This window comes from Cnephaeus nilssonii (assembly GCF_951640355.1).
Source record: "Cnephaeus nilssonii genome assembly, chromosome: 2".
NCBI classification, from domain to species: Eukaryota; Metazoa; Chordata; class Mammalia; order Chiroptera; family Vespertilionidae; genus Cnephaeus; species Cnephaeus nilssonii.
The window spans coordinates 40,551,204-40,839,561 of NC_137073.1; the positions used below are offsets into that span (position 1 = coordinate 40,551,204).

At 42.2% G+C, this 288,358-nt stretch overlaps 1 protein-coding gene across 5 annotated transcripts; it reads left to right on the plus strand.

The window, feature by feature from the left end:
• Positions 1-97,469: 97,469 nt before the first annotated feature.
• Positions 97,470-210,894, plus strand: ZNF608 (zinc finger protein 608; the record flags this gene model as incomplete). Of its 5 annotated transcripts, none has more annotated exons than XM_079785795.1 (10): positions 97,470-97,762; positions 101,137-102,232; positions 147,805-148,060; positions 198,969-199,056; positions 199,569-202,020; positions 203,623-204,040; positions 204,605-204,777; positions 206,334-206,487; positions 208,576-208,657; positions 209,223-210,894. In XM_079785795.1, the coding sequence occupies exons 2-10, from the start codon at positions 101,324-101,326 to the stop codon at positions 209,227-209,229; spliced, it is 4,539 nt and encodes a 1,512-aa protein (XP_079641921.1). In that variant the 5' UTR covers positions 97,470-97,762; positions 101,137-101,323. The 5 variants fall into 5 exon arrangements, with proteins under 5 accessions (XP_079641921.1, XP_079641923.1, XP_079641924.1 ...); XM_079785794.1 differs by lacking the exon at positions 97,470-97,762 and adding an exon at positions 98,675-100,111; XM_079785797.1 differs by lacking the exon at positions 101,137-102,232 and having other exon boundaries at positions 97,471-97,762.
• Positions 210,895-288,358: the final 77,464 nt, after the last annotated feature.

Genomic DNA, 288,358 nt, shown 5'->3' on the forward strand with positions numbered 1-288,358 from the left:
AAGGTGCCATGCAGGGCCTGATCTTTTGACCAGACTGAAGTGGGTCACTGTATGTGTGTGAAAAAGGCCTCTGTGTAGCATTGCCCCGTGTTCACACTGCCGCCAAGTAAACAGTGGTGAGGACAGGGCCCTGAGTCTTTTATTTCTATAGCAACACCCTCTGTAGGAAGAGCAAGTGCAGACTACAGCTTTCTGATGATCTCATGATACAGAAATTATTTTCAGTAAGAAGCATTCAGGCAAAGTACATAGTTTTTGTTGTCCTTCTTCCTGGATTTTTCTTTTTTGTAGTGAAATATACATGACATAAATTTACCATTTTAACCATTTTTGAGTGTACAATTCAGTGACATTAGTGCATTTATAATGTTATGCAACCATCACCACTACCTATCTCCAGAACTTCTCATCATTGTAAACAGAAACTCCATATCCATTAAACAACTCCCCATTCCCTTCTTCCCCCACATGCTGTGGTCTGAATGTTTGTCCCCTCAAAATTTATATATTGAGCCCTGACTGGTGTGGCTCAGTGGTTGAGCATTGTCCCATGCACCAAGAGGTCACCGGTTTGATTCCCGATCAGTGCAAATGCTGGGTTGCTGACTCAATCCTCAGTAGTGGGTGTGTAGAAGGCAGCCGATCGATGTTTCTCTCTTGTCAATGTTTCTATCTCTCCCTTTCTCTCTCTTTAAAATCAATAAAAACATATGTATTTTTTAAAAAGTGATTTGTTTAAAAAATTTATATGTTGAAATCCTAATGCCCTGTGTGATGGTATTAGGAGGTAGGGCATCAGGAAAGTACTTAGGTCATCAGGGTGGAGCCCTGGTGAATGGGATTAGTGCCCTTCATAAAAGAGACCTCACAGAGCTCCCAATCCCTTTCTGCCATGGGTGGTTTCAATGAGAAGTCTGTGGCCCAGAAGAGAGGAGAGCCCTCACCCTACCATGTTTGCACCCTGATCTTGGACTTATAGACTCCAGAACTGTGAGAAATAAGTTTCCGTTTTTCATAAAACACCCAGTGTGTGGTGTGTGTGTTTTTGTTTGTTTGTTTGTTGTTGTTGTTTTTGTAGCAGTCTGAACAGATTAAGATACCCCAACTCCTAGTAACCTCTATTCTGCTTTCTGTCTATTTGTCTATTTGCCTTTCTATATACCTAATATAAGTGGAATCATACAATATTTGTCCTTTTGTGTCCAGCTTATTTCACTAGCATAATGTTTTTAAGGTTTATCCATTTATTAATTATTTTGGTTATTTTCACCTTTTATAGATAATGCTACTATGAACATTGTGTACAGGTATTTTTGTGAGCGTGTTTTCAGTTCTCTTGGGCATCTTTCTAGGAGTAGAATTGCTGGGTCATAGGGTGTCCTACCGTGCATTTAGTTGTCCTTTTGCTCCCTTTTCCTTTTTGTGATGTTTTAAGACCAAGCTTTGCTGCTATCACTCTCTGTTCTCCTTTTCTTTCCTTTGTGTGTTACTGCTTTCAGCACACCTTTCCATTTTTCTCTGGTCCTCACTTTTTCCAATTATTTGAGTTTGTTTTTTAAAAGAATCATCCTTAAATTGCTTTACTGTATCCCCTTTATCCTCCCTTCCCCCTCTCTTCCAGTCTCTGATAATGCTTGAGTGAAGCCTGCTGAATTCACCTAGAGCAAAGTCAGGCTCATGTGAACTACAATTCCAGGAAGTAGTTCTACAGAGTAAGGACTTCAGAAACCAAAATAGAAAGACAAAGGTACCTAGACATAAGATTGTAACAGTGTATATTTAAATGACCATTGTGGTCATAGTTTTATTCATAGTATTTGTCAAATCAGACCAAAAAACTTGATGTTGACCTGCAGCTCTTTCCATCCATCCATCCAAACTGCAAATAAGATGTGACTCTCAGATAATTGCTGCAGTGGTGCCGTGGGCTATGTCACCCTCCGCAGCACTAGCCCTTTGCCTCGGGCACCATATGGACAGTGACAGGCGAATCACCCTGATGAGATGAAGAACCTTAAGTAGACTGAGGGAGGACTTTGACTTGTCCCAGCCCCACTGCTTCCCAGTAGAACATGCCTCTGTCTTATTCTCATAAACTCAAGGCTAAAGCTGAGAAGCACCAATTTTGCTCAGGGAGACGATTCAGTATTTTCCAAGTTTTTGACAGCTGACCAATTAAAAACCACATGGCACTGTTAACAAGCTCTAAATAAGCCAGGATATAGAGCAATAGAAGGCACCAAACCTCCTACTACTGCATTCCACCATTCTAGGTGTGAGTTCCATAATTACAATGATGAAGATGATGCTGATGACCGCAGGGATGCCGGGCAGGATTCAAATCATTAACTGTAAGGCAGCAAATTCCATTTCTTACAAATATTTCCAGTGAGCCTTCCCATTTACTCCATTTTGGTATATTTTTTACTTCAAAATTCTGAAATTTTATTCAATTCCCATTAACGATTTGAATCCTGCCCAATAGCTCTAAAATCTGCATCATAATTTTAACCAACATCAGTATCATTGAATGAATGTTTCTCACACACATACTGAGCATAGTCATATATTAGACTAGAGGCCCGGTGCATGAAATTCGTGCATGGGTGAAGGGGGCGGGGATGTCCCTCAGCCCAGCCTGTACCCTCTCCAATCTTGGACCCCTACCGGGATCGGGCCTAAATGGGCAGTTGGACATCCCTCTCACAATCCAGGACTGCTGGCTCCCAACTGCTCACCTGCCTGCCTTCCTGATTGCCCCTAACCACTTCTGCCTGCCAGCCTGATCACCCCCTAACCACTCCCCTGCCAGCCTGATTGATGCCTAACTTCTCCCCTGCCAGCCTGTTTGCCCCTAACTGCCCTCCCCTGAGGCCTGGTCACCCCTAACTGCCATCCCCTATAGGCCTGGTCCCCCCCCCAACTGCTCTCCCCTGCAGGCCTGGGTCCCCCCCAACTGCTCTTCCCTACAGGCCTGGTCACCCAAAACTTCCCTCCTCTGCTGGTCTGGTCACCCCTAACTGCCTTCTCCTGCAGGCTTGATCACCTCCAACTGCCCTCCCTTGCAGGCCTGGTCCCTCCCAAATGCCCTCCCCTGCTGGCCATCTTGTGTCCACATGGGGGCAGCCATCTTTGACCACATGGGAGCAGCCATCTTGTGTGTTGGAGTGGTGGTCAATTTGCATATTACTCTTTTATTAGATAGGATAGAGGCTTGGTGCACGGGTGGGGGCCAGCTGGTTTGCCCTGAAGGGTGTCCCGGATTAGGGTGGGGGTTCCCTTGGGGTGTGGGGTGGCCTGGCGAGGGGCCTATGGTGGTTTGCAGGCCGGCCATGGCCCCTGCCCCGACCCAAGCAGAGGCCCTTGGATCTGGGATTTATTTATCTTCTATAATTGAAACTTTGTAGCCTTGAGCGAGGCCAAGGCAGGCCAGGGCTGTGGAAGCTTGGCTTCCTCCATCGCCGAGGCAACTCAAGCCTCCTGCTCTCTCCAGCTCCATGGCTGCTGCCATTTTTGTTGGGATTTATTTGTCTTCTATAATTGAAATTTTTTAGCCTTGAGTGTGTGGAAAGCTTGGCTTCCTCCATTGCCAGGGAAACCCAAGCTTCCTGCTCACTCCATGGCCGCAGCCATCTTGGTTGGGTTGATTTGCATGCTCACTCACTGATTGGCTGGTGGGTGTGGCTTGTGGGTGTAGTAGAGTGATGGTTAATTTGCATGTTACTCTTTTTATTAGATAGGATGAAGTAATGGGGCAGATTTCACATGTAGCTTTAAAAGCATAGTTTCATCCATTGTTATTTAAAGCACATTGTTAGGCCATTCCTAACTAAGATATTTGTGAACAATCCCTTTGTTCAGCCTTTCGGTCTGTCAGTAGGGATGCAGGGATATGTTTCCAAAGGGAAAGCCACACAAACTCAGACCAAAAACTTCATTCAGGTTACCATTTTGTAAACACCCTTAGAAACTTTTCAGGACCAAGAATGACAGAGGCCTGAGCCCAAAATTGATTGGCATTGACCTTTACTTACAACTCTGATAAATATTCAGTGTGTCAGGCAACAGGACCTTTGCAAATATAGTGAATATGAACTATAAGGGTTTTTATTTTCATTTTTTGTGCTCTTTATTAGCCAATATACCAAACCCCTTTCCAAATAGAGCTGGAGCCAACATCTATGAGGAGTTTTGATCAGTGAGTGCCTCCTTTTCTCTGTGATCAGACTTCAGGGAGGACGGTCTGAAGCGAGTGTGGGAACTGCTGGACTTTAGAACGGAGTTGCTATAAAAAGTGCACATTAAAGAAGTTTCAGATAGCACAGCATGATGCAAATTGCTACCATATGCATCACTTACCAGAACCACACCAATCTCAGTGGAGGTGGCAGGAGTGACATCACCAGCACTGTGATTTGAACCACCCTCAGGAAAACATAGCTGATGGACCAGCGATGGTGGTTAGCACCACGCAGAGACCCAGCCATGCGCACCATATGAGACCAATCAACAAGCAGTTGCAGGGGTTCTCAGTTTCATTTCTCAAATTTTATAGCTAGCCACATAAAAAAAATATAATTATAAGAGAAACTTGGGACATTTTGAGGCAGTGATGAGAAGTGGCACTCTTCTTAACAAAAAGTGACATTTTGTTCTTAGCAGGTAGGAAATCACCAGAAATGAAATCTTTCATAGTATCTGTATTAATAACTAATGGTTCTGGTCACCAATTCTGATATGTGGGTTTCCCCCCCACACCAAGAAATCCTCATACACCAGCTGGGTGTCCTACAATTCAACTCAATTCTAACACTATATACCTGGAGATAGCATCAGTTTCCACAGGTTAAGGGCTCAGTCCTATAAGACTACCCACCCCCACAAGTTCAGATTGTCAGTTGTGCTTCTAACCAACAGGCTGTAGATGGGAGGTTCCAGTGACCCCTTCTCAGGTTCGATTAATTGCTGGAGTAGTTCAGAGAATAATTTTTTAAATTCATTTTTTATTGTTGACAGTATTACAGATGTCCCTCATTCCCACCCCATTTACCCACCTCCACCAGCCCCTACCCCACCCCAGGCTCTCACTTTTATTGCTCTACAAAGTACATGAAGAGTTATGCTTTAAGAAATATATTTTCATTAAGTTTTATGATTATCATTTGTTCTTCAATTTCTTGATAAGGTCAAATTTAAAACATTTGCTTTTACAAAATTCAGTTAGAGAATGTTGGTCAGCAAAGAAGTAAAGTTGATTTAGCATGAATCAGCAAAGTGTACCGTCTCAACACCTTTCACAATGTGCTATTGCCAGGCACCTGTTAAGCTTAAATGTCATTGTTTAAAATAAAAGTCAACATAAACGTGTCACAGGTGAATTATAATCCTTTTACTTAACATATTATTCTCTGGGTGCACTGTTAATTGGGCCAGTATTATTGAGTATATCAGTTAAAATGGGGAAACGTCTCCCCTACCCCCAAAAAGTACATGCTTATCTCAAACATTTTAATATTCATTTGCCATTTTTCCAATACGGGGCTGATATCAGGGACCTCAACACTGGCTTTCTTACTTAAATCACAGCCAAAATGCATCACTGATTTTTCTGTAGGAGAAACTTAAACATGTTTATGAAGCAATCAGAATGCGAACTACTTCTAGCTTTCTAGAATCTCCCTTCCCACACTATTAGCAATTGTCTCCACCGTAACTAATCAACTGTATTTCCTATATAACAAGTATGTTCACAAGTATTCCTAAAACTTTCAACTTAGTTTTCATTGATATACAAGTTTCTTTTCAACCTCAGATTTTATTGGTTCACATAAATGTTAATTAAATTTTATAATTATAATACCAAGTACGACTTGCATAAACAGGTCTGGGAACAAATGTCACCAGCTTCAGGAGGCACACAACTGGTGGGAGCAGAAGGGCACAGGCCATCCTGTAACTAGCATCAGCCTGAAATTAACTGTGTTTTCTGCGCTGGCTCTCCTGACATTTAGCATCCAAGACCCAGTACATGCTGCGCTCTCATCCAGAGGACACTGATCCAGCTAACATTCTCTGATGTTTCAGTCAATTCACCACATATGTCCTGGATCCACATGTGCAGAGATTCAGCAAGAGAAATTAAATATAAATAAAAGAGGTGGGGGAAGACATTAACCTTAAAAAAAAAAAAAAAAAAAACCTCAAATATTATACAAATCATCCCACCATAGTTATTAGCTGACACTCATTGACTGTCTACTTTGTGGTAGGCGTTATGCAAAATACTTTGCACACATTATCTCACTTAGACACAAATATCATCAACCTTGTTGTATAGATAAGTTAACTGAGGCTGGAGAGCCACTTCGCAAGTGGCAAAGCCATCATTGGACACTGAGTGAAAGTTGCTGTCACTTGGCTTCATTGATCTTTATTAATCACAACCATCAGAAGCCTCAGCTCAGTCTTCTGTTGTTGGACTCCAAAAACTTTTCTCCTTATTTTTTAGTAGTAGCATGGAGAGGTTTTTGGAAGTTACCACGAAAATGAGTAAGACCTAAACATCATGAAATTTTTCAAGAATTCACTGAGTGTCTAGCATTGTGCTAGAACCCCAAACACTGAATCAGTCTCAGGCCCCACAATTTCTGGGGTTTGACCAACCAGCTGGGCTATGGCATGGCCGGTGGGCATTCTGCCCAGAAGTCACAGGAAATGCGCCTCTTCCCCACCTAATAGTGGCACCCAAATTTGATTACTTGCATTATGCTTATGTTAATAGGACTTCTTTTCTCAATTTTAGAAAACAGGATAAAATAATGAAGAAAGAATAGAAAAAGCAAAATATGAAGTGGTGATTGTGACCTACTCCTAAGACCCAGGTTATTGAATTCCCAGATTTCTTTTTTTTTTAAATATATATATTTTATTGATTTTTTTACAAAGAGGAAGAGAGAGGGATAGAGAGTTAGAAACATCGATGAGAGAGAAACATCAATCAGCTGCCTCTTGCACACCCCCTACTGGGGATGTGCCCGCAACCAAGGTACATGCCCTTGATCGGAATCGAACCTGGGACCCTTGAGTCCGCAGGCCAACGCTCTATCCACTGAGCCAAACCGGTTTCAGCCCAGATTTCTTTAACAGTGAAAGATGTCATCTGTTTCACTTACAGTTTTTCGTAGATACATAATATTCCTTGTAAATAATGCCAACAATACAGAAAAGTGTCAGCGATCAAATAAAAGCATTAAAAGTCCCCAAACTACTAACAACCAACATTCACATTAATTTATATATGATATTCTGCATGCATAAATAACATTTTGAAAATGTACTGACTTCTTTCTCTGTAAATAATTATCTACTCGGATTTTTCACCTTTGCAAAGGAGTGAGATGCATCAGGTCTGCCTTAGGCAGCATCTGCAGATGGTCTTTCAGGACTCTCTTCCACAAATCCAATTGCAAAATAAATTACTGTGATGCAGGTACAATGATGTCCTGTTGCAAAGATCTTAGCATTGAGACATAGCCGGGTTTATATTTGTCTCTTGTGTGTGTGTGTGTGTGTGTGTGTGTGTGTGGTCCCTAAATAAAATGGTCTGTCTCTTTTTTACCTTCTCCATAGAATAGATATGTGGTTAATTACATTGAATTCTATTGATTTATTGCAGTGAACTGAATTGAGTTGAATTAAAGAGAGACATATGGGAATTGCTGAGCAGTTGTTAAAACATCTCTCTACTCTTGTGGCAATGTGGTGCCTTCAGTATCATGGACATAACAATAAAATAAAAAGAGTTACAGTCTTTTAAGATAGCAAAATCTTCTAAAGTCCCATCCCAGTGAACAATGTACTGTTCCATCCAAAATGGCCAAAAGTAAATAAATGACACCACCATGACTCTCTCAGTAGTTGAACAAATCAGAGGAAAAGACATTTTTCTTTATTTTCTTGATAGATGTATGTATTATCTTTATACTCAAAATTATCCCTTCTTCATACCTTAGTCTATTCTTGAAATTCTATCCCTTCTAGGAACAGAACTATAGCTAATGGACTTACAGTTGTGAGTATGTGAAACACAGAGTGTATTCTTGTATTATTATTTATTAATTATTGTATTATTTTCCATACGAACAACTGTAAACCTACTTTTACCTCTACCCTGTATGTTAAACACCAAAATCTACTCTTAGGAGAAGTCAGGAAATCTAGAATTAAATATCCAACTGGTAAGCCTATTTTGACTTCTCCTGATAGGCCGTTTCGGTCACTGGATAGGGAGATGCTCTGGAGCAGTGGTCGGCAAACTCATTAGTCAACAGAGCCAAATATCAACAGTACAATGATTGAAATTTCTTTTGAGAGCCGAAAACTGACTTCTGCGCATGGGCCATGAAGTTTCAATCGCACTGTATGTGCGTGCCCATACGTGGTATTTTGTGGAAGAGCCACACTCAAGGAGCCAAAGAGCCGCATGTGGCTCATGAGCCGCAGTTTGCCGACCACTGCTCTGGAGTTCTGGCTCTTTGGTGGAGAAGAAGGAGTATGTCATCACTCCCTCTGAAGTAGAAGGATCTCCTGTGCCTCCTAATTGCCACTAATAATCCCTAAGTTGGTGTAGTTTATCTAACCAGGAGATTTAAGAACTTTTTTTACTCCTTTTCATTGATATGGCTTTTTTTTTTTTTTTCTTCTTCTTAATAAGAAACCAGAACTCTTTAACACATGTCCCGATCAAGCTCCTGGAATGTGTCCCACAGAGGGATCTACTTTGATAAGCACTCTGACCATCTTCAGAAATAAGCAAGTCTCCAACATGGCAGGGAAGGAGAGGTGTATCCCATCTGAAAAGCAATTTCAATCAATGGAGTGGGGCCTGGGAGCAAAAGAGATAAATAGAGCTCTTTCACCTCTGGACTCAAGATAAATAAAAACAGTGGAAAGAACTTAGAGCCCTATGCCTGGAACTGGCCACCATCTGGCCTCCATAAACCCCTTGGAAGTGGGGAAAGCATTCCAGGTGCTGAATGGGACAAGGGTTACCACCCATATATTGAAATTAGTGCACTTACAAATAGCCATCACCTCAGTTACAGTGATTTGCAAATTAGAGGCCCGGTGCATGAAATTCGTGCATAGGGGTGTGTGTCCCTCAGCCCAGCCTACACCCTCTCCAATCTGGGACCCCTCAAGGGATGTCCGACTGCCCAGTTAGGCCCGATCCCAGTAGAATCAGGCCTAAATAGGCAGTCGGACATCCCTTTCACAATCCAAGACTCCTGGCTCCCTACTGCTCACCTGCCTGCCTTCCTGATTGATCCTAATCACTTCTGCCTGCCAGCCTGATCACCCCCTAACCACTCCCCTGCCAGCCTGATTGATGCCTAACTGCTCCCCTGCCAGCCTGTTTGCCCCTAACTGCCCTCCCCTGCAGGCCTGGTCACCCCTAACTGCCCTCCCCTGCAGGCCTGATCAGCCCTAACTGTCCTCCCCTGCAGGCCTAGTCCCCCCAACTGCTCTCCCCTGCAGGCCTGGGTCCCCCCAACTGCCCTTCCCTGCAGGCCCAGTTGCCCCCAACTTCCCTCCTCTGCCGACCTGGTCACCCCTAACTACCCTCCCCTGCAGGCTTGATCACCCCCAACTTCCCTCCCTTGCAGGCCTGGTCCCTCCCAAATGCCGTCCCCTGCTGGCCATCTTGTGGCGGCCATCTTGTGTCCACATGGGGGCAGGCATCTTTGACCACATGGGGGCAGCCATCTTGTGTGTTGGAGTGATGGTTAATTTGCATATTACTATTTTATTAGATAGGATGACAGTAGCAACAACTATTGCTTCCCAGCAGTCATTCTCCCCTTACGTCGCATCAGAGTCCTGGCTTTGAGTGCATCCATAAACCCAAACACAGGATGCTATTTTTTCAGCCTCCCTTATAGTTAGATGTGACCGTGTGAGGAAGTTCAGGACGATGATACAAAACCAAAATGCTATAAAGTGTTGACAGATGTTTTTCTTACAAGGCAGGGAGTGGGCCTTTTTTCTCTTTCCTGCAGTCCTGCCATACAGAACAGAAAAATGGAGACCCTCCTAGGGAAGGTGGGACAGAGAACTGGAAGGAGCCATGCCAGTCCTGGACTCCCTACTCCAGAATTACTTACTTAAAAGAGAATTAAACTTTTATATTGTTTAAGCCACTTATTTGCAGCTGAGGCTAACCCTGCCTAATACAGATTGGAAATAAATACATATTTATATAATGCCCAACATGTATGGGTAGAGCAGAGGAAGCAGCCAACGGGGTATACAAGGGCTCATGGAAATGACTTCAACATACGTGCCCTCGCCAGCAAAAAGGTAAGGGGTAGCAATGGGACAAGGGGTGCCAAGCCCAAAGTCGAGGAAGACAATAATCACTGTACTTGCCTCCCCACTGGGCCTGAACACAGCCTCATCAACCTTCGTAATTCAGTGAAGAGTCAGGCCACCACTACGAATTCTTTGGACTGGACGTAAGCCAAAAGAAGCATATACGAAGGCTTTATGGCTTTTTCTTGACTTTTTATTTCATGCCATTCTGGTAAACAGGAAAAGTTCCAAGCCTTCGCCCTTGAGATAATGAGCCATCCCTGAAGACTTAGTAACCGGCTATGCCCATGACCTTTGAGAATAACCGGAACAACTCCCATCAGCTGTCCAGGTGCTGCCCACAGTACTCATTAGGGGTTTGCTCTTTGTGAAGGCAGCACTTCTCACTGGTTTTTTTCTGCTTCAAGGAACAGCACAGATGACCGTCACAATGTGAAGCGCCTGTGGGCATGCCCAGAGTGAGGAGAAATTCCCAGCCTGCTGACTGTAACGCCACCACTTTCAGTCCCACTCAAGAAATAGGAATGAGAATGACATTATTGCAAAACATATAATGATGTGACAAGTTTAAATGTGCTTTAATTTCTAAAGGGAGCAAATCGTATCAAAGTTTTTATAAATAACTAGTCTTAGTTAAAGATCATTTGTAACAATTCTCGAGCTTTAACACGCTGCGACACCTCCGAGAAAGTCACTCGTTTATGTAACTCTTCCCCTGCTGTCATCGCAACTGAAGACTCCAGACTCTCCCCGATGATTCCCAAGCCAAAGAGAGGCTTCCAATAAAGAAAATCATTCACCAGGTAAATAGCCGAGCAGCCTTCCCCATGCAAATGAGTTCTGAATAAAAATCTCTTTAATGATAATAATGAGGATGGTGATCAGAGCCAATTATTTCAAGCTTCATCATTTGTATATTAACTAAACATCCTCATAATTAAGCACATTAGCCCAGGGAAATGCCGTTCATTAAAGGCTCTCGTGTATTTTGCTTTTGAATTTTCTGCTCTCCAATAGTCCTGTGAATAGGAAGTAAACTTGTCTATAAGTAACAGGCAGCTGAAAGGAGAGAACGTACCCAAATTTGGGGTGTGATTACCATTATTATTATTTTAATGGAACCAGCGGCCTGGAGGGAAACTGTCCAGAGCAGACATCGTGGTTCCAGGAAGCTAATAGGGATCCAGGCTTTTTTCTATTTCTGCTCAGCATGTCCTCAGGGTAACTCATCTCATTAGGGTTCGGAGATGGCTGCCCCACTCCAACTTCATACCCCATATCAAGCAGGAAGGGGAAGGCAAGGGACAGCTACCACCCGACTCAGTTTCCCTTCTAAAGAGCTTGTCATGAAGCTCTACCTCGAAGCTCCCACTTACATATGGGTGACTCAGACTGTCAAGGGGTCACCGTTTGCTACAAAGTGGGGTGGGGTGAGGTGGGGAGTGGTGAGAATGATGAGCAGGAGGTGGCGGAGTGGGGGAAGAGGGCAAGGAGAAAGGTTTTTAACAGGACAAAATTTATCTTGAAACCAAGTCAGGTTTCTCCTAGGAAGGAAGGTGAGGGAAATTGAAATTGAGTAAGCAATGAGTATTGTCTGTTATCCTGGCACTCAGAAAGGTAAAGGAAGATCATCCTCAAACACACACATACACACACACCACCACCACCACCACCACCACCACCACCACCACCACCACCACCAAAAAAAAAAAAAAAACAAAAAAATCCAATTCCTAGCTGGTTTGGCTCAGTGGATAGAGCATCAGCCTGCAGACTGAAGGGTCCCAGGTTAGATTCAGGTCAAGAGCACGTGCCTGGTTGCAGGCTTGATCCCCGGTAGGGGGCATGCAGGAGGCAGCCAATCCATGATTCTCTCTCATCATTGATGTTTCTATCTCTCTCCTTCCCTTCCTTTCTGAAACCAATGAAAGTATATTTAAAAAACAAACAAACAAACAAAAACCCAACTCTGTGTTTGAGTCCATCAATAGAAGTCATCAAACCCTACTTGGAAGACAACCTGTAACACTGGGAATCTATGTCTGTGGAGAAGTGCCCACAGACCCACAGAAGATGAACCTAAAGAGTCAAGCTGCGGTGAGCCATCTAACAAATGTGAGGAATGTTGTATTTCTTTTAGTAAAAGATGAAAGAAGACTAAAATGTAATTCTTATTATATTAAACCTGTCCTTGTTTGGGGTTTGTGCCTAAAGCATCCTTGTTTTTATTTAAACTTCTGTTTTATCCTCTATCTGAATTAAAAACAAAAGAATCCGAGAAGATATCATAATCATGTTTTCCTTAGACTTGTTCTCACCTACAATGTGTTCTGATCGCTTGGGCCCTTCTTTACAAATCTAACCGTGCAGGTTTTTATTTGTCAGTAATAGAAACCCAGCTTGACATCTGACAGTCAGGCGTGGTGCTTTCGGCTTTGCCTGTCAATAACAACGGGGACTGTTCTGGAATTAGCGCTTCGCTGTCAGTTTTGCTAATGATGTTTGAGGCAAAGAGGAACACAATCCACTCTTCTGGGAATATGATATATTGACTCTGCAGAGCTGACAATACTCAAATGTTGGTTTAATGCCAAATTCACCTTTCAGATATGTCGTAAGTTCTAAACATCGAAAAAAAGAATTAATAGAGCTTAACCCTATAGTAGCACATTGTGAAAAGCTAAATTTAAAGGCTGGCTTAAGAAGAGATTATTTTAAAAATTACTATTAGCCCTAGCCAGTTTGGCTCAGTGGATAGAGCATCAGACTGTGGACCAAAGGGTCCCAGGTTCAATTCCAGTCAAGGGCATGTACCTTGGTTGCAGGCTCCTCCCCAGCCGGGCCCTGGTCGGGGCTCGTGCAGGAGGCAATCCATTCATGTCTTTATCTCAGATCAATGTTTTTCTCTGTTTTTCCCTCTCTCTCCCACTCTCTCTAAAAGATCAATGGAAAAATATCCTCGGGTGAGGATTAAAAATAATAATAAATTACTATTAGTCATCAGAAAATCTCTATTCCAGGTGACATACAGAAATAATAAATACTTGTTTTCATATATTTTCCCATCCAAAATAAAAATAATAACTCATTAATATTTATAATGACTCCTAAAGCAAGTCTAGATGAAGATTATACAATTTTTTAAAATAAGTTGACATAATGGTTGAAAATATTCAATAACAGTTATAACTGTTCATTTTTGGGAGAAAGATGAGTCCTCTCCTCATGGTCTTTGGGTCTCATGCTATACTTTGCCTGATTCAAGCAGCATATCATAATGAATTGTTTTCTTACCCTGAGAACATAGATCTGAGAATTAGAATTTAGCCTTCAACTTTTTGTTAGAATTTATAAGTGCTGGTTTTCCAGTGGAAAAACTCAAAATATACTGTTATTCTTTGAATCTTTGTTCACAGCATGCTGAAAAGGCTTATCCCCAATGCACAAATGCAATCTGAGCCCACACATCCAGCTCTGGGAGAGGACAGCAGTACCTTATGCTCTTAAACCTCTGTGCTGTCTGTCCACTGAAACAAATGCACGCTTCATTTTTCCCCTTTACCAAAGAGGTTTAATAAATCCACAATGCAAATGACTTAAGCGAATCAAGAACATATTCAAATTTTATTTATAGGACAGTTGGATATGTTTTTAAAAAATCACTCATGAAAACATGTTTAAAAGGCATATAATCAATAAAAATAAATAAAAGGCATAGCAAGCACAGTTGTTTTTCTCTTTACTAATGTTTATTTACTCTTTTTAAAAATTACAGTTTACATTCAATATTTCTTTGTATTAATTTCAGGTATACAGCACTTTTTTAAAGAATAAAACAATTGCAAAACCATAAGGGTCTTATCAACCTTTTCACATAGATCAAAAAGAACTACATTTTCCCATGTATATTTTAAATTATTTTAATTGTGGTGAAATACAAATAACATAAAGTTTACCATCTTAACCATTACTAAGTGTACAGTTCAGTGGCATTAAGTACATTCACATTGTTTTGCAACCATCACCACCCTCCATCTCCAGAAATTCTTCATTTTCCCCAATTGAAACTCTATACCAAATAATTAATAACTCCCCACTCTCCCATCCTCTCCAATCCCAGTAAACATCATACTACTTTAGGTTGATTTTGTGTCCATTGATGTAAGTGGGGTGTTAAAGTCCCTGGCTATTGTCGTATTACTATCAATCTGTTATGTCTGTTAATATTTGCTTTATGTATTTTGATGCTTCTACTTCTGTTATGTGGATGTGGATGTTTACATATGTTATATCCTCTTGTTGAGTTGATCCTTTCATCATTATTTAATGCCCTTCTTTGTCTGTTGCTAAAATCTTTGTTTTAAATCTACTATGTCTGATATAAGTATTGCTACCCCTGCTTTTTTTTATTTCCATTTGCATGAAATACCTTTCCATCCCTTCACTTTCAGTCTTGGTCTGAAGTGAGTCTCTTGTAGGCAGCAAATAGATGAGTCTTGTTCTTTTATCCATTCTGGCACCCTATGTTTTTTGATTGGAGCATTTAGGTCATTTACATTTAAAGTAACTATGTAGTTATTGACATTTTATTTATTGTTTTTTGGTTGTTTTTGTAGTTTTTCTCTGTTCCTTTCCTCTTCTCTTGCTCTCTTGTTCATTGGTGATATTCTTTAGTGATTTATTTGGAGTCCTTTCTTTTTATTTTTTGTATATTTATTATGAGTTTTTTGTTATTATTACCATGAGATTTGTGTATGACAAGCTTTGTTTATAGTAGTCTATTTTAATTGGATGATCACTTAAGTTTGAATGCATTCTAAAAGAACTACATTTTTTATTATTACACCCCCCACGTTTATGATTTTCACATTATATTTTACACCTTGGATGTGGGTGTATCCCTAAATTTATTATTCTAGTTACACATGATCTTGCTACTTTTGTCCTTTAACTTTCATACTAACTTATAATTGGTTGATCCCTACCATTACTAAATGTGTGACCCTACCACTGAGTTTTTTCTTTCCTATATTTTCTATTTTTAGATTTGGCCTTTTCTTTTCCACTTAATCATTTCTTGTAGTGCCAGTTTAGTGGTAATGAACTTATTTAGCCTTTGCTTACCTGGAGAACTCTGAATAATAATCTTGCTGAGCAGAGTATTCTTGGTTGTAGAGTTGTTTTTTCTTTTATTTTATTACTTCAAATATATCATTCCATTCTCTCTGGCCTGCAAAGTTTCTGTTGAGAAGTAAGCTTAAAGTCTTATGGTGGAATCCCTTGGATGTTTTAAGATTCTCTCTTTATCTTCAACTTTTAGCATTTTAATTAGAATGTGTCTTGGTGTGGGCTTCCTTGGGTTTACCTTGTTTTGGACTCTATGTGTTTGCTTCCTGGACTTGGATATCAGTTTCCTTCATCAGATTAGGGAATTTTTCAGCCATTATTTCTTCAAATATGTTTTCTGTCCCTTTCTCTCTTTCAGCTCCTTCTGAAAACCTTATGATGTGAATATTGGTTTGCTTGATAATGTCCCAGAGGTCCCTTAAAGTACCCTCATTTTTTTTTAAATTCTTTTTTTTTCTTTCTGCTGTTCCAATTTGGTGATTTCCACTACCTTGTCTTTCAGATTACCGATTCATTCTTCTGCCTCATTTAACTTGCTATTGATTTTCTGTAGTGTATTTTTCATTTCAGTTATTGTATTCTTCAGTTATGATTGGTCTTTTTTTATACTTTTCTGACTTTTCATTAAAGTTGTCACTGAGTTTATCTATTCTTCTTCCAAGTATATTGAGCATTCTTATAACCATTGTTTTTATCTGATAGATTGCTTGTCTCATTTCATGTTGTTCCTTTTATCTGGGGTTTTGATCTGTTCCTTCACTTGGAACATATTCTATCTCCTCATTTTGGCTATCTCTCTGTGTTTGTTTGTATGTATTAGGTAAATATGGTATGTCTCCTGGTCTTAAAAGAGTGGCCTTATGTAGAAGATGTCTTCTGGGGCTCAGTGGTGTCATCCCCCCTGGTCACCAAAGCCAGGTGTACCAGGGGTGTTCCCTGTGTGGGTTGTGTGTGCCCTCCTGTTGTAGTTGGGCTATGACCACTGCAGGCACATAGGTGGGTGGGGTTGACCTTCCGGCTAACTGGTTGTGGAGACCAGCTATAACTACTGCAGGACAATCTGGTATGCAGGGGCTGGTCCCATGGAGTGGGTGGGAGTCATGGGACTCTGGTCCGAGCTGTGGGTGGCTGTACCACTTGTGCTGGTCTTGGGGATACGTGGTGGAGGTATAATTGAGCTAAGGCTGGCAGCTGCTTGTACAGGCTTGGGGACATTTGGTGGGAACTGTGATGCTAGCCAAGGTTGACCAATGCTTGTGCTGTGCTTGGGGCTATTTGTGAAAGGCTCTGATGTGAGTCTAAGCCAGTGCCATGAGTGGCAGGTCTGGAGCCATTTGGGATAGGCTCCAGTCATTGTAAGCAGGTTGGTGGGGCAGAATCTTAGGAAGCCAGGGTGGGACAAATGGTGTTATCCAGATTAAGGGAGAGTGACAGATTTTATGACCAGCCTGGATGAAGAAGAGTACAATGAAAGAAACAATGGCACCAGCCAGTGTTTTCACCCGCCGAGAGCATTCCCACTAATCTCTTCCTTCCAGCAATCACTCTAAAGTTAGCCAATTTCATTTTACCTCAAATGACCCAGTTGCTTCTAGAGCTGTTGCCTCAGTGTTCCAGCTTGGAGTGAGTGAGTTTGTGTGTGAGCCCTTTAAAAACATCCTCTCAGTATTCCATAGCCCTTTGTCGCTTTCTCTCCAGGTATAAACCCTGTGCGTTTTCAAAGCCCAGTGTAGGGGGACTCCTCTTCCTTGCACAGGTCCCCCAGGCTGAGAAGCCCAGTGTGGGGCTGGGATTCCTCACGCCTCAAGGGTCACCACTGCAGCTGAGATCCCTCCCTTTGGTGAATCCCCACATCGTGGATTGGGACCTGATCAGACTACATCGCTTCCCCTCCTACCCGTCTCAATGTGGCTTTTTATTTTTATCCTTAGTTACAAGAATTCTGTTCAGCGCGTCTTCAGGTTGTTCTCAGCAATGGTTGTTCTATCTTTAGTTGCAATTTTGGTGTGTTCTTGGGAGGGGGGTGAGTTCAGGATCTACCTACTCTTCATCCTGACCCTGTCTTTAGATTCTACTTTCTGTCTTTATGAATTTGACTACTCTATGAATCTTCTAGAAGTGGAACCATATAGTGTTTGTTCTTTTGTAACTGACTATTTCATTGTATGTAGAGACCACTTTTTAAAATCCATTATCTATCTGGGGACATTTGAGTTGCTTCCAACTTTGGCTATTATAAATAACGCTGCTATGAACTTGGATATCTCTTTGAGTTCTTGCTTCCAATTCTTTTGTTTCCCATGTGTTTTTAAGGACAAAAGCTGAATACAAGTGTTTGTTTCATATGTGTGGAAAAACATTTCAGAAATATTCAGAACAAATTTTCAATCTTCTGCAGAAGAAAAGCAGAAGACAGAAAGTCATCTCGGTGACTTCCCAGCTTTGTGGCTTCATGAGAGTCATCTGTGCTCTATTTTCCTCATATGTGCAATAAAAACCTCTAATTATGGGACTGTTAGGTTTCCATTCCAACCCTGAAACTCCATGGCTTAATGGCTGTAATCTACTCAAGATTTTATGCACCAAGCTTATATGAGATGTAGTGATACTCCAGCGCCTGGTCCACAGCCTGAGAAATTTTTATGTTGAAATTTACTTTTTAAGTTCTGAAATTCTCTCTCACACTTGTAGTGAAGGGAAAACTGACAAGACACTCATCTGAAAAGCAACTTGGATTTTTCAAAAGAAATGGTTAATGGAAAAATGAGTGCACCAAGGATAATGCCCTCAGGTTACATTCTTTCTGAAATGAGAACCGTATTCACTTATAATATCGCTGTGCTATGAGAATTGGCAGTGTGTCATCGTGTTTTTTTCAAAATTTTCCACTGCTGTGCCCTTCCTAAAAGAATCTCAACAAGTGTGTGATCCAAATGAGGTTTTTTTCCAATTACATTTTACTCAGTGTTGTGTGTGTGTGCGTGCATGTGTGTGCATGTACACACACAAGAGAGAAAAAATGGTTTCCTCTAAACTGCTGTGAACATCTTCAACTCTTGGACAGTTTGGTCCATGTCTGGAGAGCCCAACTACCCAGTTTGGATGACTCCTTGTTTCAAATAAGCTACATAATTGCAAACTTTCCACTTCATTTTCTGTTGAGTAAACACCGAGTTTCTGTGAAGGCTGTGGTTTTGTAATACTACCAAGCCTACTCTGTCATCCTGCCACAGAGGCCACCGGTCCCCAGCCCCTGGGTCTGGCAGAGATCAGGGCAGCAGAATAGGTTGACAGTGGTAAAACATTCGCACACTGCTTTTCTCAGGAATTCTGGGAGGTGACAAATTGCTCTGTTGTAAGCCTTTCCCTTCTGTGATTGGTTAGCACTCTCACTAAGGAGTCATATAGGAAGCATCCAATTGGAGCAGAAAGTTAATTTGTACAGTGGATACTTTATTTCTGATTTTCATGCATAATGCTACCTCACCTTCCTCTTCCATTCCTAGAAACTACATGTAATTTGCCTGCATTTGCAGCCTTTGAGCCGTGGACTCATCATGTCATCTTAACCTCTGGCTGCTTCAGTTTCTTCATCTGTAAAATGGGCCTTATAAGAACACTACCTCTTAAGGGGTTTGTGAGAATTAAATAAATTAGAAGCTAAGATCGGTAGCTGGCTCGTGGTGAGTTCTGGGCACAGGTCAATGAGCATTATTACCCTGACCCTTGGCCCCTATTTCCACAGTTTGTTCCACTGCCTCGATTTTACATGGAACCTACATGTGTGTTCTGATTCTCTTCTGTGGCTTCAGGCCCTTGCGGCTTGCCTAATACTTTGGGGCACTTATGCCAGAATCTGATCCATTTCCAAACCTTACTTATCACGCTCTCCCAGGCCTCTACCCTGCTTCCGGGACCAGCTGTCCCGTGAAGTTCCAGCGTTAACAATAGTCGAGGTTGGTCTTGATGAAAAGCTCTTTTTATAGCCTGACCTGAGGGGAGACGGGCAGTGGCACATTAGCCTTAGACACTGTCTGCTGCATAACCTTCTGATCTGGTGAAAAAACGAGAGTGCTGAAGCTCTTGACAAACCCTTGCACCTCTCTCCCCCCAGGTCCTGCTCCATAATGAGTGTGGGGTTGAAGCCATGTCTCTTCTCCTGAATCATACAGGATGTCAGTAGCAGAGCCAGAAATCGGGGCCAGCTCCTGGCTTTCCCATGGTTATAGTCTACCCACTCAACTAGAATGCCAAAAAAAAAAAAAAGACACCACATACATTTCAACAACCTGTCTCTTCTGTCAAATTGCGTTATTCTCCAATTGTGTAAGCCTTATGTAAACAATATCGCTTCACACAAGGGGTTCCATAAGTACATTTTCTGCGTGTTTCCCACACAGCAGGTTTTCAATACATGGGTGCATAAGAAGTGCCAAGATTTCAGACTTAAGGAAACACTTAAAGGGCAGCTGTCCAGCCGATTACAGTCACTTTTGCCCCGAGGCCCAGGAGCGCAAGCTCTGCAGCGGGCTGTCTAGGTGGTACTCATTACGCGCGGAGAGCCGCAGGTTTCCTATTCTGCTGATTCACCGAGACCGGCCGCTGACAGATTTGTCTGACATTTGCGGCACATTATTCTATACTTTCTTGCTGCATTTTTCTTCTTTCTTTCTCTCCTCTTTTTGTCACTTTTCTGTTCCCTCACTCTTTCACCTCTCAGAATAACCATCATCTCTCCTCTTTCCATCCTTCCCTTCACTCGCTTAACCTGTAATATTCCGAGTATGCCCAGGTTTGTTTGATGTTATTATGTCCAGGGAAGAGTCTCTTTTGAAGCTCCCTTAAAAACCCAATTTCGTTACGTAAAAATGGTGCAAAAGATGGACGTTCCTCCCTCTAGTTACTAGCTACAAGTCATTAAATAAGCCTTTGCTATAATAAAATGAAAGCGTATAATTGATTGTTAAATAATTTAGAACAGGATCACCAAGGTATATTGCCACAATTTAACACGACTACCATAAGACAAAGATGCTAAACCCCTGACAAAGAGCAGCTTTGGAAGTCAGAAGCAGGAATGATAATTTATATACATTATGCTGATGAAGACAAAAAATGTTAAAAAAATTGACTTGCCTGACTCCAATCCCTTCTCTACCCAACCTATCTAAGCCACAGTTGCCAGCGTAATCTTCCAGAGACATCATTTTATAAGCATCACCTTCCCTTCGGAAATCTGTGGCTTTCCATGATAGAGCACCGGTTCTCAGTGAGCATCACAGCCACCTGGAGGGCGTGTTAAATACAAGGTCCAGATCTGGAAGGATGGGGGTGGGGCCCGGCAATGGGTATTTAACAAGCCATGGGGGGAGGGGGCTTGAGAATTTGATGAGAATGAGAATTTACATGTCTAACCAGTTCTGAGGTGAGGCCGAAGCTGCTGATCTAGAGACCAAGCTTTGAGAACCATTGGCATTAAGTCTCAGGTGTCAGAATGACTGCCAACACCTTTTCTTATAATAATGTGGCCTTTATTTACCTCTTCAGATGGAAGTCCATGTGTCCCCATCACAGGAGCCTGCTATTTTAGTAAACTCTTCCAGTCATCATTCCCAACATTGAGGTTCCATCTGCACGGAAATGGTTTCTTTTAAAGTCTATGCCTATCTTTGCTATAAGAAACATCCCACCACTTCTATGACATCTCTGTGTCCCACAGGATTGAAGGATTTCTTTCATTTCTGATTATAGTGGCATTTGTTTTTTGTTTTGTTTTTCTGCTGCGTATTTGCCCACGGTAGAGACTACCTTGTATTATTAATTATCTGTCTATAAATGTGACCAAATAAATTGGTTTGATGTGTGATACAGCCAGTAAGTTTGAATATCTCAGGCTAGGTTTATATAACAAAACCAAAATTAACTGCTTTTTAATTTTTACTCTTTTTTTTTAAATAACCACAATAATGGTCAATCACTAATCACTCTACAGTTTGCTTCAGCAGTCCTCCTGGTAGAAGCAAACAGGGCATGTGTTGATCCCACAAAGCTCTCTGCTGTGTGCTAAGCAAGGACCTTTTACTGATTCATCAGTATAGAGCTATAATTGTTTTCTAGTGCTTTTTCTGGGTAACATGACTAAATAATAAAGCTGATTCCATAAGCCATACACCAATCTGTCACCTTATGCTTTGGATGGGTAAGTTAGTTCAGCTTCTCATAACAGTTTTGCTGCGTCTGTAAGTCCACAGGCGGACTTGCTATGAAGAGAATATAGCTTGATCTGAAGGCTCATCTCTTGCATGATGAAATGGGCCCCTTCCATGTTTTGGTGAGGAGCTCTAAGTTCATGTGGTCATCTACTTCTGTAAATGTTCCAAATTTAAAATATTTTAAAAACTTTTTTTAAAGAGGGCCCCAAATTGTGTAAGCATCAAATCCGATATAACTTGAGACTGGCCCTGGAGACAGTCCATGTTGATAGGTCTAAAATAAGTAAGGCAACCAAATCAGAAGCAAAATTAAGGCTCCCCAAAATATATGCTCACTCCTTCCCTGAGTGCTCTACTTTGCTCTGAATCCATAAATATAATTCTAGAACTATTTAATCAAATGAAGACACATGTTTTGCTATTTGAAAATTGGCAGCATCTTATTATCGGTGAGAATGAACAATTTTAATTTGTATTCTCATTGATTTTATGTGATCGTATTACAAATGACATTACTTGAAATATAGGCAATTATAGTTTTAGCAGTAGTTGTCTTTGTATATCAATGTGGGTCCTATGGAAGTAAAAATCATATTTTTTTATGACCAGTTTGAAGAACAAAAAAGCTTAAGCCAATCAACAGAGCATTGCACGTTTGCATAATAAGGACATGTAAAGAAGTGCTGTTTTACTACCACGGATAACGCATTCCTCAACTCTTTGCTGCCACAAAGCACATAGGTAGAAGGTTTAGAAAGATCTGAATGGCACAAATTTAGAAAAGTTTAAAATGATACTTTAAGTTTATGGTCAGAGAAGATTTACAGATACTGGAATATGTCTGGTACTTACACAAATTTGTTTCAAAAACAAAAAATACTGTTTTCTTTCAAAGCAATTCATTGTGAGCAATTTGTCATCACAAACAGCTTCTGGCACTTGACCAATTCTTTTCAGAGACTTGCTTTAAAACAAATGGCCATTAAAATCTGACAATGTCACAAAAGAAAATTTTTGCTATGATTCATTCTTAATGTAAAATTTACTTAAATTACTGTATTCATTGAGATTACTAAACTTCATTTTATAAACAAAATCATTTTCTTAAGCAGTAAATGATAATCTAGATTTCTCTTCACTTTCATCAGATACATTTTTAGTTTTCCATGTATAAGATCTTAATTGTTTTTCTTCAAACAGTGAATACTTTCTAAGAACAAAGATTTAAATTTTTAACCTTCACTTCTTGAAGAAATTATGGAAATGAAGTGACATTTACATTACTGGTTACATTGTAAACTGGCTTACATTTTTTAAAGCCAAGAAACACAAAATATTAAAGTCTGGAATCATAAAAAGTGTTCCGTAAACTTTACTGTAATTTACATTAAATGGACACTATTAAATAGTCACTAAATGCAGGATCAGTGGCACAGAGGAATTGCCCCATAAACGCTGTTTGCATGAATGACAGATGTATAAGTTACTAAGGATGAAATTAAGAAATTTTGAGGTGTTTACCACATATCCTCCTATATAATAAAAGCCTAATATGCTGTGTCCAACCATTTGATTGACCATTTGACCAGCCGCTATGATGCGTACTGACCACCAGGGGCAGTCGCTCTGACCAGTAGGTTAGCTTGCTGCTGGGGTCATATATATATACAACTGAAAAGTTTCTAAGATCTTAATAATTGGAAGATGCCCATTCACAATGCACTTAAATGAAAAATTTCTGAGTCATCACTGGAGACTGAATCTGTATAACAAAACTTACTAAATAACCCTTATCTACCATACATTTCCTAGTCACCTTCCCACAACTTTCTGCCCCTAAGAACACCTGCCCGCACACACACCTCTTCTCCTTTGTCTAGTCGCTTCTGTAAAATTTGTTGCATTTTGTTAAAATGGTATATAGGCCCCAGGTCTAACCCCTTCTTTGAGTTTTTACTTCTTTTCTATGAAGCCCCCATACACATAAAATGTTAATAAAAATGTTTATGCCTTTTCTCCTGTTAATTTATCTGTCAGTTAAATTCACAGGCCCCCTTCAAAGAATCTAAGGGGGTAGAAGAAAAGTTTTTCCTCCCCTACACTGCCTTGGGAATGAGCTTGTGTTTGGAAATGCCTGGGAACACGTTTAGGGATTGTTTGTTTAATGCTTTAAGCCTGTGCCAATTAGGAGAACAAAAAAAATGCTTCTGAGCCACTGTACCATGATTTACTATTTACTATGAAATGTCCTCCCACATTGGATTAAAGTGGGGAGGGACTCCAGCTGAATGGAGGAACTTAGCTTTCAAGCACACTGAGAACCAAGAACCAGCAAAAATGGTAGTTGTTGAACAGAACTCACCTCTGAATTTAGAACAAGGCTGCTGTCTTTCTACTATTTTAGACTTCCTGCTAGCTAAGAGCATGTCTTTGTCTTGAAGTATTGATTATAGCCAGAAATAAGTCAGAGACTTCTGAGCCTGCCTGGGTTACAAGAAATTAAATGTTACACTCTCAACAGCTCTGCCTGTGCTGAGGTCTGTGCCCAGTTAATACAAATTTACAAACGGAAGTGAGAAAGCACTTTCCCAGCATGGCCACAGTCACGGAAAACATTAAGCCAAAGCAGCGGCTGGGTCCCAAAACTAGCAGCAATAGCATCATCTGGCCACACCCAGATCTACTGAATCAGAAATTCAGGGGCATGGGTTCCAGCAATAAAAAATTTAACAAGCCCAGCCGGTGTGGCTTCATGGTTGAGCATCGACCTGTGAACCAGGAGGTCACAGCTCCATTCTCAGTCAGGGCACATGCCCAGGTTTTGGGCTCGATCCCCAGTAGGGGGCATGTGGGAGGCAGCCAATCAATGATTCTCTCTCATCATTGGTGTTTCCATCTCTTTCTCCCTCTCCCTCCCTTTCTGAAATCAATAAAAATATATTTTTTTAAAAATTTAATAAGCCCTCCAGGTGATTCTAATGCAAACTAATCATTGCTATAAAGAAGCACTCTTTCCTTGTATACTGAGCACTTCCTGTGGACCAGGCACATTTCTAAACCTATTAACTCATTTAATCTTCACATCAACCCTGTATAGTAGATATCATTTTTACCCCATCTTACAGATGTTAAACGTGAGGCTACACCATTTAACAAAACTGAAACCAGTCAAGTGCATGGCACTGTGCTGTATTGGGTACTTGGGCACACTAGGGACCTCAAAAACACGTATGACTCTATCCTAATGGCATCCCAGTCTAGAGTAGCCACTAAGAACAAGCGAGATGTACGAAGCAGGTTACAGAAGGAGATATTTGAACCATAAAAATGGCTCTCTCCCAGGAGCAGCAAGTTGGCGTGGCTGCCGGTTGGAGGCTTCAGCTCCTCCTCACGTGGGCCTACTCAGGCTGCTTGCGTGTCCTCACACCCTGATGAACCGTCCAAGGCAAGAAAGTGGAAGCTGAAATGCCCTTCATAGGATTGCTAGATTTAGCAAGGGAAAATGCAGGAGACCCAGTTAAATTTGAGTTTCAGATAAGCAGTACATAATTTCTTAGTGTTGGTATGGCACCTGCGACATTTGGGATGTAGTCATACTAAAAAGTTTTTGTTGGTTGCCTGGAATTCAGCACTAACCGGGCATGCTGTGTTTTACCTGTCAACCCAACTTTTACAACTGAGGTTCAGGAGTCACACACCATGTCTAGTTCTGTGGTTTTTGGCGACCCAGAGCAGCTCTAATTCAATGTGAGAGGAGCCTGCTCAAGGATGCGAATACCAGGAAGTGCGGGTCCTGGGGGCTATTTGGAGGCTGGCTAAGACACCAGAGCTGTGACCTTTCACCAACGGTTTTCTCCAAGGATCCATTCCATTTTCTTACATTTTCCCCAAAAGGAAATGTGATCTTTCAGCACCTATTACAATGTTATAGTATCAAAGCACAAAACCAGAATAATGAGGGTAATTTCCCCTGAAGGAAGGGGAAGGTGAACAATGTAAGTCTTTTTGAAGCCACTTCCTTAACAAGTGAGATCGATGTTTGCATATGTGTCTGACTTTCATATCTATTCAAAATTACAGCTGTACCAACATATGCAAAAGGCTTTCAAACAACAGTGCTGCTTTTCTTATATTCCATTTATGGTTTTTAATGACAACTGTGGGTATTTTAATCACCCTCTATGCAGATCTTTTCATTCCCCCACAACAAAACATTATGTTGCTTTCCTTTTCAATATCTTTAAATCATTATGAACCTTCATTTTCTAGTCTAATAATATTGTTAAATGAAGGCTTACACATTTTCATAATATCAGTAACCTACTCAATGCGCAGTTGTTTTATCAGGTATTTGAACTTCAGAAAGTGCTTGAGCAGAAGTGGAAATATGAACTAGCATTTCTTGATGTTTGGGAACTTTTCATACCTTTAAGCCATGTAGGTATTATATCTTGGTTTCCTTTTTCCCACTGAATTTTATCCCACTAATATACACACTGAACACATCATTTCACTGAAGGTTTTCAGAGACCACGATTTAAATACCAACCTCATTCTGCCTTGCCTCAGGCATTAAAGAAGAGCAGGCCCTGAGTTGGTCTGCAGAGGTAGAAAGTAGTAACCCAGTTTTCACAGCAGGGTTGGCCAGGATCTGAAAACCAGGATGTTGAGTCCTGGGAAACAATACAGCAGCATCAAAAGGCACGATTTAGTTTGACAATGGGGTTAGGGCAACTTGTATTTTAATGGATTAAAAATCAAAGGCTGCCTCTTTCATCAAATCATTCTAAAACCTTACATTAGAATTTCCATTTACACCTCAATTCCAACAAAAGAGTTCTCTGCCTATTTTATTCTGCATTTTATCATGGATTTTATTATGAACTAGAGGCCCGGTGCATGAATTCATGCACGGGTGGGGTCTGACTGGCCCGGCCCCAATTGGGGCTGATCTGGGCCAGGCCAGCTGGGGGGAGGGGACATGGGAGGTTGGCCAGCCCCGCCACCACCTGGTCGAACTCCCTGTCGAACTCCCAGTTGAGGGGACAATTTGCATATTAGGCTTTTATTATATAGGATAGTAATAAAAGCTCTCATTCATTGAGCATATTACATATGTGAAGTATTGTCCTAAATGCCTACATGATATGGGCACTGGCCTACATAGGGTACCCATATAACACTAATCTTCACATCAGCCCCCAAAGCTTGCCTTTCTGTTCCCCATTTCACATATGGTGAAACTGAGGTTCAAAGATACAAAGAAACTAGCCCAAGGTTTCAAAACCATTAAGTGCCATAGTTATAGCATGGCCAAATTTTTTAATTCCTTTTGATGAGAAGGGCTTCCCAGCACATGGGATTTTCCCTTTTTTTAAAAAAAATGTATTGGGGTGACACTGGTTAATAAAATTATATAGGTTTCAGGTACACAATGCTACGATGCATCATCTGAATATTGTATTGTGAGTTAACCACCCCAAGTCAAGTCGCTAAAACCAGTACAGTCCTGGGAAAACCAGGAGGTTCGTCCCCCGACACAGTTGGGTTCAGACTCCAGATCCTTTTGAATTCAAAGCATGTGTTCTTCCCATTACTCAACATTTCTTTGTTGAGTTGTGTACTGTCTATTTACACCCATTACAGCAGCGCTTAGCTTAGCCTAGCCAGTGCTTAGCACATTACAGCACTAAGTAAATACTGATTGATTGAGCAAAAGGATGGGTAGATAATTTCTGTAAGTATGGTTGTATAATGATGATGCCTGTGGTATGGTTAGGAAAGGTTAAAGTCATGGAATATATAATTAACTTTAAGTAGAAAGCTATTAAATGTGCTGGTAGATGCTTAACAACTCCTGTGAACAGGATAGGATGGGTGTTTGGGGGAAGGAGTGGGTAGGCAGCCATGAGCTGTAGTGTTTGCTGATTTCCCAAAATGGCTGATCGCAAGCTACCAGTGCAATGTCACTGAACATGGAATTAGAAAGAAATGTAGTACATTGTTATATTTCCATCACGCAGAAACGATCAATGTAAATAACCTCAAAAGGATAATAGGAAATAATTAGGAAGTGGTAAGTTTTGATGTCTTACATTTGTTTGAATATAATTTATTTAATAGTAAATTCACATAATGTGGTTTATAAGAATAACTGCGTTTAACAACCAGCTCACCAAAATCCTGGAAACTGAACAATCAGTTCTTAGCAACAATTAGCTACACTGGTTGGAATGCTCCTAGCTGTGGAGCAGCCCTGCAGCTTTCTCCCCCTGGCCAACCCCGTCACCAGGCCTGGCCTAAAACTAGAGAGAACACTCCGAGCAAGTATCTCCCTGATACAGAAAAAGAGCAGGGCATACTGTCCAGAGACAAAGTACCCAACGTATCGAGGTGAGACTCTGGAGGAATTTAGAAACGTGGTGGACGATTAACATTTATGAAGGTATTTCTAAGGTTGGCTGAATGTCACAGAAGAAAGCAGTATTCCCACATAATTGTGTGCCTTTATTTTAATTGATTGATGAAAACAGATTTCAGCCAATTTCCTGGAGAATTGTAGGGATACAGCTTAACCTATGTGTACTGATGTATATAGTGCAAGGATCTAGTTATAATATTGTTACATTTACATACTGAAATATAACTAGCTGGAGAAATGTTAGTTTGTGATATTCTGTTAGTTCTATACAACTGTTTCTTCAAATGAATTTCACAAAATAAAATAAATTCATAATTAGGAGTAATTAAGAAAGAGACACTATTAATACTTCTCTAGTTTCAAGGAGATTTACATATATACCACTGTCTCAAACAATGATTTCAGGTATAGTAAGATTTTTTTTTTATTGTTGATGAGCTCTGAACTTTATTTTGAAGAATAATTAACTCTAAAATTATGTCTGTGCAAGTAAAACAATATGGATCCCAATAGCAATAATCTAGCACTATCTCAGTGGAAGGAACAATGACTGAACAAATACGCTTTTCCGGGCAGATCAACTCGACTCCTCATTTTTTCCAGGATAGACTCAAGGCACAAGTGTTCCTGTGTTTGGTGTAAGTTATGTCCCAATTCTCTGCCGCCAAGATTAGCTTCTAGGCATCTCTGTGACTCCTCTCAGGATAAAACAGGATCTAAAATGTCTGTCCAGAAGGTTCCATTGAGATCATGTCCTGGAATTGACCATGTATTCATGTCCAGTGCCACCAATATCTACAAAGACCTTTAGGACCCTACAGAGCAGCTAGGCTTAGAGGGTGCCTTTGGCTCAAGAACCACATAGAGCTAACAAACAGGGCCACCTCATGTATTCCATCAGTAGGTACAAATGAGCCCCAGCCATGTGCCTGATACTCTGCTAGACATTTGGTCTCTGCCCTGAGTAAGCCAGATGAACCCCTTCCACATTGCATCCCAGGGAGCCAATCAGACCCTGCCTGGACTTAACATTGTTCACAGGACTCAGACGTAAGCAAGCTTTGAGCAATCTCTCCTTATAAGGTTACATAGTCACAGGAATTCACCAACAAGACTCACCCACAAGATGGCAACTTTTTTATGTCAAGTTAATTGAGGTAAATCTTATATATTTAAAAAGTCACCTTTTTAAAGAGTACATTTGATGAATTTTGGCAAACGCATACAGTTACATGATTACCACTATCACACTATTTCCAGCTGACGCCATGCTACTGAAACATACCACCTTGAATGAAAATAGTGTTAATCCTGGAACTATCTTATGAATAGCATAAATATGATCAGCATTTAATATTTTACAGGTAGAAGCATTAAATTTGTTCACTGTAAATCTCTAAATATACTTTAATGTTTTTAAGCCTGTTTTGGGCATTCTTCATTTTTAAAATTTTACCAGGCTATAAAAATGTGCTATGCTCCTGGTCTCTCTCCTATGCTGAGAGGAGTTGGCCTACTTATGTGGTAGGTTTAGTGGACAGCTTAAAAAACTGTGAAAAATAAAATATATGCATACAATGATTCTTTTAAAGAAAGTTGAATTGGATTTCTCTTGCACGATCCTCATTGTACCCTGCTTCTCTCATCATCCCCCCCCCCCCCCGCCCCACCAACTCTAACAGTAGCAAGAAGTTTCATCTCATAAGTAATATTTGAAAGCTAGTGGCTCTGTGCATTGTAAATGTACGAGTGACTGGGAATGGCCTGTCTATTTCTCCTCACCTCTGCCTGATTCATCCCATCCCAACTTCCCCCTCCTTGAGAATAAGTGAGGCCATATTATTGCATATTATTGAGGTTTTTCAGGCCTGTTCCATGTCTCCATGATAGCAATGCTCCACCTCAAAAAAAAAAAAAAATTGGTCACAGCATAGGGGGAAAGAATCAATCACTTCAGCAAATAATCAGGCAAAAATTAAGCAAAAATATTTGATAAAGAATTGCAGGCATGGATAGTAGTGGAAAGATAGAACCTTTTGATGAATCTTCCCCCAATTCTGTTCTTGGTGATGTTCTGTGTGCTGCATACTTTGTCTTGCCAAGTGTAGATCTTCTCTTCTGTGAAATGTGAAGAATGCCTCTCTCTCTCGTGGGGTTGTTGGGAGAATGATCTGCTTACCAAGCAGAGCCCCTAGTCCCTTCTTCCCTTCCTCCTTCAAAATTAGTAACTAAACCCTCCTGAAATATTCAAGGCTATTTATAGGCTCAAATTCCACATTTAAATGAAATACATTCAGTAAGAAGGCAGTCAATAATGCTGACCCTTAGCAAAAGTAGGAGACCATTTTGAAAGTACAGATTCCCTCTGGGTGGATTTTGTGTTTCATAGCTTCTTACTTCAAGGAAACAAGAGCCTTGTGAGGAAATCTGTCCCCCGTGAGCACTGGGAACAGATTGTCTTCAATCTAAAGCAAACAAGAAATTGCTTAAGTAAAGGTAGTGACTGTATGAGTCATAAACCACTTTCTCAGATAACAGCCATTAAGTAAGTCTGTGTACAGATTTGACAATTTTTATTTCACTGCCTTTTGACATCCCTTCTGAAAGGTTTAAGAGAACAAGACCTGACTATAGCTTTCAAAAATTCATCACTGAATATTTGTTAACCTTGCTCCCTGTGATAGCTGAAGAACTAAGATAATGCCCTTCAAATGGAGATAAATTACAATCTTTCAAAAGATTATCACGGTCTTAATCGAGTTTGCTCCAGCAGCTGAACAGCCTGTGACCTTGTTAGTTATACAACAAACATATCTGTTTCTTTATGTTTCTATAGGTAGTAGGGTAGGACTGTTCATCTAAATGTCTTTAAAGAATGATGGATTTACTTCAGTTAATGTTTTGTAGATAAAACAAAAGATCCAGCTTATTTAAAAAAAGCCCCTGGGCTCCGGCAGAGGGAAGGTGGAGCCGACCAGAGTCATGTGAGGAGCGACTGGGGTTGGTGACTCTGGGGAGAGAGCTGAAGAGGCGCTGCCAGGGCCCTGGGCTGAGTCATTCCCCCACATGCAGATGCCATCTTTCCTGGGTGCAGCACTACACTCCATAAGACATCAGCCTGAGGAATGCACTAGCCCCACCTTTTGCACTCCCTCTCAACCTTCCCTGTTGAGCTCCAGCCCTGCTGATGAGTTAGCTGCCTGGGCCAGGGTACAAAGGTCTGGGCAGACTCAGGGGATGTCAGTGACTGAGTTGTGTGGCTTTGGGACAGGGGCCATTCCCCCCACTTTCCTGTGAACCTGACTGGAGATCCACTAGCCCCACCCTCCAGTCTCCCAGAGGCCCATCCTCAGATTCCTGGAGGCTCAGACAGACTGAGTTGTGTGACTCTGGGGTAGGGGCCACTCCCCCTACTTCCCCCAAGCCTGACCAGTACCTCCCTGTCATGGGAGATCCACTAGCCCAACTTCCCAACTCTCAGTGACCCTGCCCTGCTGAGATTGGGCTCCTGGCAGAATGTGGGACACACTGAGTTGTGTGGCTCTAGGATGGGAGCCATTTCTCCCTCGGACACACAATGGGTGCAGAGCCTTCCCTTTACACAGCCAACTCTTGGTCTGTTTGGACCTGATAAACTCAGCTGGCCTGGCCCTGATGACTCCCTGAGAGCCCTATCCCACCAGAAAGGTGTGCGAGCATGCAGTGGGTGGCAGCTAGGCCCGGGGTACTCTAGGACATTTGCTGAGTGGCTTCAGGCTCAGCACTGGCACTGAGTTTGAACCTGTGTCAGTCTGGTGAACATCACTCACCCCTACCTGGTGACTCAATGAGAACCTACCTCAGGCAACTCAAGTACCAACAGGTGGCTGAGCCTGACAGGCAGCCAGCAGGCAGAGGGGGGTCTCCGGATGCCTTGGGCCTTTTGCTGACCTGCCCCTGGGCCCAGTGCTGGTAACAGCTGGCCTTGGTATGCAGCTTGGTCCTTCCTGTGCACACCCAGGCTAGCAAAGACAGCCACAAACTGTGGATCGCTTTATAGCTCCAAACAGGTTGCCCAGGGCCAGTCACAGGCAGCGTCTGACATTGGCCTGCACCAGAGTCCCTCCCAAGAGGCTCCAGAACCAACACAGCCAGTGGCCAGCTCCAGACACCAGAGCAGGATCCAATTAGCTTCACAAGAGGCACATTCAAAGGGAGATCTGGGCAGGCACCAGGCCCCACTGAGGCAAATTCCACTTCGTGCGGTCAGCACCTGCCCAGAAGCTCCTTTCAGAGAAAGACAAGTACCATATGATTTCCCTCATATGTGGAACCTAATGAACAAAATAAACTAAGAAACAAAATAGAAAAAAGACTCATAGACCCAGAGAATAGAATAGCTATGAGAGGGGATGGGGGTTGGAGAACTAGGTGAAAAAGGTGAAGGGATTAAGAAAGAAAAAAAAAGTCATAGACACAGACAGCACTCTGGTTATTACCAGAGGGAAAAGAGGGTGGGGGGACATAGGAGAAGGAAAAGGGGGGATTAATGTAAGGTGACTTGATTTGGGGTGGTGAATACACAATATAGATGATATATTATAGAATTGAACACCTGAAACCTTTAATAATTTTATTAATCAATGTCGCCCCAACAAATGCAATTTTAAAAAATGAGTTTCAAGCTAGTTCAGCTATGGTTCAGATTTTTAAAAAATGACTCATGGTAACAACTTTCAGAATTACGGAAAGTTGAGAGACGATTACAAAGACTCTGATACCTGTCACTCAGGTTCCCCAAATTTACCATTTTACAGACGTATAGTGTGATTTCAAGGAAGAGGAAGGTGATTCCAGGCTCAGACACAGGCATCGTCTTATGTAATTCTGTGACAGCGTGCTATAATGCATCTGTAAAAGAAGAGGGATTTCACAATTAACATATTCAGGAGAATGTTAGAGAGTCCATGTTCACAATTTTCTTGAAAGAAATCATTTGCCACTTTTTATCTATAAACGTAGCTACTGCAGGTACATGAACGATTCCAGCATATGGCCCAGTGCATGATAACTACAATTACCACATCTTGGGAAATGGAAGTGCTGTTATCCCGCATGTAATGCTGCCATAGCATGGAAATCAGCACGCCGGGTGTTCAGGACGTCAGCACATCAGCACTTATGCTTCAGCGCCAACTTTCCATGGGAGGGAGGGGGAGCTCGAATGGTATTAATTATTAAATGGTAACATTTAATCCTGGATCCTTATTATCTGTGCCAAGAGAAAACATCTGTGGGCGCTTTGAACAGGCAGAATGGGAGCTTCCATACAGATTCTGTTAGGTTGTGATGAAGCCTCCCAGGGCGCAAGGTAATTTGGGAAGTGAAGCATTTCTTCTCCCACTTACACCCTTCCTCTCTGCAAATGGACGACTCTATGGTCCCAAGGAGGACTTTATGACTTGCCCCACATGACAGAGAAGAAAAGGAGCGGCGCTTCCTTTGAACTTCTGCCTCGTCAGGGCTATTGAAGCGAGTTCAATGCCAATCATCACACAAGAGATCGCTCAGCATTGCTGCCTGCGCCGCTCCAACGGTGGCCGCCATCCCTGTGACAATATCCACTCACCGTGTTCCCGGACACCCCTGGCCTCTCTGGTGTAGTGTTCTTTCGTAAGTGTTCCTGACATTTTGTTTATCTTCCTTCTAAACATTCTGCCAAGATTATGACTGAAAACAAGAGGCAAAAAAAAACCCTCCACATTTCACTTGTTAACGCTGTTGCAAGGGGAACCCTTCAGCTCCGTTCTCCAAACACCAAGACCCTTTCAGGACACGCAAAATCTCTAGCGAATCGTGTGGGCAAAATCAGGGCTGGAGTACCAGTGTGAAAGGGACAAGATACGTTCTCATACATGATGCAACTCAGATGAAGTCAGACTTTTAATCGATGTTCTATTCTCGCCATTGTTTAAATGGCAGTCTTTAGGAAAACACATCGTTCTCTCAGCCTCACAAGTGCACACAGACACAAAGCCCTCATACTCCTCGTGGGGAATACACATGGATGAAAGACAACCCTTCTTGATGTGTGTGGAGGTATTTCTGAGAAAGTGCTTTTAGGATGTCATCAATACAATCTGAGATTTCCTCAGGTAAAACCTAAGGAAGGTAGTTAACCTAATTTGATCCGTTCCAAACATTTGACAAGAAAGCCTTTCCTTTTCCTGATTGCCGCAGCCTAGCCACATGCTCACTTTGTTTGATTTCTGGGACTTGCCTAGCGATGGACGGCCAACATGGAGTGCGTCACCATTCTGTGCTGAAAACAATGCAGCTCATCAACAAAAGGAAGTTTATAAGGAAGTCAAAGAAAAACAGTTCACAAAAGAGCCTGAAGACTGCTTTGGAATTTAAGACTTAACTCGGCATTGTAAATCTAATTTCCACGTTATCAGATTTCTTGTCCTTGCTTTTCATTAATTAGATTGGTTGGGTGCCCTGCCTCGCCCCTTCCCCATTTCTGACATTTCCTTGATCCCTTCACCACCTAATTTGAACCATGCTTTTTCTTCCCCAGACTTGGGTGATACTTAGAAAAAAAGATAGAAAACTTCCAGCAGAATGGCCAAAAGTTTCTGTAGAATCTGTGTATAATATGTATAAATCATTGACCAACACTTAGGCCAGTTTTGCAGACGTATCTTAACTAAAGAATAGCCACAAAAAGTCATTCCACATCTTTATAGATATCCTTCTTAAACACTTAAGAACATCCAAGAATGTAGAGTTCATTGGTTCACTTAAAATCTCCTAGTCTCGTATTTATTTTCTAAGTCTGTAAACGCCTGGGAGCCTCTCCCTTCATTGTTCCAGCATTAAGCTCTCTATCATCACAGTATCTTGTCATCGTCATCTTTGTCATTCCATCTTCTTACCCTCCAGGCCATTAATGTTGTCCCATGTGACACGCTCTCAATACATGAACCCATTTCCTAAACGAACTCCTTAAGACAAAGTTCTTCTGCTCTAGTTGCTCCATCAAAAATGTTCACGTGGCTTTTCTCATTTCTACACTACCACACCTATCAAGAGAGGAACCTCAAATGAAGCCACATTAATTGTAATAGTTTCCCTGACTTCACTTTCTCCCTGCTATTATGAATCCTAGATCCCATGCCAAGCCTACCACTCAACTCTGCAACATTCTTAGATTGTCTCTGAAGTTCTTATAAACAAGAGTTGGTATCAAATAAATATAGTTGGTAATTAGATTTTTAGCCCACATAGCTGTGTGATCTTAGGTATACTATTTCCTGAGCTGCTAGAGTGGGTGTGTCTCAAAAATGTATGTCTACCCAGAACCTTAGAATGTGATCTTATTTGGAAATAGGGCCTTTGCAGATACAGTTCAAGTAAGGATCAAAAGGAGATTCCACATCCAATGTGTGTGCTTATAGGGACAGGAAAGGACACACAGGAGTGAAGACAGAGGCAGAGATTGAAGTTATGCTGCCACAAACCAAGGAATCATAGAAACCACCATGAGCTGAAAGAGGCAAAAAAAGATTCTCCCCTAGAGCTTTTGAGAAAGCAGGGCCCTTGCTGACACCTTGATTTCAGAACTCTGGTACAAGACCAAGTTCAAAAGTCACTACTTATCACCCATTAGTGATGTTAGGGAATAATTACTCAGATTCTCTGAACTTTAGTTATCTTAATTATTTTTAAAAAGTAAAAAAAAAGAAGGGAGATAATAATTTCCACCTATAAACACAAAAATTTCTGGAATCTAAGAAACTCATGAAAAGTCAGAATCTGTGGCTTCATTCCTCCTTTTCCCTTAGACTACTGGAGGTGGTAGAATGGAGGGAGAAACAAGATAATCAGGATATGGTTACTGCAATAAGAAGGCTGACCACTTGCACATGGCAACAGCAGAAGAAGAAGGAAGAGGAGGAGGAGGAAGAGGAGGAGGGGGGGAGGAGGAGGGGGGAGGAGGGGGGGGGAGGGGGGGGAGGAGGAGGAGGAGAAGAAGGAGGAGGAGGAGAAGAAGAAGGAGGAGGAGGGGGAGGAGGAGGAGGAGGAGAAGGAGAAGGAGGAGGAGGAGGGGGAGGAGGAGGAGGGGGGAAGAGGAGGAGGAGGAGGAGGAGGAGATTTTATTATTGTTGTTGTTGTTATGCTGGTATTATCTTTGAGTTGATGTACAATTCTCTAAGTACAGTTTTCAGAAGTGTTGATATTGACAGCACTAAGCCATACCAATCTCTCTGTCAATAGAATTGGTCAAAAATCACATCATCGGTTCTCTTAATTCAGCCACTCCAGATCTACCTCCCACCCTACCTCCATTCTTTCTTTCCTTCTTGCCAACCGTTCTTCCCATCTCCTCTCTCTACATGGTATAGCGCTGCGCTGATGTCATGATTGCGGGTGAGTCTGAAAAGGGAGCAGCCCCAGTCTGCTCAGAGTGACCCATTGTCCTCTAGGCTTGACTGTCAGGAGTATGATAAATCTCATCCCTGGTCTCTGTGGCAGGTTCACTAAGAGCTGGGACAGCTTGCTTGAGAGAAAATATGCAGCGTAGAAATAGGGTAGTGGGTATTTGTGAACAATTCAATGACTCGCAGTGATCCACAGGACCAGGCTGGTGGCTGTAGCCCAGGGTATCATTTCATATGTGGTGACCATAAGACCACCAAAGTATGGCAGAGGAGTCAAGCCAGGGAAATATGCGTCAGGAGCGCAGCCTTGTTCTCAGCCATTTATTGGGTGACCTTGAGTTTGCTGGCATCTCCGGCTTCCGGTGGCCTGAGGAGAAGCATAGGAAATACCCAGAGATGGAAGCCCAAACATCCTGACACCAGGGACTGTCCCGGGGATGCTGATCACTTGCTCAGCAAAGAGTCTGAGGGGATTGCAATGTCCTAAAACCACCCCCGGGGGCTAGAGAAAAGGTTAAAAAGCTTTACAGTGTAGGAAACATATGGCTTTGGAGTCATCCAGTCCTTGGTGTGAGTCTGGTTCTGACATGCACTTGAGTGGCCTTGAGAAAATTACTTCTTTAAGCTTCAGTTGCCTCAAATGTAAAGCAGAGATAAAAATAACCTACCTTGCAGGCTTGCTGTGTGATTTGACTGAAGTTATATAGGAAAGCACCCTGGGACATAAGGTTAGAAACATTTTGATTTTGTCCTTCTTGATTCCCCTTTTATTCCTGAGTTCCTATAAAATCCCTTTCCTAAGATAAAGATGAAAGAACTTTTACATCCCATATGAAACAATCTATTTCTTGTTCATTTAGCATTAAGATCCAAATGGTCCTTTTTATCTTAGTAAAAACTAGAAGGGGACATTAGTAGTATCTTATTCAGATATCCCTGCGTTTTTTAAAACTGGTTGCCATCAGAGTGTAAGCTCCCTCTCCATTTGTCGCTGGGTAAAGTATCCCCTTACCATAAATAAGAACTAAGCTACAGCCTGGCCACCGTGGCTCGGTGGTTGAGCATCAACCTATGAACCACGAGGTCATGGTTCAATTCCAGGTCAGGGCATATGCCCGGGTTGCAGGCTCAATCCCCAGTGTGGGGCATGCAGGAAGCAGCCAGTCAATGATTCTCTCTCATCATTGATGTTTCTATCTCTCTCTCCCTCTCCCATCCTCTCTGAAATCAATAAAAAATATATTTAAAAGAAAGAAAAAAGAACTAAGCTACACATAGAATACATACACTTTGATGATTCTAAATCCTTATTTGTGATGGGCCAAGAGTAAATAGAGAATAAATGATAAATATAGCAAATTAACAGTCACTACGTTATCTGGCGGTGATAATGCTGAAAAGGAGATAAAGAAAAACAAGGTAAAAGGCCAAGAAGTTAATGAAAGATACACAAAAGCAGGGAATGAATCATGGCCTGGAGTGAGAGATTGAAGCTTAAAGAAAATGAATCACTTGGAAGATTTCAGCTTCCAGTCACAGAAAACTCAGCTCAGAATTACTCAGACAGCAGATGTATTGGTTCATCTATCAGGGCGTCTGGATACAGTGAGGGCTTCAGCACTGTTGGACCCTGTGGTTCAACATACCAACATGGGTCGAGGTTCTTGTAGTCTTTGACTCTGCCGCCTGACGTCAGCTCAGCCCGAGGGCTCATTCGGGTTATTCACAGGCTGGCCCCGTAGCCAGCAGAGCTGGGGGGGGTGTTCTTGTTCACAAGCAGGGGGAGAAAGGAACAGCTTCTCGTAGTTCAGAAGCCGCCCACAATCTGTCTTCTTCACTTTATATTGACTGGACTTGAGGCACACACCCACTCCTGGAGAGAGAAGGACGTATCCCTCCGCCAATCAGGGCCTCCCCTGGATTGCGTGGGGGGTGGGTCAGCTTCCTTAGGGGAATTTGGACTGTGTCAATACCTGAGCAAAACTGGAATTTATCAGGAAGAAGAAAGTCTGAATGGGTCCAGGTGAAGTCACCAACCTTGTAATTCTGGAAGATTAGAGAGGTAAACTTTATAAATTTCCAAGGACCAATGTTTTTTCCTATGTGGAGGGAATCACTGGCAAGATCAGATTTAGACTTTTTTTTTAAGTCCCAGGCAGTAAGTTTGCTTTGTTGTGTTTTGTGTTGACTGTGCTGCGTCTTAAACAGGTAGTACGAAACCTTCTCTCCCTAACAAGTGCATGCAATGACGATTTCCAATTCAGAAGTCCTACTCAGTCAGTTCCCAAGCCCGGGTGTCATAGAGTGCACCCATCACAGTTGTCACCTCATCAAGATCAGTAGATCTTAACCTGACCCAACTGTTGGATCACCTGGGAGCTTATTTAAAATACACCTGCCATGACTCCCTCGAGTGTTTCCCATGCACCAAAGGTTCAATTCCAGGTCAGGGCACATGCCCAGGTTGGAGATTCAATCCCCAATTGGAGTGTATGCAGGAGGAAACCAATCGATGTTTCTCTCTCAATCATTGTTTCCCTCTCTCTCTCTCCCTCCCTCTTTTTCCCTCTCTCTCTAAAATAAATAAAAACATATTTTAAAAATAATAATAAAAGTACACTTGCCAGAGACCCTGATTCAGTAGGTAAGAGATGAGAATTGGACATCTCTATATTTTTAATCCTGGATGAGTGGGAGTTGGAGACTGGAAAAACTGAAGGTGGGGTGGGAGAGTGCATTATATCACTGTGTACTTTTTGTATGGCTTGATTTTTTAAGGTGTATATTATTCTCTTCCTTTCCCTTTTCTTCTTTTTTTCTTAAACCCCCAATGTTTCTGGGGTGCAGCCAGGGCTGAGAACTATTCCTCTATATGCTCAAAGAGCAAGCTTTGGATTAATATACCCTAGAGGTCAAAAGTGTTCAGAGTCATAGAGGGAGCATGCTGCCTCATTAATGAAAATTCCGCGGCCAACGAGGGCATCAGTGCTAATGCCTGACTCAGATCCTGGGCTCATTTCTTCTCAGTTTTCTGCATAGATCACACAGTCTCAAATACACCCTATTTCATGAAATGAAGAAATGTGGGTGACCTGCAAGCTTTGTTTACCGACAGAAAAGTTGAATCCCAAAGCTGCTGGGTTGCCTTTGAGAGAGTGAGCGGAGGGGAGGGATGGTTTGTGAGCAGAATCAGCCCGTGCTGTGCTGCTCTCAGTCCACAGATGGACACACATCTCAATGGCAGAGACCAGAGTAAGACGATGCTGTTCCTTTCAAGGTCTCATTGTGGGTGTTCTTACCAAAGTCTCTTCTAAACCACTGCAGACACTGCTCGATGCTCCTCTTTGAAGTACAGCCCTGAGAAGCAGGAATCACTAATAGGATGTGTTAAAAGCCCTTCTCGCTGGCAATTTAAATGGAGCAGAAGGTGGCTGGAGAGATGTGTTTAGAAACCATTAGAATGGTAGATACTGTTTTCCGAAAGGGACACCCTTTGTTCACTCTTTCATAGCTAGTTATGTTCTGATGGAAATCAACCACAAAGAAAATTCACTGTAGCCTAACTTTCATAAGAATAGACCAGACCGCTTGTGGACACAGCAATTACTGTCTCCTTGTGCTTCACACAGGATATTTTTGAACCTGCATGTAAATCTCTAGATATACCATATGTGGGGAATCGCTCCTCCTATAAGGCCAAAGTCTTAGCTTGACCTAAAGAACTGACTAGAACCCTTTTAGGTAAGAAGTGCCCCTTTGTCTATACGTCTATACTGCACTTTCTTCCACCAGGGCTCCCTCCCCATAGAACCCCTGTGTAGAAATTCCTCAGCAGCCTAACTGGAGAGGAAAGAGCTGTCTGTTTGCAAGATGTGAATGCCAAGTAGTTCTGGGGTCGAAGAGCTCAGGAGATGTTACACCTATGAAATCTGTGTGATGTAATGAGGGACTCGGGCTGAGGAAACATTGATCCTTCACCACATTGCCTACAGCTCCCTTGATGTGGCCTAGCCTTAGCCTGGGCCTAGGCCTGGTGGTTCATCCTAGATGGAGAAAAGATCAGACTAATTCCAGAAACTGATAAAAGAAGGTAGAAGAAGGGAGACTAACATTTCCCTAAGGCCACTTTCCCCATGAATCATTGATAGGATAAAACCAATCCCCTTTCCCCCCTTCCCCAATTTTTTCTGTTCCCATCATCTAGCTGGGCCTTCAGTTTCTAAATATACCAAACTATGATTATTCTTAAGAGCAAACCAACTTCTACAGAATAGATATCTTTACTAACTGAAATTTGATATTTAGTATTCTACACTACCTTAAAAATTAAGGAATGTTTGTTGTTCAAAGAAGGGGACGGAGAACCAACAAGTTGAGCTCCTATTGTGATTCAGACACTTGTTGGGTTTTTATGTTATCTCATTTAATCCTTATAACCATCCTGCAAACTAATTACATCAGATTATTTACTATTGATCCCCAGATGGTGACTACTGTGTGTCATCTCTGCTCTAGGGACCCTTGCAGGCTCTGGGGGCATTGTGATCCCACCAGGAGAGCTCGGTCTGGTGGGAAAGAAACATATGAATGACTAATTATAACACCAAAAGAGGAGGGGGTGCCATAATAGATATACACACAGAAGGCTAGGGGGACGTGCATTTTAAAATTTAAATCTCATTAATGTGGGTACCAATCAAAATGATAGTCTTGCCCGAAGACAAATTCTGTGATAGTTACAAAGGATTCCAATATTTTGATACAATCTTACTAAAAACAGGTGGATAATTAACTAGGAATAAAAGCTGTTCTTTATCGTTTTTTGTTTTTTTGGTTTTTTTTTAGGGTACATTAGGAAGGTGTCTGAATCTCTATTTTTTCTAACAAAGTAACTTAAAATATTCTGAAGAGAATTCATTGATTCATTCATACCCCCACATTGTTGACATGGCTTACAAAAATACATACAATACAAAGGGTAAATGAAAATACTCAGCAGCAAAATGACTCTATCTATGTCGGTTTCCTCTTACTATCTATTTCCTGTTCCCCACAAATAGCTGTTTCCTGTTTCCTGGTGTCAATTCTGTTTGAAGTCACTTGGCCGTCCTGGCAGGCTGGTGTTTCCTCTGGAACTGACTCAGAGCCCTGCGCAGGCCCAGTGCCTGCCTGGTCTCCACACGGGGTCTATGTTGCCTCTTCCTCAAGCACAATTAAGTCTCCTAACTACTCAGGCAGGAACTTTTGTCCCAAACAAATCTGTTTATCAGAGAGCAATTGGATTGCATGTATAGAAGCCTCAACAAACAGGATGTTCCCTTTCAAGTGTTATGGCCTCTTGGCACACATGAGAATAACTCAAGGAAGCACATGATTCTTTCGGACTCCATGGCTTGTCATCAACCACATGATGATGGGAACAAGCGAGGCATCTGCTCATTGACACTTCCTGGTTGAAGTACAATTAGTGCCTTTTATGAATTTGTGCAGCTTTTGGAGTATTAATTTCAGGATGGAAAATCATTAATATTCTTAATTTAAAGAGGAAACCTTTGGACAAGAGTCTGCAGCTATAAATCAATAATAAAGATTTTCTCTGAATTATGATGTTTTCACCTGCCACTGAAATTGGATTTTTTTTTTCTCTTTTCATTTCTGAGCTTTTGAATTTGACTTAACATACTGACTCTGTCAGGTTCCTGTGGTGAATTGATAATGAAATTAGGAGAGGCAGAGTCCATTGACTTAGAGGACCTATGCCATCAGTTAAGTCTCCTCTCTGTTTCTGCAGCTGGTCTGACACCCACTCAATCACCTTGGTTTTGGCACTGGCCTCTGACACTGACACTGGAAGCTGAGCTCAGCATGGAGATGAGGCGGTAAATAGATGTTGTCAAAACACACACACACACACACACACACACACACACACACACACACGTACACACACACACACAAGAAAAGACAGGTGAAAATCAATACTTCCATTAACATTTAGAAGCAGACTTTTCAAAGAACATTTATATGTTTGGCTGGCAGTAATGTACTAAGGATCACAAGTATGTGATTATCACCATGGTGTTATTTTAACTTTCTCTGCATTTGGCCAAGAAATTTCAACAATAAATTTTAAAACTAAAAACAAGCAAAAAACAAACAAACAAATAAACAAAAAAAAAAACACCAACAACTCCCCAACCATGAAAAAAACAACAACCTCTGCCTAGCAAAAAAAATACTGAAATGAAGGTTACATTTTTCAAGAAAGTAGATATGATAAACTTCTAGTACTATACACCAAAATATTAGTCATGTGCAATGAAATATCTGTTCTCTTAAGTCTGTTGTAATAGGCATTGATTTGTATGTATGTCTTCTTTATAATGGCATTACTTTTGCAATGTTTATGACAGAGATGACTGTATTGCAATGAATTGTAATTTTCTGGTTTTGTTTTGTTACCCTCTCATTCTCAGATCTAGGTGTAATTCCTGGCTCCTGTGTTCCCTGGCTCTGTGACTTAGAGAAGCCACTAACCCTCTATAATGCTCAGTTTCCACATGCGTTAAAATGTTTGTGGAAACATTGGGGAGGGGGCATATGATACCTGTGTGTAAATGCCTAGCACAGTGCCTGGCACACAGTAGCGTCTCAATAAATATTATTCCCCCACCTCCTCCCCATTCTGTGCTTCTTCATTTTCTGTTTCTCCCATGTTAGTTTCCTTACTGCCTCTGCTTTACCATCTGCTCTGTACATTCAGAGGAACCCCTCTGGGAAAGGGCGACAGTATTCAATGACTTTGGATAAGGGATCGACCCGGTGGCCTCTCTCCAGTGAAGGGGCTAGACACCTCTCCCACTCCCCTGGCATTCTTTGCCAGCTCCTGTGCACCAGAGCCAAAGCTCGGTAGGACCTCCTGTCATCATTAGGCAGGTGGGGTTGGGGGCCCCTCTCACCTCTGGGTACCACCCAGCAGATAAAGCTTGGACTTGGAAGATGCAGTTACTCTACACTTGAAAGGGCAGGTTTAGAACAAAGGAGTGCCGAGAACCTTGGGGGAAAATGAGAGCTTCTTAGAATCTAAATGCGCAAAAGATAGGAATGTTAATCAGTGTCGGACATGCATCCCAAACTATGGAAGAGTAAACTTCAAAAGTTCAAAGAAAATGTATTTTTTGGTCTCATGGCCAGAAGGTTTTTTAAGGGTGTAGAAAGGTCCAGAAGGAGTAGAAAAAGGAAATTCTGGCTGTACAATAAAAATCAGTCAAATATGAAAGAAAAACTAAAGAAATCAATGTGGTTGCTCAGAGAACTTTCTGAGCTCAGAGTTTAAAAAGAAAGCATGTTGGAAAGATCAAAGAGTTTGTAGTCAAGAACAAAAGCAATGCAATGTCACCAACCTAGAAGAACAGTGTCATAAAAAATCAGGTAAAAAATATGCTTGATTTTGCTGGGGCCAGGGGGGGGGGGGCGGGGGGGGGAAGGGGGCGGAGGGGGAGAATAACAAAAAAAATGACTTTTTACCAATGCCTAAGGAGCAAGAAGAACAAGGAACTATTAGATGTGTTGCTAAGAGATTATGATGTAACGTTCACAAGACAAAGAGAAACTAGAATTACTCAGCTCCTCGATTGCTTTGTCTTCTCCCCCAGAAGAATGACCTTCAGATGAAAATGTAAAGATGGCTGGCAGGTGGGCCTGAGGACTAAAAACGCAATGTCCATTTTCAACAGTGCTACTATTAAGCAGTCAATCCCTCACAAAGCACAAAGAAATTCACAAAACTCTTGATTCCCTCTCTAGAGATGTATATTTCAATTGCGAGGTGTCCACAGGAGGAGGTACATCAATGGCTCCACTACTTTTTTTTGTTAAGTGAGTCTTTTTATTCTTGTATTTTTCATTTTTATAATTGAAGGTCCCTACTGGTCCTGCTTCCATGAGTGGCCACGACCAGGTGGGAAAGGTAGTGGTGGGAAGGGTCCTCTCCACCACACTCCCTGTACACACAGCACTGAACAGACAAGCACAGAGCCACTTTTGTGGTTAGAAGTTGGCAGCATGGAAAAGGGGAGAAACAGGTGGCAAGTTGGGGATGAAAATAAAAAAATACAGCTCCCCCCAAAAAACTGGGGTGCTTGGTAGGGGGAACTTGGTCTGCTTCAACCCAAGAGAAATGAGAAGATCAAAAGCAGTTTGGAAATGCAGCAGTGTGAGGGGTCCCAGCAGGGATCGGCCAGAGTGGGGCCACCCCACAGTGGTCCACACAGGGATAGTGAAGGCCTGAGGTGGGACAGTACAGAGGGGACAGAGAAAGGAGGTAAAGTGGAGAAAGGCTGAGAGGAGAGAATTAACCGAACAACCCATTGCCAAGGCCCTAGAAGATTCAGATGTGCTGTTTGAGGTGAGCATAGAGGAGAAGAGGGTCTCTCAGGTCTCTCAGTACGAAGCAGACAGGATGGGGGAGTGGAGAATGTGAGTGGAGACCTGGCCCTGGAGACAGAAAGTTGAGGATGTTTAAGACACAGTGGGAATCCAAGTTTGCCGGAATCACAGGTTACGTTCAGGAAAGGAGCTGGATAGAGTGACCATGGATGAAGGGATCAGGTCTAGTTCCCAAGGGTTTATTACCTATCAGAAGGTCTGGAATGAGGGCTCCACACATGATGAGGAGCTGGAAGAAACAAGGAGGAGCTGACACCTGCCTGAGTGGGCAGATGAATTGGATGGATGGCATCTAGACTTTCAAATTGCACAATTTTGTGTATAAGAATTCGGTATTCCAAGAGGACTTCTTTTCAACTAATAGATGTGTTCCTGGTGGCAAATTATTTATTTCTTGTCCTGTGGAGTTTTCCTTGCCAGAAGAAAATATCTATTTTTTTCTACTTATAAGACCATAGTTCTCAAGCTAGTACATAGATGAGCTTTTCAATTTGTGTTAAATCAAATCACAGGGAAAACTTTGTATTCAGTCTATAAGGTGGAAACAAAGAACATAAAAATTTTACTGGGTCTTCATTCCAAAATGTGGCATGAGGGACTTTTAATTTACTATTAAACTGCCACAACCAGTTTTTAAACACTTTTTGGTCATTGGTAAACTGATTGTTCTTTAACTGAATCAGCCATGAACAATAAGGACCAGTTAGGAAATACAGATTTCTTTTTCCTTTCAAGGGTTTTCCTCAAAATTCTCAGTGACAGCACTGATAACCTGAATTATCTAGGCTCTCACAATGCAGAAAAGAACCAAAGGAGATTGAGGAGAAAACATTGGCTCATTTTCCCGAGAATTCAGCCAGGCTGATTTGTTCAGTGGTTGAAGAGTAACAGCAACTAGATTAACCACCAGAATGGTCAGTGCAATTAATGCAATTAAAGTAATTAGTCCTGGCAGCTGTAAGGTCAAATAGAGGTAGCTTTGTAACAGCAATCTGCCACTGCAAAATTACTGACATTTCCAACTAAATTATATTCTCTAAATTGTTGCCTTAATGCTAAATAAATAAAGTTATGCTAATGTAGGGACTGATTACAGATTGAAATTAGCACAATTGCTTGTTATACAGTCTGCTAGGGTTAACATTTTTTAAAAACATAATTAATGGCCTTTGCTTACTGTCTCTGGTTATAGATCCTGCAGCTCATTTGCATTCTTTTGCAATATGCTGACGGAGCTAAATGTCTAAGGCAGAAGGACCTCATCTGCAGGCGGAAAAATGCACTTTTCACGTCACCGGGCTAAAGCTTGTTATGGTTTCAGGCCAGTGTTAATAACATAGATGACCAGAAAGAGAACGGATAAGAATGAGGCTCGAATCCATTTTTCTTTTCAGTCTCGTCATCCAAGCCTTTTCTGGAGTCAATGTGAAATGTAATTGCTCTTTTGACCTCTATCTTCTCTCTCCCCAGGTCTGAGGAAGAGCTACACTGGTTGATTATTGCAGGACTGAAAGGCACTCTGACCTTGTCAACCACACGCCTTGCAGCTTTCAATGTTGCCCATTATACTGAAGGCAGGCAACTCCTGGAGAGAGGCGGAATCTACAGGAGAGCTGCTCCCCGGGCAACCTGCCAGAAAAGGCTTCATCAGCAGCAGTTCAGACGTGGCCAAACAGCTCAGGCAGCAAAGGAAACAGCTTAAGGGGGGAAGCAGAGTATATAAAAATATTGTTAGCACACAGCCTAAAGAGCTCTCAGGCATCTGCGCGATAGAGCGCCTTTGCTAATACCACCCCTTGTCATCTGCCTGAACTGAAGATCCACCTGCGAGGGTTTGCCGAGGAAGGAAGCAGCAACCAAAGTAAGTGCAGCTCCTAATTTCCTAAAATGGGCTGTCGCTCGCTCAGAAGGGTTTATGATATCACTCTTAGGTAAATAGGAATCTAAAGTGGTTTTCTAGCAAAAAGTAGGTCGGGATATTTAGTTACAACAATTGTTCTATATTATAAATTATTCACTGCAAACCTGGTTGGATCATTTTTAGAATTTATGGTTAACGGAAGGATTAGGGTACAGCTCACAATGAAATCCACCTTTCTCTTTTAAGCTCTCCAGTTAAAAGGAGGCTTTCTTTAAAATCGGGTGTGGGTTCTTTCATATCTGTTAGTTCTACGCCAAGTTTATTCAGCCAAATTTTATTGAGCATTTATTATGTGCCTAAGCATTGTGGGAAAATAAGTGACGTGTGGAGTGTGCCTGTGAATCAATGAGCCTGGTTGACCACACAGATACAGACATGGTGCCGTTTGCTTTGTCATTCCATGTCATTCACTGAGGGCCTGCGAGGCATGGTGTTTGGTCCTTTAGATTCCAGTTTTCACTTACGTTTTACAGTAATTTTCAGGTTTTTATTGTCATCCCCACTTTAGGAAGAATAGATTTACTCTAGTAGTAAAGGCTTTGGAATCGAATTAGCCAGACTTGGGTTCAAATTCAATTCTGTCATTACAATCATCCTCACTTATTTATGGAGGGTACATTCCAAGACCAGTGAATGCCTGAAACCAGGGATAGTACCGCACCTCGTAGGTACAGTCATGTGTCTCTGAATAACGGGACATGTTCTGATAAATGTGTTGTTCGGTGATTTTGTTGGCGAGTGCACTTACACAAACCTAGATGGCATAGCCTACTACACACCTAGCCCATCTGATATAGCTTTTCGCTCCCAGGCTACAAGCATGTTACGTTACTGAATGCTGTGGTCATCTGTAACACAATGGTAAGTACTTGTGTATCTAAACACATGTAAACATAGAAACATACAGTAAAAATACAGTACAAAAGGTAAAAAATGGCACACCTGTTTAAGGGCACTTACCATGAATGAAACTTGCAAGACTGGGAGTTGCTTTGAGTGAGTCAGTGAGTAAGTGGTGAGCGAATGAAGGCCCAGGACATTACTGTGTGATACTGTAGACGTTATCAATGCTGTCCCACAAGTCCTCCCCCTGCTTCCTTATGACAGGGTCAGAAATAGAACAGCGAAGCTGTCAGGGTTGCTCCATGAACGGGGATGTGGGCTGTTGAAAATATCGAGAGAAACTGACAGGGTAAGGTGTAGGTCACAATAATAGTGACTGTCAGGAGGGAGTGAAAGGTGGCCTGAGGATCAGTCAGAATAAGAAACAAGATGGAGAGATAAAGGAACCTAGGGGATTGTCCCGGTAATGTGGTTTTGGCTGTTGCAGGTTGGAGCAGTGGTCAGATTAACATGGAGAGGTTGTAGATCTAAGGATTCCATATTTTGACTTTGGAAATTTGTTTTTGTCCATTGATCCTGTTTGGCACCAAGGGCTCTCTCTGGCATTGAATTGATGGAAGAAATAAAACTTATCAATGTTTAACATCATTACAACCTGAAATTTTCCCAAAGTGCAGAAACAGGCAGGCTCCACACCACCACAGAAAGCTTTTACTGAAGTGGCAGAGGCACTTCATAGTAAGGTAGCTCCTGTGGCCCAGTGTCCTTGTACAGGATCTTAGGTTCTCAACCAAGAATGTATAGCCATGTACTCAGAAGACCCTCAGGCCAGATCTGGGAGGGCTGTAGCACCCTCTGATTATGTAGCCCTGGGGACCCGGGCTCCTCTGTGTGAAACAGGTTGGGGGCTGACTGGGATGTCATTTGTGCGCTCACAGGCCGCTCAGGAATAGTGAAATGGGTATGCGAATAGAACAAAACTTCTTTTCTCCAGAGGGAAGTCAGTGGAGCCCCAACCAGACAGTGAACATTTGCATGTCTATCAGTTACCTATAACACACAAAGTTGTAAAATACCTCAACAACAATGAAAGGCTAGACACTGATAACAGGAAGGGTGTGCTGTATGCAGACAAAGCCTAGTTTCCCACTGAAGCACAATGTTTTTTCTACAGTGAAATAGCTTCAGATGGAGGATGGCATTTCCTTGTGATTTCTGATCCTGAGCAGGATAACTGCGGAGGATCTCAGTGAGGTCTTGATGGGAACAGGTATCATCTGGGAAACTTTAAAAACAGAATTACCACCTCCAGCCTGCACGGAGGATTCTAGTAAATGCTCTGAACAAGCAGAGGGCCTCTTCAGTTACTTTTCTTTCTTTCTTTCTTTCTTTCTTTCTTTCTTTCTTTCTTTCTTTCTTTCACACATATTTTTATTGATTTCAGAGAGGAAGGGAGAGGGAGAGAGAGATAGAAACATCAATGATGAGAGAGAATCATTGATCGGCTGCCTCCTGCATACCCCACAGTGGGGATCAAGCCCGAAACCTGGGTATGTGCCCTTGGCCGGAATCGAACCTGGGACCTCTCAGTCCACAGGCTGATGCTTTATCCACTGAACCAAACCGGTCAGGGTGTGACTTTCTTAATGTGGTTTTAAGGGTCATGAAACTATTAAAGAGTTTAATTCACCAAGGACACAGGACCGATGTGCACATTGAAGGCACTCGAAAGTCAAAAGGAAAAAAGTGGGAATTAAATAAATAAAAGTAGGAAAGAAATAAAATGGGAATTAAAGAAATATAAGAGAGATAAGAATCAGATAAGGAAGAATGGAAATACAGACTAAGAGAGGAATCAGCTGGGACAGAGGAGTGCCAAAAATTCCTCCTTGTTAAAAATACCATCTCTATCTCGTGCCTTTATAAAGAATATGAATAAAAAGAAACGTTATTTCGAAAGCTCTGCTGCTTTGTAGATTTCCCACCTGCACTGGAAATCTAATATGGTCAGATGTTTTATTAACGTAGGGAGCTCATATTCTAATTCCATTATAATATATGAAATGCTCTCAAACACACTGTTTCTACAATTTACATGTTAAGGTTTTGTCCTCTCTTCTACACTTATAACTAGTGGCCCGGTGCACGAAATTTGTGCACATTAAAAGGGGATTAATTAGAGGAAATAATTTAATATTACTATTTGCCCTTTCTCTATAATAGAAGTGTCAGAGATGAAAGAAAATTAGTAAAATGTATATGAAAACCTTCCTCCTGTCAGAGTCTGGGGCACACCATGGGACCCAGAGTCAAGTCCCCACCCACCCACATGCACCTCAAAATTGTGTGAGACCTAGACCCAGCCGCCCCCCATCATTGGGCTAGATCCAGACCCAGCCAGTCCCACCCTTGTCAAGCCCCACGGGGCAGGGGATGTAGACTCAGGTCCCTTGGCCCAGTGCCAGGATGGGGGCATGCCTTGAGGTTCCCGTCAAACCCTGCCAGGTGGGGGACACGGCCTGAGATCCCCTGTCAAGCCCTGCTGGGTGGTGGGCATGGCCTGAGGTCCTCCGTCAAGCCCCGCCAGGCGGGGGGTGCAGCCTCAGGTCCCCCGTCAAGCCCCGCTGGGTGGGGGGCGTGGCTTGAGTTCGCCCAACCCAGCACTGGGGGTGCACCTTGAGGTCCCCTGTCAAGCCCCGCCAGGCAGGGGGGTGCAGCCTCAGGTCCCCTGGCCCGGTGCTGGGGTGGGGGGTGCAGTCTGAGGTCCCCCGGCCTGGTGCCGGGGTGGGGGGCGAGGCCTGAAATCCCCTGACAAGCCCCACCTGATGGGGGGGGGCGTGGCCTGAGGTCCCCCAGCCTGGCGCTGGGGCGGGGGGGGAGCAGCCTGAGGTCCCCTAGCCCAGCACCAGGACGGGAAGTGCACCTTGAGGTCCCCCATCAAGCCCCGCCAGGTAGGGGGCATGGCCTCAGGTCCCCTGGCCTGGCGCTGGGGCACAGGGCGTGGCCTGAGGTTCCCTGGCCCGGTGCCAAAGCTGAAGGTTCGGCCTGAGGTCCCCTGTCAAGCCCCACCCAGGCAGGGGGTGCGGTCTGAGGTCCCCTGGCCTGGCACTGGGGCGGGGGGAGCCGCCTGAGGTCCCCTAGCCCAGCACCAGGAGAGGAAACGCACCTTGAGGTCCCCTGTCAAGCCCTGATGGGTAGGGGGCGCAGCCTGAGGTCCCCTGTCAAGCCCTGCTGGGTGGGGGACACGGCCTGAGGTCCCTTGTCAAGCCCCACGGGGGCAGGGGAGGGCGTAGCCTCAGGTCCCTGCTGATTGCTCGTTAAGGCTCCTTATGGGAACTTGGCTTCAGCTGTGGGTGCAGCCATCTTTGTGATGGAGTGATGGTCAATTAGCATATTCCCTCTTTATTAGATAGGATGATCAGTTGAGAGTTTAAATCGAAGTCCTTTCTATTGTAATTATTTTAAAAAACACAATATTGTAAATGTGCTAGACTGAAAGAAATAATAGATTTTTATAGTTCTTAGAGGGAAATGTGTGAAAATGCCTATCCAGGCTTAGCTTAGCAAATAAAATGAAATGTGCAAAAGAAATAAAAACTGAGATGTGAGAACATTGCCGTGGTTCTAGGACAATTGTCTCAGTAGGGTGATACCTGTGATGGAGGAAAGATGGCATAGAGCCAGGGCGAGCTAGACCTTCTATTTAGTAAAGCTTTATAACTTCCCGAAATACTAATCTGGAATCACTCTTGAAATAAAATGTGAAGAAACTAGGTAACTCTCACAGGCCAACTCAAAACGGGAGGCACTCTGGTCTTGACTGACTCCTTCAGGACCGATGGGCACCAGGAAAGGAAGGAAGGCCCCTTGGTTTTCCCAAGTGACATAGCGCAGCTGGTCACCAAACCCCCGGTTGGCAGTGCAGTCACTGTGTTTGGACAAGTCAGAAAGGGTTAAACCAGCTAACACCATGAAACAAGTGAAAGAATGTTATCTGAGCCTCTCTGCAGTCAAAATCACAAATAAATTGTTTGAACCAACAGAATAGTTCTTTTCATTGTTTTAACCTAAAGGATGAAGGAAAAATAAATCAATGTCAGATTTAAAAAAAAAAAAAAAGCTTTAGTAGCTCAGATCAACACAATATATAAAAATGAAAATAATAATTTGCTTGTGGGGAGAAGAGAAAGCCAATAAACTCATAGTAGCTTCTTTCTAATAGTGCACATTTTATTTAAAAAACAAACAAACAAACAACTTTAGAGTTATTATTCCTCTTCTGATCTTTCCGAAAGCTAAGAGGTGGACCAAAATCTACCCAAATTGCACTGCTTTCTATGTGACAGGTTTTAAATAGTATCATGCACATACCTTCTAACTTTTGAAAAGCCCATTCAATGTTTTATATAAAGGCTAGTTATCAGAAATGGGCAGAGAGCACACTGCTATATATAGCAACCTAATTACTGTCGTGCAAATTATCTCCTCTGTGTAGTGTTAGAACAATGAGACAAAAGGTTTATCTTGACAATGTTTGAATTGATTCAGAATAGCCATAATTTCTCCATCCACAGGCAGGGGGAGGAGGGAAGAGCTCCTTTAATTTCAGTATCAGCAAGTCCTTCCTGTTCATTTGCATTTGGGGAGTTTTTCCACAGCGTATTCACTGGCTCGTGAGATAATGTGTCCCTGCGCGATCAGATAAGAGCGGGATAGAATTGCTAATGATGAAAGGAGGCAGCACCAGGGCAAGAAAGCAAAGCAGCCCTTCCTCTTCTCACCTGATCTGGGTGGATCTGAATTTCAAACATCTCAGTTGTTTGTTTGTTTTTCTCATGGTGATGCGGGTGGGGGGGGGGGGGGCGGGGAAGGGGGGTGCGTATTTTTCAAAGCTAGGTTAGGTTATTGCAAATTGAGTTCTACAGATTGTTTAAGTGCCATTCAAAAAGGAAAGTGATGTCATCATGCTGACTGGCTGTTCTGTTCTGGCTATTTGTACTTGTCCCTTAATACATTGAGGACAATTTAATTCAGCCATCACTCAATACTCATCAGCTGTTTTCCAGGTACTATGGAAATAATCAACACAAAGGTCATGTCCTTTAAAAAAAAAAGTGAAATAGAAAGTTAGAAAATTGTTATTCAAAGGAATGTTGAAATTAATGATTAGAGTAACGGGTATTTCTGGTACCAGAGCTATCAGAAGAACACAGATAAAAATATAGGCCATATTTAAGAAGTAAAGATGAGCCTTGGCTGGCTTGTTCAATGTTTAGAGCATTAGCTGGATCACTGAAGGGTCACTGGTTCGATTCCCAGTCAAGGGCAAATGCCTGGGTTGTAGGTTTGATCCCCAGTGCCAGTCAGGGTGTGTGTGGGAGGCAGCCAATGTATGTCTCTCACATGGGTGTTTCTCTCTCTCTCTCTCCCTTCCTCCCTCCCTTCCTTCCTCTCTTCCACTGTCTCTAAAAAATAAATAAATAAATAAATAAATGGAAAATATATCCTCGGGTGAGGATTAACAAACAAACAAAGTAGAGGCAACATTTTATCCTGTGCTGTCTTCAGGTTGTTAAAAAATAAAATTCAACTGAGTAAATTTTAAAGATTAGATTCTTTTATTCAGTGATTCATGAATTGGGCAGTATTCCATCTAGCGAATATAAAGAAGCTCTGCTGAGCTGTGGAAAGAGGAAAGGTTTTTAAAGGTAAAAAGGAGGCAGAAAAAAAGGAAATTATTAGAAAAGAATGCATTGTCTATGGGGCAGATTACCCAAGTGCTGACCAGGTGACTCCTGAGTGACTGACTAAAGGTTACATTCCTCGGAAGCTGAAACTGCGTTTCAGTTAAGTAGTAAAACTTAGTTTGCTGACTTGGGGCCTAGCACAAGTGACTCCATTTTGGGCCTGTTGTCTCTTTTTGAACAAGGTAAACGTAGAGATTCACCCAGAGTGCTCAGTGGACAGCAATTCAAGGCTCCCTAGGACAAGGCAGGAAGCCAACACTGGGCACCAGAGCTGAGAAGCAGAGCTGAGCGTTGTCATGAGTTCAGGGGCTGCTGGCCTACAAACTAGACCATGAACCTGGCCCTCGTTTTTCTTTACTGTTACTTTACCAAAGTCTCCAGACAGGAAAACTGTGTCCTTGTAGGAAAAAATATGGGAAAGCAACAGCATCATGATCAGCATTTCATTGACATAGGTAATATGGACACAAAGACAAACATTCTTATATAATAAAAGGGTATTACAATAATGCACAAGGAAAGATTGTTTTGCTTTGACTTACCTGGGAAAGTTTTTAAAGGTAGCTTGGAAACATGAAGCACTGGATTGGCTAACCTGACATAGGAAGATTCGGCAACTTTTCATCTATTGCCTGCTGACCTTTGGGTCAAGTACTTCCCTGGGATGGAGAGCGCTAGTGTGAGCAGCATGCCAAATTTGAAGCCACTAGGCACCAGTACTCAAGTTGGCTACTAAGACAACACCTTTATACCAGCTCATGGTGATGGAGTCTTGTTTGGTATTGAAATCCACCAGGATGAATAATGACATCCTGTGCCTTGTCACCCCTGGAGAGCAAAAGGAACTAAGAAATAGAGTCTTACATAAAAAAAAAAAAAAAAAAAGTGGAACATTGAGGTTCACTAAACAACTGTTACAAATGAAATGTAGCTCCAATCAGGGAATTTTTCAAGGGCTATTTGTCCAAGGTGAGAATATAATAACAATAATCCTAAAATGTAAAACTACAATGATGAAGGAATCTCCTGCAACCCTCCACCTCCCCATTCTAAATGTATTCACTTCCTCAAAACATCAGACCTTAAGACTAACCCACCAAGAAAAAGCAGTATTGTACCACTATTTTTCAGGCACTGCACTACCCATTTTTCAACCACAATCCGCTGTCCCACTGAGCCCAAGCCTGAACTAGGGCAATGGCTGAGGAGGTAGAGAGAAGTGAGTGGAGGAAAGACTGACAAAGATGGATTGTGTATATGGCCAGGAGGTCGGGGTGATGTAAAATAATGTTTCCAAGGTAATTCCTAAACTTCTGAATGGAATGATGATGCTTTTATTGAGATAGGAACGCTGGAGGAAGACTAGGTTTGGAAGAGAAAGACCATGATAGGGAAGAATCAGAAAAGAGAAGCATCCTGAAAACAGAGGAATGGAAAGAACTGATGGAGGCCGGACCCAGAGAAGAGTGTAAGGCTGAGGGTTAACCTTAGAAAGAGAAGGATGGACACTCTTCCTCTAAAGTAGAAAACATATTGTTCCAGGCTAGGAAACTCCTTCCTTAGTAACAGGGAACCAACGTTTACCGATGGTTTTGCATGTACCTAGCATGATGCTTCAGTGCTTTCTCATGTTAGGATGCTGTAAAAGAGAACAGGCTATCATATGATGGCCTTTATTTTCTTTGTGTCTACAGGACGAGGATGCTGGCTAAGATTATAAAAATAGAGATCAGATTAAAAGAAGAATACATTTGGGGGTATGCAGTGAGGAAGGTGAAATGAAAATGACTAGGGATTTTAAAAAATGAGGGATGCCAAACAGTATTGAGTATTGAGAGCTGGATATGCATAGGTGAATGTCTTCAATTTTTTTTTAGACAAACTAAATGCCATGTCAACATAATCCAGGCTCTATAGCAATCAGAATGGAAAATTGTCTTAATTCTTAAAATGCTTGCTTATATTCTTTAAAAGCTAGGCTGAAAAAGAACTGAGAAAATGGAAGATACATATTTCTGAGCCACTGCTGGAAAGTATGGAGGATTCTTCAAGCCATGCCCTTCCCAGGTCAATAGGCTGAACACCAGTCTGTGTTATATTGGTTCAGACACCCTGCAGCATTCCCAGGGGGTTAATCGCACGAATTAGTAGCAGGATCCCTGCATAACTCCACGCGCTCTCTTCACAGGTGTTATGCGAATCTCTGAGCGGTACCGTACAAAGGAATACTAGTAAAAGCCAATCTGCTCCGATGGACCGAAAATGTTACATACTTCGGCAAAAGCAGTTTAATAATCCCTCTTTTAATGCCCAGTGGGACAAGTAAGCTTATTCAATTTAACAAGCATTTACCATCCCCCCCCCCCCTCGGAGTGAAGCACGGTGCTGGGCACGGGGGGGGGGGGGGGGGAGGGGGGTACTGTGACGATGACGATGATGACGATAGAGGCTCAGCTTCCTGGAGGGCTTCCTGTGCACCAAGCGGTGTTCTAAACTCCCTACATGCATCCACCTCAGGAAGTCCTTCTAACCACCGACTGAGGCAGGTCTAATCCCATAGTACAGAAGCAGAGACTGAGGCATGCTGGTCACTCTCTCTACTCCCCTGAGGCTCAAGGCAGTGAGGGTCAAGCCTGCAGGGAAAGAAAGCTTCTTGCCTCTCCCACTCTCACCGTAAAGGTGTGAGCCAGGAAGTAGAGTAGAGCTCAGAAGTTACCAGGGAAATAAAGTAGTCTTTTATAGAAAGCCTGGATGTTGAGAAAATAAACCAATCCTTTATTTTCATATCGGACCCTATTAAAACATATAATACTGGATTATCTTGATGGTTGTAAAAATGTATTTAGAAGGGTTACAAACAGCCTTGTAAAAAAAAGTTGCCTTTTGATTGTTGATTGTTTTGGTTAATGGGTAACTGCTGGGGCAGCCATATACACAAGACAATCTATTTTTTTAAAAAACCTCAAGATGTCTTACAGAAGTGTGAGTGCTTCTAATGAGAACATGGAGTGAATGTGTAAAAAAGTGTTACGAAAACATTCTATTGTGATAATTCGTATTTTATTCGAGTCTCTTCTAATTAAAAACAATGAAATTATGTCTACTGAGAAATATCCAGAAACATTGTATATTTATATCCCAAGACAGTTTTAGGAGCTTCTCTAATACCAAACTTTTTAAGAATCATTTCTGTATTGGAGCCATTCTTTCACTAAAACATCTACCTATCATTCCATTTAATTGCTAATATTGGATTTCTTTTAAGCCCACCAAAAAAAAAAAAAAAAAAAATGTCAGCTACCACTTGCAGCCTCAAGAGTATATACAAATCTGTTATACCATCCTTGGAGGAAAGCTTGTAAATGTTTTAAGTGTTTATGCTGAGTTTATTAACATTATTTAAATAGTGATATAACCAGTGCTGATTTGCCACTACTACCTTGGAAATATTTAAACACTTTTATAACTTGGCTCCGCATTCCAGTTTTATCTCTAAAATTCATGCTTTTAGGCTCAATTTATGCCTGTCAACAAGTAATGATCATAGATGTGAGCTGGCTCATAATCCAGAGGTACTAGGTTACAATGTGTTACCATGGAAACTGTGTTTTATTGCATTTTCTCTTCTTGATTTAAGGCATTTGACAATCATAGCAACTGTTTGCCAGTCTTCCCACATCATAAAAAATTCAAAAACACAAACAAGCAATGGCGGGGGTGGGGGTAGAAAAGAACAGTGTGTGTGTGTATGTGGGGGGACCCTCTACTGTTCTCGGACCTCAGTAGAAACATAAAAAAGAAAAGACAGCCTTATAGTTAACATGGACCTTCTGTGAATAGTTTATCTCTCAGAAAGTCCAGGCGTGTTGGAAAATTCAATCAGTGGTTAGTCATGGAATGGACCTGTCTGCCTGTGTTCATTTTGTTTATTGCATCATATATCTTTTATGATCCCTGGGACTTTAGCCTGAAACAGCATTTTCTTTAACAAGAGCCATGTTTCCTTTAACGCTGTTTATTGCATCGGAAACATTACTCTTTGAAATCAGGGTACGTTTTCTATCGAGCAAAGGTCTGCAACCAAATCTTGCATGAATGTGTTTATTCAGGACCTAGAGCTAAAAAAAAAAAAAAAAAAGGCAGTGCGTCTAGTTCGTGTAGCATTAAGCACTTTGCCAGTGTTCAGCTGAGGTCATTGCCGCATTCCTCGCAGTCTTAAGGCGAGTCCAGATTAATCACGTGCACTAAACCTTGGAAGGGAGCACGTGAAAGGGATCTCACGCTCGACATTTCTTACAGGACAGAGAAGGGAGTGTAGCAAAGGGGCTCACTGGGCGGCAGCTTGTCTTTTTACTGCCTGCGGTCCATACAACCACTGTGAATTTGTAGGCTTCCTTTTTCCTATTTCTGGGAGTTTATAGGTCAAATTTAAGGTCTTTCTGAGCATTCACCAGGAAGACTCATTCAGGAAACTTTTTTAGTATGTGCTAACCACCAGGCACTGGCTGGGATCTGTCCATACAAAGATGAATGAGGCCCAGTCCTTCCCCTCCCGCCTCCCCCAAGAAGCGCATGGTCCACCCAGGAAGGCCGGGTCCAGATGTGCACAGTGTGCATAGAGGCGGGGATGATGAATTGTGAAGGGAAGTCAGAAAAGACTGTACTGAAGTAACTTTACAGGGGAGAGAGGGGAAACAGTCAGCCAGAGGGAACAAGCAAGGTCTAGTGAGTGTCCTCAGACTAATCAGTGATTTGAGGGGGCCCCTCGGGGAGAGCTGAAGGGAGCAGCAGAAGATGAGGTTGTACAGTAAGTTGGGGCCAGATTGCAAGTTTCTGAACATATTCTTTTTGTTTGTTTGTTTTTTGTTCATCTTTACCTGAGGATAATTTTTTTCCATTGGTTTTTTAGAGAGTGGAAGGGAGTGAAAGGGGGAGAAAGAGAGGGTGAGAGAGACACATTAATTGGTTGCCTCTGGCACATGCTCTGTCCAGGCCAGGATGGAACCTGCAACCCAGGTACATGCCCTTGACCGGGAATTGAACCTATGACCTTCTGTGCTCAGGCTGAGACTCTAACCACTGAGCAACACCTGCCAGGGCTGTACTTTATTCTAAATGCAATGAGAAGTCTGTGAAAAATTCCAAGTAGGAAAATTTGAGTGCTGAGATTGCATTAGAAACCGACTGAAATTTGGGTTGAGGGCAGGTAAGAACTAAAATCACTGTCTTCAAAGAGGAGGAGAAAGTCATCCAAAAAAGTGATAACAGATGAAACTTTACCATAGAATAGAGCGAGAGAATATTTCATGGAACCGGATGTAACAGGAATAGTCAACTGAGTTCCTGAAAAAAGCCAAAGGGTAGATCGTGGAGAAAAGGACCCTAAAATGATTCTGAGGGATCTAGCTGGGTTGAATATGCAGGTAATAATGCCATTCATCAGAGCATCCGAGGTCATGGGAACATTAAAATGTGATTTCTATTAGGACGTTGGACAAATATATGGCACAATAGGACTGGATAAAGTGATTTGAAGGTGATTAACTTATACTTGGTTGTTAAGTCATAGTGGAAGATGAGAATGTCTAAGAGCAGAAGGTAGAACAAGAAGGAAAGATGGTCTATGGAAGAGTTTCTGAGAAAGAAATTACTTCTCATTTGTATGATAGTTTTTACAATTGAGAAACAATAGTAGAGGCTTGAGGAATTTTATGCTTTTCTCCACCTAAATGAAAAGTAAACGTGACACATAAAATAATACTTTCTAAAAGAGAGAGTTTTAAGAAAAATTATTAGATTAAAAATATTTTACCACTGGTTGCTTATATGTACATAATTTCATCTGTATTTAAGATGCTAGTGAGTTTAGATTTAGAGAGTAATGTTTCATATAAGAGGCTAACATTATTTTGAACCATTGCAGCTTTAAATGTTCATAATATGCATATTTAAATATGTTCTTATATTGTATGTGACAGATTTACATACATCCCATGTCACCATCATATACTTCCACTAGATTTATTTATTTTAAAAATACATTTTATATTCCCATAAAAAAGAGAAATTAAATCATAAAAACAAAGTTGGTGTTTATAATCTAACTTGTACTCCTACAAAACAAACAAACACACACAAAAATCAGAGTTCATGGCTGTTTTTCAGTGTTGAGTACAGAGAAAAGGCTCAGTTAAGAGCTTAGTCTTTGCTCATGAAACCTTGCATTTCACAGACTAAATTTTCCTAATAACCTACTTATAACAAATGCAAGATACAAAACTGTTACTTTCTAGTAAAGCAGAAGGTTGAAATTGTATCATCTCTGTTTGACCTCACCTGCATTAATATTGAAAATGTAAGAACTGGTTATCATCCAGGAGCAAACCCACTCTCTATGAGTGGATCTGAAATGATGACACAGTCCTTGCATTCAGGGAATTAATTCTCTTGGTGATAAATCTCAGGGTGCTTTTGTGACTGGTGCTCTGTACTACTCCAGAGGGAACATTCACACCCAGGCTACAATGTAGCCCTGGAGCAAACCCAACCAGCCAGTTGGGATCCCCATCTCCCTGCTCAGTGATTAGCTCAGAGATTGGCATGCGACCCAAGCAAAGCGGATTAGAGGTGAGGACAGTGTTCCTTGCAACTTCTAGGATGTTTGCTGGAACTTCTCTCTTCCTGAGAGTAACCAAAAGGAGCCCATCTTCCTTCTGGATTATGGGGTGTGAGGCTGAGGTCAGAAGTTGCCTCAGGGGGTTGACACTGGGAGCTTTATGCCTGGCATTGTTTAGTTCCAACATGTGGAGCATGTGAGGAGGTGGACAGAGCAGGGGCAGGGGGGCCCGGGTCCTTAGGGACACCATAGGAGCAGTGGTGCGAGCCTCTCACAAGGTCAGGACTTAACTCACTGGCATAAGCCCATCAATTCCCTTTTTTGTTGTTGTTAGTTTGTTTACGTCAGATTGAATGGGATTTGTGAGGAACATTTATTTATGTATGTTTTTATTAGAGTATAGTTGACATACAATATTACATTAGTTTCAAGTGTACAACTTAGTTACTCAACACTTACACAGTTTATGATGTGATCACTACCACAAGTCTGGTAGCAACCAGCTATCACCATACACATGTTTTACTGTTATGATATTGTTGATTATTGAGTGGGATTTCTTGTCACAATTGCAAGAATCCTGATACCGTAACCAACACTAACATGTCCCCTAGATGTATCTTTGATGCCCAGTCAGGAATCTACTGGTCATGCTCTTTAGATGTGTGTTCCAGCTGAGGGTCAGGGAGAGAACAGAAAAGCGCAGCCTCTCTGAGCACTTGACCTCTAAGTGCAGAGGGGAGCCAGCTGCTTCCCAATCCATCAGTTCTCATTCAACCTGAGTGGAGATGGTGACAAAGAGAATGGATATTAAAAGGAAGTGTTTGGCATTCAAATCGAACCTCCCAAGGGACTCAACACTATCCTCTTAGATTTGGAGGTCTTTTTGTTTTTTATATCCTCAGTGACACATAGAAAGGTGCTTAGCATTTATGCAATGCTTGATAAAGTTTTGCTTTAAATGTGTTTTTATTGTGGTCAAACACACATAGCCTAAATTTACCACTTTAGCCATTCTAAGTGTCCTGTTTAGTGGCATTAAGTATATTCACAATATTGTGACCATCACCACTGTCCATGTCCAGAGCTTTTTCACCATCCCAAACAGAAGCTCTGTACCTATTTAATAATAACCCTCCTCTTCTCCCTGCAGCCCCGGTAACCTCTATTCTACTTCCTGGCTCTACAATTTGCCTCTTCTAGGTACTTCATATAAGTGGCATCACACAATATTTGTCCTTTTGTGTCTTATTTCATTTAGCATAATATTTTCAAGGTTTACACATGTGATAGCATAAAGGTTTGTTTTTAAATGTATTCTTCTCCTTTATACCCCTAAGAGTGTATACTTTCTGCTATTCAAAAAATAACATAAATATTGGGTCAATTTTTTAAAAAATTTAGAACATACTCAGGAACTGACACTTATTTAGGACCCATGAGGTAGTACTCACACGTCTAACTGTTATGTTGCTTTCAAAGCACCAGGGTTGCAACATCCCATGGCATTGTACGTAGGATATGATGCCAATTTTCTCTGACACAAAGCCCATGCTTTTCCCATTTTTTTGCTTTTTTTTTCCACATTGAAATGTTCCAGATACTCCAAATCAAAGGTTAACCATAAGCCTATTCCTACTTTTCGAATAGCTTTAAATTTTCCAGAACAATAGATGTATCCTTCTAATTATGGTTTATCTGTGCTGATGTAAAAACTAACTCACTGTAGTTGGGGTTCACTTACATCTTTGGCTTGGGGCTCCCCTCCAGAAACCTGCTGAGTGACAGATAGTCTTACCTGGGGACTCAGCTTTCTGTGTCCATGCCAGAGGTCACCACACACCCAACACACACATACACAGATTGCTATTTGTCTGAGTGCCTCCGTGCTTTGAACACACTTCATGCTCAATAGATTTGCCCTGTACACGTGGCATCCTTGGTTTCTCAGACATGAGTGCTGATGGACGGCCATGACCATACTTCAGCAGCCTACAGAACCAGTGCCCATTTCAGGGAGAGGTGGAGTTTGCCCCTGCCTCTTCTGCCCTCTATAATCCCTTCACATTCCCTTTTCTTATCCCTTTACAAACAATTAAATGCCAAATGACTTGTGATTTTTCCGGCTGCTTATCATTATGGCAGAGCTCACCGTTCCTTCTGCCCCTCTGTGCTACCATCCGGCCACCCCGGAGGAATCTTGCCCAGCAGCCGGAGAGCAGAAGGACCAGGGCCACGTCCCAGCTCAAATCCTATGTGATTGTCTGGAGGCTTCTAAAGAGCGAAGGAAAAACTCATCTGGCAAAGATATTTTGTTTTCTAGAGGCAGAAAAAAGTGGGTCAGAGGTTTACTGTATAAGACATTGCTCAATTTAACAAGCAAACCACATTGCCACATATCCAGTTATGAGAACCATTTCCCTAAGTCTGGATCATCACTAAATGTGCAATCATGCATTGCATTCTTCACGCACATATAATTTAACCTTGTCGGGGGCTCCTGTGGGACACTTCAGGGAAGCAGTGTCTGTACTGGCCAGCAATCAGGCAGTGCTGCTAGCAGCCCTGGCTTGGAATCCCACGCCAACACTTGACTTCTTGAGAGACTGTGAGCAACTCTCTGAACCTCCCTCCAGCATGTATGTATTTATCACCGTGTAACAAAGCAGCCCCGAATTTAGTGGAATTGAAACAATAACAGTCTTTTGGGTATGGTTCAAAAGTTTGCACTGGGCTCTGCTGGGCAGTTTTCTGGTCTTTCCCGAGTTAACCATGCAAAGAAGGTCGTGCAGTGGCTCGAATGGGGCGGCCTGGCCTAAGGTAGTATCACTCACATGTCTGTCTGGGGCACCTTTGTTCTCCTCCCTGTTACCATCCCAGCAGGCTGGCTTGAGCTTGTTCACACAATGGTCTGGAGTTGCAACCACTGCCAAGGAAAGCAAACCCGTGTGCAAGGACTTTTGAAACCTCTGTGCACATTGTGATGTCCCATTGGTCAAAGCAAGTCTTATGGCCAAGCCCGGGTTCAAAGGCTGGAGAAATACATTCTCCCTCTGGCTGGAAGGAAAGGCAAAGTCACTGGGCAAAAAAAAGCACTGGTATGGGAATAGGAGGCATTATTGCAGCCATCTGGAAAAGAAACTCCCTTCTTCCTCAATGAAGGGGAGACAGTAAGATGTGGACATATCATTATTGTGAAAACTAAACTTATTCCCTCCTCTTTGCTAGCTGGGGCAGTAGGGCATAGAAATGGGAAGAGTGTGGGATAAGATGGATTCAGATCTTATTTGGAGGGTTGGAATGCTTGATTGAGACATTGGTTGGTGTTTATCTTAGTCAGCAATAGGAACTTACTGACACATCGTGTACCAGTTGAACGACATGATTGGAATTTGTTTAGGCCATGATCACTATCTAGAGTTATCTGCTACATTTTTTTATTTTCTTGTTCATGAGTTTGTCATGTTACAGAAATCAGTCCAATATAGAAACCAAAATGAGTTAGGGTAAATGTAAATTGTAAAGTCAGGGAGATAAGCAGGAGCCAGGTCATGGAAGACCTTGTAGGCCACGTGCAGAAATTTGGGTTTTTATTCTAATTGTGATAGGAAGGCATTGAAGAGTTTTAAGCAGAGAAGTGATGAGAGTTTTAAGCAGAGAAGTGATGTGCATTTTTTCAAAAGATCATTGACAAGTGAAGAATCTGTTAGAGGGGGGCCAGTACAGAAACAAACCGATGATGTAGCAGGGGACTGCAGAAGTCTAGATACAAGATGATGATGGCCTGGGTGAGAGTATTGGCAGAGGAGATGGAGATTCAAGATCTATTTGGATGTGGAACTGTCAGGACCTGTTGTTGGGTTGGGTAGGCATCAAGGATGACACCTAAGGATTTGGCCTTGACAATGTTGGTGCCATTTCCAGAGATGAGGATTAGCTATTACTGTTGTAACAAATTACCACAAATTTAGCAGCTTAAAACTACACAAAGTTACTATCTTATAGTTCTATAGGTCAGAAGTGCAATATGAATCACACCGGGCTAGATAAAATCCCATGTCAGCAGCACTGGGTCCAGTTGTAGAAGCTCTAGGGGAAAGTCTGTCTTCTTGCTATTTACAGCTTCTAAAGACTATCCACATTTTTTGGCTTATCTCATAGCATTTCTTTTGCATCTTATCTCTCTGAGCTTCCTCCTATCATCACATCTCCCACTGTCCATAGTCGGGAAAGTTTCTCTGCTTTTAAGAAATGAATTGGGCCCACCCAGAGAATCTAGGATAATCTTCCCATTTCAAGGTCCTTAATCTTAATCACATCTGCAAAGTCCCTTTTGCCACAAAAGGTAACACTCACAGGTTCCAGGAATTAGTAAGTGGACATCTTTGGGAGGGTCATAATTCTATCTACTACAGGGATAATTGGGAGAGGAGTAGGTTTAAAATGATAGAGATTTAACTTTGAGATGACTGAGAGACATTTGATGTGTGTGTTGGATCTTCACTTGCATATATATCTAAAACCATGGCACTAGGTAAGATCATCTAGAGAGAGAATGAGATAAAGAAGAAAGTCTACAGCTAAGCCCTTAAGCACTCCAGCATTTAGACTTGAGTAAAGTAGGGGGAGCCAGCAAAAGAGAATAAGAGGCAATCAGTGAATTAGGAGGCCAAGCATAAAAGAACATGGTTCCTAAGAAACTATTAGAAGAAGAAAATAATTTTTAAAAACCATTCTTTTTTTCCCCCCCCAGTTTTCATTTTTTTATTTTTTAAAATCTGTAAGTCAGGAGTCATGAAAGATGTCAGGGAAATAGGCAAAAGAGCCATGTGGTCAGCGCTGTAAGTTTAGAGACCAAGGGGCCTAAACTTTCACATGTGAAACTGTGTTGAGGCCATAAAAAACCATTCTTAATGTAGCATAGAGACAGAATAGAGTAGGTCAGACAAATGACTTTAGGGTTTGGCAACAATAAAATCATTGGTGAATCTGCTAAAAAATGTTCCTGTGGTGTCAGGTAAACACAAGGTGAGAAAATGGAGATTGTGAGATTAGATAATGTTCTGAGGAAGTTTGTCTATGAAGAGGAATAGGGAACTGGAGCACCAATTTTGGAGGTGTTTATGAAATCAGGGGAGTGTTGTTGTTTTAAATGAAATGGGATATATTAGGTTGGTAGTTCTCAAAATGTGGTCTTCAGACCAGCAGGCTCAGCATCAGATGGGAACTTGTTAGAAATGCAAAGTATATTGTCCTAACTGGTTTGGCTCAGTGGATAGAGCGTCGCCTTCGGACTCAAGGGTCCCAAGTTTGATTCCGGTCAGGGCATGTACCTTGGTTGCGGGCACATCCCCAGGAGGGGGTGTGCAGGAGGCAGCTGATTGATGTTTCTCTCTCATTGATGTTTCTGACTCTCTTTCCCTCTCCCTTCCTCTCTGTAATAAATCAATAAAATATATATTTTTTTAAAAAGAAAAAGAAATGCAAAGTATTGACTCCTACCTCAGACCTGTTGAATAAGTAATTCTGGGGGTGAGATGCAGCAATCTGTGTTTTAATGACCCCTTTTGGTGATTTTGACACAAAATCAGGTTTAGAACCAATAGTGCAGTGGTAATGGCTACAATCTAAAGGAGAAGGAAGACATATTACAGAAGAGAGGAAATGCAAGAAAATTTGAGATGATAGGAGTCCTAATAGAGGGGTGGAACATAGACTGAATTAGGGCTATTTTCTCCTGAAAACACCCTCTTTTTAGACGTAAGCCTCTTTTTAGAGGTAAGATAAAAAAGGTGGATCCAGGTGTAGGTACAGCTGCAGATCAGTCAACAAGAAGATGAAAATAAGCCATGACCAACTATTTTCAAAATGGGATTGGTTAAATAGGTAGGTATAAAATCGAATGCTATAAACATTGGACATCTTAACTTCAGCAAGACATATGATAAATTGCCAATTATATGCTGAGAAAGGGTAGAAATATGAAAACTGGAGAATAGGGGAGTTGAGTGTGTCTGTGGCTGGTTAAACCTAGAGGGAAATTTCTAGTGATACAGTAGTGGCAAGTCTCCATATTAGTGCTGCCCAACATTCTACTATCTGCTTTGCTGAAGACAGAGGAAGTGTAATTGCCAAATATGAGTTTGGTACGAAACTGAGAAGGCCAGCAAATGTTATTGATGGCATAATGTGAATTCAGAAAAATCTTGGCAAATTAGAATGATGAGCCAGAAATGAAGGTCAAACTGAACAAGGACAACACTTATTTATGGTATTTAAAAATTATTTTTGGTGACAATTTTGTGATAAGATCTGGATTAATAGTAGTTGGTAGGAGAAAAACCCTGGGAATTTTTGTTACCTACAAGTTCCATATGAACCAAGAAATTCAATCTTGCATTAATAAAAGTGCAGTAACCAAATCAAGAGATACCTTTATCCTCTAATTGTGATTGACTGTACCAAGGGGATGGTGTAGTGCTGGAGGACACCGAGGGTGAGAGGACATGGTGCATCTAGATATGGGTGCGTGAACTGAAAATTCTGTAAGTCATATTACAAGAGGAAGTTGGAAGTGACTGAATTCCATTTCATCACGCAGCAAGAATTTCTTGAGCCAGACAAAGCTGTATGTGCTGAGGACAGATTAGAAAACTGGACAGAGTCCTTATTCTGCCTCATAGTCCTTATTGTCTAGCAGGTAGATGAAAACAGATCATGAACAAGAAAATAAAAAAACATAGCAGATAACTCTAGATAGTGATCATGGCCTAAACAAATTCCAATCATGTCGTTCAACTGGTACACGATGTGTCAGTAAGTTCCTATTGCTGACTAAGATAAACACCAACCAATGTCTCAATCAAGCATTCCAACCCTCCAAATAAGATCTGAATCCATCTTATCCCACACTCTTCCCATTTCTATGCCCTACTGCCCCAGCTAACAAAGAGGAGGGAATAAGTTTAGTTTTCACAATAATGATATGTCCACATCTTACTGTCTCCCCTTCATTGAGGAAGAAGGGAGTTTCTTTTCCAGATGGCTGCAATAATGCCTCCTATTCCCATACCAGTGCTTTTTTTTGCCCAGTGACTTTGCCTTTCCTTCCAGCCAGAGGGAGAATGTATTTCTCCAGCCTTTGAACCCGGGCTTGGCCATAAGACTTGCTTTGACCAATGGGACATCACGATGTGCACAGAGGTTTCAAAAGTCCTTGCACACGGGTTTGCTTTCCTTGGCAGTGGTTGCAACTCCAGACCATTGTGTGAACAAGCTCAAGCCAGCCTGCTGGGATGGTAACAGGGAGGAGAACAAAGGTGCCCCAGACAGACATGTGAGCGATACTACCTTAGGCCAGGCCGCCCCATTCGAGCCACTGCACGACCTTCTTTGCATGGTTAACTCGGGAAAGACCAGAAAACTGCCCAGCAGAGCCCAGTGCAAACTTTTGAACCATACCCAAAAGATTGTTATTGTTTCAATTCCACTAAATTCGGGGCTGCTTTGTTACACGGTGATAAATACATAAATGCTGGAGGGAGGTTCAGAGAGTTGCTCACAGTCTCACAAGAAGTCAAGTGTTGGCGTGGGATTCCAAGCCAGGGCTGCTAGCAGCACTGCCTGTTTGCTGGCCAGTACAGACTCTGCTTCCCTGAAGTGTCCCACAGGAGCCCCGACAAGGTTAATCTTCTTCCCATGTATGACTTTTTATTTTTCAAGTCTGAGCTTAAATATCATTTTGTAAGGAAGGCCTTCATTAATCCCTTCTGCTGAAGTACCCCCACCACTGACTTAGTCATCCTTTGTCAGATAACCCTGTCTGTAATTATTGACTGTGTTTGCTCTGTTTGTTTTCTTCATCCTCTCCCACCCCCCCAACTAGAAGGCAAGCCCCATGACCCTTGCCTAGCTGATTCAGCATTATATCCCTGGCACTACCTCACTGCCTGACACACTGTCAATAGTAAACAGATACTCCTCAAAGTCATAAATGAATGAGCTGAGTGAACTGAGTGAATGATGCGATCACAGTTTTCTTCATTGAGGTGAAATGCACAAAACATAAAATTAACAATTGTAAAGTGAATAATTCAATAGCTTTTAGTATATTCACAATGTTGTTTACCACCATCTAATTCCACAATAGTTTCATCACTGCAAAATAAAACTCTTTACCCATTAAACAGTTACATTCCATTCTCTACTCCCCCCAGCCATCCCCCTCCCCCACCACAGCCCGTGACAACCACCAGCCACCAACAACCAATTTGCTTTCTATGTCTATGGATTTACTTATTTCCTATATTTCATGTAAATGAAGTCATATAATACTAGGCAACCTTTTGTATCTGGCTTCTTTGCTTAGTATCATATTTTTGAGGTTCATCCACATCATCAGGCCTTAATATGTATCATTATTTTGTTCCTTATTATAGCTGAGTAATATTCCACTGAGTGTGAGTGTGGGGGGGTAGCAATTTGTTTATCCATTCATCTGTTGATAGACATTTAGGTTGTTATCACCTTTTGGCTATTGTGAATAGTGCTATTATCAATAATTGAACACATTTGTTTTTAACATGTCACAATCCCATTTTTGCATTTGGGGTTTAAGCAGTGATTTCTAGAGCATAAGCCTTATTTCATTCTTACTTGTTTCTGATTTTCTACATATCTCTCTTACCCCAGGATTTCTTAGAGTCATTGAGAGTAGCTTTATGATCAAAGCTGCTTAATTATCATAGAATTCATAATCAAATTGTTTACTCTATAGATTCATACAGCAGGCTCCAAACTTAATAGGGCTGGTAGGTGGGAAGAGATTAAGGAGAAGAGTGGTAGGTGTAATTAAAATTATGATTTTTTAAAAAAACATGCACATTACAAGATAATCAATGTACTCATCCAGTGATAAACTCGGTTTCCCTCCGAAGTGTTAGTAGCTGCCAGTGCTTTCTGAATTAAGCACTTGGAACCCCTTGGTGGGTATGTTCAATGCCATCTCCAGTGTTAGGAAATTTTAATCTGCAATTAGATATATATTAAGCCATTAAAATATCATTGCATTTTAATGATTTGAATCTATGAAAATATGTAAATTAGTAATGGCTTATTAAACTTTACAGTTTCGGGTTATTGTACAAAAAAGATCTGTACATATAAAATGTTAGGGGGGGAAGCCTTTTGTGTATTTTATGACATGATTCTTCAGTGAGGGTGACAACAATGAAAATGTTCATGCAATTAATTTTTAAAAATAAATGTTAGCTATTATGAATAGAAACGATTTCCCTGAAAGCTGAGTGCAAATAGTTGTTTAGGTCTCAGCACTTTATCTCGATCCCTGGCACTCTATTTTGTGCTTTGGAAAGCTCTACTCATTCAAAACATAAATTTGGAAGAGGCTTCCTCCCTGGAACCCTCTGAAAGCTGTAGTTATGGTGGTTACTTAAATATTATTTCCATAGCTACGCTGGCTTCTAGCCACGGCTGAAATGCATATCAACAAGCCTGGTGTGAAAATGGGAAGGGCGGGGAGAGAAGAGGAGGCAGAGAACACTAATTTTCCTTCTTCCGAGTAGGAGGTATAATGTCTTTATAAAGTAATAATTAAAAGAAAAACAATTACAGGAACCTTATCTGGACCATGCAGCTGTACTTCCTCCCTTTGCATTAGCAGTGTTTCGAAGGTTATGACAAACCATGAAAATGGCATCTTTAGAGGAATTTTATTCCTTTTCCTATGATTTGATTGAAACAGACAGCTACATTTTGTGTATGTATAATTAGGCAGGAAAATAGGCTTTGAAGGCAGGTTTCCATTTAGTATGTGAGTCACACGCACAACAGCCTTTCATTCAACAGCCAAAGACTGATCTTTTTAATGCCTCAACTCGCTCAACATGTTTTCTGAATGCTACATCTTGCACTGAGGGGGGAAAAGGGAAAGGGAAAAAAAAAAATCAGCTTTTGCCCGTATTTCTTTCTTTTTTTCATCTTCTTTCCAAAGGAAAAACAATCTGAAAAGCCAATCTAGGAAGTCTTTGGTGATTTAACCTTACGACAAACTGATTTTTATCGTCCTTTTTCCAGATAGTGCTGGGGCACCAGCGACCGCTGCACCAGCCCTTGGCGTATCTAATCCCTCTCATAAAAGGCCATTGTGGCAGTAAAACTGAGACCAATGGCTTTTTCATTCTCCACCTCTCAGCTCTCCAAAGTAATGGCACTGGGTCTCCTCCTCATGTTTTTTTCTTTTCAGATGCATAGTTTCCCCCTTTAACAAGGTTTCTTAAAAAGGGAGGGGGGACCAGGGGGGAGAAGAAACACAATCCCATTTTCTCAGTGCTTGCTGTGCCCATATGTGGCACTAAGTGCTTTTCTTTTTTCTGAACTTAAATTAGGAAGAGCAGTTGAGATGCAGCCTGTTTTATGAAAGAGATTTTCCTCTGAGATTTTGAGCACAATGAGAACAACCCTGGGTGTACTTTTTATTCTCGTAATAGAAATCAGGCCCATCAACGGTGCATCATCAGGCCTTATCTGATGAAAAAGCAGTCGCCTATTAATCTCTATCCTTTCATCTCACTGTATACCATTTGCTATCTCCCGCCCCATTCTGGCAAACCCAGAGATGGAGAGAAATAATATGCAGCTACTTGGCTGATGTATGCAAGTGATAGTTTGTGTTTGTAGAATGCCTTTCATCTGAAGACCTCAAAGGGCTTCGCGAACATTATCAAGTCGCCAGGGCCCAGCTCCCAACATAAAGGGCACAGGACGGCCATAGTCATGTAAATCTCAGTCTCTAGAGTGACTAGTACCCTGTAGCCACCAGAGATGAACCAGGATCTCATTTTTTATGTGAAATTCGATGCCCGTGCAGGAATTCCCATTTCCAGTTCAGGCCCCATCACAAGATAAACCACTCGGTATTCAATTTACCTCCTGAGATGTCCCCCTGGGGAGCCTGCTCCCCGACACGAAGGGCTTTACATGACAGGCAGGTGTATATATGTCTCCAATTGGCCTAATCTAATCAAGCGGGACATGATTTATATGTGCAAAATGTTGCCATGCTAAATAATTCAAAATGAAACGCCTTTCCGAGTTGTGCTACAAATAGATGTCAACCTGCATTTGATGTTGCCCGTATCCCATAGAGAGTTCAGACAGACTGAAGGAAAATACATTCCTTCTTCTGGATCTGAGGAGAAGCGCTGGGGACAGCTCTCCTAACCCAAACTGAATTGGGCCCTAACGGAATGAAATCTTTCAAGGTGGACTGTCCTTGCTGTTTCTGTTGTTGGGAGTAGGAGGAGTAGCTTCCATTGAGGACTGTGGCAATGATCAGGATTTCTATATAAATCTAAATAAAGAGACTTCACTTGTTGTAAGAGATGTGTGTCCATGGGCAAGGCCCCCCCCCCCCCAAAAAAAAATCTGCTTCACCTCCTAACAATCCCTTCATTTTGCTGACTTTAATAGTCCTCTTCACATTTCTCCCTCATTTCTACCTTACACTCTCCCTCATTCCAATCTCTTTCCCCCAACCTGTGGAGTTTCAAAGATTTTTTTCCCCTCACGAAAACAATATCTTGAGCAAGTTTTTCATTGCAGTGCATCTCAAATAAGAGCATGACAGCTTGGATGCATCATGTCCATGCTAACCTTATAGACACAACAGGGCATCGGTTTGTAAAAATAAGACGTCCACATCTCCATAGCACTATGCTTCTGAACGTCAGTGATGGTTTGCATTGACAATGTCCTCCCTTATCTATGGGTTTGCTTTCCACAGTTTCAGTGACACTTGGTCTGAAAATACTGCATGGAAAATTCCAGAAATAAACAATTCATGTTTTACATATTGCATGCTGTTCTGAGTAGCATGATGAAATCTCACATGTCCCATGCTGTCCCCGCCCGTGATGTGAATCATCCCTTTCTCCAGGTACCATGCTGTGCTCACTCCCCGCCCACTAGGCACTCGGTAGGCATCTTGTTCAGACTGACCGTGGCGGGATCACAGTGCTGTGTTCAAGCTGCGGCACAGTGCCCGTGCATTCGCCTTGCTTCATCTCATCACCTAGGCGCCGTATCATCTCACATTAGCACAAGAAGAAGAGTGAATACAGCACAAAATGAGATTTTGAAAGAGAGACACTACACCACATAACTTTTATTAAGGTATATTGTTATAATTGTCCTATTTTATCATGAGTTATTTGTTTATCTCTTACTGTCCCTAATTTATAAATTAAACTTTATCATATGTATATATGTATAGGGGGGGGAAACATGGTATATATGGGGTTCAGAACTATTTGCAATTTCAGGATTCCACTGGGGGTCTCAGAACATATCCCTCATGAATAAGTGGGGACTACTGTATGTGATAAAGCATAACAGGCATTATTTCCCAATTGGAACCTCTTGGCTTATGAAAATGAAATGGCAACATTATGAAAATGATTTCAGCCAATATTGGGAGTTTCTTGATAACTTCAGAATGCCAATTTACTAGTATGTCATCAACTTAGCCTAATTTTATCAATGGATATGATAAAACAAAGGAAATTTATGTCCTATGCCTTTATTTATAAGCTAACCAGAACACAGCCATCAGTTATTCCATGGATCTTTAACAGCTGACTAGGATCCCAGCGTGTGCTACCATGAAAGAGGCTGTGGCCAGTGGCCAAGGGAGTGAAATATGCCTCCTCCCATGCATCCCTTGGTCACACAGAACCAAGACAGGATTTCTCTGGGCTGGCTCTCTTTCAAAGGGCAGTGCTATTATTATTCCCTTTAGTGTAAGCCTATTTTGGGTGCTTATTTTAAACAAAATTCAGAGGAATATTCTACATTTAGGAAAGGAGATTTTTATTGATTTTTAATGAAGGAGTGGGGGCAGTCAGTGTTAAATTCCTCCTGTTCCCATCATGTTCCCTCACATCATCCTCTCCTATTTTCTTCAAAGCATTTCTTATTATCTGAGATTATCACATTTACTTACCTGTTTACTTACTTATTTTTCAACTTCACTAGAATATAAACTCCATGACAGCAGGGACTTCGGTGCATATAACAGATATACCTTGGGTTCCTATAACAGCTTGGTATAGAATGATAAAGTGTCCTCCCTTATCCATGGGTTTGCTTTCCATAGTTTCCAATGGTATGCAATGGATGTTTGTTGAAGGAATTAATGAATGAATATTGGTAATATGGTGAATGTCCAGAAATAGCTTCTTCTAAACATATATATCGACATTTGATAGATTTTTTATTCTATCTATAATAATAAAAGCGTAAAATGCAAATTGACCAAACGGCTGAACAGCGGAATGACTGTTGGGATGACCTTCCGGACGAAGCCGGGACTGCGAGGGCCGAGCCCCTTGCACAAATTTCATGCATTGGACCTCTAGTAATTCTATATTTAAGTAATATAGAAATGACCTGATTATTTTGATTATTGTTTCTTGTAAGTATCAATCCATTAGAATCATACCTGGAGAAAGGGATGATTCACATCACAGGCAGGGACATTGTAAGCTAATGTCCATTGATTCTCTGCATCCACTTTATCATTCTATACTAAAGATGAAAAAGATCACATGCATGTAAATGACACTGAATCAGTGCAAGATGCTAATGTGAAGTTAGAATTCTGAAACAAAGTTTAGTGTAGGTTCCAGGTAGTTTACAGTGGTAAAATTTATTGATTTGTGTGTATGAGTGTGTGTGTGTGTGTGTGTGTGTGTGTGTGTGTAAGTCACACACTGCACCCCTACCAACTAGTCTGTGAATCAAGGATTGGAGTTGTATTTATTCTTACTGTCCCTCTCTTCTTTGGAGGTCATGGATCACAATGGTTGAGCATGTGGTCTTTGGACTTATGCAGGCCAAGCTCCAACTCTCCCATGATGCTTCCATTACCTCCTCCCCAAAATGGGATAATAGTTCCAATTTTAATTGTGTGTGTATATATATGTGTGAGAGAAAAAATTTGAAGGGTTATGTAAACCACCTAGCATCATCCCTGGCACATAGTACTCAATAGAAGTTAGCTGTAACATAGTGGTAGCAGTAGTAGTGGCAGTGGTAGAATTATCTTATTGCTTATTCCCAAGCATAATTTGGTTAGTCAGTCTTTTAAAAAAATATATTTTTTATTGATTTCAGAGAGGAAGGGAGAGGGAGAGAGAGAGAGAAACATCAATGATGAGAGAGAATCATTGATTGGCTGCCTCCTGCACACCCACAACCCAGGCATGTGCCCTGACTGGGAAACAAACCATGACCTCCTGGTTCATAGGTCGATGCTCAATGACTGACCTATGCCTGCCCAGCTGGTTAGCCAATCTTAACAGCGATTTTCAACCTTTTTCATCTCATGGCACACATAAACTAATTACTAAAATTCTGCAGCACACCAAAAATATATATATTTTGCCGATCTGACAAAAAAAAAAAGTAGGTATAATCTGACTCATTCACACTGGACAGTTATTGTTGTGTTGGCTGTTGTTAATTTTTTATTTGACAATCTAAGGAAAAAGAGGTCAGCGCCCCTGACTAGTTAGATATTGCATGTTTTAAACATTCTTGTGGCACACCGGTTGAAAGTTGCTGTTCTAGAATCTACCTTTATGTCTTCATTATCTGTGTCTCAAGGTCTTGCTTCAGATAGCCTGTTCTTTCCTTTAGAATTTGTCTGGCTCACTTTTGCTCTTTTAATAGAATCAATTATTCAATAAATGTACCTTTACTCACGGATGTCCATGAGGTTCATTTAGTCTTATAGCATTGTCATTATCACCAGTATTGTCCATTTTACCCATCTCTGGAGTGCCAGGTTCTTTTTTTTTATTTTAAATCTTTATTATTGAAAATATTACATATGATCCCCTTTTTCCCCCCATTAACCCCTTCTAGTCCACCCTGTCCCCTGCCCCAGGCCTTCACCACCCTATTCTCTGTGTCCATGGGTTATGCATACATGTATACAAGTTCTTTGGTTGATCACTTCCCACCCATCTACCCTTCCCCGCTTTCCCTCTGAGATTCCACAGTCTGTTTTATGCTTCTGTCTCTGGATCTATTTTTTTCATCAGTTTATTTTGTTCATTAGATGGAATCCCAGGCTCTTAATCCAGCCACCACCTTAAGCCAATCTCTCACTTTAGGCTTAGAGTGGTTTTAAGAACAGCTTTGAGTAATCTTGCCGCTGTCTCAGATGTGTGGTCTTGGACAAAACACATGCAAGCTGAGTTCCCATGTTTTCAGCTGCAAAATTAAGGGAGTTGGATTATAATAGTATCTGAGTTCCTTTTCATCTAAAAATATTTGATTCTAATTATATCATACTAGAGGCCCATTGCAAGAAGATTCCTGCAAGAATAGGGCTTCCTCGGGCCTATTCTGCAAGAATAGGGCTTTCTGCAGCTGGAGCAAAGCAGAGAAGGGAGCGAAGCCCGCCAAGGCGGGCTTCCCTCCCGTCTCCGCCACTGCCTCGCCTCCCTCCCTTCTCCACTGCCTTGCTCCCTTCTCCGCAGCTTCGCTCCCTTCTGCAGCGCTTGGCTTCCTTCTATGCTGTCTTCAGTCTCTGCTCTGCGCCTGTGTATGCAAATTAACTGCCATCTTTGTTGGGTTAATTTGCATACTCGCTCTGATTGGCTGGTGGGCGTAGCGGAGGGATGGTCAATTTGCATGTTTCTCTTTTATTAGTGTAGATTTTCTTTACTCCCATACCTGTGCAGGTTAAATTTTCAAAGAATTTTTACTGTAACAAAATGTTCAACCTCACTTTATTTTATCAAATGTTAAAATAACTGGTCTAGATTCCATATTTGCTATTATGTCTTTATCTCAACATCTCTCTATAGCTATCAGTTTTCAATATATCAGTTTCTTAGGCACATATGTATAGAACTCTTTTGACTCTATCAATTCATACTGGAAATACAATTTTAGTGTATAATACTAGCAATTTTATTATACCTACTTGTTAAATCCATGACAGTTAAGATGGGATATCATCCAACTACAGGTGTGTTTGATAGTTTCACTAGTCAAGTTACAAAATGAAAATGCATTGCATTTACAGATGGTTTTATGTTTTAAAAGTACACATTCACTCCGATGACCCTCACAAGAAACTAATGAGGTAAGTAGAGCAAGCCTTATTGTCCCAGTTTATAACAAAGAAAAATTAGGGCACAGCAGAACACTTAAGTGGCTTGCCCTAGGCGCCACAGTTGATTAGTGACATCTAGGACAAGAACTCAGGATTCTAACTCAGGTTCTTTCCATGGTGTCTGCCCCCGTTCTCAGCCAGCTTGCTCATTCCACTAGGTGCAAGTGCAGACCTCCAAATCCTACACAGGTGTAAGAGACCTCTTTTACCCAGCAGCCACATTGCTTTCCTTGGGCAAAATTAGATAAGGAATTATTATATAAAAATAGAAAAGCATATATATATATATATATATATATATATATATATATATATATACACACACACACACATACTGTGTGTATATACATATATATATATATAGTCCCTCCAAAATGTATATATACACTTTGAATAATTATAAAGGCAGTGTTTATTAAAATACATTTCATTTTCAAAATTGAGCTACCAGCTATTAACGTGTATATATATTTTGGGGAGCACCCTGTAGTCACAGCTTAAACGCTATAAAAGAAACATGAGAGTACAAAATACCATTTTCCCACTTGAAGTCTTGAAAGACAGGCACATTTAAGAAGGCACCAGAGGAAAAATACACGAAAACCTATGGAACACTAGGTCATGTAGTACACAGTGCAAAGAAATAATGAAATCAGAGATGTAAAAATTATTTCAGCTAGAAACTATGGTGCATTTAGGTTTACTTTTTAACCTTGGAAGAAATATCTGATTTGGATTGTGGAAACCAGTGAAAGGAATAGTGAATTACAGGTAGTCATATGATGTTGCTTTTAGTAAGACACCATTAAAAAAGGGGGGATGGGAGGAGGGGCTTTAGACACATATAGACCTGCGTTCAAATTCAAGTTTGGTATCATTGTAGCCTCAATAATAGAAATTATTAGTCAAATGCCTATTTTGTGCCAGGTTCTGTGTTACATGGATTATTTCAATTAATCCTCTAAGCAACCTTGTTGCTCTCAGTGCCTGAGAGACTGCCTGGCACATAGTAAGAGATCAATGAGTATTTGTTAAATTATTTAATACTGGAGCATGGTCTTCATTTTATTTATAAGGAAACAAAGGCTCAAAAAAGTTATTTTACTTGCACAAGGCCACACAGCTAACAAAAAATGAAACTGGAACTTGAACAAAATCTGTCGAACTTAAAAAATGGGGATAATACTTTTCCAGGTTGGCCATGAGTGAAATGAAATACTCTGGCAAAGGTTGAGTACAATGCCTGGCACACAGGGGGTGCTTAAATAAATAGTAGGATAAATATCTCACAGAAGTAAACTGATAGGGGCTGAATAAGGAACGATAAGGACAGCAGTAGCACAACTGTTTTTGGATTTTCAACAGTTTAAGGCAATGTGTTCAAAGTCGATAGAACTTCAAATGACCCATGTAAAGCAAATATTTGATGAGATGTTTGTTTTCATGCTCAGCCATGGCCATTACTTAGTTTTTTTCGGTCTACTAAATTTAATCCTAAGCATAAGAGAGACAACTAAACGACTTTTCTTGGAATAGTCCCCACTTTCCATATTTAATAGTGGTTTAAGAATATTTCCTACAGTGAAATAAAATGAAATTTGATGCTTCCAATTCATACAATACCTGAATAACTCTCTGAGATGTTGAAATCAAACATAAGCTTTTTGTAAACAACCTAAATATTCAGTGTCAGTCTGTTCAGGCTGCTATAACAAAATACTATACACTGGGTAGCTTATAAACAAGAGATATTTATTTCCCACAGTTATGGGGGCTAGAAGTCCAAGCCACCAGGTTCACTTCCTCATGGATGGCTGTCTTCTCACTGTAACCTCACATAATGAACGGGGCAAGCTGGGTCTCTGGCGTCTCTTTTCTATGGACACTAATTTCATTCATGAGGGCTCCACTCTCATGCCCTAAGCACCTCCCAAAGATCCCATCTCCAAATACCATCACATTGAGCATTAGAACATCTTCTTTTCAAAAAAATTAATTTAACTTTTTCTATCACCTTTGATCCCTTCTATGCTCTCTACCACCTCCACTCACTCCCCTTCACGCCCACAATCAACACACTGTTATCCATGTTCATGAGTGTTCTCTCTATATATTTTATTTTATTTTATTTTATTTTATTTTATTTTATTTTATTTTTTGAGCATTAGAATTTCAACACATAAATTTGGGTGGAGGGACACAAATATTCAGTCCATCAATGGGAGAATTGATATAATAATAATGGTATTTCCATCCTAAATATATTATGCAACCATAAAAAGAATGAGATTATTTATATGTACTGACCTGGGAAGATATTTATCATTTATTCTTAAGTGAAAAAGCAATTGAAGAAAAGTTGTAATAGTGCAATTCCAGTTTTAGCAAGAAAAAAACTCTACATCTCTACATGTCTTGTATAAGCTTGTAAATTCATGGGGTGAAATGTGTGGAAAGGTTCATAATAAATTATCGGGAGAAGTTTCTACTGGAGAAGGGAATGTGGTTAAGGAAGAGGTTGACAGAAAGTTTATCCTTTTTTGCTTTACGTACATATGTATTTTTTCCTTGAAAAAAACTTTTTGAAATGATCATGATTCTTTTTTTTTTTTTTTAATTTCTTTATTGATGAAGGTATCACATATTTGTCCTCGTCCCCCCATTCCCATCCCACACCCCTCCCCACACATGCCCCCACCCCCCTGTTGTCCTTAACCGCTGGTTAGGCTCATATGCCTGCACGCAAGTCCTTTGGTTGGTCTCCCCCTTTACCCCCACCCTTCCCTACCCTCCCCCTGAGGCCCGACAGTCTGATCCATGCCTCCTTGTTTCTGGGTCTGTTCTTGTTCATCAGTCTATGTTGTTCATTATTTCCCCTAGATGAGTGAGATCATGTGCTATTAGAAATACACTTATAAGAACCGAAAATGAGACAAGCAATAATGGTTATGGTGACAGGCAAATGAATCAGTGTGTAGTGAGTTTTTTTCTGGGCCAACAGTTCTTTTGAGACCCAATTTCAATGTCCAACAGTTCCTTATGTGTACATGTCAGCACTGACATTTCAGTTCTGGATGGTGGACAAATGGTGGTAATGCAGGTCCGACTCTGTCCGGTTTGGTCCTGGGCAATCTGCAGTGATGCACAGCTGCTAACTGCTAGTATGGGAAGGCCACATCAGCGTCTTCCGTCTCTGGACTGCTTCTCTTCTGTCTTCATGGTTGGAGTAGTCCTGTCGATTCCTCTCTTGCTGAAATCCACATGGTCTCGGAGTTGTTTTCTGAAAATATACAAACATATTCTCGACCAAAGGTTAATAAAGGAATATTTTCTATAAATTTGACTGGGGATCCTTTTTCAATTTTTGCCCAAATGATTTTCCTCTGGCTTGTTTTGTCACCTTGTGTGTTTTTCATGGGTGTCTTGCTTTTAGCCTTACAATTAATTTTCTAACGTATTAATTTTCTAGATGTAATTTACTTACAGGATATTTTTCCTTACATGATATTCCTCTACTATCCCCTCCTTTTTTGATTTAAATGTTAGGAGGCTTTTGAAAATTTTATAATGTATTCTTGGTGGCTTTTAAATTTTAATTTTTTGCACTATAATATAGCTGTTTTAGGTTCATTATATGGTGCACACTTTTATCATGAGATGAAGTACCAATAAAAATTTTAGTTGACTCTTTAGGAACACCTTTTTGTCTGGTAAAATTAATTTTTCTAGAATATTCACTTGTTTCAACTAGCCAATTTAAATTTGTCTGAAAACTTGACTACTATTTTACTGTCAAATTTATTACTCTAACAATAATCTTGTTTTACCCTGTAAATATTGGTGGAAGGGATTATTTGCCTTCTTGAGTAGGTCCTGAGCATTCCTGGTGGTAGGCTGGATTTAGATATCGTAAACCCCCTTCCCCACACCATGGGTACAGGGCAACTCAAACAATTCTTGTTGGAGTGAGAGGGCAGCTGCTGTCGGCCAAGTCTCTGTCGGTCACCTGGGTCCTGATCTGAGCTGGGCATGGGAAGCACAAAGCAGCCATGGGGGCAGGAGACCTCCCTCAGAAGGGGCTAGGATTCAGGCCCCTGCAATGTTGGGGGGGTGAGGGTCTGTGCCCCACCTCTGTTGATCCCCAAATTCTCTCCTGATGGCCCCTCTGCGACTGTGCCTGTCTTAGGTTGTGAGCATGATTCTTTTTATTTATTTCTTTTGAAACTCAATAGGAATTATATCAAAGTAATGTCCTAAGCATCTATACTAATAAAAGGGTAATATGCAAATTGGTCACGACGATCTCACAGTAACAATCGAACAGCAGGCTGCATAGGGCAACCAGGCCAGCAGGGGGGTTAGTGAGGGATGACCAAAAAACTGACTAGCAGGCTGCATGGGGCGACCAGGCCAGCGGGGGGGGGGGGGGGGGGGCAGTGAGGGGCGACCAGGCTGGCGGGGAGGGGCAGTTAGGGGCAAACAAGCCAGCAGAGGTGGGCAGTGAAGGGAAACCAGGCTGGCGGGGGGCAGTTGGGGGCGACCAGGCCGGCAGAGGGGGCAGTTGGGGTTGACCAAGCCAGCAGGGGGATCAGTTGGGGGCAACCAGGCTGGCAGGGGGGGCACTAAGCGGTGACCAGGCCGGCAGGGGGGGCAGTTAGGGGCGACCAGGCCAGTAGAGGGGGACAGTTGGGGGTGACCAGTCTGGCAGGGGGGCAGTTAGGGGCAATCAGGCTGGCAGGCAGAGGCGGTTAGGGGAGATTAGGCTGGCAGGCAGGTGAGCAGTTAGGATCCAGCGGTCCCGGATTGTGAGAGAGATGTCCGACTGCTGGTTTCGGCCCAATCCCTGGGGCAAGTCAGACATCCCCCGAGGGGTCCTGGATTGGAGAGGGTCCAGGCTGGGCTGAGGCCCCCCTCCCCCGTGCACGAATTTCATGCACTGGGCCTCTAGTACCTATATAACTCCCTTCTACCCAAAACTCCATTGGAATGACAGAAAATCACCTTTAAGAGTGTTACGAAACCACATGGGTTGCCATATATTTTGAGAAATTCCTGGAAGATAGAAACCCATGAAGATGGAAACCAGGATAGATGAAAGCTACTACAAAGGTGATATCAGTCATCTCAACAATGGCCTAAAGTGTATCAAGTTCAACAAGGGCCCAGGGTAATCCTCAGGGCACCTGAAGAATCACATTTGAAAAAGCTTCATAGTAGGGTTCAACTTCTTGCTCCTTAGCCATATCATCAGAACAGCTGGAAACAAAGGTTTCCTACTTTCAGATTATTGCCCTAACTGCTTTTGAAACAAAATAAGAAATGGCTAGTGAAGGCCCCCGGGGTGTGAGTTCAAGTTGGAGAGAAACCCTATGTAACACAAGGTCTACTGAGGGGAAAATATATGCTGGATTTAGTTGCCCTCCTTTCCTTTTATATAGCATTTGCTCCTAGGATAAAACCTTGAATAAGGGCCTGTGAAGTAGTATTTCTTATAGATGTGCACTGGAGGCAAGCTCCCCCCGCCCCCCACCAGGTAACTTACAAATTCTACGAGGACCTCCAAACACAGAAGACAAGCCAAGAGTCTACTCTTTCTTCCCAGATGGCGAGAGAAACATGGATTGCTTCCTCCTGCACTCCCCCTTCTGGGGATCGAGCCCACAACCCAGGCATGTGCCCTGACTGGGAGTCTAACCAGTGACCTCTTGGTTCATGGGTGGAGGCTCAACCACTGAGCCACACCAGCTGGGCCCAACAATAATTCTTGATGCCTTTTCTGTCTCCCGTTGATAGAATAAAAGTTTGGATCTGGATCAGAGTTTAGAAGCTGCCTTCTAAACATCTCTTATTTCTTTGAAATAAGGAATTTGAGTCTCAGAGAGATTAACTGGCAGGGTGTTTTTTAAAACATAGTTTCTAGTGCTCCCTTCTGCAGCACATATACTAACACATAGTTTCAAATTCTTTGACACTCTCGCATAGACCTTCACAGGAGCGGGATCTATACGCCCTCCCCTTGAATCTGGGTGGGCCTGTGACCACTTCAGTGAGGTTTACCAACTGTTCTGGGTTTGCCAGGACTGCTCTGGATTTAGCACTGCACCTCCCCCAGGAAACCACTCAGAACCAGACAAACCAGGATGGTTAGCCACCAGAGGGGTGACTTATGTGTCTTCCAAGGTTGGATCAGGAAAGGCAGGCAGCTGTCACTCTGTTAGCGAGAACACTCCCTCTTAGAGTCCTGAGTGCCACATGAGGAGTCTATCCTGAGGCTGCCAGGCTGGAACCTCCATGTGCAGGCATTTCAGTAGGCAGTCCCTGTTGAGCTCAGCCCCAGGCATTTGCTCAAGGTGCCAGAAATGTGCGTGAAGGCATCTTCCACCCTCAGACCAGCCCATGTTCCAGCTGAGTACTACCATGTGGCCTCTGTTGACACCACATGGAAGAGGATTCATCAGCAGGGCCTGCTCTTAATACTGACCCTCAAAATAAGGAAGTATAGATAATTGGTTGTTATTTTAGGCCACTAAATTGGGCGGGGGGGGGGGAGGGGTAGTGCTGTAGGTAATTAGAACAGTGGCTGCAATGCTCAAGGTTCTCAGGTGCCTTCAGTTCTGGCCCAATGTTTGGTCTACCATAATTCAGCACTGTGGTTGTTTTTTCTTTCAAAATTAGTATACATTCTCTTCCCAAATTGAGCCATAGCTTTCAAAATATTAAATACAATTATTGGTCTATAGTAGTGAATATTAAAGTAAACTGTCTTTAAGTTAGGGAATGATTATAAACATTTTTTTAAAACGCCGGTACTTTTGGCTCACAGTATATCTTTATATCACTCGGCATCTAATCAGAGAAAGAAACCAAATATTAAATTAAACAGGGAAAGTTTAATATAAATAATTGTTAAGTATAACGGGATTGTAGTAATCAAACACTGGCTGGTAAGCAGTTAAAAGAACTTGAAAGAATGTAAGAATAACAGATATATAATGTAATGCCAGAAATAACAATACAGTGGAGCCACTATCCCTAGTGTGGAGGTAAAGATCCAAGGAAGAGTTCTCTCCCCTACACCCCCAGAGCTCAGATCCTGACCTCTTTGGAGACAACACGGTCTCTGCTCATTGGATGACAAAGGAGTCATTGGGGGCCATGCCAGCGGGAAGCGCTCCCTACACCCCCAGAGAGCTGCAGGAATCCGCCCCCGGTGTGTTGGAGAAAGCTGTACTCAGGGAGGTGTCTCCTAAGAGGCATGTAGCTGTGATATGGCCTGTGGGTGCCACAGGAAGCCGCTGGCCACTCTGCACTGCAGGAACAGTGTTATGCTACAGGAACCAGGAGGCAAGACCCTTGCCTTCTGCACTGACTCTCTAGTGCTCTCTACTAATAAGGCTCAGCATTGGGCCTGCTTTTACAAAGCAGGCAAAAAGGGTCAATTCAGAGTTGAATGGCAAAATAAACCAACAAACAAAAACTATGATAATTATTAACTATGCATCAGGATTTTACTTTAATCATCTTAGTCTTCGCATATCAAGTTCTGTAAAAGGTTATCCAGATGTTTCCAAAAGGTGAATATTTTAGATGGTAATGGTCATATGTTTAAATATCATTTTATGGTCATAACTTTTATGATCATAATTTTTATGTGACTACCACTTTATAGTATACCAAATCACTAAATGTTGCTTCTAAAGTTATTAAAAACCCCATTAGCAACTGTAAATAGGCACAAGACTACTTTTTACTTTTTAGGGTGATAGAAATATTCTAAAATTAGATGTGGTAATGGTTGCAAAATTCTGTAAATACTCTAAAATTCATTATATTGTACACTTAAAATGGGTAATCTTATAGTATAGAAATTAAGTTTTTCTTAAAATCAGACAGTAATTATATGACAACCTTTTCAAATGGGAACATGGATATACATTTAAAGATCTGTAAAAATGCTAGGTAACCTTTTTTTCCACTGCTAATTCATATAATAGTTTTAATACTGTTACCACATATTATATGCATATCCAATCCCTATATTTTTCCTTTGAATAATATTTTTTCAGAGCTATAATATTTCATGGCTTCCATAAATCTATTCTGATTCCTCTTGGGAATACTATACCACTCCCAATTATTTTTTCCATTAGAATAGCTGAATGTTTTGAAAAAGAATTTTAGAATATTTATATAATCATCTTTAATATATAGTTTGATTCTATTGGCAGCAAATGCTATTTATCATCCTAAGAACTTCACTCTTCCTTACTTACCATTTATTCTATTGAATTGAAACAAAATTTCTGAGATAACTGTTGAGGTTGCACATTATATTTGCTTTGTTTTCTTCTTGAAACAGTCTTATCTTGGAAGTTTTGTTTGTGACCTGGGGTCACCTGAGGTTTTGACAACCTGGGTCCTGGAACCATCTGGGCTCTAATACTGGGTTTTGATACTGACTCATGCCTCAGCTAAGGGAGACAGGAAATCCATTAATTAGTTTCTGGTTTCTGGAATGAAAGATTAATGACTTTGTAGAATTACGTGCATCATCCAACTTTTAAAAATATATATTTGAAAATAAAATATAAAAAGTGGGTCTTTATCAAGATTTAACCCAACAAAGTTGGTGTGTTGTTTGTTTGTATTTTGTATTATTAAGTCTAGCACATTGTTTAGAATATAGTTGGTGTTTAATAAATGATATTTAAGTGAATAAATAAAATGACAATATAAACTGGTGAGATTTTATTGTTAGCAGCTTCACTTTGCATTCAGGCAAGTGCCGCGAATGTGGATCAATGACATTTACTTTTGGTTTACATATAGCGATTTGGTTAAAACAAAAACCTTTACCTTAGACCAGTGGTTCTCAACCTTTCTAATGCTGCGACCCTTTAATACAGTTCCTCATGTTGTGGTGACCCCCAACCATAAAATTATTTTCGTTGCTACTTCATAACTGTAATTTTGCTACTGTTAATGAATCGTAATGTAAATATCTGTGTTTTCTGATGGCCTTAGGCTCTACAGCAGCGGTTCTCAACCTGTGGGTCACGACCCACAGGCTGAGAACCACTAGCAGGGTCGCCTAGAACCATCGGAAAACACAGATATTTACATTACAATTCACAACAGTAGCAAAATTACAGTTATGAAGTAGCAATGAAAATAATTTTATGGTTGGGGGTCACCACAACATGAGGAACTGTACTAAAGGGTCACAGCATTAGAAAGGTTGAAAATCACTGCCTTAGACAAATATGACCCAAATGGGATGTAAAGTTGGAATGTAAAAAAAAGTCCTAAAGTTCCTCCTTATTTTTGTCATCTAAACCTGTTTTAAAAAAGGAGACTAATTTACAACAATACACTCATTACATTTTCAGACTTGGACAAAATGAATCTGTTCTAATATACCAAGTTAACTTTCTTACCCCTTAACTCATCAGCTTCCCAGAAAGTTATGGAATATACTGCATTATCAAGAGCTGTAGATGTTTGAATAAAAAATGCTAGTGATCTCAGACTCTTTCTTGTTACCTATCTCATTTCTACCGCCTGCAGACTGGCCTGGGTCTCGCTGATGTCCTTGGGCTGCTGCTGCATAAGGGGCAGTCACCTTGCTGAAGTGGCTTCCTAAGTCTCCACTTCCTCCCTCCAGTTTGAATTTCCTAAGCTAGTGATGACTGAATGGTGTCATCTAAGCTAGTGATGACTGAATGGTGTCACTGTAGTCCAGTGATGGCGAACCTATGACACGCGTGTCAGCACTGACACCCATAGCCATTTCTGATGACACGCGGCTGCTGAGGGGGCCGCATGCCGAGGATGAAACATTTGCTACTCCTGAGGATGAAACATTTGCGAAATAATGTTTTTTCCTCAAAGTGACACACTACCCGAGTTATGCTCAGTTTTTTTGGCGAAGTTTGACACACCAAGCTCCAAAGGTTGCCCATCACTGCTGTAGTCACAACCCAAAGGTCTTCCCTTCCCCACTAAATATCCTCAGCTAGGATCTTTGCTCATCAATTGATCTCTAAAATTTCAATTACTCTCTCTACTGATTCCTTTCTCTCAAAATATATGTTGAAAGCAGTTTCATATTAGAAAAATACAAAACAATGACAAAATTCTCCCAGACTCTTTCTTCAAAATACCTCTCTCTATCCCCTTTCAACAACAAGCTTCTAAAAAGAATAAGCCTCGTTTAAACGATTTGCTCCCCTATATTTCAGTTCTGAACCCATTGGTTTTTGCTACCATTTTGTGATCATTAAGTCCTCCCCTAAATAAAAACTAATGGAAGCTTTGAGTCCTAAACTTACTTGATTTCCTTGATGTAATTGGAATTGTTGATCGCTCTCTCCTTCTCAGAGGTACCCCTTACCTAATTGTTTTTTGTGTTTGTTCTTTAATCTTTCTGCTCACTCATTCATCATTCAAGCAGTTACCAGGGATATTTTCTGCTCCAAACTTAGATGTTGGTGTTCCCCAGGGATCTAATTTTTGACCCTATGTTCTATTTGTTGACATTAACTGTTGCTTCAATCAACAAGTTTTTGTTCATAAAAACCTATCTTTCAACAGGTTTTCATTCATAAAGACCTCTTCCTGCTCTGGTTAGTTTAATTTGGCTGTAGACTATTCTTGTAGAATTTTTACTTTCTAAGTTGAAGGTTTCTAAGTTCAGAGTTGGTTTATTCCATGCTCATTGTTATTGTTTTTCCACTTGATATACTTGTTGGCTTGAATATTAACTCAGTACACTTTGAGCTGTTCATTAACCGTTATTGTCCCCTACATTTTTGGGAAATCCTTTCAACTATTCTCTCATATAGAGGTTCAATATAAGTTCATTAATTTTACAAATATGTTTGAGCATTACAATTTCCAAGAACTCAGACAGGCATGGATGATATAATTCATTTACTACTTCCTGAACCTTTCCTGACATATACATGACTGTAAATTAACTTACAAGAGATTCAAGAGTTTCCCATAGTCCTAGTAGAGACAGTCCATTCATTGCCTTGTGATAAACTCAAACTCCTCATTATAGAGATAAAGGCATTCCTTCAATCCAGTCTGGCTGAGTGTACCCTTTTGTACAGGATAAAAGCCTACCCTTTCTTAGGCTGATCCGGCACAGAGCCAGGGCACATAGCGTGGTGAGCAGAGCATGAGCTGGAAGTCAGCTTCCATTGTTCCCTCACCAAACACCTTTGGGAGGGTTTCTAATGGCCCTATCTACAATAAAACTTCTACCTCAGTCTGACCACCATCCCTCCCCTCCAGGCTCCCTGTGATCTAGCTAACCTGGACCACACTGCTATCCTATTCTTCTTTGCTTCTACGCCTGTGTTCGTTGTGCTTTCTCTGCTTGGCATGCCCTTCCTCCCATCTTCATCCTAATGTGGCACAACAATCAGTATAGAGCCTATACTGATTCCTTAGATAAAGTTAGCTGTTCTTCTTCCCCAAAGTAATGCTTTTTGTATTTATTACCATAAATCAAACGCTTCTGGAGTTTGGCAAGTGTCTTATGTCAACCTGAGAAATTGAAGCATCTCAAGAACAGAGAGGAAGTCTTACTCCTTTTTGTATCTTCTGTGAACATGTAAACACAAAAGAAGTTTGTTGAATGAACACCTCAAACTTAAACACAGGAAATGAGTTAATATTTGTCAAATGCTTAGCATAGTAACTTTCACAGAGTAAGTGCTATATTGGTGTTTGTTAAATAAAATGAAAGGTTGATAGGTCAGGAGTTTGGGTTTAGAGGGCTATTGTTATTATAATTAACTAGAGGCCTGGTGCACAAAATTCGTGCACTGGGGGGGTGTCCCACAGCCTGGCCTGAGCCCTCTTGCAGTCCAGGAGCCCTGCGATCGATTGCCCCATAGAGGGAGGCCCCGCCCACCCACCACAGAGCCACTGCTGGGTAGTCTGGGCCTCCCTCTTTGGGGCAGGCAATCGCGGTGCCCCCATTTGATCACCCCGCCAGCTGGTGGCCTGGGCCTCCCTCTGCGGGGCGACCAATCGCATTGCACCCATTTGCTGGCCTGGCACCAGTGGGTGTCATAGCGTGGTCATCTGGATGGTTGTTCTGCTGTTCGGCCGTTCGATTGATTTGCATATTATGCTTTTATTATTATAGATGATAATTGTGTCCATAATTTATTAATAGATTTAGAAAAACTTTCCTTTTTTATCACTAGACTTTTAGTAATGTGGAACCATGGATAGAAACATTGCTTTCTTTTTATATTCTATTCATTTTTCTAATTACATATCATTTCTCTCACTGTGATAATTAAATCTCATTATATTTAATGATTTATCCATTTTCTGCTATAACAGTTTTATCAGTGACTCCTTGTGTTATAATCTCATTATTTCACAAAATTATATCCTATTTGTTAAGAATAGTAATTATTACCATGATTTCATCATCTTCAATGCTCTTTTTAATCTCAATGACATAGCCTTCTTTGTGAAAAGATTAAACACTTTTTCCCTTCAGTTAGTTTAATTCTGTTCAATGTTGCTTATATTATATAATGTTGCTATCCTATATAATAAAGAGCTAATATGCTAATTAGAACGAATAGTGGAATGACCGTCCGGACAACATTCCAGATGAAGCCAGGGTTGTGAGGGCCAGCTGGGGCTGGAAGGGCCGAGCCCCTTGCATGAATTTCGTGCATCGGGCCTCTAGTTGTATATAAAAATTTAATTCTGTGTTGAACTGTTGGTTTCATTTCTATAACTCTTTAAATAAGACAGAAAACATGCACTGAAGAAATCTAATTTACCAAATTTTCTTTTCTTCCAGTGTGTAACATATCTGTAACATAATATTGAATCTTCTTTCCTTAATTTCTAATGAATATATTTCTACATGAGATTTTTTCCTTTTTGATTGAAATATAGTTTATATAAAGAAGTTATTAAGTGTCCAATTGAGTCTCCTAAGTGCATGTTGAAAATATATATAGAACATTACAGATTTTCACCATGTATGGCCTAGCAAGTGAATTTGAACTAAAACAAATAAACAAATAAAAACCAGAGTAAGCAAATGGTAGGAAGCAAGTATAATCTGCTGCTGTTTGTATGTATAACAATGTCAGTTGAGACTATTTTACCCTATTGAACTAATGCCAAAAATGTTTCAAAGCCAAGGGATAAACCAAAAATGTTTCCGAACAGCTCTTTCCTTATCTGAGCCTAATAGATTTTTTCTTTCAATGTTTAATATATAAATTTCCAAATATATGTGTGTGTTACATAAAGAATAATATGATCCTGCCGAAACCGGTTTGGCTCAGTGGATAGAGCGTCGGTCTGCGGACTGAAAGGTCCCAGGTTCGATTCTGGTCAAGGGCATGTACATTGGTTGCGGGCACATCCCCAGTAGGGGGTGTGCAGGAGGCAGCTGGTCGATGTTTCTCTCTCATCGATGTTTCTAGCTCTCTATCCCTCTCCCTTCCTCACTGTAAAAAATCAATAAAATATATTTTTTTAAAAAGAATAATATGATCCCAGTGTGCACACCACCAGTGTCAACAATGACCAGTCTTATGTCATTTTTAACTTCACTCTGCAACCTATTATGTTAACTTTTTTAATGATTAAAAATTTCCAGTTGAGTAATAACAAAAACTGATTTTTTTAAAAATCCTGCCCTAGCCGGTTTGGCTCTGTGATTAGAGCATCAGCCCTCAGACTGAAGGATTCCAGGTTCGATTCCAGTCAAGGGCACACACCTCAGTTGCAGGCTCCATTCCCAGCCCTGGTGGGGGGCATGTGTGGGAGGTAATCAATCGATGTGTCTCTCTCACATTGATGTTTCTCACTCTCAGTCTCTTCCACTCCCTTCTACTCTCTCTAAAAATCAGTGGAGCCTGGCCTGCATGGCTTAATGGTTGAGCATCCACCTATGAACCATGGTCATGGTTCAATTCCTCGTCTGGGCACATGCCCAGGTGGCAGGCTCCATCCCCAGTGGAGATCGTGCAAGAGGCAGCCAGTCAATGATTCTCTATCATCATTGATGTTTCTCTCTCTCTTTCTCTCTCTCTCCCTCTCTCTCCCTCCCTCTCTGAAATCAATAAAAATATATTTTAGAAAATAAAAATTAAAATTAAAAAACAATGGAGAAAATGTCCTTGGGTGAGGATTAACTAGAGAGAGAGAGAGAGAGAGAGAGAGAGAGAGAGAGAGAGAACCCTGAGTCTTAGGTGCCACTTCTTCTGGTTGGCATAATATTGATCTCTGGTGAAAAATGGCCACATGGCTTTTCTTTGACTGAAAAGCATTTAAACTCATTATTCTTTTAGGAAGAGAAGTTGTCCGTCACTGGCATGTTTCTATTTTCCCATTTAAAAAAAAAAAAAGGGTGGAATTGTTGTCTGGAGCCATGCTTTAGTGGCAGTCTAGTGCAGTGGTTCAGCATCCAGGCACAGGCCAGATTTCCTACATTAAATCTTGGCTCCACCAGGACTTAGCTTTGATACTTAAAAAACGAATTGTCTTTTCTGCGTCTCAGTTTCCTTCTCTGATGATATAGTACTCATCTCATGGGGCTCCTATGAAGATTAAATGAATTAATACGCATGAAGAATTTTAAAAAGTTTCTGGAACATGGTAATAATATTTCCCATTATTATTCATTTTCTAAGTTTAAAAGAATTGTGCATCCTTAAAGTAGGAGGTGTTAGTATTTGAGGATAATGATGTAAAATTTTAAAATACCTTTTAAAATTATAAAGAGGATGTAACATCTTAATTATAAAGAAAAATACATTGTCTTCTTTGCTTCTAAAAATGGTCTGACATGACTACTTTTTAGTATTAAATTAAAAATGTTCTAATTTAATGTTTTAATTTTTTAAATCTCAGAGAAAAATTCTAGTCAGGACAGATAATGTTTAGAATATAAAATTTAAAGCATATGTTAGAGCAATTGATTCATTTAACTTTTGTTAATGGGATTTTTCTAAAATCCAAGGCAACACCATAAGAACCCAAATAAACAAAAAGCATTAAAATATTCTTAGAAGAAATGTCCACATATATCAAATTCTATTCTTAGCAGATCTCCAATGTGATCATTACGCGTAAAGGTGTTTAAAAAAATAAAACACAAGGTGCTTTCTTGGCTGATTTAAAAAGTCTTAAAAAGAGAAGACAGAAGGAAAGAAAAGAAGAGTGGGGGGAGGGGGGAGGAAAAAGAGAAGAAAAGGCAGGAAAAGAGAAAAGAAAAGCGATGAAAAAATAAATTTGAAAGAAGAGGGTCACAGAACAGGCTGGCATGGATTGTACAGTGAGCTGTAGAAACCTTAACATACTGGCCCAGGAGTCAGCCAATCAGGATGCAGAGAACCACATTTCCATAATGATGATTGGCTCCTGGACTGGAGGCTCAGCTGAGCTGAGAGGAAATGGGGAGGAAATGCTGGGCTGAGAAAATAGCAAAACAACTTTCTGGCTTTCTGTTGTTTATTGCATATTCTCCAAATGATTATAGTGATTCATCCTTTAGGAAAGCTTGTTTTGAAAACAAAAGAGGCACAGTTGTTCACAACACAAGTGATATTCAGCAGCCAAAGGAGCTGAGTATAATGCTACTCCTTTATTTTTCTTTAAAATAAACTTTAGTTGCCTGATTTTTCCAACCAACTATGTTAAGGTTTTCTAGGAGATTTATAAGGGTTTGATTTAAGTTACAAATTAGACAGGGATAAGCCACTTTGCTTTATTAATCTGTTGGCTTTGTGAAATATACACAAATAGAATGTAGTTTGTAAAGTGTGGGGAAGTCCTTAAATTCTAGCGCCAAAATATATGAGATACTTTCACAATTAAGGGTGTTCTGTTACTCTTCTATTCTCCCAAAAGAAGCTATATTAGGAATTTTTTTCTTATAGTCATGTGTGTGTTTGTGTGTGTATGTGTGTGTGTATGTATATATATATTATGTATATGTATGTATGTATGTGTATATATATATATATGAAAAACCACAGATACATTTACCAGTGCATTTGTATTACTCTCATAAGTTTTTGCACATATATAAAACCCCACTGTCATTAAGTCACAGAGATTTCAAAAATGACAAAAGGGGGAGCAGAGAAAGGGAGGCAAGGAAGAAAGAGTGGAGCATAATGTCTGTGTGCTGCTGCCTGTTGGCTCACTCCTGCTTGGTGGTTGTATTTTGTTGTACTTGTTTTAAAGCCAAACAGAGCAGTGACAATATTTTGCCTACAAGTTTTAAAATTTATTTTACAATCATTCTTTCCACAGACCATCTTTCTGGAAATGAGAATAATTCTATAATGCAGATTAAGCAGAAGTATTTCTCAGTCTCTGCCAGTGACCATTCCTTGGCTGGCTAACAGACCAGCCATTCAGAAGCAATTTTCTTCAGGCTGAAATTATGTGCTGACCGTAGCAGATCACTTCCCATAATAACCCTTCCCCCACCCAACGCTAAATACAATCTGTCTCCTACTCACTGTAATAACGTGCAAATGACTGTAATTTCGCAGACAAGAAACAGCCCAAAGTGAAACATGTCTAAACAGAGGTCGATTTGAAAAATCAGGGCTATTACCTAAATCTGTAAAATACATATTGTAATAAAACCAGCAATAGCAATCTCCAATAAGTAGTTTAAAAAAAAAATGTAGCTTGTGTTTTGATCTTCTTTATGCACCCGGTCTCCACTGGCATGAAAGAAAAAATCCTTGTCCAGAAATGGTTTCATTACAGGCGATGCAAATTGCCTTACTTTGCCAACCAATTCGCAGACCTTACTCGGGCACCGGTTCAGATATAGTAGCCCACAGCATACCACAAGGGCCTGGGCCAAGTGGAGGTAAGATTTCAGACACTTAACACTGACCTACATTGCAGTTCTCTCAATTGAGAGGTATACAGATGCTTTCCTTTAGAAGAATGTGCTGGTTTGCAATATTTTGCTAGGTTCTCTAGAACTGCAGGGCATAAAACGGACAAGATGTGCTGCTTCTCCTTGATTATTTTAAGATTGAGGACTGGGAGAAGAGATGGGGAACTAGCTACATGCAGAAGGAGACGCACCTCCTTTCCCTTTATGGGTCTTTACAGTTAAAACTCACTGTAGTCTTAAATGGAACATGGAAAAGTTGCTTTATGTCATTTCAATTTGTTTAGGTAAAGCCATGTCAGAAAGATTTGTGAAGGCGGTCATTATTTTCCTTCCCTTGGCTGTATGGTCCCTTTGTTATACTTTTTGGAATTTAAATGGAAGGTGAGCCAATAGGACATAGTAAGGACATGAAAAGTTAACATGGCTCTGTTATACAGTACATGTAAGTGTACATAGTCACAAAATGTATATCAGAATGTCTGGGAGTCCTCCAGGGCAGGGTGAACCTCATGGGTGTCTCTCTTCTCTAACATGATCCGTCACCACTCCGGAAGGAACTGAAATGTTTTCATGTGCAGGGTCCTCTCTCTTCACTGGACACCGTCTTGGCATTTTATTTTCGTCCAGTGATGCTTCAGGATATTGCAAAAATGTCAAATGTTTGACCAAGAACACTGCTCACCTCTTTTTGGTGACACTTGTCTAAAGATGGATATTATTAAAAATATTCCACAGAAACCTTAATTGGAGTCAGTAAGCATGAGTGAGAAGGTAGAGAGAAAGCTTTCTCTGACAGGAAGTTAGGATGGTACCTGTAGGTAAAAGGAATGAAGACCTTCTAGTGTTTGTGTGGGTGTTTAATAAATCACCAATTCTGTATCCCCTAGAAACCAGGGCAGGTCACCTGCCCACTGCCTGGAGGCAGATCTGTTCATAAGCAACCCTAGACAGGTAAGAATTTTTTTTCTTCACAATCTAATTGAGCAGCCAGAAAGTTTCTCATCATGTCTAAATTAAGTTCCTCTCCCCATAAATTAAGCCCTTTTCCAGGTATGTTTCATTTTTTTTATAACTTTGATTCCCACTTTTTCGCCTTGACCTTGAGTAAATCTCATGTTAATGTTGGCATAGATTTAGAAAAGCTAGGCCCAGGTATAGACTCCCTTCCAAAAAACAAAAGTCTAAGAAATTATTTCTGATCTTTAATGATATACTGGAAATCAGAGGAAATAGGCACCAAAAAAAAAAAGACCACAGCGTTTTCCTGTATTATTGCTTGAAGCCCGGACCTCCTCAGCTTTGTGTAATTCTGCCCTAAAAAGGGAGGAAAAATCTTGTTCCAGGACCTTCTGAGTACCTGGTAATCGATGCAGCAAATGCAGGGGCGGGGCTGGTGGCGGTAGTTATTGGAGATGGGATAACACCCGTTACCTGCTCCTTCTCCACTATCCTCATGCTCCCAAGCCCTCCATTCCTCCTAGATTCATTTCCAGACAGGTTCTCCCCTCTACCACACTAAAAGGTAAAATCACAAAGGGCACATATTATACAAAACTGCTCTAGTATTATCAGACACATGCATGTGGATATTAGTAGGGAGACGGGTGTGCTGTATCTTGATAAGAGAGAAACATAAAATTGTCTGTTCAAAATATAGTTGAACTTCCCAATTTTGTGAAGGGAGTGGCTCCAGTTTTCTAAGCTGGTAATTATCTTAGTGTCAGTCATCAATTAGCTGACAGCCCTCTGATGTCTCTTGATTGGCTCTTGTCAGACAACACAAAACAAACACATGCAAAGCTAGCATAACAACTGTGGTTTATTCAAGTCTCTGGGAAGAAAGAACTTGGAGGGCAGGAGGTAGAGGAGGGTGCAAATGGAGTGTGGAGATGTTGGAATGGAAGGAAAATGCTTTAATTTATGGAAATGGTTTGGGTTACATATGTGGTTGAGCTTGGTGTAAACCTCAATCTTTAACCAGTTTATCCAAAAGGTTTAAGATTTAGGGCTAGGTGTTAGAGTTAGGGTTAGAGCAGGTTATTTGAGTATTAGAAAGCCTACACTGGTTTTAGTTATACTAAATCTGTGCTGCAGGCCCTGTGATTTGCTTTTATCACGGGAGTGTGATAGAGGAGTGCTTTTACCCTTTTCCAACTTCACCGGATCTTATTGTCTATGCCTTTTGAAGTCCAGTTGTTTTAAGAGCTAACCATTGATTTTTCAGAACTGACATAACATATGGGGTAGTCACAGACTTGGAAAGGCTGAAATACAGATGATGCTCCAGGACAGAAAGTGCCCAAGAGTGATCTGGTCCATTGAGGAAGCCCTCTTCTAAAAGAAGAAAAGTTAGACATCACCATATGGTACTGTATTATTGTCAATGGGACATGCACACATTGTAAAAGCGGCACATTAAAATATATAAAACAAATATCAAAACTAAAACAGAGGGTAAGTGGATATCACATATCTAATTTGCCCTATTTTATTTGTTTTGACTTGAATACAGACCTAGTTAGGGAGATCTCAGGACTATTATGGATGGCATTTCTCTAGTGAATATACCCTAGAAAAGGGGGGAAACGCCTCTTTATTACTGTTTGCAGCATCAAGTCTAGTTCATCTTGGATTGTGAAACAAGTAATTGGCATTTGTGTGTGAACTAAATATACTGAAAACTAAAAAATTAGTAAACAGACATTGCTTAAAACACGTGACAAATATTTTTATTGATCCACAAAGTTATCCCTGAATATTTATGTCATAAGGATCTTCTGCTAGCAGTAATTCACTTTATATGTCCATTCAACTCAGTTGAGACAATCTTAAATTGCAATTGTTAATGTGGAAATTACAATCCCAGTAGCACTAGATATTTAATACTTGGGATCATGATGCTTTCGATTAAATTCAGATCACCTCTGGACTTTAGACTTTCCATATTATAGCTCCTTAAAGTACTGGAAAATAGCAATAAAATGTAAAAATAAAAATGCTCTAAAGGCTTAATATATACAAATACATTAGCTTAAGTATATCACCTGTTACAGCATAATACTGAACTTATTTCATATTAACCTCTCTTATCCGGTGACCTCCGAGTCCTATTAACTTAGTTGCTGGCATCTGTCCCACAATACATTCTAAAATATTTCTGTATTCTTGATGGGTTGTCCTCTGTAGCTGTCAGAGGACTTTGACACCCTCCCCCTCCCAGGGAAGGGGAACTCTGACAATCCGTGGGTTTAAAAATGCTGACCGGCACTGTTTAATGGGTTAATCTTCCCAGTATATTTTATCTCCCACAGATAGATTTAAAAAAAAGTGAGGCTGGCCCGAGGTGTGAATGTGGTTGGCTGGGACCTTATTTTATTTTGCATGTTTTTGGAGCCACTAGGGCCAGGTGGGAAAGATTTGTTACTAATTCCAGGGAAGAACCCTTCACTTAGTGTTGGTTAAATGGTTGCCAGCGCTCGCCCTTCAGTGCTGCTGGACCAGAAGACTGGAAACAAAAGGGTTACTTTGTTTCCCCACCACCGCCTTTCCCCCCAGATCGATTTTTCTTATTTAAATCAGCGAGTAAAAAGAGAGACAGAGCGGGGGGGAAATGGAAGAAGGGCAAAGTGGTTGGGGAGGGTTGAAAGCCAGAAGCTGCTGTACAGAAAATCAGTCTCGGGAGTTCGCGCTGCCGAGCCCTTGCTGCAAGGAAGGGAAGCCAACAGGACGCCTGCAGCCCCTTCCACACAGCCAGCCTCCCTCTTCTCCCCGCTCCGCGCTGGTGGCTCATTTGGCTTTCTCCGCCACCGAGAGATCACATACATTATTTCCCACAAGATAACGCAATCAAACTCGTATTTACCGACAGCCTCCCCTCGCAGCCTGTGTGAGAATTGTTTTAATAAGTAAGTGTTTTAGGTGAATGATGTAGTAATTGAAATGGGCGCACCATTTCCCCCCATTCTTACTGCAGGAGGCTCCTCTACCCCAATCTGGTTGGAAAATAAAACGCTTTGTCTCCACAACCACCCCCCACCGCACCCCCACCCGCTCTCAGTGTGTGTTTTATACGTGTGTATTTCTCAACCCCCTACAGTAGCCAAGAGAAAGCAGCTAGCCAATGAGAGAGCCCAGTTTCATAAAAGCTGCTCTCTGATTGGTCCGTTGCGAAAGGGCAATGGGAACAAAGAAAAGTCCCTTTCAGGTATAGAGGCTGAGAGCTCCTTTTGCTCCACTCCCCCTGTGTGTGTTGTGTTTCAGTCCTGATTTCAGTGTTGCAGAACAAGCTTGTGCGTGTGCACCAGGGGGATTTTTGTTTTCTTTTTTTTTCTTTTAATTTTTGCTTTTATAAAAAATACACAGGACAGTCTGTGACATTTGATGGTCCATCTTCTTTAATAATAAATTTGTTGAAGAGATTATAATTTCCAAAATAAAGCGGCTGCAACCAAACACATTCAATGCAGTTAGAAGGAAAAGGTCAACTCGATCCAATACAGACCGTAAGTACGGTTGCGTGGTGTGTCTCTATATAGCACTTAGCGGGGACTTCATGCAGGGGAATGTTCGAGTTTTATGCATTGAAATGAGGAACTAGTTACAGGGTTTGGTTTTTGCATTGAGAACAACAACCCAAGAAGGGTGAATTTTAGCCAGTGGAGGGTGAAGCATTTGTAACTTCTTCACACAAATTAAGCTTGACTGGGCACTCGGGGTAACTTAGAGTAAATTACCTTTTGGGCTCTAACCCAAGGAGAATAAAAGTGACACAGTTACATATCCTGATCTGCAATGTTCATTCCGGGGCTCACCTCAACCCCTCCCTCTCGTAGCCTAGCTGGGCAAGACCTTCCAAACCGAGCCAGGAAAATGGGGGCAAGGACAAAACAAGGCTATTTCAGTCTCCTGTCACATCCTAGTGCCCAATAATTTAATATTAAACAAGGGCATAGTCACCCATTACATGTAATGGTTATAATGACCATTTTCCACCGCCTTAAAAAAAGCAAGCAGCAAAACACCATTAAGGGGGGGAAAAAAGCCCCACCCAACCCAAACAAACCCACAAATAGTAACAATGGTGTGTTTATTACAGGACCTGGCTTGGAGCTAGCAAAATATTTTTCTTTGTTTAAGACAGGAGGGGGTTCCCTAAAACCAAAGTGGCTTAGAGGTGCCTCCCTCCCTCGCCCAGGCGTCCCTATCCCTGGCCCCTTGGGAAAGCCTACAAATTGGAGATAAGTTGAGGAAAGGTTTATAAGGTGTTTCTTTAAAACATCTGCTTTGCTCTCGTGCTCATTACATTTCACTCCTTCCGAACTTCCGAGAGCCTAGATCTGCGAGAAATGTTTCACATTCATAACTTGTAGCTGCGCCCACTGCAGGGGGTGGGTGGGTAGGCGGCGGTGGGGAGAGTGTGTGCAGGGGGAGGGAGGGGAGAGACCTTCAGCTTTTTTTTTAAAGACCAGATCAGTATTTTCTTGATACGCTTGTCACCATTTTTGTTCTCACGACAACCAATTGAGCCCTTGATCCTCACGTGATGTGAAAGGCTTGCACTGTAACAAAATCGCTCCTTTTAGATGGTTGGTTGTTGCTAACTCGCCCATCCCCCTCTCCCAGCCCCGACATTTCCAGCAAAGCGACTCTCCACTTCCAATCCATCAACAATTCATTACTGCTTTTAGCTTCCAAACGCCAGCTAATTAAAAATACTAAGCCAAGCTCCCGGGCCATCTGACTAAACACAGGAGGGGGTGGGCGAAAGAGGAGAAGAGAAAAATAAATAAAAGGGAGACGCACCGTTTGCTGTGACTATAAATGGGGAACACTGTCCTGGAGAAGGTCGCTTTAAAAAAAAAAAATCTTTTTTTTTTTTACTCTAATTATCGAATTACCGCCTGACTGATTGGCTTGAGCGACAGCGGATTTTTCCCCCGCGGGGACTGTACTAGGAACTCGGTTCCTTTTTCTTAAAACAACATAAAACAGGAAAACATCACATCCTTTAGGTTTCGAAGGCTGAACCAATTTTAAACGCCGTTATTTTCCCTTCCCCACCCCAACGCCCCCCGCCCGGAGCGAGAGCTGTTATAACTGGTTCATCAGCTCACTGAGCCCTCTGCTCCCCTCCCCCTCCACACCTTTCTCTCTCTCCTCTGGCTCCGCTTCTCGTCCCATCCTTTCTTCCTCCTCCTCCTGCTCCCCCTCTCCTTCCCCCTCCTTTCCTCTTAAGTTAGTTCAAGAAATCAAATCTGTCAGGACGGGCGGAAAAATGCCACTTCCCGACTAACAGGCTGAATCCAGCCCAGATTTTCAGTCCTTTCTTCTTCTTCTTTCTTCCCTTTCACTAATTTATCCCGATGTTAGCACATTCTGTCTTGTTACTAGCGGACGCCTGTAGGTTTGCTACATCGGATCATTACTTACTGATCACGGTGACTCTGAAGTCTGGAACTGAAGGCGGAATGAGAAGTTGGGAAAACTTTTTTCTCTAAACTTTCTCTTTTTTTAAAAAAAAAACCAATTATTCTCGATGCTTGTTAAGAGGAAAAAAAAAACCTTTGGTGCTTCTGTTATGAATGTGAAACATTATCTTCCAGCTGTACAGTGACACTTTTTTTTTTTTTTTTTTTTAAGGAGAAAAGGACTCCTGATCCGCTTGCCAAAAGGGGGGTGGGGAGGTGGAATAATGTTATCGAGTGATTATTCTGGCTGAGATGTGTTGTTTGGTTTCTTCCTTCTTGATCATTTGGTGTTTAAGTAAAATGAGGCACAAGCTTGTTTGCCGAGTGGAGTGGGAAAGGCATTTTGATTTGCTGGCCTAATTAAAAAATGATAAAGGATTAAAGGTAAGCAATGTCTGTGTGTGTATGTATATTTATTTATTTTTCTTGACAATCAACTGTTAAAAAGGGGCTGATCCCTTTAAAAACCGTTTTAACTGATCTTTGTCAAACACACACTCATTTGCGGTCATTGAGGCCACCTTGGCGCAGATCACTTAAAGTGTATGTCTTAATCAGTTTCCTTGTACAGTCAGTGGCACCATATTTAACAGACTGAGCAAGTCTGTGACTTGGGACACTGGTAGAATTGTTTAGATGTATTTTTTTTAATTGAAAGGCAGATACTTCACTTTTTATTTAACACTGTCTTTTCTATAGAGAAATGCTCTTAAAGACATGTTGTGTGTATTTTAAAAATAAAATTGTATAAACTATTGGGGAAGAAAGGATAGGAGGGGAGGGGCTGTGTATGAGGGTAAGGGGGGTTATTGGTGGTTGTTTTTTTTTTCTGTTCCTTACTGGGAACAAAAACCAGAATGCCCAGACAGTTTGTAAAAAGAAGTAATAAAATTAGAAATAAGGAAAATATAGCAACATCATTCTGAAACTAACCTCAGAGAACTTCCAGGGTCTGGTCTTTTAAATTGCAAGATCTAGGACATGTTTAGGGATGTTTAAAACCGTGTTCCTCCCTCTTGTCTGAGTGTTTAAGCTGTGTGTCTGGGGTTGAGATCACTTGTATGTGCTAGAAAAAAATCTTAAGCTCTTTTCTTTCCTTTTTTTTTTTTTTTAAACCTGGAATTGACTCAGATTCTTAAGATATTTTAATGCCTTTAAAAAAGTGATTATGTTTGTGTTGTTGCTAAAGGGACTTTCTTTTTTAGCTACTGTGAGATGCTTACTGTCGTGGGTATGTTTTTGGGGTTTGGTTATTTTCCTTTATACCTGATATTGGACTGTGGAGACAATACATGAGCCACTTTACTCTCTATCCTTCCCTGTACCCCTTACCGACTCCCCCAGTATTAATCCTTTTTTATTCTGGTAACACCCAGACAAGAAATATTCGACTTTTCCCCCCTTCACAGGAAAAGGTGGACCTGGACTGAAGGGTGTAAAATCCCTGGACACATTCCTGGGGCAGGAAAAAGAAGAGGAAGATTACAAGATTTTTTTTTTTTCCCCTAAGAGAAAGCCCAGCGGAGCTAAACGAATGTCCCCTCATCTCCAAAGGAAAGTTCATCGGATTTTTATTCTAGAGAGCTCATCTTCAGGATGTCAGTGAACATTTCTACTGCAGGAAAAGGTGTGGATCCAAATACAGTTGATACTTATGACAGTGGTGATGATTGGGAAATCGGGGTTGGAAATTTAATAATTGATTTGGACGCTGATTTGGAGAAGGACCGACAGAAATTTGAGATGAATAATTCCACCAATACCACCAGCAGTAGCAACTCGAAGGATTGTGGAGGTCTGGCCTCCAGTGGGGCCGGTGCTACTGCAGCCTTAGCTGATGGCCTAAAATTTGCTTCTGTGCAGCCCTCTGCTCCCCAGGGGAATTCACACAAAGAGACCAGCAAATCAAAAGTGAAAAGGAGTAAAACTTCTAAGGATGCTAATAAATCTCTGCCTTCTGCTGCCTTGTATGGGATTCCCGAGATCAGCAGCACTGGCAAGAGGCAGGAAGTCCAAGGGCGCCCTGGAGAGGCAACTGGCATGAATTCAGCGCTGGGTCAAAGTGTGAGCGGCGGCGGCGGCGGCGGCAACCCAAACAGCAATAGTACCGGCACCGGCACCTCCGCTGTCACCGCGGGGGCGGCCTCCTGCGGGAAAAGCAAAGAGGAGAAACCAGGTAAAAGCCAGAGCAGCCGAGGCGCCAAGCGGGATAAGGATGCGGGGAAATCCAGGAAGGACAAGCACGACCTGCTTCAGGGCCACCAGAATGGCAGTGGCGGCCAGGCCCCTTCTGGGGGGCACCTCTATGGCTTTGGGGCCAAGAGCAATGGAGGTGGCGCGAGCCCCTTCCACTGCGGGGGCGCTGGGAGTGGCAGCGGCGTGGCTGCAGGGGAAGTTAGCAAAAGTGCCCCGGATTCAGGGCTCATGGGAAACTGTATGTTGGTAAAGAAGGAAGAGGAGGAGGAGGAGAACCACAGGCGAATCAAGAAACTGAAAACGGAGAAGGTAGGATAAAGTCGCCTTCCTAGATCCACTGTCCTCTTTGTGTGCCTCTGTGTGGGTGTGTGTGAGGGGTGTGCCTCTGTGTGCCTTGCACTTCTTATTTGTGCTTTTGGTTCCTTGTGAGATTCCTATTACGTGCATCCTCTCCCTTACAATTTGGTATGGGGGAGCTTACTTGGGCGCAGTGTTTAGCTCTTGCTTCTATTGCTGCTGCTGCTGCTTGTGGTGCTAGTGTTTGGGTCCCCAGGTGGGAGGGCTGGGTGTTCTAAGTACCTTTTGCCCTGCAGAAGCCTCCTGGCCAGTCAGCCAGTCGTGGTGTGCTTTTAATAGAAAACCTGTGCATGTACCCACTTGACTCTTGTCCTGGTTTCTCCCCTAAGGAGAACTGTGTTCTGTTTTAATTTACATGTCCTGGTATTTCTGGTAACGTGTCCTTAGGTGCAGGGTTCACGGTCCCTCCCTGGAGAGGTATGTCAAGGATGCTAATTTACACTCCACCCACAATCCATTTATTTTATTTTATTTTTTTTCGTTCGTTACTTTCACCAGAAAGTCAAAGGATCTCATCCTTGGATGGGTTGCTTTTATTGGTCCTGAATTAAACCCCAACCTTGATGTCCTTGGGTCATTGGTTTCATAAGTGTGTAGAAAGACTGGGATGGTTTTGGTTGCCACTAGGTAGGACTCTACCCTTCTTCTCTCGCCCAGTTTTTAGCTGGAGATTTAAGATTTGTAGTTTGACTAGGGAGCTGAAAGGTTGGTTAAAAGAAAAGTGAAATAGATTTGGTAAGATTGGTGTTCCTGAAATGTGCTAACATAGCCAAAGGATACTAGAATTATGTGTTGCATTTGAGCAGTCGGGATCCTGGACTTAGGCAGTATGGAGCCTTCCGCCCATCTTTGTCATTGTCTTTAAGTCTGGTTAGACACCGCCTTTGAGAAACTGCCCCCGTGTTCTGCTGCTTGGTGCTGGAGGCCTGTGACTTACTGGTCTGGTGATGGTTGTGCGTTGAGTAACGTCTCAGGACTGAGGTGCTCTGTCCACTGGGCAGGTTGGGAGTGAGCTGGGGGTGTGAGTGATGTTTCTATGCAACTAATCTTGAGATTAATTCTACAGGTTGTGCCTTGCAGAAGCAAAATTCTTATCATGTGGTTTGTGGCCTGGTTGTTTGGAAATATGCTTATTAAATAATGTGATTTTTGCTATTTCTAATTTGCTCAGCATTATAAGATGTCTTTGGATAATTATTTTTGTGTACAGTTATCCGCTGCTCTCTACTTAAACCTTTGTACGTCTGTGTTCGTGTGTTCAAGATTTAAGTTGGAGTACAGGAATAAAGTTTTGATTTGATGATTTTAGAAGTTGATGAAGGTGTAGATAATGCCAAAATCACAAAAATCCTCTGAACACTTTTTTTTAATTCATGTCCCCTTGGTCAGACAGCATTTTATGTTGATGAATTTCAATGGGATTTTTTTAAAAACTCAGGTTTTAATTCTTATGTTTAAATGTGTAGTTTTGCATAATTTCTGCTAAAAGGCGTTCTGAAATCTTATTACTTAGTACAGTAGGGCATTTACTTTTGTTGCCAATAGTCTTCAAATTGCAGTTCTAATCTGCTCTAACTATCTAGATGAATTGCCCTAATCCAGTGCTCACAATGGCTGTGGTTAAGGAGTCAGAGCCATTTGATTGGATTCACTGCTGCGTGGAATGTGGGAGGTACTGCCCTTTTGCATTCCCCTTAGCCTTTTAATCTTCCAGCCAAATGTTCACATTCAACAATTTTGTTTAGCTGGCAATCGGAACATTTCAGTATCTCAAAGGCTGCTGTCATGGCAACTGAGATTAGAGCGTGGGGTCGCTTCTCCAGTTTTTGTGTTCTTTTCACTTTCCAGTCACACAGGAAACTGGACGAAGAATGGAAGAATTAAATTATTCATATCCATGTAACTCATCTTCAGTCAGAATAGTGTAAATGTGATCATGTGAATTACATAAATGAAGAGCAAACAAGTCATGATGGGCCTGGGGTGGAGGAGGGGAGAGGGCTCAGTGCATTTAGATTCACTCCACTGCCAACTAAGTGACTGGTGTTGGCGCACAGGGGCACTTCAGGGATGGCTCGAGGGGCAAGAGTCCCGAAGTGTTGGCCACTCTCTGTCAAGCTGGGGTGTTGGCTCAGGGACACGGTTCCATCAGGCTTCTCTCCCCACCCCGGTCCCACCCCACCCTAGAAAGGCTTCTCTGAAGCATGCTCTCATCCTTGGCACACAGATGTGTCACTCCCTTGCACAGATGCCACCCAGGGAACTAACTGCTAATTCCACTGACTTGTGGTTGTGTAAATTAGACTTCAATTTAGAAAATACTTTCTAATGTTAGGAGGATACCTATTTAGGAAGTAAAGATTTAGTAGGACAAGTGTCACCTGACAAAAATATTTCAATACTGAGGCATCTTTGAGGGTTGTTTTTTTTTTTTTTTTTTTTTTTTGACGTTTGGTACATTTTAATTTCAATCTTGCTTGATTATCTGGGTTTGTGAAGAGTAAGTGCCTCAAAAGTGGAGATGGTTAATTTTCAGCAATCAGATATGGCTCAGGATGGGCCAAATGTGAAAACCAAAGGGGTGTAGGATGTGTGTGTGTGTGTGTGTGTGTGTGTGTGTGTGTGTGTGTGTTTTCCTGGTTCACAGGAGATTCATAAGACTGGCTGTCACCGGTTAATTTCACAGCATGCTTAAATGTCTATTTTTGGTGTGTTTATTCTGTTTCTTCACTACACAAAGTCATGTAAAACATGATAAATTGGACTTTATGAAATCTAATTAAATCAATGAGTGTTCTACTCCTTTATGTGGAAACCACAAGTATGTTGTAAAAGTCGCCACTCCCTTAATACGTGAACAAAATCAAAACATGCCATAATTCTAAGATGTTTGAGCTCTATTTCTATAGCCCATTTTGTGGTTAAGCCACCAGTGACATGTCTGAATAAGTAGATTTGACGTGTTGGCTTTTGGTTGTTAAAACCTGCTTCTCCACCTTCCCCCGCCTTTCTTTTGAAGCATAATAGCCTGTGTTGAGACTCTTCTGCATATATCCTCCTTAGCTGTTTTAGCAGTTTTGACTTATCAGACACAGGCCTTCAGCTGGGCTAAATGGTTAGTGTTACATGGTTTTATTTCATCGCTGGGAAATTCAAAAATACATAGCCGATTTCTTAAAAACAACTGATAACTTAAATAGACATGAAATGCAAAGGAGATCTTATGGTTGTGCCTGAGGGTTCTGACTACTCAGTATACATTCAGAAAGGAGATTCATTCTCCCATATCATACTGCTTTCACTAAGCTGGTCCTTAACAGCCTGAAGGTGGTGTCTACAAATGGCCCTGTCTATAAAGGATATCATTCATTGTATTTTATTCTCTTGCAGAGGCCTTTTAACACTTCACTGGGGATTTCTGGCACATTTTCTAAGTGAGTGTGAGCAGTTTAAGAACATGTTTTGATTAATGAGTTTTGTGGATGATATGTTTCTTCCCCCATATATAGTGCCCCCTACAAATTCTGCTTAGAGAGTGCAGTTTATCTACTGTGAAATAAAAGGGCAGAAAGGTCACTTGCTATAATTAAAGAACAAAGTCCATTGTTGTAAGACAGCAAACTGTTTTGAAAGCTACACAAGGGAGTTAGCTGTTAAAAACGTTGGTAACTAAGGGTGGCTCCCAATCAGCATTGATCCAGCTCCTTACTTTTCTATGGGCTTCCCCGGAGGGTGACAGGGCTTTGGAGGTGGGTGCAGAGAGGCATAGGAAGTGTTCTGTGAGAACCATGCAGCTGGGAGAATTTGTATGATGTGGGCACATCGCTGAGTTTTGAGCATAGTATTTGAAATCTGCTGGGTTTGCTGGAGAGATTTAAAAAAATCCTCCAACTGATCAAGTTTGTGCCAAAAGGAGATAAATAATGCTTAGCAACTTTTAATAACTTTGCAAATAGTCTGTAAAAAAGGTGTGTGTTTGGGGCGGGGAGGTGGGGTAGGGAGGGGGGAGGGAAAGGAATTGATTGTCCAGATGTCACAAGGTTAAGAATGCTCTTCAAGTGAAATTGCTTGGCTGCAAGATGGTTTTAATTAGAGTGTTATAAAGACTTATTTTTCCTAAGCAGCATTTTATAGTTAGTAAATGAAATGTATGCCGAAAGTGCTAAGCAGAAATCTCCCTAACCACAGAGGTGTTCAATAACCAGATTCAAACAACATGGAAAGTACCATCTGTTCTTCGTTTTCAGCATGAAAAACAAGGAATGAATGGTTGAGATTTGCTCCAATTTTGACTGTGTCTGTTTTTTTTTTAATTTAAAAAAGTTCACCTGGTACTTCATAGAAACTTGAAATTGCAGTAATATGAGCAACACTGTGAAAACACATGTTTCTACATTTATTCTAACCAGTTCCACTTTTATTTAAAAGATTTCCAGAAGCCCAGCCATTGAATGAACACTTTCTAATGGTTATTCAGTTCCTGCAGGCAATCACAAGGAGAGGTCAGTTCTTCAAAGATCTGACTGTTTAGTCGGTACCTGCATTATTCTGTCAATTTGCTCCCTGGAGGCCAGGGGAGCAAAGGCTCTCACAGGCCAACTCTGGTTGGCATTTATCGGTTAATCTAATTGTAGGTGATAGGGCAGGGGACTGGTGTTTACTGTATGGAGACCTTACGCTCCTTGAGAGCTGTAGTCTAGGATTGCTGGTAACGAGGGATCTATTCTTTGAAGGATGCTAACTTCTGAGTCCTTGATTTTTAGACGGGAGGCTTTTTGGTTCTGGATTTTAGTAAGAGCCCTGGGTAAAACATTATCCGGCCTTTGTTTGAGGTCTTTTATAGGAGCTAATAACTGGGCTTGTGCCTCCCTGAGATAAATGACATTATCTCTGAGTGGGCTGACAGGAAACAGACATGTTAATGGTGAAGCTGCGGGGAGGATCTGCTCCAGTTCTGACAAAAGAGTGGAGAAGGGACCCCTGGTTGTGGTCATTAACACATAATGCATTCTTGCTCTTCCTAAGAGGCCCTTGATAATTGGAAAGCTATTTTAGCCACAAGCACTTAAATCATAAATCTACTACTCCTAGTCCCCCTGCATTCTTAAAAGTAGCAAAGTAATGTGTTTTTTGTTAACAAGTGTGCAATCTGGTTTTTTAAATGGTGGCACCTCTAGGCTGGGCGATAGTGACATTTGGGAGAGCTGTGCTTCTGTCTTTATCAGATGGGATCTGTCTTTGTCTTACATCATTCACAGTCATCCCTCTACTGTAATAAAGCAGAAAAGTGGGCCCAAACGCTAAAAAGAAATAATTTTTAAGCTTGAAGATGTCTCCTGGGAGAGAGATAAAATCCATTTTTTATAAGTGGGGGAAAAGATTTTGCTCAGTGATGTGAATGTGATGAAACCTGCCTTTTGAAGTGTATGCTTAAAAAGTCATGGGTATAATTGAGTTTCAGTGCAGTTTAAACTCTGCTTCTTGAGCGGAGATAATTGCCGTGTTGAACACACTCTAGAGGTGTAGAAGAGGTGGAAGGATCATGCTATTCTGTTCTTTAATATTGAGCACTGGAAGTTTTTCATAGTAATTACTGTAGCACAACATAGTTTTGATTGCGGCACTCTGAACTTGTCAGGGAACATCAAGGGTTTTTGCTTGAATACTAAACAGTTTATTCCTAAATTACTTATTCTTTGTCTAACATTCTTGTAGAACATGGAAGCCAGAACTAAGGAATGCTGGGCTATCCTTCTTAGCAACATCATAGTGGAAATAACCTTTCTTCACTAGGATTGTTGTCAATAAATAATTCCCTCTTAATATGTACATTTAAGGTTATAGATAGGGAAAGAGAACAAGAATGACTTAAGTCATCATTATAGACTAACATAGGGATCACACTGGTGCCCTGTAACCCTGGTATTGCATAGGTGTGTGTGTATAAATGTTGTAGAATTGCATGTATAGATGTGGGATTGGGAGTGGATTGAGAGTATTGAGCTAGTATGGGATTTATTCTTTTTTTTTTTTTTTTTAAGAAGTGTCCCTGTTGATTTTACTCTGCTGTAGGGTAAGTGGGTCCACTGGTGTCCAGGTCTCTCTCCCAGCTGAAGTTTCACTAGCAACTGCTTGCTCTCTCTTGCAAGATCTTTTTAATTTAAGATAAAGGTTTTGGCAACTGGAACAGAGTTTTTGCAACTGAATGAAAGGTTTGTTAAGCTATTCAATTGGCCAGCAGTTGGGTGGTTTGCAATGTTATTTTGAGAGGTCTAAAGAAATTCCAGAGGGTAAGATGGGCACATTGCTCCTAAAGCTGAGATGTGTATTATCTTCTACATCTTGGTTAGAACTACCTTTCAGTTTTGCCGGAAGAACTGAAGTGATTACAAAGCAAATACTTCTTATATTTTGATAGGTCAGTAGGCCTTGAACTACATAATACTCATCTGGTATTCAGAAGGCTTCCTTCCCCATTCCCCCTTCCTCCCCAGTGAAGCTAAGAGAGAACTCAAAGGGAAGGGTGTTTCAGTTAGAACAAATGGGTTTGGAGGGATGAATAAATACTATTGCTGATTTTTCAAAGCTACTCTCTTCTTTCTCATCCCCACCCCCTCCCTAGTTTGATTATTATTCACTGTGACATTCTAGCTCAACCACTGAGCTTTGTTGCCTCCTGGGAATCCTCATTGTCAGCTAGCACCTTAAGAAAAATGTGCCTACAGGGACATTTAGGCATATTCCAATAATGCCTGATGAATGTAGCTTTTACAGTTTAAAAATATATTGATTATATTTTGTGTTGTACATAATGATTTTAGAAAGCAGATATTTAGGTTGTGGAATTGGCTTATTATGTTAACCGGAGAGCAGATGGCATGGTGCCACAGACGTATAATTTTACTTAAAGGGACTTTTAAGGTTTTGATGTGTTTTCTTTTCCTCTTATTTCCCTGATGGCTTCTTTTTATTGAAGGGTAACTTAAGGAGACCTGGTAGCAATTTTACTGCCTTCCCCTGACAGTTTGAAATAATAGCTTGGTCTTTGGTTGCACTGATCTTCTACCAGTCAACTTGATTCTGGTTTTTGTCATGTGGCAGTGAATTAAAAAAAAAAAAGTGTTTGTAGTCCGTTTTAAGAAATGGACTCTTTTATATGCTTCAATTAGCAACAGACGACAAAGTTCCTATTGGTCACACTTTCATAAACTCCTAGAAGTCACTGTTCGTCCTTTTGATTAAAGAAAAATCCAGGTTGGTTTCTTGGGAAAGCACATCTGGCCCTTGGGCTGCCTTAGGTACACTTTTTTGTCTTTCACATTAGTCACCGAAGGTGCAGAGGTCACATCTAAGTTGTTGGTAGTTTAGCAAGCCTTCCCCATTCTGAAGGGCTGTAGTCTTTCTGGTTGCTACATCCGCCATGTGTCTGAATTCACTTGGTGTAAAAGTGTCATTTGTTTCTATGCCTAGCTTTTACAGTGTTACCCATTCTTCCCTGAGAACATCATTGGGATGAGTTGGAAAGCATCTCCTAACTTTTTTTTTTTTGGCAAAGTGTGCATAAGCCAGACCAGCTTGCTTTTGGATTTCCTGTCACCTCCTTGGCTGATTTTATGGATGGCTCATGTTAAAAGCAACAATAATGTTTGAATTGGAAGAGTTGAATGAAGCCTCGGGTTTTCATTCTTCATGGAGAACTGTTTATTTGTGTGTGGTTCACCACAGTACATGGATAATGCTATCAAATCTGTGCTTTATTATAGGCTTATGACTAGCACAGCAGCACTTCAGTTATGTGTTTCTGCGTTTTAGTTCTTTGCCAATTCTTTTGTGATGGAAATGAAATTAGAAATGAATCTTTGCAGCCAAGGGGAAAATAAGCACAACAAATAGAAATTGTCCCTTGAGCCAGTTCAGAAGTAAGCGGTGGTGATTTAAAGAAACATTTTTTTTTCAAAGTAAGTGAAACATACAGAAAAGTACTTCATGTGACTTTTCCATGGAGATCGCTGGAAGATGAGCTGATCGCTTTGACAAATGGAGGCCGCTCCAACCACAAGGCTTTATCCCTTTATATTGTTTCACATCTTAAGTAACTGATTGAAAAGCGATTCACAGCCCCAAACCCTGCAATTGCTTTGAAGGTGGAATCTGAGTCAGTGATATTGTTCGCTTCTGCTCCCCAAAGGGAGCAACATGATTTGAAAGCAGAGCAATGGAGCTTTTCCGCATCAAACTCCATTTGGCCAATTGTCTGCATTTACATTCCTTGCCCAAATCCTTCACCAGCCTTTCCCGTGATGCCGCAGCAGATGCCAGACACTGAAGTAGAAAGCGAGCAGCTGTTTCCATTACTCCATTGCTGTATTATCCTCCACAATCTGCTTTCTTTTGCTCTCCCCTCCCCCACTGCGAAAATAAAGAAACCTCTCCCTCTGACTCTGGCGTGCTCCAGTTTATCAGTCTGCAGGTTTATCTTATCAGGACCTCTGGTCCCTTCGGAAGGCCCAGTTTATTGTTTCCGGCTGGAGCAGATGGGACCCCGGGCCCCGGGGGCGTGGTCCGCTCGTGCCCGCCCCCGGCTGCGCGCTCCCTGTGGGGGCAGCGGGTGCGCGCAGCGCGGCCGGGGACGCGCCCCCTTCCCTCCCCGGACCCGTTAATAGCCCCAAGCGCTGTAAATCTGTCAGCTCCTCGCGACGCCCTTACCTCTTTCTTCATTTGCTCCAGCTTCTAGTTTGACAACGTTCCCTTGAGGCGGAATTCTAATCTGCTTCCAATTAGTTGCAAAATGTGACTGAAATTTCCACATTATGACTGCTGTTTTACTTGCACGCACACATCTAGAAACAAATTAATGCTCTTGAATATTTATTTTTTGAGCCGTTGGATTTACTTTAAGAGGAAGAGTTTCCAATTGTGTGGTATGACTTCCAGGGCTTGTATTTTTTCCTCAAAGCCCTGAAAACTGGGAATATATGTACACACACACACACACACACACACACACACACACAGCAACTAGGGTGAGGTCCCTCCCCAACTCTTAATAAGCCTTTTCCATCTTTTCAAGATTTGTCAAAATGTATTACATATGTTTAAGTTAAACATAAATTTTGTAGTATTTCTAAAATAAACAAAACAGGGATGTTTGCCCAGGTTGAATGGAAGGGTCCTAGTGCAGTGTTTTAATGGAACACAAATACACACAATTTACTTCTAAATATAGCATAAGTATTTTTGGCCAAAGCATAAAAGACTTGTTACACACTTTTAAATTCTTTCATTGGATATTCAAAAGCTATAAAGCCAAATAAACAAATTGGTGTTTAAAATTGGCTTAACAAATACAAGGGCAGCACCACATTAAAGATATCACAATGGCCCTAACCAGCTTAGCTCAGTGGATAGAGCGTTGGCCTGCGAACCGAAAGGTCCCAGGTTCAATTCTGGTCAAGGGCATGTACCTTGGTTGTGGGCACATCCCCAGTAGGGGGTGTGCAGGAGGCTGCTGATCGATGTTTCTCCCTCATTGATGTTTCTAACTCTCTATCCTTCTCCCTTCCTCTCTGTAAAAAATCAATAAAACATACTTAAAAAAAAAAAAAAAAGATATCACAATGGGCTTTAAATGTACCTAGCCCTAGCTGGTTTGCTCAGTGGATAGAGTGAAGGGTCCTGGGTTTGATTCCATTCAAGGGCACCTGCCTGGGTTGTGGGCTTGATCCCCAGGAGGGGGTGTGCAGGATAGTCAATGTGCCTAGATCTGCCCACAGCCAGTAGAGGAAGCCCTCTGGAAGCTGTTGGAATGTTAGGGCTGCAGCAGGCATAGGCCATGGCTTCCCGTGACTTTACATAATCCACTATGAGGAGAATGCGCTGGGCCTATGGGTGTTGGAAGTCATTACCCCAACTCTGTTTCCTCCTTTACAATATATTTTTTTAAACAAAGATATTGATTATATGTAAATATTAGAGTTCTTTAAATCTTGATTGCTAAGGTTACGTTTAGCTTAATTTTATTACTTGCTTTAAAAACTACTTTCTCATGTACGGGTGAATTTTAGTACCAAGGCGTGGTCTGTGGTGCAGTATTTGCAGAAAGGTGGTACTTTTAAGGTAAAGAATGTAAACAGCCAAATTTACTGGTGCATTTTATAGTAACATTCATTCCTCAGCATCTTGGCAGATTGATATCAACAGTAAGAATGGGCTTTAAAGAGGTGTGAAGGTAAAGTGGTTATGTTGATCACATTACTTTGTATTAGTTTCTAAATAACACCTTCACATGTAAACAGATCAGTTGGTGTGTTTTTTTTCAACATCATTGTCATATATAATCATAAAAGCTCTATGGTTGATTTATTGTCTTTTTTTAATGTGTTGTTTTCAATCTCTTTAACCCAGAGGTGGAGCATTTACCATATTTTCCGGCGTATAAGACGACTTTTTAACCCAGGAAAATCTTCTATACGCCCAGTCGTCTTATACGCCGGAAAATACGGTATTTCACTTTATTTAAAACAAATTTATTTTAAATTATTTATTATATATAGGGTATAAAATTTAAATTACTTTATTTGAGGACTTTTAGCTATTGTTTCACAAAAGATATAGGAGTGCTCTTTGTACTGCTTCCTTTCTTCTTATTCTGTGACTGGTAGACAAAATAGCCAGATTGAAATCCTTAAAAATTTTAAGTGTGGGCCTTTAAGATTGTAGAGACCTCCTAGGTTAAAAAAAAAAAAAGAAAGAAAGAAAGAAAAAGGAAATAGTTGCCCCATAGTGAAATGCTCACAATAGGCACAATTGTGCTAGCCCCTTAAGTCCCCGGGTTCACTAATTACCCTTTAATGAGGTCAGTCTGCCCAGGCTTTTTTCCTACCTTGCGAGGAAAATCACACAAGACAGTTGGAGTTCAAGTGGATCTTGCTGTATTTGCAACTTAGCATAACTGCTTTGAAGGCCCCCAGGGCGCTTAATTGGGGCTGGGCATTTTTGTTTTGGGGGAGACTACACACAGCTCCCCATTGTGTGAGTAGAGGCCACTGTGCATCTTGGAAGCATTACATGCTTTTGTTGATGGTGCATAGTTTTATAAACTCCAAATGAGCTGATTGCCTTTTAACCATTGGGAGCACTAAATAATGGAAGAACCTAGAAGTCTTTGGGTTGGGTAGCTGCCAAGCAGTTTAAAAAAAAAAAAAGAATGAATAGTTTAATTGTAAAGCAAACCATTTGTTTATAGATTAAGATTTATTCGGTCACCAAATCCTATGGACCAGGAGATGAAAGAATGAGGTCGTAGGTATAGGAATTGAATGCCCAGTGTTATGTTTTGTGATCATGCTCAGCTGTTTTACCCATTTTTTTCACAAAAGGAGAAGGAATGAATGGTTTAATGGTGAGAACTGCCAGGCCAAGTGTACTTCTTAAGCTATAAAGAGAAGGGAGGAAGGCGGAGGCAAGTTGTCATTTCTTTGCTGCTTGGTCAGGAGGCTAAAATTCAAGGTTCTTCCAACTGAGAGAAGGACAATGGCTACTGTTGAATTTTCCTGTTTGTTCAAATGACTGGGAATGGTGGTGGTGGAGGTGGTGGTGATGGTGGTGGAGGTAGGGAGTAAAAAGTAGAAAGAAGGTGTGTGGGAAAGGGGGTAGACAATGCACTTCTCTTGAATAATTGGGGCCCTTTATGGAAATTCCCCACTATTTCATTAGTTAGGGGCCATGGTACTGAATAGAGAGGAACTCTCTAGCAACAGCAGTGAAGTGGTATGGCAATGGGGGGCAGGGGGGAGGGGAAAGGGAGAGGGCAGGGGAGCACAGTTGCCTGGCAGCCAGAATTTCAGGACGCCTTTTTAAGGACTGCATTGTATCTAATAGTAGAAGACCAGAGTCATGGCATTTGTTCCCATTGTAGCTGTAGCCTGTCCTTCTAATCCTTTTGTGAATAATAGGTTTAAGGAAATCACTAGTAAAGTGTTGTTTTCCAGAAGTATCATTTTGAACACTCCCCAATTTAGTTTTTATTTTTACATTAATCTCGGGAGTGAAACCCTTTATCTCAAAGTGCTCTTTTGTGTATAAACTGTCACTCTAATGATGACTCAGGATACTTAAAACTATTGTTTCTCCAAGATGCCTTTGTATTCTGTTTGGCCATGAAAAAGCAAAGCCCTTTCCTTAAAATTACTTGTTTGTTGCTTCATACTTATTAGATAAATAAAATATGTTAAATTGTCTTAACATGATCTCATTTTTCTCCTTACTGAATTCTGGTACTGCTACTTTGGTATGGTCCGTTCCAAATGGCTTGATTTTTGAGACCAAATTATGGCTGATAGTTTCATTTTCATTTTACTAATCTGTCTCTTTTTTTGGGGGTGGGGGTGGGGGTAGTGATAATGAGGAACAGGAGGGTAAAAAGAATGGGGAAGCAAAAAGGGTGTAAAGATTTAGGTCTAAATGGATTCAGCATTGTCAAATTAGCGACTTTTTAATGTGCTATTGTTCATTCCAAATGCTTTTTAATTAATATTTTATATATTAGTGAAGAGACTGGATTTTACTTCTGTGAGCATCCAACATAATTTTTAAAATGTCAAACTTTAAAATCTCATAAAATTTATGACTTTCATAGCCATTAAGTAGGCTAAATTTGTGTAAATACATTTTTAAAAGATCATGAAAAAAAAAATCGTGTTTTACCAAAGATGTAAATCCCTGCCACTGCTGACCTAAATTTGATTTATTTGGGTGTTTGCCTGTTAATATGTGCTCAACCTAGGTTTACTTAGCAAACTGAAACAGAAGTGCCAAGATAAAAAACATAGCTCATGTTAATATTTGTGACAGCAAATCTCTTTACAGTTTTAATCCCCCTGGGAAGGAAAGTTTTTTGTTTGTTTTTTTTTAAATCAAATTGTGTTTCCACAATGTGAATGCTTCGGAGGGTTTAAAACACCTTTTAAACATACCATGTATTTCAGTGAGGTTAGTCCTGTTCACATGTATATAAAGCATGGGGGAATTGGGGTGAGCTTCCTGCTTATTAACAAGGGTTCCCCTTGTGTCTGGTTCTTCCCCTCTAACCTCTCTACCGGTACCATTTAAGTAGATGCTTTCTGTTGCCCACATAAAGTGTGAAAGGAAAAATGTCAACCTTTTTAAGATGCTTTGAAAATGATTTTTGGGAACCTGCTTACACCCAAGTCTAGTACTTCCTATCTTACCTCATCTTAAAGGCTTAGTTCAAGTCTCCCTTGGAAGACTAGCATATGAACCCATACGCCTGCTATACATTCATGTGCATTATTACCTTGTAAGAACTAGTGTTTTCCACTTACCTGGAGTTGGTACAGCTGCGGGATTAATTTCCAGCAGATAATCCCGTCCAGTTTTGGACAGATGGCTGTTCTGTAATATCTACTACTATTTATTGGTGATTAGATGACAACACAAAATCACTGTCCATGTAGGATTGCAGCTCTCTAAGCATATTGAATCTTAAACATGTTGAATTTTCCTTTTCTGACACTTATGGTGAAATGTGAAGAGGTTCGAAGATTTTTGTACTTAAAAAAAATCTAGAAAATGCCCAGTGTATTCCAATGACATTTTTACTGGTGCTCAATACATAGATAGAGATATCTTCAAATGGCCTCTGGATTTGGTGAGCACACATTGGAAGTTAAATGGTGGTGGGAAAATAGATACTGTTTTATCTTTTGTCTGTAAAATAAATTCTGAAAGGTTTTTGAAGAATTTCATTTTGGATCTGTTACAACTCACTTCGGGATCTAAAGAGTGACACTAACTGTACAGATGCTCTGTGCAATGAGGTGTACTTGCCTCCATGTTATTTGAGCTGAATGTGCATGCATAATTGGAGAGATTATTGGAGAGAGAGTGTTTTGCTGTGGTAGATGTGGTTTAAATCCTAGCACTGAGCATAGCATTTACTTTCTCAGCTTACCCACAAAATCTGTGACTAATTTGGTGAATGTGAAGATTTCAGTCCAGATGGTTAGGTTTAATTGTAAAAACTGGAAAGATTTCAAAGTACCCTTTGAGGGAGTGCAGGAAACAACAACTAAACAAAAAAGAATGAAAAGTAACTACAAGTCACTAAATATAGAATATTTGTATGTTACATATTTATATAGACATATATACTTAAATATATATATATGTGTGTGTGTGTGTGTGTGTGTGTGTCAGCAATTTTCAACCTTTTTTATCTTGTGGCACACATAAACTAATTACTAAAATTCTGTGGCACACACACAAAAAAATGTTTTGCCAATCTGACAAAAATAAAAATATAACTTTGATTCATTCACACCGGATGGTTATTGTCGTTTTGGCTGTTGTCACTTTTTTTATTTGACAATCTAAGGGAAAAGAGGTCAGTGCCCTGACTAAATAGTTAGGTATTGTGCGTTTTAAAAATTCTTGCGGCACATGGGTTGAACGTCACTGATAATATATAGCAGTCAAGGACAAGCTTGCAGAATCTATTCCACCGGTCCACATGAACAGATAGGATTAAGAAGAGAAGTGATGTTTACTGTTTAATGATTTAGTATGTCTGTTTAAAGTGACTTGGCCTTTTCTGGGCTCAAAATAGGTTTCCTCTCCAACGTGTTAAGAAGTTGCCACTTCCCTGTCAGCCGCTGTTGTTGGTTAGAGCGTTGGCAGTTGCCTCATCAGACCCTGGGGAATACCACTCTGCCCAGGCCTTGGCTCCCATCCCCTAGCTGTGGTCCTCTCTGAGGCCTGCTGTTTTGAAGCTGCAGCTGTGAAGCTCAAAGAGGGAGTCAGCTTGCAGAAAGGGGAGGTTAGATGGTGATTAGTGCTGTCGAAGGACCAGCCTACTTTTCAGCATCAATCTATTCTTCACAGTTCTTTCATTTGATGGCCACGCTGGAATGAATACAGTGATCTGAGCTGATGCTTTTAAAGCTACCCAGACCTTCTGCTGGTTGCCTCCTGTGCAAATCAGAGCTTAACAGGATAGAAATGGACCCCTCTTCTGTTTTATTTATTTATTTATTTATTTATTATTATTTTTTTTTTTTACCCCTCTTCTGTTTTAGCTGGGGACACGACTGCCCTAGATCTTGGGCCAATAAATTAGCTTTGCAGTTGGTAGGCTAAGAGGGTTTTATGGTGAAATTTATTTGTATTACCTAGACCAGTGGTCGGCAAACCGCGGCTCGCGAGTTCTTTGACCCCTTGAGTGTGGCTCTTCCACAAAATACCACGTGCGGGCGCGCACGTACAGTGCGATTGAAACTTCGTGGCCCATGCGCAGAAGTCGGTTTTCGGCTCTCAAAAGAAATTTCAATCGTTGTACTGTTGATATTTGGCTCTGTTGACTAATGAGTTTGCCGACCACTGACCTAGACTTATAAGGAGAGAATGAGGGAAGAAGAGTAAGGCATCCTGGATAGGAGAAGGCGAAACCATGGGGCTGTTGATAAGATCTGCTTTAGTCTAGTAGAATGCTTGGGGTTTATGGCATCATGATTTACAAGGCAAGCAAATGGCCACATTTCTTTCACAGGAATGAGAAATACCTAATATATGTAAATACATTTCATAATACGTATTCAGACACTGTAGAGAAATGGGTTCAACTTATCATACCCAATAAAAGAGTAAATATGCAAATTGACCCTAACTCTGATACACCCACAAGCCACGTCCACCAGCCATGCCCACCAGCCAATCAGAGTGAGTATTCAAATTAACCCAACCAAGATGGCTACAGCCACAGAGAAAGTAGGAGGGAGGCTTGGGTTTTCAAGGTGATAGAAGAAGCCAAGCTTTCCCCTGCCCTGGCCAGCCTAAGCCTCCACTCAAGGCTACAAAGTTTCAATTATAGAAGGTAAACAAATCCAAACAGAAATGGCTGCCGGCCACGGAGCGAGCAGGAGGCTTGGCTCCACTCCAGGATACAAAGTTTTAATTGTAGAAGGTAAATAAATTCCAGATACCAGGGCCTCCACTTGGGTCGCCAAGGGGGCGTGGCCAGCCTGCAAACCACCACAGGCCTCTCACTCAGGCCGCCCCACGCCCTAAGGGAACCCCCACCCTGATCCGGGACACCCTTCAGGGCAAACCAGCTGGCCCCTACCCATGCACCAGGCCTCTATCCTATCTAATAAAAGAGTAATAGCAGATTGACCATCACTCCAACACACAATATAGCTGCCCCCATGTGGTCAAAGATCCTGCCCCCATGTGGACACAAGATGGCCACCACAAGATGGCCAGCAGGAGAGGGCAGTTGAGAGGGACCAGGCCTGCAAGGGAGGGCAATTGGAGGCGATCAACCCTGCAGGGGAGGGCAGTTAGGGGTGACCAGGCCGGCAGAGGAGGGAAGTTGGGGGCAAACAGGCTGGCAGGGGAGCAGTTAGACATCAATCAGGCTGGCATGGGAGTGGTTAGGGGGTGATCAGGCTGGCAGGCAGAAGCAGTTAGGGGGGCAATCAGGAAGGCAGGCAGGCGAGCAGTTGGGAGCCAGCAGTCCTGGATTGTGAGAGGGATGTCCGACTGCCCGTTTAGGCCCGCCTAAACGGGCAGTCGGACATCCCTCGAGGGGTCCCAGATTGGAGAGGGTACAGGCTGGGCTGAGGGACACCCCTCCGCCCCCGTGCACGAATTTGTGTTATATTTGCCATATATCCATTGCTTTAATATTTGATTCTTGAGTCCTCAGAATTTTAAAATGGCACAAGGAATGAGCTTAAAGCAGCAGGCCAGCTGTACCGGGCTAATGATTTTCAGATTGTGGAAAACCTGTGAAATCTAGGCCAAGGGAAGGTGCTCCCTGAGGAGGAGTAAGTGTAGATCTTCGAGATGATCAAGGGGAGCAGAGGTGATCTTTGCTCTGATCCCCTTGGGTGAGTTCCTTTTTAAAAACATTTTTCTTTTACCTTCTGATATGTCCCTATCTGCTTAGAGCCTAATTTTTCTCCATTTATCAAGATCTTTGCCCTCGATTAGCAATCCTTTGAATGATCCTCATGGTGACTTGAAGAAAGACTTTTAAAGGTCTAAGAATGGAGCTCAAATGTGGGGACAATCTGGTGGGGGAGAGGCAAGAGAGCTTTTATGGTGTCTTAAATCACACCTTTTCTACCCCAAAAGCTGGTTCTTTGTAAAGCTGGTTTTGGAGAGAATCTTTTCTGTAGCTGTTTCTTAAGATATTTGAAGCTGGCAACAAGGTGTAAGTGATGAGGTTGAAACAGGGTCTGACATGGCTTTTTTTTTCTTTCTTTCTTCTGATTTTACAGTGGATATTTTAAGGTACTTTTATAACTAATGCAAGGAGTGAGGTTCAATAGGCAAATGAGACCTTGAGGATTGACACTGCCATTAAGTTATGGGTGAGTTAGACTTGGGAGTAGTAGTATTGTCGTACATTTCTATTTTTATTATTTGTTAATACGTATATGTTATATAATATATAGTATATACATGCACATTTATATACGTGGTCTTGTCTTCCACTGCACATTTCTAATATACCTGAGTAATTAGATTTGAGGAATAGAAATAATAGCAACGTGTAACTGCCAAAAAAAAATTCTGTGAGTGCACATACAAGGTCAAGGTGGAATTTCAAGGACACAGGTCAGAAAGATAATGGGTGTGATACACTTACAGTGTACCTCTCACCTCCTCTCAGTTCACAGCAGGCCAGAATTCCCCACAGTTTATTCGCGCATCACTGAGTGCACTTGGACAAACCTAGACGCTATTCCTCACTACTGTAATCGCACATGCTGTACTTTTATACGCCAGTGCTAATTTTTTTTTTATTTTCTCCGATACCTTGATTTGAGCAAAGGAGAGGGCTGACAGAGCACACGTTTGTGTATTGTTTCTGTTGAAAATCTTGGCACATCTTAGGGCATAGTGGAGAAGAGGTTCACTGGAAAACAGTAGAAGATTTGCCTACTTGTTGAGAACTTCTGTTGACTTTTCTTTAAGACCTTTGGCACGAGGGACTGGGTGTAAGAGATAGGGTTGAGGCAGGTCTGATGTAGTTATGGTTTTGAGGCCCAATTAAAGAGTAGAGAGCTGTGTCAAGTATAAACTTGAGATGGGAGAGAAAAAAAAAACACAAAACAGATTGAGCAACTGACTTGAGGGGAACCAAAGCCTGGATTCTCGATTGATTAGATGTTTGCACTTTTTTCTGGACATGCTTCTTAGTCTTCCTCTCGGCTGACTGCATATGCTGTTAAATCCATCCAGATAACACACATGGAATGTGTTCTGGACAAACCATGTACAGATTGGATTGGGAGTTGGGTGCAGGCCAGATCATGCAGGGCCTTGTAGGCTGTGGTAAAGATTTTAGTTTGAGTATGATGAAAAACCTTTACAGAATTTTGAGCAAGGGAGTGACATGATTTGATTTGTTTCTGAAAACTTTCTCTTGACTGCTGTGTGGAGAACTGATTATAGAGAGGCAAGAAGAGAAATAGGGAAATCAGTTAGTTATAAGACGTTTTTCAGTAGTCACAGTGAGAGGATGAATTTTTGTTGTCGTCATGAAATTGGTGAGAAGTGCTTAGATTGTCTAAGGTAATGAGGACAGGACTTGGATATGGAGTTGTGAGAGAATGAGAATTAAGGATCAAATCTAGAAATTTGGAGGTGGGTGGAATCAAGAGTTGGAAAACATTTTTAATGTACCCCAGGGCTGCCAGGTGGTGATGCCCAATGGGATGGCCAGTGCTGGAAGCATAGATTGAGGAAAGTGGGCTTCAGAGTTTTGGGGCTGGAGAGTATTGTTAGAACAGAAGGGGAGCCTTGGTGGGAGCCAGCATCGAGTCTACGGTGGAGGAAATAACCCCAGCCAGTCTGGTGTTTCTGGAAAGCAAGTGAAGAAATTTTAGCAAGGAGGGTGTAATCAGATGTGTCAAATGCCTCCAAAAGGCAGGATTAGATGAGACTCAGAAGACTGTTTACTTTGGGAGGATGGCTATTGTTGTTGATCTTAACACAAGTGGTCCTGGGGTGAGAGGTGGGGATGGGGGCAATCAAAGTCTGATGGGAGTGCTTGGATTTTACTGGGAGGTGAGGAGAATGGAAAATGATGGCTAACACACTTTTTCTATAAGGGACAACATGAGGTCAAGGCAGTATCTATATCATTTTTAAAAGTAGGATCCTCTAATAATAGCCTGTTTATATGCTGATGGGAATGATACAGGAAAGGGAAGAAAGGTGCACATACCAGAGAGAGGGGCCGGGGTGGGGGAAGCTCCGTGGGCCTCTGGAGCTGGGGCAGGCTCTCCATTGGGAAGTGAGAAAATAATGTACAGATGCAGGGCGGTTAGTAGGCTTTGTGGTGGAGAAATTAAGAAGTCTTCATTTTTATCATTTATGTTTAGGATATTGATGCTATGTGAAGGGATTCTTTGTAATACAGATAATTGTGGACAACCATTAAGTATCCATTTCTTCATTTATTCCCTGCCTCCTCCTACAGTGTAGAGAGCTTTGACTATTTTGTGTGTTCTCACAATAGACATATTAGAAAGGGGGGGCGGTGTTAGTGCAGGTCTCAGTTTATCCTTTCATTCATCCCTTTATTCATTTGTTCACTCAACATATTTTTGGAATGCTGATTATATGCCAGGAGTCTGGGTTCTGGAAATACAATAGTAAGCAGAGTCTCTGCTCTCCTGACTCTTATATTCTAGTTTATTCTGGACAAATAAATACGTTTTGGTTGCTGTTAAATCCTGTAAGGGAGAATTAAGCAGGAGGAGGAGGTAGAAGGGGATGGCGGGAAAGGAGAGTTTATCTTTGTTTATGTTTGAGTAGGGACCTGATCATCAGTCATGTGCTGCTTAACAGTCATGTTCTGAGAAATGCCTCATCAGGCAATTTGATTGTTGTGCGAGCATCACTGAGTGCACTTGGACAAACCTAGATGCTATCCCTCACTACTGTAATCACACGTGCTGTGCTTTCATTCGCCTGGCAGGGCAGTAGGTTTGTTTACACCCGGATCATCACAAACACGTAACTAACGCATTGTGCTATGATGTTAGGATGGCTACAGTGATGTCACTAGGCGACAGGAGGTTTTCAGCTTCATTATCATCTTACTAGAGGCCCGGTGCACGAAATTCGTGCACGGAGGGGGGGTTGTCCCTCAGCCCAGCCTGTACCCTCTCCAATCTGGGACCCCTCAAGAGATGTCCGACTGCCCGTTTAGGCCCGATCCCTGGGATCGGGCCTAAACGGGCAGTCGGACATCCCTCTCACAATCCAGGACTACTGGCTCCCAACTGCTTGCCTGCCTGCCTTCCTGATTGCCCCTAACCGCTTCTGCCTGCCAGCCTGATCACCCCCTAACCACTCTGCTGCCAGCCTGTTTACCCCCAACTTCCCTCCTTTGCTGGCCTGGTTACCCTAACTGCCCTCTCCTGCAGGGTTGATCACCTCAAACTGCCCTCCCTTGCAGGCCTGGTCCTTCTCAACTGCCCTCCCTTGCAGGCCGGGTGCCTCCCAACTGCCCTCTCCTGCTGGCCATCTTGTGGTGGCCATCTTGTGTCCACATGGGGGCAGGATCTTTGACCACATGGGGGCAGCTATATTGTGTGTTGCAGTGATGATCAATCTGCAGATTACTCTTTTATTAGATAGAATAGAGGCCTGGTACAGGGGTGGGGGTCAGCTGGTTTGCCCTGAAGGGTGTCCCTGATCAGGGTGGGGTTCCCTTGGGGCATGGAGCGGCCTGAGCGAAGGGCCTGTGGTGGTTTGCAGGCGGGCCACGCCCCCTGGCAATGCAAGCGGAGGCCCTGGTATCTGGAATTTATTTTTCTTTTACAATTGAAACTTTGTAGCCTGGAGCAGAGCCAAGCCTGGGGCTCCCTCCGAGGCCCGCAGCCATTTGTGTTGGGGTTATAATTGAAACTTTGTTGCCTTAAGCGGGTGGGCCCAGCCAGGGTGTGTGGAAAGCTTTGCTTCCCCTGTTGCTGGCGGCAACCCTGGCCTGCTCTCTCAAGCTCCATTCTGCTGCCATTTGTTTGAATTTGTTTACCTTCTATAATTGAAACTTTGTAGCTTGAGTGGAGGCTTAGGCCTGCAACAGCTGGCAGAAAGCTTGGCTTCCTCTGTTACCTGGGAAACCTTGCTCTCTGTGGCTGTAGCCATCTTGGTTTGGGTTAATTTGCATACTCGCTCTGATTGGGTGGTGGGCATGGCTTGTGGGTGTGTCGGAGGTATGGTCAATTTGCATATTTGTCTATTATTAGATAGGATGGGTCCACTGTTGTATATGTGGTTCGCTGTTGACTGAAATGCCATCCTGCGTGCATGACTGTGCAGTGAGGAGGAGCCAGTTCTGTGTCCAAGCCTGGAGGAGGGAATGTGTTTGGTGTGTTTGAGAAGACATCAGGGTGGCCAAAACTGAACGAGGGTGAGAGGAGAGGTCTAGGAGATGAAGTCCAAGAAGGAGCATGAGGCCTGAAGAACCAAGTAAGACTCAGAGATGGGAGGGTTGGGGAGTTTTGAGCCGCACATCGCCAGGCTGTGACTGTGTCCCAGCGGGATCTCAGTGTGTGGGACCTACCCTGAGCTTCACTTCTGGCTCTGTCCCTCAGGTCTTTTGATTATTCTGGTCTCTATAAGTGGGTAAGGGAGATGAAGGTGTTATCTTGTGTGAATTATATCAGCTGATTTCAGGTGCGAGATCATAAATACTAAGTTTTTTTCAAAGACAAAACAGTACCTTGCTCAGAAGACATCAAAAAGAGGCTATTACTTTCCTAGAATGAACGTTTTCCAGGGGTCACTAATTGTGTGTGCACACACCCTCAATTGTATTGATATAGTTGATTACTAAAAGTATGAACAACAGAAATTAAAATGATGAAATAGTAGTATAAATAGAAACCCCCCCTTCTAATGCCCCTCATTGGAGCTTTTGTATATCCCCTGGGAATTTAACATGCCTCCTACTTTGGAGACTGCTTTAGAGTCCTGAGAAACTAGTTGCATTGATTAGAATAGTTTTTATTTGACTTAAAAGAAATTTTAAAAGCAGTACATAAATCGATAAAAGTTTAAATTGTACTACAATATTATATAATGGAAAGTAGATTTTACTTCCCTCTTAGATCTGCTCCCCAGAGCCTACTACTTTTAACAGTTTGTATGTATTTCTTGAAATAGTCTCCATATGTTCAAGCATATATACTTATATTTCTTGTATTGCTACACAGATCACAGCATAGTAAAGAAACATCTGCACCCTGTTCTTTCTCCATAACTGTATGTTTTGGGTATCATATGTTACCTTTCTACCTTTGATTCCATAATTTATTTAACTGATCCTCTGCTAATAACATTTAGGTGTTTACCAGTCTTTTTCAGCTACAAAATATTTTGGTGGGTTTCATTCTGAATGCATTTCAAAATTTAATTGTCCCCAACTTGATTTCATCAGTTGAGTTCTCACCAGACAATGGAACATGAATTGCCTGTATGCCTACAATCTAATACTGTGAATTATAATTTTTTGACTTTAATCTGTGATAATCTGATAGTTGTCCATCATTTTAACTTGCCCATTTCATGTTAACAAGCCACTGTATTTTCCTACATATTGACAGTTTCTAACCTCTAATTTTCTAGTGAGTTGTTGGCCATTTCTTACTGATTTTAAAATACTTAAGTGTATATAATTAAATATACTTTTTTCATGTTTTGCAAATATTTTTGATGTGCTCACAGATATGTTCCTCTCTTTATTTTTGATTCTGTTTATACTAGTTTCTCCCTTCCTCCCCTGGGCAGGTATCTTAAATTGTGTAGTTAGGTTTATAATTCATTTATTTTTATGGCTCCTACATTTTGTATTAGTGTAGAAAGACTTTTCTCCAAGATTATTTAACTTTTTTTTCTTGTATGACATTTATGGTAGTTGACTGTATAGTTTTCCAACTTGAAGGTGAGTATAATTTTCATCTTACTGCAGGGGTGGGGAAGCTTTTTCTAAGGGCCATTTGGAGATTTATAACATCATTTGAGGGCCATTCATTATCAGCTTAAAAATTAGCCTGCTCTATTTGGTTAAACATTTAATTAACTCACCCCCTAATGCCTTGGCAGGGCCAGACCAAATGATTTTGCAGACCTTACAGGGCCCATGGGTCGGACGTTCCCCACCCCTGTCTTACTGGCTTTTGGGGTTATATTTCAGTATAAATAATTTTTGACCTAATATCCCAAATCCTTGAACTCTTAATCTAAAGCATTGCCTCTCTTTTTTTAAAAAAAATGTTTTTATTGATTTTTAGACAGAGAGGAAGGGAGAGAGAGAAACATTGATGAAAGAGAAATATCAACATCGATCCTCTGCCTCCTGCACACCCCCTACTGTGGATCCAGTCCACAACCTGGGCATGTGCCCTGACTGGGAATAGAGCCGTGACCTCCTGATTCATAGGCCAATGCTCAACCACTGAGCACACTGGCCAGACTAATGCATTGTTTCTTTTTTTAATATATTTTATTGATTTTTTACAGAGAGGAAGAGAGAAGGATAGAGTTAGAAACATCGATGAGAGAGAAACATCGATCAGCTGCCTCTTGCACACCCCCTACTGGGGATGTGCCCGCAACCAAGGTACATGCCCTTGACCGGAATCGAACCCGGGACCTTTGAGTCCGCAGGCTGACGCTCTATCCACTGAGCCAAACCGGTTTCGGCAATGCATTGTTTCTTAATCAGAGCTGTGCATCCTGAATCACCTGAAGAGTTCTTAATTTTTCCTTTCCTCAAACACCCAGTCCCAGGTTCCCTACCACATTATAATTCTCTACTTCTCGGCTTCTTTGTGTGCATTTAGACAAAGCTTCACATGGCTCATTTGAAGATGTCTATTTTTGCTTTCTCTCCCTCAAAGGCAGATGTTAGGAATGGTTATTAGAATTTCCCGGTGTGTGTTTTTTCTTTCTTTTTTTTTTTCCATTTTTTTTTATTGAGGTATTATATGTGTACATATCTTACCATTACCCCCCCCCCCCACCCCACACCCATACATGCCCTCACCCCCCAGAGTTTTGCGTCCATTGTTTATGCTTATATGCATGCATACAAGTCCTTCGTTTGATTTCTTATCTTCCCCACCTCTCCCTAACTTTCCCCCTGTAATTTGAAAGTCTGTTTGTTGCTTTACTGTCTCTGTATCTATCTTTTTGTTCATCAGTTTATAATGTTCTTTATTATCCATAAATGAGTGAGATCATGTGGTATTTTTCTTTCATTGACTGGCTTATTTCACTTAGTATAATATTCTCCAATTCCATCCAGGTGTTTTTTCTTAAGGTTCTTTATAGAAAAATCACCACAGTATTGCTTTAACCACGACTTCATTAAGTGTTTTGCAGGTGGTTAATTCGTGTACTTGGTCAAATGGGAGGTGGAACAGGAAGGACTAATGATTTACAACTCCAGCCCTAGGAATATTTACAGCCAGGCACATACCCGTACTGGTGTTTCCTAGGCTCCTAGAGCACAGCCCTCCTGCACAGTGAACTGCATAAGTAGTAAAAATGAGCCATGACTTTGCTTCGTTAGCCCTCTGGTTTAGCAGCACGCAGATAATTGTCGTGGAGGCAGGAGGAAGTGTTTGGGAGTGCAGGAAGCTTGCAGTTGTGAGTATTAGCGCTCTGGGGCTGATCTGTGGAGGTCATCTCTCTGGTCAGCTGGGCTTCAGAAAGTCGCCAGCCTGCAATCACGCCCTCGCAGTCAGCAGAGCACAGCCAGCACGTCCTGCTGAGGTTGGTCTCAGGCGGCCTTCAGGTGGATGGTTCCTGTAGCAGAGCCTTGACTTGGACTCCTGCCTGGGTTGTGGGCCAGGGGAAGAAGCTCTGGGAATTGGGTGGATTTTTTTTGGCTTTAACTTCTTTTATGACCCTGGGCAAAAGCCACTGTCTCTGGGCCTTTTCTTCTTGGACTACAATTTCTGAGTGCCCTTCCAGTTTCAAAAAGAGTTGGAATTTTCTCCACTCCTACTTATTGCACTGGAGACAAGTGTGTTGTGTCTACATCTCCCCTGTTTTGCTATTGTCTGTGAATTATTGTCTGTGAATGCACGTTTCCCCTGCCAGCTTGAGACCTTTCAAGGCATGGAGGCTGTCTTACTTATTTAAAATATATATAATTGTTAATAGTATTTCAGATGTCTCCCCATTTCCCCCTCCCCATTCCTTAGCACCACCCCCCCAGGTCTTTACCACACTATTGCTTGTGCCCATGGGCTATGCATAGCCTATCTAATAAAGAGGGAATATGCTAATTGACCATCACACCCTCACAAAGATGGCTGCACCCACAGCCAATAAGGAGGGAATATGCTAATTGACTGCCATGCCCTCAAATATGGCGGCGCCCATAGCCACAAGATGGTGGTGCCCAGTCCCCTCAGCCCACTGGCCTTGGCTGGTGCCCAGTCCCCTCAGCCCCACTAATAGCATGGCTGGGCCCACCCCCAGGGAGGTCTGGCCGCTCCACCTACCTGCCTCCAGAGTCCCCTCAGCCCCCCAGCCGTCCAGGGCCAACCCAAGGCACAAACAAACCTCAGATGTCGGCTGCCCAGCTGCCCAGGGCCAGCCCAAGGTGCAGGGCCACCCGAGGCTCAGGTAACCAGGGCCAGCCAAGGCTTGTGCTGCCGGCAGAAGTGTCGCCTTCTCCTGATCGCCAGGTTGCCTCCCGCCCCTGAGGGCTCCCAGACTGAGAGGGTGCAGGCCGGGCTGAGGGACCCCCTTCCAGTGCATGAATGTTCATGCACCGGGCCTCTAGTAAGTATATAAGTTCTTTGGTTTATCTCTTCTTGTCCTCCCTATCCCCATCGAGGTATGTCAGTCTGTCCCATGCCTCCCTGCTTCAGGTCTTACTTTGTTGGTCATGTGATACTTGTCTTTTTCAGATTGGCTTATTTCACTTAGCATAATATTCTCCAGGTCCACCCATGCTGTCCCAAAGGGTAAAAGATCCCTCTTTTTTTTTTTTTTAATAGCTGCATAGTATTTCATTGTGTAAATGTCCCACAGCATTTTTATCCACTCATCTACTGATGGGCATTTGGTCTGTTTCCAGATCATAGCTATTGTAAATTGCGCTGCTATGAACACAGGGTGCATACATTATTTTTGATTGGTGTTTTGGGGTTTTTAGGGTATATTCGCGGAAGTGGGATCACTGGGTCAAATGGAAGTTCCATTTTTATATCTTACTGATTTTTATCTCGCTAGCACCCAGCACTGTGCCTGATTCTAGGAACTGCTCAGTAAACATGTGCTATGTTGCAGAGAAAGGAGGACTTCAAGGATGACTGCTCGGGGTCCACACCTTTTTGTCTTTCTACCCCATCGAGATCATAGGCAAAAATGTTGCTGGGAATTATCTGGTTTTTCACCTAGCTTACCTTTATGTGCCATTTTAAAATTATTTAAAGTGTCTGTACAATCGGTTATACTGCACCTGCTTTCCTGGGTCTGGTAGAGCATGTCTGTTGGATTTTAACCAGTTAACTGCCACGATATTTTGAATTTAATTAAAAAAGGTCCACCGCTTGTGTCTCTAGATGCTTATGGTGTACATGGTTAAAGAATAAAGATGCTTTACCCAGAAGGGTTCTCCTGTGTCAGAATAACAGATGGCAATGGCATCCTGTTTGCTGGCCCATTTTTGTCTGATGATTTCTTTGTCACCCACAAAATCCTCCGGGCTATAAAGTGGAAGGCTACTCTTTAAAGAAGTCATTATCCAAGTAGGAGAGATGTGCCTATTATAGCTTAGAGCTTAGGTGTGACCTTGGGAAAGTTGTTTAAATTGAGTTAACAATCTAATTTGTATTTATATATATAAAAAAGCCATCCCAGGCGTTCAGAGTGTAATAAGACCTTAGGAACTCAGGGATGGAATTTGGCCCCTTCATCTTTGGCGAACTTTGTGTAAGGATTTGAAGCACAGCCCATTCTGACAGCTTTGGTCTATAATCATTGATTACAATCACATGTCATTAATAGTCATAACTGTTGTTAAATAGAACAGTGGTTTGATTTTTCTTTTTTACCTTGAAGTAGCTCATTAAACTCAACATGTTATTAAAATACATTTTTTGCAAAAAAAAAAAATACACTTACCAATATACATTGAATAGATTGAAATGCATGTGTTTATTGTGAAGGTCTTTTTCACCTGAATGACTGGTTGCTGTGTTTGACAGCTGGGGCAAGGTTGTGGTTCTTCTCTAGTCTACTAAGTCATGTGCTTTTCTGACATTAAGGGAGCTTTTGCTGGAAAAGTGGTGGGGAAAATCTAAAAATCAGATTATTATACAAGATGATGTTGATGGCGCCCACCAATGAGAACTCTAACATCTTTTGGAGGGGGCTGCTAGCATATCATCAACAGGGCCTGGGAATCATTTCCTTTTGAGGGTCCCTCCCACCCCCAAAGTAAGTTTCCCAGATTAGTTATTTACTCTGAAGGCTATTTCCTTTCTAGTATCAAAAATGTAATCAATAATAACAAATCTTTTTACAACATGTAGCATCTAGTTGCCCAAGGAGTGTTTGCTTAATTCAACAACACTGTAAATTATGTGTAAGTATTTCTAAAGCCATAACCTGTTGATTTTCACTTCGGCCTTTGGTCAGAGAATATGATATTGCTCTGTATTTACCTGTGAAGAAACTGAGGTGTAGAACTAATGCAGAGCCTTTACTTAGCAAACGTGCACAGAGCATGCAGCACAATGAAAGAGAAGGACTGCTCTTGTCTTGACTTTACCACCAGGTCCATGCTTCCTAACTTTAGGTTAGGATTTTATTGAGCATCTTTGCACTCTTTCTCTCAGGGGTGGGGGGGGGAGGGAGGAAGTATATCCATTACAAACGCATAAACCTTTGCTTCTATAATTACACTAGAGGCCTGATGCATGAAATTCATGCAAGAGTAGGCCTTCCTTCCCCCGGCTGCCAGCACTGGCTTCCCTATGTCACCCAGGACCAGGGTTTCCCTTGAAGCCCCGGCTTCGTCCGGAAGGTCGTCCGGGAGGATGTCTGGTCTAATTAGCATATTATGCTTTTATTATTATAGATGATTTCTCAGACTCCACAGAGACTTTGAACTCCAGGTAAAGAATCTTTGATTTAACAATTGCTTGTCAGCAAGCCCTTGAATTAAGTGACTTACTTAGGGGCCACACAGCTTGACCCCTGAGAAGCAACAGGAACCCCATGCTTCTTTTTCCTCCCCTAATGTTTTCCCACTACCCCATGCTGGGTTTGAAATGATGGACAACAAATGAAATATTAGGAAAACACTCAGTAAATATAATGTTGCTACAAATAAAAATTCAAAGAGATTTCTAAGTGTTAGCAGAGGAAACCTAGGCTATGCATTTTGTAGTATGACTTAAGTTCATATATTAGGGAACGTGCTGGAACCCCACTAAACCATTAGTACCAGCCTTTTGGTTTAATTTGATCATTTACAAAAATACAGCAGGTCCTCACTGGTACATATCCTATACTGATATAGCTGAAGTAAATACTGAAGCCTGGGGCATCAATTTTTGCAGATGCTTTCTATATATGGGTTGTGAGAGCTGGTTTAATTCTAATTGCAGAAATATCAGTGGGATTTATATCTGTCTCCCTGAGATGGTTGGAAAGAGGGAATTTCAGTACTTAGAGTTAGCACACATTTTGATTTTTGTTCTACATTGGGAAGAGCCATGTTGATTTGAGGTAACTTATTAATGTGCAGATTAGTGCTTTTAGCTAATTAAATTTTCGTGGATGGTGGAAATATAAGAAATATGTGAGGTTTTACAAAATTTCTGATTTTCAGGGTAGAGAAAAAGCCAATGTATAGTAATTTTAAAGTATTTCAATCATGACTTCATTTGTTTCATTCTAGCATTAAAAAAGGGATATGAAGGAGGCTGGCCTGTCTTTCTTCACCAAATAGCAGTTTTGCAGACCTTTACAAGTTCCCATATGTTAGGCAAAAACATTTTCCAAGAAGTTGGCAGCATTGCACTTTGTAGCTGATGCCAGCTTCTTCCTTGGGCCAACTCAACAGAGAGGAGAGGGGGAAATGCCTTGTTTTAGTGGCTGAATTACTCTGACAAGCTTTCACATCGCCCCTCCTCTTATTAATATTCTTTTTGATGTGAGCTTGTAAAACAGAGGATTGGCTGTTAATCTCCATCATCTCAAGGGCTTTTGGCAGTGGCCCATAATTGATGTGTTCACATGGCTGTTGTCTGACTACTAATGATTAGACAGCAGTGTTATCTACCAGCTACATCAGTGTTGCTTATAAATCACACTTGATAAAGTGCAGTTTCATTTCTTCAAAGAGTCCGTACATGTCTACATACTTTGATAGAACTGCCAGAGGCATTTCATGATTCTATGACAGCTTAGATTAGGCTTATTTTTCATTTCTGTTTGACAAAATATTAGACTTTCTAACGCTTGTGGGAGAGAATGTTTTTGTTCCTCTAACAAGGCACTTGGAGCATGATAGGCAGAGAAAGATTGCCTGCTCTCCGTGGGCAGGTGTACAGGTTGGGGTGGCAGGTCGGAGTTTGGCCTTTGTTAATCAAATGCCGAGGCGAATGGAGTGGGGCCAGACCACTCTGAAAAAGCAGAGAGGAGGCCACCGGGGAGGCAGTTCTCAGAGAACGGGCCTGCACTCTGACTGTGACATGGCTGGGACCGGCCACCTGGAGCTGTGAAATTGCTCTGCCAGTCACAGTGTGCAGAGCCTATGCGTCAGGGTGTGACTCCACTCTGTGGAAGGGCAAGGAAAAGCAAGAAGGTTTTACAAGAGGAGGCGGTAATAGCCCCAGAAATCGTATTTGTTGTCCTCCTTCAGTGCCCATATGGGGACGCTTCGCTGGCTGCAGACACATCCACCTGCCCAGAGCTCCGGGCACTGCAGAGATGAAACCAGGTTGCACATTGCATATACATGGTGGGCTTTGATTGGGAACTGCTGAGTCTTGGGCCTTGATTCTACTCTAAACTCCTGTGTCCTTGAGCTAACTTTATTCATCTATAAAACAACATTCCCCCCCCAAAAAAACAAAAAAAAACAAACACACACAACAGAGAAAATAATGTCTAAAATCATTCCGCTACTCTCCTTGTATACCTTTGCGTATCCTTGGGCTGTATTATTCCAGAGTCACTCAGTCCTTTTGCTAACATTTAGTTACTTAATCTTCACTTATTCTTTTCTAGGTCAAATATTAGATGTCAAAGAAGTGGTTATATCATATTATTTGACTTTAAGAAATAGATTTTTTTTTTTTACTGGGTTTAAAAAATCACAGTGCTTTTAAGAGATGTTCATATTATTTTGAGGTGTTAGAGGTTAAATATTTTCTCAAAATATACAACTTTTATGTAGAATAAAATTATGTGGCAAAGATCGGGAGTCGGGGTTTTGTTAATAAATTGTTACAGTTATGAGTTACTAGATTTCTAGGATGTAAGAATGCAGGAGAATGCTCTTACCACCAAAGCTACCTGAAACAAATTTCCCCCACTCCACCACACCCAAGCAAAACAGAAGTTACAGCACATCTCAGAGTGCTTCCCAGTTCTTTTGTTTTGCTTCCCTTTTTTTATTAAAGACTTAAAATTGTTAGATAAAACAAATGCTAGATCGATGTGCCTTTTATATAGTCTTTGGTATTTTACGTACATAAAGCTATTTTTTCCAGTTTAGCTTCTTACTTGTACCCTCACTTCTAGGTGCCAGGTTTATTGCTTCACTGCCTGATAGTGGCTTTGACATGAGCACCCTTTCTCCTCCAGTATATTTTAGGGCTATAATTGAAATAAGCACTATAATCAAGTAATAAATATTTATTGATACATATTAGCATTGAAAACCAAAGGTACTTAACTGAGCTGCTTATCTTAAAAAATGATTTGTGGTTGAAGGAAATACCTCCTCCCCTTTTTTATTAAACAAAACAATTTAAATGTAAGTTAGTTTGGTTATGGTTATGAGATTTTAATGCACCATAGAAAAATATTCATGATTAACTTAGAGAAGATAGTCTTTCAGTGATGTAAATGGATTCTTCATTTAGTTTTGATACATAAAGCAACTAGTTTCTAATGTAGCTGAAAATAGGGGGAAAAGCCTATTAAAAGATTGAGTATGATTTTGATTATATAAAATATATGCATATGTAAAGGCTGCATGGTACTATTAAAAATAAAAATTGGAATAGTTTTAAAGATTTTTTGCCATCTTTAAAAAATGTTTTCTTTAAAAAAGTAATATATGTATGTGAATTTTATGAAGTGTATTACCATCATGGCAAAAATAAGTATGCATTCTTTCATTTAAAAAATATAACAGTTCTACTTGACTGATGACTTAAATCATGATTCAAATGAACTTAATTTAAATTTAGCTTAGTCTAATGCTAACACTGTTTGCAGGTGTTTACCAAGTAACTGGAAATTACTGTAATATTAAGGGAGGCATAGTAGAAATACACATTTAATGTAAACATGGAAACTCTATCACCCACAGGGTGCTTTTAGTTTAATGTTGGTATATAGAATATGTCCTCCATCATTTTATTTTATTTTTTTGCTACATCATATAAAATTTCTTATTTACTGGCTGAGAAACCTTGTCCACTTTAAAAGTTGCGGCCACCCATTTATTTTGGAACTGATCTCTTACCGTTCTATGTGACCAAGATTTAGGCAAGTATTATTTGATAAGTGTGAGACTGGGTGAATTGGCCCTAGTATTAGTCTCAATAATTTGTGAAAGCCATCTAAAATCTATTCTGAAACACAAAATCACTGTCCCTTGTAGGATTGCAGCTCTCTAAGCATATTCTGAAACATGGCAGTAAAATGAAATTTTCTGGAAATAGGGATGCTAAGATAGTGTGGCCCTTCTCCCATCCCCCACTAAGCCCTCATCATATTCATTTTCCATATACTTTTGTGCAATCTTTTGAGACCATTTTCATAGAATTTATTTTAATTCCTCAGGCTAGCATTCTTCATGCCATTTTACAGATGCTGACACTGGAAGCTCTTGATCTCATTCTTAGGCTAGGATTCCTCCCAGGACAACAGCTTCTAGAAGAGGAAGAAATTATTGCATCTGTCAAATAAAACCTTGCTATATGCCTGATTCTAAATAACTAGAAATGTTCAATTATAGAATCAGATATCTTGACGTTTTCCATTTCATTTGGTTTTCAGAGACCACAGTAGCATGTGTGGGTTTAGCCATGTGAGAAGCTAAACAAGGCCTGTAAGCATGTGCTGTTCAGGGTGGTGGGCACAGTGCATGCTAGAGATGACAGTGGAGGCTAACTTTTGTTGAGCACCTGTTATGTGGTTAGGATAATAAGGGCTTTATATGGATTATCTTGTTTGATGTAGCTGTTACATTAAATACAAATTGGTGATCCCACTTTAGGTAAGGAAACTGAGACTTAGAAAAGTAAAAATTTAAGATTATGTAGCTAGTAAGCTAATGGTCTGAGAGTCAAACACAGAGACTGCATTCTTATTTTTTACATTTTTTATACTCTGTTACCCAGTTCAAAAGTATTGCTGGGACACTTGGCCTGAGACTCTGACCTGCCGTCATTATTCTCTGAGAAGGAGCTTCTGGGCCTGATGATCTTAGCTGTCCCATTCATGACCTGACTTGTGGGTGAAAGAACTCCAGGTGTCTGGGATTGCTTGATTCATTTATTGTCTCCAACAAAATGTGTTTGAGAACATTATTTCGTGCAGTGCACACACTTATAAGGGAATGAAAGTATCCTGGTTTTCATAATTAAAATGTTGTAAAAAAACAACAACACCTTGCAACTATACAGGATGCTTAAGTTTTGTTTAGTCTTGTAGGAGTAGAGAGGTCTAATTTGTTGAAAATTTTTTGTATTTATTTATTTATTTATTTTGCTTGCATATAAGCTCTGTGCAGGCAGGGATCTTGTCTGTCTTGATTATCATTATATTAGTGTCAAGCAGCACAAAGGCTGGCATTATAAAGAGATGCTCGATAAACATTTATTGAATGTTTTAAGTTAAAATTGAAATATACCTCCTTGGGTCTCTTTTCTGGGTTATCACTCCTGGGTTTTATTGGGAAAGCTGAAAAGTAGTGTGTACACTAATTCTTTTCTTTTTCCCTTATTCAGAAATAGATGTGTATGCTTACTTCTTCTCATTCCCCATTTCTTCTGACACTCCTCCCCCATTCCTTCTCCCTTCTCCCCCCTCTCCACCAACCTATACTAGAGTCCAGGTGTAGACCTAAGTGAGCTATTGAAAGTAGAGTTGCGGGGGTGGTGGTGGTGGTAGAAGAGGGTAAATGGTGATGAAAGGAGACTTGGGGTGGTGAACACACAATGCAGTGTACAGATGCTGTGTTGTGGAGTTGTGTACCTGAAACCTGTATAATTTTGTTGACCAGTGTCACCCCAATAAATTCAATAAAAAGAGAATAAAAGAAAGTAGAGTTGATGCTTGAACAACATGGGGTTAGGAGTGCCAACCCCCCATATGCCTCTAACTTTTTTTTTAAAATATATTTTATTGATTTTTTACAGAGAGGAAGGGAGAGAGATAAAGAGCTAGAAACATCGATGAGAGAGAAACATTGATCAGCTGCCTCCTGCACACCCCGCACTGGGGATGTGCCCGCAACCAAGGTACATGCTCCTGACCGGAATTGAACCTGGGACATTTCAGTCCGCAGGCTGACGCTCTATCCACTGAGCCAAACCGGCTTCGGCCCAGATGCCTCTAACTTTTGACTGCCCTAAAACTTAACTACTAATAGGCTCCTGTTGACCAGAAGCCTTGCTGATAACATGAACAGTCAATTAACACGTATTTTATATGTTATATGTATTATATTCCATATTCTTACAGAAGTAAGCTAGAGAAAAGAAAAAGTTGTTGAGTAAATCCTAAGAGAAAACTACATTTACAGCACTTATTGACAAAACCTAAAGTGAACCTGCGCAGTTCAAACCCACGTGGCTCAGAGGCCAACTGCCACTAATTAGACCAAAGGTCACCCAGCTCTTTCTGCAAAGAGCCCGTAGTAAATATTTTGAACTCTGGGGGGCCCAGATGCAACAGGATATTATGTAAGTACCTACATAATGAGGGAGAGAAAACAATTCCTATAGATTTTTTGGTTAAGTGGATGAAAATGCAAACCTAATGATAGTAATTGAGTCCAATTTGTTGGTAATACAGGTCTTCTATGAGAAGAATGGAATTCTCTGTATTGGGGGTGGGGGGTGGTAATACCATTTCACGTAATGTGGGTTCATAGTTAGTGATCGCTATCATCAAAGCGATTGTAAAAATTCATCTGGAAGCAAATTCTTAGCTTGTGGGCTGGACAGAAAGTTGGCGGTGGGCCGGCCCTGGCCTTGGCTGGCTGACCCGTGGACTGGACTGTGGGCTGGAAGACACCCCCAAGCAGGGAAACCGGCCCTGGATGTTCCTCTGTGAAGGCTCCTTGCTCTGAGACTGGGAGGGGGAGGAGCTCACATTCGGAGGAAATGGGATCGGAGGCTGGGAGCCGGGACACTGGGTGGAGAATAGGGAGGGACCAGGGAGCAGAGGGGGTTTCTCTGTCCCAGGGCCCAGTGCGTCCAGCGGGGCGCCGCGGGGCATCGCTCTGGGCAGAAGCACAGCCAGGATGCCCGGCGTTCTGCGACCTCGCCTCCTGAAGCCGAGGCCTCGTTTCCTTCTCGGTGGCCTGGGGCATGGAAAGGTGGAGGAGCTGGCATTTGGGGGGAGGGTCTGGGCTCCCAGAGAGCAAGTCCGCTCGTGGGAAAGGGCGGCGGCAACGCTGCCGAACCAATGGAAGCGGAAGATTCCCATTCCACACTGCGGGCCGCCAGCGGCTGTCAGGGCGAAGTAAGGGTTCCATGGGCAATCAGCCTGAAAAAACTTGCTCTTGAGGGGAGGGGGGTCCCTCGAGGGTGGAGCTCTTCCGGGCCCTGTGGTGCTGCCCCCAGCCCCTGGCACCTGAGCCTCTGCCTGGGCTTCAGGAACTCCGCCCGCCCCGGTTTGCTGTGACCTCCACGGCCGCCCTCCTCTCCTCCTGCCCCGCAGTGTGGGGCGCAGTGTGGGGCGCAGTGTGGGGCGCAGTGTGGGGCGCAGGGTTCTGCCCCCTCTCCTCACACCCTTGACAGGTCCCTGCGCCGGCGCACCCCCTCCGCTGGCCGCACCCCTTTCTCGCTGCCCGCGCCTCCTCGCTAGTAGCGCACCCTCTGGAGCTCCACACGGCCTCCCACCTGCCCGGCGCCTCTCCCCGCGGGTGGGGGTGCGCCCTCACCAACGGAAACAGAACCTGGCCCCGTCTTTGCGTTTCCCTCCCCCCTCCTGCTGAGAGTGCTGTCCCCCAACCTCCCCCGCCCCCCATGCCCCTTCTTCACTGCCATCTCTTCCCGGGACTGCGATGGCCTCCCAGCTGCCCTCCGTCCTTTCCCCACACGCAGCCCCCCTCCTCTCTCCTCCCCGCAGCCTCCTGTGCGCTTTCCACCACGGGAGCCACCGCATCTCCCGTGCCGCTGCCTTCCCACCGCAGTGCTCGCTTCTAACTTCACAACGACCCCCCCCCGCCCCACCCCCACCCCCATTTTCTTGGCCTGGCCTGGGCTCATGAGAACCCAGACACCACCCCCAAATGCCTCCTTCTCCAGCCTCAGCTCCCCCTCTGGTCCCCCCTCCCACCCCCCCACATGTCCTGATGGCTCAGCTTTGCACCTCCGGGTTCCCTCCCTCCCCGGGTTCCCTCCTGAACTTGCTGGGTACCCCCTCCCCCAATGCCCCCCCTGCTCCCACAATGCCCCGGGCCCAACTGCCAGCTCAGCCCTGACCCACGCTGCTCCGTGGCCCCGCGGGTGCCTCTGCGCTTCGGCCCCTCCACAGCTCCCGGCGATGCTTGGCACCTCCTGGCACTTGGCAAAAATCTGTTGGATGATGAGACGACTGCCCATGGTGAGGCGGCTTTCGGCGGCCGTGGGACCCATGCACGGTCCCCCGTCGCCCAGACGAGGTCCCTGTACCATGTTGGCTTGTTGGTTGCAGGGCCTCATCCACGCGCCTTCTCCTGTGTGCACTAGCGTCTGGTTACTTTTATTCTAGAGCGGAATGGCTTAGCATCTTTTAATTAAAAATTAGTTTTAAAAAACAGTATGAAAGGAATACGTGTTCGTGTCCAAACTCAGGCAGCACAGAAGGCTGTGAAATGGAAAGTGACACCCCCCCCCCACCCCCGCCTCCGCCGCCCGCTTGCTTTTATGGATAAAATGTCTGGAAGGGTGCGTGAGACACAGAGGAGAGGCTCTCCCTGGAGAAGAAGGACCTCCGCTGGCTGCCCAGTCCACTCTGCTCAGGGGGAGGCCTGCACTGGGGACTGGGAACAGCTATTTTGTGGGGGGAGGGACAGTTCACGAGAAGAAGCTTTTTTTAAAAGTTTGGGTTATGGTACAGAATTCGGTAGAGGTCATGACAGTCCCTCCTAGGATATCCTCCAAAGTCAGATGGGAACACCACCCTTGGCGCTCATGGAGCTGTAAGAACGAGACACTCCAGCGTCAGGAGTGTCTCCAAGGTGCCCTTGGACGTGGGCATGCAGATGGCTGCGGGAGCAGGACTCTGTGATTTTATCTCCCTCTGTACCCTTTGATCTCTGTGATAAGCTATGGAGCTCTTCCCTGGGTTGTTTGATTTGCTATGAAATTAAAATTTCAAAGCTTTCTTTAATTTATTGAGATTGATCAGTATTTAGAATCTGCACTTAGGAGGCCTGGAGGGAAGAGAGACAAGGCCTTCATGCTGTGACGCAGACATGCATTTCTGTGGGCAGAGAGGAGAGTGAACGGTGGTACCAAGATCATGTGTGGGCAGGGGGTCAAAACTGCCCCCTCCGTGGCTGGCCTGCCTGAGTTCCCACACAGTGTGACGCGGGCACTTCCTTGTTATTTGTAGGGCCAGCATGCATTGTGTTGATCATTCAAATGTCTAAAATACTCCTTTTAGGTGGTTGCAAATGAGATTTCATGGTGTAAGGTAAAGAAGTGCTATGAATAGAAAGGATTAGGAATAAGGTGACTCCCCTCCCCCCCAAACAAAACAAAACAGGCTTTTATTTCCTCCCCCAGCTCCAATCTCCCTTCTCATAATCATGTCTGTCCAGAAGAGTGAGGGTGAGAGGCCTACAATCTTTCCCGAATTTCAGGAGAAATTTAGAGTCCTGCAAACACCGGCAGTGTATTGATGTTCAGGATCTACTATGATACTTAGTGTTCAGAGGTTTTGAAGTTGATTTGTTAGCATCAGTGCAAAATCCATAGTTAGAAATCCAGAGTAAAGTTTCACTCCTAAGGTTTGGGGACCAGATCTAAGGGATAAATACGGGATTTGTGTGAAACTTTCCAGGAATTCCCCCTTGTGCAAAAGTAAAGGGATGTGTGAGAAGGATAAATTCAAGGAGACAGATGTTTAGTACCTTTAGGACAGTCTCCTTCATTTGTGGGTGATTTTTGTTTTTTAAGCGGCTTTGGAAGTAGGCAGAACGAGAGGAAATCAGGCAACCCTTAGGAACACGATATGAAAACACGGGTCATTTACTGCTACTATTTAAAGCACACCCAGCTCCCTGAGCCCTGGGAGATGTCAGTGGCACTTTTGAAACAGATGAAGAGTCTGTGGCTCAGCAACAGGACAGGATTTTTCAAAGCACACAAGTGAGGCTAAGCATGTGATAACTGATGTGGCCTGGTGGATATGTCCCTCCACCTCCATCGTGCCACGTTCCTGTGGAGTTCCTACACGGGGAGAGCCTCCTAGGGAGGAATCTGGTTTGGCTTCAAAACAACCAAATACATTTAAGACACTGAGTCGAGTAGTTTCATCAAACTCGGTCTTTATACATGCAGTACCTTCTCTTTTGCTTTGCAAAACTGTCACTGTTAGAGGATGACGTTAAAAGCAGTCACTGCAGTTTAAGGTATATTTTACACAGGTGGCTGGCCCGCCTGTGCCTCTGCTTCGGGCCCTGTATGCAGGGCCACCTCTGGAGTGACACACTAGCGGTCTGTGACCTCCCTAGGCACCTCTCCTCCTGTGATTTTGGGGTGGCTGGAGTCCTGGCCGGAAATGGAAGCATTCGTCTTGGCCCCACTGGCCTTGGGGCCAGAGCCCTGGCCCATCCCCAGGCCGAGCTCGCCCAGATTAGAGGCGAAAGCCTTTAAAAGCACTTGAGCAGCTAAACGTGTGGCTTTTTATTTAGGGCAGGCTCAGGTCTTCACACCTAGGAATGAGAAAAGGAAAATAGTGGTATAATTCCCAGTCCGGTGCATGGTTGTAGCTTTTGGAGTGGGGTGATTTAAAACGATGACAACAAGACAAAGCTGAGCTTCGGTTGCAGTGAGGTTTGTAAGTGCAGCTTCTGAGGGGATTGCAGTATTTGAGCGGACGATTGAGGGTCACGGTTTTGAACTCCGCGCAATAAAAGGTGACACAGGTGCGTGTGGCTTCCAACATACAGCAAAGGCCAAAAGATAGGAGGAAGGTTTCTTTCCAACGTGTGCTCTGTTTTACATTTCGGAGAGCTCGCTTTTGGTGTACATCAATGTGGGTTCAAAATCTGGCTCGGCCACTGACCCTAAATGACCTTTTAAAGTTACCTTTCCCATTTCTTATTTCTCATCTGTGTAGTACTTTCCTGACAATCTTGTGAAGATTGAATGAAAGAATGCACAGTAGAACCTAACCTCTCCTATAATACATGTGTTGCACAGTAGCTGCTGATAATGTTACTATTTTTTATAAGAAAGCCCCATGCACTTTGAACTCGGCGGGCTTTGGCCTTGAATTTCAGCTCCTTAGATAACTTGCCCGTCCTCTGAGATCTTCAGTTTCTGCCTCTATAAAATGGGGATGTTAGGAGAGTTAAAGGATGTAGGAAATGTGTGGTGCCTGGTACACAGTGGGCCCTTAGTGAGGATTTGCCTGTATTGTTTTCAAAGCGAGCTGCAAAGCACACATTGCTTTGACTGTGGTTCTAAAGGGAAGTCTGCTCCATTTAGGAAAGACAGAATTAGGGACGACCGAATCTGGTGGTTCCAGGTTTGTCTTTCAAGGATGGAGAAAAGGTCAGTGCTTCGGGAAACAGTCTTTTCAGCTTCCCTTGCTTTGCTGATGAGGCGGTGACGTCAGACAGAAAGGGTGGTTAAAATGCAAAGTGCGAGACTTGCAGCGGCGGTCACCTTTAAAGAGCGGGGATTTCCCCTCACACAAGGTGCAGTCTCTGTCTAATGCTTTTTAAATTAAAGAGGAGACTGTGGGCAATCTCATAAAACAGCCAAACACCAGGGTATAGAGAAAACGTGAGCATTAAGTAATTGTGCCCCAGCACGCTCATAGAATGTAAAAGTATTGACCGAGCAAAATAAAACGCCATTCTCACTCTGGTTGTTGGCGATCTCAGAACTCCAGGATGGAGGGCTTAAGAGCAAGACGTGGAGCTTTGTGGTCACAGATGGAAGAAACCTGGGGCAAGGCCCGGTAGGGTTCAGATCTGCCCCAACAGGCAGGTGTCCATTTCTCATTAAGGTTTCCCCTTCTCCCAGGCCTGGTGGCACTCGCTGTCCCCGAGCCACCTGACTGGCTCTTTGTTGGGTCTGAGCAGAGCAGGAGTGCCCACTGGAGCACCCCCAGCCTGGCCCTGGCGACTCTTCCTCGTTTGCTGTCAGTGTCTGGGTCCTGGAAACCATCACAGGCTTACCCAGTCGCTGCTCCAGTGATGCAAAGCTGCCGCCACCAGCTCCCCGGCTTTGGAGCCTCCCAGGCTCATCAGCACTCAGGGAGCCCTTGAAATAAGGTGAACAGAGAAAATATTGCCAGAATCTCGCTGCAGATTTCCCCCAGCCCTCTGATTACACACACTAAGTGCCGCTATCTGTGTAAATAACCTTTTCTTCCCCACCTCTCGCTCCCTCCCTGCTCCCCCACTCCCAGGCTCCGGGCTCTCTGGAGTGATAAATAGCCAGGCTACTGCTCAGCGTGCACCAACACCTGGGAATAATCATGCAAAAATAACAGTGAGAGACTGCCGCGCGTCTGTTCTTGACATTAACTTTCCTCAGTTTGACAGGCTGCCACCACCAGCTGTTAGACTTATGGGTCTTTTTTTTTTTTTTTCCACTGGAGATAGCTGCTTTCCTGCTTCCCTCTTTTGGGCTGTAATAGGCTACATCAGTGTCCCATCAAGATGACAGAAAAGGGCTTTGACAAAGGAACCATTGCTAAAACCAGCCAGTGCTCTGTTCTCATCTTTTATTCCAGTTATTCGTGTTATTTGACTACTAATTCCCCACTGATTTCTTCATGGCATGTGATTATTGCTACTTTAGGGTACCCTCCCCAGAAAGGTGTCTAGAACGGCTTCTTTTGAATTGTCTTTGAATGTAGCAGAGCCTAGCATTTGGCCTTGTAGGAGCAAAACACCTATGGATTACCTTTTAGTTCAGGTCTCAAGTATGTTTGTAATAATAATAGTAACCCTGACAACGGCAGTCCCTTTTATTTTATTACAGCTGCTCTGTACTGGGCCCTGAGCTAATGTTGTCTGGGTGATCTCATGTGGTAGTCACGTTAGCCAGGGGTTATTTCCATTTTACAAATGAAGCCACTGAGTTCCACAGAGATGAAGGGACTCGCCTGAGTTTATGTCACCAGAGGTGGAGCTAGGTTCCAGTTGAGAGACGGACCCTGCACCCCCTACATGTTGCTGTTTGCCCTCAGGCCACCTTGGACAGCCCCTTGGGTGCGTGTCTGCAGTTACAGCTGTAATTTTGCTGTGTTTGTATGATCTTATTTGATTAGTGCCACAGTTTTGCCCACTCTTGTTTTGTTAGCAGGCTGCACAATGCCTGGCACACAGCAGGTGTGTGGAAGTTATTTATTGGGTGGATATGTGACTGAGTGTAGGTGAATAAAAGGAGACTTTGGGGGGAGCAGTGTATGATAAAGGGGCGCCATGGGAGATGAGTGGGCAGGGATTTTGTAGCAGTGTAGGGCTCACCTGACCAGATGCCAGTTTATGTAAGGAGTGTTTCCCCAGGCTGAGCTTTTCAGGGTTAAGCCCTTTTTCTTACACATTTCACATACTTTAACTGCACTTACCCATGCATTTGGAGGGGATTAGAGATTTATGTTAAACATAATAGGATATAAAAAGGAGCTTTGTGAGTTTGCATGAAGAGTTAGGGAACTGTACTATTAGACCAGGGACATTCTCTCCCCCAACCCTAAACCATTGTTTCTGAGCTGAGTGCTATACTGAGCCTTCGCTTTACATGAATTATCTCATTGAGTCGTCACTCTGACCTTATGTGAGTAATGTTATTCTTACTCCCACTTCTTAGACCCAGAGTAGCCAGATAGCTTGCTCAGGGTCCCACACAGCAGGTAACGACAGGGTCAGGATTTGAACCCAGTACATCCCGAGGCCCACCACTACCAAGTCCAAGTGTAAGCTGCCTCTTGTGAGTCCTTGTGAGAACTGTTGCTACCCTCTGTCTTAACTTCGTTAGCTGAAGAAATTATGGTTCAGTGTAGGGGATCAGTGACCTGAGAAATCAGGGTGCAGTGGAGTTGATCTTCTGTGGAAGGCAAAAATAACCATTAAAAGCTCTCTAAAATCCTGCTTTACATATGGTGCATGTGGTTTTGTGTTAGCCACCGTGAGATACACAAGAGAACTGAAACCTTTTGGGGGGAACATCTCCCACTGGGGGCGTTCCCAGGCAGAAAGAGTTGGCCACACTCTGCATTATTTCCCACCCACACCTGTTTTTTTTGTGTGTGTGTGTCTTCTGAGTGCCTGCTGTTAAGTTTCTGCTTGTAGGAGGCTGCTCTTTCAAGCTCACCTGGGCTGCCTCTGGGGAGAACTTATCGCCCGGGCCAGATAGGGGCCACATTTTTCTCCAGAATCAGAAAGTTGGGCTACATGACCTTCTACCTAAAACATTCTGGGATTGTCACAGGGGGGAAATGGGGAGACAAACTCAGCGGCTGTGTCTGGCCGGGTCACGCAGGCTGAGGGAGGCTAGGCCCTGTCAGTTGATGTCACGAGGAACGTGGGCCCAGCATAGCACATTATTCAATGATGATGTTAGGACAGCGGCTCTTTGGCCCCTTGAGTTTTTAGCAAAGGCCAGCTAAGGAGTACCCTAATTAAGTTAATAACAATGTACCTACCTATATAGTTTAAGTGTAAAAAATTTGGCTCTCAAAAGAAATTTCAATCATTGTACTGTTGATATTTGGCTGTTGACTAATGAGTTTGCCGACCACTGTGTTAGGAGATAATGGAAATTCAGGTATTTTCCTAATTTTTTTTGTATTGGCAAAAATAAAAATAATTGGAAGGTTTCTAAAGTAGCAAACCTACCAAATAAAACATCTCCGGGATGGCTGTAATCCCCTACCCCCTCTCCCACGGTGACCTCTGGGGAAGCGGGACCCCCAGCGGACCTTGTGGGTGGTCTTTGTTCTTCACTCCAACTCCTGAAATCCCAATGGAGAAAAGTTCTTTCCCCTCTCACTGGTCATGGTGATCCTGTGCCTATGAGAATGGCAATTTTGAGCTACTGTGAGGAAGCCAGTGCAGTGGGAAAACTAAGAGAGAAATTCACTTGTGTAACAAAGAGTCATCTTTAAAACTATTGCGTTTTCCTATCAAGTTTAAGGGTTTTAGTCTGTTAGCACATTGCGGGACTGGTTAGGGTTAGGTTAGCTTCAGATTTATAGTCAAACTCTCCGAACCTTAGCTTTCTCATTGTGAAACATGAGGGGACAGGGCTCCAATGTCCCTTCTGTGAACGTCATGAACTAAACCTTTTCATTGCTTTTGGATTGTGCTGATGGAAATAAACGCAGTTAACTTGCTAGAAGGCCTAGGATACCTCGGTCTCTCCCCACGAACCGTCTAGATGCTTTAGAAATTTGCTCTTTGGAATTACATACATATCCCAAATAGTGATAGGTAATCACATGTGAGTGTCTGTATGCAAGTGTAGTCAGAAGCTGAGTTATATGGATGTAAGGACTTATTCTAGAAATTGTTGTGATAGGATTTGTGATCAATATTAGAAGGCCACAGAACACATTTTCCAGTTGAGGCAAATGGACTTCATTGAGGTTAACTGATTTTCCAAAATCACAAGCTTAGTGAGTGTGTCAGAGTTGGGGCCCAAATCCTAGTGTTAACATGCCCTGTCTCTGTAGCCTCTCTTGTGCACATTGTCCCGTTGTGTCCTGATCAGAGACTTGATGCTCTCCAAGACTCCTCACCTCTTCTGTTTTATTTCATTTTCTTGTTTATCCAATTGAAGCTACATTTGTTTCTCTTGAAATTAATGAAGGCTGTCGATCAAGTGATACAAAGAATAGTTTGAGAATATTGTTCCACTTAGTCTTTTCAGTTTATATGTGTAGCATTAAATTACAGCCAGTTTACAACTAACTATACAAATTTACATTTTGTTGGAAACGTTGGAAAAAAAGTGCAGTAGCTAGTTTATAAGTTTCCTTGCTCTTTTTTTTTTAAAAAATTCTAGAAAGCTCTTCCAATCACACACAATATTTTAGTCATAATAAAGACTACAAGGTAGCATTGATTCCCCTCATCCCTAAATTTCCTTTCTCAGAACATTTCTTCATTTGTCAGCTCGGTTTTAAAATAGGAACTATCAGTGTGAACTTTGATCCACATTAAGCTGCATTTACACGAAAGCATAAATCACCAGATCTGGGGCTTGGGGCTGTTAAATGCTTTTCTTTCTTGGGCTCTGTGATCAAGAATGAAGAACAATAAAAAGCATGGAGCAAAAGAAGTTTTATGACAGCTTTGAGAGCAGGAAATTAAGTTTCTTTAACATGCAGTTGGATGAAGGGCTGTTCTATTGCATCTTGGATCACTCAGGCAAGTGAACGTCATTTTATCATTTTAGTGAAATGCAAACTGTAGAAATAGCTCACACAGTTATATGAACAGGGAGGCCACACAGATGACTGCTTCAGCTGTTGAACGGGGGAGCACACTTCCTCATGTGGCTTATCTTGAAATGCACTCTTGCATTTTTTTTTTTAAACAACAAAGACTATATATTATGTCTGTAGCCAAGTGTCTATTTCTTACAAAGGCTAACTTGGAATATATGTACAACAGACTAACCTGGCATTTTACCAGAACAACCATCTATGTGTCTTGTTATATATACAGTTTTCTAGACCAGCTGATAAAACATGCAAGGTGTTGTTTCGGATATGTAGAGGGTGTCTGTGTGCAACATGAGGACATAGGGGACCTGATGTCCTGGTGTAGACATGCTTTTTGCATGTGGCTCTTTCACATTTGATAACCTATCAGCAAGGCCAGAGCTATTGTGTAGCAGTCATAATAGTGGTTAAAATGTGTCCAATGAATGGATGAGTTGGTTGGTGACCTACCTATGTAATATGTGCATAGCCTTTGGTTTCATTTTGTCCAGATGCCTAAACTTTTTGAGGGGAAGAGCTCCTTTACTGTTCTCAGGATAGGGGTACGCAGGAGTCATGGTATCACAAGATCTTGTGCTGGCTGTCAATTTCATTTTCTGGATTAAAGAGACAGGGCTGCAGAGTCTCCATTCAACTCATCAGGGATCTATCTTTACAAGTTCAACCACTAAAGGACTTGTGCTTTGAAGAAACTGAAATTCTGTTGATGTTGGGCACATTTTTTTGTCCGTTTATGTGAATTCTCCTGAACTTTGCAGTAGAACACTTAATTAGGAGTTGATGCTTATAAATACATGCTAATAATATCCAGTTTATGTGTTTCAGTGTGTATATAATCAAGTTTATGTATTTTATGGATTTGACAGAGTAAGTTAATGTATTTTAGTAGTGACTTTAATTCATTATGATTTATAAAGTACTTTGAAAACAATTTTAGTCCATTTCCTCTGCTTAGATGTCCAATGAGGCATATATGGTGGTTATTGGAGTTTCTCCTTTGGAAAATACTGTCATTTTGAAAATAAGATTTTATTACAAGTGGTAAATAGTCCTAATTTTGCAAAGCATATTTTCTTCACGTCTACGGAGGCTAAAGTCTGTCTGTTGGTGAATTTAGAAGGACACGAAAGCCCGGCTAATCTTCAGGAAACTAGAGCTCTGATAGTTGCTTTCTTTGGCACGAAAAAAGAAAATGCTCACTTTTATTCTGCTTTATGTTTTGGCACCATTAAAACGCTCAGAGCGTATTTCAATTGCAAATGGCATTTGGAAGGGTGATGTATTCTAGAAGGGATGTAAACAGATTGCATTGAAAAGAACTCACAGCAAGCAGCACCACTGCAGTAAGCCTATCTGTCTTTCAGGTTGACCCCCTGTTTACAGTGCCAGCGCCTCCACCGCCGATTTCCAGCAGTCTCACGCCTCAGATTCTGCCCTCCTACTTTTCCCCGGCTGCATCCAACATTGCAGCCCCGGCCGAACAGCTTTTGGTGCGGACTCGTTCCGTGGGGGTCAATACCTGTGAAGTTGGAGTAGTGACGGAGCCCGAGTGTCTCGGGCCCTGTGAACCTGGGACCAGTGTGAATTTGGAAGGGATCGTGTGGCACGAAACAGAAGAAGGTAAATGCAATTATTTTTATATATTTCCTTGTGCCCGCTTCCCTGTGATGTGTTTTTGTCCTCCTGTAAGGGGAATTTGCTTTGTGGTATTCAGAGAGGAAAGAAAAGTGGTTTTTATGCTCTTTGGATTTTTGTTGAAATAACTGTTTGTCTTTTTGTTCATGATTGCTTTTACTTTCAGAATGACTCAGGTGTCCCTGCAAGTGGTTTTTCACTGTAAGTGCTAACAGGAAGGCCTGTGAGAAGCAGGGCGAGGGTTACCCTTTCCCCTAAGAGGTATCATGGAAATTAGAAAGTGACGTAGATCTCAAGTTCCTTTTCTTCTTGATGTGCCAACTGCTCTGTTTGTCTTGATGTGGTGTCTTTTGTGTTGTTGAGGCTTATGTTTAGCTTCTGAATTGAGCCAGGGTTCTTGCATTTAGCGGAGGCCCTCAATGTGATGTGGCTCTGGATGGTGGGTGCTCAGGGCTGGTGAAGCCAAGGTCACAGGCTTAAGCCCCAGGTGAGCTAGTCACTTTTCTTGTATGGCCAGGTGGAGACCACGGCACCTTCCCTGCCCCTTAAGTCAGCAGGCCATCTGGTAAATGCAGTCCATGAGTCACAGTGAGGTGCAAGAGAAATGGATCAAGATTAATCTATCACTGCTACTGGAAACACAGATCAGACTTATGCCATCCTGATAGTGGATCCAGACCCTGGTGACCACGTCTGCAGCACACGAGCATCCAGTACAGCGGGTTTCAGATGGCCTGTGTCATTAATAGAGGCCAACAGATCATTGAAAACTAGAGAGAGCTGTACTGCTCCTTGGGGCGTGGCAGAATAGAAAAAAGATAAGGAAGAAGCTTGCCAGGCTGTACCAGGAACAGAGGAAAAGGAAGACACTGGGGAAACTTTTTCCCTCTAAGCTAGACTGGTCAATGATAAAGGACGTGCCTGTTGTCAATATCATTGTCTTTTGGGAGAAGGGAAAGGACAAGGGTGAGGGTAATAAGAAGGGTCTGAAACTCAAAATCATCATTTAGGTTCTTCTATAACAGGGTTAAAAATTGAGGGCTGAAACTTAAAGGGAAGAAAATAAAATATATGCAAAAAAGGCTGAGTGGATGGGAAAAGGTACTATATTGGGAGTAATTGTGGGAAAGAAGTAGTTGAGAGAATAGTTAATAGCGACAAACTGGAGAATGAAAGGAGAGAATAAAAATAAAGAATGAAAATCAGGTGACAGGTGTAAACAATTATCTGAAGGCAGAAAATAGCTTAAGTTGTTTTAAGATAGAAAAACAAATTCTTAGAAAAATCTTTGAGTTCTACATATTACATTAAATATACTCTTATAGCCCTAACCGGTTTGGCTCAGTGGATAAAGCGTTGGCCTGAGGACTGAAGGGTCCCAGGTTCGATTCCGGTCAAGGGCATGTACCTTGGTTGCGGGCACATCCCCAATAAGGGGTGTGTAGGAGGCAGCTGATCGATGTTTCTCTCTCATTGATGTTTCTAACTCTCTATCCCTCTCCCTTCCTCTCTGTAAAAAAATCAATAAAATATATTAAAAAATTTAAAAAATAAATATACTCTTATAGGATATATTTCATAATTAGATAAAACATTTGTAGATAGCGTCAGTAAGGAATAATAAAGATTTAATTATCTAAGAAGGAACCAGAGACGGGAATGAAAGCAGTAGATGTGAGGAGTTCTCTGGTTTGCTCAAATGGAAGTGATAGTTAAAATTTGCTTTTGGCTTTAAAAAAAATTGGGGGTTTGGGGGACTCCTCCTCCTTTGTACTTTTAACTGGGAAGCCATTTAAAACAGCACTGTGCAACCACATTAGGAGGGATTGATATAAGAGGAGCGGGAATTAAAATTTCCCCAGCCCTCTTGCCTGTTCAGACCCCATCCAGTGTGAGGGTTTCCAGGTGAGGCACAAGCTTCTCTCCTTGCCTCTCTTTAGGCTGTGTGAATAGTTCGCCCCCCCTCAGATTTCCCCTAGAGCAGAAGTGACATCCAAGGGCTTCAAACTGGTATGCTGGTGTGAAATGTATAGAAGAGGACTTAAGACACAATAAGGTCACAGTTCATTAGTTTAGGCGCTGATTTTTCAGGAACAGAAAAAAGATTTGGAAAGAGTAAGGGCTATACATTTCCATAAACTTGAAAGTAAGATTTTCTTGTACTTGGATAATTTACTCATTGGGGTGAAGCTTTGTCTTCCACTTCTTAGCTGTGACTTAGCGCTTGTCGTTATTTTATTTATTCCAGTGTGAGCCGGGATTGAATTCCTGCAGTGTGACCTCCCTGGGTGGTAGATGTTGTAAAATTAGCCACAGACTTTCTGGAACAGCTGTAAGGCTTGGGTTATTTTCCACTTTGCTTAGAAGTCTGCTGGGTTTTGACTTTTAACCTTAGCCTCTAATAAAAGATGGGATTGTTTAGAAAAAAAATAGGCGTTTAAAAACTTGATAAAGTTGATATGGAATTCTGATCCTCGGCGCATGAGCTTAAAGAGCTTTACAGTATTATTATCCAACATCATTATTATTGCTGTTATGTGGCCTCTCCATTTCATCCTCTTCTGAAAAATTCCATCTCCTGAGTCCGGTGGACCTGCTTTGTATGCCGTGATCCATCCCTCCCTTCAGATGTCTTTCCACTCACACGGCAGCCTGATGGCTGGGGAAGCTTTTCACACACAGTCATGGACCTGTGGGCCGCTCCAGCCTTATTTCCACTGCTTCACATTTTCCAGGATTTGGGATGTATGGATGTTCACTGTGGTGACAACAGGAGCTGGAGCTGTTAATAGAGTCATTCTTGCTGAATAAACTAAACTTCTGACCTCCATAGAAGTTAAGAACAAATCTCAATAAAGGCCTAGGTCCGAAGATGTGTGTTTAATGTGCAACCATTTCCAAGAGCATTCCATTTGCATTTTCCCCTCCGGACAGTGTGTTTAAGGCTCTTGTACCAATTTAAAAATTAAACCCACTTGACTGTTAATTTTTCCCTTTCGGGAAGGACAAAGAACAAAACAGAGCAAACACATTTGGAGAGCTGAAGGAGCTGGGTTTGGGGAGCAGGGGAGGAGAAAGTAAGCCACATAGTTTTCTAGCGTGAGCTTCATGAACAAAGAGCAAGTCGAGCAGTTATAAAACTGTCAGTAGCCTTTGACTAATGTCCTGTAGATTGAGTTGAATAAAATCTCTTTCCTGGTGTTTTCATTTGGAGGGTATTGTATAGCGTAGTGTTTTTCACAAACCTAATTTATGTGCATTCATGCGTGTGTGAAGGTTGTATATGTGTGTGTGTTTCAAGATCCTAGAAATTTGGAGAGCTCCTCTCTGCAGCCTTTGGGGGGATATTGAGTGTTCTTGTGATTTCTTTGGATAGTGCTGGGGAACTGCAAGACTGGAATGTGAAATCCCCACTAAAGACCTAACCTTTTTTTGTGCTTGCAGTTCCTCGTTTGAGGGAGGATACTTTTAGTCACAGACTTTCCCCTTCGTGGTCCTGCCAGTGCGTGGAGTCTGGCTGCTGAGAACCAAACTGTGCTCAGGAATAAAGTGTTCCCGAGCAGCTTCCTCTGGAAATAATTAGTGGGTTTCAGATCATACTTAATAGGAGAGAAAAACTATTACTGCATTTGGATGTTTAGTTATTCTACTCTGATCTTTCTACTTTAAGGTGCATGCATAGGAGCAATGATGTATTGTACGAAATTACTCACAGATGTTGGAAAGAATTTCCTTAGCATTTCATTCCTGACATTTGGGACACACATGCCTATGTATAGTTATTTGTTTGAAAATTTGCTCTTTTTTTTTTTTTGCGGGGGAGAGGGGTAAAACAAAACAGACAAAACATGGTGTATATAGCAATGTGTGTAAACACATATGTGTTGAACTTGGCTTTTAGCTCTTGTGAATGTATTTTCCTTTTGATTTTTATTGAATTACTTTTCTTATTGGGCTTATTTGTGGGTTGTTTTTTTTCCTACCAAGAACATACTTGGTGTGGTAGTGTCCGTATTCTCTCTGTCATCCCCGTCCCCTCCACTCTCCTATTGATTAAGCAAAGCCATTGAAGAAAAGGAAGCAAGAGAAAGAAAACTGGTATTTGCCAATGACAACCTTTTAAACATCTGTAAGTTACAGGATGGTGGTTCTCAGCTCTGGGCCTGTGAAGCACCTGGAGAGCTTTCATTTTTCATTTATTATTATTTTAAAAATATTTATTTTTGAAAGTATCACATATATCCCCCCTCTTCCCCTCCATTGACCTTTTCTAGCCCATCCCTGCCCCTTACCCTAGGCCTTCACCATCCCATTGTCTGTGTCCATGGGTTATGCATATATACATGCAAGTTCTTTCGTTGATCTCTTCCCACCCACCCATCCTCCCCTGTCTTCCCTCTGAAGTTCGATAGTCTGTGTTCCGTGCTTCTATGTCTCTGGGTTTTTGTTCATCAGTTTATTTTGTTCATTAGATTCCACATATGAGTGAGCTCATGTGATACTTTTTTTTCTCTGCCTGGCTTATTTTGCTTAGTCACCTGGAGAGCTTTTAGAACACACTGGTGCCCAGGCACCACCTCCAGGCATTTCCTGGGCCTGGGTTGGTTGTGTGGTCTGGTGGGAGACCTGCCATTGGTGTGTTGTTTCAAAGCTCCCCTGGGGATTCTAATGTGCAAACAAGGTTGAGAACCACTGTCTCCAAGGAGAGAAGGGATATCCTGGTCCTTTGCAAGCTATTTCACATTTTCCCTTTAAGGAATTGCATGTGTTATTGCCTCATTTTCTTGGGTATGCAATGGAGAGAGACACCTTCCTACTTAACCTCACAGGTAGATACTGCCTGTCAGATGCTGTAGTGTGGCCGGTGAGCATAGTTCTTTAATCACAGTGCTGATGAGAAAGAGGGTCCAGCTTTGATCCTGAACGTGAACTGCACAGAGGGTTGGGGGCTTAACGAACAACTAACTGGTACCACTCTTCCGAATGAATCACTGTGGTCAGGTGGACCTCCCTGTTTGCTTCTGCAGTGAGCCATTCCCAGTTTTTGTGTGGTTTCTGTCGAATTATTTTTTAAATAGTTCAGAAACCCAGAGTATTAAAGAAGTTAATGGGGTAGCAAATAAAGGATTGCATTTGGAGCATCACTGGGGGTTTTCAGAGGGGACAACTTGTGATAGTCTGTGGTTTTTTGAGAAGATGTAACACCTGGTGTGAGAGTAGGAATGCTTGTTTCTGTGAGTCTCTTCCCCTGATGTGCTGCATGTTTTCCAAGGAAAGAAAAGTGATCTTTGGGATTAATGTGTTAAAGGTAATTAACTGGAGAAGTACATGATGCTCTGTAAACCACCAGAGATGTTCTTAAATTCTTTTGCTTCTCCTGCATCTCAAAGTCACAAAGAGGATAAGTGTTTAAATGTGCAGTATAGGGGGTTTCAGGCTAATACATTAACTGGCAAATGATTCTGTGTAATTAATAACAGATCTAACATATGGTATTGTTATTCCTATTCTGCAGTATTTACCCACCAACCTTATTACTGACAATAGAACATTCCTTTTCAAATTTTGATTTGAGGAGAGAAGAAATATTAATCCAGGCTTACTTGGTATTTTTAGTAACTGAGCATAGAGTTGTTGCAAGACTCTACCAAGTGAAATATTACTACTTATTGAAGTGTTTCCCAGTGACTCACAAAAGGGGAGTAAGATGCCCACTTTTGCTTCTGCGTTTCATTACCTGCCAACCAGTGATGACTGTAACAGGCAGTCAGGTCAGACATTCAAAATGGCAGTGGATCGGAGTTCCCTGTCAGTACTGTGCTAAATGGAGAGGAATCAGCCCCCGTGTGTGAGCATGGCAGGTGGGCGCGTTGTTTAATCAACATGGACTCCTGGAGGTTTTGAGGGGCTGAGAGAACCAGTAGTTAGTGCCACTCTGTGTACTAGCCACAAACGTTGTCCTCAGCCCCCGGCCATCTTGCAGTGGTGGGTTGCCAATGAAAGTGTGGATGCTTTCTGGTTTATCACCTTGGTGGCAGAGCACCTCAAAGGATGCACCTTCCAAACTGCACAAGGGCTGGCCATTTTCACATGCAAAGGGCAGTCCACATAGAAAATGAAATCATGTAGTTGCTTCGTTACTTAACACCTAATGTCACTGCCAAAATATACACACATATGACACAAAAGAACAAATGTTTGGTCTAAAAACATTAAGCTGAATCCTACCTAATAGTAGCTTATTTTTCTTTTGCAATTTTTAAAAATATTTATTGTTCAGATTATTACAGTTGTTCCTCTTTTTACCCCCCAATGCTCCCCTCCACCCAGTTCCCACCCCACCCCATGCCCTTACCCCTCCCCCCACACTGTCCTCATCCATAAGTATATGATGTTTGTCCAGTCTCTTCCCGCACTCCTCACACCCCTTTCCCCTCGAGGATTGTCAGTCCACTCCCTTTCTAAGCCCCTGATTCTATTATATTTACCAGATTATTCTGCTCATCAGATTTTTTATTCACTTGATTTTTAGATTCACTTGTTGATAGGTAAGTATTTGTTGTTCATAATTTTTATCTTTACCTTTTTCTTCTTCTTCCTCTTCTTACAGAATACCTTTCAGCATTTCATATAATACTGGTTTGGAGGTGATGAACTCCTTTAGCTTTTTCTTATCTGTGAAGCTCTTTATCTGACCTTAAATTCTGAATGATAGCTTTGCTGGGTAGAGTAATCTTGGTCGTAGGTTCTTGCTATTCATCACTTTGAATATTTCTTGCTACTCCCTTCTGGCCTGCATAGTTTCTGTTGAGAAATCAGCTGACAGTCGTATGGGTGCTCCGTTTTAGGTAACTAACTGTTTTTCTCTTGCTGCTTTTAATATTCTTTGTCTTTTGCTCTTGGCATTTTAATTATGATGTGTCTTGGTGTGGTCCTCTTTGGATTCCTTTTGTTTGGGGTTCTGTGCGCTTCCTGGACTTGTAAGTCTATTTCTTTCACCAGGTGGGGGAAGTTTTCTGTCATTATTTCTTCAAAAAGGTTTTCAGTATCTTGCTCTCTCTCTTCTTCTGGCACCCCCATAATTCAGATGTTGGTACGCTTGAGTTGTCCCAGAGGTTCTTTACACTATCTTCATATTTTTGGATTCTTTTTTCTTTTTGCTTTTCCGGTTGCGTGTTTTTTGCTTCTTTGTATTTCAAATCTTTGACTTGATTCTTGCGATCCTCTAGTCTGCTGTTGGATCTCTGTGTGTTATTTTTTATTTCAGTCAATGTATGCTTAATTTCTAGTTGGTCCTTTTCATATCCTCGAGGGTCTCATTAAATTTATCAGCCTTTTCTAGAAAATTCTTGAAAAACCTTATAACCATGGTTTTGAACTCTATATCCAGTAGTTTGCTTTCCTCCATTTCTTTCATTTGTGACCTGTTTCTTTGTCTCCGAATTTTGGCTGCTTCCCTGAGTTGATAGAGTGGCTTTGTGTGCTAGGTGTCCTATAGGGCCTAGTGGTTCAGCCTCCCCAGTTACCTGAGGTGGACACTTTTGGTGCACCCCTTTGTGGGCTGTGCACAGTCTTGTTGTAGTTAAGCCTTGATTGTTGTTGGTATCACTGGGAGGAATTGACCTCCAGGCCAATTGGCTATGAGGATCAGCTGTGTCTACGATGGGAGAACTTCTGTGCTGGAGACACCCTTATGAGGCAAGACTTGCTTCAGTGGGGCTTTGGTGCTCACTGAGTCTGCCCCCTGAGTGTGTCCCTTATGGATCTGAGGAGTTGTAATCTGGATGGTCCTTCTCTGACCCCTGGGTACACTGGCTCTTGGATCTCCAAGGAGGTGCTAATTTAGCCTCTGCCTGAGGCCACCCAGCAGGAGCTACAGAGAGATCTGCAGATTCCTTTTCTCTGTTTGGGTTTTGGAGGTGCCTCTGCCTTTTGCACCTCCTCTGAGTCTCAGTGTGCTTTTCTCTTTCCTTCTAGTTGTAGAATTTCCACTCAGCCAGCCTTCCTGTGGTTCTGGATGATGTCCGTTTTGTCTTTTAGTTGTAGTTTTGAAGTTGTGCGAGGCAGCAATTTCAGGTGTTTACCTATGCTGCCATCTTGGTTTCTCCAGTAACTTAGTTTTCAAATTGACAGGAGGTGAAGTGCCTGTCCATGTGTACATTGGTGAAACATTTTTTAAAAATAAAAATAAAATTGGTTTAGGATATATGTTCTAAATACCTATGAAACATATCAGGTAAGTATTTTCTTTTTTTAAGATTACTGAAACTAATGTTACTAGCTTCACAGAAACATCAGAAAGTAAAACTGGAGGACGGGTATTCACATAGTGGACACTTAAGGATTTGCTGGATAAAGGAGAGAGTGATGAGGGGAAATGGAGGGCTTGTCTATGACATTGTCCTTTATTTTTTTAAAAGATATTTTTATTTATTTCAGAGAGGAAGGGAGAGGGAGAGAGAGATAGAAACATCAATGATGAGAGAGAATCATTGATTGGCTGCTTCCTGCATGCTCCCTACTGGGGATCAAGCCCGCAACCCGGCCATGTGCCCTTGACCAGAATCGAATCCGGGACCCGTCAGTCTGCAGGCTGACACTCTATCCACTGAGCCAAACCGGCTAGGGCTTGTCCTGGATTTTGCTTGGCTCTCAGTCCTGCCTGTTTCATGTTTTCCTGATGAGGTCATGTTGCCAACATTTGGTTATGACGAGTGATTGTGGGTTTTGCTGGAAAACAAAACCATGGACAGTCACTTCACCTCCTGTCAATTTGAAAAATAAGCTACTATTAGGTAGGATTCAGCTTAATGTTTTTAGACTAAACATTTGTTCTTTTGTGTCATTTGTGTGTATATTTTGGCAGTGACGTTAGGTGTTAAGTAACGAAGCAGTAAGTTTTAAACTCATGGTGTAAAGGCGTTTTGTTACCCCTTTTGTTGGTTGATATTATAGCTAAACTTATTCTTATATGTGAATACAGAATGTAAGACATTTGAAAACCAAACTTTTCTTCAGACTTAAGTATACGAAAAGATTTAAGAAGTTGTCACACTAGATTTGTGTGTGTGATATTGTCTTATTTCCTTTTTTTTTTTTTTTGTCTTTTCCCTGTAAAGGAGTTGATTAGAAAATCTTGAAAGAGTTGTAATATACTTTGACTTTGAACTGAAGATATATTTCCTAATTACAAAATACAGATGGTCCTATTTTTTGCAAAGAATAGCTGTTGGCTCACCTGGGAATACTGATTGAAGTATTTCATTGACTTTCTAAAAATACGATTTTTATAGCAGATTTGTTGAGATATAGTTCACATAACATATAACCACCCATTTAAGGCCTACAATTCAGTAGTTTCTTAATGTATTCAGAGTTAGGCACCCATCACCATAATTAACTTTAGAACATTTTCATTAACCCAGAAAAAACCCTATACCCATTAGCAGTCACTGCCACAAAGCCCCAACCCCCCTTTTATTGATTTTTACATATTTATCCTTACTTGATTCTTCACTGTTATTTATGTAAACATGTATATTTCAAGAGAAATGATTGATTTGCTAAGCACTTACTATGTGCCGGGCATTGTGCTGGGCTTGCTTGCCAAGTACAGATTGCCCTACTTCCCAGAACAAAATCCAGCGTACCCTATTAGCATCTATATTTTACTAAGGAAGATACACCTGTGCAAGGCAGGCAGCACACCTGATGGGTGAATTTGAGTCAACATTCTGAATTTCTATCTACCACCACTCAAAAGTTCTTGTGTATATCACAAATGGAAAATGTGAGTTTTTATTTTTAATACAGAATGATAGGAAATTCTTTACAGTTCTAGCATCTGATTTTGGCAGGAGTAATTGAGTCAGCCTCAGCTGGGTTGATGTATACAAACCCTCCCTTTCAGCCCACTCTCCTGTCTGCTTCCCAAGTGCACAAATTCCATCTGTTTTGCTCGCTTTTGGATCCCCAGCACCTGGCACAGAGTTAAGGGTGCCATACATATTTGTTGAATGTTGAATAAATTCATGGAACAAAGTGATATCGTTTTATACCTGTTTAAGTTTGAGTAGCGTAGCTTTCTAGTGAAGAATATGTTGTTTTAAAATTCAGTTTGGCCTAGACAATCTGGAAAATATAATTCTAGAAATCTACTTTGTCATTGATTTTTTTTAAAAAGCCATTATAAAATCTGATTCATTATATTTCAGCTTCCAACCTTGCTATTATTAGCTCAATTTCTATGCAAAAGGAGAAATAAAATATTTGGTATGCTTTTTTTCTTCAGTCATTTATATCTTCAATATGGTTTTTATTTGCTGATTAAAAAAAAAAGAATATGTGGTCATTTTAGGACATTTTGGGGGTGAAAAAACCCAAGTAGAAGAAAAAAAAATCGATAGTCTCTCTGAATAGGCAACCACTTTAATTTGTAAGTTTACTTCTTTCTCTGCTTTTGCAATATGTTTGTTTTTTTAATGTACTTGAGGTCATTTTGTAGATTCACTTTTGAATGTTGCTTTCTCTTTTAATCTTAACATTAAAACATAAGCATTTTTGATGTTTAAAGCATGCTCTTTAAGATAATACCATTGATAAATATTCTGTGGAATAGATACAAAATTTAATTTAAATTGCTCTAATGATGGATTTTTACATTGCCTTCAACTTCTTAGATACATACAACCACTACATAGTATATCTTTGTGCATGAAGTTTGTGTGGTGTTTTGTGAATTTTTTATTATTATGATAAGATTAGTTTTCAAGGAACAGAATTGCTGAGTCCAAGGACACATTTTTTTTTTAATTTAAATTCTTTATTGTTTAAAGTGTTACATATGTCTCCTTTTCCCCCCATTGACCTCTCCCTGGCCCCTCCCACTTCCCAGCACATGCCCTCACCCCCCTAGTGTCTGTGTCCATTGGTTATGCTCATATGCATGCATACAAGTTCTTTGGTTGATCTCTCACACCCCCCACCCCTCCCCTGCCTTCCCTCTGAGGTTTGACGATCTGCTCCATGCGTCTCTGTTTCTGGATCTATATTTGTTCATCAGTTTATACTGTCATTATATTCCACAAATGAGATCATGTGATATTTATCTTTCTCCAACTGGCTTATTTCGCTTAGCATAATGCTCTCCAGGTCCATCCATGCTGTTGCGAATGGTAAGAGTCCTTTATTTTTTACAGCAGCGTAGTATTCCATTGTGTAGATGTACCATGGTTTTTTTATCCACTCATCTGCTGATGGGCACTTAGGCTGTTTCCAAATCTTAGCTATTGTAAATTGTGCTGCTATGAACATAGGGGTGCATATGTCCTTTCTGATTGGTGTTAACACACTGGAGTACATACCGCTTAACTGCTTTCCCAAAAGGTTGTGCCACTTTCCGCTGTCCTGGGTGAGAAAGCCCTTCTCACTTAGCCTTCCTGACTGGGGAGGTTGTAAGTCAGATGCAGAGCTTGCGATGCCCGATGCCCGTAGCCAGGGTGCTATCCTAGATAGAGCGGGAATGAGACTTTCCCCTTGGAGCAGAAATCAGAACAGTTCAGCCAGAGAAATCAAGTGTGCAAGCCATGTTCTCGAGAGAGCATGTGGCTGGGATCTGCCCTGGTGGCGGGCTTTGCTCTGGATCATAGAAAGGTTTAGATTCCACTTTTTGCTTGTGTCTAGAATGACATTTTATACCCCCCCCCCCACCCCGAAGTGTAAGAAGTTAAAAGAAACTTTTAGATATGAGGAATTCAAACACCCAGTCGAGGACATTTGTAATAAGCATCCATTCTGAACTGAGAGGAGTCTAAGACACTTGTGTTTCTCTCTGCAGCCATCTTTCTTTTGGGTTCTGCTCCTTCAAAATAAGGACAGACAAAGGCTAGGATCTTTATAGACAACCATTGCGCCTCATGACTTGTTGATATGTGTAATTTGTCACTTGATGTACTTGTACTCAAGCAATTTGCAGCCTCTTCCCAGGCATACCCCAGCCCCACATTGACCCCCACCCCCATCGCCTCTTCCCAAGGCTTCTTCCATGTGTAGCTGCCGTAGGAGGAACTATCCATGTAGTTTTAAAAGGTAATATCTACCAAGCATTCCCATATGTACCCTTCCCAGCCCTTATGCTCTCAAATAAGATTGGCTATTATTTCCCTGCAAAAGGAAAATAAGCTATAAAGCGGGAGAAGGCATATCATAGGTTGCAAAAAGCCATTCTCAGCAAAGTAAGTTGGAGGAATTTGGCTCATGGGCACAATTGCAGGGTATCTAGCCACGTCTGATGTAACACAGTCAGGAGACCCAAGAGGGGTCGGATAAAGAGTGATGTGTGAGGTAGGCAAGACCCTTATTGCTCATTTGATCATTAATTGCTTATAGCTGAGTAGGAAATTGAGCAACTATATACACACCACACCCATATGTGTTTATTTCATCATTAAGCCTGTGGCTCATATATGTATTTGAGACACTTGCACAGTATTTCAGTCCGTGGGCGCTAGATATGTGGCCGTTTCCTTTACATGACGCAGTTGGTGTGTCTGAACATTTAGACACTTTGCCTGGGAAACTTTATGTTGCTCTGCCAACACCATCTAATTAGCATCGGCTCATTTAAGTGGCAGATTCCTGTGACTTGCCCCGGTACGCTGATGGAGAAACAGGTCCAGACAGTCTGAATAAAATGACTGTGTGTCCTTTCTGGACTTCTGGTTTCTGCCTAAAATGATCAGCTTTCCTATTTTTAAGTCTGTGCTTCTTTATGGATGTTGTGTGTGTATGAATATAACCAATTATTTAAAAAATATGCTAACAGGCAAATAAACATTGGCTTGTCAGTGTGAGGTTTTGGCTGAAATGTGGGAACCTAATTCGGCTTATAGAGTGAAATGTTTTTTAAATTTAATACTCACCAAATATTTTTACAAAAAATACCCCAAATGTTCTCAAGTACGTATTTCATAATAAGAAAAAATAGTGGCCCGTGCCCCTGAGGCGGTGCCCGGGTCCCTCTGGCTCAGTGGGCAGCTGGGTCCCGCCAGCTCTCCCGGGACCCCAGGTACATCTGCACAGTTTGCCTGTTGTCACGTAGGTGTCTCCTTGATACCCACGTTGACAGACAGCTTTGGAAGCCAGTCAGGTTGAAAGAGCCGACTGAGAACATTTACCGTGTCTTATTTCGCTCGAGTAGCAGCACAGGCCAGCTTGTTTAAAGAGGACCAACAAAGACCTCTTTCCGCCGCCTCCCTCAGCTTGGTGAGAAGACCTAAAAGCCAGCCAGGTCCAGACAGTACCCACAGGGAGCCGCTTCTTTCCAGCACCTTGAGCGTACACACATAAAATTATTTCTTGTCCAAACAAACATGTAGGGGGGTGGATACTGGAAAAACAGAAAAACCGTAATTGGGATTGGGGGCCTTGGCTTGCCACCCTCTGGACCTGGAACGGAGCTGGCTGTGGTAAGCAAGGGTGTGAGAGGCGCTTTGAGTTCAGTGAGCCTTTGAATCCTCAAGGGCAGACAAATTAGGAGGCCGGAGACTGGAACTGTGACAGTCTCCCTTGCAAAGCTTTCGCACCATATTGAACTTGTCTCTTCCACAACACCTCTGCCTGGTAGGGGGACTGACGGGCATTATCCTATTCACAGGGAGTTCTTAAAAAATGTGAAGTTCTAAGTTGACAGTGGGACAAATGACCTGGTGGGGTTAGGGGGACGGCGGGTCAGTTTTCAAAGGAGCAGAATGCAGTGAGCTACTTAAAGTCACATTGACTGCACATGAATCTTCGGTGATTCAGAACCACAAAATCCTCAGTCAGTTGCTAGAGAACCTCTGAAGTGTACATCCTCTAGAACATCGCACTTTAAAGCTGGCTTTTGAATTAAATAGCTTCTTAAAATAAACATCATCACTCATACCAGTCCTCCTGAGCGTGCACTTCCTTGCAGTAGCACATTTCCAAGTACGGAATTTCAACAAAGCATGACATATGTTGAGTGTGACTGTTAAGTATTGGAGACTGTGGATGGCATCACCATCCTCATTTTCTCAAAGCAAGGAAAATGAAGTGAGGGGAATTTATGACCTGGGTGGAAATCAAGGCGGGGTCTAAAGAAGAATCAAATGCCATATGATTTTTTGTAGCTTCAGCGATGGCTTGGGAGAGATCTAGTTGTCTTGTCCACATTTGCTCACCTCAGGGTTTCTGAAGAGGGTGCTCTGGACCATACTGGGCTCCTCCCCCAAGGAGTCACTCAGGCCTGGCAGCTGATCCAACTCTCCTGGGGTCTGGGTGTGGGCTCTTTGATAAGTTCCCACCCCCCCGGGTCCCCTATGACTCAGATTTGATTCCCACCCTGACACTGTGATGCACAGGGTCAGAGTTTACACTGCACTTTACCCAAGGGAGGTACAGATACTTAGTCAAGGGTATGTACTTTCAACAAGTGTGCATTTACTCAGTGGAAACAGTTTGCATATTTGGGAAATTAGAAATAGTAGTCTGGTTTTTACAAAGGTCTGTTGGGAGACCATTAAGGAGCCTACATTTGTGTTGTTCTTTTACCCCACAAATTCTGGCAGCTTCAACTTGTTGTGGTTCAGTGTTTGGTGTCATTGGCCCATTTATTTCACTCTGTTCATTAATGAAAAGTGAAAAGGGACAGAAAGAGGGCCAGGCCAGTTGGTAAGCGTAATATGATTGATTAGAACCCAAATGAAAACATTAAAATTGCTTGAAGGCAGCCAGAGGCTCTCTCCTACGGCACATGAATTTTTTGTTTTTTGGTTACTTGAATAGTAGAGAGTATCTGGAATGATAGTACCTGACTAAAAAAACGCATGAGAAGTTATGCACCTTTATAATCCCCCATGATAAGCAGAATGAGCATTTTATATTTCATACAAAATACTGTGATTATTAAGATATTCTCGAAGGGCCTGATTGCACACATCAAGAAGCGCCTGTAATATGTTTATTAAAAATTCTCCTTTATCCTTTTGGCTGCAAGGTTCTAATATCTATCCATCAAGCAGATTTTTAAAAATATATTGTTACAGAATCCTCAAGAGTCTTGGTATTCTAGTTATGACTGCTACTAGACAAACTTTTTGAGAAAAGATGTGTGGTCATGCCATGAGAAAAACCAATTAAAACAAAATTATGTGATTGCTATAACTTTGTGTTTACTTCTTGTATTGGTCTTAAGAGAAGAAAAAAGGGAGACGGGTTGAAAGAAACAGGTAAACTATGTGGCTATTTAACCTCCGTTGGGAACTCCCACTTCCCACCCTCCATCCCCATTTGTCCTAAAAAAATCTGTGTGTAATCTAATGACCTAATGAAGTTCTTTTAGTGTCTTCCGGTTGCTTCCTCTGCTTCTGCTGACATTCTCCCTTGTTCACTGTGAAAGGTAGTGCATTTTATATAAGCGGAATAACATGTTGTAGTTCAGAAATGCCTTTGGATTGTGGGGAGGTTTGATAAAGTGCAAGGGAAAGCAAGAACCCCAGGAAAAACATTAGACTCCCTGTCAAGAGAACCAGGCTGTCGTCTCACTGTTCTCACCATCAAGTTGTGTTTTCTTGGCTTTGGGCCTCATTTTCCTCCATGTGTAAAATGGAGGTATGAAGGTGGGGGCGGGGAATTTGGCATACAGAATCTCTTGAAGGTACCTGCAGTTTGGGGGAGCATAGGCGTATGAAGATCATAGAGTGTTCTTGCCAGAATCATTTCAGACTTGAGGGTTTTTGAATAAAATTCTTAGCAAACAGCCTTGATGGCCATACCCTTTATATCACCATCTGGGTTAGTGCCAAGTGCTGTTGATCAGCAGGTAGGCATGACTTGAGTCTCCAAAAATGTGGATCAATTTCTGGAACTCTTTGTTACTCAGGCCCCTTATTGGCCTCGAAGCAGTTGTGCAGTGGAGTGGAGTCTGGTCGGAGCAGCTGACATTTACTTTATGCTCTGATCACTCCAAGGAGGAGGGAGCACCTTGGAGACATTATCTGTTAAGATTCCTAAAATGTAGAATCACAACAGTTTCATTAGCCGGTTTTCAAGTCCTTGGTCCAAAATGCCTGCACAAGCGCCATTGACTTCTAGTGCTACTGTCTCTACCTTGTATTAAGACTCATTATTCATATAATATTATTAACTAATGTCACCCTTATAAATTTAATTTTAAAAGACTCATCAAGTTTCTTAAAATGCCCCAAAGATGACTGTGAAATGGAGAAATAACTGGATGCTCAAGAGTTAACATACAAGTGTAGTTTACTTTCCTTTTAACTCAATTCAAGTTACATGTGTGTATAGTTAAGGAAGCCACAGAGTTCTACAAGTTCTAACAAAAATCAGTAGTTTCTTAGTCCACCTTTCCCTTCTCCTAGTTTTTACTCCCCAGAAACAACTAACTTTAAACTTTTTTAGCTGTTTTTTTTCTCTTTATTTTGAAAACACATCTTTATATGGCTGTATTTTTTCAGTTTTCACTATTTTATATTAACTTCGTATTATGGAAGAGGATGAGTTAGTTCTCTTACTCCCCTTTCCAACACATATATTTTAATGCCTCTCATTCTCCCAGTGTAGTTAGGAGTTGTATGTTGCTGTGTAACAAATTACTCCAAACAATAAAGTTCCTTAAAACAACAAACATTATCTCAGTTTTCCTCTGGGTCAGGGTTCTGAGAGCACCTTCACTGAGTGCTTCTGGCTCAACTTGCCCAATGAGGTTGCAGTCAGTCTGTGAGCCTGGTGCCAGTCAGCTGGGAACTTGACTGGAGCAGAAGGATTCATGTTTAAGTTCACTTAACATGGTTGTTGTCAGGCTTTAATTCCTCATGAGCTGTTGGACTGAGGACCTTAATCCCTTGCTGTCCCACATGAGCCTGTCCCTAGGTTGCTCATGACCTGGCCGCTTGCTTCCCCAGCAAGATCCAGGAAGAGAGCAAGCCCAGCGTACTCCAGAGTCGTGGTATAACTTAATATGAGAAACGACAATCCATTACTTCTGCCATTTATTCTATTCATTAGAAGTAAGTCTACCCAAACTCAAGGCGGGAGGGCATCACGCAAGTGTGTGAATACCAAGATGCAGGGGTCATTATGGGCTAGCTTACAGGTTGCCTACCACAAGTAATTTTCAGTTCGATCAATATTCATTGTTTCTGTTATGACTATGTTGTTCATAAGGAAAATAATATAATAATTAATAAGTGAGAATACAAGACTAAGCTCTTTCTCAGACTCACAGCTGTAAACCTGCCTTTGCCCCACCCTGTGTTATTCACAGCACAGCCGTGTCCCTTTCCTTTCTCGTTCAGCTTTCTTCCTTTGCCTAGTGTTCCATGTACCCATCACTAATTGAGCATAAACTGTCAGGCCAGAAATACAAATCACTCTCAGTTTGTTGCAATGCATCAAGCAATTTATAGATTTTATCTTTTGAAGTAGTCTCTGCAGGGTCTTCTGACAGGCTCCAATCGGGACTGATAGCTCGGGCCCTGTGCTGAGCTGTAAAATTCTGAGCTCTCTCATACGCCATCCTGAAGATTCCATTTGCCTCCTATGTTAAATATCAATACCCCATTTCTTGGATCTGTGTACTCATCTCTCTTGTTCCTGTCCCTTCATTTTGGTGAATCACATCTTCCAATAGCTTCTGTGAAAGGGTTTATGGGAAGTAAAATTTTTGAAATCTTGGATGTTTGAACATGTTTTTCTTCTATCCTCACACTTGACTGATAAAGTGGCTGGCTAGATGCAAGAATTGGTTAAAATCATTTTCTCTCAGATTTTTGAAAATGATGCTTCATTGCTTTGAGCTCCATTGCTTTGACAGTTCAATGCCATCCTGATTTGAAATCTGCTGTTGGATGCCTATTTGTTATCCCATCTCCCAAGCCTTCATCTTTTCTTTGTCCCCAGCATTCAGACATTTCTCAATGACATCTTTGTTGATCATTTGTGCTGAACTTAGTCCTCTCACTGGAAACTCAGGCCCTGTAATGCTAGAAATTTTGCAGATGTATTTCTTTGGAGAGGATATAATTTCTGTTCCCATGTTCTCTTTTTCTGGAGCTCCTTTTATTTCGAAGTTGAATCGCCTGTATCAGTCTTCTACTTTTCTGACCTTTTTTTCTCCTTTTTCAAATCTCTGGCTTATAGGTTCTTATATCCTTTCTGATCTGGAGAGAGTTTCTCAGCTTCATCATTCTGTGTTTTTGTTTGGTTTCGTTTCCAGGGTCACCCTTTTTGTTGGTTTTTGTCACAGGTGGTGACTGGGAACAGGGGCAGGTATTTGTCTCAGTTCCCCGTGTGTCTGAAACACTGAGTCAGCATTAGGCTTTGAAGAGTAATAATCAGCCTCATCCTCAGGCTAAAGGCCTGCAGGAGACCAGATAGGCTGTGTTGCTGGACTTGGAGCCAGAGAACCCACCTGAGATCCCTGAGCGCCGAGGACTTGCAATTATCACACTCTGTGGGGCACCAGGTGAGATCTGTGGGTACCAGCCCAGTGCATGTTCCATCCTTGTTGCTGTTTTCAGTGCAGGAGAGGGTTTACCTTCTGACACAGACATTGGCACTGAGGCTTCTTGCTTCGGCTCAGACTAAGCCCAGGATGCTGAAATGGAGGAGTCTAGACACAGAGAGTGAGACTCTGTTTACCGTCCACAGCCTGTTCTCAAAATGTAAGGAAAAAAATGTAGCCACAGTCTTCCCTCCCCTCCCCCATAGTCACTTCTCTTGTTTTCCATAGTCAGTCACCGACCTGGACAGCGAGTGAGGAGGGAGACGGGGAGAGGTTTCCAGGTTCTGGTGGAGACCTCCCAGGCTTTGCTTTGGAGACCAACAAGTGACAGAGCAGCACAAAATCTCTCTCATGTTCTTCCCTCCTGGGAAGCATTGAGGAAATCTTCATGCAGATTCCCCCCCCCCCCCCCCCGCCCAACCCTTCCTTGTCTGCCTGCTCCCCACAGTTGGGCACGGAGTCCCTGCTGCTGTCGTGGCTGCTCCTGCTCTCTATGCAACGTGCTAGGATTTATGATGGCAGTTCCTGTGTGGTGAAGAGAGGGTAGGAAATGGAGGCAGGGATGACCGGCCGGAGCAGCAAGGAGAAGGGCCTGGCGTTGGAGACAGCAGTGCATCCTCAAATAGCAGCTCCACATTCATGACTGCAGTGATGAGAGTTCATGGGGGTGAATCCTTCTGGTATTTTTTTATGGAAAAATGTCTGTGCTCATATAGTTTTTATTTCTGAAAGCTCTTTTTGTTATTGGGATTGTTTCCTTAAAATCCTATTCTAGTTTCATCTATACCGTGTCTCATTTCCCTAGGGTATTAATTTCCTCCTTCCTTCTCCCTGCCTCCGTCTTGACCTCCCTTTCTTTTTCTCTCAGCTTTGTTTCTAAGTCCTCTAAGTTACTTGGTTGGTGTGTTTGGCCTCTGTATTTGGTGTTGGAGACCATCCTCAAGTGCCTGGTGACGACCCTTAGCTGAGTGTGTCAGTGATATGCCAGTTTGAAGTGCCACGTGCTGAGACGGACCTTTTGATGGTACCAGGCATCTGGGTGGATTATTTCTTCCGGGAGTTCCCCAGCTGGGCATTTCCATGCGCCTTTTCTCTTGCTGTGATCAGTTTCCCCAGAAAAGAGTTCTCTAATTTCTGGGCCACCAACTATTTTGGTGCCAATTTTCGAAAAATATGGGTAAAGGTTTCGCTTTCCATTGTATAAAAAAAGTAATCTTCTTGGTTTTTTAAAAAAAGTTAATCATAATATCCTTGATATGAGAAAACTCTTAAAGAGCCTAAGTGTCTTTGTTGAGTTTTCTTGGTAGCTACCATTTATTTTATGACCTTAATTTGAGATGATTCCAATTGATTTGGAATGTGCCATCATAATGATCACTTTACACTTACGGAGAGATCGAGTCATTCAGTTTACTATTTCATAGCTTACTTGGCCTGTGTTTTTCCAAATGTGTCTTTAGTTATGCTTGCTTCTCAGGCAGACTGTAAGTTTAAAACAGCGGCACATAAATGAAACAACACTGCCTTTTTTTTTGTTTGGCTGTTGGTTATATAAACAAAAGAAATTTAGTCGCTTTTGGGATGAGTTGTTCCACAAGCTGGTTTTTCACAAATTCCTTTCAATGTTTGTAGCAAAACCCTCAATACTTGGTTGTTGCCCCACCTTTTAACACCTGCATCTCTAAGAGGGCAGTTGAGGCAGGTCTCTTAAGCACTTCACTGAAGACACCTCATTAAAGCCACGGTTCCCTGGCCTTGTTCTGTGGTAGAATCAGGCCCCAGGGCAGGGCGTATGTGGAAGCACTCTGCTCACTTACCCAAAGCACAGGCAATTACAGCTGACCCTTGAACAAGGCCAGGGTTAGGGGCGGACCCCCACGCATAATTTATGTAGGCTAAGCACACTTGGATTAACAACTGTGGATCTAAAATTCAGTTGTTGATCTGCAGTTCATTAAATCCATGGATGCAAAGTCTGGAGATACACAGGGCTGACTGTATTTTTGCTGAAAAATCTGCAACTGGACCTTCACAATTCAAACTGGTGTTGTTCAAGGGTCAACTGTACTTGTATTTTCAAGTTTTTCTTCGCAGCCTAGGAAGGTGCTTTTTCCCTTTAGTCCATCTCCTTCAGTATAGTTAAGGGTGCTTACCGTCCTTGTTGAGTTTAAAGACTGTAAAAGATGATTATAAATAATCACGTTGATATCTTATTCTGAAGCATTCTTGTCTGAATGAATGAATGGTGAGGAGAAAGGAGTCAAGTTAGCTCATGTCTTTAAAAGCCACTGTCCTTCCTCCTGTCTGTCTCCCCCCATGTTGTTCGAGCCCATGTTGGTGCCCAGGGGGAGCTCATTGGGTGGATTTCACGCAATTCTGTCAGTCGAGTCAATAACGTGACAGGCAATAAGCTGAAGGAAACGTTTTTATATCCTTACAAGTGTTATCTGCGAGGAGCACAGTTTGTAATGCTGGCGTGAAAAGAAGGCTCCTTTTAGATGGCCAGCTTGATGCAGGCAAAGCTGCTAATTTGTTTTCAGCTTCAAGGAGATTTAGAGCCTTGGCCTCCCTGGCCGTAGCTCACAGTGGAATTGTTTTCCGGCTCCTTCATCTAAGCCTCCTGCTCGTGGATAGCAAAGGCTGGATGTTTATAGAACTGGCAGCACCAGGCCCTTCTTTTGCAGACAGGCATGGAGATTTGTTGCCAGGGACTTTTTCTGACTTAATGGTGTGTTCTTGGGAAAACACACCGATTCTTTTTCATATTTGAGGGCAACCGCAGACCCTCCCTTGGGAAGGCAGGCTAGAGTTCAGTGACTTACCTGCCGGGAAGGGAAGCGTCAGAGCGAAAGTTCTTGCCTTGCTCGCCTGGGCAGAGCTGTCAGCCCTGCCTGGAGTAGTCAGCATACAAAGGAAACACGCACGGCCGCTAACGTGCAACCTCAGAAAACGCCAGTCAGACCCAAACCTGTGGCAGGTCGTACCCCTGGCCTTCCTGCCAGTTTGAATACGGACATGAGAACTGACACGGCAGCCCAGCGTGGTGGGGGTGGCGGTTCCAAGATGTCCTTTCTGGCCTTCGGTGAAGCCCCCACCCAGCCTGTTTAGACTGCGTTTACGGGAACCTGCCAGTGGCACGTGTAAGGGGAACGCAGAGAAAGAAACGCTAGAAGGTGCACTCTTGGTTTGTGCACTCTTGGTCACAACTTTCATTATTCTGTAGATTTCCATCCTTCATTAGATTCATTTCAGTCTTTCACAGTTCACTGAGATTGGTCCCAAAGTGGGGGCGTTTGGGTTCTGAGAGTTGAAGTTTTCAAATTTCCTGTAATGCCTGGATCTACATTCTAGGAATTGCTTCACTGCCAGCTCTCCTCTTTTTGGCAATGGAAACTGCATGAATAATGCCTTCTTTGAAGCTCCAAGGCACACAATAAGCTAAAAACTCTAATTAAACTTTACAAGCTGAAGGGGCTGACTTATGGGGCAGCATTTGAACAAACTTCTAGCCACCATAATTTAGTAAGGGTTAGCTGCCAAAAGCCAGGGAAGGCTTTATTTGAGCCATTTATGAATTAAGAGCCTGCAGTAAATTAATTACCATGTATTGGGGCTAATAAAATCTAGCAGGATGACAAGGCCTGTGGGTCCCTCTGTAGAAGGGAATCAGGACAGAGCTGCTTCCTGGTGCCTGAGCGCTTCCTGGCCCCGGGCCCCCCTCAGCGCCAGAGAAGGCTGGTGTTCACGCTCCATGTCCATCGAAGAGGCATTTGAGCCAGCTTTTGGCTCAGTAACTACTGGAAGGCTTTGCTTTATTGATCATAATAAGCTGTTCGGTCTTATTAAAGTTGCATCATGGAGTCTGGTTTTTAGGAGCCCTATTGAGAATTAGTTGCAGAAGAAGTGATTTGCTTGTATTTTCCGGCAGTTAACAGGCCAAGCAGATGGGAGAGCAGGCCTGAAATAGTTCGGTTGGCTGCCTGCCACTGTTCTATGAATTTTGATTTGCACGGATATGCAATAGTTTTATTTTTCCCTTTTTGGGAAGTTCTTGCCTAGGAACCTGGGGAAAATGAATGCTTGGTTTTCTGTAAAATGCACCCTGGTAAGCGGCTGCCGCTGCAGTGAGCCTCGGGGGCCGGGTGGGTCAGTGGAGCCGGACCCTGCGGACTCCGGGTTCTGTCAGAGCAGGGGAGCCGGCTCCAGGCTCCCGGGCTCTTTCATTCACAATTTGCCCTGTGTTTCCAGGCGGCTTGCTTTCCCTTCAGGCTGTGTTCATATTGGATAAACGGAAGAAAGGGTGGGAAACGTAGGCTTTAAAAAAGCACTTTGATACCAATGTGAAGTCAGCCAGAGCAGCATTTGGGTGAAGAAGGCCTGTGTTCTACCTAAGTCTGTTTTAAAGACTTGTCCCGTTAAATATTAAGTACATGCTATTTTAAACACATGTGTAAGGTACAAAGAACAACATGAGAGTAACACACATCTCCCACCACCCACATGAAGAAATAGAAAGTCAGTGTCAGGCCCTTTGAACACCCCTGGTGACCCTTCCCTCATCCCACTCTGCTTCGCATTCTCCTCTACGAAGCAAGCCAGCATGCCCAATTTGGTGTTTTTCATTCCCGTGTTTTATTACAACTCTCTGAATTCCTAAACAACACATTGTTTGTTTTGTCTGTTTTTGAACTTCTTATAAATGGAATCATATGCAGTATGTTTTCTCAACTTGCTCTTTTCACTCAGCATTAAGCTCGTGTTCATTTTCACCGCTCTATCGGGTTGTTTGAATAGTACATCATTATTATTTATCCATTCTTGTGCCCATGGACTTTTGGATTGTGGCCAGTTCTTTGCTATTTCAAATGTTGTTCTGTGGACATTCTTGTACATGTCTCCTGGTATACAGGCCCATTTTTAAACAAACCAATCTACTTTAAACAGCATGCTGCTAATTTTTTTTTTTTTTTTAAGATTTGTTTTGCCAAGAGGGTAAGCCACAAAATATTTTAGGTATTATAGATTACAAAATGGCCACTTATTCCACACTTCAAAGAAAGGCCTGTATTTACACAACAGTATAAAGGAACAGTAGCTTAGTTTCTCTGCTCTTAATAGTGGTCCGATAAAAGTCATCGCTGCTGCAAAATGCATATCATTAATGTTTGTTAAAACAACAGCATAAAGGGTGACGTGGAATTTTAAGATAAAAAAGATAAATATTAGGAAAAGGAAACCTCCAACATGAAACGCCTGCCTCCTTTATGTGGGCTTCGTTCACCTTTCTGAGCTCACAGAGAATTTACTGTGCATTGTTTGCACTCGCCACTAGCTGTTCTGGTTCTGATTCTCCAGTGGCACTCACAAAGGCCTTCAATGGCATCTCTTCAACTTCATATAAGTTGAGAACACACTAGAGACCATAAATATGTGCCACTCTTCAAGTATGCCTTCTAAGAGAACCCGTGTTGAATAAGTAGAACTCTGCATGTCTCCTGTAGCCTTATCTTGCTACCCCTTTCCTCTCTGCCGAAAGCCCTTTTCTCCCAGATCTTCTGCGTGGCCAGCTGTGCCACATCTGTCAGGTCTTGGTTCAAATATTACCTCCCCAGAAAGACATTTTTTGACTCCCCAAACTAGCTTCTGTCCTATCACTTCCTAAGCCTTACACTGTAATTTTCTGCAAGGACTTAGTATCTAACATTATAGTTGCCTGCTTGGTCATTATCTGTCTTGTCCCATGTGGTAGGTGGTCCTGGAGTCTGTCTTGTTCATTACTGTATTCCAAGCACCTAGTAGTGCCTAGCACATGGATGGGGGTGGGCATAAAAATGGATTGAGTCAATGAATTTTTCTTAAATAACAGATAAATTAAGGACATTCTAAGTAAAAGATAGTTGTAGTCTTATGGTATGTGTCCTAGTAGAGACAAGAGATTTTTAAGCAAGACATCAAACGCCTTAGGCTTTATTTTTTCTCATCTGTAAAATGGCGGTATGGATGTAGTAAATAGAAAAACATTAATAGATATAGCCTTAGCTGGATGTCTTGGTTGGTTGGGGTGTTGTCCCATACACCAAAAAGGTGTGTGTAGGTTCATTTCCTGGTCAGGGCACATGCCTAGATTTGGGTTTGATCCCTGGTCAGGGTGCATGTGGGAGGCAACTGATCAATGTTTCTCACTCACATTGATGTTTCTCTCTCCCTCCCTCCCCATCGCCCTTCCTCTCTTTCTCTCAAATCAATAAAAACATATCCTAGAGTGAGGATTAAAAAAATAAACCACAAAAACATTGATATAAAATGGATTTATTTAAAATGGAAAAATATGTGTTGTTATTATATGTGTTGTTTACATTATATAAACTGCTCTTAAGGTTGTCAAAGGGAACTTGGGATAAAAGTGTTTTAGAATTTTCCTGTAGGAAAACAGTCTTCAAACATAAATATACCAGTCAGGTTAAAAGGCTCCAGGAGACTGTCTCTCTCAACCCATGACTCCAAGTCAGCCTCGTTAATTTTCATCAAGAATCTGCACTCATTTGAATATATGCACCTAGCTGATATGAACTGGAAACTTGCTAAGAACATTTTTATTTTCTGCTCAACACTTAAGTATTGAGAGGTCTGCAAATTTACCCTTGCTGGTACTTTGTTGTAATATTCTCTTGTTCTTTCATTTAGGAATATTGTTTATCTGATCAGTTGAGTTGTATTCCCTTCAAAGGAGAGATTATTTTGTTTTTTTATGTGTTATTCTATTGGACAAACATAGTCACGTGCTCCACAGAGAACGATTGTTTGGGTAAAACCTTACTGTTTAAATATTTTTTTTGTTAACCTTAGAATCTTGTTTTTCTCAACCCAGACTGCACATCAACATCTTTTTAGGAACTTTGGGAAAATGCCATGGCATTTCCAAATATTCCGACTCAGTTGCTTTAAGATGAAGTCTAGATATTTTGTTTATCTTCATAACTTCCTACAGGTTATTCTCATCAGCAGTCAGGGCTGAGAGACCAGTAAAGAAGAATAGTCATTAGTTCACAAACATCCACTAGAATCACCTGGGGTCACTAGAACATGCTGATGCTTGGGTGCCCCTCTCAGAGGTTCTAATTTAAACTGGCTGGGCCTCGGGGTTTTAAAAGACCATTCAGATGATCCTAATATGCAGCAGTTTTGAACAAGTAGGGGCTCATTGGAGGTATTACCAGACACAGAAAGGTCTGTGCAACGTTGCCTGGTGCTATTTTCCAGGAATGCTCACCGAAAAGCAGACCCCACTCTAGAATTGCCAGAAAAGTGGTTGGGAACCTGAGGCTCTGCAGATGCTTTTGTGATCAGGCAAGTTGGGGGGCATGGCCCGTGCCCAGTAAATACTCCACTTCTTACTATATTATGGTCATGGGTGAATTGTCTCATAATTTACCTGGTCTGCCTCTGAGCAGAGAAACCTGCTTTATAGGCACTCACTGTCTTATGAATAAAACAAAAGTCTTTCAGATTTAGCAAAATGTGTATGAGCAGCAAAAGGTCTCAATTATGTCCTTTCAGCGAACAATTGCAATTGCTCTTTTTCTGTAGTTAAATAATCATAAACTAAATGCTGCACAAATCCTTGAAATAAAAAGCCTATTCGGAGACAGACATTCGATCAAAGGAATATGCCAAATTCTCAACTGTTTATTATAACGAGTAGGGATATCTCAGGTAATTAAAAGCTAAAACCGATGAAAAAGTCTCCTTGTACTTGAAGGTCTTCTCTCCTCCTGCACCCCTTCATGGAGTCTTTCTAAAATGGGGGAGGGGGCGTACGGGGCTGTTGTCTGGTTGTGTTTCAATTTATTTCATTCATGATTTTGCTCTTGTGGATATAATCAAAATATAGTATTATATTAACCTTTTGCACTGGGATGTCGAATGTGACTCGACACGGTTAGCATTAGAATAAAGGAATCGAGAAAAAAGCAAGCGAGTGCAAAGGGTTAAAAACAAAGAAATGAACAAGCAAAGGTGAAAAGCCAAGAGCTTTTGACCTCATTCTGTTATGTGTCTAGCATTGTGTGAGCCACTAGAAATGAAAAGTATTGGACCATCTCTTGTGGTTGGAGGATAAATATGAATGTTTTGCAGTGTCTAAATGTACAACTTGTTTAATCTACCAGCTGGTTAATCAATTGGATGGTAATTAAGCGTGGGAGGTATATATATAATATATCATACCGCCTGGTGTTTCTGATCATTTGTAAGAGGTTCCCAGGCATTTGTAGGAGAAAGATCCCGCCCCCCTCCCCCTCCCCAGTTAAGAGACTGTGTTTAATAATGACAAGCACTCCCAACTTTGTGCTGAATCCATTTGAAAGGATGCACAGGTGTGTGAGGCGTCGAAGATATCAGGGGCTTCAGAAATTTATTAATTGCATGTGCCCAGTCACTCATGTTATGCTTTCTCTGCCGTTTGAGAAGCCAGCCCAATGCACTCCCTTTTCCCCTAGTTCCATGGTCGGCAAACTGTGGCTCTTGAGCCACATGTGGCTCTTTGGCCCCTTAAGTGTGGCTCTTCCACAAAAGACCACGGCCTGGGCGAGTCTCTTTTGAAGAAGTGGCGTTAGAAGAAGTTTAAGTTTAAAAAATTTGGCTCTCAAAAGAAATTTCAATCATTGTACTGTTGATATTTGGCTCTGTTGACTAATGAGTTTGCCGACCACTGCCCTAGTTTATCCATAGTCACCTTAATTTAGTAGGACCTGTCTTCAAGCCTCTGACAAATGACTTGGGCTCATACTTCTTTCCCATGAAAGAACTTTTAGGAGACATATTTGTTTTCTCTGGGTTTCCTCTGAACAAAGTCAAGATCTGATGTTTTTGCCTTTTAGTATTTGAGATGCTAACATCAAAAGGCTGCTCCTTCAAAGAAATCCATGTTGCCATTTAAATGGTAATTACTTTTCTCCTGGTTTAGCTCTAGGCTTGGTAAATTTAACTGGCTCAGTATACTTGTTATGCTTGTTGGTACTATGGGATGAGAGTCTGAATCAAAAACACTAAAAGTTGTGATTAGGAAGACAGTTGAGCACCTAGATTGAGGATTTGTTCCAGTGTTATTTAAAATCTTAAACTAGCCCTGGCCAGGTGGTCAGTTGATTGGGGTGTTGTCCTTACACCAAAAGGGTGCATGCAGGTTCCATTCCCGATCAAGGTACATACCTGGGTTTCTGGTTGGATTCCTGGTTGGAGTGCATGCAGGAGGCAACCGATCGATGTCTGTCTGTCTCTCACTGAAACCAATAAAAAACATATCCTTGGGCGAGGATTTAAAAAAAAAAATCTTAAACTATGTTTCAGTGAAAATACTGAATGATCCTTTTTTTTTTTTTTTTTTTTGTAATTATCTATTTTGCACGCAATTTTCCTTTAGTCCCTGGAGATATTTCCAGTTTTCTCAATCAATATAGCCTACTGATGTAATTGAGGGTATAGTTTGATTCGTTCTTTACAGATTGATTATTTTCATGAGTACTAGGATCATGTTTTTTAAAAAGTGCTAGGCCTGGAACCCAGATCAACTGAATCACACAGTATTTAGGGATCAGACCAAGTCATGGCTACTAAAAATAATCTCCCCCCCCCCTTGCCCCCCATAATTCTAATGTGTATTGGCAACCACTAATACAAGCCAATTCCTCATTTTATTTTGTCAAGTAAGAATGAAGTCAAGTTTATTTAACTAGGTACCTATTACTATTTTATGTTGTATTTTCTCAGTAGAATTTTCAGGGAAAGAAAGATTTCAGCTTTTTAATAATTTACTGAGTAATTTCTTCATTATTTGACCCTTTCTCTGTAGAATTGGGCTTTTATCCTGTGCACTCCAGGATAAAAGAGCCCAAGGACAATACAATGTGTCTATCTCTTAACCACTATTTCTATTTTCTTATGAAATGCTTTTGGCTAAAGGCAAAGAGACAAACTTGAGTGGAGGTACTGTGTGAGTGGAGGCCTTTGGGAGAGAAGGTTGGAAATTGGATGTGTGGTACTCACCTGTGCTGTAGTCATTATTAGAAGCTTAATGTGGAATGGGATTTGTTTTTGTGGTTTGTGGTTTCAAATGACCTTGTGGTTACCGAGGGTTATTTAAAACCCCAGGTGGCAAGGTGAGTCTTGGTGCATCACCAATCTAAGAATTCACCGGGAGACATGCAGGTTGAAAAAGGCTTTTCTGGACTTCTCTTCCTATTGTGTGTCTCTACTTCTTGACCATTTAGTTAGCGGTTCCTTTGAATATTTTATTATCTACTTGGTTTATAATCAAGACCACCCATCTGATACTAGGCTGCTGACTTTTCCTCCTGCCTTTTTATTCCCTCAAGCCCACAGTGCATGTGTATTCACGTTTTTGCTTTCCATTCACGGAGATATCCAGCTGGGAAAATATAGTGTGTACAATACTCTCTGCCTTCAACTGACATTGCTCATAAATTGCAACAGAAACACTGCTATCAGCAGCTTAATAGCAGGTAGAATGCAGCTCTGCATATCACGTCTCAGCAGGAGACAGAAACCGTGGCTACCAAATTTCCAAAGGAGAAGGGGAGGGGGTGGAAAGTTTTCTATCTAAGAATAACTGAAACAACATTGAAAATTGATGCACTGAGAGCAGCTTTTTGAAAACGACTTGCAAGGGCTGACTCCGTGGTTGCTCTGCTGTCACTTTTTTGCTGAATTGTTATTTTTGAAGACCTCACAAGAGGTTTGTGGCGGAGCTGTGTAGAAAAGGCAAGCTTGTTTGCTTCTCTCTCTTCCTTACTCCATTATTTTCTTCTTTCCTCTCTCCCTCCCTTACTCACTGCCCCCCCTTCTTTTCTTTCTTTTTCTTATCTTTTCAAAAAAGAAAATAAAAGGTCTTTAATGAACTTAATGAAAAGGGTACTTGTTAACCCTACCGCAGTGATTAGATGGAGTTGGAAGTTACCCTCGGGCACCCCCACCCTGACTTATTGCTGGGTCCCTAGTAGAGGAATCCAGCCCATAACGTTGCAGAAGCTAGCTAGCCTTGCTGTTAGTCCTGTCTCTGAACCACAGTTTATTTGGTCTTACACAGTGATCTATTCAGTTATTTGACTTCTGGTAAAAGCGCACACAATTATGTAGTATTTCAAGATGTTAATATTAGGCTGTGATGTAAAAATGGATACGTTTATTTATAGGTTCTTTCTGTTAAAAAAAAACAAACTGTAAGGAAAACAATTGCTCCAGTGTGAGAATCTCCATTTTATCTTAATAAGCGAGCTTATATTAATATTGTGAGAAGCCCCAGTTCCCCTCTACTTTTGTGAGTAGCCATAGCAGAATTCTGCCTCTTGTCAGAAGAGCTTAGTGTGGATGGTGAAATAATTCTTTCTTTAAACCAAGTTAAGCTGTTGTATTAATACTCCTGTCAAAGGGCTCAGGTAGATGAAAAGTTCTCAGCCTCATTCCAGGCTCCTTGGTGATTTTTCCTAAAGGAATCATGTAATACCACCTACCCCCACCTGCAGCCCCGTTCCCAAGAATGTTGGAAAGTAATTAATCAAAATCTTCATTCCCCATTTCTTTCCTGGAAAATCTCAACATGGTTTATGCATGTCTTATTTCGTGAGATGCATGGTTTTCTTTAAAGTCTGTTAGCCTTGTTGCTCTAAGAATCACTTTAGATGCATGGAGTAGAGCTAAGAATCAGTGTTTTTAATAAGCACCCAAGGGGATTTTTATCCTCCAGTGAATTTGGGAAAACTTTAAGAGTCTGATAGGCCTGGGTTTGAAACCCACATATACCATCTTCTAGGGATGCATGTTTGTTTGAGAGAAGAGATTCCGATTTCTCTGTAAATCACCCAGGACCTGAGGTTCAGAAACCTGCCCTATGTTTATTTCAAAATTGGAACCCTGATTCTTAACATTTAGCCAAAGCCAGAGCCTCAAATCAAAGCCTATGGATTGACTGTCAGTATCGCTCCATTTGGTTTGGGTGTTGTGCGTTTTCACCCCTTCCTGCGAGGTGCCTTGGCCGGGTACCCCCTCCATTAGGCCAGGAGGTGGGTGACTGGTTGCCTGTTCCAAAGCAAAGACAGCGAGTGCCTGGGGCGCAGCCGTGCCATTGAGCAACCAGTGGCTACGTTTGAGCCTCATGAAAAAATGAAGCAATTTGAACAAGTGGCTGGCAGTGCCAGTGAGATAAGCTGTTTTGTAACGTGATTTCTTACAGTGCAGAGAGGCGGGCAGGGTGTTTTGGGGGCAAGAGAGGGGGGAGTCACCAGGCTCGTTCTCTTCGTTCTCTGTCACTTGCACCTCTTACCAAGGTGCTGTCCCGGAAGTCTGTGGCCGCACACACTGAAGGCAATCCGGGGTCCTGCTTCATCCGACTTCTTGTTGTTTTGCTCGTGTTTTTCTGCTCAGTGCCCTAGGAAAGGGGAGGCCCCGTGTGACCCGCCACAGGACTGTGGTTATTGTTGCTCAGTGCTCCGGCGCTTTCTTTACCCAGACCTCAAAGGGGCCTTTTCTTGATCCTCCTCTTCTCCGTGGCAACTTCTGGTCACTTGGATGCGTCCGTCTCACTGGGTAAAATGCCACAATGGCTGCTGGCTGTTGGTCAGGCCTCCCAGCTGTGTGGTGGGCTTTAAAGGAACTTCCTGCTCATTGGAGAAGCACTGAGAAACTGTTGACTGCTGTCCTGGTCGCCACGCACCCTGGATGCCGCTGGGTGGACAAAGGGTCAGTGGAAGTCCTGGAGCCTGGGACCAGTCATTTCATCTCTCTGGGCCTTCTTCTCGGTAGAGGGAGCAAGTTTAGAATAAGTGATCTCCAAGATTCTTTTGTGCTTGAAAAGTATATGAAATTTTTGGTGTGTTTTTTTTTTTATGGGGATTTTGGACACGATATGATGAAGCTTATTGTGTGTAAATGATGTACCTTGTCATCAAGATTTAGTGCCCTAACATATTAGTGCAAGAGGAAAACCCCTTAAATTGAGGGCCAGCTGTGTGTGTTCACCCTCTTTGGCCGGTATACATGGGGATCCTGAGTGATTGATTGTTACAAACCAGCACCGGCCTCCCCTGCCACCCCCGCCCCCAAGTTCCAATTCCCAGTTCTCTTCTTATTGCCCATGTGACCTTTGGCAGCAACTTACTACCTGCTTTTATGCCTCAGTCCATCGTTTGTGAAATGAAGATAACATAGTACCACTCCTCCATTGGGTTGTTAGGAGGATTAAATGAATTAATATTTTGAAGACATTTTGAATTGTGCCTGATACACAGTCAGCACTAAATGCACTTGTTAAATTAACAAGCAAACAAGGTACCACCCGCAGTGTTGTAATATTGGTTCTAGGCAAAGACAGGAGTGCTCTCATGAGCATGCCTGCTTGTGCTCTGTAGTCTGGGATTCCAGCCTAGATGATAGGAAGACACTCATACTTGTACATACTCTTACATGTACAAGAATATGTACAAGTATGAGTGGCGGTAACGTGTCCTTTCCTTTTGTTTTGTTTCTTTCTTGATTTTTAAAAAATACTTTATTGTTTAAAGTATTACATATATCTCCTTTCCCCCTCCATTGACCTCTCCCCAGCTGTTCCCACCCCCAGCACATCCGCTCACCCCTCTACTGTCTGTGTCCATGGGTTATGCTTATATGTATGTCCTTTCTGAAAGCCACATCAGGCTGTCTTCACAGCGAGTTCTTCCAACAAAGGTGACCACGAGGGCGGTCACGCTGTATCGCAGGATCTGCAGTGAGCGAGCACTGCCCCAGGGCCCAGTTTCAGTGCTTGTCAGAAGCACCTTCCCTCTGAGGTCACGTGGAGGGGCAGGGGCAGGAAGAGGTGTAGTTGGGAACAGTGCTCCATGTGTAAATGCTTCGTAAAAAATGTTTATTGCTCCCTCTCCAGCCCCCAAACCCATACTGGTAAATTTCTTTTATTTCTTTTACGTAATGACGGGTTGTGAATGCATTCTAAGAAGAAGTTATCTTGAAAGATGGAGCCTAAATTCCTCACCAACTCAGGCAACTCATTTACTTTCAGTTGACTTGCTAATTTATATTGAGTAACTGGACATTGACACCTGCAGTCGCCTGTGTCTGTAGTGACCATATTTACTCAGGTGCTGATCGCTGGCATTTGCATCGTTGTTGTTATGGCCATGCATTTTTAGAATAGCAATTTTCATAAAAAGTTGTTTTAGTATTTCTTTGTTACACTGTAGAATATTTGCCTGCACAGTGTAATTTATGCTTATTTACCAAGTTTCTGTTTTAAAATAGGCCCTGGCATAAAATCAAGCTAATTTAATTAACCAGAATTAAACATTAAATGCCACAATTTGTTAAACAGATTAAAACACTTGTGCACAGCAAGCCCAGTTTGTATTTTGGTCATTTGAGTTGTGAAGAGACTAGTCAAAATGAGTTACCACCTTCTGGGGTGGGAGGGGAAGGGGGGTGCTTTTGCTGTATGATGAAGGCAGGGATGTTGCATTAAGAGCCAGGTACATGATCCTTAACAGCTTAAGGACCTGACATTTTTAAAGAAACAACTCTGTTTGTGTAATTGGGAGAGCATGAGCTATTCTAAAGCACACCAGGAAAGAAAATCTGCATTTCAGTTGGCACCAAGAAAGTGCCTGTGAGAAGTCACGGGCCACTTGTTGAGGACAAGTGATGAATAGTCCTCACTTCCCGTAATGCTACCTTCCAGTTAGAGTACCACGAACCAGGCCCAGCTCCAGGCCCCCACACTGCCAGTGGCACGCCAATCAGAGGCAGGTGAGATCATCGGTGCCAGCAAAGATCACAAGGAAACATCGCTCTAAGCTTCTTCACGCGAGTTTTCCACTGTGAATAATCGAGAATGTGTCACCTAGGATTTGCATTGCTGAGCACTAAGTTAAATAATTTTGTACCTCCCTGAAATCAATTTCTGGTTATCACACATGCAGATTGAAACCCTGGCTTTAAAATGGACATTCAGCAAATAACACTGATGTTTCCTGAAAGGCAAGGAAGGCTGTCATTTCATGCTTCCTAGGCTTCACCGGCTATTTCCCTTTGGTACACACAGGCAGCCGGGGCCGCACACGCGGACGAGACCATTATGGAGAGAGAGCTTTCTGCTCTGTCAGCTTTGTTTTATAAAAGCTCTGCTTTCTTTATTGCCTTTATCTATTACATCTGTAACATTTATTTAAGCAATGACAAATCTCTCTTTGGGGCCCAGAGTCTGGGAGAATAACCACGGGCAGGCAATCGGAAGGAGATTTGTTGGATATGACTGTTCATTAAATTGCAAGGAGTAGTGGGAGAGGTCAGCAGTCCGCATCTGCTGTGGCTGGGCAGGTTATACTCTGTGCCTAGAGCTTCGGCATCAGGTGAACGACAAATGTACCTCATTAATTGCTTTTATAATCCTATCTAATAAAGAGGGAATATGCAAATTGACCATCACGCCATCACAAAGATGGTGGTGCCCATAGCCACAAGATGGCAGCACCCAGTCCCCTCAGCCCCGCCGGAGTCCTCCAGTCCTTTCAGTCCTGCCTGGGTTGCCACTTAGTAGGGGGTAGCAGGCGTGCAGTGCGGCCGGACCCGCCCTCAGCCCCCCAGCTGCCCAGGGCTGACATGAGGCGCAGGCAAGCCTTGGATGACGGCTGCCCAAGGCTTAGGTAACCAGGGCCAGCCGAGCTTGCACTGCTGGCAGTGGCAGCAGCAGAGGTGTGATGGGCACATCACCTTCCCCTGATCACCGGGTCGCCTCCAACCCCTGAGAGCTCCCGGACTGTGAGAGGGGGCAGGCCAGGCTGAGGTACCCTCCCCCCACTCCAGTACATGAAGTTTCATGCACCGGGCCTCTAGTAGTTCCATAAAAATAGATGGCTTCTGAAATCCCAGAGGAAGATTCCTGGTTTCTTTAACTTGTAAGAGTACTTATTTCAAAAAAATTTCTAATAAAAAATATAAGATATGAAAAACCAAATTACTTGCATCTATATCATTATCAAATTATTTTTAACCTTTTGCACTCGGATGTCGAGTGTGACTCAACACCGTTAGCATTAGAATAAAGGAATCGAGAAAAAAGCAAGCGAGTGCAAAGGGTTAAAGTGGAGAGAATCAACTGAGATGGACACCTTTACTTAGAAAGTATCAGAGGTAGGTGATAAATAATTCTCAACTCCACAGTTTTCACTGTTATATTTTGATTTGTATGCATAATTATAACATCGGAGTTCATTTATAGTCTTATTCATTTCATTATTTCATTTGCCTTTAAGAAAACATTTATTGAGCACCTGCTCTTTGCAGGCACTTTGAAAGTCATTGTGCTTAGTCTCCTATGAGAGGCTGGGGGTAAACGCAGGCATCCTGAATGTCATGGTAAGGTCTGTGGTAAAAATATCCACAGGGCCTGTCAGGCAGTCTCCGGGCCTCCTGGAGTTCAGTGCACCTGAACTCGGACATTCAAAGGGACTTGGAGGTGTGAGGCAGGTAAGAGTTAAGCCATGACATTGGAAGCATAACCAAGGCCTGACTTTGGACAGTGGTATGGATGGAGACAAGGGGACGGAGTTGGGAATTAGTAGGGAGTCAAAACAGGCATGATTTGGTGACTGGTTAGATGTGAGTGCTTCAACAGAAGAAGTCTGGACTTGTGAATTGTGTCTCCTTTGAAACCACATCTAGAGTCATAAGAAGTTGGAACTGTAGTCTAGTGAATTCTAGAGTCATCCCTAAGTTTTATACACTATAGTTACTGTCTATGCAGTTCAACATAATTATAGAGGTTTCTAGGTTCCATGCCTTCCCCAGACCACTGTTTTCTCCTAGAAGGCACAATATGGGAAAGGAGACTAGTAGTTCAACAAATTAAGGTGTATAGGCATTGGTGTGCTTAACAACCAGCTCTGGGGTGGGAGTTTCAGGGTCAAGGAAGACGAGAACTCTGATTCCTAGTGTTCCTGTTTTTTGTGGTGTATCTAGTGTTCTCACCATGGTCAGTTTCAAGCTTCCGATGGGATGTCCTTGGACTTGGATTTGGGAAAAATGTGCTCCGTGTCCAGCACATGCTTCCAAGTCCACCTGGGTTGCCACTTAGATGGCCTTACTCACCCCGTGGATCCCCATCTTTGCATATGTAGCTCCTTCAAGAAATTGTGTTATTTATGGACTTGTTCATGTAAACTTACATAATGCGTTTAGGAGCATGGTGACTGTGTTCAAATCTCTGACATTGCAACCTGGGGCAAGTCAGTTGGTTAAGCTTTCTTTCATAGAGTTAATTTGTTCATCTGTAAAATAGAAATAATAAAAGAACCTGGCATGTAGTGCTGAGAAATGAAATAATATAAGTGTAAAATCACTTATTCTTATGACTTACACATAGTAAAGCACTCAATCAATGCTCCTTGTATTTATTTTGTGTCTTTATCCCCTGGGGACAGTAACTCAAATGTTAGCTTCCTGTTGTGTAAACTAATGCTTATTTTATTAGTTGTGAATTTCGTTCTTTGAAGCTTCAAAGGAGACCAGAAATTCAACAAGTATGCTAAGATTTGGTGGGCCATTCTTGAGTTCACTTTGTCCACAGACTTAGACACGTTAGTGATACCTATTTGGTGCCCTTACAGCTTCCATCTGTATTGACTCAAGTCTTATAATTTGTAGCCTGTCTTTATATACAGCACCTACTTGAATATTTTAGTTGATTTTCTTTGAATCTTTTTCTAACTTATTTTTGCATGGTAAGAAATAGGACTACCTGCCCTAACCGGTTTGACTCAGTGGATAGAGTGTCCCTGCGGACTGAAGGGTCCTAGGTTCGATTCCAGTCAAGGGCATGTACCTTGGTTGCGGGCACATCCCCCGTAGGGGGTGTGCAGGAGGCAGCTGATCAATGTTTCTCTCTCATAGATGTTTCTAACTCTCTATCCCTCTCCCTTCCTCTCTGTAAAAAATCAATAAAATATATATTATTTAAAAAAAAAAAGAAATAGGACTACCCAAGGAAGTCCTTTTATGTAATAACAGGCTACACATTCAGTTTTGTGGGGTTTTTTTCCTAATAATTTACAAAACAATTTTGGACCCTGGTAGCCCATGATATTGATGAGTTCAATGTGGCTTTGACTGTGCATTCTCGGTTAAATTAGAAAAATTCCAATTTTTGCTAATATTAAAGTTGAGTTGGACTGAGTGACACCAGAAACTGTAATGTGCTGAACCAAGAGGCTTTTTCAGTACTGAGAGCACAGTTTGTTCTAAGAACCACCACCTTTATGGACAGCCTCTCCAGTTAGGCTTAGAGTCACATATCTGGGGGTCAGTACACTATCAAATGCACACGGAGCAGAATTTAATTGAAAAATGTCTTTCTATTCACTCACTTGGAAAAGTGTGCACTAATTCATATGTACTAATTCATATACTTGGATGTGAATGAAATGGCATAATCTCTTGGCTAAACGTTGAAGGATTTTGTGGCTCAAAATGTCCAAATTAAAAGTTAAAAGTTAAGTAAAACACACACACACACACACACACACACTAAAAAAACAAAAACCCCAAACACAACCCTTTGTTTTTTGGGCATTTTTTTTCCCTGTATGCAAAAATTCAGTTTCCAAAATGTCACCATGTGATTTCTCCTTTGAATCATTCAGATTCTAGCCTGTTGCTCAATATTTTCAGCAAGTATATTTGGGGGCTGGGGCTTGCTGTGTGCTGGGCCTGGATTGGACAAAAACACGCTGTACTCAGAAACAGACCTGGTGCTCTGGTGCTTGCTTTTGACCAGGCCACTGCCTTTCCCCTGCCTCCGAGAGGTCTGTTTGGGTAAGAAGAGTTTTCCTGGTTTTTCTTTCAAAGGAATCAGGGAGCCTTTGGACCAATAATTAATTCTGCAATGTCTTTAGAGTACAGAATTCTTCACCAGAGCCTGAGTGGAATTCTGTAATCTTCACCCTGGGACCATCCAGTCAGTTGCTCACTGCTCACAAATATAGCTACTAGTTTCCACTGAAAATATCTTTAGTCATTTTAAACAAAGGGCACAGAAGGAAATAATAGGTTTGTATCTCATTTCTCCATCAAGAATTTTCCTGCCCCATGTACTAATCCCCACAGGTATTTGCCATGAAAAAATATTTAATCCTCCATATGCCAAATCCCAAGTGTTAGTTCGCATTGTCCAGCCAAACATTCTGTGTTTGCATTGGTATTAGATTGAGCAATTCAGAGACTGGTGGGTACAAATCAGATTATTGTTTAGAGTGTGTGTGTGTGTGTGTGTGTGTGTGTGTGTGTGTGTGTGACTTTTGAGAATATTAAAGACAACGTGGGAAGATCTTGAAGTGTTGAGTCAGGTCTTCTTTCAATGAAAAGAGGTGTATAAAACACACCCTGATGATGAGCTGCAATTAACAGTGCATTACTTTCTGGAAAAGACTTCAAGCTGGCTGCCCTGCAGGTCAGAGTCAATAAAGACTGAGTTACTAACAATAGCCTTTCTCTCTCCCTGAAGCCTTGGACTTAACCCTAACTTCATCAGACAAGAGAAGAGAATAAAGCGAACAAAAGGAGTCTTGGAGGTTGACTTGGGCCTAATGCTCAGAGGCCGTAAAAGCTGTCAGAGAGCTTGATTGATTGGCTCTCACGCCTTAGTCCCCAGTGCAGAGCACTAATGTTCCAGCCTCTTCTGAGAGGGCTGATGTGCCACCTGGGGTCAGGACAGATCGGCCTGGGGGCTAATGTTTCAGAGGAGGCCAAAGTGCAGTCAATAATTTATACGGAAATTTGTGCTTAGAGTCGCAAGGAAAGCAAGTTTTGACTCCAATTCCAGTCTGTCCACAAAAGAAGTCTGGGTCAAACTTTAGATCATCCGGCTAACATCATTGTGGTGTGTGTTAATAGCACTTAAGACAAACTTTAATTGAAGAGAATTAAAATCATTCTGGAATATTTATTTAGCAGTTACGTGGAAACAAATTTCAGGAAATTCAGAATTGATAGGTGAAATGGGGAAAGGAAAACATCAGCGATTTTGAATTTATTTTAAAAAACACAAAAATAAATTGCCCCTAGAATGTAAGAACCAGATCAGGTTAAATCATAGTGACTTTGGAAACTATTAAGTGTCTGTGGGGAGAGTCGGCTTACATGCTGTGAAAGTGAGCTCACAGGACTGACAACATGGAGAGAAATGTTAGGTAATATCAAGGACTGGGAGAGATACACGTATCAGAGAGGAATTAGGTTGCACTTAGCCACCTTGAATACTTCTTCATCAGGTTGGCAGAGAAATGTAACCAAAAGGCAGCTTAGGTGGCTGTGTGTGGCTGTATGTGGGAGTGTGTGCATAGAACATCCCTGTGTCTACATAAACACATGCATTTATACACTCAGCATCCAGAAATAGAGCGAAGCAATGACACCCAGCAAGGCTGGTCAATCAATAACCAGCTAAGTTTTGTTCTGCTCCAGCAAAACGAGGCCTTGCTCCAGTAAGTGCTAACAAAGGCCCTTTTCCCTCTGCTCTGCTGAGGAGAGCACTATTAGTCAGGCTTCATTAGGCTTGTTTACAGAAAAGAGCTGGTCTCTAAGCACGTTATTGAAATACTTGTAACTCTGTTGGGCTTTTTCTTCCCTGAAAGATAAGAACTTTGGAATGTGGGGTGGGGGAGGGTGGGAAGGCAGCCTCTGACCATTGTCAAGAAAACTGGCCTGGTGAGATGGGAATTGCAAAGATGAGTTTGCATTTAACCTCATCTGCGTCCCCAGAGCCTGGCTGCAGGGTCTCATTGCTGCCGCCCAGGTGCTGGGGACCTTTCACGTCACCCTTGGTAATTCATACAAATGTCAGGCGTTCAGGTCGTTTTGCTGTTCCTGGAAACTTGACTTGAGGGTTTCCTTACCCCAGGCCCCAGGGAGGAGGCTTCAGTGGTTTGGAACTGCATTTCACAGTCAGCGTTGTTACTGAGTGGTGTCCGGAGGAAATGTTTGCTTTAAACAGTGGGTATAATTGGAAAGATAACTATATTGGTCCAAGTTGGTGTTGCGTGTAGAAATAATAAAAGTCCTTAATGTTGGAATTTACAGCCCTTAAGATTCTAATGTTGGAATTTACAGCCCTCAGATTCTAAAAGGTACATAGACAACAGACAACAGTATAATGGTTACCAGAGGAAAGGGATTGGGGGATGATTAAGGATAAAGGGGGCCAAATATATGGTGACGATCATTTGACTTTGGGTGGTGGGCACACAATGCAGTATACAGATTATGTATCATAGAAATGTACACTCGAAACCTTATAACTTATTAACAAAAGTCACCCCAGTAAATTTAATTTTAAAAAATTCTAAAAGATAGATATGCCACATGCAGTTAGCCTGGTCACCGGGAATACAGGACAATTAGTGTAGGTGCCTCTATCTGGAAGGAATGCAGGGGGCTGGCTGCTGGCTGTATTCCAGGGTGGAGAATTCTTGGTATTTTGGCACCTTCCATTCCTCAGCTTGTGACCTGGTTTATGGGGGAGTTTCAAAGGTGAGGAAGCCCAAGTCCATTTGCTGAGGGACTCTTTTGTGCCAGGGCCCATGTTAAGTGCTTTACATGTCACACCTTATTTGGTATTGATATTTTCCCTATTTTACAGATGAGGAAACAAGATGGGGGGAAGGGGGTCAGAGAGTTTTAGGAGCAGCTTTGAGGTCTTTGGGCCAGGAGAGTGAGTCTCCAGAGCTGTCTCTCAGGCACTCAGGGGGCTCCATTTGATCAGCAATCACTTTTATTCTTTCTTCCTCCCTAGTCCTCAAAGCAAAATTGACTGCAGGCTGAGCTTGATTAGAGGTAATTCCTCCAGCTTTCTTTATTACATTCGGAACCAGAGCCATAATTATGTGGCTTCACTACCTGAGTGTGTGAACTACCTCCCACGCTGCAGCGCTGCTGTGGGGCAAGGCCGCCTCCAGGTGAGAGCAGGGCGGTTTACCAGGGACAGAAACCTCCCTCACCCCATTGCCTTTTATGGTGAGGGCACCGGCTCTGGTTTCTCTGACATCCGCATTCCTTCTTAGATTTGCCAGGATGGTGATTTTCACGTGGCACACAAAATGTACCCCTTTGTGTGGCATATACGTGCAGAGCCTTCCTATTCTCTCTCACACACACACCGTTGAGAGAGGCCGCTCCATGTTTTTCAGCCGCTGTGGTAAATTGCTACTTTAAATTTCAGCAAGTGGAATAATAGCAGAGTGATCATCTCCAGTGAATGCCGTTGGCCTTTGTAAAGAATGGCTTGTTTCAGAGGTTCTGCGATTTACGGGGACACAGCTGGTGGCCAGGAGAGCTGTAGGAACGCGTGCTCTCCTGGGCCCGGTAGAGCTAGAGATGAAAAGGGCCCAGAGCTGGCACAAAAGCAAACAAGCACTCTGACTTTAAATAGAGCATCATAATTTATATGAACCAGGTTCTTCAGTTCCAGGGAGATGCAGCGGTAGCAGCTTTTTGATGTGAGTGTAATTGTCAATTGGTTCCCACTGTCCCCTGTACCTCAAGGACTGGGGATGATGAGAAATTACTTTAAAACACGGTCCTGTAATCTTGAGTGATATTACACATGTTTTGACAAGCAATTCGCTGGCACTGAAACCTGAAACTCTGCTAATCTGCCACCTAGATGGATCTCCAGCAGGTCTGTGGAGAGGACTCGGTGATGGAGGAGAAGGGAGGGCTGAAACCTCACGTTCCCTTTTCCGAGCCTGTCGCCCTTCCCCGAAGTATATGAGGTTTTTCATTCTTACGTTTTAGTTCCTCTGCATCTTCCATTTTCATTCATCTCAATAATTACTTTGCCTTCCTGCCTGCTCCTCCCTCCCTCTCTCCTGCCATAGGGAAAGCCTTGGGCCAAGACAGATTGCGCCTGCGCAGGGAGGTGGGGAGGTGGCGTGTAGCGTTTAAGTGACTTTACAAATGCACAGTATCTTACACCCTTCTTCCCCCCATCCACCCACCAGAGTACTCCCTGTTAGGAGAAGTGGCAAAGGTGAGGAGCTTTTGCCTTTAGGATCATTATTTTCCCCCTGGATTTGCTCTTTTCTTTATCCGTTTTTCAGGTTGAAAGTAGCGGCATTGTGGATCCTGGCTATAGAAGTTGTTAGATCCTGTAAATAATATGAAGTGCAGGAAATGACAGGATCGATGATGTGAAAGGCCTGCATTCTTTCAATTGCTTATCTTCATGGCCTGCGAGTCTGGAAGTGCTTCCCTCTCCTTCTGGGGGATCCTGGCTGTGAGCTTTGTGCCAGGACCTCGTGTACATGGGTGTCTCCTAAAAGAACATTCTTAAAGGAATGGCGTGTTAGGAGCAATAACCATGTAATTATCATGGCTCCATAGTAGTCCTAGTTGAGTGAATACTTATCAATTACCTCTCCCAAGGTATGTTTATTGATTTTGGAGAGAGAGGAAGGGGAAGAGAGAGAGAAACAGTAATTGATTGCTTTCCACATATGTTCTAACCGGGGACGAACCCACAACCTTTTTGGTGCAGGGGGCGACGCTCCAACCAACTAAGCCATATGGCCAGGGCCCTTTGCCAAACTTTTGAATGCTTTTATTTAAAGGAAGAAAAAATAACCTCCTGGTGAGCTAATAATTAAAGCTTGTGAGACTGGATTGGGGGAGGTGAGTCAATTCTGTTGTAGTTGGCATTGAACTCTGGTCTACCTGTGAAGAAAGGGAGGAGGAGAATGAGAAATCATTCCGATACTCTTATGTGTCTAAAAGGAGGAGAGGACATGAGGAAGCTGTTGGCCCTAGAAATCAATCATCTAAACTCATCATATTTCAGGTAAACCAATGTGTGCTTGCAAAGGAGCCAGAGAAAATGCAGGTTTAAGACTCTGCACTGGAGGTCAGAGTGGCGCTGTTGCTTGTCTTTGTGCCACCAAGCTTCAAGGAAAGTTTAATCAACAAGAAATGAAACCTCTTTATACAAATATATACCTATACTCCAAACATATACATGTTCAGTTCATGTATTTAAATTGCTCCAGATGTTTGTCTCAGAAGACTGTATTTTTTTTTCCTGCTCTTCCCCTTTCCCTTCTGCCTCCTTCCCCTCCTCCACCTTTTATCATTCACTTGAGCATAGCACCTCATCCTGCTGTATGTTGGCTGAGCGTTGATGGACCACAGCTTGGAAAGCATCCCCTGGGAGGTGCAGGAGGTGGCTTTGATGCGGCCTGGCAGAGTGTCTCTGACCTGCTGCCCTGGTTGAGGCAAGCTCAGGGGGCTTGTCTTCTTCCCACCATCCACCCTCTCAACACTATCACCTAAACCTGTCCTCCCGCCAGTCCCCAAGTGGGGACCCTGGGTACCTAAGCAGAAACTATTAGAGGAACTACCTAAGCACTGAGGGCTACAGATTGTGGTGTGAATGGTTGCAATATATATAATTTCAACACTAGCCTCAAGCCATCAAGGATAACGTTGCTTTAGGGTGTATATATATGCCTAACTTAAAAGCACATGTTTTTTGTTACCGATCATGTTTAAAATTACTTTCTAAAGATCTATGTGATTTTTTTTTCTTATTCCCTTTGTTCCCCCAAACTCCTATATTGATATCTATGACATCTTGTAACGATGGAACTTGCTAAAACATATGTACTGAGTATGTAAAAGAAGGAAAGCAGTTCTTTCTGCAGTAAGCATGGAGCTCTAATGATGTGTTTTGATTTGATTTTTTAGAAGTTATATCTTAGGCTATCAAAGTTGTTATTTATGTTCAAACTTATATAATACTTGGTCTGTGAAAATACTGTCACCATCTGCATATGTATGTGTGGGACAGCATTTTAGTGTTCCCGGTGGTGCTGTATAACAGCCTGATTTCTGCTCCCTCTTACTCACAAGACTGCTTGTGTTTTCTAGAAGTGGGAAAGGATAACGTTACTGAGGAAGCAAGAAAAGAAAGGCAGCAAGAGCTTCTTTTAGCTGACCAGTCAACTGGATATTGACCACCTGTCTTCCTGGGAAAGAAATGGATGGCAGTGAATAAGCGAGAGTCTAGTTTTCCAAGAAGCTCAATGATTTTTCCAGATCAATACAGCTCGTCAGGCCTCAGAACAAAGGCTGTAGGGGCGGTGACAGTGATGGAAGTGGCTGTGTGTTCTTTTGTGTATTAAACCATAAGACCCACGGGGAAACAAGGTTTCTTCAGCCATGTTTTTCCTTTCTTTTTTTTCTTTTAAGGCTTAGTCACTGTATTTAGGCGGGGGGGTGGGGGAGAAGCCTTTCAGATTTTTATAAAAGATTTCCATAGATGCTATCTGATGATCAGATTTACTTTAGCAAGAGAAAAGCACATCAAGTAGGAATGAATACCATCTCTTAACATGTAGATTAGAACAGCATCTTGCCACTGCTTTTTGCTTTTTTGGTATTGGTCTAGGATACTTATTTGGGTTAAGGCTTTATTTTATTTTTTCCTTGTTATTTATGGAGACTGTTTAGGTGAACCAAAAAGAAATGTCTGGGTGCCCAGATTAACCTCTGGCAAATAAAGAATCATCACTACCCTCCCATAAACGAACCTTGTTCCTAATGTCCTGAAAAATAACGCCAAACCTTAATAGGAATGCTGAACTGTCATCTGAGAGGTTATAATTAACGCAGATAGAGTGGTGCCAACATATTCCAGCCGCCGACAGAGAATGTCTATCCAAACCAGCAATTTTTAGCCCTTCAGTCCTTTAATCTTTAAGCTCACTGTGCTTTCATAAAGTAGTACATTAACACCAGAGCAGTGTGTCTCTGGGGTTAATGGCTGGGGTGGCAGCACACTAGGGCATAAAGTGTTTCATTACACTTCCCTTTGTTAGTGCTGCCCTATCTCCCAAGCTCCATTGCCGTACACTGTTTGTTCAGATAAAGCCCAATGTTCAGGGTGACTAATCGCAGCACTGTGTTCCAGATGGTTTGATTACAGGATGTGGTTAAAGTGACTCTTCAAACATTCGGCCCAGCAGTAGGGCTCTTTAAAAAAAAAATACTGCATTTTCTGGTCATGTGACAACACTTTCTCGTCCTAATGTTCCATATATACTTGGCATGGGTACTAGGAAAGTCCCTGCGCTTTTTGGCTGTCCGGAATTTCATTGGCAACCTTAGTTGTAAATTTAAAATTTCCCCAAATAATTATAAACTCAGCGTTGTCCTTTGAAGAAAGACCGACCTGAAGGGTGGAAACTCTGAAGCCAGCAAAATGAACAAGAGTACTACACAGGCCCCCGCTGTTTAAAAGGGACCTGTGTTGGATACAACAGAACCCCAAGAACAAGCCATTGGAGGGAGTTCAGTACAAAGGAGTGGTGATAAATCATACCGCGCACAATAGTCGCATTGTATAAAAATATAGGGTAATACGATATCTGAAATATATGAACTTTATCTTGTACTCATGAAACCAGCATTTTGTGGCATTTTAATTGTCACTAATGTTTCTACTGAAAAATATATAAAAGGAAAGAAATGTGTAAACTTTTAAAAAAGGGGTGTGTGTGGCATAAATGGGTTCTGTTTCATTGTTATTAGAATGGGGTTTCTGTTTTCTGCATGAGTGCACACCAAGTCCATCCAGATGTGCTAGTCTGCATCAGAGTTCAAAAAAGTTACGTCTGATTCCAGATTCGGCATTTGCAATGCTTGGCAGAGAACTTCTGTCGCAGGGATGAGGCACTTGAAAGACTCTGAAATGGTCTTTAAACTGTAATACAAACAGCTATGCTGATCCACTGGGAAATCAGCCATTTGCCCAGTTCTTGAAGAAACATCTTCACAAATACCAGAAACAGTAATTCATAAACCATATTTATAACATCTTTGGAGCCAAATCTCCCCGCAGAGAATTTCTATCATCCATAAGCCAGTGGAAGATTATGCTTATTGAAAAAATATGGGAACAGTGAAAAGAAGTGACTAAAATTTAAATCTAGATTCTCTTCCATCACCACCTGGTAGTTCCTGGTGTTCCATCACAGTTCATTGTGATGCTGAATGAACTCTCTCTCGGTGCTGGGCACTGTGCTCACAGGTGTGCGAGGTGCAGACACTGCTCTTGTTTTCAGGGAGTTGTAGTCTAGTTGGTAGAGACAGGCATACTGTGTGTAAGTGTTAAAGGGACCGTGTATTAGGTTAAGACAGATAGTCTCAATATTGTTTAAATACAGTGAGCGTTTGTTTGCTGCTCACCTCGTAGACTAAGTCGGTATTCCTGTCTGGTTATCCCCAGATGAAGGAGACCCTGCCATCTTCTTGTGGCCTTCAGGGTTGCATAGTCTCCATCCCAGGTCACCCAGAAAGGGGAAGAGATTAGAAGAACATGGATGGGAGATTCTTATGGGCCAGGCCTGGAAGTGACACATGTAGTTGACTCACTTTCCTTTTTTAGAACTGAGGCACAGCATCACATCTAACTGGCAGGGAGGCTGAGAAGTGGCTGGCTGAGAGAGAACATGGATTCTGTTGAGCGTTCATTGATGAGGGGACTGTATGGAGTGAGTGAGGACAGAGGAAGGAGTGGCCTTTGTGTGTGTGTGTATGTGTGTGTGTGTGTGTGTGTGTGTGTTACTGGAGAAGATTCAGAAGAGATAACATTTGCCTTTGTCTCCGTTTGGTCCTAATTCATTGGGAACCTTCAGTTTCCCTGGGGATTTGGACTAGGACAGCTTTAAAGTCGTTTTTGTTTTTTTTCCCCATGGGAATGAAAAGTGACATAGAGAATGGCTGAGGAAACTTGTTGAGGCTGGAGGGGGAAATATGAACTGGAGGCGAAGAGAAAGTCAACATGGTCATTGACCTTGCCTGGGTGAACTAGATGAGGGGTGGACTGTCTCTCCAGGGTATCAGAAGGCACAGCGAGGACCATGGTGTTCAGGCAGGTTTTAGGTTAGAACCAGAAACAACTTTTAAACCAGACGGCTGGAGGATAAGAGGTCAGTTGGGGCTGTGAGGGCTGGAGAAAAGGGGACACACACAAGTATTGGCTTTCTCATCTCATAGCTATTGCATCATTGGGGCTTTGGCCCACCACAGTCCTCTCAGCCTTTAGTACCTGTAACCTTTAGGTTTCTACACTTACTATTAACTTTCCCTTCCATGCTACTAATTCAGATTCCCAAAGTAAGTCCCTGTGTGGTTGCCACCACTTCAGGCACTCATCACTGGAACAGTCAAGTGAGGCCAGGGTTGGATTACTGGTCTAGGAGCCTAGTTCCCTAAGATTACCGTCTGAGCAGGGACTGTGGGCAGGACAGGCACTGTGAAAGCCACATCCAGGATCTAGTTTATTGTGATGGATTAAGGGCCCTACTCCCTAAGTATGGGTAATATGCGAACTATGCTTCCACTTCTGGATCATAGGGTATCCCTGTGTTGGTCCTGTTCTAAGTCTTTGGGTGGAGTTCTAGCCAAACTGTGATTTGATTCCACAGCACCAGGTAAGTGCCTAGTGTATGCCCTGTAGATGCACAATAAATGCGTAATGGGCCTGACCATCTCTCTGGGACCACTTAACTGCTAAGTATTGACATGAGGAAATGACAGAACAGTGTGACAATGGACTCCTTCTGAGAGCTCAGGGCTCTTTGACTTGTAGAGGGAAGGGGCTCAGGTTATCGAACACATACCACATTATTAAGTGTCCTGTAAGTAATATGCTTTATGGGGGCAGCAGCTTAGATTCTGTAGCAGTATTTAAGACAAAGCCTTAATACAAAGAAGAAAACCCTGTGTGGCGAGCACTCTCAAACCATCCATTGCTCTCTTCTTACTTCATTGGTAATAATCATCAGATAATTTTCAAATAAAACGTTACAGGGCAGGCATTATTAGAATTTTGAGAACGACCATGCCCAGCCCCTGGGTGGAAAGGGAGGGTGACGACCCTGGTGGGATACTTGAGAATATAAAGATGAAACGGACTTGCAGAGGTTGTCCCTGGAGACTAGCTCATAGGCTAGGGTTTGAAAGAATAAATATGCATTAAAAGAAATATTAAGTCGTTTTTGGAATAAATGCATATTTATTTCCAATTTGCATAAACATCAAGCCAGAAACATAACTCTGCACAGATTTATAAAATTCAGATTTGTACATTTAAAGGACCAATTTTCATTTGGAGCCTTTATTCCTTCAAAAGAAGTGGAGTCAGCTTTATGTGACCATGGGTTACAAAATGTTCAAGATGTCGAGACTTCAGCAAAACCACAAACCATGTACAGCTTTTAGAGCTGAAACACCACCTCTGTACTTGGCCTCTCACAATAGGATGTTGTCTAAACAGAGACTTCCTTACAAAGAAACAATACACTTTGTCGTTTATGAGAAGGGTTCCTTGAGCCTTCATTCCACCCTACAGCAGCAGATCTGACTGTGCAAACACACACGTTCTATAGTCGCACGGGAATTCTGGGCAGATAGAAATACTCTGGCATTGTGAAGTGGCTTGTACATATAAAGAAAAATAGACACAAGCACACATATTTAATTAGCTCTCCGTGATGGAGACTGTTCAAAATCTCCCCAGGAATAGAGCATTTTAAATAAGGAGGGTAGAGAAATAAAGCTGACCTATTGAAGCCCTTTGAAATTGAAAAAAGACTGTAAAGATTTTTTTCTCCACCGAGTGCTAATAATACTATTTGTTGTACTTAGATAAGAGGTATGCTTGTGTGGCTTCTAGAAATGGTATCCGGGGGTGTGAATAGTTGTACAGTGTGGAAGTTGCAACTGAGATTTAGTCTTTGTGACAGCTTTAAATGGTAGACCCGGATAACCAAGGATTTGCTTGTTTGGGATCCCTGCCTTCTCACTGGCCCTCCGTTTTCCTTTGTCCTTTTTGGAGACCAGGAGTTAGGATCTGCGGGTTTGGAGCGGGCTGGTGGGCTGCATGGAGCTGCGCAGGCAGCGTGGGTCGCGGTGGTAAACCAGCACCGTCACGCAGACGAGCTTTCATCACACAGAACGGCCTGCGGTGATCAGCAGAGCCGGGTCTTGAGGGCAGCGCTCTGGCCCCGGGAAACCCGGCTGGGCGCACCAGTCCCAGCCTGGCCGGCCAGCCCGCCTCCGGGGCGCAGCCCCCTCCCTCCGGGGCGCTGCTTTATCCGCGGCTGCTGCCTCCCTGCTCCCTGTGGCCGCCCTGGGCCCAGCCAATCAGACGCGAGCGTTCCCAGCAGGCACCGGCCAATCCGCGGCCAGTATTTGCTGGAACCGCGAAACCCTTAGGGGAAAAGCAATAACAAAAGCCTTTCACTGCTGACAAATGTTAAGTGTCTGTGCAGACTTTTCCTGTTTTTAATTTTATTACTGCAAGAATGGAGGGTTTGTTGTTTCTTTCATGTTTCCTTTCAAGCAATTTTAATTATACATTTGTGCTACATCAGGGACTCTGGAACGCAGTGATTCAGCCTATTGCATCTAAAGCTGAAATGCAGTAACCTTCTGGCAATACAGATATATTCCTGTACTGTAAATATAGCTGACATGCTAAAGAATTTTAAGCAGCTGTAAAGGTCTTTGACACCACACACAGTGCCCCAGAGAGCACATGATGTGAAAACCAGCTCTGTCTTCCCCTTGGCCTGCTCTCCCGCCCACTCCCTTTTCCTGAAGGGATGTGCTCATAAAGAATCCTTTCCTCCAATTGTTGTCTTGTGCAAATTTTGACCAAATGCCTAATTACCGTTGATTCCCATCCCAATGTGAATGTTATACTCAATGGTGTTTTTTTAAAACCATTCCTGAGGGGCTTAGAGTGGAATCAACTGTCATCTGAGGAAATGCTTGCTTTGCCTCATGCTAGCTTTTCCCTCCCCTGCTAGACTATTGCTACAGTGAGTAAATTCAGCTGTTACCTAAGTAATAGCAACATAGACCATATGGGAAACAATTTTTAAATCTCTTTTTGAGGTTTCTGAAAGGAATCATTCCTTTCCCCTACTTGAGTCCCAACCATTCAAATATTTTACCTGGTGTTAAAATGCTCCCAAGGAAATGAGTCTTACCTTGTGAGGTATTCCTTACCCATAAAGGAGTTCAATATAGGTTTTTTTTTGTAAAATTCAAAATGGCAGTGAACAAGTGAGCAAACCAGCTAGAAATAGACTTTGAGTAATGTCCCTTTGTTTTTCTAAGAAAGCGTGGGGGGGGGGGGGGGAGAGGGGGTAGGTACAGAAAAGAAAACAAAGGCTCACTTAAATATTTTATTTCTTTACCCTAATATTTTATGTATGCCTCAACATCTAGGTCCTTGTAATATATGCTTCAAATGAGTGATTTTTAAAAAATGGCTCTTGTCCTCTAGTGAAATAAAGAGGATGTTATATTTTGTTTCCCTGTGACATTTGGTATACTAAGTGCACTTAAGTTTCGTGATTCACAGATGCAGTGCTAAATTAAATCGTCTGTCTGCAAAGCAGTTGGGAAAAGCAAAATGGCTTGCAGGAAACAAGTGTGCTGGTTTGAGGTTTTTTTTTCTAATCTTCTGTGGCAAATGCTTACTAAAGTTGACTCTAAAGATAAGCCCAAGAGCAAACCTATTGTGCACATTTATTTTCTTAAGAGGCCTATTTTAGGAGTCTTTAATATGAAACAAGACCAAACAGTGAAACAGATACTGCACCAAGGCTGATTCTTGTCTCACAAAGCCAGAGAGGGGAGGATTAGGAACGATAAATCATCTGATTGTCTGTTATCTGGACTCCATGCCCCCTGCTTCCCTGCTGTATACCTATATTTGTGCACCCACATAATTTTTTTCAGTAAAAATCGCTATTATTTTATATTGTTGAATTAGAAACAAAACCGATTTCTTTCAGTCACCTTCTGGTTTAAGCATTGGTAACTGGCATTTAGTTTTTGTTGGCTGCTTGCCAAACGAAAGCAATTATGTGTAATAATAGAAAAATTAAGAGGTGAGTGTTGCTATTTTACAGCAGGACATGGCAAAGACCATTTCCTTCTGTCAGCAGTATCTTGATTACACTCTCACACACAGCCTTACCCTTTTGTACTGCATGCGCATGAGTACACACACACACACACACACACACAATTTCCTGTGGGTTTTCATTTGGGGTCACTGAAACCAAAAAGAGGAAGAATGCAAACCACAGCTTTTGAAAGCAAATGAGAATAGAACTTTGCTGGTAAAGCAGTAGTAATAATAATAATAATAATAAAAATAAACGAACTGTAACTAGAGTAATCTGTGCTAACCAGGGTCCTCCTTCATTCCCCACTCTGCAGGTGTCCTAGTGGTTAACGTCACGTGGAGGAACAAGACCTACGTAGGGACCCTCCTGGACTGCACCAAGCACGACTGGGCCCCTCCCAGGTATGCCCAGAGCCGTTTGTTTCAGGCTCTGTTTTCTCTCCTCTTTCCTCTCCTTCCCCCATCCTCTCTTTGCAAGGAAACTAGAGAGAGAGATGAATAATACATAAAAGTCTGCCTGTAATTGAAACCAAGCATAAGGGAAATGAGCAATTCAGGATTGAACACAGTAAAATGCAGATGCTGGATTTCTTTTCTGCCAGGAGATTGCTACTCCCTGCCCCTACTCTCTTCTTTGTTTTCTTCTTTTCTCAAAATGGGAATTTGAACTGGATTTGAAGCTGGCTACCTGAGCCGTTTTTCTTTGGTTTTCGGAGGGAGAATATAAGCCATTGGTAGCCTGCTCTTTTGCAGGTGTTGAAATTGTCAGTGAAAGAATAGGGTGTCTTTTCCTTATCTGGGCCCAGCCCTAAAGCTGCTGGGGTGTTGGCTGCTCTAGGCTGCATTGTGGACTTGGTGATCTCACCTGGCTCTTTGGGGCTGCTCATTTTGACGTCTGTTCCTTGCTTCCCTAGGTTCTGTGAGTCACCCACAAGCGACCTGGAGATGAGAGGGGGCCGGGGCCGAGGGAAGAGAGCGAGGTCTGCCGCAGCCGCCCCGGGCTCCGAAGCCAGCTTCACGGAGTCCAGAGGGCTGCAGAGCAAGAACAGAGGGGGCGCCAATGGGAAAGGGAGGCGGGGCAGCCTCAATGCCAGCGGGCGAAGGACACCCCCGAATTGTGCCGCTGAGGACATCAAAGCTAGCCCCTCCTCCAGCAACAAAAGGAAAAACAAGCCTCCGATGGAGCTGGACCTGAACTCCAGCTCCGAGGACAATAAGCCCGGGAAGCGTGTCCGCACCAATTCCAGAAGCACTCCCACCACCCCGCAAGGGAAACCAGAGACTACTTTTTTGGACCAAGGCTGCTCCTCGCCAGTGTTAATCGATTGTCCTCACCCAAACTGCAACAAAAAGTACAAGCACATCAACGGCCTGAGGTACCACCAGGCGCATGCACACTTAGACCCAGAGAACAAGCTGGAGTTTGAGCCTGACAGCGAGGACAAGATCTCGGACTGCGAGGAGGCCATGAGTAACGTGGCACTCGAGTGCGGTGAGCCAAGCACAAGCGTATCAGCTTATGACCAGGTGAAGGCGCCCGCGTCCCCTGGCTCGGGGAACCCCCCTGGGACCCCCAAGGGAAAGAGGGAGCTGATGAGCAATGGGCCAGGTTCTGTTATGGGATCTAAAGCTGGGAAGAATTCCGGCAAGAAGAAGGGCCTTAACAATGAACTGAGCAGCCTCCCGGTCATCTCCAACATGACGGCCACATTGGACAGTTGTTCGGCCGACGGCAGTCTGGCCGCCGAAATGCCCAAACTGGAAGCTGAAGGATTAATTGACAAGAAAAATTTGGGAGATAAAGAAAAGGGCAAAAAAGCCAACAATTGCAAAATGGACAAAAACCTCTCCAAACTGAAAACTGCCCGGCCCATCGCCCCGGCCCCGGCCCCCACCCCCCCGCAACTGATCGCCATCCCCACGGCAGCCTTCACCAACACCACCACGGGGACGATCCCCGGACTGCCCTCCCTCACCACCACCGTTGTGCAGGCCACACCAAAGAGTCCTCCGTTAAAGCCCATTCAGCCAAAGCCCACCATTATGGGGGAGCCCATCACCGTGAACCCAGCTCTTGTGTCGCTCAAAGACAAAAAGAAAAAGGAGAAGCGGAAGCTCAAGGACAAGGAAGGGAAAGAGACGGGCAGCCCGAAAATGGATGCGAAGCTGGGTAAACTGGAGGACGCCAAGGGGGGCGGGAAAGACTTGTCTGGGCATTTCTTAAAGGACCATCTCAGCAAGAACGAAGTGCTGGCCAATGGGCTGTCAGAATCTCAAGAGAGCCGCATGGCCAGCATCAAAGCGGAAGCTGACAAGGTGTACACATTCACAGACAACGCTCCCAGCCCTTCCATCGGGAGCGCCTCAAGGATGGACTGCAACACCTTGGTGAACGGGCAGGCGCCCATGGCCCCGCTGCACGTGCTCACGCAGAACGGGGCAGAGAATTCTGCGGCCAAGACCAGCAGCCCTGCCTACTCGGACATCTCTGATGCTGCCGATGATGGTGGTTCGGACAGCAGGTCGGAGGGCATGAGGTCAAAAGCCAGTTCCCCGTCAGATATCATTTCCAGTAAGGACGGTGTTGTAAAGGGGCATTCTTCAACGACAGCACAGTCATCTCAAATGAAAGAGTCCCATTCTCCCTATTACCACGGCTACGATCCTTACTATTCTCCAAGTTACATGCACCCTGGGCAGGTCGGCGCCCCTGCAGCTGGGAACGGTGGGAGCACGCAGGGCATGAAGATCAAGAAGGAGTCCGAAGAAGACGCGGAAAAGAAAGACAAGGCAGAGCAGCTAGATGCCAAGAGAGTGGACCATCCCTCAGCATCCCTACAGCCTCAGCACCAGTCGGTTATCACGCAGAGGCACCCTGCCCTGGCTCAGTCCCTTTATTATGGCCAGTATGCCTATGGGCTCTATATGGACCAGAAGTCTCTGATGGCCACCAGCCCTGCCTACAGACAGCAGTATGAGAAATACTATGAGGACCAGAGGCTGGCAGAGCAGAAAATGGCCCAGACTGGGAGAGGAGACTGTGAACGGAAAAATGAGCTCCCCTTGAAAGAGCTGGGCAAGGAGGACAGTAAACAGAAAAACATGCCGTCGGCCACAATCTCAAAAGCTCCCTCTACTCCGGAGCCTAGCAAAAACCATTCTAAACTAGGGCCGTCAGTGCCTAATAAAACTGAGGAGACAGGTAAATCGCAGCTTCTCTCCAATCACCAGCAGCAGCTTCAGGCCGACAGCTTCAAAGCTAAGCAGATGGAAAACCACCAGCTTATTAAGGAGGCTGTAGAAATGAAATCTGTCATGGACTCTATGAAGCAGACAGGTGTAGACCCAACCTCCAGATTTAAACAAGTAAGATTGTGGAGCGTGGCCCCCACAGGGAGAGAGCAGGCTGAGACTTGCGCACACATGTCTGGGCTTGGTGGCTAGGACTTCTTGACAGGAAATAAACCAGAGGGTTCATTAGGGTTGATTCCTCTTCTTTTGAAAAATATCTTAAAAGACTGTCTCAGGAGTTACTGTGTACCTCTGAAATGTACATCATTCACAGTTTCCTACAACAAACTGTGGACATGTGCTTTCCATGGTCCGTGATGCTGTTGACTAACTGAATCTGACGTGGTCCCTTGATTTCTTACCGCGTCCAAAGTGAGGGAATTCTGCCGCAAGGCCATTGAGTTTCCTTCTGACTTAACGTCTGATCTCTAAAATACTTGTTTTTCTACATTCCAAATTTCTGTTGGCATCTTTTAGGAATGTTAAAACTGGGTTCCTAAATTCATATTTCCCAACTCAACTTTTTAGTGAAACTTGGGACCCAGATGTCTTTCACACGGCACCTGGGATACCCGGATTTCGGTTTTGCACCTGTGTTAAGTGCCCCAATGCGGAGCTCGGTGCTGGTCGCCTGTGAAGAGAGAGAGGAGGTCTGGGTAGATGTGCCTCGGGCAGTCATCCCAGAGCCCTGCAGCCTGAGGTTACACGTGCAAACACCTGGAAGTCGGTCCCGTGAAAGCACACACGTGCTAGCACTTTCTGTCATGGTTCAGACATCCTGACTGCCTTCAGTTCCCTGAGTGTCCATTCTGGAATTTCCCAGCATCCCCCACCTCCACCACTCCCACACTTAGAAGTCCTTGATGAATCAGAGCAACAAAATTCTTTCTTCACATTCATTTCTGTTCAAAAGTCGGACCTTAGGCCCAACCTTGAATGTTCACTTAGGACCTAAATTCCCAGGGGGTTTATCATGAATGGGATGGGGGTCACAAAGGCCATTTAGGGCCCGAATCTCCTCCCTCCACCCCCAGGCCTGACTCAGGCTGTGGCTTCCCAGGGCTGTTAGAAGGGCGTGATTTGTAGAATGGGGTTCTAAATGGCTTTGTTTTCTAATAGAAAAACCATAATGTGTACTATTAATTTGAAGTTTTGTTATGATTAAGATATTAGCACATAATGAGATATGAGCCAATATAGTAAGCTTCAGCTGTGGGTGAAGAAAATGTATTAGGAAACCAAGAGTGTTTTTCCCCTAAATGAAATTAATTGCTATAGTAATTATTTGGATTTACTATTATTAGCTTGAGTTGGAATTTTAAAAATTCTTTTTGCCTATGTGAGATATTAAAAGGAAAATGAGAGTTAGATTAAATACGTGTAAGGATGTTATTTAATGTAGAGAAATGACCTAAGTTTGAAGCCCATCCCCACACCTGGGCAGCGGTGTGACCCTGGTGTCACTTGGAACTTTAAAGGCTTTGCTTTTGTCTTCTGCAGAAGTGCTCAGTAACAATGCCTACCCCAGACATTATTCTGTGTAGAAGGGAAAGCTCTGTGCAGTGCTAGTACATGAATAATTGTTAACTTGTAATAGTAATAGTGTTGTCATGATGATGAATGGTTTCTTTGAAAAAAAATTGAAATTTTAAAACAAGTCTTTTTCTAAAAAATCAGGATCCGGATTCAAGGACGTGGCATCATTACGTATACCAGCCCAAATACCTGGATCAGCAAAAGTCAGAAGACCTTGATAGAGAAAAGAAATTAAGGGAGGACAGTCCCAGGAAGACTCCCAATAAAGAGAGTGGCATGTCCGGCCTCCCGGTATCATTAACCAGCATTAAAGAGGAGCCCAAAGAGGCCAAGCGCCCTGACTCTCAGTCCATGGAGGAAAGCAAGCTGAAAAGTGATGATCGAAAGACTCCCGTGAACTGGAAGGACTCTCGGGGAACAAGAGTGGCTGTGTCCTCACCCCTGAGTCAGCATCAGTCCTACATACAGTACTTGCATGCTTATCCTTACCCACAGATGTATGACCCCAGCCACCCTGCATACCGGGCTGTTTCTCCCGTCCTAATGCACAGTTACCCTGGTACGTGTTGTGGGTTCTAAAACTCTATTGGAGGGAAGAGGCTGTGTTCGAATCTTAGCTATTAAAAACTCAGGATAAATTAGATGCTTCAAGAGTGACATTTGTTTTGCTTATTTTTATGCTGCTTAAAGTCCCAAAGATGAAACTGATTTAATATAAGAGTTCTTTAAGATGTCAAGAGTCCTCGGCTATTGTTTCCATCGTCTCGGATAGGCTGCCATAGCTGTTAGACTGACAGATACTTTATTGCCTGTGAAAATATTCTAAGCACTTACTGTCATAATCATTATAGTTACTGTTCCTTTCACTTAAGCGGACACATAAATGTATGAAATGGCTGTAAGCTCAATTCTGTTTATAACCTCCGTTCATCAGGATGAATTAACTGGGAGAAGAAAATTGAAGGACCTAGATACAGTGTAACAATGATGTAGCCCATTCTTAACGTAATCCCCTATTTTAAGGTCTATGACTCTTATCCCAAATTCATGTAATCTAAATGGTTTTCTTTTTCTTTTAAGATGTAGCTCATAACTTGACGTGGCATTTGTTGTTTATCTGCAGGGGCCTATCTCTCTCCAGGATTTCATTATCCTGTTTATGGGAAGATGTCGGGGAGAGACGAGGCCGAGAAAGTCAATACCAGCCCCAGCATCAACACGAAAACGACCACTGAATCTAAAGCACTGGATTTGCTCCAGCAGCACGCCAGCCAATACCGCAGCAAGTCCCCTGCTGTAAGCTGCCTTTTGTTCTCATTTAAAAGTCCTGGGTTTTGGGGGGAGGAAAAGGGGCATACTAGAGAACAGTCTTGAAATATAAATGGTTTTGGAACCCTGCTGTGATTTCTGGATGCTGTTTTATCCAGATACATAAAGAGTGGAATGTTCAAAAGTAAGATGGTTTCACATGAGGAAAAAAAATTGTTAAAGCGTATACGGTGGTCACAAGCTTTTCTATTGCAAAACCTATACTTTGCCTTTCCAGGAGGATGCATGTTAGGTAGACATTTAAATTCATAGGATCCATCTTTTGGTGCAAAATATTTGTGATGCAAGATATTTGGATGCACTTGCATGCCAGAGTGAGTCACTTGGCTCAGGCGTGGTGGCTGCATCTGTTCTTTTTTGGCCTTGACTCATCGTCATGTCCCTACAACTCACTGAAGTAATGCAGACGTGTGTCCTTGTGAAAGATGGCTCTCCCGACACCCTGCCTCCCCGGCCCCCGCCCAAAAAGACTGTTCTGAAGGGAGACAAAAGAGAGGATGTGGTTACTCTTGGCGAGAAAGAGAGGTTTGGAATAAAGTAAAATACAGCATCTGTGATGTGAATGAGTCCACCAGAGACTCGAAAGAAACTAGAAAAGATGATTTATGAATCTTTGTCTGTGAGTACTACTTCTAGTGCAAAGATTTTTCTCAAGTGAGAAAAAGAATTTTAGTGAAAGGGTGGTTAAGCTCTGGTGGATAAAAATGTATCAAAAAATACATGAACCTTAACCAAACTGTAATCTGGGAGAATAGAGCTTCTTCTGAGTGTACTGAAATGGGAGATTCTGGAATGCTTTTGGAGACCTAGGGCAATGATTTGCTGTACCTGATAGAGGCATGTAATAGAATGCATTTTTCAATGGAACAAAACAGACAAAGATATTTAAAATTACATGATAGATTCCCCCCCACAAAATGTGAATGAAGTAAAAAGGTAATCAGAAAACTTGACCTTGAAGAAATTTCTTACAACTACTTCTTTTCCTTGACCCCATATTTAAAAGTTGTTTCTGGCCAGGCCAGTGTGGCTCAGTGGTTGAGTGTTGACCTATGGACCAGGAGGTCACCATTCAATTCCCGACCAGGGCACATGCTCAGGTTGTGGGCTCAATCCCAGTGGGGGAGGCAAAAGGCAGCCGATCTAATTCTGTCTCATCCATCATTGGTATTTCTATCTCTCCCTCTCTCCCTTCCTTTCTGAAATCAATAAAAATATATTAATAAAAATAAAAGTTGTTTCTGGGAAGAAGTTGAGTAGATTCTTAATCTAAAATATGGGTAAATAGAGAAGTCATTTGCAGAGATTATTGGTTCCCCTTTTGGGTGGACCAGTTCTTTAGTGTTGACTTAATTCCAATGGAAACTGAAGCTTTTTTGACTTGATCTTCAACTACTAAGTAATTTTAAGTATCTGTGTATTTGCTTTTTAATCATTAACATATATTGCTAAAAGGACAAAGGTGGTACTCCCACTGCTTTTTTGCAGAGGACTAATGGGATAATCTCTCTTTTCTGTTGCAGCCGGTGGAGAAGGCTACAGCTGAGCGGGAACGGGAAGCAGAGAGGGAGAGGGATCGCCACTCCCCCTTCAGCCAGCGGCACCTGCACACGCATCATCACACCCATGTAGGCATGGGTTACCCGCTAATCCCTGGTCAATACGACCCTTTTCAAGGTCAGCAGCTCTATCGTTGTGCCTTTCTTCATTCCGCTTTGGAAAGCAGTTGCCCAAACTGCCTTTCATGACTTAAAGATATTGAGCTTTGAGTTAAGGTTAGCTCTGGGGAGGGTTTTCAACATGTACTTGTTAGTATTTCCTAGTAGCAAAACTAAGGCTAACCCACACCTTTGTATTCTGCTAAGACACAGAATGGCTACCACTTAATAATTGTCACTTGTTGATGTTATCAGCGGCTTACTGTTATCTCGCAGGCTAAGGGTGGCGGCCAGTGTCTGGGGCACTGACTATAGCAATCAGAAGATCAGATAGCTACTTGAGGGAATTGTGGAAGCAGGGAGGCATGGTGGGAGGCTTCATGAAATTGTCCTGATTTCTGCAGGCCTTTTAAGTTGCTCTTTTCTCATGGAAGTAACAGAAGTAACATGGTCACTTTTTATGACTTCATTCAGGGACTCTCCACAGCCCTTCACTGCTGTGACTCTTTCACTAAAGATAGAGAAACATCTTTTTTTTTTTTTTCCCCACTATGTTTTTATTGATTTTCTAAGAGAGAGAGAGATAGAAACATTGATGTCAGAGCGGAACATCGATGGACAGCCTCCTGCACGCTCTTTACTGGGGAACGAGCCCGTAGCCCGGGCATGTGCCCTGACCAGGAGTCGAACTGGGGACCTCTCAGTGCACAGAATGACGCCCAACCAACTGAGCCACATTTTACCAGGATAGAGAAACATCTTTTAAAAAGCCATAGAATTAACAGGAGGGAGCCTTGAACTCATGGTGCTGTAGTTGAGCATGTGCCATTTGTCCTAACTCTATCACCTCCCAGCAGCTCTCCCAATAGATCACCTGCTAGGATCTTGCTGTCTTCGCTCTGGCTGTCACAAAATACCACAGTCTCTCTGGCTTTAAACAACAGGGATTTATCTCCTCATAGTTCTGGAGGCTGGAAGTCTGCGATCAGGGTGCCAGCATGGTCAGTTTCTGGTGGAAGCTCTTCCTGGCTTGTAGGCGATGGTCATCATGCAGTGTGCTCATCTGACCTGTTCACTGTGCTGGGGGATTGAGGGGGGGGGGGGGGGGTTGGGGGAAAGTGAGAGAGAGTGTTGTTCTCTGATGTCTCTTCTTATAAGGACACAAATCCTGTTGGATCAGGGCCCCACCCTTATGAACTCATTTAATTTTAATTACTTCCTTGTAGGGTCCTATCTCCAAATATAATCACATTGGGGATATGACTTCCCATCAGGAATATTGGAGAGACACAATTCAGTCCATAGCTAGTGCTTGCCAAGTTGCCTCTTACTCTGCTGTGGGAATACAAGATGATATGTTTGCAAGTGCTTCCAAAAGTGGGAAGAGCTCTATACTTGTGAAAGGGTCATTTTAAATTATTCAACTCATGTTACTTGGTGTCAACTAGGGTGTTAAAAGAGAACATAAAGGACATAGAAGGAGAGAGTGATCTTCCCTAGGTTTATTCCCTCTACTTTGTCCGAAATTGTTTTCTATAGAATTGAAAAGAATTTTCTGTTGACGTCTGCATGACATTTGGAGTTATTACGTTCTCTGACTGTTGCCTTTCTCTTGCATGGTAAAAGTTAAGGCTATTTCTGAATTTGGTTCACTGATTCCATGTACCTTTGGGATGCATTGTGTTCAATCACTGGGGAAAATGTTAACGTGATAAGTTATTAGGAAAGTATTGTATTCTAAGCAAATAGCATGTCATTTCTGTAATTCACTGTGACTTTTGCTTCCTGTTGTTACCTGGTGGCCATTATCTCTCCTGAGCTTCCTATTCAGGAATGCGTGCAAACTGTTTAGCACCATGCAGAGCCAGATAGATGGAATGCTATATTCTCTTTGGATAGCTATGAAGAAAACCTCAGAGTATTCGTTAGAGGGACACATATTGGTTAGGCCAAGCGGCTTGCAATCTGTTCTTGCTGCATGAAACATTTCATGTGTGTGTTCAGGAAAAGACATACCACTGCTGCTGGGTCTGCAGCCCTTTACCACTGGCCTGTGTCTACTTGTATCTTTCTGAATGTCTCAGAACCATGCGTTTTCCCCCACTAGGCTTGACCTCTGCCGCCCTCGTTGCCTCTCAGCAGGTGGCTGCCCAGGCATCTGCATCAGGAATGTTTCCTGCACAAAGAAGGTAACTATTCTTTACATTTTTGAATCAGTTTTTTTAGGTAGAGACATTTCAATGGGTGGGAGGAAGCAAGAACAGGCATTTTAGACCAAAAACTTAGGTCCTGAGGGTTTTCTATTGTATTGAATGTGCTTTTATGCCACTATGCTTCACATGCAACTTCTGTTCCACAATCCTCATTCTATAGCTGTGATGTAGATCCGTACTTAACTGATCCGTTGTTTAAACAGTTGGGTAGTTTCTAGGGTTATCCTCAGAGCTCTGATAAAATAATTCACTATAACTCCCTTTGTGTTACTATGTTTAAAAATAAAGTTGCAAATGGAGAAATTTATTTTCATAATGTTAAAGGTAATGTTTGTTCTTTATTTTTAATTACCCCTCAAGTGTTTTTTAAAAGGGAAAGAATACATTTTTACAATGTATATCATTACCCTGTGTTCATTCACTTTCTATGGAATTGAATTCCATGAATTAAATAGAACTAAAATAAGCCTATCAATCTCATGCTTTTCTTATTTTCAAATGTGGATAGAACCCTGTGCTAAGGTTGTCTTTTCTTTTGCAGAGAATAACAAGATTGGAAATGTACGTTGTCATGTGACTGGATCACATGGGGAAGCGCTTTATACAGACATCAGTTCCATGGTGTTAATTTGAAATGCCTTAATGGCAGGCAAAAACCAGTCATTTCATTTTTGTAAATTACAGATTTTATCACAGAGTAACAAATGTTGCTGTAATTAAACTTCTGTTTTATATATATATACGTATACATATATGTATATATACATATATATATATTCTTTACTTTTTGTATCAGTAACCAGGCTCGCACACACAGGGTCTGCTGCCAAGTTGCAAACCACTCAGTAAAGGAAATAAAAAATGTATCTGTCATGTTGAAAAGTGTTAGCCACAAAAGGCTGCTTACTTTCTTTTCCTTTCCCTTTGAATTGTAAATAACTAATGTTATGTATCAGTGTGCCTGAACCTTGCATATCCTTCAGATATTTCCCGTAAGCCCCTCAGAAAGGCTAACTGTGATGATGACACTTGGTACAATTTAGACGTCTATTTGGTGGCTCCTGTTAAAGACGCATCAGTGTAAAATGTTCCTGTAGTCACTGTTTGTACTTGTGTATTGTGGAAAAATACTTTTGGAAGGCATGGGGTTGCCAGTACCACAAAAACTGTGTTGTACATAATGTAAAGATTAAAATGGGGACATAATGAGCATCTGTGAATAATGAGGTGTCATTTTTTGATAATCTTGAATGGCAAATAACCCAATAGCCTGCATACCAGAGACATCTGTGATTGTTCTATTACTTGAATAGTCCTGCAGTCCCCCCCCTTTTTTTTTTAATGTTTACAATTATCCAGTTTTAGAAGAGAGAGACTTTAACGCCATTGCCTGGTTACTTGTTTTATGCTGTAATCTAGTTTATTTTATGTAAAATGTATATTGAATGCTTTCCTTTTTTATACCTGCCTTAAATAATTTGGCAATCAGAATTAAAAAGTTTTTTTTTTATAACGGCTTCTTGTCTGTGTCATGTTATTGCCAGCTGGCTGATGGTGATTCTAATTTTCAAAGAAAGGTTTCCTAATGTTATGAATGTCCGATGCATAAAATATGATATATAGATAGTAACTTTTCTTATATGATACACAGGTATAATAGCCAAAGAGTATATTTAATTCAGTGGATATATGCATATTTGCTGGATATTTACACTGAACATGGAGTATAATGTTACTGCAAATAGGTACATACATGTTTCTTCAGTATAGAGTGATATTATGGAGGTATAAATCTGTGACATATGGTCAGTATAAAGTGTGTAAAAAGTCAGCTAGCCATTTATTTGACTTGTCATTAAATTGTTTTACTAGCATATTTTATGCCAAATATAAGAATTAACTGCTCCCTCCCTCCCTTTGTTTAGACCTACTTCATCTCAGGCCTTGCAAGGTGCTGAGATATTGCAGTAAGCAAAGCAGATGGAAATTCCTGCCTCTTAGAGTTTTCATTTTCTAGTAGGTGGGGTAAACCTAATACAATATATGGGTAATATGCAGAGTACATCAGGTCAAATAAAATATTCCATTCAATTTCTTTTTGTTATAACATTGATTAGGTGCCGTAGGAACTTAACTCTTATTTATATCAATTAGGCAATGGTAAAATTGTCCTTATATGTCATTGGCTTAAAATCAGAGAACCTATTATTGATATTAAGTGAGGACTTGACTATATATTAGATGGTTGGTAAACGATGTGGAGAAAAATAAAGCATGGGAGTGGGAGTTTGTAACCGCAAGTAGTGATCTGGGAGGCCTCCCTGAAGGAGGTGAGGAAGAGGTCCATGCGCACATCTAGGGGCGAAGCACTGCAGGGAGATGGAATGTGAGAGCAAAGGCGTGAAAGTAGCATGTGCTCCCTGTGCTTGGACTGGTTGATTTCAAGGTTTCATTTCAGCTGTAAGTTTTTATGATTTTACTATAATTGCTAATGACAGTTTTACCACTTGGTTTTCCAAAAAGTTCTTTAAATTGACAAAATTTGTCTTGGTATAATTTGCTTAGTTCCCTACTTAGAGGCCCGTGCTTCACAAGTGAAGAGATGTTTACAATAAAAAAGGAATACTTCCGCCGCTGGTGGGAAGCCCCTGTGAACTGTTGCGTTTGCTGTGCGCCTTATGGGTCTAGTCTATGTTCTTAGTACATTTCACTAGGCAGATCCTTCTCCCAGTCTTCAGTTTGTTTTTCTTTTGAATTTCATCCATTTGTCACTTATAAAGCTATTGTTTATGGTGTTTATTGCTACACATAAGAGTTTTTCACATACTTTCATCATTTTTTTAAGTTATCAAATTTTTTCAGTTCTTGCATCACATCCAGCTGTGTCCTTGAAGACTTGATGTAATTGGCCTTATCCCCGTTAAACAAGTATGTTTCCTCTGTTCAGCATATGGTTAAAGTATGTCTGTTGGTTGCCTAAATGCTGCTCGGGTTCTGGAACCGACCAAACCATTCAATGGTTGAAACACAGGAGCAGAGCTAAGGTCAATTACATCTCCCCCAGCTGAATTACCAAGTTCCCTGGTGTCCAGGAAGTCCGGTGGACTCCTGATCACTTTTCTGCTTTGAACAAACATGTGGAAGCCAATCTTGCCTTTCAGCTGCAAAATGACTGCTTGTATGCTCATTACATCCCAGGCTTATAATCATTTCTAGTGGGTGCCTAACGAGATAGGGTATAAATAGGGGCATCAGACCATGCTTAACCCTGCTGCTGTCATAAACAAGAGTGCTGATAAATACAGAGAGAGACGTGACCAAAAGAAGAGTGCAATTTGAATACTCTCTCCTCCTAGGCTTTTACTGGAACATTATTCATAACTGGTTTACATTAATCACTGAATGAAGTTTTGTTTCTTCCCCTCACTGTTCCAGTGTTGTTTTTGCTGATGACAACATGAATTGCCAAAGGCCAGAGCTTGTTTCTATTATGTGTGCCATTTCTCTAGCTGAGTCCGTAGTACCTGAATAGTAAATTAAAGGTTCCCAAGAGACAAGCACGCTTGGCTCCATTATGTTACTATGATGAATCTGCCATTAATACTGTTCTAATTGTTTTACTTTTATAGACATAAAATCAGTCCCCTTAGCGACTAATAATAGGATTTATTGATTTTACTAAACATTGTTCATTGCAGGCCTGCTCATATCACCTTATCCTGAACACGTGCAAAGAGCCTGCAGTGCCGCTACGTGCAAATCAACTTCATGGGGACAGGAGGCTGAGGAGTTGTTTACAGCTGTGGTCCCAGCGAGTACAGAGTATTAAAAACAAGGTAATAGGCACCATATAGAACCATTTGCTCCTAAAGTAGGATCGCTGATGGCTTCTTCGTGGAAACTTACCATTAATGTTCCGCCCAGGTCACTAAGGCAGCAGCGTAACTGGCTGGCCTTCCACATTCACACAGACCCTGGCCTGATTTAGTGTGGTTTCAGCCCAAGAGTCTGAGAGTAACCAGAATGAATAGCTCTGATTGATTACAGGACAAAACAGCAGTTTAAATGATAATTGCTGGCCATTTCATTCCCTCCCCGACTCTGAAAAAGAGACAAGACAGGCAAAGCCATTTATTATTGTTTTGTCACTAACCACTGCCATCCACTCCCTGCTTCCTGCAGGAGCCCGAGTCACGCACGCTGTTTGCTTTTGATAAACTTTAGGGGAGAAAACACAGTGTAGCCACTGTGAGAGGTGCTTTGGTCATGAATTTTTTTTTAATTTCTTAATAAAATCACTCTCTAAAGCAGAGAAAGATGAATTATAGTAATGCCAACCTCTCCACTGCTGACATTTTAGACCAGAAAATTCTTTTTTGGGGGTGGAGGTGGGTGTGATCCTGTGTATTGTGGGAGGTTCTACCCACCAGATGCCAGTAGCAACTGCTAACCCACCCCCCACTCCAACTTGTGACCACCAACTGGTCCTGAAACTCAGATCTGCTGCCTGGCCTCTGGCGCACAGATAAAAGGCTAACTTCCCTTGTTCTTTGTTGCATTAGAACAAGGATGTGAACCTTTATTTCTGCCAACAGCCATGTGGATATTTATAACATCATTCGAGGGCCATAAAAAAATTATCAACTTAAAAATGAGCCTGCTATATTTGGTGAAACATTTAATTAACCCCTAATGCCTTGGCAGGGCCAGATTAAATGATTTCATGGGCATATGGCCCGAGGGCCGGACATTCCCCACCCCTGCTGTAGAAAATATAAAGCTCACCAATGGCTGCTGGTAATGCCATGAAATCATAATGGAGATGCTCATTTTCCAAAATGGATAAAGCTGGACCAGATCTAGCTTTTTAAGGAGAATTGATGGTCCAGATTTTAACATACTAATTAATAGTTTTTGTAGGTTGAAAATGAATTCAACCTAAAAATCATGTCAGAGGGCTGAATTCAGCTCACAGCGCATCCATTAGTAAGATAGGTTTTATATATGTTGTTAAAAATCTTCACCCAGGCTCTCTAAAATGCATTTTATTTTTCCCTGGAAAGAAGGCTTTCAAGTTGGAAAACCTGGGAAAAGGTCGTTTGTAAGTGAGCTGCCGGGATGGAACTCAGATTTCCTCCCTGCTGGGAGAGCCATTCAGGAATAACCTTGGGGACGTCTAGATGCTCCATCTATTTCAGTGAAGGTGTTTTCTTCCCTTAGACATTTGAACATACAGGGAAAGGAAACATGGCAGACTGGAGATTCAGAGCAGACTTGAGCACAGGCACTGGCACGGCTCATGCGTGTGCGCAGGTTCAGGATCCAGGCTTCTGGTCCCATCATCCTGCTCTGCAGGGTGGAGCAGAACTCGGTGCCTTTGTGGACGTAAGAAACGTCCAAACCTGTGGAGAATCTTTGTAAGAGTTAACTTGAGCCAATCTGACCACATATGCCTGGAGGCTAACAGTTTTGCAGCTTCTTTTATTAATTTAAAATGGAGGGAAGTAAGGCAGATTACAAGGAGGTGGGAGGAAGCAAGGCGAGGGTTGGATTATAGGCTAGCTAACGTAATTGTGTGTGCTCTCCTGGGGTTGGTTACTTCTGAAGCATTTCGAAGGTGTGTTACCCTAGACTAGATGCACAGAAACAATGGACAGGGCTGGCTTAAGGCAAAGATAAGCCTTTTGCTAAAGAAGTTATATGCGTGGGGGGTGACTACCCGCCATGACCCGACCAGATAGCAACGTATGATCAGTCACCCTGTGAAGGTACTTTCCTTAGGACCCCTTTTCTGTGCACCTGTGCACACCTGAGTATGTCTCCAGCTAAGCCTGGGCAAGGCCTCACAACCTTCTCAGCTCTGCTCTCCAGGCAGCTACTGAAAAGAGATCAAGGTTGACTTGCAAAATAAAGCCTGGTTGGTATGCAAAAAAGAAACAGTTCTTGACGAATGGAATCACAACGCTTATTTCTCTTCCAAACATCAGAATCTCCTCATTTTCAAGCCAGGAGATTTAACATGGCACTATTTTCTCACTATTGGAAAATTTAGGTTATTTTGTTTACCTTCAGCATTTTAAAACGATTTATTCCTTTAGTCAGGAAAATTGGGGAACAGGAATATTAATTGATTCATCTTTCTACTGATTTATGGAGGTGTTTTCTTCTTTTTCTTTTTTTTCTGCTTCCTTATCACAGCCCCTCCTAATCCCTGTCCCCCTCTTATGAGGATCCCTGTTTAAATTGGGCCAACCCAGATAATTCAGGGTAATCTCTTCATTTCAGGGTTAGCTGATTAACAATCTTAATTCCATCTGCAATCTTAATTTGCCTTTGCTAGGTAACCTAATATATTCACAGGGATAGGAGTGGACATCTTTGGTCATTATTCTGCCACCATACCATTCAATAAAATTTCCTGCCTGGGTAGTAGTAATCACACAATAATAATAGCAGCTAGCATTTATATAGTATTTATTATGCACTACACACTGTTCCTAAACACTTCACATAATTATCATAATCCAATTACTCTTCCTGTTTTAGAGCAGAGAAAACTGAGGCACAGAGGTGAAGTGGTTTTCTGAGTTCCCGCTGCTCTGTAAGTGACGGGGGCAGGCTTCTAACCCCTGTGCCAACCTGTCTCAGGAAGAGGCTGTAAACTCCTAGGTAATGAACAGCCCTAGCCAGCTTTCCTTTGCTAAAGTATTTGTTACCGTAAGAGGGGCACAGGAGTAAATATACTAGGTGTACTGGTTAATAATGTGGATTTTTTTCACTAGATGGAGTTACACATATGTTGATTTATATGCAATTTGATATGTATGCTATTTTGATGTTAATATCTATGATGTTAACACCTTTGCTGAAGGTGTTAACATCATAGATATATTTACACTTAAAAATGTCGAATTTTGTGCCAAAAAAAGAGCATTGCGGGAAGTTTTAATTCATTACTTTGTTTTGAAGAAAAGTGCTGCTGAAAGTTATCGTATACTTCGGGAAGCTTATGGTGAACATGCTCCATCTCAAGATACTTGTGAACGCTGGTTTAAACGCTTTAAAAGTGATGATTTTGATGTGAAAGACAAAGAACGTCCAGGTCAACTGAAAAAGTTTGAAGACCAACAATTACAAGCATTATTGGATGAAGATGCTTGTCAAACTAAAAAACAACTTGCAGAAAGATTAAATGTTGCTCAGCAAACAATTTTCCATCGTTTATAAGCAATAGGAAAGATTTTAAAGGAAGGAAAATGGGTGCCACATCAACTGAATGAAAGACAAATGGAAAACCGAAAAGTCATCAGTAAAATGTTGCTTCAATGGCACGAAAGTTTTTTTTGCATCAAATTGTGACTGGTGATGAAATGTGGATTTATTTTGAAAATCCCAAACGCACAAAATCATGGGTTGATCCAGGTCAGCCATCAACATCAACTGCAAGGCCAAATCATTTCGGAAAGAAGACAATGCTCTGCGTTTGGTGGGATCAGGAAGGTGTGGTGTATTATGAGCTTCTAAAGCCAGGTGAAACAGTTAATACTGATTGCTACTGACAACAAATAATCAATGTGAACCACGCTTTGATCGTAAAACGACCAGAATGGGCCAGAAGACGTGGTAAAGTAATTTTGCTTCATGATAACGCACCATCACACACTTCAAAACCAGTTAAAGACACGTTAAAAGATCTTGCCTGGGAAGTATTAACCCACCCGCTGTATTCACCAGACCTTGCTCCTTCAGATTAGCACTTGTTCCGATTGATGGCACACGCACTTTCTGAGCAGCACTTCAAAACATACCAAGAAGTGGAAAATTGGGTCTCTGAATGGTTTGCCTCAAAACAAGAAAAGTTCTATTGGGACGGTATCCACAAATTACCTAAAGATGGGGGAAATGTGTAGCTAGTGATGGACATTACTCTGAATAAAGCACTTTTGATGTTTCTCTTGAAATTATCATGTTTTCTTTGATTACAAAATCCACATTATTAACTGGTACACCTAGTAGTTTGTGTGTATAGTTTTTGTGAGGCAAATCCCCCGTGTAGCCTTTCCTGGAGCTGGGCATCAACCCAGACCCAGGGAACTGAGAGCAGGAGAAGTTGCTGGAAGATTTACAACCCAGGCATGTGCCCTGACCGGGAATCAAACCGACCTTCTGATTCATGGGTCGATGCTCAACCACTGAGCTACACGGGCCAGGCTACTCTGCAATACTCTTGACTTTGTCCTCATCTTTGTCCCTCATGTTATGGCCACAGAGGTTCCAGGAGCCCCATCCAGAGACCTCACTGTCCGTGGGACAGGGCTGAGTCTTTCTGTGTCTCTCTCTTAGGAGGGAAGAGACCTTTCTTGGAGACCTCTGGTGGACATCCCCTCATGTCTTCTCAGCCAGAGCAGGTGACATCTCACTCCTGAACCTCATGGACAGGAGGATGAGACAGCCGGGACTTCCCCAGGCTAAGGGAGATGAGACTGTCCTGGACCTTGCATGGGAGGGGGTCATGGCTTAGAACCAGGGTTCTGTTAGGGAGGAAGAAGGGGCAGGATGAATGTTTTATTATCTGAGAATAAACCTTGAGGCCAGTGGGACTTGGGAAGTTCTCCTGGGTGCTCCCCACTTGTCCTGAGGTGGAAGTGTGCATACAGGGTGGGGTGTGGGTGGGAGGCAGGCAGTTATTTGCACTTAGAACTCAGAGAGCAACAGTAACAGATTCTGAGAATCTGGAGATTGGGCAGGAAGAATGGGGGTGGGGAGGCACTCTCCTTGAGGAAGAGAAACCAGGCTCTAGCGGGGGTCACTGAGTTAGTCACAGAGGCTTTGAGGTGAGGAAGAGCCTAGACTGGGTCTCTGAGAGCAGCCTTGCTGTGCTGGAAGGCGGGGAGTAGGTGGTGACTCCCAGGGGCTTCGGGGGCCGGAGGGCACAATCCTCTTTGCTTTTGCCCGCCCCTCTCCTCCCAGAGAGCAGAGCAGTGGGTGGGGAAGAAGATGAGGGATGGCCCGGGTACCCCCCTCCACCCACCTTCCCGTGCTCCAGTGTGCACAGGACTAACCTGTGTGCAGGGGGATGGAAACTCAGTGGCCCGAGTAGTGGTTCCTGACTTGGACAGGGATGGTCTCCGGCCCCACCCAACAGGTCTAGGGACTGAAACACTTGGGGTGGGATTCAGTTCCTTCCAAAGGAATTTTGAAAGAGGCCAAATTCATTCAGTAAATATTCCCAAGTGCTTACTGAGGGCCTGGTGTTTCCTAGGGACAGAGTGACCAGACTGTGCTCACAGCTCCTCTGACTGAGTGGGCCAGCCCTGCCCTCTGCGGCTCAGCCAGGTCCCATAGAGCTGAGCGAAGCAGAACCCTGCAGACCCCTTGTTGATGGGGAAGATCTGAAGTACAGACAGGCACTCCCTTTGGGGACCCTGTGACTAAAGCTTGTAAACCTTCAGGCCTGATGTGCCTGGCCTCAGAAATCGCAGGTGCCTGTGTACCGGCCGCCTCTACACCCCCAGCATTTCCTTGGTGATAAGATCCTACATAGACAGACAAGAAAAGATGGATTTTATGGTAACAGTTTGGTGATCAGACTGTCTCCTGTCAGGGCTCCCTGCCCCCACGCAGGGTCTGAGGAGGGAGTGGGCCCCTCCGAAGCTCAGCCATCACGGGCCACTGTGGAGTGGCAGATGTGCCCAGAGGTAGAAAGCTCCGGAGACTCATTTCAGCCCCTTGCCTGGATTCTGTCCAGCATCTGAGTGAGCAGCAGAGTCAGAGGCAAAAGCATGTTCCAGCCCAGGGGAGGCCCGGTGCCCCTCCGTGGCCCGCCTGGAAGTGGTTGCTCTCGAGAGTCCCCGCGCTGAGCAGTGCAGCTTCTGGAAACCCCAGGTGACAGTCTCGGGCCCAGACATGCTCCTGTGACTGCCTCTGGTGGGTGAAGCATGCTGAGGTGATGGTGACCAAGAGGCCTCCAATTTCACCACCAGGGGAACTATCCCACAGGACAGAAAGCTCACAGATTTAAGATGCACAAATGACACAGTTGATGGAAGCATTTTAAACTGAAGCATAGAGTTAGAAGCCAGTGGCAAGAAATGGAGTGGATTAACAGCACACTTAGTTGGGGTACAAGCAAGTGAAAGCCACACCACTTGAACTCTGTTACACATGTTCATTTGTCTATTTCTCTCTGTGCTGCATCAGCCTTCCCTGCTGATGGTGAGGTTTCGAGGGCCAGAGATGAGGGTGAGGAAGATGGAAGGTGCCTGGTGTCAGCTCATGCTCGCTCATTGGAGAGCCTGGCCAGGAGCTGGAGCGGTAGCCTGGTGAGCAGCTCTGGGCTTTATTTGCATGGCCAGGACACACGGCAGTTGGGGCTTGGCTGAGCATCACTAATGAGTGAGTGGCTGAAGTAAGATCTCATGGATATTGAGAACTTTGTGTCCTCATGTATATTTAGTCGATAATGAATATTCAGTGCTTCATGTGTCTCATGTATACTTAGTGAGCCATGAATATTTAGTATTTACTTGATTCTCCCGTTCCTTTCTATCTAGGTCCACACATGTATGCTCTACTTGCTTTATCTGTCTACCATATCTCCCAGGTAAATAATTTAATGATCTATGCTTAACACATCTAATGATTTGCATCAATCTTGTTTGTTTTCTTGTCTTCTGTGCTAGAACTGATTACTCTCAATGTGTCAAATGCACCCTGCATGAAGTCCAAGAGATGGATGTGTGTTTTGGGGTAGAGAGGTGACATATTATTAGGGTTTTATAAGCTATTGTTAGAACTTTATTTTTACTCTGAAGAGGATCAAGAAGCTGTCCATTTAGATGAGCCTAAAATATGTATGGAAGATTTTAGGAAAGGCAGGAGGTTGGAAACACTATAAAAGCAGGTGCCAGCAGATTCTTTGTAGAGAGAAGTAGTTTAAAAGGTGCTGAGGATATGAGATATGGGTTACTGGGGGGAATGATAGTAATTTCACGTGTTTGCTTAATAGGTATTTTGACCTTGTCATGGTGGCAAAGGGAAAGAAAGGATGGGATGAGCCCGCCACAATGGTGTGAAGGGGCGCTGAGCGCAGAGTGGACAGGAGTCAGCTTAGAGAACAGACACAGCCAGCTCTGGAAGGAAGTTTAATGGGAGAAATTTGCAAGGTGGGAGGAGATAAAGTAGTATCTTTAAGATTGAAAGGCACCACTGCTTTCATAATAATTCAGTCTTTGTGATAAGCTTGACTTGCCTCCCAAAAAGATCCTATTTCAATCATTCCTTGCATATTTCCTTTTGGCCATTTGAATGGATTTTGAGAGATACAATACTATGTACTTTACCCCCATTTTTATGATTTGCATTAGCTGGGGCAGAAGACTAGCATATTTGCTACTTTGATAAAAGTATTTCTAGTGTTTGTTTATAAAGCAAAAGAGTATAGCAATTTCAATTGTATATAATCCTATAAAGTTCATTTAAGCTCTACTGAAAAAAAGTCATTTAAAAATGTTCTTGTGGAATATAATTGGTTTCACTTTTTGAGGAGCCTCTCTTGTTAAAAAGAATTTGACGATTATTTCTTTCTCATGTTCCTATAACACAGAACTCACAGATGCTTGTTTATTTTTAAACTAGAGGCCTGGTGCACAAAATTCATGTATGGGGGGTGTGTGTCCCTCAGCCCAGCCTGCACCCTCTCCAATCTGGGACTCCTACTGGGATCGGGCCTAAACGGGCAGTTGGATATCCCTCTCACAATCCAGGACTGCTGGCTCCCAACTGCTCGCCTGCCTGCCTTCCTGATTGCCCCAACCGCTTCTGCCTGCCAGCCTGATCACCCCCTATCCACTCCCCTACCAGCCTGATTGATGCCTAACTGCTCCCCTGCAGACCTGCCCCTCACAAGTGCTCTCCCCTGCAGGCCTGGGTCCCCCCCAACTGCCCTTCCCTTCAGGCCCGGTCGCCCCCAACTTCCCTCCTCTGCCGGCCTGGTCACCCCTAACTGCCCTCCCCTACAGGCTTGATCGCCCCCAACTGCCCTCCCTTGCAGGCCTGGTCCCTCCCAACTGCCCTCCCCTGCTGGCCATCTTGTGGTGGCCATCTTGTGTCCACATGGGGGCAACCATCTTTGACCACATGGGGGCAGCCATCTTGTGTGTTGGAGTGATGGTCAATTTGCATATTACTCTTTTATTAGATAGGATTGCAGAATATGTTTCTTAAAAACCGTATAAAACTTATGAAATTAGTTTACTATTAATACTTCTGAAAAGTAAAATTAATACATGAAAATGTAAAAGTAAATTCATTTTTATTTGTAATGAAACATTGCTTGACCAGCACATGTGGTATTTTATAGCCGTAGATATACCTGGGCATATTGGTTAGCCACATGGAAAAAAAAGTAACATGGAATCCAACATAGACCCTTAAAAATAAAATAATTTCTAGAAGAATTAAACATTCAGTGACAGTATCATAGTACTACAAGAAAACAATGATAATTTATTTATATTCTTGGAGTGGGAGTGATGTGTCTTGTATGTGGCGTCAAATCAGAAGTCATAAGGGAAAAGATAAATAATTTGATTACATTGTAAATTTTCAAGCTGCATTTGGGGAGTAACATCATAAAATCAAACTACAAGAAACTAGGGGAAATATTTGAAAAATATACCTCAGGCAAAGGGACAATTTTTATACTCAAATTATTTTTTAAAAGCGTTGAACCAGCAATCTCATAGAAAAGCTACACAAAGGATATAAAGAAGTAGTTAACAGAAAAGGGGAACAAGGACTGATATAAATATGGAAAGGAGGTCATATAGTGAATTAAAAGGACAAGGGATTAGTTTTAACCCCTTAGTGTGACAAAGGTTATTAAATATTGATGAGGGTCTGGGCCAAAGTACTACACTGTTAGTAAGAAATATGTTAGAGGCAAATTTGGTACTGTTTGCCCGAAGTATAAATGCAGAAAATAATATTCCTTTTTAGGAATTTAGCCTACAGCCAGGCTAAATTGCACAAAGACACCGTACAAAAATGTTCACTACATCATTTTAAACTACCAAAAGTTACACTGTCCATCAATATGGTCCAGTAATGGTAGAGCCACAATGAACTGCTTTGAAAAAGATAAAATTAGCCTTTATGTATTCACATGCTACAGTGGCCACAATATACTGTGGTTTTGTTGTTTTTTTTTAATATAATTTTATTGACTTCAGAGAGGAAGGGAGAGATAGAAACATCAATGATGAGAGAGAATCATTGATCAGTTTTCCTCTAACATGCTCCCTACTAGGGATTGAGCCCACAACCTGGGCATGTGCCCTTGACCGGAATCGAACCTGGGACCCTTCAGTTCGCAGCCAACACTCTATCCACTGAGCCAAACCAGCCAGGACCACAACATATTGTTAACAAATGAATTTGCTGGCTATTATGTATAGGAGTACAATCTTATATCTGTAAGTACATATTTATATACGAATGTCTGGGTGGGTTGTATGTTTGTGTTCATATATGTGTGTGTTTGTGCAGTATATTTGCATTTGGATAGAAAACCTGGAAAGTAAGCCTCTCGAATTGTTAACTGTGGTTACCTAGGATGAATGGGAAGTGGAGAGAAGTGGCCTATAGGAGGAAGGACTTATATTCTTAATTAGTATAATTGTGAACTGTTTGCTATGAATTTAATTTTACAATGTTTATCCTTTGCTGTTGGCAAATATTTTATTTTAGCATAACAACATCACATGCATACTTGTACAAGCTTAAAGAGGAAAGTGCTCAAATGGAGTAGCAAACAACTAAATGCCGTTATTAATAACTAGGGGCCCAGTGCACAAATTCGTGCACCTTGAAAGGAACTGTGGGCCGCGAGGTTGCAGTGGGCACAGGGGCAGTTCTCAGCCCATCCTCTGTGCCCCTGCCCAGCCCCTCCTGCTGCAGCCCCCAGTTCCCTCTCTGCCGGCAGCTTCCGCCGCCTCTCCCACGTGCTGACAGTGCGGAGTGATTAGGGCTAGCACCAGCAATGGGTGCGAGTGGGAGCAGTGGTGGCTGCTGCCCCATTCGCCCCTCAGGAGCAGGGGGAGGTGGAGAAGCCCTCAGGGGCGATCAGGTTCGGCAGCCGCCACTCACACCCACTGACAGCGCCAAGCGATGGGGACCAGTGCCAGGTGCTGGCAGCCAGCAGTTGGCAGCGGGTGCAAGCAAGGCCAGCACTGGCAGCAGGAACAAGTGCCAGGTGGAACCATGACACGCGGGAGCAAAGAATTTTCAGTAACCACCAGAGGCTTGCCCCAATGACAGCAACCAGCGCCCCACCTTGGTCTGGAGCCCCCACTCACCTGCTCTACCATCCCACTGCAGCCAACACCCACCATGTCCCACGCTCTGCCACCTGCTACCAATGCCTGCCATGTTCTGCGCACTCCCCCTGGTGGTCAGTGCACATCATGGAGACCGGTTGTTCGGTTGTTCCGCCGTTTGGTCTATTTGTATATTAGGGTTTTATATATATAGACTAGAGGCCCGGTGCATGAAATTCATGCACTCAGGGGGGTCCCCCAGCCTGGCCTGTGCCCTCTCACAGTGCGGGAGCCCCACGATTGATCGCCCCAAAGAGGTAGGCCCCGCCCACCAATCCAGGGCTACTCAATGGACTGCCCCAAAGAAGTAGGCCAGAGCCAGGGGTCCCGCTTCTGCACCACGCAGAGCCACAGGATCCAGCCGTGGGACCCCCAGCGTTGCTGTGCCGCACACACAGTGTCAAGCCCCCACCTACCCGCGCGATCCCGCTGCGCATGCAGCCTCCTGGTGATCACTCGTTACTGCATGAGGGCGTCATGGCGTGAGGGCGTCACGACCATTAGCATATTAGCTCTTTATTATATAGGATAGGTTAAGTACCCTCCTACCATACTTAATATCACAGAGTTAAAAATAGAACATATCGATTGTGAAGAAGTCTATACGAAGTTCTTTTAATAGAGGTTCCATCTCATTTTGAAATAATATAGTTGTATCATTTTAAGAAACCCAGCTGTGATGGGCAGTTAGAAGGAAGGAGAGCTCATCTACATTCTGGCTGCCATTTGGGAAAAGGTAGTGTAGCACCCTGGGAGACAGAGGACATACCATGGCTTAGATGTTTGGCAAGAAATGAATTTAGTGAGGAGGAGCTAAGGTTAGTTAATGCCTAGAGTAAGAGAAAGGCTCCCTTTTCTATTTTTTCCTGCTTAGCATCTAGGGACAGGCAGTAACTAATGGGACCAAGAACTGTAAGCCTGCTTATAACTCCAAAAGTAAAACAATTATATTTCCATCTCATATACTCATGTATTTATTTGTCAGTAGAGGCAAGCCTGCATTTTACATATTTTGCATTTGCCTGTAATGTCTTTACCCACCCTTTCATTTCAAGCTTTCTCAATTATCTATTTTAGATATATATTTTTTTGGAGAATAAAAATTAGTTTCTGTATGAAATTCAAGTTGATCATCTATTTCTTTTAATAGTTAAGTTTACCTCATTTTTACTTATTGCTATGAATATATTTGTTTTGTCATTTTATGTTACCTTTCTTTTTGCTTATTTTAACATTCTAATTCTTGTGGTATTTGGGAAGGTTTGTATTTTTGTATAAATATTTTATACAACTCTTTTGTAACTTTATACAAAGGCTACTTCATACTGAGACTTCTGTATGCAGAGCCTACCATTATATAACTATCCCAGTTACCATCACCAGTGACAAAATGAGCTTATGTTCTGTTCTTTCTCCCTGTATTCATCCTCCTTGAGCTTTAGTATTATTTTTTTTTATTGTCACCTTTTTAGTGCTAATTATGTTTTCACTCCAACACTTGTTTTGTTAATATTAAATAACTTTCTTTTATCTTCACCTGTTTTCTAGCTCCTATCTTCTTTCAATTTTTACTTTATTATTTTTATAAAACATGTTATATAAAAATATTTTCCATACATAAAACTTGTAAATGACTTGAATTTTTTGCCTAGTAACTCAGAGGATTATTTTTTTAATAATAAAATCCCCATAACTTTATTAGTATATGTATCAATGTTGGTTTAATTTTTAAATTCTGGTTTAATTTTCCTTGGTATATTGATATGCCTTTTGAATATGTAGATATAAGTCCTCATTTTTTTTCCAGAACAGTTTTATTACTGATTATTTAAAAATACTTGCTCTGTTAGATTTTCCCATCTAGAGGATTCCAATTTTATACTATGTTGGATAACCTTTGATTTTTAGATAAATTTTGTCTTTTTAAAAATTCTTTAAAAATTTTTCTTTATTTCTCTCATTTTATTAGCATATTTCATTTCTATTTTTAATATCCTTTTTGGTTTTTCTGCTGTTTCTATTTTTTCCTTCACTCCTTCCATTCTTTTTTGATTATTTATTTCCTAAATTCTGCCAGCACATATTTTACCCATCCATGGGTGTTTGATCTCCTCTGCTCTGCATTCATATATATTTTTATTTATAATCTTTCTTTTTTTTTAATCGTTATTGTTCAGATTATTACAGTTGTTCCTCTTTTTCCCCCCCATAGCTCCCCTCCACCTGGTTCCCACCCCACCCCATGCCATTACCCCCCACCCCACTGTCCTCATCCATAGGTGTACGATTTTTGTCCAGTCTCTTCCCGCACCCCCCACACCCTTTTCCCCTCAAGGATTGTCAATCCACTCCCTTTCTAAGCCCCTGATTCTATTATATTCACCAGATTATTCTGTTCATCAGATTTTTTATTCACTTGATTTTTAGATTCACTTGTTGATGATATGTATTTGTTGTTCATAAATTTTAACTTTACCTTTTTCTTCTTCCTCCTCTTCTTAAAGAATACCTTTCAGCATGTCATATAATACTGGTTTGGAGGTGATGAACTCCTTTAGCTTTTTCTTATCTGTGAAGCTCTTTATCTGACCTTAAATTCTGAATGATAGCTTTGCTGGGTAGAGTAATCTTGGTTGTAGGTTCTTGCTATTCATCACTTAGAATATTTCTTGCCACTCCCATCTGACCTGCATAGTTTCTGTTGAGAAATCAGCTGACATGGTGCTCCCTTGTAGGTAAGTAACTGTTTTTCTCTTGCTGCTTTTAAGATTCTCTCTTTGTCTTTTACTCTTGGCATTTTAATTATGATGTGTCTTGATGTGGTCCTCTTTGGATTCCTTTTGTTTGGGGTTCTCTGTGCTTCCTGGACTTGTAAGTCTATTTCTTTCACCAGGTGGGGGAAGTTTTTGGTCATTATTTATTCAAAAAGGTTTTCAGTATCTTGCTCTCTCTCTTCTTCTGGTACCCCCATAATTAGGATGTTGGTACATTTGAAGTTGTCCCAGAGGCTCCTTATACTGTCTTCATATTTTTGGATTCTTTTTTCTTTTTGCTCTTCTGGTTGGGTGTTTTTTGCTTCTTTGTATTTCAAAATTTTTACCTGATTCTTGCGATCCTCTAGTCTGCTGTTGGATCTTTGTATATTATTTTTTATTTCAGTCAGTGTATGCCTAATTTCTAGGTGGTCCTTTTCATATCCTCGAGGGTCTCACTAAATTTATCAGCCTTTTCTAGAAAATTCTTGAAAAACCTTATAACCGTGGTTTTGAACTCTATATCCAGTAGTTTGCTTTCCTCTATTTCTTTCATTTGTGACCTGTTTCTTTGTCTCCGCATTTTGGCTGCTTCCCTGAGTTGATAGAGTGGCTTTGTGTGCTAGGTGTCCTATAGGGCCCAGTGGCTCAGCCTCCCCAGTTACCTGAGGTGGACACTCTTGGTGCACCCCTTTGTGGGCTGTGTGCACAGTCTTGTTATAGTTAAGCCTTGATTGTTGTTGGAATCACTGGGAGGAATTGACCTCCAGGCCAATTGGCTGTGAGGATCAGCTGTGTCTTCGCTGGGAGAACTTCTGTGCTGGACACACCCTTATGAGGCAAGACTTGCTTTAGTGGGGCTTTGGTGCTCACTGAGTCTGCCCCCTGAGTGTGTCCCTTATGGGTCTGAGGAGTTGTAATCTGGATGGTCCTACTCTGACCCCTGGGTACACTGGCTCTTGGATCTCCAAGGCGGTGTTAGTTTAGCCTCTGCCTGAGGCCACCCAGCAGGAGCTACAGAGAGATCTGCAGATTCCTCTTCTTTGTTAGGGTTTTGGAGGTGCCCAGATGAGGCCCAGTTGTGAAGCAATGCAAGCTGCTGTGGGGCCTTGGGCCTTCTTTTGGATGTTCTGTGTCTCTCTGACTCAGCTGCAGTTTGTTAGGTAATTTTAGATTTCAAAGGACCAGGCTATTCATATGCAAACACCTCTGTGCACAGCTTCGGTGGGGCGGGGTCTCAGGGCGGAGCAAACATCAATGGCTTCCTGTCAGCCCTTCCCTAAGAGGCCCCCGGGTCTCAGTGTCCCGTGGTAATTGCTGCAAGCACCTCTGAAGGAAAGCCGCCCTCGAGTTCCGCCTGATGCCAGACAGTCCAGTTTCTTCCTGTATGAGTCTGGGTCCCCAGAGTCTTGCCTAGAACTGGAGTTTAGAGCAGTCGGGAGCTTGTGTCTCCCTCCAGCTTGAAAAAGCCAGCTGCGTACTCAGTTGCCAGACCTCTTCGCGCATGCGCCTCCGTACCTCTGCACTTTACTTCTGCAGCTCCTCTGAGTCTCAGTGTGCTTTTCTCTTCCCTTCTAGAAGTAGAATTTCCACTTAGCCAGCCTTCCTGTGTTTCTGGATGATGTTTTAATTGTAGTTTTGAAGTGGTTGTACAAGGCAGCAAGTTCAGGTATTTACCTATGCCACCATCTTGGTTTCTCTCAAAAGTGTAATCTTTCTTTATGGAGATAATTTATTATTATATTTTTAATATCACAGTAAAATTTGTAATGAAAAATTTCATCTACTGTATGGCAATATTTTTCTGAGTTTTTTTTAATCTGTTGCTAAATTTTGATGCTTTAATTTTTTAAAATAATTTTGTGCTGATATGTTTTGCTGGGTTAATTGGGTTGCATTTTCCTGGACCACTTATTTATAGAATATTTTGTTAGGGGTTGGAAGTAGGGCAAGAGGAAATTCTAGGCTTTGTAACTCAAGATTCCTTTGCCACCTTAGAGACATTTTGTTTCAATACATTATCTCTGTGTTGTCTTCTTAGTGGATCCCTTTCATTCTAGGTGTATTAGGGCTATGTATCTATATAAAATTAATATTATATATTTCAAATTCATACTTTTAATCTTGTTCTTTGTTAATACTCAATGTTTTTCTGCTTTCAGTTTCCTTATCTCATCTTACCATTATTCTATAGCTTCAGGACTTATTGATAAACTAGTGCCCCAGTGCACAGATTCGCGCACATTGAAAGGAAATTAATTAGAAGGTGGCCAGTGGGGCGGGACTGGGCTAGACAGGCCAGACATGCCCTGGAGCCAACCTTTTGCTGTCCCTCTCCGGCCAGCCGTACCTGGGGCAGCATCATGGCTCGCAGGGTGTCTGTGGAGTGAGCAGGGTTCCTCCACCAGTGGGGTCCCTTGGTCTGGCCTGGGGTCCCTTGGTCAGGCTGAAACCAGCTATCCGACATCCCCTGAGGGGTCCTAGATTGCAAGAGGGCGGTTAAAGACAAAGAACATTTTGAAGATTTTTAATTCATGAAACTATTTTTGTTCAGTTGACGCACACCGGAATTGGGCTTCCGCCTCTCTGGTTCTGGGGTGCGTTGCCTGAGAACCGCAGCTGCCAGCTCACCACTACTCATCAGTTCCTGTGTTGAGCGTCTGCCCCTGGTGGTCATTGTGCATCATAGCTACCAGTTGGATGGTCAGATGGTTGCTTAGCCTTTTATATATATACTAGAGGCCCGTTGCACGATATTCGTGCAAGAATAGGCCTTCCTTCCCCTGGCTTCACTCCCAGCCGCCTGGGAGCCGGCAAGTCCCTGCTCCCTGACCACCTGGGAGCCCACACGTCCCCGCTCCCAGGCCACCCAGGAGCCGGCACCTCCTCGCCCCCGGGCCACCCAGAGCAAGGAGCCGGCACCTCCTCGCCCCCAGGTCGCCTGGAGCTGGCAAGTCTTCGCTTCTGTCTGGAGCACCACTCCAGTAGCTCCCTCTGCTGCCCTCCTTCCCCTCATAGCAGGCTTCACTCTGCTCTGCCTGAATATGCAAACTAACCTCCATCTTTGTTGGGTTAATTTGCATGCTCACTCTGATTGGCTGTGAGTGTAGTGGAGTGATGGTTAATTTGCATGTTTCTCTTTTATTAGGTAAGGTAGGTTTTTTTAAAAAACGATTTGCCTTGAAATACAATTCCTTCTATCTTCAAGGACAAAATGTTCAACAAAAGTGGAACATTATGTCAGTGGTGATTTTTTTCATTTATTTTATCTGGACTTTCATTTAAACTCTTCCCCTTTCCAAATCTGAAAGTGAGGACTAAAGTTATGCTCCCTCCCCATCCATCTCTCTCTCTCTCTCTTTCTCTGTCTTTGATTTTTATTCCAGGCAGATTCTAAAATCCCACCTTACAAACAGGACAAGACATCTTCCTGGGAAGGTGTTCTGGAAAGTACTTTTTTGCTAAGAGTGTCTGTTTTTACCCTGAGGTACAATTAACATTTTTTTTTTTAATTGTGAGAATTATTTTAATTTAAATATTCAAATTTACATTTCAAAGGAAGACATTATGAAATATTTTTTGGGGGAAGTCACTTTAATATTTAAGCAACTTATCTTTCTGGCCATAATTATGAAAAAGGTTGCCTTATTGTGTATAATTTTTCCTCTGTAGTAGTCACATTTGGTCCTGCATGAAGTCAGAAGATCAAAGAAAGTCTCTATTTTGGGCAGGCTATATCTTCATGCTGAGTCCCTAATTTAGACCCATTACACAGCTAAAAGGGGAAATTCTTCATGAATGGAATTGCTTGGGGGGGAGGGGAGAAAAAAAAGTAATGAAAGGAAAAGAAAGCCTATAATTATTGCTCTTAGATATGCGATGCAGATTCTTCTAAAAGTGTCTTTAACTTTCAAAATGTTTCCTAGTTTCCACGTTATCAGCTGGGTTCTGGGACACACCAACCCTCCTGAAACAGCAGGCAGCATCTTGCATGACATGGTCACATCTGTACTTTTCTGGAGAAAAAAATCTTTCGTTTTAATTAAATCCCAACGATACAAATGAACGAATTTAAGGAGTATGACTAGGAATACTACTAGTTTACTGTAACTGTGTTTCTTAGTGTTGTGGGATTTGTTCTTGCCTGGCGTCCATTTCCACTTCTTTGTTGTGTGACTGGAGCTCCGTGCTCCTTTGGGGGCTCCCTCTCCTCATGCCCAGTCCAGGTGGAGCACAAGGCTCCGGAAGGTTGATCCCATATCCTGCTCTCCTTGCCCCGTGATTGGTTCCGAGTGGGCGAGTAGCCAGGTCTGAGAGTTTGCTGCAACTACTAGGATAGAGGCACCTTCCTTTCAGGGGAGCTGCTGAACAGACAGAATATAAATCTGGGTCTGACCGGGCCTCCAGGTGCCGAGGGCTTTCCTGAGTGTGAAGCTAACAGGAAATAGAGTTGAGCCAAGTGATGGAGGGAAACAGTCCTGACACCTTCTTGAGCCCCCAAATCCAGTGGTGTCCGAAGCATCTCCTTCTGTCCTTTCCAGTTCTCTGAACCAAGAAACACCCCTCCGGCACGCTGTCACTTGTTAGTTTGTTTACTTAGGTGAGTTTGAGTTAGGAGTGTGTCACTGGAGTGACACAGACTCCTGGCTGACTGACATCTCTACTCCGTGTATTCAGATGGATTTTGGAATATGTATGAGAATAGCCTCTGTGCAATTGGGTGTGCATAGCAATAGACCAAGGGTCATATTTTAAGGAACATAATTGACCATTTTGCATATTTCAGTCCGTTGACATAAAATACTTTTTAAAAACTTTAAGTATCGTTGGTATACAGTATTATATTAGTTACATTAGTGCCAGGTGGATAATATAGTGATTCAACGTTTTTGTGCCTTGCAATGTGATCACCCCACTAATTCTAGTATTCATCTGTCTTAATAAACTAAAAAGACAATGCTGTTATTCTAACATGTAATGTAGCTTATATGTAATGTAGTTTATATTTTGTTCTTGGCCTATCAGCTTTTGCTCCTCAAAAAAAAAAAAGAAGAAATGCCTTCCTGCTGAAAATGACTGTTCAGTTCATTGAGCTTTGTCTGCTATCTGTGCTGGGCAGGGTGGATGGCCCTGTTGTAACCTGGAACCCAAAGAGGAGAATAGAAGAAACAGGACAACCTGGAGGGCACCCCAACTTCGGCGTCATAATTTTTTCTTATTTAATTTGGCAATAAGTAAGAGAGAGAGAGCTTGTTCTGTTTTACTCAATGAAGTTAGGAGAGAGAACAAAGAATCATTTTGAAAAATCTGCTCCTAGTTTTAAGAAAATGGATTTCATAATTATCCAAGGTTCAGTCACAATAAAGAGGGAAACATTCTTACATATGCTCAAGTGCTTTTTCAGCTTTTGAGAAAATCAATACCATATTCCCATTAATGTTTGCTTGTATAAAATATTGACCCTAGAGACATTACTTTGGGCCCTTTGGTAAAAACGCCCATCTCCATCATCAGATGGGTTCTAATTGTTTCCCCTCCCCTCTCACAGAAAGAGTAATGAAAGGACAGCTAAAAGCAGAACTATATAGTTATTTTATAACTGGCACTAACAAATTTCGCCAATTACAGAGTCCATTCTGTAAGCAATGAATGTGTGGCTCCCAATTAATCTAGTGCACCTCCAGGCAAGGTCTAAATCAGCTGGATACAGCGAAAGCAATTTGCACACAGCTAACAGCAAATTGGAAAATAAGTGTTCCACGCTGCTGCCTATCTTCCCAAGCCAAAGACACAATCAGTATGCTGGCAGCAGCCCTCTGTCATGTTATTTGCAGCTATCAATTTTAATTATAACAATTATTGATTAGTTAGGAAAGTGAATAATCTGAAACTCAAATAAATGACTGCTTCCTGCCTCTCAGGAGGAGGCGTTGCTCTGAGTCCTGCTTAAAGATCCCACCTGGAGGTCTGGAAGGTTCCCTCCTTACTCCTCCCTCCCCTTGTCCCGCCCTGAGTTTTGCAACTTGGGTTAAAGAATGATAAAGCTTGGTTAGCATCTTGTTTCAAATCAGATAAGTTAGAGAGACAATTACAGAAAATTTTGAAGATTTTTCATTCATGAAACTATTTTTGTTCAGTTGGGTAAAGACGGGAGAAACATTCAATAGGAGAAAGGAAGATAGAAGTCTGAAAAAGAAAAGAAAAATGGTCGCTATATTGTCAGACTGAGCAAGTAAGACTATGGTTTAGTGGAGAAAAAAGTGGGATTTAGAGTTAAAAGGCATGAAAGAATCTTTGCCTTAAGATTATTGCCATACTTATTAACTTTTTGATTTTAAGGAAATCAAATAATATCACTGAACCTTTGTCTTCTAATTTGTACAATGGGATGAGAGTAACGGTGAGAACAATGGTTTCTTCATTAGGTCGTTTTGTTTTCTAGGTGGAAAGGATTGGGAGAGGGGAGGCAATTAAGTGACACACTCTATTAGCAAGTGTTCTGCAAGATTGTTATAAATGTTGAGCTCTCTCCGAGTTCTATCTTATTTGTTGAATTAACCACGTCCTCCTATGACTCAATTTTCTCCTGTCAGATTCTGCGTGAAGGAAACCCCAGAGAGGTAGGCAGATATGGAGATGATAGATATGAACATAAATAAATTCATCTCTCAAGTTTATGAAATAGATGCATGCTAGCAAATTTGGCTATAAAGTGAATTTCTGCAAAGCAAATCCCATTTCCCTATTGATGTCTATTATAAAATCAGGTATATATTCATGGAAAAGAATTTCCCAAGATACTAAGTCAAAACTTGTTATAGAATGGCAGCATTTACTTTGAAGTGTGCTCAGAATTTTGAAGTATTTGGCATGATTTTCTCAGCTCGGGGACTCATCTGGAACCTATCTCTGCAGAAAAGGTTGGATAATAATGAAAAAGTATCAACAGCTATGGGAACGAAGCTCCCTTTCTCCTCTGGTCTCAGTGTTTACAAGGCTCATGAACCCGAGTTATAATAATGCATGTTGCTCGTAGGTGGTATGACCTAGCATGCAAAGTAATGCAGTTCCTTGAATTTCAGAGAAGATAATGGAAAGTCAATGACGTCTGTGCTTCATCACTGTCTTAATCTAAAAATTCAGCATATTGAGCTTATTAAGAAAAGGCTACATAGAACTGGGCAGCCCTAGTGTGGCCCGCACTTTACGTGGTCCAGTTTGGTTGTCACATCCACAGTGCAGAACACTGGTGGTCGGTGAGGTTCCAGAGCAGGACATCATCCGACAACTAAAGCAGAGCCAGAACCTTGTTATTCTCAGCAGTTCCTACACAGGAGCAGCTACAACTCCAAAGAACTCACTGATCCATTGTCTCCCGCCCATGCCCCGACTGGAGCCAGGGATCAAACCTACAACCCAGGTATATGCCCTCGACTGGGAACCAAACCTGTGCCCTTTTGGCTGACACTCTAACCACTGAGCAACATTAGCCAGGGCTTGATATACCGATTTATTAAATGATAATGGTTATCTCCTCTCTTGGGGTTACCTTCAGCCTGATGGGGACCTGTAAAACTACAATGGCCTCATTGGCAGGAATGCAGTGGGCTGCCTGGGACTTGGGCAGCCTCACAGTGGCGGTATCTTAGGACAGGGAGTCATTGGGATGTGCCCCCTTCAAATCCTACGATGTATTTACTTTCTGCCTGTTGGTAAGATCAGTGTGGACAAGTACTCCCGCACACTAGCCACAGGGAATGCCTCTTTCAACTGACATAATTACCCAGGGCAGCTGGACTGCTTTAGCATAAGATTGAAATAACCCAGTTAAGGCTGATTCCTCCCCCATTAACTTCTCAATGCCTCAGCTGTTCAAGGTTTCTGAAAAGAAAAAGCCAGTCTAAGTGCATTGTGTTAAATCGGGTGCTCTTGTAAGTGGCTGTGAACAGGTAGGGCAGGCCTGCGGTGAGCCTCTCTGACGGGGAGCCGGGCATCGTCCTCCCTACCAACGTGCAGCTTTGCTTTTTGAGAAGCAAATACCCGAGTAGCACAATGAGGCTTCATTGAGAAATACCTAACAGCTATAGACGATGTGTGTGCAGAAGAGTTCAAGCCAATGCTGTGAGAACGAGAAGGACAAATTATTCAGAAAAGTGAATTCTCAGAGACTGAGCTATTCCATATGCCAATACCCCATCACCAGCCTTCAGGTGCCTGCTCTACCCAGCCATGACTGGATAGCATGAAGAGAGATTCAGAAAGTATTAACTCAGTCTTGTCTTGGTTTTGCCAGATACTATGATTGTCTACGTAATGTTTACCCAGGTTGGAAAAATATGACACAAAATATTTTTGTTGTATTTTCTTTATGCAGCACTGAGTGCTTACTTCACTGAAGGTATTTATTGATCTGTTGCCTCATTTGGTAAGTTTGCCTCTTTTGTAAATAAAATGTTTTTATTGATTTTTAGAAAGGGAGGAAGGGAGAAGGTTACAGAGATAGAGAAATAGAAACATAAATGAGAGAGGAACATCATTGATTGGCTGCCTACTGCATGCCCCCCACTAGAGACTAAGCCCGCAACCTGGGCATTTGCCCTGAGCAGGAATTGAACCCTGACCTCCTGGTTCCTGGATCAATCCTCAACCACTGAACCACACTGGCCAGGCAATAAGTTCGCCTCTTACATGTCATGTGTCAATTCCAATCCCCACTGTATCTCTTCATAATTGCACTTAACAGATGACTTGAGACACTCAGGCACCAACCACTGATCTGGCTGCTATGTGGAAGACTTTATTTAGTAAGAGGATGGAGGCTAGTGGAGGTGACCTCTCAGTTGTCTTCATCTTTTTACCCTCTCTCTCTCCTCACTTCTGTCTTTAAGAAGGAAGGTCCTTTTCCTTTTTGCCAAGTTTGCCCATTCTTGCTCTCTTGCTCCTCACCCCTCTGTCTCCTTGGGGTCCTTATGCTCTTTTGCTTTAATTGTCAGCTCTGTGTTCTTTACCGCCAACTTTCCTTCTCACATGAATATGGTCAGCTCAAGCCTTCATTATCCTAAAAACATCTGAATTGCTCCACCCTTTTATCATCGAGGCCTACTGCTGTCTACCGTCTCTTCACCATCAAACAACTGGAGCTTTCTGTTGCCTCTTCTTCCTCACCACACCAGAGGAAGTTTTAACATCTGGTAATTTTAACATCTCTCTTCTGAGAGTGTGTCCTTGACTGGAGCCTGAGCTTGATCGGTTAAATGGCACTTCCCTGAAGCATATGTCCTTGACCGTCTGCCACATCCCCAGCCCTCTCCTCTTTGGCTTCTGAGACCTGGTCTAATTGTAGTTCTCATACTTTGTGTTTTAACTCTTCTATCTCCTTGGTGGCTCTTCTCACCCCTTTTGCCCTCAAGTACAGATTTTTCTTTAGGCCATTTCTCTTTTTGGTTTTCCTTCAGGTTTCTTTCCACCTTAGGACTTCAACTGTTGTCTATGATGCCACTTCCAAACCTGTATTTCTAACTAATGACCCTTCTCTTATATTTCTAACAATCTCCTCATGACATCCGGGAATCTCCCCCTGGATGTCTTTGACAGTCTTAAACTTAATAAATTGGAAACCCCAAGCCCCTTTCCTCCTACAAAATCAGCTTCTTTTCCTGGGCTCCGTGTCTTTCCAAGGTGTTACCTTCCACCCACACTCAAACCTTGGAGTCTTGTTAACTCCTTCTCCTAACTGTTCAGGGCTTCGTTATGTCTACTCTGCAATTTCTCATATACACCTCTTACTTTCTTGTCATCATAGTAGTTGAGGTTCTCATTTCTAGTTTTTATCAAAATAGCTTCATGTCTTTGCTTCCTAGTTCTCTTGCTCCAGGGCATTTGCTACAGTAGAAATCTATATACTACAGTAGATATATACTATACTCTATTTCTCTATATACTCAGTAGATCCTCCTATTAGAAATCATTAGGGATTGATAGCTTATGGGCTAATAAAAATAACAAATTAAATTAGGGAATCATAAGTGATGATACACACACACCATAAACATTTTCACTTAAAGCATATAAATATACATTAATTTTAGTACCTTTTGGGCCATTGATTTATGTTTTGCATCATCTTTTTTGCATGAGCATCTCAACTGCATGATATCTTCGTGTGTTTTTAAAGTGGAACACAATTTAAAGAAAAGTTTTGAAGCAATCTAAGAAGATTCTCCTAAATTTTTATGTTATCCCCACCAATCATTTTCAATTTTCTCACCCACACCTAATTTGATGACATTAAAAAAATTCTCAGAGAAAGTAGTACAAATATTTTTCTTTCACTCTTATCAGTTTATTTTAAATAGTAAATAAATTATGTCACCAAGATAACAAAGACACTTTGTATAAACTGGTTTCAGAGCAAACAACCTACTCTTGGTAAGTATACAATACAAGTGATGGGAACAGAAAGCCTCAGGTGTTCTGTCTAGAGAGGAGCCCATTGCTGACGAGATGAGCCACCTGTGTGCAGTGGCCAAGCTTCAAGGCTGGGAAAGATCAGCTAGCCTGGGAATTCTCCTATTCGGGGGTCAGTTAACAGAGCAGCTACTGTATTGTCAAATTACCTGCAGTGAGATATCTTTGTTTCTGAAATTCTAAAGAATACCACTAACAGTCTGTAGAGATACCTGACCTCATGGGAACCTTACCTTGAGGTGGGGGGAGCGTTGTTGGAGTCATACCCTATCCCCACACCAATAACTTATGCATTGGCAGACATGGCTACTACTCTCACATTCAGCTATCTTTTCAGTTTTTTTTTCACAGAGATGTTTAAAAAACACATATGCAACTTAAACACCCCTCCCCCCAAAAATAAACCAAAATGAAGACATTTATACACATCTGATTTTAATGTAGAATTTCCATAGCAACATAATGCTCATTACTTAATGTACAGTAACTTCAAAGCCGATTTGCCAATAAAACAATTGGGCAATGTTCAGATTTAGATGATAAGAACCTTGTTCTTGTATAATATATTATGATCTCGAGCCTTTCAATCTACCATAAATTAATGCCTCCTCTGGGAATTGATGTCATATTACCTAACTAGAATCACTCCTAGAGATCAAAAAGAATACAGTGAGGAAAAGAAAATCATAAAAGAAATCAAACGTACTAATTCATGGACTAAAATATAATTTAGAAAAGTCTGACTTAGAGTTCCTCTGTGAAATGATTTTACTGAATCTCATCCTTGATGAGTACTGGCTCTGCCCAAAACCTAACATTTCAAAATTTATCAGTATGCCCAAAGCCAGCCCCACACCATCCTGAGATCCTTGAAAAAGTGCTCTCCTTCCAAATTCAAGCCCACTCACTGAGCACATGATTCCAGAGGGTCATTGACTAGTGGATGACGAGAGGTTCCGATTTCATTGACCTTAGAGAGTGGACTGTGAATTCTTGTAGGGCCCGTAGGCCAGGGCTGGACAAGCTAGCGTGGGCCTGTCCCTTGGACCTGTGTCAGTGCTGTCACTGGGACTTCGGAAACATTTCACAATGCAGCCCTGAACTCTGGTGCACGGATGACTTGTTTTTTCGAAAGGAAAGAAGGCCGGCATTACTATGTAAGCAGAGGAAGTTGACATGATCTCATTCACGGGCCTTTCTTCAGTTTGTGTCTTGGGGGAAAGCTGGGGGTGGTGGGGAGGGCAGGGGTGAGGGTGGGCGATCCACCTCTGCAGAATAGCAAGCCTTTTTCTTAGCCACACATGGTTGTCTGCTTCATTTTCCTCATTCTTAACCTTTGCCTTCTCCTTGGAATGAAGTGTGAAATATTGCCCAGGCTCTGCAATCTTTCTGTGTATCTTCCTCACAATAGTCAGGAAGAGCAGGGTTAAAAGATGTTTGTACACCCAGGTAATAACTCCAGCACACAGCACCAGGTCTGAGCAACCACTTCCAAGGAGAAGGAGTTAAACATAAAAATGGGCTCAGGAAAAAAAAATGTTGGTTTCTCTCTTATACCATAGTTAAATGTTGTCTAATTTAAATTAACAGTAGAAATATCTTGTAAATAATAAAAGTCCCCAAAGGAAAACTTTCATTGAATAGGACTAATTGCCTTTGAATCAGCCCTTTCTTGAAAACTGTTGTAATCCAAGCAGCACATTAATTATTGAATAATATTTAAATCTTTGTGAAGTAATTCAATTTATTACTACATTTTATATGGTGATGCTTTATTTTCCTTTTCTTTTGGTTGCTGTCCATATTGTAGAATGATAGAGAATTTTATAGACAAGATTATTCTGAGAAGAGTAGAGCTAGTGCTTTGACTGTTTGTAGCCAGCAATCAAATACACATTCTATTATGCTACTCACAAGACATTTAAGAAGGTACTTATCATAGTCTCAGTTGTGATCAGAAAACATTTTTATTGGTTTACTCAAAAAGAGAATGAAATAGATGTTTCTAAATGCATGGTACTAATGTCAGCTGGTGAGCTGGGGTTTTATCTACAGTATTCCTGAACTTCTTTCTTCTAATTCCCAAGGGAGGAGAAAAAAGAAGGGAACCATAGAGAATATGGAGGGTGTTGTTTGATGATCTGTGTATCAGAACTACAACTCAATGAAATGTCAGGCATACCTTCCTCGCTTTCTCTCTTTTCTCCTATTGTACTATCATACAGGAGCTAAAGAGGACAAAATCATTGTGAAACTCTTATTCTATCCTATGTGGCTTTGGCAGCTTACGGTCTTTTGGGAACTTCCATAGCATTCTGAGGCCCGTGGGATAGGTCAGGAGAGAAACTACTCACTTGCTTCTCTCTTCACATGCTGTCTTTTTTGTTTGTTTTTTAATCCTCACCTGAGGATGTTTTTCCATTGATTTTTAAAGAGAGAGTAGAAGGGAGGAGGAGAGGCAGAGAGAGAGAAGCTTCGATGTGACAGAGACACATCAATCAGTTGCCTCCAGCACATGCCTGGACCAGGGCAAGGGATCGAGCCTGCAACGGAGATATGTGCCTTTGACCAGAAATCGAACCTGGGACCTTTAATCCGTAGGCTGATGCTCCATCCACTGAGCCAAATCGGCCAGGGCCACATGCTGTCTTTAAAGGGAATGCTAGCTTAATTCTTTTTTTTTCTTCACTATTTAATAATTATAACAACACTAGAGGCCTGATGCACAGATTCTTGCACCGGTGGGGCCCCTCGGCCTGGCCTGCACCCTCTTGCAATCTGGGACCTCTCAGGGGATGCCAGAGAGCCAGTTTCAGCCCAATCCCCTCAAGCCAGGCCAAGGGACCCCATCGGCGCCAGTGGGGTCCCTTGGCCTGGCCTGCAGGGATCATGCGGAAACCAACAATCTGACATCCCCCCATGGGTCCCGCAGTGCAAGAGGGCACTCTGCAAAGTTGCTTTCGCTCGGCAGCTCCTGCATTGAGCATTTGCCCCCTTGGTGGTCAGTGCATGTCATAGCTACCAGCTGGTCAGCTGGTCAGCTGGTCGGCTGGTTGCTTAGGCTTTTATATATATAGATACGAGCACTTCGGAAAACAAAATAGAGAAAAAGCCCATCTCCTTCAATAAAATTATCCCAACACAAATGGTATTATTGTTTTTTTTATCTATTGTCATCCAGTCTCTTTTAGGTGATTTTTTTTTACATAGTTTGTAATCACAGTGCTATGTTTTGGGTCTTTTTTTTTTTTAACCATTAATCTGGAAACATTGTTGCATGTTTCTGTACAGTCTTCATATTTAAAGTAGCTGTACAATAGTTCAACAAGTAGATGGTCCATCTTTTACTTAATTAAGAATTCCTCCTAGGTTTTTAAAAATCTAAGTTTATTTTCTTTCACAGGTATAAGTAACACTATAATAATCACATTAATTCATACAGCTTTCTCTTAATATTTAAAAATGTCCTTAGACTAGGAACCCAGAGGTAGGTATACTGGGTCAATGGATTAGAACATTCCAGAGCTCTTAATACACATGCCAAACTGTTCTCCTAAAGGCCTGTGCCAATTTATACTGCAGCAATATGAATGAAAATTTCCATTTCAATGTGGTTTAGCTCACACTTGCTATGTCGACTCTATCTGCAGCCTCAGGAAAGAACCAGACAGATATACCAGACTGTTCAATGCATTAAGAAGAAAATAATATTGGTTTCAGGAATCAACTTCACGCGATTGTTAGGAGAGAAAATTGACATCTTTCTCTGATAAGGTAAATCGGAGACCACATTATGCCTAGATGTTATTTTATTTAAATTCTTAGTATTTATTGTATTTCCACTGCTTATTCATGTTTTATAGGTATACACTATTTTATACATAAAGATATTTTGATAAAGTATTTTTACAGGAAAGTTATTTAAGTGTGGAAGCATGTGTCAGATTCTGACTCAGCTGATTATATCACTCCCTGCTGAAAAACCTCTAGATTCCATTACTTACAAAATAAATTCAGAATGCTTTATCCTGACATTTCAAGGCCTTTACTCCCTGGCCCCAAACTTCCTTCATCCTTATCTCATATTATAAGTTCTCTACACGCCAGCCAATCAGTGATACTTGCTGTTCCCCAAATAGTCTTTGCTGCCCTTGCTCACGCTGTGTCCTGCTCCCACCAAGGCTTCATTTTCCTGTCGAAATTATATTCTGATTTCAAGGTCTTCCCTGATTTCTGGCATGCTTCTCCCCAAAGCCTGCAGTTTCTTCCAACTTTTAAGCAGCTTTAGTGAGGTATAATTGACAAATAAAAATGCATATATTGCCCTACCTGTTTTGGCTCAGTGGATAGAGTATCAGTCTGCGGACTAAAAGGTCCCGGGTTTGATTCTGTTCAAGGGCATATGCCCAGGTTGCGGCTCGATCCCCAATGGGGGGGTGTGTAGGAGGCAGCCAATCAATGATTCTCTCTCATCATTGATGTTTCTATCATTCTCTTCCTCTCCTTTCCTCTCTGAAATCAATAAGAATATATTTTTTAAAATGCATATATTTAAGGTGTCCAATGTGATGAGTTGATATTTGAGTACATGATGAAATGTTAACCACAACCAAGCTAATTAACACATCCGTCATCTCCTATAGTTACCTAGACCATGGTAAATGTTTTGCTTTTCTCTTAAAGCATTTATCATATTCTGTGTCATAGTGCTGTGAACTTGTCAAATCCCATTAAGTTGTAATATTTTTGAGGATAGGCAAACTATTCATTTGCTAATTGTTTACAGTATTTACCAACGTGTCTTACATAAAGTATCAGTAAATATTTGTTTAATTAAAGTATATAAGTTGAGCTTAAGAGACCCTAATTATTATCATCTACCATTAGTTTCAGCTATCAATATATGGACAAAAAAATCTCATAAGGAAGTAACTATAGATGTACGCTCATATGGTAACTGATGTGAGTAATTCTGACCTTCAAGTGTTTTGAGATCTTTAGGTGCCTCCTGGATCATCAAATATAAAATGATGTTGTCAGACACATTCAAGGTGAAAAGTAACTTCACTGACCACACGGCCAGGGCTCCCGGAGAACAGAATTTCAGCTCTGCTGGCCTAGTTTACTGTCCCCTCAGCGCAGGCACCTATCTGTGGCTTCGATCACCAGAACTTTCCCACTGTGGTCAAATAATGGTCATCAGCTTCTGCTCGTCTTTGCTGCCACTGTTCTCATGCAGACTTTGTCATTCAAGTGGAAGATTTGCCTGGTCAGCCAATCTAAACCTACTCGTGTCCTCCAGCCATCCATGGGCTGGCCCTCAGTCTATGAGATGAGTGCATGCCAGCTTACACACTGAGGTCTCACTGTGTCCAGGGAATGGGGCCCAGCCAGCTGTCTTGGGATGATTGGACAAATTTGTAAATTCTGGCCACTTTTACTTATTTTTTTATAAGGAATTGTACATGTGATTGACATTCACCGCATTATGTCTCTTAAACAGGTTTAGTATTTTGATGTTAAATTATTTTCTAATTTTATAACGTTGGCAATCCATATGTTCTATGTAAACTTTATATTGACTTGAATTTGATGGCAGAGTATTTTTTTTAACTTTATTTTTATTATTGATGCTATTAAAGATGTTCCCCATTTCTCCCCTCCCCCTTTACCCACTTCCACCCAGCCCCCGTCCCCTTCCCTCTGGCCATCACCACACTGTGGGTTATGTATGTATGCTCTTTGGCTAATCCCTTCACCTTCTTTCATCCAGTCTGTCCCCTGGCAGTCAGAGTGTTATTCAATTATGATAGGTGTCAGCAGAGATGTAGCTTAATAATTGCTAACTTTATTAAGCACTTACCATTGAAAATACCTCTTTAATTTCCATAAATACTCTGTAAGATGTTTTAATCCCCATTTCAAAGGTAAAGAAACTAAGGCTCAGAGAGGTATATTAATTTGTCTGAAGTCACCTGATTAAGCCATTGAACCAGAATGTAACCGTCAATTGTCAGATCTCAAAGCCTGAACTTGAACCCCTCTCACATATGTAGTGTTTGGGTTATTTAACCACTATTTTTCTCTAAGTAGGAAACATATATCAGGGTTTTATGTATGTTTTAACTTCACATTTCAAGGTAAGTTTGGATAATTTGCAAATGAAATCAAGAGTGGCCAGGCAGAAGGAGTGCAGCCCAAACTTCAGCATTGTCCATATTCCTGCTCATTCCACCATGAACATTGCCTCCACCCTTCACGTTTCTGTTCTCAAATATTAGGAAATGACCCAGAACGCCTCATCGATGAGAAAGAACGTGCACCATGCTGTGACAGAGCTTTGGACGAAGGGCCTCCAAGAGGGACCTCCCTCCGTGGTACGGCAACCTCCTGCCTTATAAATAGCTTTCCCAGGGCAGCATGCTGCTCAAGCCTTCCTGTTGCCTTTAGAAATATACACAGAACAATTGGAGCAATGAACTGAAATGTGCTAAACTTACAGATTTTTGCAGAAAAAAAATAAAACAGGATCTGATTCTTTTTTTTTCTTTTTTAGTTGCTGAACTGCTTTCATAATTGCATTTCTAATTCAATGATCATTTAAAAGCCTGCTGTTGTTTCTCCTACAATGCTGTCAGGTTTCTCTCTCCTGTTTCCCGGGATTTGCAAAGCAGCACAATCAGCCAGTTTACATTTAAGATGTTTTGATTCCTTTCTCAGACTCTTGCCAGTGTACTTAACACAGAATGATTAAAAGCTGTGTGTTCTGTTAGACCTGTTCTAGTGTTTAAACAAGGAAGTCTGTGTTTGTTTAAGAGAATGGGGAAATGGTTATCTTGACAGATTAGACTGAAAAAACAGGACAGCCACAGTCCCGCACAGATGTCCACATTTGCCACTTGGCTGGCTTTTTGAGGTATTCCAAACAAAACGTGCTTGTGTGCCGGGGCCTGCACCTGATTGAGGACCCGGATTCAGGGCGACTGCCAGGGCCCACGTGTCTCTGTGAGCAAATGTTCCCAGGTCTGAAATGTCTCAGAGCCTGTTTAACTGTGTCATAATTAAACTAATGGAACACAAGAGGAATTTCTCTAACTGGCTTAAAGACCCCGTTCCAATGCGATTTCATCTGACATCACATGCAGTTCCTACGGCCACTCTGTGAAGTTAAATGAAGCTGAGCAGAAGCTGTGGGGATGACCACATTAATCAATCCCCTACAAATGTGATCTTAAAAACTCGATGAAACACCAGGGGCAGCTGTGGTTAAGTGGAAAGAGCACGGGGTGAAAATTCAGAAAAACTGATGCAAGCCCCACCTCTGGCCCTGACTAGCAGTTGGAGCCTGATCCATTGGACCCGCCCAGGCAGCGCAGCTGCTGTGGATGACGCTGATCAGGGCCGCTCACGTGTTTTGAGCCCATCCTCTGTGTCAGGCACTGCCAGGGCCTTCACACGCAGCGCGTCATCTTCTCCTCCAAAAACCCTATAAGGTGGGTACAGTGAGCTGTGTTATTTCCCAGGGAAGCTCAGAAAGGCTAAGAACTTTGCTCAAAGTCATGTAGCTGGTCAGGGGCACACTAGCTAGGATGGTTGAACCGGGTCTGACCAGTAAACTGCAATGGGTCTCGGCTTTTCTTAGGCAACAGGGTCTCCAAGGTCACCTCCACCTGCAAAATCAATAATTGTGAAATCTGAACGTGTCAACATTGTTTGAACTGTGTCTACATATGCATTAAGAAAGATGAAGACCTCCCCTTGGTTGGTTATGATTATGGGTTTGCCTAGACGAGGTTTATATTTGCTGCCCGGTTGCATAGTTTGCCATAAATGTTAATATAAGCTTTTCTATATGAACTTTATGAAAATATAGAACAGCCTCATTGAAGTGGTATTTGCCGAGTCAGATCTCAAAAGCTTGAAACTCTGGCATTTGTAATTGTGACTTTTTATTGAGGAGAAACTTCAAAATATAGTGCATAACTTAGGACTTGGGGATACACCTGTTATGTCATATAAGCAACTGCCATTCTAACTCTGTTGTCTTTATTACTATTAATAGGTTCTTTATTTTATAAAAGGGGTGCTATTTGAGTGCAATCAATCAGAATTTAGATTTTATTATAATGTAGCTTTATTGGTAACAAATGAAAGGTTCCCATGGCCTTATTATAAATAAGATTTTGATTTGTCCCTAATTATGTTCACATGTGGTATGTGCATATGTTTTCTGAAAGTCATGAGTGCAGTTTTTATTGAAAATATAAAATGCAAAATATAAAGTAGCTGGTGCCATTCCACTTCTGCCCTGGCTGTTTTGTCAATGTCAGTGGGGTTAACCAGGTCTTTGGGAGACCAGACAGGACTACTGGCCTTCTTAGAGACCACCTCGAGTCTTCCACAAATGCAAAGTCTAAAAGGTTGGTTTAAAGAATTAAGTCTGTACCAATTTTGATTATCTGTATATACTAATTAGATAAACAAATGTATTAAATAATCCACTTCTTATGCTAGTGTTTACATGGTTTATAGTATTGTGTCTTAGCTCCTATAATCTTGACCTGAAGACAGTCAGTTTGGATGACTTGCTTCCTGGCCTTGTTGCCATAATCCCCTTCATTTGCTCCTGGACCTGACCTGCTCCCTTTGGATCTCATTCCTAACATTGGGAACAGTCTTTCTCTCTACATCTGTTATTTTTTCTCTCCTGCCAGTTCTTTTTAGAATAAATCTCTTAGAATTCTAACCTCAACCATTAATCTCTCCCCTGGATCCTTATTGAATGATAACAGGGTTTACCTGATGCACTATTTTGTTTACCACAAAAGTAAGAGTCTGCTTCTCCATCAACAGGAATCTATTATTTTATCTTATCTCTTCTAGAATGGCAGAATTGAAAAATCAGGGTCACTTGTTTATCCCCAGGCAGATAGAGTGTCCGGCAATTTATATTAGTAGATAACAAAGGAATTTCAGTATAATTATTTCCTAGGTACATTCCTGGCAATGTGTCATGTGATTTCCCTTGTCTGATTTCCCCAGGAACTCCTTTGAACAGGAATGTAGATTAGTTTCTGTGAACATTGAAGAGCACCAAATTGTGGCTGTCATCTCCACTTTATAGATAGCTCACCCATAAATAGATAATAATGAGCTTGGATATGTTGAGTCTTGTACATGTCTTTGGATAACATTGGGTCTAGGATGAGTCAGATGGCCTGCCTCTTCCGCTACTGAGTGCCTTTACTGGGGGAAAATCGGGGGAATGGTCTGAGGCAATCTGCAGAAGGGTTGCTGTGAGGCTAGGGTGTGGGAGGCTTGCCTCGGGGTGGGCGGTATTATAGAGAGGACTTGCATGCTTAAGAAGCTCAGGCTTTTTTTTTTTTTTTTTCCAAACTCTCTGTCCAGACCATCTCCTTCCTGTTCCCTATTTTCCCTCCAGAACTAGAGAGAAGTGAAACAAGACGTCACCTTTTGAGGCCTGGGGTGAAGGGGGCTCTGTGAAGTGATGATTTGGGGGGCAGGAGAGAGGGATTTTGATCCATTGATTATGTTCAAGGCTCTAGGTCAAGGGGGATCACCAGGCCTCGGAAAGAAAGTTTAGTAAGAGTATCTTTCAGAGCAGGGTCTTTCCACACTTGAGTCACGTGTGGACCCCTCTTTCCGAAATTTGCGAAATCTTCAAAAAAAGAAGTTGACTTACTTATGAAGGGGTTCTAAAAGGAAACGGGATCTCATGTGCCATAAATAGGAGACTCAAGACAAAAACTGAGAAGACAAAACAATGGTTTATAGACTTTCAAGGCTAAATAGGACTTGAACTTGAGGCCTGTTTTATTTTTATTTATTCTCTCAAAAAGGAGATGTTGGTTTTAGAGAGGTGGGAAGGATATTTGGTGCCAAACGAAAATTTTCTCCTTGATTTATTTGGAAGGACTGAGAAAGAATTGAAAATAGAATAACTTTCTCACTGTGTGAGTTGGTGTTACTTGATGCTGTGTTTGTGAACTAGTTTGTCTCACACACCTGCAGTAGCACAAGTCTTACACAATTTAACCATTGTCTGGATCAGGTAGTAGCTGGCAGTGGACTCAGAGGTTCAACATGGGTTTATTGAATGTCTCTCATCTGTATCATGTGTGGCAGGCACTATGGGGAATAGAAATAAAACTAATCTGAATTGGGTTTAGAAGGCACATATTGTGTGCATTTATATTTTGTATTCTGGGATTTGAGACTAGGACTAAATGGACGCCTGAGCAAGTGTGATGTGTGACAGTTGGTGAGCATCAAGGGTTTCAGGGGAAAGGAAACCCCATGCTGAGATGTAGTTGCCCTGGAAAAGCTTGAAGAACATATGTGTTTTGGATTGACAGGCAAGTGGAAGGAGGGTGCTCCCAGAGAGAGTGTAAGCCAAAGCTTTGTTGTGCAATTAAGCACTGGACCCATAGAGTCCGGATCAGATTCAGGGACATGGGAATTGCATAGGATCGATTGGGAGAGACCAGATGTAAAAGCTGGGTTGGGATTTGTTGTTATTGGCAGAAAGGAGACATTTCTGACACTTGAGGTGCTGTCCTTCTGCCTGGGGGTGTGAGGAGGATGGTCCCGGCAGTAAGGTGTGGGAAACAAGTAGCCCGCAAGAGCATATGGTAGTCACAGAGAGAAGAAGAGGTCTAAGTTAATATTAGGGAGTTACATGGATTGGCCCACTATATGCCAAATGTAACCATCAGGATTTGGGAGAGCACAAGGGGAGAGAGAAGTGGGAATAAGATTTCATTTTGAGGCCTTGGGCAAAAGAGGCTCTGCAAAGTGAGATGATTCGTGGGATTTTAGTATTTTTGTTTATATGTGGATTTGAAGGGTTATGTTCAGTTTTAGCTAAAGGCAGCTAAATTAGTTTTGGTGTCATATGAAAAGCCAGACCAGAAATGCAAGTCTCCATTCTGTATAAGGATGAATACTGGAGAAAGGAATCTCTTACTCCCTTGAAATACAGGAGGAAGAGGACCAGGAAAGACAGGTGGTGGCATTGATCAGACTCCCACTCTGCATCTTGTCCCTTGTGGGAGATCCACATGCATCTTGGCATTTACTTCTCGTTGCATCCCGAGAAGAAGGTGGTACAGAGATCATTTTACAGATCACGAATCCAAAAATCAGAAGTCTTAGGGATGCTTATATTTAGGATAAAGGAGGTCAGAAGACACAAGAAGAGTCCAGAAAAAGAGAGGATGAGAATTAGGAGAGGGAAGCTTAGGGTAGCTATTAAGGAGAGTATGGAGGAGATACTTTCCCACTGTCTTACCATTTATTTGTTTTTATGCATAATTTTATTTTTTTTCCTCTGCAAATCCTTTAGAGAATTAGATTTGTTGATTAAAATAATAAGGGAGTGCCAGTTCATTGGATTTGATGACTTTGACGGTAAGATGATACTGGATTTAGTGACATGACAGGTGTTTTCCTTTTTTTCGCCCCTCTTTTGGAACTTTGAAGTGCTCTGAATAAAAATCCACATGAGTGAAGGGGGCTCACAGAGTGGTCCGTGCACTGGCTTCAGCTCGCTTCAGGGAAGTTGCAGGCTTGATCACAAGGCTAGCCTTCTGAATGGAACATAGCCACCCAAGTAGGAAATCAGAATAGGTGGATTTTCTAAAGAATAGTTTTTAGATACATGTTCTTTATGTATCTTAGAAATGCCAGGACCTTAGTGGGAAGGACTCTAGTCATGGAATCTGGCAGTTTCCATCCATTTTAATGAGGGTGCACCTCCCTCAGGCTCCAGAAAGCAGGGCACACACACAGGCACTTCAGAGGGCTCTGCAGGACACTCAGGATGTAAAGCAAATGAGGAGGGTGTGGAAATCTTGCACCAACCCTGGAGTGTGGACGGCAGCAGCTCCTAGGAGCAGCTCCTCCTGCACCCTGCCCCAGTGAAGTGGAAAGGCCCCTTGAATAATCAAGCAGCTGGGCTTCCTGTTTGTGTCTACATCTGTTTTTACTCCCCACAGTTTACTACACCTAGATCTCAATATGCTACTGAGGACTTAAAACTCACCTTCACTTTGGGACAGGTGTGTGTGTGTGTGTGTGTGTGTTCCAGCAGGGTCTGCTATGGGCCCAAGGTGAGGCCTTTGAAGTGGAAAAGTGGTTCCACGTACAATAATAAGCAATTCTTTTGCTTTGTTTCCCCTTACTTGCCCCCTGATTTTTTTTCTGGTTCCCTCCCCACTGTCCTGCATCCTTCTGATGCACCATCTCTCAGCACTATTTCTCGTTCCCAAGCAAGTCTCCAACAGAATATTGTATCTTGGCAAATGTTTCTCATCCAGAATTCTTTGTGTTATTCCTCAGGGAACCCCATTTGGCAGAACTGTGTTGTTTTTTTTCAAGATGGGGAATCATAATCTTCAAAGTTCATTCATTTATTCAACAGATATTTGTTGGATGCCTGGCATGTGCCAGGCTCTGTACCAGGTAGGCACTTGAATAAAGAATACATGTTCAGTTCGGCTGGTGTGGCTCAGTGGTTGATCATGGGCCCATGCACCGAGAGGTCCCTGGTTTGATTCCCAGTGAGGGCACATGCCTGGGTTATGGGCTCGGTCCCCAGGAAGGGGTGTGCAGGACGCAGCTACAGCTCCTTTACTTGTTCTTCCATCACAGTGACCATCCTGTGTAGTTATGACCTCACTGTAAGAGCAGGACACGGGAGCGGGGCTGAAATGCAGCTGACACACTTGTACAACCGTTCCAGTTGTTCAAATATCGAAATACTCTGTTCCAGATGGTGAATGACCTCAGAGTGTCCCTTCTGCCCAGATGCCCCAGCTATTTCTGACAGATCTAGCAACTGAAGGCATAGTAGGGGCCTCAAGATAGGCTTGAGCATTATGGCCTAGAGCCATTTGGTGTAGCTGTTACATGGGCCATAAAGATTGCTAAATATTTTGAATATCCTTTCTGTGTATTGGACTTGTTGGGTACTGGACCTACACACCCTGCATGGAGGCTGCCATATAGCTAGTCTCAATAAATTAGTTTAATTGATTTAATGAATTGATTTTATTTCTAGGGATTCAGATGGGAGAGGTTAATACAGCAGATTTCTTAGAGGAAATACTAGTAAGACTTCAGCTGAGTAGTGGAATTTTTTATTTTTTTCTTATTATGGAAGGAATAAATGCATAGCATTAAATTTTATGAAAATTAAAAGAAGTATAAAGAAGAAAATAATTAGTTATAATCCTACCATCCAAGAATTTGATGTGTTTCCCTTAGGAATTTTCTATATGTGTATTTGCTCCGGTGTGTGTATGCGTGTGCCCATACATACGCGTAATCGGGCAAAGATTTTAATATTGTAACATGTCCTATTCTGTCCTTCCTCAACTGTCCAAAGAAGACACCATGATTGGCTCCAGGCCCTTAATGTACTGTTTGGGTTAGTGGGAGATGATGAGAATGGGGAGGAGCCAAGGATGGCTGTATGGATTTACTAGTACATGAGAATGTGCACTCCAAATTATATTCTAGACCAGTGGTCGGCAAACTCATTAGTCAACAGAGCCAAATATCAACAGAACAACGATTGAAATTTCTTTTGAGAGCCAAATTTTTTAAACTTAAACTTTTTCTAACGCCACTTCTTCAAAATAGACTCGCCCAGGCCGTGGTATTTTGTGGAAGAGCCACACACAAGGGGCCAAAGAGCCGCATGTGGCTTGCGAGCCGCAGTTTGCTGACCACGGCTCTAGACCATTAGAAACAGACAATGGGGGTGTCTGAGAGTGAGAAGGTGAGGTGTGTGAGCGTGAGAAGATACCCTTGAAACAACATAGCAGTGGCTAAAATTTGAGGAAGATGGGAGATAATGGGGAAATACTGGTAGCTATCATGCCAACACTGGGGAGATAGGCGGATGGAGAAAAAATGAAGGATGTTTTCTTTTATGTCATGGAATATAATCCTTTGTCTGCTTTTCAAAATACTTGCAATGAAGAAATAACATTTCAAGGCCTTTGTGGGAGTGCATTTGTAGCTTTGGAAGTCTGTGCTGAGATGGGCTTTAAATTGGGAATAAGAAGGCCAGTTTGTTCAGACCATGAGGTACATGATTGTGTGTGTGTTTGTGTGTGTGTGTGTGTGTGTGTGTGTGTATGCGCACGTGTATGCGATGCTGTAAGGGGGGTGTGGTGGTGATAATCATTTTAAATGGTTTGCTGTGTTTTCTTTTGTTTTCTGAAGCACTTGACCTTGTCCTCCTCTGCCTGAGGCACCCACCTATCCATCTGCCATGAATGCAGACAGGAAAGGTGTGTTAATGCTCAACTTTGCACATTCAAAAATAAGATTTTGCAACAAGTCAGTAGTCTTGAAAACCAGGATATTGCTTTGAGAATGAAATTTCTAAATTATAATGGCAAATATAGTTGCAAATATTACAATGTGCTCATACTTTATTTTCTGATGAGCACAGACGTTGTTTGACACACCAGGATTCTGTTTAGATAGCATTCTCAGAAAGCCAAAGCTATAGGAATGTAGAACAAATCTGTGGTTGGCAGGAGCTAGGGATAAAGACATTGTTTGCCTACAAATGGGTATCATAAGGGAATTATTTTAGCGTGGTGAGGATAGTGAAAATGTTCTGTAGCCTGATCATGTGGTAGTGACTTGGCTGTTTGCATTTGTCAAAACTTATAGAATTGTATACTAAAAAGAATGACTTTACTGTATGTAAATTAAAAAAAAAAAAACATTTAAAGAGGAAGTAGAAAAAATTCCAGTGAGAGAGAAAGTATAATTGGTAGATACTTAGGTCAGATTTCAACCTTAGGCCAATCACTGATGGTACCTCACCAATCAGCTCTGAGCCCTTCCTCTGGGTTTTGGTGGGGCAGTACAACAGAGTGGAAACTTGGACTGGTTTGCCAATGAAATAGTTTTATATCCTGACATCATTGATTAACATTATTTAATGAACATTTTCCTATCATTAAAGTTGTTTTTTATGCATTGGTTGAAAATGTTGCTAGTGGCTCAGTTTCCCTATGGCTATATATGCTGAGTTTTGAAGAAGAGTTTGAAAAATAAGTAGGTAAGGAAGGTAAGGAAATTTGGCAAAGAGGCAGGAAAGGTCTAATTGCCATCTAGTCTTAGAAGTATCAGAACCAGCATCCACACAATAAAAAACTTGCTGTGGAGAATTCATATGGGCTATAAAATTGGGCTAAAGAGTTTATGGGACAGCCCTAACTGGTTTGGCTCAGTGGATAGAGCATCGCCCTGTGGACTCAAGGGTCCCAGGTTTGATTCTGATCGAGGGCATGTACCTTGGTTGCGGGCACATCCCCAGTAGAGAGTTTGCAGGAGGCAGATGATGGATGTTTCTCTCTCATCGATGTTTCTAACTCTCTATCCCTCTCCCATCCTCTCTGTAAAAAATCAATAAAATATATATTTTAAAAAAGAGTTTATGGGACATAAAAATACATATTAAGATTCAAACTTCAAGATGCCTAAGGAGATTTTTAGTTAGGGAGTAAAACTATCACATAGGAAAAAATAAAGGTATTCCTATTTACTGCTTAATATAGGTTTCTTACAGTCTCTTTCTAAGCATGTAAAGTTATATTACATTGAGTATAAAAATAGGCCTATTGAAAGAATAAATCTTTGAAGTATCAAGATCTATAAATCTTTTCGAAATGTGCAAACTAGCCTCAGGTAATCTCTATCTTGTTGGTACAAGGCAGAGATGTTACATTCTATTATTTATAGATTTGGAATAGCTTCCTTGATACTTATAACCAAGTATCTTTGTGCAATTGCTAAGCATTTTGAAAAACCTTCAAAATCAACATAACTGTATATTTGGTACAGGTATCAGGCAGCAGCAATTAAGCACAGAGCTGCCAACTGATAGGGATATCAAATTACATTTTCCACCCTATAAAAATTCTTTTCCAACACAAAAATGGGTGAATCAGTTTATCAGGAAACAGAATTAACATACTCTGGGCTACTCGTACAGGCAAAGGGCCACCTAACAGCATAAATAATGTTGTTAGACTTACATCTCTTCCTTGGAGGAATGATGTTTCTAGGTTCAGACTGAGGACAGTGGTGTGTGTGTGTGTGTGTGTGTGTGTGTGTGTGTGTGTGTGTGTTGATGGTGGTGGTGGTGGTAGTAGTGGTGGCAGGTGGGGAGTTGGGCAGTAGCCCAATCTCTTTTTATGAGTCCCTTATAGTGGCAAATATTACAATGTGCTCATACTTTATTTTCTGATGAGCACCTACAGTAATCATCTACGAGGTCCTTTAAAAGAAAAATAAGGAGATTTTCAGTAATCTCCTCTTGTCAGAACTCGCTTAACAGAAATGTATCAGCGGAAGATGAAGGGCCTACTCATGCAAATAAAGTGGAGTGACTTGAGGTGATTCAGGGAGAGGGGAACACAGTCGTTGTTTGTAAATGAAGGTTAATGATACCTTTGCACCAGCTGCAATTTTGTAGTATGCATATTTTGATGAATTCTAGCAAAGCTCTATTATAATTTGTGACCTATATACAAAAGAGGAAAAGTGAAGTCATTATCAGCATTTTATTGTCAGCAAAGATGTTTTTTTCCTGATTAGAGCCCAGCCCCAAAACCACCCCCCAAGAAATCACTAGACTTAAAAAAATGTATATAGAATAATGGTTTCCCTGGAGACTATGATAACATAGACCAGCCACAAAATGATTAATGAGAAAGAGATAACCATATCAGTCATCTGCACATGCCAATAGGAACTGAAGGGGAGGACTTTAAAACTTTTAAATTTAGATATATTTACTTTAAAAATAATTGATAGAGGTTCTTCACCTCTCACCACAAAAGACTGTATAATATCACGACTGACAATACATGTACCCTGAGACTGACTTTGTGCAACCAACATGGTGTTCAGATTAGCAGCAAAACAAAAATGAATGAGTTTGCACAATTCAACTTTGGTTTATCATCAATTAAGTTCTTCCTGGCACTCCAAGGTTAATAGTATACAATACAGCATCATCCATTTTATTTTGCATTCTTTGTGTGCAGTCCCGTAAAACATTCTATACATTTTCTTTCTATCCTCCTTTTAGACTAAGTGATTATAACCATGATAAAGCAAAACTTGAGGAGATGTGATCAGGGTTGGTTCCTACAGGGTTTTGTTGTTGTTTGGTCTCTGGATGAAAGGTGAGTATCTCCAGAACAATTCAATTCAAGGATAAAAGCCTGAAAGGCAATGAGAAATGGAAGGGTGGGACAACATCAGAGAGGACACAGCCCAGAGAATCCAACTTCAGCTCAGTGATTCAGCTGGAATTGACCTCATCAGAAGAGTAAGCAGTGAGAAATGTGGGTGACTCCAAGAGCATTTCTGAAAACTGGAAGGTCATCCTGAAAAAATAATTTCAACATGGATGCTTGATTTGGTTTACTTCAACTCAAATGAATTACATTCAAAATAAAAGTCAGACTTGCCTGGCCAATGCTGCTCAGTGATTGAGCTTCGACTTATGAAACAGGGGGTCGTGGTTCGATTCCTGATCTGGAAACATGCCGGGGTTTTGGGTTCGATCCCCACTGTGGTACATGCAGGAGGCAGCCTATCAATGATTCTCTCTCATCATTTATGATTCTTTTTTTAAAAAAAAATATTTTTATTGATTTCAGAGAGGAAGGGAGAGGGAGATAGAAACATCAATGATGAGAGAGAATCATTGATCGGCTGCCTTCTGCACGCCCCACACTAGGGATCGAGCCCATAAGCTAGGCATGTGCCCTGACCAGGAATTGAACTGTGACCTCCTGGTTCATGGGTCGATGTTCAACCACTGAGCCATGTCAGCCAGGCTCATCATTGATGTTTCTATCTCTCTCTCCCTCTCCCTTCCTCTCTGAAATCAAGAATTAAAAAAAGTCAATCTCATTATCAAAATTGCAGAAGTAGCCATGTTTGTCATGTACAATTCCATGTGGCAGAGAAGAGCCTGGGCTTACATGCCCCACTGGGATAAAAATGTGTGCCTTGGTGGGAAGCTAGAAACCATAACAGGAAAATGGTGATTACAAACTCTGTTTTCTGGTGGCTTATGGCTCTGGAGCCATGAAGAGGGGCATCCAAACTTTAGCACACAACTTATTTAAAAGATGCAAAAGTTGGATCCCATTTAGCAGTTATTCCTGTCCTGAGAGCCACATACCTCTGGCTAAAGAGGTGGGGAGCACAGGTTATTTGCCCAGGAGTCCATGAATCCATGTCGACCTTAAGAGTTCTTAGTAAGAAGAATAATTTCATGTACATATGTCCTATTTTAAATGCATGTATATGCTATTAGAAGATTTTAGTAGAAATTTCTTTAGAAGTGCAACTGGGTTTAAAAGTTGCGTTTTAGTTTGGTCAGCGTGGCTCAGTGGTTGAGCATCGACCTATGAACCAGGAGGTCATGTTTTCGTTCCCGGCCAGGGCACATGTCTGGGTTGCAGGCTGGATCCCCAGTGTGGGGTGTGCAGGAGGCAGCAGATCAATGATTCTCTCTTATCATTGATGTTTCTACCTCTCCCCCACTCCCTTCATCTCTGAAATCAAATAAAAATACCTTTAAAAAAATAAAAGATGCTTTTTAGCATTATATACTTTTAAAATCAATAGCTACTAGAACATGGAGAGGGTTCATTGACATTTTTTGTTATTAAAATGATCTAATAGAGATAACAGCTTTATTCACAACTGCCCCAAACTGAAATATTTCAAATGTCCATCAACAAGAGAAAACAAGAGAATGTATAAATAAATTGTGGAATAGTCATGTAATGGAATGCTACTGATATAACAACATGGGTGACTCTCACAGATTTGATGTACACACACACACACACACAGGCCAGATGTAAAAGCAAACTGTATGATCCAGGTTTAATGGAGTTAAGAATAGGCAAAATTAACTGATGGCCATAGAAGTCAGAACAATGATTGCCCCTTGAGGGGACTGTAAGAAGGGATATAAGGCAAACTTTTAGGGTGTTGAGGAATGTTCTGATAGTGCTGTGTGCGTGAGTACACATGTAAAACTTTATCCGGCTGTACACTTATGATTAAGGGAATTTACATACTTTATGTGTTGATAGCTGTTTTAAAACATGTCAACAAATTCTTTGACTTTACCCCATCCAGAGTTAGGATCTAGATCCTATCCTCTTGAATCTGGACTAGACCTATGGCTTATCTATGATCAATAGAATGCATCAAAATGGAAACCTTTGATTTCTGAGACCAAGTCATGAAAGGTAGTCAGCTTCCATTTTGTTCCCTGAGATTTTTGCTGTGGAGTCATGAGCCAGCGTGTGAGAAGTTCAGCTACTCTGAGGCTTCCCTGCCATGAGGACGCCCAAGCCACATGGAAAGGCCTTAGGTAGGAAGGTGCTGATGTCACGGCCCCCCTGAATTAAACCTCTGAGTCATCCAAATTCAGTTGCCTGACACATAAGAGAATATTCCTGTAGATTCTAGCTTCCCACTCTGAAGTAGCCCTTCCATCCCCCTCAGGCATTTGATATTTATTTTTAAGCTGAGGTCCTGGACCTTTTGGAGCAGAGACAATTATTCCCTGCTGTGTCCTGACACATAAAATCTTTGGGTATATCAAAATAGCTATTTTATACCACCAAGTTTTAGAGTAGTTTATTATGCAATAATAATAACAGGAACAAGATTTAATAACATTGAAAAACACACACGACCTTTAAGCTCAAGGAACTTGAGAACCAATGTCAGCCAGGGTTCTTTGGTTGCGAGCAAAAGCAAATTTATTGGCAGAATATGGGGCTGCAAGGTTTAAGGGAATGAAGAGTAATTGTGCTCAGGAAGTCCTTCGGGGGCCTTGGTAGCAGGAGCTGATAAAGGGTTTCTCTAAGAGGCAGTTGCTGCTATGAATGTGCTCTGACTACACTCAGTCATGTCACTCTCTTCCGAAGTTTGATTTCAAGGAAACCAACCAGTCCACCCAGACTGAGCCACGTGCCCACACATTGCCTAGCAGAAGATAGGGGCACATGATTTCCAAAGACCAGCACAAATTGGGGAAGGAGTGTGCACCCCAAGGGAAATCAAAGTGCTCTTACTTTAAAAAGGAGAAATAGATCTGGGACATCCAAAACCCACTTTGTATGGAACTAGAGACTCTCTGACGTATTTTAGAGGCTGCTGCCTTCATGTTCTCAAACAAACTTCATTTCAGTATTAATATTATTCAAGGACGACTGAGGTGAATGAGGTTCCTGGTGCCTATTTAGGGTAGACTGGAGAGTAAGATCTTTCCTGCTTCATATTTGCATGCCCAACATTGTCTTGGGTACTGAGACCATGTAGGGAGTTCTCCAGCTGATCCACAGTAAAGGGAGTGAAGCCTGTCTATTTTTGAAGCTGACTTTGTAACTAGACAGTCAGTGGGTCTGTGCTGCCTGTCACCACTTGAGTCAATTAAGCAGAGACAGGGTTGAATCATATATAAGCCTTTATTCCAATACTGCCGGCAGCATGGGAGAGCAGCAGGTCATCCACAAAAATCTGCTCTGCCCCCCACCATAAGCCAGCTGCTTATATTGGGTAGAAGGACAAAGATTACATGGGAAGTAGGCAAAAGGGTATGCCAAATGGGCAGTTAACAGGTAATGCAGGTTGGAGATTTGCAAAGGCCTGTGGATACGCAAAGGGCTGGAGCCTCTGGTTTCTGCAACAAGATTGTTAATCTTTCCATGATGATAGGCAGCTTCTGGATGGGGGGGATTGGCCGCATTTCCAGGTGAGCTCCCAGGTCCCACCTGCAACTCCAGCCAGGTTAGAATGTGCCTTCTTTAATCAGAACAAAATGATCATGGTTAACAGAGCATGATTAATATTTCTTACAATTATAGCTGGTCCCCAATATTCTATTTCTGCCCCTAACAACTTTATACATTTGGAGCAGTACTAGGAGACTTCTGGTGACTCACCTAAATCTCCCACCCGCAGCTACTGTGATTGTTGTCTGCTAATGAAAATCAGCTTCCCGTCCTGCCTGGTGTGGCTCAGTTGATTGAGAGGCATCCCCTGTACCAAATGGTCACCAGCTTGATTCTGGATCAGGGCACATGCCCAGATTACTAGCTCAATCCCCAGTAGGGAGTGTGCAGGAGGCAGCCGATCACTGTTTCTCACATCTATGTTTCTCTCCTTCTCTCCCTCTCTCCTCCTTCCTTTCCTCTCTCTTTCTAAAATCAATGAAAAACACACACACACATAAAAACAAACAAACAAAAAACAGCTTCCCCTTTTCCAGAGAACTCCCCTCCTCCCCACACTCAGTGCCTAAGAAAAAGCTACAACAAAGTGACCCTTGACATTAAGAGGTGATAATGCTGCTGTGTGGTTTGTTCCAGAGCCCTCTTCCTGTGAATTGGCCAAGGCTAGCCTTTCCCTGTGCCCACAAGCTTGCCTGACTCTTCCCCCTTATTTATCTTGCTCTACTCCCTTTCTTACATGCTTCTCCTAAGAGCATGTTTTTAATGCATCACTTTCACAAGAATCCCCATTTCAGGCTCTGCTTCGAGACAATCCACCGTAGAACACCCATTGAGGACAGTGGTTCTCAAACTTTTGCATCCATCCACCTGGAGGCCTGGTTAAAACACAGATCACAGGGCCTCAACCTCAGAATTTCTATTTAGTGGGTCTGAGAATTTGCATTTCTAACAAATTGCCAGGTGAGGCTGGTCTGAGCACCACACGTGGATAATCATTGTTGGCAAAGGCTAAAGTGGTGTGACTTTAAGCCCAGACCTCTTTCATCCCCAAAAAGATTTTTGCTTTTGTCAAGCAGTCCTGCCATTAACCCTTTTTGGTTAGGAGGTTAAACACCTAAGTAAAAATGCAAACACTACCCAGAAAGCATAATCACATTTTGTGTTAGCTCTATTATAGTATAGTTTACTTAGCCAGTTATCAAGCAGATCTCTGAGGAAAATGGCAATAAGGGCAGAAAGGGTTTGATGGGATAAAAAATTAAGTCAGTCCAATCATAGTGTTTCTAACTTGTTTTAGTCCCAGAATCCTTTCTTCAAACAAAAACTTCAGAGGAAGCCCAATATATAGAACCCAATGGAAAGGGTCTGAAAAACCCATTAGGGCCGAGTTTGGAAAATGCTGGTCTCTATAGCAGCTGTGTGGGCTGGTCCGAAGAGGTCTTTAGCTATTTCTCTGTTTGATCTGGGCCTGGCTGGCTGCTTTCATATGGCACATTTATTTATTTTGAGGAAACAGACCAATGGTATCATTTCTCTGGGAAACCAGAACCTCCCCCCGCCCCGCCCCCCCCCCCCCCCCCCCATTGCATTTCAAGATCTGTATACTGCTGCTGAAAACTCAGGCATGCTGAAGGAACGCAGGATTCGGCTCCATTGTTTATGTAAATGATGCTTAGAAAAACCCATGTTAGAGGAATACCAATGTCATGGGCGATGTACAGATTTTTGGATGTTTTCCCTTCTGCGTTATTTCATGGCCTTGCTTTTCATTCCAGTAAAAAGGCTACGGCATATGAAAAGGCTTAAGTAACCACACATTGCAGCCTGCGACGGCTTCGGTTTTGATGGATGATGTGGCACTGTGCAGCTCATTGCAAAGCAATGCTTTTAACTTAAATCGGTTTTAAGTGAATATGTTTTACACATTTCTGCGCCAGAGTTTGAAAAAGCTTTTTCCTAGAAAACAGCCCTTCTTGAGGCGCTCCCCCTCATCGGGGTGGGGGGGGGGCGGCCTCCCTGGCTCAGGCAAGGAGCGTGTTTACTTGCGTGGCCTTCAAACAGCCACAGGGCTGCTGTCTTAATGAAGCAGTTAATGATGTGTGAATTATAGATCCTGACAACCCCTTTAATAAAAACAACAGGGCTGCGTGCACAGTGTCCTGTGGCTGCTAAGTAGTGGCAGGCTGTCTGCTCCCCATAACGCAGTATCTTTAAGTAAAACACCACTCTTGCTTGGTGGCAGGAAGAGAATATCCCTGGTCAGCACAGGAAGGAAGACCTGAGAGTCATGAAGGATCTGTGGACGCAAAGGATGCTTCCTTCCCATCCAACTGGGCCCGGAGTGCAGGAGCCGGAGTTTTTAAGAGATGCTGCCGAATCCAGAGCAAGCCCTTGTTCTGCTTTGGCTCTTGGCTTTCCTGGAGGTGCCCATTGTAGCAAAGGACTCTGTGATGGATGTTTTAATAGCCTAAAAGTGCACTCGACCCCCCTTCCCTCTTTGCCCCGCCGGAGGCACGGGAATGCTGGCTTTCCAGTTGATTTTCAAAGAACCAATTGTCTGTCCTGCATGCTGACGGAGGTTTGCCATGGGGTAACTCGGGGCCACCTTCAGCCCCCAAAGCCAGGCTGAAGCCCAGCTGTGGAGTGAGGCGCTTTCTGGTTGCAGACCTGGACAGTAGGGGCGCATCGAAGCAAGGCTTGCGAGGAACTGAAAAACAAACCTGAACCTAAACAAAGCCTTTTCTTCATTTAATTTGGTGGCCATTTTTCAGGAAAAGTGAGTTCACTTTCCATCTCTCAATAGGCACTGGACTTGGACTCGAAGGCCAAAGTCTAGTCTCTTTATCCTTATCCCTGGGATGAGAAAATTCAAATCTGTCTTGTTTGGGCAGGGGTAGTTTTCCTTTTAACAGTTCAGAGAACTGTTTGTCTAACCCTCGCCATTCGAGGTGACAGATAGCGAAGCAGAGCAGAGAGAATGGTGCGCATTCAGCAGGGAACACAAACCTTCCTGTCTGTTCCCAGAGCTCCCAGCCAGCAGGGAAATCACTGCCCTGAAAGGGCATTCACATGCAAACGAGGCCTGGGCACCCTGCGAGGCTTCAGAAAAGCCATTTCTGCTGCCCTGCTGGGAAAGCCTGCCGGCTGGGTGGGGTCTCACTGGGCTGGATGCACTGCCTGCCTTCTCCTGGGAAAAGTGCCTCCAGGAGGCCCAGAATGAGCCCAGGTGAAGCCGGGTTTGGGTTTGGGGGGAGGGGAGGGAAGGGGGACGTAGTGTGTATCAGGCAAGTCAGCAAAGTTATAGGGTGACCAACCTTCCTGGTGTGCCTGGGATGTGGGGGGTTTACTGGAATGCAGACCGGTCAGTGCTCAAACCAAGAGGAGTTGGGTACCCTAGTTGAGGATGATCTACCACCCTTCACTTTCTCAGCTAGAACACAAACAGGCTCTATTGTCCACTGTTGGAAACAATGAAATCCACCGGGGACCCAAGAACCTCTCTACAACCTGTTGTTTCTTTGTCCTCCTCCACAGATTCCAGATCTTTTCTGTGCTCCTCGATAAGGAGCAAAATTAAGAAGGTTTTCTATTTTTCAGTCTCCAAGTGCCACTCATGGGGAGAAGGCTAATACATGGTGAAGTGACTGGGAGGAAAAGAGCACAAGGAGTCTGTTGTTAGGGGCCTACTTTGTGCCAGGTGCTAAGTTCTATGCTTATGATTCACTGACACCCGCCTCAGTTTTCCTGAGAGGTAGATGCTATTTTGCAGATGATGAAACAAGAAGCTTGATAGATATAATGTCCATAAGTTTATATAAATAGTGGATCTGACAACACAACTCTTTTCTTTTTGCCATTTATGTTATTTCATAGGAGAGGAAAATATTAGGCCACAGTTAACACTTCTGACAACAAAACTCTTGATTTCTCTGACCCGAAGTCCTGTGATGTTCTGTCTGAACACCACACTTCCTCTTAAATGTTATAGGTGAAAACAAACAACACACAAAAACAACAACAACAACAACAAACAAAAGAAACGTTATAGGTGATTGGGTAAGGAATAGACATGAACTGAGCCAGACAATTTATGGAATAAAAAGAATGTCATTAATTGAATTCCATATGCTTTGCATAATTATTTATTAAAATAATGCATGATTGTTTTGAAATCATTCCTATATTGATGAGTGTAAAATGGAAAGTTTTCTCTTGCCCCTAGCCCCAGAGGCAACCACCATTATCAGTGTCTTGTATAACTTGTTAGAAATTTTCACTCATGGGGATATTTTTCCATTTCAGAACACGAATGTTGTTTTTCTTTTCTTTTTTTTTAACAGTTGGATGCACCATATTCAGATGTCTGGTGTGTGTTCTGACATATGAATATTCACCCAATTTAAAGTTTTCTATTAAGGGCAGCAAGGAAGTTTTCATTTCCCCCCCATTTCAAATAATACCATAGTACACATCCTTATACACTTATATTTGTACCCTTTTGGGGTATTCCTGAAGGACAAATGACTATAAGAAGAATATACACTTAAAATTTTGGTGGACATTGCCAAAAGCTGTCCATAAATTGTACTAAATTTTACACCAACTAACAAAGTATGAGAATCCTTTTTCTCCCATTCTAGAAAACAGTGTTATAAACTGTTCTCATATTGAGCTACAAAAATGTCCTTTACTAGTATATATGTTTATTGGGCATTGGTGTTATCTTGCAATAAATGTGCACCTGTGAGTGGTATTGTTGTAGGTGCCAGGAATACAAAGATGAGCAAGACAAGACACCTATCTTCCAGTACCTTACAGTCTATCAGACACACAAAAACTGCAAGGAAGTACCACAGTACCACAGAAGAAGTTCATGTAGAATTCTGTGGGAGTCCAGAGAACCGCGTGGGCAGTCCTCCCAGGATGGGTCACAGCCATAGGTCTAAGGCAGTGGTTGGCAAACTCATTAGTCAACAGAGCCAAATACCAACAGTACAACGATTGAAATTTCTTTTGAGGGACAAATTTTTTAAACTTAAACTTCTTCTAACGCCACTTCTTCAAAATAGACTCACCCAGGCCGTGGTATTTTGTGGAAGAGCCACACTCAAGGGGCCAAAGAGCCGCATGTGGATCGCGAGCCGCGGTTTGCCGGCCACTGGTCTAAGGGATGGAGGAGCTGATCTTGAATGTGGCTTGGAAGATTGGGATCCTGACTCTGTTACTTGCTGTGTTATTTTGGGCAATTTCTTTGATCTCCCTGAGCTTCAGTTTCTTCACCTGTAAAATGGGGATTATGTTGCTGCTGCTGCTTCTCCTCCTTCCCTTCTCCTTCCTTTCCCACTCAACTCCTCCTCCTTTTTATTCTTTTCAAGGAAAGGGGGCCTTGTTTGAAGCCCCAGGGCCCTGGGGAAGGAGGCAAAAGGGGGGCCTTCTTGGACCTTCTTGGGGTGCAGATTATTATTGAGGCCATACTTCTTGTGGCAATGACAGCATGGGGTGCAGTGAGCATAACACTCAGTCATCTTGTAGCAGCTGTATTTCTGGGTGAGCTGGCGGTGGGAGGAGTCGATGACTGTCCCGTCCTTCAGGGTAAGCACCAAATGCAAGGTGATGTCTTTCTGGATGCTGTTGTCTGAGAGAGGCCATTTCCCACTGTCTCTCCACAAAAATCAGATGCGGCTGGTCATGCAGGACACAATCCTTGTCTTGGACTGTGGCTTTGACGTTTTTGATAGTGTCACTGAGCTCGACCTCAAGGGTGATGGTCTTGCCTGTCAGGGGCTTCTCAAAGATCCTCATCACTGGGTCCTTGTTGAAGAGAAAGAGCAGGATTATGCTTAAGTCACATGGTTAGGTGGGTTACATGAGAGAATGCTGATGTGCAAGTAATTGCTCCATGTGAACTTCATTGTTAGGAAAAAGACCTGCCTGCTCAATAACCAGCTTTCCTTACTTAAAAAAATAATATATTTATTGATTTTTTTTTTTTTTTAGGGAGGGAGGGTGGGGGGAGAGAGAGAGAAAGAGAGAAAAAGAGGAAGAGAAATATTGATTTTTTGTTCCACTTATTTATGCATTCATTGGTTGCTTCTTGTATGTGCCCTGACCAGAGATGGAACCCAAAACCTTGGCATATCAGGACGACACTCTAACCAACTGAGCTCCCTGGCCAGGACCCAACTTGCCTTATTTCTGAATTAGAGTACTTCCAAACTCATTCCCATTTTGAGTTTCCTCATATGCATCAATAAGAATAGTGCCTTCAGAGCCTGGCCTTGCTATTCATGGTAAGATCCTTAAGTGACATAATGCATTTATTGTTACAAAGTGTAAGGTGTAGCTGATATACATTTACACAGTCAAGGGCAATAATTCCTGAGAGGAAAATATTATGAACTGTTGGGAGGAATGCATCAGTGCCAGTGTAACTGGAAGAGGGAAGAGGATGGAATCACAAGTTGTGGCTTGGAGAGATGGGTGGTTGAAGCTGCGTCTGGGCCTTAGCGCTTATGAGAAGCTAGAACACCTTCCGTACCAGCAGCGGCTGATGGTCTTCATCCAAGATAGAGAACTGGTTGGATTTCTCAGTGCCCTGAAAGCAGGCTTGCAAATGCCCCTACTGTTTTGGGTTTCATTGAATTTAACACATATTTACTGAACTGCCTACCGAGGTGGGACGGCTCCTGGGAGACATGAAGACTTCGAGAACTTGGCTTTCATGGCTTCAGAAGGCAGCGTGTTTCATTCTCACCTGCACAGAAGTTTGTTTATTCTTTTTCCATGAGGGAGACCATTTGAATGAGCCCCAGTGGGTTTTGGTACTTGGCGAAGTCCACTTAGTCACATGCTGATACTTACACATGTTTGTAAATGGACAGTTTTCACACGTGGGCTGCTAAGGCTACCTGCGGAGAGCAAGAAGCCCATGTCCAGGAGAGTGCGATCCCTTCACTCTCTGGAAGGTGAGTTCTGAGGTTGCCTGTGGGCAGGCAGAGCTGCCCTCACCACCAGTGCCCCAAACAGGGAGCATCCCAGCCCTGAATATGGCCAAGGTCCTTTTCAGAGTGTTCAAGAAGAGTATACAAACTGCAGGGAATGCAGGAGCTTTTCTTAGAAGTCAGCCTCTACCTACGTTCAAGGTGGGCTGAAAGTGGAGTGACTTTCCAAGGCTCACTGCCTTCCCACAAAGACCAAGGCCTTAGAGGCCCAGAGTAATGGAAAGGTTGCAGCTACTTTTTCTTTCAGGTGTAGCATACATATAGTAACCTGCACAAATCCTCAGTATAGATTGAGTAATCCTAATATATAAAAAGCCAGGAGCCATCACGGCCAAAACAACCGGACGGACAACCAAACAGCAGACTGCATGGGGCGACCAGGCCAGCAGGGTGGGTAGTGAGGGATGACCAAACGACTGAACAGCAGGCTGCGTGGGGCAACCAGGCTGGCAGGGGGGCAGTGGGGGCGACCAGTCTGGCAGGCAGAGGCAGTTAGAAGTGATCAGGATGGCAAGGGGGGCAGTTAGGGGTGATCAGGCAGGCAGGCAGGTGAGCAGTTAGGAGTGGTCCTGGATTGTGAGAGGGATGTCTGACTGCCAGTTTAGGCCTGATCCTGGGGCTCTGACCTAAACTGGTAGTCGGACATCCCCTGAGGGGTCCCGGATTGGAGAGGGTGCAGGCTGGGCTGAGGGGACCCCCTATCCATGAATTTCGTGCACCGGGCCTCTAGTTGTTACATATCTTCCATGTAATTTGAAATAAATATTGAATATAAAACTGTAAATCACAAACCTTGCACATATTTTGAAATGAAAAGGCTTCTTTAGATTTTCTGATGGCTAATTCTGGACAAATTAAACAAAGCTAAAGTTTTGTCTCCCCTGGCTCTCTGTGTCTTGTTTTGCTGGTGTTTGAGCCCCTGTTGGTCTGCTCATGTTGAACCCAGCCCTGCCTGACAACAAGAGAGGGAGGACCGGCTTCCCTTTGTGGTGCCAGAGAGTGTGCTCTTGTACCCAAGAAAGTGCAAAGGCGAGAACCAGGCTGAGGAATCCCCCAAAATTGCCGCCATGTGTTGGAGGTGTTCTGAGACAGTGCTTATTGGAAGCTACAGAAACGGTGACTCTGGGATTGAAGCAACCAATAAATCAGATGTAACAATGAAGGTAATTTCACAGCATTCTCCGGGAAACCTGGCTCCTTCGGTTGCTCCTCTATCACTTAAAACAGTCCTTTGTCTTTGGGGTTGATGAGTAGGTATAAAAGCAATTCCAGAGCCAAATGCTAGATAAAGCGAACTCAATTCATGTCCTATAATGACAAGGTCGTGCACCACACAGAACTGCTTTTAGATTGGCTTTAAGTAAACTCAGATGAAGAAAAGCTTGTATCAGAGAGAGAGAGAGAGAGAATATCCCACTTCACCTGAGAATACACAGGGACCACAAGGAGTCTGTTCCAGTGGGGACACCAGCAAATCACCCTGTTTCCATAATGACTTCTTTACATTATTGAATAGAATGGGAACTTTAAGGGCGACTGCAATAATAGTTTCTCATGAAAAATTAACAACGAATTTATGGAAATGTAGGAAAAGTCCCAAAGCAATTAGCTTAGATTTCTCTAGAGTCTGAGAAAAGCCGGGATAATTGCATGCAGAAACTGCATAAAGTGGCTATTTTCATTATCGCTGGATACAGAAAGTCCATTTTCATCACAATGGGATATAATGATGTTAACGCTAACAGGGAGATATATTGAAAAAGGTTACCACACAGTTTACCAAATGGTTTGATTTATGTAACTTTGGAGATATACACTTAAGATTACTGCTAAGGGGACCGGAGAGGTTATCCTTGAAGTTTCCAGGGGCTCCTGTACGGTAGGAAAATACATTTCAGTTTCTGAAAGCTAATTGTACATCACCACTAGGATGCACAAGAGTGAATTTAATTTATCTCAGGATTGAGAGCTGAATTGTACTACAAGCTGGCACATGCATATCCATTCTGCCTCGACTCTGTTGTTAATTGGCTATTACGCATGTTTATGGGTGCACTTAAGGCTGGGGTCCTCTCCCTGAACGTCTTAGACACTCCGAGGTCCTGGCACCCTGTGGAAGCAGAGGCAACATTCGGAAAACCCAGAGTCCTTACAGGGTCTACACAGAGGTTATACATTATTTAAATGTCGCTATTTTCAGTTAAATAAAATGGAATGGCGAGCATCATCTTTTCTGTTGCTCTTCATTCACAAGCCCTGGCAGTTTAATGACTCTTGGCTGTCTGTGAAGAAATGGGGGTGGGGGCTGGGGGGAGGGAAGAGATGCGATACAGTGAGCTTTTATCCACCTCCAGCGTCCTCTGCAATGTCACACACACACACAGATCTGGAACTCCTTTTCTATCTATAAAAAGCTGTAGTTAAGGTTGTGCCTGGGATTCGAATGATTCTTGGAACCATTAAATAGATTCTGTCTGAAGCCCACAGAATATTAATAACTTGGTAGCTGCAGTGTCAAAAGGATCATACAGCCTCAATCTTATTTGGTAAACACTCTCTGTTCCAAAAAAGAAGAAGGAGATTATTTAAGTGTTTCCAACAAAAGCCTCAGCAGAAGTCGGTCTCTGAATGGACACCACTGCCCGGGGACAAATGTCAACACAGCTCGAGCTTTGTGAGAAGGACTGAAAAGATCCCCGAGCCGCACATTGGCACGCTTATGGCCAGCATTAAGAAAATCAATCTGAAATCACAAAGCCTCATTCACATCCCAACCCGGCCAGTACACTTCCAGCAGATGTGACAATCGTATTTTGACAGCGCAGATAGCTGATAACGGATGGCAAAAGACATTTCTATTTGACATGGGACCTGAGTTTACGCAATTACAGCTCCTCTGTTTGTCTGGGCCACATTAAGGATGCAAAAAGTGGAGAGAATAAACAGAAGCCAGTATCTTGGTATAATCAATGCAAAACGATGCAAGCCCCATCAGTATCATTCTAGTCTACTTTTCATTTTTATTCCCTTCTGCCTTTAATAATAGCCCCAAGAATAAATTAAAGTTCCTGCAGTCCTTTTTGCTTCTCAGCTTGCCATCTTTTGCCAGCTTCTTTGTCATCCCGAACACTTTTTTTTTGGAGCCCATTATTCACCTGGTTAATGAAAGAAAGGAAGGGGGAATGAATAGCAAGCTTTGTTGTAAATGGACCTGACATTTCACTCCGGCATTCTGAGCAGCTCTGACATTCAACACCCTTGTACCTGAAACTTCTGGACATCTTCCTTTCTGGCAGGTCCAATAAAGCCATTCCTTGGGGGATAGTTTAAAAGTACTTGTAACATGTTTTGATTTACAGATTATCAATTCTGCTGAGCAACTGAGAGACATATTTGGGAGTCGCATAAACAAATATATTCAACCGTGCTGTGGATTAACCTAAAGTGACACATTTATTTAAAAATCTGCCTACGACTTGTCCTCATTGATTAAATGCCCTTAAGAAAGTAAGTCTGATGAAATGAAAGCCATTGAGATGCAGCACACCTCCTCCACTCCTTTTGATGGTTGACACATTCCCCGGAGTGGGAGATTGGACGGCTGATAAGCTAACGCTGAATTATAAGCACTTTGTGGAATGTCACTGGCAAATGAAAGATCTACTGTTTTGCTTGCAAAGCAACCGTATGCCTTAGCAGCACAAAAATGGACACGGTGCAGAATTATTTCATCATCTGTGCTCAGAATATAAACGAATGTGTATGTACACTGTGCGTGCATTTTCATGGGAGATCCCCTCAGAGCCAGCAAGGCTTGCTCTGCCTGCAGCACCATTGATCATGAAAACAGAGGGGCCTGCCAAGGACTTTGTCAACGTTGTCAGAACTCCAGCAGCATCGGGCGATTTTGCCATGGCTTGTTGTTACCCAAACTTGAGCAGCCTGGGAGGGGAGAATGGCTGGGGGAATGGCAATCAGGGGCGGGGATGGGGGTGGAGAGGTTAAATAGAAAACTCTCTTCGCTTCGGAATTAGAGGTGTAATTGAGGGATGGTGGGAAGACTGCCCAATAGGGAGTTCAAGTTCTGTCTTCTCCCTTCCAGCCTCATGGCCTCCAGAAAATCACTGCAATCTGCTGAGCCTCCAGTTTCTTTGGCTGAAAAATGGGGCTAATAATGTGTATTGTTGATGGGATTGTTGAGAGGATGGTGTGGAATGATGTACAGGAATGTGCTTTGTAAACTGTATGGCACCATACAAAGATCAGGGGTCACCACGGGCTGCTGTGAATGGAAGCACCAGGTGCTGTTTGCTCCCAGGTAGCAGACCCGCCTCCATGTCCACGGGCAGTGGGTCTCCATGCGGCCTCACTGCTGCAGCCTGGGCTCCTGTCTGCTCTCAGGCAGGATTAGCCTGAACCGCTTTGCAGACTATTCCAGGCTACAGCAGAAAAACCTGGAAAATGTGGAATCTAGTGTAGACCCGTCTAAATGGTGAAAGGATGTTTAAGAACATCAAAGATCAATTCTAGCCTGGCTGGCATGGCTCAATGGTTGAGCGTTGATCTATGAACCAGGAGGTCAAGGTTCGATCCCCGGTCAGGGCACATGCCCAGGTTACAGACTCGATCCCCAGTGTAGGGCTCGCAGGTGACAGCCAATCAATGATTCTCTCTCATCATTGATGTTTCTTTCTCTCCATTCCTCTCTGAAATCAATAAAAATATATTTTAAAGATCAATTCTACCATCTCTATATATAAAAGGCTAATATGCTAAGTGTCCTTTTCTCCGTCTGGGTAATGACATCACGTAGCAACGACTGGCTTCCTCTCCCTAGTGATGACTAGCTTCCTTACAGTTTCTTCAGCCCAGGAACACAACTTACTTTATAGCCAGGTGGAACACTCTACACTGTAACCAAATGTCTGTGAAGGGTTTTCTCATGCTTCATCTCATTTGATCCTCACAGAAGTCCTGGAGTAGGTAGATAGGAGACTCGATGGAATCCTATTTTATTTATTTTATTTTTTTGATTAGCCGGAATACGGAGATTTAGCAAGTTTAGAAACTTGACCTGACTGAAAAAAAGTAAGAAATGGTGGACCTTGAAAATAACTTCAGGTTTTCTCACTGCGCAGAATATAGTCAAACACTGCTGCAGTTAAATATTTTACCCTTTGTTCTCCCTGCATGATCTACAATAATAATCTGCTTCATGTTGATATTTACTGCTGTGTTGCTGACAATTACCTGAAAGAGAAGTTGGGGTGCTTCACTGGGCTGGAAAAAGTTTAGCTAAATCAGAAAGCAGGTCCAATTAAGCAAGTTTGTTCTATATCAATAAAAGGCTAAGTTGACTCGTGCATGTGCGATACATATAAAGCTCTGGCTGGTGCCAATCGCACGTGTGTGTTTCCATTTGTCATTGTAGATTGTGAATTTGTTTAACACTTCTATTATAGAGAAAGGGCAAATAGTGATATTAAAATATTTCTTCTAATTAATTTCCTTTCGATGTGCATGAATTTGTGCACTGGGCCACTAGTCTACAATAAAAAGAAAAATGGAGGAAACCCTGAAGTGCACTGAAATACTAGCCAATTTTGGAATTGCTTTGATAGCAAATCAGAGACCAGGCTTGAGGACAACTTTTTATTGTTGTTTCTCTTCATGAGCAACTGAAAATTCTTTTCAAAATCTTCAACAGAATGCCAGTTTTAGGTCTATCCACATAAACATTATTTCTTTTCCTTCAAACCTTTCTCTCTGGCCATGCCCATCAGGCCCAGATATTATTTCCTCCAAGCATTATTTTGATAGCATTATTTGCTCCAAAATATCTATGGGTTGCACTGGGGGGCATTTCAGGCCAGGCAGCCCATGTCCATCTCTCTGCAGATCAGAGTTTTCTCTCTGAGGCTGATTCCAGAGAGCTCCCTGGATGCCTGTTTCAATCCGAAACTCTCGAGGTGGGGAATGTAGACACTCTTGCTTCATACCTTGCAATGTGATGGCCACAAATGACCTGGATTCTGGTTTTGGCTTAGCCAGATGCTAGCCATGTTGGTGTAGTGTCCAGGATTGATCTTGTAACATCCTTGATGATAATAATAATATGATAATAATAATAGTGATATTGATGATGCTACTAGTAATACTAATGATGATGCTTTCTAATAATTATTGAGTACTTATCATGTACCAAGCATTTTTTATAAGGGTTAATGTGTTCAATAGGCTATAATTCTCCTAGGAAACTGCCACTTGGATTTTATTATCCTGTCTGGGCTACAGGTTAAATCATTTGTTCCACATCTGCTAGATGTGCGAAGAGGGATCATGACCCAAGTCTGAGTGAGCCTGAACCCTGAGCTATATCCATCCTGCTCACCACCCTGGCTGTTGAGGTCAAATGTGATCCTGCCTGTGAAAGTTTCTTTCTTTCTTTTTATTTATTTATTTTTAAAACATATTTTTATTGATTTCAGGGAGGAAGGAAGGGAAAGGGAGAGAGAGATAGAAACATCAGTGATAAGAGAGAATAATTGATTGGCTGCCTCCTGCACTCCCACACTGGGGATTGAGCCCGCAACCTGAGCATGTGCCCTGACCGAGAATTGAACCATGGCCTCCTGGTTCATAGGTCGACGCTTAACCACTGAGCTAGGTCTTCTAGGCTCTTTCTTTTTAAAAAGCATATTCATTTATTTAAAAATTATGTAAGCAAATCATTTCTTTTTTTGTTTTGTTAAATATATATTTTTATTGATTTCAGAGAGGAAGGGAGAGGGAGAGATAGAAACAGCAATGATGAGAGAGAATCATTGATTGGCTGCCACCTGCAGGCACTCCATCTGGGATCCAGCCTGCAACCCAGGCATGTTCTCTGGAATCAAAACGTGACCTTCTGGTTCAGAGGTAAATGCTCAACCACTGAGCCATGCTGGTGAGGCTGCAAAACATTTCCTATGGAAAATTTGGAAAGCACAGAAGGAAGTAAAAACTACTTATTGTCCTATTGCTTTTTATAAAAAGATATAAAAAGTCAAAGTGTCTCCCTCCAACTCCCACTCCATCCTTCAGAGATAAATTCTGGTAACAGTTATGTGTGTACTTCCATGCCCTTTTCTTGGTAAAAATTACTTGGGAAGCAGAAAACTCCAAGATAGAAGTGTGAGTCCAATTTTCCTGCTGTTGTGGCATGAAGGACACAGGCTGACCTTGATCTTCTGGGATGTCCATTTCAGGATGTGTTTGGCTGCCTTTGGCTGTGACTCTTCTGCAAGACCATCTGTGTGTGTGTGTCAGGAGCCATTGTGGGATCAGCAGCGGTACCCAGCTAGCCCAAGTGATGGGAAACGTGTTTTGACTTGTCTAGGATTTTTGTACCAGATTGTTTATCTTCGTCTCCTTCCTTCTCTACTCTCACTCATCCATTCCTGCTTTAATTCCTGACCCTCTTCTTCTCCTCGACCATCCTTCATCATGATTTCAGTGGAAAACACTTGGAATAAAGTGAGTGGTGGGGAGGGGACAGAGTGCTGAGAGGAGGGAGAAAAACAAATCAATGCTCTGTTGCTGTCTTTAGGCACCTAAGGTTCCTTTCCTCTGATTTAGTAAGTGCTTTGGGGTAGAATGGATCAGCACATTCAGTAGCTTCAGCACATGGCCTATTGCCCTCAGGGAAATTAACCAGCTATGAGGGAGAAGGAGAGATTCAGGAGTCATAATCAGAATTGGTGAAGAGGTGGAAGAGTCAGCTCGGGTTTTCTCTCCAAGCCCCTGGAGATGACCCTGCCCAAGTCAAGTCCCAGGCATGGGCTTTAACTAGAGTTGAAAGCCCTAGTGAGAGGAGAACAAGTGGCAGCAAGACCACATTCTTTCAGTGACAGTTTCCAAAGAGAGTTTGAGTGAATCTTCCTGATCCGATGGGGAGAATCATTAAGGGCTGTGTCTGCTGTTAGGACCATTTCACACAGAAGATTGGAAAGCCAGTCAGTGGAGTTCGATCAGCCCCTGAGTTTGTCCAGAACTGGAGCACCGCTGCCTAAACTCGGGTCCAGTCATCCTCTGGCCTCCTGGAGGGTGAAATTCCTTTGTTGGAATGAGTGTTGCTCCAAATCGACCCTGAATAGAGAAAGCAGCAGTGTCAGGACCTCAACACTTGACATTTACATCTTACATTCTTCACTTCTCTTTTATGGCTAAATTTATGATATAATCCGGAATCCAGAAACTTTGCTTGCTCAAGTGCCCCTTTGTGCCTCATTTACAAGTGCAGTTAGAAAAATTTCATCACTGGCTAAATATAGGCAAAATCTGGGGTTGCCCAGTTCATTCTATGCGGCCCTCATCAACTGTTTTTCACACATGCAGAAGAGTGTAAAACTGATGAACATGATAATAACAATGTAGACATTCCATTGAGAGGGTTAGTCACCGATGGCATCAGAAACCACAAGAGGGAGGCTTTGAATGGTCCATCAATGTCAGAGAAAGCCAGAGATCGCATTGCAACTTAATATGCACAGCTGGATGTGTTATATTATTTATAATACGCTTCATTTTTAACACCCCTCAGAATGCTCTATCTTTTTCTCATGGGTCTTCCTTCCTGCTCACTCCTTGGCCCAGCCTCCATCATTTAAAGTCTGTGGACTGTCACTGCCAGGCAGACTAGCACCCCAGGCAAGACTTCCCTTTCCCTTCAGCTTCCTTTTCTGAAGTCAAGTCCAGTTTTCTCAGCTGTGTATTCCAGAGTTTAGTGCATTGAAAGCTATTTTTGGTGAATGGGTAAAAAATGGAGCTTGTACCCACTGAGAAGATTCAAAAAGCCAGAAATAATAGACTCATTGAACAAATATATGTTCCTCTGTGTCAGACACCATGCTAGGTACTGAGGATACACAGAGGATCCCCTGCCCTCGTGGAGCTTACAGTCTTGTTAGAGAACACAGAAAATAGCTCAGCCACTGTGGCTTAGTGATTGAGCGTCGACCTATGAACCACGAGGTCATGATTCAATTCTGGGTCAGGGCACATGCCTGGGTTGTGGGCTTGGTTCCCAGTGTGGGGCATGCAGGAGGCAGACAATCAATGATTCTCCCTCATCATTAATGTTTCTCTCTCTCTCTTCCTCTCTGAAATCAATAAAAATATATTTTTTAAAAAAGAGAACACAGACAATAAACAATATAATTACATTTGCAACTTAGGCTACAAAGGATATAAACAGTAATATGGTATGACTGAGAATAAGGGTGTCATGGGGGAGAGAGTTGCTGTCCATTGAGGAGGGGTAATTATACTGATTTGGGCAGGTTTGTTGATTTCCAGGTCACTGGGATACTATTTTTAAGCCCTGGTGGCAAGTCTCCAGTGGCTCATCTTTGTAATATTGAGTCGGGGTGTGTGAAGTTCATATGCAGAGTTTCCGTGGGAGATATGTTAGTCTGCTCAGGCTGCATAACCAAGTACCACAGACTGGGTGGCTTAAACAACAGAAATGGACTTTCTCACAATCCTGGAAGCTAGAAGTCTGAGATGAAGGTGTTGGCAGAATTGGTCCCTTCTGAGCCTCTCTCCTTGGATTATAGATGGTTATCTTCTTCCTCCTGTGTGTGCGTATGTTTGTACCCTACTCTCCTTTTCTTTTAAAAAAAATGTTTTTATTGATTTTTAGAGAGAGAGGAAGGGAGAGGGATAGAGAGATAGAAACATCGATGAGAGAGAAAGGTCAATCGACTGCCTCCTGTACGACCCCTATTGGGGATCGAGCCCGCAGCCTGGGCAGGTGCCCTGACCAGGAATCGAACTGATGACCTCTTGATTCATGGGTCAACACTCAACCACTGAGCTGCATTGGCTGGGCAATCTCTTTTTCTTATAAGGACACCAGTCATATTTTATTAGGATCCACTCAATGAATTCATTTTGACTTAATTACCTCCTTAAACATTCTGTCTCTAAATACAGTCACATTCTGAAATATTGGAGATTGTGGCATTAACATATGAATTTTGGGGGGGACATATATCAGCCCATAAGGTGAGGAAGAGAAGAATGCCTGATTGTAGACCTTTGTATGGATGCATTTTAGGGGACATTATCTTATCCTCTTGGTACCCCATGGTGTGCTGTACCTTGTGCCTAAGGAAAATGACCATCAGGTGACACATTGAAGGATCTGCTTGCATTCTCTACATGGCCTGGGTTCCAGTGGTGTGGGTCCTGCCTGAGGGAGCCTCTGACAGCCTTAGACTGGGCTAGAGATACTTTTAAAGAAAGTGCTATATTTTTTATGTGAAAATTGAGAGGTGGATCTCTCTTCCAGTTCTGAAAAGGCAGTGCTGCCCAACATTCCACATCTAGTTGAATATATATTAAGTAAAAATCACCAAGCTAAATCATTAGAAAAAGGGCACCTAGTTCTAAAAAAATCTGTTGATACAGTCATAATTTTGCACCACAGAAGGAAATCAATTGACAATTTATTGAAAACTATGTGCTCAGCATACTGCTAAGGAGAAACCTAGAAGCACATTATTGATTTATTCTCTCTTTCAGTCAACAAATATTTATTGAGTCTTTACTGTGGACTTCATTTATAATGTCCTTAAAAAAAGAACTGGCTAAAGATAACTCAAGCATGATCTGAGTTTGTCCAGTCTGTTCATGCACCTCTTACTGTAGTATCCCTCTTCAAACCACCGTGGTGGGTGCTGGGGGCGTGATAGTGGTAAGATCCACAAGACCAGGGCTGTCACATGATTCAGAGAAAGCTTCCTGGAAGACGAGGCCCCCAAGAATGGGGTTGCAAGGGACACATAGTTAAAATCTATAAAGAGCAATGGTGGTGATGAAGATGGAGTGCCAGTTATGAATCTGGGAAGGAGCTAGAAGGAGAACAGAGGCGCTTGAAAGGGACACTGGCTCCATGGATTTATTGGGCAGAACTTATGAATAGTGTGTTTCTCCTTCGCTGATTAATAATATTTGTATCAGAGAACAGGGCCAGGCCTTTGTTTTACACACACACACACACACACACACACACACACACACACTCAGAAAACTCACATGCACTCAAATTCATACTCGCTTAGCACCTTGCACTTAGCTTAATTAGGTGTTACATTGTCTTAATTGTTTACTTATATATCTGTCTCCCACATTTAGTCTGAGCATTTCTGGCATATCAGAAATGGAGTCCATTGGTACTCAACAAATATTTGTTGAATGAGTGAATTAATCAATTTGGGACTACTTGGAAAGTTTTTCTGATATCTTTTTGAATCAGGTTGAAAATATACCACTGAATTCTAGCTCATGATAATAGTATCTAGGTAGGGTTCTAACAGCCATTAGGATGCATGCATGACAAAATCTATCCATTGGAGTGGCTGCAGAAAGTATCTTTCATTCATGGTCTTCAATGGAAGGTTACTAAAAATGCCTGAGAGAAAGAAAGAGTGAGCAAGAGAGAGTAATAAAAAGAATCATTCCTCTTATAGATAGAATTACATTTAACTTTTTTAAAAAGGAGCCCCTTGGCCACATTCACCAAGTGTATGAAAATATTGCTTTCAAAGCTTCTCCCATCTGCCCCAGTGGGTGTCACGGGGTTAAATGGTCCAACACAAAAGCTCAGGCCTTGCAGAGATGGGAACACCGATTCCTGTGGGCTCTTCCTATTCCTAGGAGCCAGAGTCCTTGATGTGTCTCTCTCTGATGTTTGTGGGCTCCCATTGAACTGTGAGATCCACATGAAATCAATGGAAGGTCCATGAGAATCAAGAAAATATATCTTCTATTAGGAAAGGTCTGCTTAGTAAACTCTCTTAATATTTGTTTCTTTAAACACATTCTTATTTCATCTTCATTCTTAGAGAATATTTTGCTGACAGACTGTTTTAGATTGATGTTTGTATCCCTTCTCATTTTGATGACCTTCCAGTCCTATGCTTTCATTATTGCTGTTGAGAATCTTGTCCTGTAGGTGATTTACCTTTATCCTCCCTTATTTTGTCATTGATATTTTGTTGTTTTATTACAATATGTCAAGGTGTGAGTTTATTTTTATCTATGCTGTTTATATAAATTCTGCAACCTATATTTGAAGATTTTTTTACTTTATCAGCTATGGGAAGTCATCAGCCATTATTTCTTGAATATTGCCTCTCCTTCATTCTTTTTTTCTCTTCTCCTGAGAATTAAATTAAATGATTTCTTTACCTTCTCATTTCCTCCCCCATGCTTCATCTTCCTGGTGCTGCATTGTAACCTTAAAATATCTGTCACACAGTCCCCTAATGTTTTCTTCAACTGCATATAATCTGCTGCCCCAAATTTCAATTGCATTTTAAACTTAAATGCTTAATTACTGATTTTGAAAGTTTGGTTTGATTCCTATTCAGATCTTTCTGATAATTTTGTAAAGTCTCTTATAGCTTGCTAATTTAAAAAATACACATTAAAACATCCCACACACATTTTATATTCTTTATCAGCATTATTTAAATATTGAAATTATCAGGACACCACATCTATGGATTTTTGGCTGAATTCATTGATAGCTGTTGTTTTCTTTCTTTTTTTTTTAAAAAAAATATTTTATTGATTTTTACAGAGAGGAAGGAAGAGGGATAGAGAGTTAGAAACATTGATGAGAGAGAAACATCGATCAGCTGCCTCCTGCACACCCCCTACTGGGGATGTACCCGCAACCAAGGTACATGCCCTTGACCGGAATCGAACCTGGGACCTTTCAGTCCGCAGGCCGGCCCTCTATCCACTGAGCCAAACCGGTTTCGGCGATAGCTATTGTTTTCTTGTGCATTTGGTGATATTTGTTGTTGTCCTTATGAGCTCCTACTTGGTTCAATTTAATCTCTAGGAAGCACATGAGCCTCAACTGGGGATGCTTTCTTTCAGAAAGGATTTGCTACAACTGGGAGCTGGAAGTGGATGCTGCTGACCTAGGACCTCTTTAGCTTATTTGGAGGATCCATTCTAATGCAGAGTTCCCATATTCAGCTCCCCCAACTTGCAGCATTCACAAAACACAGCCTCCCAATACTTGTGCTAATACTGCAATTTACTCTCAGGGTAATTCCAGATTTTGTGTTCTTATGTTCACCCCCCGTGCCTCCTAGCTTTGTTTTCATCCTGCTATTCCTTTTCTATTTCTTCTCCCTTTTAACATTTCCCTTACTTTCCCCACATTACATTAAGACATTGTGGTAGGTTCTCTGGGCTCAGTGTGTGCATAGTCCTCTATATTGCCCAAATCTGATACCCCAGATTTTCCCCCCTTACAGCAGTGCCCACAGCTCTCATGGCCTTTATTCCCACACGCTCTCCACGTGCCAGGCTCTACACTGGCTGCTACATGTAGGCAATAATATTCTTGTCCTTAAGAGCTTGGAATCTGGGTGAAAAAATAGACATGCACACCAAAAATCACTCTACAAGGTAGCGTGAAATATGTGCTAAAATAGAGGCATGGCCACGGTGCACGGCAGAGGCTAAGGAGTGAGGGCTCCACTCCCACTGGGGAGAGCTGTGAATTGCGAGGCTCTCAGGATCAAGCTCATGCATTGAATATAAGCTTCCATTTCGTAACAGTCCAAGGGTGTGCAGCTGGACAGGAGTTAAATCAAGTCGCTTTCATGTTAAGAGAGACTGATGTGAAGGGCACAGCTCACTGCAGAAATCTGAGGAAACGTTCCAGACAGCCCAGGCTGCTGCTCTTCTGGTCACAGACCTGCACTTGTTCTCGCCAATTATTTAGAAGGTGCTTGGCTGAGGAAGGTGGAACACATTTAGGCACTTCAAATATTTCTCAGAAAAAAATAGCCAGTGCTGCTTCTGCTATTAAAGGGAACTTCTAAAGTGACTACTGTTTGTCCACTGGTGTTTTCCATTATAACCTTCTTTTAAAAGGGTTGTAACTTGACTGTAAAAATTCCCTCTAGGTGGAAACGTGGCATGCTAGGATGCTCCCTTTGAATAATGCCTGCCTTAAAAAAAAAAAAAAAAGAGCAAACAACAGATTTGGTTTACTTTAGCCAAACTCTCTGAAAGTCAGAAGACAACAAAGCCCTTAGTATTGGGGATCATTGATTCTTTCTATAGATGTTTATATTCGTTACTGCATAAAGGATAAAAAAGACACACAAAAAATCCCAAGATGAAAAACAGACTTATTTTTCTTCCTTAATATGCAGAACAAATATCCAGTTTTAGATGAGAGGCTTCCCACAGTGTGCCAAAGGTGGCAACACAGAAGCTGCATTTTTGTCCATAAAGGAAGAAGTGTGTTCTTTTTTAAAAGAACATTTATTGTTTATTTTATCTTTACTATATTTTTATTGATTTTTAGAGAGGAAGGGACGGGGGGAGATAGAAACATCAGTGATGAGAGAGAATCATTGATCAGCTGCCCCCGGCATGCCCCACACTGGGGATGGGGATGGAGCCCACAACCCTGGCATGTGCCCTGTCCAGGAATCAAACCGTGACCTCCTAGTTCATAGGTAGATGCTCATGCTGGCTGGGCAGGAGTATGTTTTTATTTTTATTTTTTAAAAGAACAGACGCAGTTGTAAGAAGCCAGCTGGCTAACGTATAATCCAATGCATGGCACTAGCACAGGAACAAGCAACAGTTGTGTTATGTCTACTGAGTCAGGTGAGCTGTGCAAGGACAGTGAATTACACTGTAACAGCCGCTCTCTGTAATACTAAGCAGTATGTGCGTGGCATTAAAGAACAAAAAGGAGAAGCCGAGGGCCCGAGGATGTCCCTCTCAGAGGGCAGTCACATTCTGCATCAGACACGTGAGACAGGAAGCCGAGGCTGCTGCTTTCTTGGTCACCTCGGTTTCCACATGAGACTTGTTTGAAGTGCTGAATGTCATCCTAGTCATTAGAGCGACATAGGCCTGGCTGTGAATCAATGACTTCTTTAGGTGCCTACATGCAGAGCAAGCCTCTGGAGGAAGAGACAACTCTGCCGTATTTGCAGCGAGCTGGTGTGTAACTATAAAATGGTGCCTCCCTAAGAATTGCTAAGGATGCACTTAATTATATGCAAGCAATTTTCAACTTACTAGTTTTAGAACCTAACAGCTGAGTAAGGTGAGACTCTCTGTTGTGGTAATGGCAACAGGAATAGAAAAAAAATTAATTCTTATCCTTTAACGTTACGGAGGTGAGGAGGATTTCATAGACATGGAGAGCAGATTCGTGGCTGTCAGGGGTTTAGGAGGAGGCTCCGGCAGAAAGTTGTGTGGATATAAAAGGGCAACGTGAGGGATTCTTTTGATGGTGAAAACCTACTGTAGTTTGACCATATCAATGTCAGTATTTGGGTTGGAATAACATATTCTAGTTTTTAAAGGTATTACCATGGGGGAGGAAGGACCTGGATAAAGGGTGAATGAAATTTCTGTGTATTTTTAAAAATTAATCAATTAATTAATTCCAGCTATATTGAGATATTTGACATATAGCTATTAATTAGGCCATTAGACCCAGATGGCTTTATTGCCTTAGTAGACTACATAAGCAAACCAAATCGTAAGCCTGTAATGACTCAATGTTAGAAAATCAAAACCTAAATAAAGACAGCTAATTGCAAAAAGCCAACCAGCCTTTTCCAAATAATGCAACCATTTGACTATAGCCAATCAACTTGTTTCCTTGCTTTGCTTTCATCTTCTCTATAAAAGCCCTTTCCTTGGCTGCTGTCGCAGAAGAGCTCCTAACCACTTCCGGTTTGGTACTGCCCAATTCCAATAGATTTCTGTTCAACTGAACTTTCAAAAGTTTAACATGCCTCAGGTTATTTTTTAACATAACATTGTGCAAGTTTATGGTACTGTACAATGTGATGATCTGACATATGTATATATTGTTAAATGATCACCACAATAAAGTTAGTTAACACATCCATCACCTCATATAATTACAGTGTGTGTGTGTGTGTGTGTGTGTGTGTGTGTGTGTGGTGTGAGACCTTTTAAGATCTATCCTCTTAGCAACTTTGAAATATACAGCACAGTATTGTTAACTATATAGTCACCATGCTGTATATTGTACCCCCAGATCTTATTCATGTGAATCTATAATTATATCAAAATAAAAAGGTTAATTAAAAATAATACTAGGTCCATTCATGCTGTCACAAATGTAAGAGTTTCATGGACCTGGAGAATATCATGCTAAGTGAAATAAGCCAGAGAGAGAAAGACAAATACCATATGATCTCACTTATATGTGGAATCTAATGAACAAAATAAACTGACGAACCAAATAGAACCAGAGGCATGGATACATGGAACAGACTGACAGAGGTCAGAGGGAAGGGGAATGGGAGGGGAGACTGGATGAGAGAAGATGAAGAGATTAGCCAAAGAGCATACATGCATAGCCTATGGACACACACAACAATAAGGTGATGGCTGGTGGGGGAGGCAGGGCTGGGTGGAGAGGGATAAAATGGGAAACATCTGTAATAGTGTCCACAATAAAAAAATAATACTAGGTTTACTTGAATAATACATATAATAAAAAGTGAGAGTGGTAATAATATGATATCTTCTAGAACAATGATCAGTAAATTATTGTTGGCAGTCCAAGTCTGCCCACTGCCTGTCTTTGTAAATAATCTTTCATTGGAACATGCTCATTATTTTATCTATTCTCTGTGGCTGTGTTTGCAGTACAAAGGCAAATCTTAGTGGTTACAATGAGACTGTATGACCCTCAAAGCCTAGAATATTTACTATGTTGCCCTCTCCAGAAAATACCTTGTGGCCCCTGATCTGGAATGCAAGCTCTACAAGGGCAGGTGAAGCACCCTGGCAGCTTGTTGAGCACCGTGTGCCTGGCACACTGCCCAGCACGGTGCAGGTGCACAATAACCATTTGCTGAATGAAGGAAGCAGCATATTATGAAAATGTGAGTTTGCCATGGAGAGAATGATTGAAGAAATTAAAAACATCATCTTGGGATCATGACCATTCATTTTCCAAAGGCCAGGGCAACTGAAAAACGATGCTGCCTGCCTTTCTTAGGCTGAGAGAGGAAAAGGATTGCAGGTCTCACATCAGGCCTACAGGAGGCCAATAAAATGGAAGGAATTTTTAAAGGCACAAATTAGCTGTGTATAGGGTCTAAGGAAATTCTAATTCAGCATTACTCAGGCATATTCTTTCCTTTCAAGTGCATAACATGTAGCAATAGTTCAGTCTTTCAGGTATGCTTATAGTTATCACTAAAACTAATTAATTTGATCAGAAGATTTCCACCTGTTTATGGAGAAGGCATCTTATAATCTAACTAGAGGCCTGGTGCATGAAATTCATGCAGGGGGGGGGGCAGGGGGGATGTTCCTCAGCCCAGCCTGCACCCTCTCCAATCTGGGACCCCTTGAGGGATGTCCAACTGCCCGGACATCCCTCTCACAATCCAGGACTGCTGGCTCCCAACCGCTCGCCTGCCTGCCTGCCTGATTGCCCATAACTGCTTCTACCTGCCAGCCTGATCACACTCTAACCACTCCCCTGCCAGCCTGATCAACGCCTAACTGCTCCCCTGCTGGCCCGGTTTCCCCCAACTGCCCTCCCCTGCCAGCCTGGTCACCTCTAACTGCCCTCCCCTGAAAGCCTGGTCACCCCCAACTGCCCTCCCCTAATGGCCTGGTTGCCCCCAACTGCCTTCTCCTGCAGACCTGGTCCCCCCCAAATGCCCTCCCCTGCAGGCTTGGTCACCCCCAAATGCCCTCCTCTGCTGGCCTGGTCACCCCTAACTTACCTCCCCTGATGGCCTGGTCACCCCTAACTGCCCTCTCCTGCAGGCCTGGTCCCCCCCAACTGCCCTCCCCTGCTGGCCTGGTCACCCCCAACTGCTCTCCCCTGCTGGCCTGGTCGCCCCCAACTGCCCTCCTTTGCCAGCCTGGTCACCCCTAACTGCCCTCCCCTGCAGCCCTGATTGCTCCCAACTGCCCTTCCCTGCAGGCCTGGGTCCCCCCCAACTGTCCTCCCCTGCCGGCCAGTCACCCCTAACTGCCCTCCCCTGCTGGCCTGAACGCCCACAACTGCCCTCCCCTGCTGGCCTGGTTGCCAACAACTGCCCTCCCCTGCTGGCCATCTTTGACCACATGGGGACAGCCATCTTGTGTGTTGGAGTGATGGTCAATTTGCATATTACCTCTTTATTATATAGGACTATATTGACATCTCACTTGTTCAAGGGAAAAATCATTAAAAATAGGAGTGAGAAAATTCAAATGTTTCAATTGGCTGTTGTTTGGAAATTTTGGTCAGACAATTGAAGCTTTCAACTTAATGGACTCCTTAGCAATATTCTGTAAGGTGAAAATGTCCTTTATAATATAAACTTCTAATTTGTTAGCTAAAATTTTGACTTTCTCCAAGAGAGGGATACTTTTATCATACTGGAGTCTCATGAATAATTTCTAGGGAAGATGGCTTATACGGGGAAGGTGAGAGGAGGAAGTATGAAAGCAGAATGTAGAGCCAGACAAAACTGGATCCCTGGGCCAAGAACAGTGTAATTCTCATTTCTGAAATGAGAAAATGATTCCTGTCTCCCAAGGATATTCTGAAGATTAAATAAGAGTGGAAGGTGGGTGCTTAGAATCTGGTATCCACTCACAGACACTCAGCAAATGTTAGCGCCCTTCTGTTGAACTGCAAGACAAAGGATGCAAGAGGTAAGGGGAAGGAGGGCCTTCCAGGAGACTACAGAAAGAATGCTGTCCCCTGAGTGACACCATCTCCTAGCGGCTTCCCTGGGGGATATTAGGGTGGTGTTTGTATTGTGCTGGAAGCACTGTTGTGGGGTCTTTCTAAATGATGGGCCTGCATGACATTTCTGAAGGATTGTTTTATTCATGGAACATAACATAGCTGCCTAAACAAAGCAAACCTCTCTCCTTGGTGAGGTACCTTGGGCTAATGAGAAGTTTCCAATGAAACTCTCCTTGGCAGATGCTGGCACAGCGCGAAGACTGAGTGGCTGACAGAGCTGGCTGACCACACTGGGACCCGTTTACTTGGTTGCTGGATGCACCCCTCCCCTTCATTTTCAGCATTCTGTCTTAACCCACCGGCAAATGGTGGCCAGAATGTTTGATTAAAATGCTTTTCTTTTTAAATAGATTTTTATTGATTTCAGAGAGGAAAGAAGAGGGAGAGAGAGAAAGAAACTCAATGATGAGGGAGAATCATTGATTGGCTGCCTCCGGCTCACCCCTCATTGGGGGTCGGGCCCATAACCCGGGCATGTGCCCTGACCAGGAATCAAACCATGACCTCCTGGTTCATAGGTTGATGCTCAACCACTGAGCCATGCCGGCCAGGCAAAATGTTTTATTTTTAAATAACTTTTGACTACAATGTCTTCTTTGTGACAGGAGTTAAATGTTAAATTACAAACATTCAAGTGAGTAAAATGTAAAGATCTAAGTAGCTTTATTGAATGATTCATGAATTAACAGTCCCCCACCTAGCAAGGAGAACGAATTTCCAAAGGGCTGTACAAAATGGGATGTTTTAAAGACATAAAAGAGGCAAAAGAATGGAAATTATTAACAAGGAATGCGTCGTTTTAGGCAAAGTCCCCTCCTAAGGGAAATGGAGGCGGTCTAGCAGGTGGATTATCTCTCTAATGCTGACCAGGTCATTCCAGACTGACAGATGAAAGGTTACATTTCTGGGAAGCTGAAGTTGCAATTAGGTTAAATATTAAATCCTGGTTAGCTGATATGGGGCTTCGTATGTTACAGCATTTGGGGCCTGTTGTTTCTTTTTAACAATACAAAACAATAAGAAACAATATTGTCCAGGAGACAGTGTTTTATGCTTTCCAACACTGAGGGTTTGACCTTGAGTTGCTTCCTGCAGCAACTCCATGGTTGCTGTTAGTTTTACAGACGGCCCGTCAGTGACAGTGGCCATTTTATGAATTTGGCATGAAGCAAAATTATGATGAAGCCTGTGTACCATGGAGAGCAGTTTATTATGATACTCAAACATATTTAAGGAGCAAATGGGACAAGAAGAAAGGTAGACAGAAGGTACTGTGATTATCTGGGGATTACTGCCTTACCTGAATGAGGGGAAAATAATAAAGCAAATTTCAGACTGTAGACTGTGTCAGCTCTGGATAAATATCGAATGTAAAAACGCAAACTTACCTGATGACAAAATCCGCAGCGGCCCCCAGACAAGGCCAGTGTGGTGCATACACCAGTTTTGCATGTTTAGGAAATCCTTTTAAATGATTCAATGCAGCCAGTATTTCTTTCCCATTTTCTTTGGTAGCTCTATTTGTCATATTTGTAATTTCCAAGACCCAAAGCCTCATTGCTAGAAAAATAACCCACCACAGAACTCCTGTTTTTCTCTTCCCCAAACGGCCATTAGTTTCACTCTGAATTATTTTATTCACTTTACCAATGTTGAATATTATAGGAAGAAATAGAACTGAGGAATGGTGTACTTCCAGCTGGTATGTTAATTGGACACTGTTTATTCAACAGCAGCATTAAGAATATAAAAACCTCATCACTAGTGCTCTCTGAGAAGCCTTTGCAAATAATAGCACTTATATAAAACTTAAGGCCTGAATGTTTCTTGTTTATGAGTAACATAGTATTAGCATATTAAAATCATTACTAACCCATGCTGGAATACGCGTTGGAAGCCTGTCAGTGTGCTAATGGGAGTAGTCTTGGAAACTCCACATCCGCCACAGGATTAATTACTCACATAAAACATGATCATTTCCCTACGTCTCCTCTGAGAAGCCGCGGCTGCTGGAGTGATTGATGGCCCCGAATGATGCACAAAGGAATGAATGGGAGTGTTACGCAGTGGATCGAGAGACCTGCTCTTGATTCACATGAAAACACGTTGAAGGACCTCGGTGCTGTAACATTTATTTCTCGAGGCCCATAGGCAATTAAAAAGAAATGTCTGGCGCAAACTCTGGGAAACAAACTGTTTCAATGGCCAGGACTGCCTTCTCCTGGGGCCTTTCTGTAGGAGATGAGGATGGAGGGCCCAGCAGGTCCCAGGGAACCTGGCCACTACGGGGAGGTGAACTACCTGCTGTCTATTGATTCCAGGTTTTCTAGGGCCTCCTGTATTTCTCCTTTGCTGAAGAGCTCACGTCCAAGGTCTGCACTGGCTTCTCTTCTCTCCCTCTTACTCTACTTCCGCTTTAGGGAGCTGATAAAGAGTCCATTTTGAGAGGGTGGAGGTAAAGAAAGGTGAAAGCATTTGAAAGACAATTTATTGTTTACAATTAAAACTAGGAGATTATAGTTCAAAGGTGAGAACCCAGCCTGCAATTACCGCTGGTGAGAAGACTTAACCAAGCTATTATATGACAATTAGCGCAAATGGGAATAGGAGGTAATCTATCGATTGTGTCCCCGAGCACCCCTCGGGTTGTCCATCATTCCAGTCAAGCACTTTTGTCAATCCCTAAACCACCTCCATTTGGCACTAAATTGGTCGCCTGTTTGTGGTTCTTCTGAGTTTCAGATAAGAGCAAAACAGACATTCCAAACAAAGCTAATCCTGGAGTTTAGAAAATTCATTCCATTTAAGTGTTTCTACCTTCCCTTTATTTTGCATAGACCTCTTTTCTGGGGGACAGATTCCCACAATTGGGACCTGGGAGGTTAAAGCTATAGCAAATATTAAAGAAGCCAAGGTAATTTTCAAAGTTTTTCAGCATCAGTATAATTAGAGAAGCAATTACAATGAAGTTAGTGGTAATTTAAATTAATCAGCTGGATATCAGATGATGAGTTGTTTGGAACTGGCAAATCTAATGACTGTCTACTTGGTGAGTAGACTTGCCTTTCAGTAAAAAAAGATAAAAATTCATGAGCCCATGAACCAGTGGAAATGCTATTTATGCAGGTGACACAAAGCTTAGCACTGTAGGTTTTTCAGGGAGAATAGCATTGGCGGTGCATCCTGTTGTGTTCTCCCCTGAACCCCAGCCCCCATTAAATTTCTGTTGCATTGATTAAGAATTTAAATACTACTCTCTTTACAGAAGATCTGGGGAAAACCTACTAGAAGCTTACAACATATTCTTATAAATGCCTACATCATTACCTCACTTGAGTGTATTTTGTTCTTTTTCATTAGATAGATCTGGTGCAGTCCACTGGCATTCTGATTTTCCAAGGACTTACATAAACCTGCCCAGAATCATCTTGGCCCTAAGGATGGAGGTAATAAAGGAGAGAGTGAGAGAGAGGGAGAGGTGGAGGGAGAGAAGGAGCGAGGGAGGAAGAATGAATGGGACTGAGAATGAGGATGAATATGTATAGTTGGGAAATTGTGAATTGAACCTGACGGTTTGGGTTGTGGTTTGTTGTTACTGGGATCCAAAGAGTTGTGTTGAAACTTAAATTTTGTGGTTAAATCTTTGACATTTTATAGAATCCAAGAGAACCATTGGTATTGAATTCTCCTAGGATTTTGGCTTAAATATGGTTTACATTATTAAAGTTGGAGCTTCAGAGGGGGCTCACCAGGGATTATAAAACAATGTGCCTTGGACCCTATTGCCCATGCGTCATACATCACTGACCTTTTAAAGTGGTAGTGCTGCTACTTAAGACATAGGAATTTTGTCATATTATGTGTCTTCTAATATGAGAAATTGCATCCTAGGGGATTTAATATTACCCTTTTCTAGCTTTAAGGATGGGGAAGCAATAGATAATAGTCAATGTAATTTCTCAAGCCTTGAATAAAAACATTGAAAAATGATCTAGCAGGAATTGTGGCTCCCTTTCATTCTCTCCTTTGTCATTCTAGCTACAGGGCTTATTATAATAAGTAAAAAACCATCTGAAGTTTACATCTTCTATTACATACTACTCGTGCTTCAAAATCCATGTACGTATTTTCACCAAAAGTGCTAAACCTTTGAGAGAAGCAGGTCTGACAATTGAGCGTCTGGCTGGAAATCATTTACTATCGATGGTCACTCGGCTCAAGATTGTATCGCTGAAATGACTTAGGAAGAAAAATCAATAGTACTCCCATATTGTGCAGGCCTCTTAGAGGATCATCTGTTTTACCTCGCAAAAGTATCCCTTGTTCCAGATCATTCTTTTGAAATAAAAGAAAAAAGGTAATCTAAGTCATAGCTCACTTTCGCTTGTGCCCCTATTTTATTTCAGTTCCCCTTTTAGGGGGAGGGTAAAACCAGTCTCAGGAAGAAACAGATAGGAAGGCTAATGTGGGTGTGCTTGTGTAATTCTAATTGCTCTTGTTTTCAACTGAGACAAAAATTCATCTGGTATATTTAATAATGTCTCAATTTCAAAATTATTGGACCAAGGAGAAATGGTTTTATTCTCAGAATAGCTTTCGTGAGTAGAGGATTGATTGACTTTACGCGCACACGCACATGTGCAAACACAGTCATACACAGGGCATCATGGGTCACCATCACTCCTATTCTCAGGTAGGAGACCACACGTTTCTTGTTCCCTCAATTTAATTCTTAGACATTTGCTCTAGCCTGGATCTGAAACAAAATTGAAACAGGGTTCTGATGAAATGAGCTGGGACTGGGCCTATGAGATTTGGGAGAGGAACACAATAACTTATTTGAGTGTGAAATTGGAATCCCTTTGGGGCACACATACACCAAAAGCTAGAAGAAGAAGTGAGCTGGACCAGATTTTCCTTAGTTGCTCAAAAGGAAAAGTGTAGAATGGCCAAATCTTTAGGCTGATCTGGAACTCTCCTTGGTGCTGAGACGGCCCCCTGCGGAATGCTCCCCAGGTTGCTGATTTATGTGTGCCTGATGGTGACACCAGACTGGAGCAATACCTCCCATAGTGGATTGTGTGCCATGGGGTGTAAGAGGTTATTTTACAAGGGACAAGGACACAACGTTAAATCAGTTTAAATCAGTTTACTAGTAAATTCATGGTGAGAATGCTATTCCTTTTGTTATTCTTGCTCACCGTCAGCATTCATGTGACTGTGAGAACCCAAATGATCCCATCTTTTTCCACCTCTCTCCTCCTTGTTTTCTGTCCATATTTGTTTTGAAGAGAATAAAGCTCTGGTATAATTCTGCCTTTATTTTACCTACGTCACTGATTGCTAGCCTTGGAGGATTTTGGCTCTGGTTTCTATTTGAGAGACCTAATGCATACCCGGATAGGAAGCATG